At 39.7% G+C, this 288358-nt stretch overlaps 6 protein-coding genes and 2 long non-coding RNA genes across 15 annotated transcripts; 5 read left to right on the plus strand and 3 right to left on the minus strand.

The window, feature by feature from the left end:
• Positions 1-1552: 1552 nt before the first annotated feature.
• On the minus strand, positions 1553-114010 carry SYCP2L (synaptonemal complex protein 2 like). The gene is made up of 31 exons (XM_064598172.1): positions 113933-114010; positions 113336-113528; positions 113074-113234; positions 111447-111515; positions 109622-109759; positions 109086-109205; positions 105098-105202; positions 104481-104505; positions 80741-80826; positions 80544-80632; positions 78592-78626; positions 77506-77648; positions 75521-75573; positions 74861-74906; positions 73112-73204; positions 72953-73013; positions 68223-68368; positions 66692-66785; positions 66083-66195; positions 62167-62193; positions 36062-36097; positions 24736-24883; positions 24087-24136; positions 21829-21958; positions 20766-20854; positions 20556-20625; positions 6783-6881; positions 5459-5565; positions 4452-4543; positions 1907-2006; positions 1553-1807 (listed from the first exon to the last, which is right to left on the minus strand). Exons 1-31 carry the CDS (start codon positions 114008-114010, stop codon positions 1712-1714), a joined length of 2892 nt encoding a protein of 963 aa, XP_064454242.1. The 3' UTR covers positions 1553-1711.
• A 2629-nt stretch (positions 114011-116639) lies between these two features.
• GCM2 (glial cells missing transcription factor 2) lies at positions 116640-124267 on the plus strand. Its single transcript, XM_045866115.2, has 5 exons — positions 116640-117248; positions 121115-121367; positions 121529-121641; positions 122262-122387; positions 123329-124267. The coding sequence occupies exons 1-5, from the start codon at positions 117159-117161 to the stop codon at positions 124265-124267; spliced, it is 1521 nt and encodes a 506-aa protein (XP_045722071.2). The 5' UTR covers positions 116640-117158.
• A 5282-nt stretch (positions 124268-129549) lies between these two features.
• LOC123837464 (transmembrane protein 14C) lies at positions 129550-225901 on the minus strand. 7 transcript variants are annotated; one of them, XR_010413499.1, is made up of 10 exons: positions 225762-225899; positions 224703-224772; positions 224310-224386; positions 223355-223456; positions 220102-220189; positions 153520-153637; positions 135587-135655; positions 134845-134905; positions 131250-131617; positions 129550-130538 (listed from the first exon to the last, which is right to left on the minus strand). XR_010413499.1 is itself a non-coding variant. In XM_045866383.3 (6 exons), exons 2-6 carry the CDS (start codon positions 224723-224725, stop codon positions 219171-219173), a joined length of 345 nt encoding a protein of 114 aa, XP_045722339.1. In that variant the 5' UTR covers positions 224726-224786; positions 225762-225901; the 3' UTR covers positions 218714-219170. The 7 variants fall into 7 exon arrangements, 2 of the variants coding, with proteins under 2 accessions (XP_045722339.1, XP_045722338.1); XR_010413500.1 differs by having other exon boundaries at positions 131250-131621; XR_010413498.1 differs by having other exon boundaries at positions 131250-134905.
• MAK (male germ cell associated kinase) lies at positions 153905-209201 on the plus strand. Of its 2 annotated transcripts, XM_064597180.1 has the most exons (15): positions 153905-153990; positions 160072-160399; positions 168822-168876; positions 169549-169670; positions 172999-173078; positions 176027-176159; positions 179563-179734; positions 180654-180821; positions 184592-184903; positions 189889-190061; positions 193190-193341; positions 200266-200397; positions 202105-202179; positions 204813-204932; positions 208764-209099. In XM_064597180.1, the coding sequence occupies exons 2-15, from the start codon at positions 160299-160301 to the stop codon at positions 208916-208918; spliced, it is 1950 nt and encodes a 649-aa protein (XP_064453250.1). In that variant the 5' UTR covers positions 153905-153990; positions 160072-160298; the 3' UTR covers positions 208919-209099. The 2 variants fall into 2 exon arrangements, with proteins under 2 accessions (XP_064453250.1, XP_064453251.1); XM_064597181.1 differs by lacking the exon at positions 202105-202179 and having other exon boundaries at positions 208764-209201.
• A 132-nt stretch (positions 225902-226033) lies between the features above and the next one.
• Positions 226034-227125, plus strand: LOC123836890 (uncharacterized). Its single transcript, XR_006789107.2, has 2 exons — positions 226034-226539; positions 226615-227125. It is a non-coding gene; the product is annotated as an uncharacterized LOC123836890 (long non-coding RNA).
• Positions 227126-235424: 8299 nt separating this feature from the next.
• PAK1IP1 (PAK1 interacting protein 1) lies at positions 235425-249324 on the minus strand. The gene is made up of 10 exons (XM_045866386.3): positions 249078-249324; positions 246452-246617; positions 243032-243152; positions 242882-242956; positions 242302-242354; positions 241576-241721; positions 241384-241481; positions 237071-237170; positions 236085-236208; positions 235425-235937 (listed from the first exon to the last, which is right to left on the minus strand). The coding sequence occupies exons 1-10, from the start codon at positions 249162-249164 to the stop codon at positions 235732-235734; spliced, it is 1176 nt and encodes a 391-aa protein (XP_045722342.1). The 5' UTR covers positions 249165-249324; the 3' UTR covers positions 235425-235731.
• Positions 249325-249543: 219 nt separating this feature from the next.
• Positions 249544-250311, plus strand: LOC135365535 (uncharacterized). The gene is made up of 2 exons (XR_010413503.1): positions 249544-249950; positions 250172-250311. It is a non-coding gene; the product is annotated as an uncharacterized LOC135365535 (long non-coding RNA).
• Positions 250312-254803: 4492 nt separating this feature from the next.
• Positions 254804-262517, plus strand: CUNH6orf52 (chromosome unknown C6orf52 homolog). Its single transcript, XM_045866117.1, has 4 exons — positions 254804-254874; positions 255114-255291; positions 258768-258813; positions 262360-262517. The coding sequence occupies exons 1-4, from the start codon at positions 254804-254806 to the stop codon at positions 262515-262517; spliced, it is 453 nt and encodes a 150-aa protein (XP_045722073.1).
• Positions 262518-288358: the final 25841 nt, after the last annotated feature.

Here is a 288358-nt window from a genome sequence, read left to right on the forward strand (position 1 = left end):
AGATGACATGATACTATACATAGAAAACCCTAACGACTCCACCAAAAAAACTACTAAACTGATAAATTCAGTAAAGTTGTGAGATACAAAATTAATGTACAGAAATATGTTGCATTTCTATACACTAATAATGAAGAAGCAGAAAGAGGAATTAAGAAAACAGTCCATTCACAACTGCATCCAAAATAATAAAGTATCTACAAATAAACTAACCAAAGAATTGAAAGATCTGTACCCTGAAAACTATAAAACCCTGATGAAAGAAATTGAAGATGATACAAAGAAATAGACATTCTATGTTCATGGGTTAGAAGAGCAAAAATTGTTCAAATATCTATACTACCCAAAGCAATCTACAGATTTAATGCAATTCCTATCAAAACACCAGCAGCATTTTTCACAGAACTAGAACAAACAATCCTAAAATTCGTATGAAATTGCAAAAGACCCTAAGTAGCCTAAGCAATCTTGAAAAACAAAACTGGAGGCATCACAATTTTAGACTTCAAGTTATATTACAAAGCTGTAGTAATCAACAGAGTATGGGTTTTTAAATTACCAATTCAAGATTGTTACTACGATTCAATTTCATTGCTAGTAATTGGTCTTTTCAGTATTTCTATTTCTTTCTGATTCACTCTTGGAAGATTTTAATTTTTTAGGAATTAATCCATTTCTTCTAGATTGTCCAATTTGTTGGCATATTTCTTTTATTTTACAATAAATATATATTTAAATCTCAGTCTGAATTTTTAATATGGAAAATATTCACAGATATAACCCATGAAACAAAAGCTCTTTGGGGAACCTTAATAAATTTTCAAAGTGTTAAGAGGTCCTGATTCCAAGAAGTTTGAGAGCCTTTCACAACCAACCAGGAGCACTCAGTGAAGAGGTTATGAAAGGATATCTCCTTTAATCATCCATTGAAGAGTTTTGAAAATCTATTTACCTACTCTTATTATTATTAATTGTGTTAACTGGAGTAACAGAAGGATGGATATTTCAAATTTTAAACTTTTTGTTATTTGAAAAGTATGGTGTGATCAGAACAATGGCCTTCCTAAAACTACTGGACTTAGATATCTGTGACAGAAGCTGGTTCTGAACTGGCAGATAAAACTTTAGGCCATTACAGATTTATATCAGGATTCTTTTTAATTGTTCAAGCAGAAACAAACAAAACAAAACAAAAAACACTAGAATTTCTCCCAGGGCAGAAGCATTTTCCCACTCCCTACACTCCATTTTCCCACTCCCTACACTCCAGAGAATCAGACGGTATTCTACACCAATAGAAGCAACAGCCTCAGAATGCACACTGAGTAATCACACTGAAAGGAATGTGTAGCAGGATAAACTCATTGGCTGTTTTATATACACTATATATTTTTTAATATAGAATATATTCTACAAGACCACAATTCAGTATATATCTAAATATTTTTCTCAGAATATACTCATTTTAATTTTTTTGTAATATTGCTTAAAAATAAAACAGTTTGGATCAAAAACACTGACATTTGTATAATTCTGTTTACGCTTTTCAAAATTTACACTTCTAGATTGATACCCTAAGATACACTCTTTGCTCAGGGAGTGCCACAAAAGTAATTGGTTTGAAAAGATGCAGTTTCATAGCTACTTACATGCAGTTTTACCATCATCAATGACTCATACTATAGCTAAAGCAACTACCCTTATCCTTCAACTAAGATACTTCTAGAAAGAATACTTTGAAAAAATACCTCAGCACTTGCAGATCACAGAATGATTTCAAATCATCAGACTGTTTTTCCCAAAATTCCTAAAATTGAACAAAAGTTTTAAGTAGTTAGCAGTTACTCTACTCTGGAACAGATCCTCTTAAGTCACAAAGAATATTCCAAAAGTGGGGGTCACTTACCAGAACATCCTTCTCAAGGTGTTTCAGAGCCTGAATATCCTTCTCAAGATTGTTCAGCTCTTGAAGAACAAAACTGTGAAACTGTTGTAGTTTATTCAGTCTGATAAATGTAAAAAGCAAAAGATTTAATTGGAACTGCTTGACTGTAACAAGAGACAATCCTCTTTATAAGGATACTTCTTATTCTTCTCTAGACTTTTTTTTTTTTTTAACTTAAATGCAAGTTGGTTAACATATACTGTATTATAAGTTTCAGGGGTAGAATTTAGTGATTCATCAGCTGCACATAACACCCAGTGCTCATTATATCAAGTGCCCTCCTAAATGCCCATCACCCAGTTACCCCATCCCCCCAAACCCAACTCCCCTCCAGCAACCCTCCGTTTGTTTCCTAGAGTTAAGAGTCTCTTATGCTTTTCCTCCTTCTCTGTTCCTATCTTATTTTTCCTTCCCTTCCCCTATGTTCATCTGTTTTGTTCTTAAGTTCCACACGAGTGAAATCCTATGGTATTTGTCTTCTTCCAACTGACTTATTTCACTTAGCATAATACCATCTAGTTCCATCCACGTGACTGCAAATGGCAAGATTTCATTCTTTTTGATGACTGAATAATATTCGTGTGTGTGTGTGTGTATGTGTGTGTGTGTGTGTGACATCTTCTTTATCCATTCATCAGTCAATGGACACCTGGACTCTTTCCATAGTTTGGCTATTGTGGACATTGCTGCAATAAACACTGGGGTGCATGTGTCCCTTTGAATCACTATGTTTATATCCTTTGGATAAATACCCAGTAGTGCAATTGCTGGGTCATAGGTAGTTCTATTTTTAACTTTCTGAAGAACCTCCATGCTGTTTTCCAGAGTGGCTGCACCAGTTTGCATTCCCACCAACAGTGTAAGAGGGTTCCCCTTTCTCCACATCCTTGCCAACTTTTGTTTTAAGAACACATATCTCTTCTTCCCTTCCCTCACTGCATGACCATCCTCTTCCCCAGAAACTATGAAAACTTTGATTTATCCTTTCAACAGAAGTCCAGAGGAAGCTGGGATTTTAACATCATACTTAGAGCAAAGGAGAGATGACTCCAGGGAAAAGGACACAGAGGCCAGACCTGGCCTAGAAGCCATTGTACCACCAATCATGGCTCCCCATCACTTCCAAACTTCCACTTGCTCCCCTCTCTCTTGCCTTAAGGGGGTTCTGAAAGCTGAAATTGGCTAATAAACTCTGTCCTCTACATGTTAGTTCTAAAGTTTCCAACATCTGCTATTCTGTGTCAACTACCATATAAACTGCTTGCTTGCTTATTGTCTGTCTTCTCCATTAGGCTGAAAGTTCTATGAAGGCAAGAAGCTCCCAAAGCTTGTTGTCACTGCTCTCCTGCACTTAGCACAGGGTCTGGCACCTCGTGCTGCTCGGTGTGCATTTGCTGAATGAAAAATGGCTGAATACGTAACCCCTACAAGACAATGGAAGTTCTACAAGTCCAAAGTCCTTCTTGGGCTTGTTTTGAGAATCAAATGACATTGCATGTATCAAAGTTTGAAAAAAAAAATCGTAATTCCTATTCACATTATATTTTCTGCCCTAAGAAACTTCCTCCTTCAGTCAAGCTAACCAACCTGCCATTGTTTTCTTTCCCTCCTTCATCTACAGGCCATTTTCTCCAACAAGGAACAATCTCTATACATACCTTCCCTATACCATTCAAACCTTTGTTTCCAAAACCACTACAGAAGCACTTCCATTGTAATGGTTCTGGATTAACTCTAATCACCACAGAACCCCATCTCCACTCACCTTTCCTATCCTTCCCATCTCATGGTCATCTGAGTGTGTTTGCATACGTGTGCATGTGTGCACGCGAGTGCATAGCACTCTTTATTGTGGCAATATATGTAACATAACATTCACCCTTTTAGCCATTTTTAAATGGACAATTCAGTGGCATTAAGTACATTCACAATGTCGTGCAACCATCACCACCATCCGTCTCTAGAACTTTTCCATCATCCAAACAGAAACTCCACACTGATTAAACACTGACTTATTTCCCACTCCCTCAGCCTCTGGTAATCTCTATTCTGCTTTCCTTCTCTAGGAATTTGCCTCTTCTAAGTACCTCATATAAGTGAAATCATGCACAACTTGTCCTTTTGTATCTGGCTTATTTCATTTTGCATAACGTCCTCGAGGTTCATCCATGATGTAGCATGTGTTAGAATTTCATTCCTTCTTAAGGCTGAATAATATTCCACTGCACATGCATGACACATAGCACTCACTCAGCATTTTTCCATATATGCCCATGCTTGCTCTGTCTTCATAATAGTGTTTTAGGATCATACCATGGCAGACCATGAAGAGGCTTAAGGAAGACCTTACCCCATCATCTTATGAATGAGGAACTAGAAACCAGACAGGTTAGGTGATGTATCAAACCTCAACTTCAGGTCCTCATGACCCTACCACAGTGGACATGACACAAATGTTTACGAGTGATCACACTTTTATGACTTTGTTTTGAAACCCAACACTTACCTGCATTGATGTATCTGGTTTAAAAGTTGGATTAAGCAATCTGGTGCTTGCTTTGCATCTTCTGAATAAAGTGGACTCCCTTTGTACCTAAGCTAAACCATAACAACAATAACAAAATGATCACACTTGAATTAGCCATAACTACATAAATGGAGTTCAGGCTTTGTGTGAAAATGATACTACCAGCACATTATATTCATAGCAAACATTACTGCTTAACAACTGTGATAAGACAACATGCTACACGCTTTCTATGTATTACCTCAGGTTCAGTACCAATAAAGAACAATACGCCAAAATAGGAAAACATATTCATGCTATCAAAACACATATTGAATATTACGAACAAATTTCCATTATAAACTAGCTTACATTGGTATTGCAAAAAATATAAGACTTTGGAGATTTTCCAAATTAGTTAAATGAATATATGTCAGGGTAAGATAATTTTCTCAAATGTGCTAATAAATAACTCTTTTGGGATTTATAAACAATAGGACATAAAAGGAGGGAACTGAAATGCTTCCAAAGTTCATCTTGCAGACAAGATTTTGGGACAGCCTACGTATGCACTGCCCAGCTGTACTCAGATTTGCCACCACTCAGCTGACCATCTACCCAAAGCCCACCTCCATCTTTGTCCTGGACACCTCTCTCATCCACATGGTACCCCCCTCTCCTCCTTGCCTATTGTTATGACTGAATCATTGCTTTCTGGTACTTCCAATGTCTGAGAATGCTCTCAATGAAACCAAACCATGAGTCTGATTTCCATATAGGTCCATCCGGTCCCACTGTAGCAAATGGACATGGAACAGCTTCTTACAATACAAACCACAATTCACAAAGGCACTACAATCAGTACCCATAGCTAAGGCAAATACGCCTCCCCCAAAGCCTCAGGAGCATCTTCACACATGAAGGATAACAACAGTACTGATGAATAATACGAACTTGTTACTTTAAGCTCATAACAACCCAGCTCTTCATTTTTAGTGGACCATTACCTCAGATTTTCTTTTCAGTTCTCTAGCGAAGTTTTCAAGGGCTGTGATAACAGCAGAACTCTTCGAATTCTCTGGTACAACTGCTAGAGATGGAGTAGAAATGCCTTCTGAACAATAAAAATAGAACATTAAGTAAAACTAACACAGGGCTCAAAATAGATGTGCTCAGTCCATAAGCTGCCTGGAGGATGGAAAGTCAGTCGGGAGGCAAAGATATACTCCAAAGAAGTCCCAAGGGGGCCTGACTCTGGCTGACAAGGCCAGCTTGGAACCGAGAGTCCTCATGGTGGGCACTTCCGGCTGCTTCCAGTCAAACCTCAGTCTCTGGCAAGGGCTCATTTCATCCAAAGTTTCCCAGCACTTTAAATTGGGGCAGCTGATATTATGTCTAAGAAGCAGGCTGAAGGAGGTGTCAAAAGAGGTTTTAAGGAGGACATGACAGGTAGCACTTTTCTATGGGGGCAACAGAGTTTTATGAGGGCTCTGGCACTATTCTAAGGGATTTGCAGGTATTGACTCATGTAATCCACACAAAAACCATGTCAAGTAGGTGCTGTTGTTGTGCATATTGAACAGAAGGATCAAATAACCTGTTCAAGCTCACACCAACAGCGTCAGGATTGGAACCCAGGCCAACTGGTTCTTAATCACCAACCTCTAGTATCTCTGAGCTTCCAAATTTGCCCTCTTGGCGCCTTTTGTTTTGAAACAGTGTGGCATCACTTATGCAGATGGCCAACCCCACATATGCAGATATTTTGGATCATTCTCCTTCGTATAGAGTGGATATTTCTAATAAAAACTTAGTTAATAACTATCAACTAAAGCAGAGGCCTAGACATTTAAGAACCTTAGGCCCTGGGGCACCTGGGTGGCTCAGTCGTTAAGCGTCTGCCTTCGGCTCAGGTCATGATCTCAGGTTCCTGGGATCGAGTCCCACATCAGGCTCCCTGCTCAGCGGGAAGCCTGCCTCTCCCTCTCCCACTCCCCCTGCTTGTGTTCCCTCTCTCGCTGTGTCTCTCTCTGTCAAATAAATAAATAAAATCTTTAAAAAAAAAAAAAAAAAAAGAACCTTAGGCCCTGAAAATTGCCATAAGGAAGAGTGAAGAGGCAGAAATCAAAAGGATATGGTGCTTACTTGCTTTTATCTATAATTTGTGCAACAATTTACTTGGCTTTGAAAGGACAAAATGCTTAGTTTGTAGGGTTCTGCAGCAACTTTGATCTTTGAAATGTAACCCCCTTGTAGTGCATGCTAGTACATTCAGTGCTTACAAGTTTGTCACACTCGTGCTTGAATGGCTGGCTGGGCACATAATGTTACCTGAGTCTGTCTCTTCTGTCACTGAGGCGAGGGATTCTGGAGCAGCATCTTCTTCCAATTTTGACTGTTTTGACTTAGCAAAACTGCCATCTGATATGTCTGAAAGTAAACACAGCACATTAATAACCACACACACGTTCCTTTTGTCCCAATTTTATCTTGTCTTCTTTTCACCAGTAAATACCTAACTTTGATAAGCAGCAAGGAAAACTTGTTTGCCGTTACTAATTACTTATCAGTTGACACGCTAAGAACAACACAAGCATCAAAGCACTAAGTCTACTGATGCCTGAAAGAGGACACACGGGAACAGGCATCCCTTTGATGAGCTCTGTAACGTCTAGGAACGATCTGCTTAGCAAAGTACAGACTGACTCAAACAAAACAGTAGTGGATATAGTATCAAAAACACTGCCAGGGCTCAGGCTAAATGGCAAGGTAAAATGGTATCCGAGCAGATGGGCCTTCGGAAGCTCATCAGATCACCCTGCAAAGTGCGTCACCTGTTGGCGACACTGGAGATTAATGAGATCATCTTGGCTCCTCACTAGCTAAAGTGACTTGGAGACCTTCAGCTTATGAGATTTAAATATAATCCCTTTTTCACCTTGGCATTTACTAAACATTTTCTAATGATGTTTACTTTTATCCCAAACATGTCCTTGTTCCTTCTGAGCCCTCCCAATCTTATCAATGTCACCTCTATTGTCAAAAGCACCATAGAATTAGGCCCAACTCCTGCTTTTCCTTACCATCCACCTCTCTTCCATCATCAAGGCTAAGGTCCTGCATACAGAATGAATCCATCCCTCTTTCTGCATTCCCACACCATGACCCTGTCCAAGGCCATCCTCCCTGGAGGACCTCGTCAGTCCCATGCCTTCAACGGTGCTACCTCCCAAATCTCTCTCCTGAGCTCCATTAAGCAGCAAATTTTTGTTTCCGACTGCTTAGAGTCCATCTCTAAACCCACTCTATTCTATCTAAACCACTCTTTCTTCCCCACCATACACTTAGCCCCTATGTACACACTTAGCTTGAAGTCATCTGGCTTTGCCCCTTCTCATCACATATCCTGCCAGTCTTTACTGATTTTTCCCCTTCAGAGGGGAGAATTCATTACTCAGCAGATATTTGATTATTATTATGTACAAATATTTGAATAAACTGTACAATATGGTGGCATGGTGGAGAAGCAAAGAGACAACTTTCTCTTTCTGTGCTCTGCTTCTCTATATAGTCTCCCTGGGGTGCCTCGGACACCTCAGGCATGTTCTCATCTCAAGGTCTTTGCTCTTGCGGCTCCTCTGGACTTGAATCCTTTACCCCATAGATCTGCATTAAGGTTCCCTCTGGCCAACCAACATAAGATTTCAGTACCACCCCCCAACTTTTAAATGTCATTCCATGCTTGATTTTTTTTCCCTAGCCTTTATCACAATATAACATACTACATGTTTTACTTTTCTTATATATTATTTGCCCCCCACACACTGGAAGATAAACTCCAGCAAAGGTCGGCATTTTGTCTGTTTTGTTCATCAGAATATCTAACCCTTAGAAAAGTGCCGGGGCGCCTGGGTGGCTCAGTCGGTTAAGCGGCTGCCTTCGGCTCAGGTCATGATCCCAGGGTCCTGGGATCGAGCCCCACATCGGGCTCCTTGCTCGGTGGAGAGCCTGCTTCTCCCTCTCCCTCTGTCTGCTGCTCTGCCTACTTGTGCTCTCTGTGTTAAATAAATAAAAATCTTTAAAAAAAAAAAAGTGCCTCATCCACAGTAGACGCTCAGTAGATGTTCATTGAATGAATAAATGAATGCTACAAAATATCCAAGTTCCTATGAAAAAAGAAAACATAAGATACCTTAGGGGTTCCTAAAATGGCAACATAGGAAGACTCACCTCCTTCACAGACACACACATCTATAGAGCAATTGAAGAATGGAGGGCTGACTAAACAGCTTCTGCACAACAAAAGATAAGAGAGACCACATAAAGAACAGCAAGAGAGAGGGAGACAGAGTAATGAAGGAGCCCCCATCCCCCACAGGGTGTACTGCAGTGGGGAGGGATAGTACTAAGGGACGGGGAGGAGATTCGTCTGCCCTGGGACATAAAATAAAAGCTGTGGTTTAAAAGGACAACTAGAATAAAAAAAGATCTAGCCCTAGGACCCTGCCAAACAGTGGGGGAGCTACTGGAACTCACTCTGGGTCAGAGGGGCTGGTGGGTGCCATGGTTTATGTTCACCCTCTACCTTGATAGCACAGAGGGAAGTAGGGTTGGGCTGCCATAGCTGACCTACCTCCACACCAGCCCCAGCCATCCCATCAAGGTGGCGCCCATGCAGCACATACCAGGACACCCCTGGCCAGCAGTCACTACGGCTCCAACTAACTCATCAAGACACAAAACATCCCAGAACATGTCAGGCCTGCACCACTTCACCTCCAGACAACTTGCCAGGGCACCCTGCACAGAGTGCCCGGAAACCTCTGTGCCCATGCCTGCTTTGGCTCCAGAGTACCCCCCTGCATGGAGCTTCCCAGGACACTCCAGCCTGCACCAACTTCAGTTTCAACCATCCTACCAGGGTGCCCTCTACTTAGGGAGCCCAAGGATGTAGAAAAAGGAACCCTCTTGCACTGTTGGTGGGAACGCAAACTGGTGTAGCCTGTGGACAACAGTATGGGGATTCCTCAAAAAGGTAAAAATAGAACTACCCAATGATCCAGTGTGGGTATTTACACACAAAATTACAAAAACACTAATTCAAAGGGATACATGTACCCCTATCTGTATAGTGGCATTATTTATATACTAAATTATGGAAGCAACCCAAGTGTCCATTGACAAGTGGATGGGTAAAGATGTGGTGTATATACACACAATGGAATGTTACTGAGCCATAAACAGGAACGAAATCTTATTTGCAACAACATGGGTAGAGCTAGAGAATATAATGCTGAGCAAAATAAGTCAGAGAAAGACATAAATACCATATGATTTCACTCATATGTAGAATTTAAGAAACAAATGAACAAAGGGGAAAAAAGAGAGACACACAAACCAAAAAACAGACCCTTAACTATAGAGAACAAACTCAGGGTACCAGAGGGGAGGTAGGCGAAATAGATCAAGGGGATTAAGCATACACTTACCTTGTTGAGCACTAAGAAATGTAGAGAAGTGTTGAATCACTATATTGTACGCCCAAACCTAATACAGCACTCTATGTTAACTCTACTGGAATTAAAAATAAAAGTAGCAACAGAAAAAAAAAATTCCCACATAAAAGGGAACCTCCGTAAGGTTTACCTCTGTTTATATTGGGCATATATCACCAAATTATTATAGGTATAGTTATATTATCTGTCAGATTTCTTACCAGAAATTTTACAGACTAAGAAAAATGGAATGATATAAAGTGCTGAAAGAAAAACATTGCCAACCATGAATACTTGATCTGGAAAAGTTGCCCTACAGAAACGAAGGAGCAATAAAGACTTTCCCAGACAAATACAAGCTAAGGGAGTTTATCGTCACAAGATCTGCCTTATAAGAAATGCCGAAAGTAGTTCATCAAGTCAAAATGAAAGGGTGATAATTAGTAACATGAGAACATAGGAAAATATGCCACAATTATGAACACATAGTTAATATCAGAATACTATAATATGATGGTGTGTTAACCATTAACATCTAGTATAAAGGATGAAAATATTGAAAATAATTATACGTGAAATAATTTGGTGATGTATGCCCAATATAAACAGAGGCAAATTGTGACAACAAAAACATAAAATTTAGGGGAAGCAAAGGGTGGAGTTTTGTATGCAATAAAACTTGTTATCAGCTTGAAATAGACTATTTGGTATCTAAGACATTATATGTAAGCCTCATGGTAATCACAGAGCAAAACCTACCCAAAAGTAGATACACAAAAGATAAAGGAAATAAAAAAATACCACTATGAAAAATCACCAATTCACAAAAGAGAGGAAGAGATTAACAAGGGAACTACAAAACAGCCAGAAAACAATAAGATGACATTAGTAATTCCTTACCTATCGATGACTACTTTAAATATTAGTGGACTGACCAATTAAAAAAGGGCAGAGGATCCAAATAGACATTTTTCCTAAGAAGATATACAGATGGCCAACAATCTCATGAAAAGATGCTCAATGTCCCTTACCAGGGAAATGAAAATCAAAACCACAATGAGATATCACCTCACACCTTTTAGATTGCCTAAAATTAAGAAGATAAGAAACAAGTGTTGGTGAGGATGTGGAAAAAAAAAAGGAACCCTCATGTACTGTTGGTAAGAATGTAAATTGTTACAGCCACTGTGGAGAACAGTATGGAGGTTCCTCAAAAAATTAAAAATAGAAATACCATATAGGGGCGCCTGGGTGGCTCAGTTGGTTAAGCATCTGACTTCGGCTCAGGTCATGATCTCAGCCTCCTGAGATAGAGCCCCATACTGGACTCCCCACTCAGCAGGGAGTCTGCTTTTCCCTCTCCCCCTGCCCCTCCCCCTGCTCATGTTCTCTCTCTCTCTCTCAAATAAAATCTTTTTTCTTAAAAAAAGAAATACCATATGATCCAATAATTCCACTATTGGAGGATATTTACCAAAGGAAAATGAACACACTAACTTAAAAAGATCTATGCACCCCTATGTTTATTGCAGCATTATTTACAATAGCCAAGACGTGGAAGCAACCTAAGTGTCCATCAATAGAAGAATGGATAAGGAAGATTATGTTCCACACACAGAGGAATATTATGCAGTCATAAAAAATGATGAAATCACGCCATTTGAGACAACATGGACGGACCCACAAAGTATTATGCTAAGTGAAATAAGTCAGAGAAAGACAAATACCATATGATTCCACTTACAAATGGAATCTTAAAAAAAAAATGAACAAAAAGTAGAATCACAATTATAAATACAGAGAACAAACTGATTTTTTTTTTTAATTTGTATTTATTCTATGCAGAATTTACTCTCGGGCCATAAGGTTTTGTTTCTTCAGTTTCTTCTGGGGTATCTTTTTCTTCTGTGCAACCTCCTCTTCTGGTTTAGGAACAATCTGCTCTTTTTTTTAGTAAGGATCATCTTGATGAGGCAGGGAGAGGTCATGTATGGGTTAATCCGACCATGAGCCCTGTATGTTCTATGCCACATCTTGGGGGCTTTGTTCACCTGGATGTGCTCAATGGCCAGAGAATCTACACCTTAAACCCTTAAGCTCAGCATTATTCTCTGTATTTTTAAGCATGTGCAGTAAAAATTCAGCACTCTATTTGGGCCACCGACCCTGTGTGCAGCCCCACTGTTAGGCCTGGGCAACCTACCATCTCCACCATTGTAGCAATGGAATGGCACACCCTGCTTCTGCAAAGTGACGTCTTTCAGATAATCGGTGGCTTTTTGGATCTGCAGACCCTTGGTGGTCTGGGCAGTTTCACGTGTGTTCTTAAAGCGAACAGGAAGATTTGAACCTCTTGATTTCCATGATTTTGTAGGGTTTTCTGGGTTAAGCAAATAGTGAACCATTCTCAGCGGTCACGGCAGGCCACTTAGGGGAAGAGCGAGAACAAACTGATGATTGCCAGAGGGGAGGCGAGTGGAGGGGCTGGACAAAATGGGTGAAGAAGAAAGGAAGACATAGGCCTCCAGTTATGGAATGAGTAAGTCACAGGAATAAAAAGCAGAACATAAGGAATACAGTCCATGATATTGTAATAGCACTGTATGGTGACAGATGGTGAGCATGGCATAATATATAAACTTGTCAAATCACTAAGTTGTATGCCTAAAACTAATGTAATATTGTGTGTCAAGTATACTCAAAATTTTTTGAATTAAAATGTAAATGGATTGAATTGTTCAATCCACAGGGATATAGTAGCTGAATGGATTAAACAAAAAATAAAAAGACCTAACTATATGCTACCCACAAGAGATTTAGTTCACTTTTAAGGATGTGCATAGGCTCAGAGAGGAGGAAAAAAATATTCCATGCAAATAGAAACTAAAAGGAAATAGAAGTAGCTATCATCAGACAAAATAGACTTTTGTCTATTTTTACATACAAAATGTATTTTACATCAGACAAAATAGGCTTTAAGTCAAAAGTGGTAATAAGAGACTAAGAAAATCATTATGTAATGATAAAGGGATCAATTCATCAAGAGGATACAGCAACAGTAAATATAAATGTACCCAACATCAGGGTACCTAAATATATTAAGGAAATACTAATGTGTGGGAAGGGATAAGTAGACAATGCAATAATAGTAATAGACCTCAATACCACACTTTCAACAACAGATAAATCATACAGATAAAAAATCAATAAGGAAACACTGGACTTGATTTTACTTTACACCAAATAGACCTAACAGACATATACAGATCATTCTGTCCAACAGCAGAATACCAATTCTTTTCAAGCACACATGGAACACATGGTGTGTTTTCTAGGATACACATGTTGGGTCACAAAACAAGTCTCAGGAAATTTAAGACGACTGAAATCATGCCAAGAATCTTTTCTGACCACAATGATATGAAACTAGAAATACCAGGAAGAAACAAAAAATCACAAATATGTGGAAATTAAACAGCACACTCCTGAACATTTGGGTCAAAGAAATCAAAAGGAAAATAAAAAAATATCTTTATATAATTGAAAATGGAGAAAATCTACAGAAACTTTGGAGTTCAGTAAAAGTAGTACTGAGAGAAATTTATAGCCATAAATGCCTACATAAAGGGAAAAAAATCCAAATAAACTACCTAATCTTACATCTTAAAACTAGAAAAAGAAGACCAAACTAAGCCTTAGCAGAAGGAAAGAAAAATCAAACCAGAAATAAATGAAATAGAGATCAGAAAAATAGAAAAATCAATGAAATTAAGAGCTGTTTTTTAAAAAGATAAAGATGACAACCTTTTAGCTAGACTAAGGAAAAAAAGACTCAGAAATAAGAGACATTACAACTGATACCACAAAAATACAAAGGATTGTAGGAGATTACTATGAGGAATTATGCATCAAAAAAATGGATAGTTAGAAGAAATGGGTAAATTCTTAGAAACATACAACCTACTAAGACTGAATCATGAATAGAAAATCTGAATAGACCAGTAATGAGTAAGGAATGGATCAATGAATTCTACTAAACATTTAAAGAAGAATTTATATTAATCCTTCTCAAACTTCCAAAAATTGAATGAAAGTAAACACTCTCAAACCATTTTATGAGGCCATCAGTACTCTGATACCAAGTTGGATACTACAAAAACAAACAAAACTACAGGACAATATGCCTGATAAATACAGATGCAAAAATTCTCAACAAAATACTAACAAATAGACTCCAACAGCACATTAAAAGGATCACACACTGTGGTCAAGTGGAATTTATCCCTGGGAAGCAAGGAGGTGTTAACATCCACAAATAAATGTGATAAACTACATTAATAGAATGAAAGATAAAAATCATATGATCATTTCAATAGATGCCAAAAAAAGAGCATTTGACAAAATTCAACATCTTTTCATGAAAAAAAGTGCTCAACAGATTGGGTATAGAGGGAATTTACCTCAACATAATGAAGACCATATAGGACAGGCCCACAACTAACATCACATTCAATGGTGAAAGGCTGAAAGTTTTCCTCTAAGATCAGGAGCAAGACAAGGGTACCACTTCTACTACTTTTATTTAACATAGTACTAGGAATTCTAGCCAGAGCAATTAAATAAGAAAAAAAAAAGGTCATCCAAATTGGAAAGGGGGAAATAACATTGTCTCTTTGTAGATGATATGATCTCACATAGAGAAAATTCTAAGGATTCCACCAAAAAACTGTTAGAACTAATAAATGAATTCAGTAAAGTTGAAGGATATGAAAATCAATATACATAAATCAGTTTCATGTCTATTTACTAAAACAAAAAAATCTGAAAAATAAAAAACAATCCCATTACAGTAGCATCAAAACCAATAATATACTTAGGAATAATATTAACCAAAGAGGTGAGAGATCTATACACTAAAAACTGTAAGATATTAATGAAAGAAATTGAAGACACAAATAAATGGAAAGATAACTCATGTTCATGAATCAGAAGAATGAGTATTAAGATGTGCATACTACCTAAAGCCATCTATAGATTCAGTACAATCCCTATAAAATAAACTCCAAAAACATTATGGATCCACAAAAGACCCAGAATAGCAAAAGAAATTCTGCAAGAAGAACAAAGCTGGAGACACCACATATCTAGATTTCAACCTATACTACAATGCTATAATAATCAAAACAATATGGTATTATGCAATGGAATACTACTCAGTAATAAAAAAGAATGAAATCCTGCTCTTTGCAACAACATAGATGGATCTAGAGAGTATAATGCTAAGTGAAATAAGTCAGTCAGAAAAAGACAAATACCATGATTTTATTCACATGCAGAATTTAAGAAACAAATGAACAAAGAGGGGGGAAAGAGAGACAAACCAAGAAACAGACTCTTAACTATAGAGAACAAACTGATGGTCATCAGAGGGGAAGTGGGGGGGGAATGGGTGAAATAGGTGATAGGAGGGATTAAGGAGTGCACTTGTCGTGATGAGCACCGGGTGATGTATGGAATTGCTGAATCTCTATATTGTACACCTGGAACTAATATAACACTGTATGCTAACTACACTAAAATTAAAAACAACAATAAAAAAAAAAAAACGACCAAGAGAATCAACTAATAAACTGTTAGACCTCACAAGAATTTTGAAAGTTTGACTGACACAGAATAACCAATAGCATATTTTCACTGTAGCATAATCATTTAAAAAAGAGTAATAACAGAACTCTGAATATCTAAGAATTAATCTAGGAGAAAACTTTAGAACTCTATAAATGACATAGCCCATGATAAAAATCAATGGACACATTCTGTATAGTGTAAGATGATTAAATATTTTATTATCTTTTTAAATTTTTTTTTAAAGTAATCTCTACACCCAACATGGGACTCAAACTCATGACCCTGAGATCAAGAGTCACATGCTCTTTCAACTGAGCCAGGTAGGCACCAAGATGATTAAATATTTTAAAGATAAAGTTAATATCAAGTTAATCTATGTATTTAATGCAATCCCTATCAAAATTTTAGTGAACTTGGGGCACCTGGGTGGCTCGGTCGGTTGGGCGTCTGCCTTCGGCTTGGGTCATGATCCCAGGGTCCTGGGATTGAGCCCCGCATTGTGTTCCCTGATCAGTGGACAGCCTGCTTCTCCCTCTCCCTCTGCCTGCCACTCTGCCTATCTGTGCTCATTCTCTATGTCTCTGTCAAGTAAATAAATCTAAAAAAATAAAAAAAATTTAATGAACTTAAGATACCTGATCTATTACTCTAAAGTTACACGAAATGGTCCAACAAGTCACTTTCGGATATATATCCTAGGAAATGAAATCATTATCTCTTAAGAGATAACTGCACCCTCATGTTCACTGTAGCACTATTAACAATAGCCAATACACGGAAACAATGTAAGTGTCCACTGACAGATGAAAGGACAAGGAATATGTGGTATGTATACACTATTCGGGATATTATTCAGCCATTAAAAGATGGAAATCCTGGCATTTGTGACAACATGGATGGACCTGAAGGCACTATGCTAAGTAAGTCAGACAGAGAAAGACAAACATTGTATGATTTCTATTACTACATGATGATATATATGAAATCTAAAAACTGAACTCATAGAAAGATGAATTGTTGGTTTATAATAGTAGGGGTAGGAGAGTAATGGGTGAAAGTGGTCAAAGTGTATGTATTTCATGTTATAAGATGAGTAAATTTTGGGAATGTAATGTATAGCATGATGACTAATAGTTAACAATACTATGTTGTATATTTGAAAATAGCTAAAAGAGTAGATCTTAAAAATTCTCACTAAAAAGTATTTTAATATTGTAACTATATGAAGTGACATATGTATTGACTTTATTGTGGTAATCCTTTTGCAATACATGCATACATCATATTGTACACCTTAAACTTATTCAATGTTATTTGTCAATTAAATCTCAATAAAGCTGGAAAATAAAATTTATATAAGTATCAAAATTCCTTGAACAATTATGTCAGCCTTAAAGAAGAGTAAAGAGAGGGGCACCTGGGTGGCTCAGCTGGTTAAGAATCCAGCTCTTGATATCAGCTCAGGTCGTGGTCTCAGGGTCCTGGGATTGAACCCCACATCAGGCTCTGTGCTCAGTGGGGAGTCTGCTTGAGGATTCTCCCTCCCTCTCCCTCTGCCCCCACTTCTATTTTTTAAAAATATTTTATTTATTTATTTGAGAGAGAGAGAATGAGAGAGAGCAAGCACATGAGAGGGGGGAGGGTCAGAGGGAGAAGCAGACTCCCCGCCAAGCAGGGAGCCCAATGCGGGACTCGATCCAGGGACTCCGGGATCATGACCTGAGCCGAAGGCAGTCGCTTAACCAACTGAGCCACCCAGGCGCCCCTCTGCCCCCCACTTCTAAATAAATCTTTAAAAAAAAAAGAGAGAGAATCAACTTTCCCTGTTAGATATCAAGACCTGCTATGAAATTCCAGCAATAAAAAAAGATAGTATTAGTGTAAGAATCCAGACAAATAGACCCACAAAATGCTAAAGATAAGCCAGAGATTCACCCACATTTATATAGGAACTTAATATTTGACAAAGAAGGCATTTTAAAGCAAGGGCGATGATAAAAATTATTTAGAGATAATACAGTAAACATAAAATGATGAAAAACTTATACCATGCAAATGCTTAATGGAAGAAATAAACTTCAAGACAAAAACATTACTGGAGATAAAGGGAGTCACTTTATAATGATAAAAGTTTCAATATTTCATATGGATATACTATTTTACATTTATAAGCACATAAATATTTTATTTTTTTTAAAGATTTTATCTATTTATTTGACAGAGAGAGACACAGCGAGAGAGGGAACACAAGCAGGGGGACTGGGAGAGGGAGAAGCAGGCTTCCCGCAGAGCAGGGGGCCCGATGTGGGACTCGATCCCAGAACCCTGGGATCATGACTTGAGCTGAAGGCAGATGCTTAACAACTGAGCCACCCAGGTGCCCCAATATATTATTTTATATAATGAAAAATCGAACAGAACCAGAAAGAGAAGTTGGTAAGTCCACAATCATAATGAGAGGTTTTAACATACTACTCTCAACAATTGATATAACAATTAGACTGAAAAAATTAATATAAAATATTTGAAGAACATAATTAAGAAAAGTGACCTACTGGATGTATATTTATATAGATGTTACAGTGATTGTGGATTATACTCTTTTAACCACAAGTTAATCTTTAAAAAAAATTGACATATACTGCGTCAGAAAGTACATCTCAAAATTTCAAAGGTTTAAGTTATATAGACTATGGTCTCTAGCCACAGTGCAATCAAACTAGAAAACAGTAACAGAATCATAGCTTTAAAAAATCCCTTACTACTGAGAAATAATCTGTGGGTCAAAGAAATGAAAACAAAAAATAGAAAATATTTTAAAGTGATGATATATATTACAACATGTGGTGCTCACTTCTAGCAGTACTTAGAAATGCACCGCATTAAATATAATATGGGAAATAAAAGATTAATAATTTAGAATTCATTAAAATTAAAAACTAAAAACGTTATCCAAAAAGCAGCCATAAAGACCTACAGTGAGTGCAAACCACACAGTGGAAGAAGACATTTACAAGACATATAGACAAGTCCTGAACATGTGAAGAGTTCCTAGGAACTGATATAAAAAAGACAATCCTCCAGACAAATGGGCAAGACATTTTAACACTATACAAAAGAGGAAATTCAAATGGCTAACATATAAAAATGATGCTTAACCTTAATCAGGGATATTCAATCAAATTAAAACTTCAATTTGTACACACACACACACACACACTTTAAAATCCCAAGTGTTGGAGAGTGTGAAGCAACAGAACTCTTATACACAGCTGGTGGGAAAGTAAATTGATACAACCAGTTTGGAGAAACAGTTTGGCACATTTAGAACCGGTAAGGAAATATAAACTCTGTGGCTGTTCTATTCCTAAAAATAGACCTAGAGAATATTTTGCAAATATGTATCAGGAGAAATGTACATAACTTGGCATAGTGGCATTTTCTATAACAACCAAAACTGTAAGCGATCCAAATATCCCACAGCACTAGAACAGATATAGACCGTTCATATCACTGAACGCTATGCTCTGATGAAAATAAATATACTTCACCTACATCCATCAGCATAGATTTTTACATATGATTTTGAGCAGAAGCAGGTCACACATTATTTACACACTATGATGCCATTTGTTTACATTGTACACGAGATAAAACTAAACTACATATTATTTAGGGATGCATACAAAGAAAGCATTATAAAGAAAAGCAACAGAGAGCTTTTCTTTTTTTTTTTATTCTTATGTTAATCCCCATACATTACATCATTAGTTTTAGATGAAGTGTTCCATGATTCATTGTTTGTGCACAACACCCAGTGCTCCATGCAGAATGTGCCCTCCTCAATACCCACCACCAGGCTAACCCATCCTCCCACCCCCCTCTCCTCTAGAACCCTGTTTGTTTTTCAGAGTCCATCGTCTCTCATGGTTCGTCTACCCCTCTGATTTCCCCCACTTCATTCTTCCCCTCCCGCTACCTTCTTCTTTTTTTTTTCTTAACATATATTGCATTATTTCAACAGAGAGCTTTTCATGCAAGTCAGGATTTTCATTATCTCTCTCAGAGATGGAGGGAAGTAACAGGGTTATGACACAGTGTGGAAGGATTCTCGGTCAGTGACAGTAACCCAGTTCTCAGACTGGGTTGTAGGTACAAAGGTGTTCACCTTATAATTGTTCTTTAAACTGTACACATATTTGACATTCTCCTCTGAAGGTATGATATTTTTCACAATGCAAAAGTGAAAAAAATAAAAACAGTGGAATCAAACACCAAATTACGGTTAATGGGCCCCTGTGAAGGGGGGAAGGGGGCAGGGATGAATTTAGGGTAGAACCTACCAAGATTCTGAAACAGCAATGTTTATTTTCTTAACCCGGATGTTGGTCCACAGATGTTTGTTGTGTTGATATCCTAAATAGGCTGCACATAATATACAGCTATTTGAACTTTCCTGGTATTTCATTTAAAATGTTAAGAGAAAACAAACAGTTCAAGAACATCCTAAAGAGTGGCTAGGTGCTCTACTAAATCACAATCCTGTGAACTGGCTTGAAAACCTTCTTACCGTGGTTACCATAAGAAAACGAATTGGAAAGTTTCAATACTTGGCCACACCATTTTTTAGAACATTGCTTTATAAACTGCAAGGGAACCTACTTACTCAGGGATGGAAAGAGCCCCTGGACCAGATCCTTAGGAAAGTGACCCCACTGAGCCCTCCTTTGAGGCCAGAGAGGAAGCAGCGGGTCCCAGGCTATACTTCTTGAAACAAGACACTCTTCTTGTTCCTGAGTGAAGCCCCATGTCCCTCCCCTCGACCTTCATGCACTTTTGATAAGCAGATCCCACTGCTCTCTCCAACACCTGGTGTCACTCTGTAAAGTGATTTTTTTATCTGCTGTGATTAGAATAACAGTCCAGCCTGCCAAAATCAAATCAATTTTGCTTTATTCTGCAGAGTTTAGTATTCTCTCACCTCCGTCTTCCAAGTTTTGCAGTTTATGTTTGAAGCTAGTACTTTTCATCGAGGACTCTTGGTCTACCAGCTCAAAGAAAAAAAGCCATAAATATATGTTAAAGTAAGAAACAAATGGTGCTACATCATCCCTTAAGAAGGAATAAGTACATGATGCAAATATAACATTAACTCTGGAAAATCAGATGAATAACCAACAATAAATAGTACCTTCGATACATTTTCCTTAGATACATTTTCTTCAACTTCTGAATGCTCCAAGGATGACAGATCGCTCGGTGGGTAGGGACTTTGAGGTTCTGAGTGTTAGAACAGTTTCCAGGGAATCAACATGCTAAGAAGCAACTTCAGGTAATAACATTTCACTAGCACTCTCTATATTAAATCTTATTTTAAAAAAAGATACTAACAATAAACCCCTTTGGATCTTTCAGGGCATGTATGTTTATTAGGTTTGTATATCTGCAGATAAAATGAAGAACCTCAACTAAATCAGTACCTTTCATAGCTGCCCATCTGGCCCCCAATATACGGGCAAACCTCCAACTACCTCAAGCTTGTGACCCTTCTCTTTCTTTTCTCTTCTAGTTCTACTAACTTATATCCTCTTACTCTCTAATGCTATATTTTTCTCTCTCTTTTCCTTACTCCTTTTCTCCCAGGGGCAGCCAAGCTAAGAAGTTGTCAGTTACCTGCTTACTGACGGCTATCGTTTGCCTAGCAACGTGCTAAGCTGCAGAATGATAAAGGTGAACAAACCAAAATCCCTAGCCTTACAAAAGATATGAATAGTTTTAATAAAATACAAATAGAGGTTAAGATACACCTAACAGGACAAGGGTTGGCAAACTCTGGCCCCTCAAGTCAAATCCAGGCCACCGCTTGGTTTTATAAATAAAGTTTTATGGAAACACAGCCATGCACGTTGGTTTACATCTGGTCTGTGGCTGGTTTGGAGCTACAACTGCAGAGTTGCCAAAAAGCAAAAAAAAAATACTTACTGTCCGGTGCTTTACAGAAAAAGTTTACCAATCCTTGCTATAAGTCATCATTTGAGTCTTCTTGCTTCTTTAAAAGTGGAAGAGGACAAGCTAATCTCAAATGTTAATGCAAAACTAAGACACAATGTCCTCTATCTTTTGCTAATGAGGACAGTAAAGAGCATATATTCACACTTTTTTCAACAGATATTAAAAGAAAAAAATTGTTTAGTTCAAACTACTTTTCCTAAAATATATTTTTTGTCTATGTAAATCAACAGAAAATCAGGTACCTGTTTTCTGGGCAGAATCTTCCGCAGTTAAAAAGTCAGAACTACCCTGAAGTTTTGTTCCAGAAATTTTTGAAGGTGTGGAATTATTCTGCCTGGAGGTATCTTTCCATAATGGTGTTAGAAGTTTAGCCTAAAATATAGTATTTTTAAAGAGTGTTAACATTCATAACCATTCAAAGGAGTTTTCAACAAATTCCAATACATTTCTAATGTCCTTTAAAAGTGGTTTAAGTATTGGATTTGCTCCATTTGAAAACAAACACTAAGACCATGAGATCCTACAGTTGAGAGCACGTTAAGTCATATATCAATTCATAATTCTAACTCAAAAATAACTCTAAATTAAAGTTCTCAAAGTAGGGCCCCCACCCCAGAACAGAGCATCAGCAACACCTGGGGACTTGATGGAAATGCAAATTTATCCAGAAACTATGGGGACAGAAGCTGCATTTAAACAAACCATACTGTTCATTCTGATGATCACTACAGTTTGAGAATCACTGCTCTAAATCAGGAATCCACAAACTACAGCTCACCGGACTTCTTATAAATAAAGTTTTATTGGAATGCAACACACCCATTCACTTAGGTATTGTCCATGGCTGCTTTCATGTTACAGTGGAAGAGCTGAATAGTCCCCACAGAAAATATTTATGATCTTATATGTCCAAAATATTTACAGTATTTACTATCTGACCCTTTACAGAACATGTTTGCTGTCTCCTGCCCGAAATTATTCTCTTACACGCCAACACAGAGGAGTGAATTTTGAATGCTAATATTTGTACAAAGTCAGCAATACCCTCACTGAAATAGCGACAGACTTCCTGTCAGTTGCATAGCTTAAATTTATGGATTCTCAGAGCTTTGATGTTTCTTTGGTGCTTACTTCAAACAAAAGCTGTGTTTACTTTAAATCTGTCTTTTGGCCTATTTAAAAAAAATTTTTTTTATTAACATATATTATTTGTTTCAGGGGTACAGGTCTGTGATTCATCAGTCTTACACAATTCACAGGGCTCACCATAGCACATACCCTCCCCAATGTCCATCACCCAGTCACCCCATCCCTCCCACCCCCTCCACTCCAGCAACCCTCAGTTTGTGTCCTGAGATTAAGAGTGTCTTATGGTTTGTCTCCCTCTCTCGTTTCATCTTGTTTCATTTTTCCCTCCCTTCCCCTATGATCCTGTCTTGTTTCTCAAATTCCTCATATCAGTGAGGTCATATGATAGTTGTCTTTCTCTGATTGACTTATTTCACTTAGCATAATACCCTCTAGTTCCATCCACGTAGTTGCAAATGGCAAGATTTCATTTTTTGATGGTTGCATAATATTCCATTGTATATATATTCTAACTGATATCTCACATTGGTTTGAAGTATTCAACATACATTTAAGTCCTTACTCTGGCTAACAGGTTTAAACTATGAACTTTGTCAGTACAGAATATGACAGCCCCTTAGATTCACAGAGAGCAGCTGATAGAAGGGAACAGGTGGGGAGAGACAACTGTGATTGGAGTTCTAACCACAATGTATTTCTGCATGGGGTGGGGGTAGGGTGCTGTTGATGCCGTCAGAATCCCAGCAACCACCCCCTTAGAAAACTCATGTACTTGGCACTGTATCTGCAGTCTTTATGTATCTCATTTGACAAGAAACAAAAACCAACTGTTGAGATTCAGCTATTAACAGGAAAATTTGGCTTTGAATTTGTCTGGACAACACCAGTGTTCATATTTTTAGCTATGTTGCTTTAAAACAAGGAAAACCAAAATGAATTAAAGAAACTGAGGATTTATTCAATATTTATATAAGCCTGAAGTTGTTTCAACCACTTACAAAATAAAGATTTGAATGTTTAAATCATTAAAAGCTTTAGAAGTAAACTGAAAACTAAGGGAAGCATTAAACCAAGAAGTTCATTTTAAAATGTAAATTCAAAGAGCAGATATTTACAGGAATATAGCCCAGATTTTAGCATCATCCATAATAAACATCTTACAATAAATTTGGGAACAATGAAGAAAGATCCTAAGTCTTCTTTACCCAAGATTTAAACTAAACTTTTACAAGTCCTTGCAGTTTCTATTGACAGTGATTTACGTACCAACAAAGTGGTCTGTTATCCTCATAATCCTGAAAGGAGTTTTTTTTTTTTTTTTTGAGAAATAAATGAAATTTAACCCTAAATAGATTGACCTGTTTCATGCTCATGCTAATGGCCACACGGCAGCCCAGATAAATTTACTTACTTGGTCTTTCTCATGGTCACTGCCACTTCTGGGAGGGGAAAATGGCAAAACTAAAAGAAAAAGAAGTGTACAATGGATAAGTTTGCTCATGAGAAATAAAAAAAACCTCATTTCTCCCTTTCCCAAGTATTCATGTCCATGCTAGAAGCAATTCCCAAATCCTGAAGCTTGCTCAAATGCCTAGCTCTTAAGATCCCTAATTATCCACCTTGTTCCTGAGCTCCTCCCACCAGTGTGAATTCTCTGCTCTAGACCCTGCCTCTGATGCTCTCCTCATGTCACTTTGTCCTTGTACTTTTACCTAATTTAGAATGCTTCCCCTTCTGCACACCTCTTTGAATACTATTCTTTCCCAAGGATTGGCTCAAATCCTACCCGCCTCTTCCTGGAAGCTTTTCCTAGTGATTCCAGCTCATGTTAGATTCTTATCTGAACTCCTAGTCCATTTATCTAAAGCTCATATTTAACAATTATTGGTCAATTCCATATTCTTTTGCACTGTTTCACGTATGTACATTTTGTCTTTCTAATGTAACTGTAGCAGGGAAAGGGGATCACATAATCATTTTTTCTTTGGTACCCTCCTTCCATCACATAACTGAAAAATTATTTGAAAAATGACTTGAAAGAAGACATGTACCAAACTTACCTCTTATGCTGTTTCTGATTCTTGTCTTTTTTCTACTAGAATATGGTTTTAGGGATTTCTTTTTTCGGTTACTGGTCCAAGATAGTTCACTGGTACTACTACTTGAATCTTGATTACTCTCCGAGAATAGGTGTTTCCTGTAATTAAGCTTTTACGAACATGGATGATAAATGAGTGCTATTAAAAAGGTGTTATTTCCCTTTATGTACAATTAAACATATCACTACAAAGTTAGACAAAAGAAAAGTACCTCCTTCTAGAAGGCTAGGATCTCATATAATAAAAAGGCACAGTAGTAAGGAGAGGGGAGGAAAAAGAAGAAACAGATTTCATTAGTCAATTCTCAACCAAGCTGCTATTGTAAAGGACGACGGGGGGAAAAAAAAAATCCTCTCTCATCAATTAGTTTCAGCTGAAAAGATCATACATAGGTAATTCTTCAAAAGCTGATGCACCTGCAGATCATGCCAACACTATACCTTCAAAATATTAACCAAAATGACAAAAGAATTTATAAAAATAATTTTTGCAATGACAAGCTTGTCTACATTTTAAGGAAACTAAAATAAAACAAGCGGGTCATTTCTATTTAAACTTGAAATATTTTGAAATTAAGACTAGACTATCAAGGTAGATTTAATCTCTTCAATGATTTAACTGGCTTTATGTATTTTTTAAGTCTTTCTGTTTTTGGATTAGTTTTTATAAATGCTGTGACAAATAATATTTATACTTAATTTTAATGTGGAATTTGTTTTTATTTTAACAAAAAGAATACTCTAGTTGAACTCTGTTTTGCCCCTCCAAGGGGCCCAGTCCTAAATCACCAGTGCCTCAATAGAAACTGTACCATTCAGCTGGTAACAGCTCATTCTTGCTTTAAGCCAGGGAGGATTCTTACAAATCCAAACATATTAAGTGGTGACGTAGCTCAAATAGTCTTCTCAAATATGAAATGCATCAGCTGGAAGAGACACCCTGTGCCTGGGATGGCAAAATGCAGAGCCATCTCCAAGGCCATCACTACATCAGGATGAAAACCAGCACCACCCTTGTTTATGATGGCATGACCCACAACTTTTAAGGTGGGTGAGGCTGAGTGATCTATTTTTGAAATGAATTGGTTGTTGAAGACCCAATTACTCCTACTGTAAAATATTGAGCAGTTCAACATTTTCTAGAGAATCTTACAAGTGAGGCCTATTTCAATTTACATTTATGGGGGGAAAGCTTGGCAGGGGAGCCCCCACATTTGTTCCACAGTTCAGCCCAGAGTCTTGTAAAGAGCAAACATTACTTCATTTCATGCACACAATTTAAAAAAAAAAAAAAAAAAAAACATGCAACAAGGCTTTGCCAGTTTCTTTGGTTTATATAAAAAGGTGTTGAAAGTTACTTACAAAACAAAAATCTAGACCAGTGGCTCTTAAATTTGGCTACATATTAGAATCATCAGAGGGAGCTTTAAAAAGAATCCCAGTGTCTGAGCATCACCCCAGATCAATTAAGTTAGAATCTTTGGGGGGAAGGGATCCAGTCTTCAGTAGTCTCATCAACTTTCCTGGTGGGATTCCAACTCAAGCCTGAGCAGCTGAGAGTGAGAGCCATCGCTAAAAGCAAGCCAGATCTCAAAAAAATTTTTTTTTAAGATTTTATTTATTTGAGAGGAGGAGAGAGAGAGAGCGCGCGCACGTGCACGCGAAAGTACACCAGCAGGGGGAGCAGCAGAGGGAGAGGGAGAAGCCCACATCCTGCTGAGCAGGGAGTCCGATGTGGGGCTCGATCCCAGACTCTGGGATCATGACCTGAGCGGAAGGCAGACGCTTAACGACTGAGCCACCCAGGCGCCCCGAAAAGAATTTCTTTTCAACTCATTAACATTTCTGGTTCTATTCAGGATAAATTTCAGGTAATGGAGGATCTTTAACACTTCTACTTATCTTAACAAAGCAAGAATCAATTTTCCATTTAAAAGTGAAATAATTTTATAGTAACTTTAAGATAAATGTAATTGCAGATAATAAAGACGAAAGCAGTGACAAATTTTCAAGATGACACGCAAATAACTGAAATTTAGGAAGTACCGCCTTAAAACAAGAAAGGTAACTCCCTTACCAACATCCTTGTTTCCTGCTTTCTCTCACTCTGGGAAGCAGAATCTGCCCTAAAACAAATTAGATCAAATGAACAGAACAGCACCAACACCAGCTTCTCCCTCCCTCATCACCCGGCCCTAACTTTTTTTTTTTTCCTTTCTGTGCCCTTTGTCTGATCAGGAGCCCAGTGCTTGGGAAGTACCCCATCCTGCAGACAGACTTCCCTTGCAATCCATTTCCATAGATTCTCTGCCAGATAACAACTGGTCATTTAAAACAAAGCAACTGGGGCGCCTGGGTGGCTCAGTAGGTTAAGCATCTGCCTTCGACTCAGGTCATGATCCCAGGGTCCTGGGATCGAGCCCCGCATCAGGCTCCCTGCTCCGCGGGGTTCCTGCTTCTCTTCTCCCTCCCCCACTCCCCCTGCTTGTGTTCCCTCTCTCACTATCTCTCTCTCTGTCAAATAAATAAATAAAATCTTTAATAAATAAATAAATAAATAAAAATAAAAGAAAGCAACCTTTGTGGAGCCCTAATCTGTCAGGCATACAAAGAACAGGAAGGCCAAGTTAAAATCAGTATGGAAGCAGGGAGCTGTAGCAATGCTACAGAGTGGTATTTTCGGGCTGGCTTTTCCTTAGAATCAAAAAGGGAACTTAACAAGAACACTTTTCTCAATAATTAGTGAATATTGAGCAATTTTTCATATACCTGTTGGCCATCTGTAGGTCTTCGGAGAAATGTCTATTCAAGTCCTTTGCCCACGTTTTAAATTGGGCTGATTTTTGGCTATTGAGTTGTAGGAGTTCCTTAGGTATTTTGGAAATTAACTCCTTATTGGATATACGTACGGTATGATATTATTTTTTTAAAAACCCCAAAAGATAACAAGTAGTGGTGAAAATGTGGAGAAATTGGAACACTTACACATTGTGTGTAGGAATATAAATGGTATAGCCGCCATGAAAAACAAATTCCCCCCCCCCCCAAAAAAAATTAGAAATAGAACTATCATATGATCCAGCATCCCACTTCTGGGTTATATATCCCAAAGAAGCATTATTTACAATAGGTCAGTTATGGAAACCATCTAAATGTCCATCAGTGGGTAAATGGATAAAATGTGGTGTATATATATTATACACACATGAACACTATTCAGCCTTAAAAAGGAAATCCTGAAATATGCACCAACATGGATAAACTTGGAAGATATTTTAATTCATGAAATAAGCCAGTCACAAAAGGACAAAGACAGCATGATTCTGCTTATAGAAGATATCTAAAATAGTTAAACAATAGAAATAGAATAGAAAGGTGAGTAAAAGGGGCTGGAGAAATATAAAGTTGTTGTTCAACAGGTATAATGTTTTGCAAGATGCAAGAGAAGTTTTAGAGATCCGTTGTTTAGCATTGTGCCTACAGTTAACAATACCATGTTCTGCACTTAAAAATGTGTTAAGGGGCACCTGGGTGGCTCAGTCGTTAAGCATCTGCCTTCGGCTCAGGTCGTGATCCCGGGGTCCTGGAATCGAGCCCCGCATCGGGCTCCCTGCTCCGCGGGGTGCCTGCTTCTCCCTCTCCCACTCTCCCTGCTTATGTTTCCTCTCTCGCTGTGTCTCTGTCAAATAAATAAATAAAATCTTAAAAAAAAAAATGTGTTAAGATGGTAGAACTCATGTTAAGTGTTGTCATAATGAAAAACAGAAAGAAATGAAAAAGCTAATGCACCCAGATTTCTGGGCAACCATTGATCTACTTGGTCCCTATAAATTAGTTTGCATTTTCTAGTATTTTATATGAATGGAATCATACAACATGTACACTTTTTTGTCTGGCTTCTTTCATTTGGAGATTCATTCATGTTCTATATATATATATATATATATATCTCAGTTGTTTTTTCCTTTTTATTTCTGAGTAGTATTCCATCACATGGATATACCAAAATCTGTTTATGCACTCATCTATTAATGGACATTTGGGTTGTTTCTAGTTTGGGATTTTTACAAATAAAGCTGCTATAAACATTCATTTGTAGGGACATATGGTGTCACTTCTCTTGGGTAGACAGCTAGGATTGGAATAGCTAGGCCATAAGATATGTGCATATTTACCATTTTAAAAAACCACCAATGGTGTATAAAGTTCCAGTTGCTCCATATCTTCACCAACACTTGGTATAATCTGTATTTCTCCTTTTAGCTGCTCTACTACATGTATGGAAGTATCTTATAATTTTAATTTATATTTCCTTAATAGCTAATGATGTTGAACAAGTGCTTACCTACCAACTATGGATCTTTCTTAATGAAATAGCTGGTCAAACCTTTTGCCAATATTTTTGTTGGGTTGTATTTTTGTTATTGAATTTTGAGAGTACTTAACGTATTTTGGGTACAAGTACTTTATCAAATATTTGCTCTACAATATTTTCTTTGGAGTGCCTGGGTGGCTCAGTTGGTTAAGCATCTGACTCTTGGTTTCAGCTCATGATCTTGTGGCCATGGGGTCGAGCCCCGAGTTGGGCTCTGTGCTCAGTGCAGAGTCTGCTTCAGTTTCTCTTTCCCTCTCCCTCTCACTCACTTACTCTCTAATAAATAAAATCTTTAAAAACAAAAAACAAATATTTTCTTCAAGTGTGTGGCTGGCCCCTTAATTCTCTCAAGAGTGTTTTTGTTTTTGAAAAGTAGTTTTTAATTTTGATTAAGCTCAATTTATCAGTTTGTTTCTTTATGGGCCATTCTTTGGTGTTATATCTAAAAAATCTTTGCCTAATGGAAGGGCACAAAGATTTTTTTCTTATGCTTTCTTTCAAATAGGTTTTTACATTTGAATCCATTTGTTATTTTTTTATATGGTGGAATGTAAAGACTTAAGGTAATTGATTTTGTTGTATATATGGAGAGTCAATGGTTCCAGCACCATTTGTTGGAAAAAAAATGATTTCTCCATTGAACTATCCTTGCATTTTTGTCACATGTCAACTGTCCATATATGCATGGGAAGACTGGCCTGCTCTGTTGTACTTATTTATCTACCTTTATGGCAGCAACATACTCTTTTGATTACTGTAGCTTTATACAAAGTCTTGAAACATATAGTGTATTAGCCATTTTGTATTTATTTTTGAAATTTGTTTTGGAGGTATAGGTCCCTTAAATTCCCATCTGAAATCTAAAAATACATTGACAATTTTTAAAAACAAAAACAACCATCTCTGCTGGAATTTAAATTAGGTTTGTATTAAGCCTATAGATCAATTTGAGAAGAATTGGCATCTTACCAATATTGATTGAGTCTGCCGTCCCATGAACACAGTATCTCTCTCCATTTATTTAGATCTTCCTTAATAGCTCTCAGCAATACCCTGTACTTTTCAGTGTAAAAGTCTTACAAATCTTTTGCCAACTTAATCCTTAAGTATGTCATTTTTCATACTTTTGTAAATGGTGTTGCTTTTCAAAAAAATTTGTTGCTAGCATATAGAAAGAAAGTTGATTTTTGTATATCAATCTTGTATCCTTTAATTTTGTTAAATTTACTTATTAGGCCTTTAATAATTAATTGCAACAAAGTTGTAGGATACAAAATGAACAGACAAAAGTCAGTTGTGTTTCTATACACCAACAAAGAGCAATCTGCAAAGGAAATTAAGACAATTTCATTTACAATAGCATTAAAAATAATACATTACTTAGGCATATACTCAAGGAGGTGAAAAATGGAAAGATAGTCCATGTCCATGCATTGGAAGACAATATTAAGATTTCAATACTACACAAAGCAATCTAAAATTCAATTCAATCCCTATAAAAATACCAATTTTTTTCAGAAAGAGGAGAACCCATCCTAATAGTCATAGGATATCCCAAGGGACCTAGAAATGCCAAACAATCTTGAAAAACAAGAACACAGTTGAAGATCCCACACTTCCTGATTTTAAAACTTACTACAAAGAAGATAGCAGGAGGGGAACAATGAAGGGGGGGGAATCGGAGGGGGAGATGAACCATGAGAGACTATGGACTCTGAAAAAGAAATGGTTCTAGAGGGGAGGGGAGTGGGGGGATGGGTTAGCCTGGTGATGGGTATTAAAGAGGGCACATTCTGCATGGAGCACTGGGTGTTATGCACAAACAATGAATCATGGAACACTACATCAAAAACTAATGATGTAATGTATGGTGATTAACATAACAATAAAAAATTTTAAAAAAACTTACTACAAAATCACATACATACAATGGAATATTACTCAATCTTAAAAAGAAAGGAAATTCTAACTAAAGTTACAACATGAATGAATCTTGAAGACATTATGCTAAGTGAAATAAGCCAGACACAAAAGGACAAACACTGTAGGATTCCATTTATATGGTATACATACTGTAGTCAAATTCAGAGACAGAAAGTAATTGGTAGTTGCCAGGGGATGGGAGAGGGGGAAGTAGGGAACTATAGTTTAATGGGTACAGAATTACATTACAAAAAGAAAAAAAAAACAGACCAATATTCCTGATGAACATAGATGCAAAAATGCTCAAAGAAAATCAGCAAACTGAATTCAATACATGGAAAGGATCATTGACCACAATCAAGTGGTATTTATTTCAGGAATGTAAAGATGGTTCAATATCCACAAATCAACCACATTAACCAAATGAAGGATAAAAGTAATATGATCATCTCAAAAGATGCAGAAAAAGCATTTGACAAAATTCTACATCTAGTCATGATAAAAACTCTCAATAAAGTTTAAAGGGAACATACCTCAGCATAATAAAGACTATATATGATAAACCCCCAGCTAACATCAAACTCAATGGTGAAACGCTGAAAGCTTAGAGTACTAAGATCAGAATCAAGACAAAAATAAGGATGTCCACTGTCACCACTTTTATTCAACATAATACTGGAAGACCTAGCTGCAGCAATCAGACAAGAAATGAATACAAATTCATGAGGAAGAAGTAAAACTGTCACTATTTGCAGATGACATACTATATATAGACTGTAAAGACTACTAGAATGATTATTAGAATAAATGAATTCAGTAAAGTTGCAGATACAAAATATACAGAAATCTGTTGCATTTTTACACATTAATAACAAACTAGCAGGGAAGTTAATAAAACAACCCATACACAATTGCACCAAAAAAATATCCAAAAATAAATTTAACCAAACAAGTGAAAGACCTATACTCTGAAAACTATATAACACTAGTGAAAGATAATAAAGATGACACAAATAAATGGAAAGTCATACTGTGCTCCTGGATTGGAATAATACTGTTAAAATGTCCACACTATCCAAAGCACTCTACAGATTCAATGCAATCTCCATCAAAATACCATAGTATTTTTAACTAGAACAAATAATCCTGAGATTTGTATGGAAACACAAAAGACCCCAAATAGCCAAAGCAATCTTGAGAAATAAGAAGAAAAATGGAGGTATCACAATCCCAGATTTCAAACTATACTACAAAGCTGTAGTAATAAAAACAGTATGGTACTGGCACACAAATAGACACACAGATCAATAGAACAGACAGTCCAGAAATAAGCCCAGACTTATATGGTCAATTAATCTACAGTAAAGGAGAGAAGAACATACTATGGGGAAAGACAGTCTCTTTAATAAATGGTGTTGACGAAAACAATGAATCATGGAACACTACATCAAAAACTAATTATGTACTGTATGGTGACTAACATAATAAAATCAAATTAAATTAAAAAATAAATAAAATAAATAAATGGTGTTGAGAAAACTGGATAGCTACATGCAAAAGAATGAAACTGGACCACTTTCTTACATCATACCAAAAAAATAAACTCAAATGGAATAAAGACCTAAATAGAAGACCTGCAACCATAAAACCCCTAGAAGAAAACATAAGCAGTAAATTCTTGGACACTGGCTATAACAATGTTTTTCTTGATCTGTCTTAAGACCAAAGGAAGGGAAACAAAAGCAAAAACAAAACGGGATAATACCAAAATAAAAAGATTTTGCACAGCAAAAGAAACCATCAACAAAAGGAAAAGACAACCTACTTAATGAAAGAAGGTATATGCAAGTGATTTATCTTGTAGGGAGTTAATAATCAAAATATATAAAGAACTCATATAAGTCAACACCAAAAAGACAAATAATTACAAAATAGGTGGAGGACCTGAATAGACATTTTCCCAAAACCAACATACAGATGACCATCACTCATCATCAGGGAAATGCAAACCAAAACTGCAATGAGATATCACCTCACACATGTTGGAATGCCTAGTATCAAAGAAGAAATAACAAGTGTTGGTGAGGATGTGGAGAAAAAGTGGGAATGTAAATTGGTGCAGCCATTATGGAAAACAGTATGGCGTTTCCTCAAAAAATTAAAATAGAAATACCATACAATCCAGCAATTCCACTTCTGGGTATTTACCTGAATAAAACAAAAACACCAATTTGAAAGATATATGTGCCCCTATGTTTACTGCAGCATTATTTACAATAGCCAAGATATGGAAGCAACCTAAATGTCCACTTATAGATAAAAGGATAAAGATGATGTGATATATATAAGCAATGGAATATTACTCAGCCATAAAATGATGGAATCTTGCCATTTGTGACAACACGGATGGACCCAGGGGGTATTCTGCTAAGTGAAATAAATCAAAGAGAAATACTATAGGATTTCACTTACATGTGGAATCTAAAAAAACAAAACAGACTCTTGAATACAGCAACAAACTGGCGGTTGTCTGGGGGGGCTGAGAGGGGGGGAAATGGGTAAAGGAGATTAAAAGGTACAACCTCCCAGTTATAAAATCAATTGTGGGGATGAAAAGTACAGCACAGGAAATATAGTGAATAATATTGTAATGATTTTGTACGGTGACAGATGGTAAGTACACATGGTGAGCATTTTGTAATGTATATAATTATTGAATCACTGTTGTACACCTGAAACTAATGTTGTATGTCAACTATACAAAATAATGGATAGAGTTTGTTTTGCAAGATGAAAGGGTTCTGTGGATTAACTAGTGGGGATGATCGCACAACAACATAAATGTACTTAATGCTACCGAACTGTACACCTAGAAATGGTTGAGATAATAAATTTTCTGTTGTGCATTTTAAAACTTTTAAAAATATAACTACATGTTAAAAATTATTAGTTCACAATTGATGGACACTTGGGCTGCTTCCATAGTTTGGTTATTGTAAATAATGCTGCTATAAACACAGGGGTGCATATATCCCTTTGAATTAGTGTTTTTATATTTTTTGGGTAATTATCCAATAGGGAGATTGCTGGATCATAGGGTAGTGTTATTTTTAACATTTTCAGACACCTCTATACGGTTTTCCACAACAGCTGCACCAATTAGCATTCCTACCAACAGTACTAGGGGGTTCCTTTTTCTCCACATCCTCACAAGCACTTGTTGTGTCTTGTGTTTTTGATTTTGGCCATTCTGACAGATGTGAGGTGATAGCTCATTGTGGTTTTGATTTGCATCTCCCTGATGATGAGGAATGTTGAACATCTTTTCATGTGTCTATTGGCCATCTGGATGTCTTCTTTGGAGAACTGTTTGTGGCTTCTGTCCATTTTTAATTCGATTATTTGTTTTTTGGGTGTTAAGCTTTTATCAGTTCTTTATATATTTTGGATACTAACCCTTTTCAGATAGGTCATTTGCAAATACCTCCTCCCATTCCATAGGCTGTCTTCGTTTCGTTGGTTTCCTTCACTGTGCAGAAGTTTTTTATTTTGCTATAGTCCCAACAGTTTATTTTTGCTTTTATTTCCCTTGTCTCCAGAGACATATCTAGAAAAATGTTGCTATGGCTGTGTGCTCTTCTAGGATTTCTATGGTTTCAGGTCTCACATTTAGGTGTTGAATATATTTTGAATTTATTGTGTGCATGGCAAAAGAAAGTGGTCCAGTTTCATTCTTTTACATGTGGCTGCCCATCCACTTTTCGCAACACCATTTGAAGAGACTTCTTCCCATTGTATATTCATTTCTCCTTTATCAAAGATTAATTGACCATATGATTGATGGCTTATTTCTGGATGTTGCTCTATTCCACTAAGCTGTGTCTATTTTTATGCCAGTATCACACTGTTTTGATTACTGCTTTGTAATATAAACTGAAATCTGAAATTGTGTTACCTCCAGTTTTGTTTTTTTCAAGATTGCTTTGGCTATTCACTGTCTTTTGCAGTTCCATACAAATTTTAGGATTGTTCTAGTTCTGTGAAAAATGCTGTTGGTATTCTGACAGGGATTGCATTAAGGCTGTAGATTACTTTGGGCAATATAGACATTTAAACAATATTTGTTCTTCCAACCCATGAGCATGGAATGTCCTTCCATTTCTTTGCATCATCTTGAATTTCCTTTGCCAATGATTTAGTTTTTAGAGTACAGGTTTTTCACCTCTTTGGTTAAGTTTATTCCTAAGTATTATTGTTTTTCTTTTTTAAGGATTTTATTTGAGAGAAAGAGTATGACGGAGAAAGGGGAACCCTCCTACACTGTTGGTGGCAATGCAAGGTGATGCAGCCACTCTGAAAAACGGTATGGAGGTTCCTCAAAAAGTTGAAAATAGAGCTACCCTATGACCCAACAATTGCACTACTGGGTAGTCACCCCAAAGATACAAATGTAGTGATCCGAAGGGGTAAGTGCACCTCAATGTTTATAGCAGCAATGTCCACAATAGCCAAACTATGCAAAGAGCCAAAATGTCCATCAACAGATGAATGGATAAAGAAGATGTGGTATATACATACAATGGAATACTATGCAGCCATCAAAAAATATGAAATTTTGCCATTTGCAATGACATGGTTGGAACTAGTGTTATGCTGAGTGAAATAAGTCAATCAGAGAAAGATAAGTATCATATGATCTCACTGATATGAGGAATTCTTAATCTCAGGAAACAAACTGAGGGTTGCTGGACTGGTGGGGGGTGGGAGGGATGGGGTGGCTGGGTGATGGACATTGGGGAGGGTATGTGCAATGGTGAGCACTGTGAATTGTGTAAGACCGATGAATCACAGACCTATACCTCTGAAACAAATAATATGTTATATGTTAAAAAAAAAAAAAAGGAAGAAGATAGTAGGAAGGGAAAAATGAAGGAGGGGAAATCGGAGGGGGAGATGAACCATGAGAGACTATGGACTCTGAGAAACAAACTGAGGGTTTTAGAGGGAAGGGAGGTGGGGGGATGGGCTAGCCCGGTGATGGGTATTAAGGAGAGCATGTATTGAATGGAGCACTGGGTGTTATACACAAACAAGGAATCATGGAACACTACATGAAAAACTAATGATGTAATGTATGGTAACTAACATAAAATAAAATAAACAAAAGAAAAAAAAGAAAGAGCATGAGCAATGGGGAGGGACAGAGGGAGGGAGAAGCAGACTCCACACTGAGCAGGGAGTCTGATGTGGGGCTCAATCCTGCAACCCTGAGATCATGACCTGAGCCAAAGGTAGACACTTAACAGACTGAGCCACCCAGATGCCCCAATATTTTACTGTTTTTGGTACAATTGTCAATGGGATTGTTTTCTTAATTTCACTTTCTGCAGCTTCATTATTATTGTATAGAAATGCAACAGACTTATGCACATTGATTTTGTATCTTGTGATTTTGCTGAATTCATTTACCAGGTCTAGTATTTTTTTGGTGGAATCCATAGGGTTTTCTCTATATAGCATCATTTATTCTTTAATCATGATAAATGTATTTTTTGAGACATGTACTCTTTAATCCACATCTCCAATTTCCCCCATCCCCTACCCATCTCTTCTCTGGTAACCATCAGTTTGAGGAGTTGGCTGGGAAGATGACAGAGTAGGAGGACTCTAAGCTCACTTTGTCCCATGGATACTACTAGATAACACCCATGTCAGCATAAATAATCCCCCTCCCCCAAAATAAACAACTCAAAGAATGACAGAACAAACTACACAAAGGCAGGGAAGAGGTCACATGAAAGAAGGGAATGAAATAGACAGTGGCCAACCAACCTCAGGGGAGATTGAGAGAAGGGCAGTGTTGCAGAGAAGGGCAGAAACCAGACTTTCACACTGGGGAGCCCATGAACAGGAAGGCCAAATCTCTGTAATATTTGTTTTTGAAAATGAGAGGCTATATTTGTAAGTTCTTAAAACCAGCAGGACTCAAAGCTTGGAATTTTAAAAATTGGCAGGCTTGGATATGAGAAGTAGGGTCCTCATTCTCAAAGAGACAGCAGGAGAAATAGCCTGTGCATATACAGCATAGAACTAGGAGTTTGGATAATGCTGGGGACTGATGGGAGGGTGTTCTGCTCATCTCAGAGAGTGGCCTAGAGGGACAGGGATCATGAGGGGACCCCCTCCAGGAACAAGGGAGCTGGCAGATGCCATTTCCCTCTCCCATGCCCCAACATAAACAATGGCCACCTAAGCATCCCTGACACCCCTTACCTAACTTGCTTGTACCAAACCCCAACTCCCTGTACTCCCACCCTACGCACTTCAGTCAATCATCCCTTCCCAGTCACACTTGCCTCAGTCCTGGCACTACAGGCCCCCTTCCCTAGAAGGCCAGCACAAACACTGCCAACACCACATCTCCTGACTCCCACATCTTGTAGGAACTCAGAGCAGTGGCAAGGGCAGGTCTTGTTTTGCAAACAGACCACCATACACCTTGCTGCCCACAATAGGCAGAGAGTGTCTACAGACAACTGAAGGTAAAAGAGGCCAAGACTCAAAAGCAGAGCATACACAAAACACAAGACACTCCCTGAAGTGTTAGTCCCTGGGAAACAGGAGACACTGTACTGCAGGGCACTACAGAACCTCTTCTTCATAAGGCTATTATCATTAAGAGCAAGAGAAGTAGCTGACTTTCCTAACACATAGAAACAGACACAGAAAGCCAGACAAAATGAGGAGACAGAGAAACTACTTTCAAATGAAAGAACAGGACAAAACCACAGTAAGAGACCAAAGCAACACAGATGTAAGTAATATGCCTGATAGAGAATTTAAAGTAATGATCATAAAGATAATCACTGGACTTGAGAAAAAAGTGGAGAACATCAGTAAGCCCCTTAACACAGAGATTAGAAAGAATCAATCAGAGATAAAAAAAAATTCAATGCATGAAATTTTAAAAATACAGTGATGGAATAAATAGCAGTCTAGATGAAGCAGAGGAATAAATTAATGACCTAGAAGAGTAATGGAAAGTAATTAAGCTAAATGAAAGAGAAGAATTATGCTAAACAGAATAGACTTGGGGAACTCAGTGACTCCATCAAAATAACAACATTCATATTATAGGAGTTCTAGAAGAAGAGAGAAAAGGGGGCAGAAAATTTATCTGAAGAGATCATACCTGAAAACGTCCCCAATCTGGGGAAGGAAAAAGATATCCAGACCCAGGAGGCACAGAGATCCACATAAAAATTCAACCCAAGGAGGTCCACACCAAGACACAAAGTAATTAAAATGGCAAAAAGTAGTGGTAAAGAAAAAAAAAATAAAGCAGCAAGAGAAAAGAAGACAGTTACATACAAAAGAAACCCCTTAAGGCCATGAGCAAATTTTTCAGCAGGAACTTGGCAAGCCAGAAAGGAGTAACAGCATATATTCAACATGCTAAAAGAAAAAACTTGCAACCAAGAATACTCTATCCAGCAAGGCCGCAGTTCAAAATAGAAGGAGAGACAAAGAGTTTCCCAGACAAAAACTAAAGGATGTCAAGTGACCTCTAAACCAGCCCTACAAGAAATATTAAAGGGAACTCTTTGAGTGGGAAGGAAGACTATAAGTAAAAAATGAAAAACAAAAGCAGTAAAAATAAAATTTCTATAAAATTCAGAAAGGAATTCATAAAAGGTTGTAAAATATGATACCATATACATAAAACATGGGCGATAGAGGTTTAAGTTTAATCACTAAAGAATGGGTTTAAACTCAAGTGACCATCAAGTTAATGTAGACTGCTATATGCAGAAGATATTATATACAAACCAAATGGTAACCCCAAATCAAAAACTACTAATACACATGCAAAGAATAAAGAGAAAGGAACCCAAGCATATCACTAAAGAAAGCCAACAAACCATGAAAGAGAGTAAGAGATTTTCAGAGAAAATCTATAGAAACAAGTACGAAAATGGCAATAAATACGTATTTATCAGTAATTTTGAATGTAAATGGACTAAATGCTCTTCTTAAAAGACAGAGGATGACGGAGTGGACAAAAAAATAAGACCCATCCATGTACTGCCTACAAGAGACTCATTTCAGACCTAAAGACACCTGCAGATTGCAAGTGAGGGAATGGAGGAACACTTATCATGCAAACGGATGCCAAAGGAAAGCCAGGGTAACGATACTTATATCAAACAAAATAGACTTTAAAACAAAGGCTGTAACATGAGACAAAGAAGGACACTATATAATAATAAAGGGGACAATTCAACAAGAGGATATAACAATTGTACATACTTATGCACCCAACATGGGAGCACCCAAATACATAAAATAACATAAAATAATTGATAGTAATACAATACAGTAGGGGACTTTAACTCCCCACCTATATCAATGGACAGATCATCCAAACAGAAAATCAACAAGGAAACCGTGGCTTTGAATGACACACTGGACCGGATGGATTTAATAGACATATTCAGAATATTCCATCCTAAACCTGTAGAACTCATATCCTTTGAGTGCTCATGGAACATTTTCCAGAACAGATCATGTATTAGGTCACAAAACAAGTCTCAACAAATTAAAAAAAAAAAATAGAAGTTCTACCATGCATCTTTTCTGACTATAGTGCTATGAAACTAGAAATCAATGACAAGTAAAAGTCTGGAAAGAATACAAATACGTGGAGGTTAAATAACATGCTACTAAACAATGAATGGGTCAACCAAGAAATCAAAGAAATTACATGAAAAAATTACATGAAAATGGAAACACAGCTCTCCAAAATCTGTGGGATGCAGCAGAAGTGATTCTAAGAGGAAATTTTTTGCAATACCAGCCCACCTCAAGAAGCAAGAAAAATCTTAAATGGCCTAACCTTACACTTAAGCTAGAAAAAGAACAAACAAAACCCAAACCCAGCAAAAGGAAGGAAATAGTAAAGACTAGGGCAGAAATAAATGATATAGAATCTAAAACAAAATAAAACAAAAAACAACAGATCTATGAAACCAGAAGATGATATTTTGAAAAGATCAATAAAATTGATAAACCTCTAACAAGACTCATTAGAGAGAGAGAGAAAAAGGACCCAAATAAAATTACTAATGGAAAAGGAGAAACAACCACCAACACCCCAGAAATACAATTGTATAAGGGAATATTATGAAAAACTACATGCCAACAAATTGGACAACCTAGAAGAAATGGATGAATTCCTAACATAATCTACCAAAACTAAAGCAGGAAGAAATAGAAAACTAGAACAGACAAATCACCAGCAATGAAATTGGTTCAGTAGTCAAAAAAACTACGCACCTCCCAAAAAAAAAGTCCAGGACCAAAGAGCTTCACAGGCAAAGTCTACCAAACATTTAAAGAGGAGTTAATTCCTATTCTTCTCAAACTATTCCAAAAAATGAAAGCGGAAGGAAAATTTCCAAATTCATTCAGTGATGCCAGTATCACCCTTATACCAAACCCGATAAAGATATCAGAAAAAAAAGAGAACTAGAGGCCAATATCTCTCATGAATATAGATGCAAAAATCTTCAACAAAGTATTACCAAACCAAATCCAACAATACATTAAAAAAATCATACACCACAATCAAGTAGAATTTATTCCTGGGATGTGAGGAATATATTTCAATATTTGCAGAACGATCAATGTGGTATGTCATTTCTAATAAAAATAAAACAACAAATTGAAAGAATCAGGAAGAATTTACAGGAAAGAATTTTCACCTGCCCTGCAAATGTGACAGAAAACTTGTAACAAGCACTTTATGCATGTGATCCTATTGTGTTTTTTCAACAACCCTAAGAGAGGGATTCTGCTATTATCACACATTACAGATGAAGACATGGAGGCCTAGAGGAATTAGTACTGTGTCCAAGGTTACATATAAAGCAAAGATTTGAACCCAAGTATTTTACCTGGGGACCCAAACTCTTAACCAGATGCTATAGTTGATATTTGCACATATATGGTCAGAATGGGCTAGGAAGTTGCATTTGGGTTTGTGAAGAAATGAAAAAGGTGTTAGATTTGTTTCTTCTACACTCTTACTTTATTTTTATATTAAACCCCAAGTGCATAAATTTGGGTTAGTCATGATATGTAGCTCCTGACAGACGCTTATGATTGGCCCATTCATGGCCAACCTACTTCATTCATTCATTTGTTCTTAATACGGTAATAAACATCAACAAAACCACCACACAACATCAGAACTTGAGCTCTGACAAGGACCTACATCTCTCTGTGTGGTCTTCACTGAACTGGTGGTCCTCTTGACTCCCTTATCTGAGGTGATCACTATTCTGAATTTATTATCCCCTTGGTTTCCTTTTTATATAGCCTTATCATGACTAATATTTTAGAAGTTATTTTTTGTTTTATAAAAAGAGTATCATGCCATATGTAATCTTTTGGGATTTTTCCACTTACATTCACAACTTTACAACCAGAAGTTACAATTTCAAAGCCAGATGAAGTCATCTGCGGAAGAAAGGAGGTGGAAGAAGGGAAGACGCACCTTCTGGGGGCAATACCAGGTAGCTGTCACCTTTCACTTTGGCTCAATCCCCTGCAAGTCTTCATCAAACTTAAAATAAAAGCTGGTTCCCTACCTTGGTTTCTAAGGCCAATCCAGTGTGGACCTTGACTATCTTGCTGACCTTCCCTCACACCATGTCCCCCTCACTTACTATGCTTACCAATGTGGTCCTTTTTCTGTTCCTTAGCCATTCTTGCTTCAGAGCCTGAGCCAGCTGTCCTGTTTTACTTGCTTTTAAGTTTCACCTTAAATGTTACCTTCTCAGAGAAGCCTTTAATGACCACCCAAGCTAAGAAAGCCCCTGTCACACAGCCCTGCTTTATTTTGGTTTTAGCACACCAGGCATTTTTTTTTATTAGCTGATTTTCCCTCTACAGGAAGAAAATCTCATATAAGTTAAGCTTAATAGCTAGTATAAATCTCTGGGGACCCCCAACATCCATTCAGAAGTTCATAAAGTCAGAAACAATTTCAGAAGACTTTATTTGTACTTTTCACCGTGTTGACATTTACTCTGTTGGTGCAAAAGCAAGGATGTCTAGATCTCATGATGCCTTAACATGGGTTATGGTAGTCCTGTACTAGCAGTCAGTGGGTGTTTTACCATCTCACACTTGCAAGGAAAAAGAAAAACCAATCCAGTTTCACTTAAGACTACCTTGGGAAAGCCGTAAAAATTATCACCTTTATTAAATCTCAACTCTTATGTGTCTTTTTATATTCTGTGGGATTAAATGGGAAAGACAAATAGAGCACTTCTGTTACACACATAAGTACAAAGGTTGTCTCAAGGAAAAGGACTTCTGTGATCATTTGAGTCACGAGATGGACTAGCAATTTTTTTTCTCCATGAAACACCAACTTTAGGTGAAAGAATAACTGACAGTTGATGGCAGAGATTTTCTTAAAAACAAATGAAGTGAGACTAACAGAACTGATGATATATTTTGCCAAGGATAAAATTCAAGCTTTTCAGTAAAAATGTGAGTTTGAAAAATTCAGATCTGCCAACACAACACTTCCCAACACTTAAGGCATTACTGATGAAATTGATGGTGATATTAATGTGATTTTTTTTTATCTTGGATAATAAAATGCATCAAAATTTTTTAAAGCTAAGATTTTATAATTAACTAATGAATGATGTCACAAAATCTTGCATTTGTAAAAGATCGATTCAAATTGCAAGAAAGACCAATGGATTTTAATGAAACTAATAAGTTCATTGAGACAAAATCCAGGGAAAGATGGTGGAATAGGAGAATCCTAAGCTCACTTCATTCCATAAATGCACCTAGATAACAGCCACACCAGTGCAACTAACTCAGAAAGTGGCCCAAAGACTGGCAGAACAGACTGTCCATGGTTAATCAGAGAGAGGAAGCCACATCAAAAACAGTGAGAAGGGCATAGTGGGGATATCAGGAACCGAACTCCCATCAAGGATACCACGTGGATGGAGAAGGAAGAGAAGTAGGCTCCACACCAGGCACCCCAGGCATGGGGGACATGCATAGGGAAGCGGAGTCCCTACAACATTTGGCTGTGAAAACCAGTAGGGCCTACCTCTGTGAGTTTTTACAATTAGTGGCACTTAATTCTGGGTACTCTTAAAACAGGGAGGGCATAGGGGCACCTGAATGGCTCAGTCAGATGAGTGTTCAACTCTTGGCTTTGGTTCAGGTCATGATTTCCTGGGTTGTGAGATCAAGCCCCATGATGGACTTCACGCTCAGTGGGGAGTCTGCTTGAAGATGCTCATGCTCTGCCCCTCCCCCCTTTCAAATAAATCTTAAAAAAAAAAAAAACAAAACAGGAGAAGGGGGTAAAAACTTAGTACCTTTAGAATGGGTTAAACTTAAGTGGCTATTAATAATAGGATGTTATATACAAACCTAATGGTAACTATAAATCAAAAACCTGTGATATACTAAAAATAAATAGAAAGGAATCCAAGCATATCACTAAAGAAAGCCATCAAACCACAAGGGAAAAGAAAGAACAAAGAACTATAAAACATCCATAAAATAAGTAACAAAATGGCAATAAGTACATAATTATCAATAATTACTTTGAATATAAATGGACTAAATGTTCCAATAAAAAGACATAAGGTAAATGAATGGATAAAACGAGATCCATTCATATGTTGCCTACAAGAGACTCTCTTCAGACCTAAAGACACATGCAAAATGAAAGTGAAGGGATGGAAAAACATTTATTATGCAATGGAACTGAAAACAAAGCTGAGGTAGCAATACTCATTTCAGACAAAATAGACTGTAAAACAGGCTATAACAAGAGACAAAGAACACTACTTGATAAAAGGAACAATCCAACAGGAAGATATAACAATTATAAATATTTATGCACCCAACATAGGAGCATCCAAACATATAAAGCAACTATATCAAACATAAAGAAGACAGCAGCTGTAATTCAATAATAGTAGGGGACTTTAACACACCACTAACGTCAATGTATAGATCATTCAGACAGAAAGCCAACAAGGAAATAGCTTTGAATGACACATTGGAACAGATCAATCTAACAGATATTCTATCCTAAAACATGGACTGCACCTTCTTTTCAAGTGCACATAGAAAATTCTCCATAATAGAGCACATGTTAAACCACAAAACAAGTCTCAACAAATTCAAAAAGGTTGAAATCCTAGAATGCATTTTTTCCCACTGTAATGATATGAAATTAGAAATCAGTAAGAAAAAATCAGAAGAAAAATACTAATACGTGGAGATTAAATAAGTCACTAAAAAACAATTGCACCAACTGAGAAATCAAAGGAAATAAAAAAATACGTGGAAACAAATGAAAATGAAAACACAATAGTCCAAAATCTTTGGGATGAAGAAAAAGCTGTCCAAGAGTGAAGATTATAGCAATCTAGGCCTATCTTAAAAAACAAGAAAAATCTCAAACTTGCACCTAAAGGAGCTAGTAAAAGAAAAATAAAGTCCAAACCAAGAGAAGGAAGGAAATAAATATTAAAGCAGAAATAAATGAGAGAGACAGAAAAAAACCTCCAATAGAACAAGTTAATGAAACCAGGAGCTGATTCTTTGAGAAGATCAACAAAATTGATAAACTTTTAGCCCAGACTCATCAAAAAACAGGGGGAAAAAAGAGAACTCAAAGACTCAGAAATGAAGAAATAACACTACAGAAATACAAAGGATTGGGGCACCTGGGTGGCTCAGTCAGTTAAGCTTCTGCCGTCAGCTCAGGTCATGATCTTAGGGTCCTAGGATCGAGCCCTTCGGTAGGCTCCCTGCTCAGTGGGGAGTCTGCTTCTCCCTCTTCCCCTCTTCCCACTTATGCTCTTTCTCTCTCTCTCTCATGCTAATAAAACTCTTTAAATTAAAATAAAATGAAATAAACAAGATTACTCAATAAGTTAGTCATATAGCCAGAATTTGAACATAAATCTTTTAAATAAAAGCCTGTTTTAAAAAAATACAAAGAATTATAAGAGAATATTATGAAAAATCATATGCTAACAAATTGGACAATGGACAATTTCCTAGAAACCTATAACCTAAAACTGAATCAGGAAGAAATTGAAAATTTGAACAGACTAATTACTAACAATGAAATTAAATCAGTAATAAAAAAAAAAAACCACTCCCAACAAACAAAAATCTGGGACCAGAGGGCTCCATAGGTGAATTCTACCAACACTTAAAGTTCAGAATAATACTGATTTTTCTCAAACTATTCCCAAAAGTAAAAGAGAAATTAAAGATTCTAAATCCATTCTATAAGGCAAGCATTACGCTGGTACCAAAACCAGATAAATACCAAAAAAAAAAAAAAAAAGAGAGAGAGAGAGAGAGAACTACACCCTATGCTTTACAAGATTATTTTTAAAGTCAAGTTACAAAGCAGTTAAGTTTGAATGAAACAAGGTCAAAGACCTATCAGTATTTTGAATAAAATTCTAAAAGGCCAAGCCATCATACTATCAAATAAGAGAGAAAGCGGATAGGAAAAATGGCAGAATCAGAATTCAAAAAGGCAAGTTGAAGAAAAAGCAGAGATGTTAATATAAATATCTTAATCAGTACAATTTTAGTTGGCATGGATAGAATAGCAGAAACTAAAAGCCAAAAAATTAATAGCCAATTGCTTTAACCAGACCATGCTTAGAATATAGGGTTCAGTAATGAGGACCATACTTCAAAAGCAATAGTTATCAAATCAAGTGCAATGATGATGCCGCCTAAAACATCTAGATACTGTGTCATTTGAGTTTCTATCTCTAATCCAGTTCTTTCCCTTAAGCCCCCAACCATAGCTAACATAGCCTGGCACCCACATTCAACACTTACACATCTTCTTCATGAAACCTGAACTTTCCTGTGTTCCCCAATTATTCAGTTAACCAAGCTAATTACCTTAGGGGTTTACGTAGTCTCCACCTCCTCCCTTACTCCACAATATCCACTCTATCTGCCAGCGAATCCATCCTTCCTCCAGAAACTCCTGAATAGAATTACCAGTATCTCATGCCTAGATAACTTCTATAGTCATTAATCAGCTTTCCTACCTTTTGCTCTATCTGCAAACCCTTCCAATTTACTGCCTATATTAGGAATTTTAAGCTACAGTTTTTCTAAAGCTGTAAGTCATGACCCATTAGTAAAATAAGTTTAGTGAGCAACTTTTAATGGAATAGTTTAGATCTGACATTAGAACTTAAAGAAATTATTGTACATAGTAATATATTACTGGGAAACTTGTTTCAAATACACACACATATTCATGGGTATATCTGAGAATGTGTACTGAGTCACAATTTAAATGTATTTCTGAGGGTCTCATTCCAACAATTTGAGAAGCATTAGCTCTCATTGATGAGTAATCTCAATAAATTATAAGACAACTACTCAATGCTTAATGTTCTTCAAAGCTCTCCATTATCTTTCAGATAAATTACAAATTCCTTAGTGCTCTGCACAGGGGTTTCATGACCTGGCCTCTGCCTACCTCCCAGGGTTCAATTCTTACCACTGCCCAGTCTGAATTCTGTGGCCCAGAGAACCAGCTTCCTCCCAGTTCCCTGACTGGGCTTTGCACTCTCACACTTTTTTGACTGCACATGCATTTCTCCCTTCCTGGGATGTCCTCTTCTCTCCCCACTTATTGTACCTGAGTAATATCATCCATTGAAGAATCCTCTCAGATGTCATCTTCTCCACATGTTTGTTGACTCTCTCAATCTGCTGTTACTCTGAGCACCTCTACATAATATATTTACTTCCCTGCAATTATGGTTGTGTCTGCTTAACTACAGATCTGCAAGGTTCTTAACAAAAGTGTTGTGTCTTGGGTGTCTATATTCCTAGCACAGATCTCATAAACAGGTGGCCCTAAATATTTCCAGAAAAAAATTATTCTGCAGAACATCAATGGGACTAATAAATCCTACTCTTACATGTCAGTGGACTAACCACTTATTAAATAATTCAACTACCAGAAACTTTTTTTTATAAGTAATCATTAGAAATGTGTAATGTTGAAACAGAATATCGCAGGCGGTTGGTTTCAAGGTACGAAGCGGGGAGCCGTGATTCTGCGGGCAGATATCAGAGGATAAACGGCAGTGGGAGGGAGCCTGGCCATGGGGATCCTACACCGCCGGTGAGCGACAGCCTCACGCGCTGGGGACGGGGCACACACTCGCAGACCCGTAGCATCGGGAAAGAACTTTAGGGAAGCCCCCAGGGTGGAAAACCAGACCGGCGGGGTCTCGCGCATGCGAACTGGGAGAGGCTGGTGGTTTTAGAAGCACAAAGGGCAGAGATGTGCCCTGACCTGGAGGAAAGACTGGGGGCGCTGCAGAGGGGCGCACAACCCAGGCCGCTGCAGTTTATAGCAGCACGGACAGAAACGGAGACGGTGTGGCCTGGAGAGCTCACTGAAGAACAGACTGCGATCTCTCTGCTCTGAGGCAGAGGGTTGGAAACGGTCTCTTCTGCTCTCCCTCACAGAAAAGATGTGGAAAGCTGCCAGGGAAAGCTGCCAGAGAACAAAAGCCCCCAAAACTGGTTCCCACTGAGCCCATCCCCCACCACAGGAGGGCAGGGCAACTCTGCCCAAACAGCGTTGCCTGAGTAACAGAGTGGCAGGCCCCTCCCCCAGAAGACAGGCTGGGAGAACAAGAGGACAGCAATCCTAGGTCCCTAGAAAACAGGTGCATCTTGCTTGGGTTCTGGTCAGTAATTTGGACTCTATACATTCCCTCAAACACCCATCAACAGAATGACTAGGAGGAAGAACCCCCAAAATAGGAAAGACTCAGAGATTATGACTTTTGCAGCAGATTTACAAATGGATTCAGATATAACCAAGATGTCGGAGATGGAATTCAGGCTAGCAATTGTGAAGACAATAGCAAGAATGGTGAAATCAATTAATGGCAACATAGAGTCTCTAAGGGCAGAAATGAAAGGTGAATTGGCAGAACTTAAAAATGCTATCAATGAGATCCAACCCAATCTAGATAATCTAACAGCTAGGGTAAGTGAGGCAGAAGAATGAATCAGTGACCTGGAAGATAATTTAATAGATAAAAAGGGAAAAGAGGAGGCCAGGGAAAAACAACTCAGAATCCATGAAAACAGAATCAGAGAAATAAGTGACACCATGAAGCATTCCAATGTCAGAATTATTGGAATCCCGGAGGGAGTGCAGAGAGAGAGAGGACTAGAAGATATATTTGAGCAAATCGTAGCTGAGAACTTCCCTAATCTGGGGAATGAAACAAACATTCATGTCCTAGAGGCAGAGAGGACCCCTCCCAAGATCAAGGAAAACCGGCCAACACCCCGGCATGTAATAGTAAAACTCACAAATCTTAGAACCAAGGACCATCTCAAGGGCAGTTAGGGGGAAGAGATTCCTTACGTACAGAAGGAGGAATATCAGAATAACATCAGACCTATCCATAGAGACCTGGCAAGCCAGAAAGGCCTGGCAGGACATATTCAGGGTACTAAACAAGAAGAATATGCAGCCAAGAATACTTTATCTGGCAAGGCTTTCATTTAGAATGGATGGAGAGATGCAGAGCTTCCAAGACCGGCAGAAAATGAAAGAATATGTGACCACTAAGCCGGAACTGAAAGAAATATTAAAGGGGGGGTTTCTATAAAAGGAGAAAGACCCCAAGAGTGATATACAACAGAAATTTACAGGGACAATCTATAAAAACAACGTCTTCACAGGCAACATGATGACAATGAATTCATATCTTTCGATAATCACTCTCAACGTGAATGGCCTAAATGCTCCCATAAAAGGGCACAGGGTTGCAGATTGGATAAAAAGACAGGACCCATCCATATGCTGTCTACAAGAGACTCATTTTGAACCTAAAGATACATCCAGACTGAAAGTGAAGGGATGGAGATCCATCTTCCATGCCAGCGGACCTCAAAAGAAAGCTGGGGTAGCAATTCTTATATCAGACAAATTAGATTTTAAAGTCTGTAGTTAGAGACACAGAAGGACACTATATCATTCTTAAAGAGTCTATCCAACAAGAAGATCTAACAATTGTAAATATCTATGCCCCCAACATGGGAGCAGCCATCTACATAAGCCAACTGTTAACCAAAATAGAAAGTCCTATTGATAACAATATGTTAATTGTAGGAGACCTCAATACTCCACTCTCAGCAATGGACAGATCATCTAAGCAGAAAATCAACAAGGAAACAAGAGCTTTGAATGATACATTGGACCAGATGGATCTCATAGATATATACAGAACATTCCACCCTAAAACAACAGAATACTCATTCTTCTCAAGTGCACATGGAACTTTCTCCAGAATAGACCATATACTGGGTCACAAATCAGGTCTCAACCGATACCAAACGATTGAGATTAATCCCTGCATATTGTCAGACCACAGTGCTTTAAAACTGGAACTCAATCACAAGAAAACATTTGGCAGAAATTCAAACACTTGGAAGCTAAAGACCACTCTGCTCAAGAATGTTTGGGTCAACCAGGAAATCAAAGAAGAACTTAAACAATTCATGGAAACAAATGACAACGAAAACACATTGTCCAAAATCTATGGGATACTGCAAAGGCGGTCCTAAGGGGAAAATACATAGCCATCCAAGCCTCACTCAAAGAAATAGAAAAATCGTGAATTCGCCAACTAACTTTACACCTTAAAGAACTGGAGAAAAAACAACAAATGATGCCTAAGCCATGCATCAGAAGATAAATAATTAAGAATAGAGCAGAGATCAATGAATTAGAAACCAGAAATACAGTGGATCAGATCAATGAAACTAGAAGCTGGTTCTTTGAAAGAATTAATACGATTGATAAACCACTGGCCAGACTCATCCAAAAGAAAAGAGAAAGGACCCAAATTAATAAAATTATGAATGAAAGAGGAGAGATCACGACTAACACCAAGGAAATAGAAACAGTTATTAGAAATTATTATCAACAACTATATGCCGATAAACTGAGCAATCTGGATGAAAGTGGATGCCTTCCTGGAAACCTATAAGCTGCCAAGACTGAAACAGGAAGAAACTGTCAACCTGAATAGACCAATAACCAGTAATGAGATTGAAGTAGTGATCAAAAACCTCCCCAAAAAAACAAGAGTCCAGGGCCTGATGGATTCCCCAGGGAATTCTACCAAACATTCAAAGAAGAAATAATACCCATTCTACTGAAGCTGTTTCAAAAAACAGAAACAGAAGGAAAACTTCCAAACTCATTCTATGAGGCCAGCATTACCATAATCCCCAAACCAGGCAAAGACCCCATCAAAAAGGGGAATTTCAGACCGATATCCCTGATGAATATGGATTCCAAAATCCTCAACAAAATCCTAGCTAATAGGATCCAACAATACATTAAAATGATCATCTACCACGACCAAGTGGGATTTATCCCCGGGATGCAAGGGTGGTTCAACATTTGCAAATCAATCAGTGTGATAGAACACATTAATAAGTGGAGAGAGAAGAACCATATGGTCCTCTCAATTGATACAGAAAAAGCATTTGACAAAATACAACATCCTTTCCTGATTAAAACTCTTCAGAGCATAGGGATAGAGGGATCATTCCTCAAGTTCATAAAATCCATCTATGAAAAACCCACAGTGAATATCATCCTCAATGGGGAAAAGCTGAGAGCCTTTCCCTTAAGATCAGGGACACGACAAGGATGCCCACTCTCGCCACTATTGTTCAACATAGTACTAGAAGTCCTAGCAACAGCATTCAGACAACAAAAAGAAATAAAAGGTATTCAAACTGGCAAAGAAGAAGTCAAACTCTCTTTTCGCAGACGACATGATACTTTATGTGGAAAACCCAAAAGACTTCACCCCAAAATTACTAGAACTCATCCAGCAATTCAGTAATGTGGCAGGATACAAAATCAATGCACAGAAATCAGTTGCTTTTTTATACACTAACAACGCAACTGTAGAAAGAGAAATTAGAGAAATGATTCCATTTACAATACTACCAAAAACCATAAGGTACCTCAGAATAAACCTAACCAAAGAGGTAAAGGATCTATACTCTAGGAACTACAAAACACTCATGAAAGAAATTGAAGAAGACACAAAAAGATGGAAAAATATTCCATGCTCATGGAACAGAAGAGTAAACATTGTTAAAATGTCTATGCTACCCAGAGCAATCTATACCTTCAATGCCATCCCGATCAAAATTCCAATGACATTTTTCAAAGTGCTAGAACAAACAATTCTATAATTTGTATGGAATCAGAAAAGACCCCGAATCTCCAAGGAAATGTTGAAAAAGAAAAACAAAGTTGGGGGCATCACGTTGCCTGATTTCAAGCTATATTACAAAGCTGTGATCACCAAGACAGCATGGTACTGGCACAAAAACAGACATACAGACCAATGGAACAGAATAGAGAACCCAGATATGGACCCTCAACTCTATGGTCAAATAATCTTCGACAAAGCAGGAAAAAACATGCAATGGAAAAAAGACAGTCTCTTCAATAAATGGTGCTAGGAAAATTGGACAGCCACATGCAGAAGAATGAAACTCGACCATTCTCTAACACCATTCACAAAGATAAACTCAAAGTGGATGAAAGACCTCAATGTGAGACAGGAATCCATCCAAATCCTAGAGGAGAACATAGGCAGTACCTCTTTGACATCGGCCACAGCAACTTCTTTCAAGATACATCTCCAAAAGCTAGTGAAACAAAAGCAAAAATGAACTTTTGGGACTTCATAAGATAAAAAGCTTCTGCACAGCAAAGGAAACCGTCAACAAAACAAAGAGGCAACCCACAGAATGGGAGAAGGTATTTGCATATGACACTACAGATAAAGGGCTGGTAACCAAGATCTATAAAGAACTTCTGAAACTAAACACCCAAAAAACAAATAATCAAGTCAAAAAATGGGCAGAAGAAATGAAAAGACACTTCTCTGAAGAAGACATACAAATGGCTAACAGACACATGAAAAAATGTTCATCATCATTAGCCATCAGGGAAATCCAAATCAAAACCACATTGAGATACCACCTTACACCAGTTAGAATGGCAAAAATGGACAGGGCAAGAAACAACAAATGTTGGAGAGGTTGTGGAGAAAGGGGAACCCTCTTACACTGTTGGTGCGAATGCAAGTTGGTACAGCCACTTTGGAAAACAGTGTGGAGGTGCCTCAAAAATTTAAAAATAGAGCTACCCTATGACCCAGCAATTGCACTCCTGGGTATTTACCTCAAAGACACGGATGTAGTGAAAAGGGCCATATGCACCCCAATGTTCCTAGCAGCAATGTCCGCAATAGCCAAACTGTGGAAAGAGCCGAGATGCCCTTCAACAGATGAATGGATAAAGAAGATGTGGTCCCTATATGCAATGGAATATTACTCAGCCATCAGAAAAGATGAATACCCAACTTACATCAACATGGATGGGACTGGAGGAGATTATGCTAAGTGAAATACGTCAAGCACAGAAAGTCAATTATCATTTGGTTTCACTTATTTGTGGAACATAAGGAATAGCATGGAGGACATTAGGAGAAGGAAGGGAAAAATGAAGGGGGGGGAATCACAGGGAGAGATGAACCATGAGAGACTATGGACTCTGAGAAACAAACTAAGGGTTTTAGAGGGCAGGGGGGTGGGGGGATGGGTTAGCCCAGTGACAGGTATTAAGGAGGGCACGTACTGCATGGAGCACTGGGTGTTATACGAAAACAATTAATTGTGGATCACCACATCAAAAACTAATGATGTATTGAATGGTGACTAACATAATAAAATTAAAAAATTAAAAAAAAATGTGTAAGGTTAAAAGAAATATTTTAAACCTCATTATGAGTGAGCTTCTGCTGCCCCCTGCCCCTTGCTCATACTCCTTATTCCCTTTACTCACAATTCACTTTTCCATATGTAGTATGGAAATTTGATTTGGATTTGATTTACCTGTCTGCCTAAAGCAACTACAAAACCAGATAGAACATATAAAATAATGTTTTCCAGATGTCATACATCAAGCAACACAAAATAATGACTGTTAAGAAAGAGTAAACAAGTGAAGGGAGTGCTACAATTTCTTCAGCACACTGCTTGGAGAGACTCCCCGGGCTGCAGTGCAGGGAGAAGAAACAGGCGAAGCTCAACAATCCCCCTAAGTAGGGGAGAGAGACAAATGTGGTAAGAGTTTGCAAGAAAGAGAACCAGAGAGGGGAGAGCTACAGAGGGTGTGTGTTCTCAAGATCTGCAAAGGATTCTTCTCAAGTCTTGAGTGGAATATTGTGATAGTTAATTTAATGTGTCAGGTTGACTGGAGCCAGGAGGTGCCCAGATTAAATATTTCTAGGTATGTCCATGAGGATGATTCTGGAGGAGACTGGCAATTGAATCAGTGGCTTCAGATTGCTCTCCCTGACATGGGTGGGCATTATCCAATTAATTCACTGAAGACCTGAATAGAAAAGTGGAAGAGAAAACATTACCCCTTTTGCTTCCTCCCTGTCTGCTTAAGCTGGGACATTGGCCTTCTCATGCCTTTGGACTGGGATCTACACCATTTACATGGTTCTCAGGCCTCCTTTGGACTCTTGTAATTGCAATTACATCACTGACTTCCCTGGGTCTCCAGCTTGCAGATGGCAGATGTGGGACTTCTCAACTTTCATAATCATGTGAGCCAATTCCTCATAATAAATTTCCTTCCTATACATTTATCAGATTGGTTCCGTTTTCCTGGAGAACCCTGACTAATACAAGTACCAATCATGCATATAAGGATACCTGAGGCTGGGAAAAGAACTGTTTCAAGGAGACAGAGAGATAATCCCAGAACTCAAAGGACTGGGAATAGTTTGTGTTTTTGTTAGTCATGGAGAAACCTTTTAATTCATAGAGCATTAGGTACAGTATTCACAAGAATATTGAATCAGTGGTGGGGGAAAATCATCCCTAAATTAAAGGTTACATTACTCTCCCCTAACAAGGCTTAAAAGAAAACCTCAAAAGGATCACTTGGCCTTAAAATAACTAAGCCACATCCCAGAGTAAAGTATAAGGAATTTATTGGAATACACAAATATCCAATTACCAACCAGGTAGAAACTCACAAATTCTATCATCAAAAATTATTAGGCATGCAAAAAAGCAGAAAAACAATGCATCATGAGAAGGAAAATCAATTGACTGAAATCAACTTAAAAATGTCACAAGAGATACTAGCAGACAAGTATATTAAAACAGTTATAACAACTATATTCCATAAAGTGAAGAAGGTTGAGGATAGCTTGAAGATGTTAAGTAGTGGCATTAAAGGTAAGTTCAAGGGACGCCTGGGTGGCTCAGTTGGTTAAAGATAAGTTCAAAAAGAACTTCTAGAGATGAAAAACAATGTCTGAGATGACAAATATACTGAATGGGCTTAAGAACAGTTGGATACTATAGATTAATAAACTTGGAAATATGGCAATAAAAACTATCTAAAATGAAACAGGGGGGAAAAAAGCCTAATATATGTGTATGGAAAACTTGAAGGAGAGGAAAAAGAAAGGCTAAATCTTTAAAGAAATAATGACTGAATTTTTTTTATTTAAAAAAAAAGTTTTAGGGCGCCTGGGTGGCTCAGCTGGTTAGGCGACTGCCTTCGGCTCAGGTCATGATCCTGGAGTCCCAGGATCGAGTCCCGCATCGGGCTCCCTGCTCGGCGGGGAGTCTGCTTCTCCCTCTGACCCTCCTCCCTCTCATGCTCTCTGTCTCTCATTCTGTCTGTCTCAAATAAATAAATAAAATCTTTAAAAAAAAAAAGTTTTATTTGTTTATGTGTCAGAGAGAACACATGCACACACAAGCGGGGGGAGCGGCAGAGGAAGAGAGAGAAGCAGGCTCCCTGCTAAGCAGGAAGCCCAATTTGGGGGGGGGCGGGGCAGCGCAGCTATCCCAGGAGCCTGGGATCATGACCTAAGCCAAAGGCAGATGCTTAACCGACTGAGCCACCCAGGTGCCCCTGAATTTTCTACATTTAATAAAAATCTATAAACCAACATATCCAAGAAGCTTGATAACCCTTAAGCTCAAGAAACATGGGGAAAAAAAAAACCCTACACCAAATCATGTCACAATCAAATTGTTGAAAATTATTAATAAAGAGAAAATCTGAAAAGCACTCTCAGGGGAAAAAAAGTCACCTTACATATAAGGGAATATAAGAAATAGAACAGACCTCATCAGAAACAATCAAGTGATGGTGCAACTAACAGGCCACAAGAGCTTGATAAGGCTGTTCTCAGGCGTTTCATCAAATGGGTATATGTGTCTTTGACAAATGAGGAGACACGACTACTTTTACTTGAAAATCTATTATGTAAACAAGGAAGCCCATTGACCCAAAAAGAACTAGCACAACTTGCTACAATGACCGATGGATATTCAGGAAGTGATCTAATAGTTTTGGCAAAAGATGCAGCACTGGGTCCTATCCGAGAACTGAAACCAGCACAAGTAAAGAATAGGTCTTCCAGTGAGATGACATATATTCGATTATCTGACTTCACTGAATCCCTTAAAAAGATAAAATGCAGCGTGAGCCCTCAAACCTTAGAAGTGTACATACGTTGGAACAAAGACTTTGGCGATACCACTGTTTAAGGAAAGACCTTTGTAAGTCTGCAGAACATTTTGCTTTCGAAGAGAGAAACACACCATCTTCACTGAATAGTTATCAGCTACAGAAATTGAGCCTAAGTTTACAGGACTTTTCAGAGTCTTACAATTACTTGTGCACCCCAGCAGATGCACCATAAAACAAAATTTAAATAAAATATACAATGCAAATGGGAAAAAAAGAAACAACCAAGTGAGAAGACAATGAAGCAAGATCTTTAAATAACTGAAACAGAAAACTGTTAGCCTAGAAATTCTATACCCAGTATCAAGCACGTAATAATTGTAAAAATTAATCACCAAGAGACCTGCACAAGAACATTAAAGTCTTTCAAGCAAAGGAAAATGACACCAGATGAAAATTTCTATCTGTACAAAAGAATGAAGAACAGTAAAAATGGTAAATGTGGTAAAACAAAGTAAATTTTCTTATTTTTTAAGTGTTTTAAAATTATATTTTAAACAGCAATAATAAAATTAGAGGTTTAGGGCGCCTGGGTGGCTCAGTTGGTTAAGCGACTGCCTTCGGCTCAGGTCATGATCCTGGAGTCCCTGGATCGAGTCCCGCATCAGGCTCCCTGCTTGGCAGGGAGTCTGCTTCTCCCTCTGACCCTCCCCCCTCTCATGCTCTCTGTCTCTCATTCTCTCTCTCTCAAATAAATAAAAATAAAATCTAAAAAAAAAAAATTAGAGGTTTATAACATATGTAAAAGTAAATTACATGATAAAAGTAGCAAAAACCTGGAGTTGTGTTTTTTAAAGATTTTATTTATTTGACAGAGAGAGAGACAGCAAGAGAGGGAATATAAGCAGGGGGAGTGGGAGAGGGAGAAGCAGGCTCCTGCTGAGCAGGGAGCCCGATGCGGGGCTTGATCCCAGGACCCTGGGATCATGACCTGAGCCGAAGGCAGACGCTTAACGACTGAGCCACCCAGGAGCCCCTGGAGTTGTGTTTAAGGGCTTATGTGTAAAGCAATATAATGTTATCTGAAGGTTAAGGGTGGTAAGTTAAACATATACATAATGTGTATACACACACACACACACATAACACACACACACATAACACACACACACATATATATATCATAAGGTAACCACAAAAAAAGTTATACCAAATAAACTGACAAAGGAGATAAAATGGCCATAAGAATATATTCCATTTATCCAAAACACATCAGAAAAAGGAAAAGTGGAAAAAACAGACACGACAAATAGAAAACAAATAGCAAGATAATATGATAGACATAAATACAACCATATCATATAAAATATAAATGGTCTAAATATCCAAGAACAGAGACTATCATATTGAGGTAAATAGCAAAGCAAAAGCAAATGCTGCCTATAATAAACCCACCTTAAATGTATAGATCCAAAAAGGTTAAAAGTAAAATAATGGGAAAAGATATGCCATACTTAAACTAAGATAAAGAAAGCAGCAGTGGTCATATTAACATCATACAAAATAGCTCGCAGAACAAAGAATATTGCTAGAGATAATTCTGACATATTTGGTCAACTAATATTTGACAAGGGAGCCAGGAACACTTAATGGGGAAATAGTCTCTTCAATAAGAGATGCAGGGAAACTGGATAACCACATGCAAAAGAATTAAATGGGACTCCTCTTACAATACTCACAATTCAAATGGATTAAAGACTTAAACATAAGACTTGAGACCATAAAACTCCTAGGGGAAAAAAAAAAGCACAGGGAAAAACCTTCTTGACATTGGTCTTGGCAAAAATTTTTTGTATGTAACACCAAAGGAAAAGGAAAACAAAAATTAAAAAAAATTGGGACTACATCAAACTAAAAAGGCTTCTGCACAGCAAAAGAAACAATTAACAAAAATGCAACTTACAGAAAGGGCGGAATTTGCAAATCGTACTCCGGTAAGGGGTTAATATCCAAAATTTAAAAGGAACTACAACTCAACAGCAAAAAACCAAGCAAACTGATTTAAATATATGTGGGGAGTCTGAAGAGAAATTTTTTCCAGAGAAGATAATCACATGGCTAATATATACATGCAAAGGTGCTCAGCATCACTAATCAGGGAGATAAAAATCAAAACCACAATGAGGTATTACTTCATACCTGTTAGAATTCCTATCAAAAAGAGAGTACAAGTGTTGGTGAAGATGTGGAAAGAAAGAAAGAAAACCCTAGTGCACTATTAGTAGAAATGTAAATTGTACAGCCACCATGGAAGGTTAAACAACCAGTATGGAGGTCCCTCAAAAATTCTAAAATAGCAATGAATCAGCAATTCCACTTCTGGGTATATATCCAAAGGGAACTAAATCACTGTTGAAGAGATATCTGCATCCTTATGTTTATTATAGTGTTATTTACAGTAGCCAAGATATGGAAACAACTTGTCTATTGATAAATGGATAAAGATGTGGTATACTATTTAATCCTAAAAATGCAAATCTTGCAATGTGCAAAGACATAGATGGACTTTGAGGACATTGTGCTAACTGAAATAAGTCAGAGAAAGACAAATACTATTTAATTTTACTTATATATGGAATTTAAAAAGCCCATCTTAAAACTGCAACACAAATGCCCATTGAAAAATGAATGTATAAGGAAAATGTGGTATATATGGACATTGGAGTATTACTCAACCATAAAAATACTTGCCATTTGCAACAACATGGATGGGCCTAGAGGGGACAATGATAAGTGAAATAACTCAAAGAAACACAAATACCATATGATTTCACTCATATGTTGAATTTAAGAAACAAAAAAGGAAATAAAAACCAGACACTGAAATATAAAGAACTAGTGGTTGGCAGAAGGGAGGTAGGTGGGGAGATGGGTGAAACAGATATAGGGGGTTAAGAGAACACTTATCTTGATGAGCACTAGAAGTGTATGGAATTGTTGAATCATTTTATTCCTGAACCTAATATGACACTGTATAGTATACTTGAATTAAAAAAAAAAAACACCTCACAAAAAAAAATACCAGTTTTGTGGTCACCAGAGGTGGAAGTTGGGAGGGTAAGGGTGGTCAAAAGTGGATGAAAGTGGTTAAAACTTTCACACTTCTAGTTATAAGATAAATAAGTGCTGGGGATGTAATGTACATTTGGTATATCTGAAAGTTGCCAAGAATAGATCCTAAAAGTTCTCATTACAAGGGAAAAAAAAATCATAATTTTATGAGGAGCTTCATGTTAACTGAAATTACTATGGTAATCATTTTGCAATATATGTATGCCAAGTCATTATGCTGTATACCTAAAACTTCTATATTTTTGTATGGTAATTATATCTCAAAACAGAAAAAAAATCTAATGTGGCTCCTTATGAATGTTGAACAATAAGAAGGTCAAAGTAATATGTTCACTTGTGTAGTATAACAGGTGGCATGTCCACAACTGTTTCTGGGGATGTACTTTCAGAGTAAGAAAAAGATGTTTATTGCCTATATTTTATTGGAAATTAAGTATTTAAAATGTGCATAGCAATAAAATTCTATCAAATGGATTATGAGAAGTATTAAGTTGGTTTAGCAAGGTTGTAAGACCTACGACCAATATATACAAATCAACTGCATGTCTATAGGATAAGAAACCAGAAGTGGAAATTTTTAAAGATCATAAGAATATGAAATACTTTTGTATATATTTTGCTAAATTTATCCAAGTTATATATTTAAAACTATAAAACATTACTGAGAGAAATTGAAGTCCTACATAAATGAAGAGATACACCATGTTTGAGACCATGAAAACACTGTTATGATATCAATTCTTCTCCAAATGACCTATAAATTTAATACAATCTCAGTCAAAAGCTGGAAGACTTTTTGTAAAGTTGATTCTAAAATTGATATGGAGATGCAAAGGACTAAGTATAGTCAAAACAACTTAAAAAAAAGAGTTGAAGACCAACACTACCTCATTTCAAAATGAGATACAATAGCTTTACCACTGTAAAGCTACAGTAATTCAGGTAATATATAAAGTTAGATAAGTAGATCAATGTAACAGAATATAGACATTACTTATTTTATTGCCCTTGGATTTATTGCCCTTCATAGATACTATGGGCTTTTATTTTTGCAAATTAAAGGTTTGTAGCAATCCTGTATTGAGCAAGTCTATTGCCACCATTTTTCCAACAGCATTTGCTCTCTTTTAGGTCTTTGTGTAATGTTTTGGTAATTCTTGCAATATTTCAAACTTTTTCATTATATTTGTTATTGGTGGTCTGTGAGCTTTGATGTTACTATTGTAATTGTTTTGGGGCACCACAAAATATGCCCCAACCATCTGTTCCGCCATCTCTTTCTTCAGGCCTCCCTATTCTGAGACACAACAATATTTAAATTAGGCCAATAACCCTATAATGGCCCCTAAGTGTTCAAGTGAAAGAAGGAGTTACAGGTCTCCCACTTTAAATCAAAAGCTAGAAATGATTAAACTTAGTGAGGGACACCTGTTGAAAGTTGAGATAGGCTCAATGCTAGGCCTCTTGCATCAGTTAGCCAAATTGTGAATACAAAGGAAAACTTCTGGAAGGAAATTAAAAGTGGTATTCCAGTGAACACACAAATGACAAAAAAAGCAAAAGTCTTATTGCATACATGGAGAAAATTTTAGTGGCTTAGATAGAAGATCAAACCAGCCACAACATTTCTTTAAGCCATGATGGCTTGGAGAGCTGAGAAAGCTTCAAGAGAAAAGGTAGAATCTACCAGAAGTTGGTTCATGAGATTTAAGGGGGAAAAAAAAACATCTCCATAATATAAAAGTGTAAGATAAAGCAGCGAGTGCTGATGTAGAAGCTGCAGTAAGTTATCTAGAAGATCTAGCTAAAATAGTTATGGAAGGTGGCTACGCTAAACAAGTTTTCAATATAGACATGGCCTTCATTTGGAAGAAGATGCCATCTAGGACTTTTAAAGATGGAGAGGAAAACTCAATTCCTGGCTTCAAAAGACAGGCTGAGTCTCTTGTTAGGGAATAATACAGCTGCTGACTTTAACTTAAAGGCAATGTTCATTTAGCACTCCAAAATCCCAGAGCCCTTAAGAATTATTAGACCTGGGCGCCTGGGTGGCTCAGTTGGTTAAGCGACTGCCTTCGGCTCAGGTCATGATCCTGGAGTCCCGGGATCGAGTCCCGCATCAGGCTCCCCGCTCAGCGGGGAGTCTGCTTCTCCCTCTGACCCTCCCCCCTCTCATGTGCTCTCTCTCATTCTCTCTCTCAAATAAATAAATAAAATCTTTAAAAAAAAAAAATTATTAGACCTACTCTGCTCATGCTCTATAAATGGAACAACAAAGCCTGGATGACAGCACATCTGTTTACAACATGGTTTACTGAATATTTTAAGCCCACTGTTGAGACTTGCTGCTCAGAAGAAAAGATTCCTTTCAAAATATTACTGCCCGCTGACTATACCTGGTCACCCAAGTGCTCTGGTGGAGATGAGCAACAAGATGAATGTTGTTTCAGGCCTGCTAACAATGTCATTCTTTAACCCATAGATCAAGGAGTCATTTCAACTTAAGTCTTATTTAAGAATGTATCATATGACCTTACTGATAAGAGGAATTCTTAATCTCAGGAAACAAACTGAGGGTTGCTGGAGTGGGGGGTGGGGTGGGAGGGATGGGGTGGCTGGGTGATAGACACTGGGGAGGGTATGTGCTCTGGTAAGTGCTGTGAATTGTGCAAGACTGTTGAATCTCAGATCTGTACCTCTGAAACAAATAATGCAATATATGTTAAGAAAAAAAAGGAAGAAGAAGGTAGCAGGAGGGGAAGAATGAAGCAGGGGAAATCGGAGGGGTAGACGAACCATGAGAGACGATGGACTCTGAAAAACAAACCAAGGGTTCTAGAGGGGCGGGGGATGGGAGGATGGGTTAGCCTGGTGATGGGTATTAAAAAGGGCACGTTCTGCATGGAGCACTGGGTGTTATGCACAAACAATGAATCATGGAACACTACATCAAAAACTAATGATGTAATGTATGGTGATTAACATAACAATAAAAAATTTTAAAAAATGTATTTCCTAAGGCTATGGCTGCCATGGATATTGATTCCTCTGATGTATCTGGGAAAAGTCAATTGAAAGCCTTCTGGAAAGGATTCACCATTCTAGATGCCAGTAATAACATTCATGATTCATGGGAAGAGGTTAAAATATCAACATTAACAGGAGTTTGGAAGAAGTTGATTCCAATCCTCATGGATGACTTCTTTGAAGGGTTCAAGATTCTAGTGAAGTAACTGCAGATGTGATGGATATAGCAAGAGAATTAGAAGTGGAGCTTGAAGATGGGACTCAGCTGCTGGAATCTCATATTAAAACTTGAACAGATGAGGTGTTGCTTCTTATGAATGAGCAGAGAAAGTGGTTTCTTTTTTTTTTTTTTTAAAGATTTTATTTATTTATTTGACAGAGAGAGAGACAGCGAGAGCAGGAACACAAGCAGGGGGAGTGGGAGAGGGAGAAGCAGGCTTCCTGCCGGACAGGGAGCCCGCTGTGGGACTCGATCCCTGGGATCATGACCTGAGCTGAAGGCAGACGCTTAACGACTGAGCCACCCAGGCGCCCGAAAGTGGTTTCTTTAGATGGACTCTATTCATGGTGAAGATGTTATGAAGATTCTTGAGATGTCAAAGGATTTAGAATATTATATAAGCTTAGTTAATAAAGCAGCAGGATTTGGAAGGATTGACTCCAACCTTGAGAGAAGTTTTACTGTGAGTAAACTGCTATTAAAGAGCATCTCATGCTACAGAGAAATTGTTCATGAAAGGAAGTGTCAATGTGAGCACTTGGGTGACCAGGTATACAGTCAGCGGGCAGTAATATTTTGAAAGGAATCTTTTCTTCTGAGCATTGTTGCCTTATCTGAATAAATTGCCAGTCACCCCACCTTCAGCAACCACCACTCTGACCAGTCAGCAGGCATCAACATGGAGGCAAGAGCCGCTATCAGCAAAAAGATTGATTCACTTAAAGCTCAGATAGCATTTTTAAGCAATAAAGTACTTAAAGTATATACAGCGTGTATCTGTATGATGCTATTGCGTACTTAACAGACTACAGTATAATGTAATCCTAACCTTTGTATGCACTGGGAAGCCAAGTCATTTGATTTGCTTTACTGCCATATTCCCTTTATTGTAGTGATCTGGAACTGAATTTGCAGTATCTCAAAGGCATGCCTGCATGCAGTCCAGAAATTGAGCTACACGTACATGGTCAATTGATTTCTTCAAAGTTTCCAGGAAAACTCAATGGGGGAAAAGTAATTGTTTCAATAAATGATCTGGAATAATTGGACAGCCATGTGAAAGAAAAGGGGAGGGAGGGGAGAGAGAGAAGGGGGAAAAAAACCCCTTTCTTCACACAACATAAAAATACAAAATGATTTATAACTGAAATAAGATCTAAAACTATGAAAGTTCCAGAAGAAAATGTAGGGAAAAAAGAAAATGTAGGGAAACTGATGAGTTTGCCTAAGTTTTCTTAAGCACATCACCAAAAAAAAAAAAGCCTAAATTATAAAAGAAAAAAAAATTAATGAAAAAAATCAATTGAGCTTAATAAAAACTAAGAAATTTTGCTCTTTAAAGACATTATAGTTAAGCCAACACTTTCTAGGGATATGTCCTTGAGTAAGTTCTGTTGTCTTCATTTCCTCCTTTAGCAAATGGAGGTAAAAATAATACATTCCTTAGGAATATGGGGAAGACTGAATAATATATGGAATTGGATGCATTTAGTAAAGGTTATTAGGTGTCTGACAATAAGCTGTATTAGCTACGTACAGCAGGCCTTCAATAATTATGCATGAAAGATAAAAAAAGACACTTATAAAAATAAAAAGGTAAGCCACAGACATGGAGAAAATGTATGTAAAACATATCTAATAAAGGACTTCTATATATATAGAATAAAGAACACTTTTAACTCAAAGCAAATAATCTATTTTTAATAGTGAAAGATTTGAAGATATATTACCCAAGAAGAGAGAGAATGATGGAAAATACATGAAAAGATGTTCAACACCATAGTCATTACAGAAATGCAAATCAAAACCACAATGAAATATCACTACATTTCCACTGGAATGGCTAAGATTAAAAAGACTAACATAACCAAGTATTAACAAGAATGCGAGGAACTAGAACTCTCGAAGACTTGGTGGGAATGTTAAATGGTTAACCACTTTAGAAAACATTTTGGCAGGGGTTGTTTTTTGGTTTTTTAGAAGTTAAACCTACACCACCAATGATCCAGTCATTCCACTCCTATGTATTTACTCAAGAGAAAATACACATCCATACAAAGGCTTAAATATAAAGAACACTTTTAACTAGGAACTATTTTAACAAGGAACTATTACTTGGCAATATAGAATGAACTATTGATACACATAATATGGATAAATCTCAAAATAATTATGCTGAATGAAAGAAGCTGGTAGAAAAAAAAAAGTACATGCTCTTTGATTCCATTTATAGGCTTTTTAAAAAAGATTTTTATTTATATGACAGAGAGAGATAGCGAGAGCAGGAACACAAGCAGGGTGAGAGAGGGAGAAGCAGGCTTCCCGCCAAGCATGGAGCCTGATGCGTGGCTCGATCCCAGGACCCTGGGATCATGACCTGAGCTGTAGGCAGACGCTTAACGACTGAGCCACCCAGGTGGCCCTATACCAGATTTTTTAAATTGCAAACTCATCTATTGTTGCAAAAAGAGAATCAGTGATTGCAAGGGGCAGGTAAGGGGGACAGAAAGGGCAGAAGGGAAGAATTTCAAAGGGGCAAGAATATCTTGGAGATGTTGGATAGGTACATTATCTTGATTGTAGTGATGGTCCTTGGTATAGACATATGTCAAAACTCAAATGGCATACTTTAAATATGCACAGTTTATTCCAATTGTCTCTCTATATAAAGCTATAAAAAAATTACTTGTCCTATGACCCATTCTTCATAGGCCTACATGGAAAAGTAGCAAGTTAATGCCAGCTGATACATGTTTCCTGGCTGGGGAAAACTACATCACCAAGCATATCACTGGGGGGTATAATGGTAGAGACCTGTAGGTCAGGAGAACATCCCAGCACTGCTCAAATCATTCCACAGAACACTGCACACAATGTTCTCTCCTTGTGTGGCGTGTGGCCAGATGAAGATGGAAAGACAGTTGACTTATACATTAACTAGTCACATTAATAGCAATCAATATGGTTTATTAATTTTGAAAAATCACATACCTAGATTTGTCATTTAATTTAGGATCCTGAATTTTTGCTGACGGTTCCTGTAAATCTGAAGAATATTCATGTTTTGAAGTGACTTCCAACCATGAAAATTAAAAACAAAAATTGTTAAGCTTCTCAAACATTTAAGTATACTACTCAAGTCTTGTGATAGATTTTTTTTTTAAAAAAAAAGCTGACCTTGTTGTGGGTCATCCACTTTCAATTTTTCAGGTGAACTATCTGCTGTATTTGTTTGCTGTAGAAAAAAAAATTATGGTGATTCTGAAGTCCCTCTTTTAAAATTCTTTTGGAGTCATGTTACATATCCAAAGAAAAGCATTTCTACAAAATACTAAGATACCAGGCTTTTTATTCATTAGACTTGACTCCTAATGACTGTTGGCAGCTGCTGCAAAAAAAAATTATTTTTCTGCCCTCAGAAGATTTGTCAGTTCCAAAAACACTATCGTTACACTTCTGTATAATGTCCATGTAATCAAATATAAGAAAATGAGGACTGGTCTGAATACCTGTATATGCCAACAGTATGTTAGGATTAAAAACAAAATGTATAGTATCTAAGAGGGCTACAGCATGAACCAGCTATTACCTTCATTTTATTGATCAGAAGCCTCAGACTCAATGATATTAACTTTCCCAAGTTCCTGTATCTAGTAAGTGAAAACCAGGTCTGACTGCAAACATCAGACTCTTTCCCCTATATCTTGGTCTCCAGATCCCAAGTGAGGGAATGAAGCAGAGCCAGCCAAGTCACACATTCCACGGGAGAGCCAAGTTGTGTGAAAGAAGAGAACATATCAACATGTCAGGCAAAAGTGATCTAAAGGAGAGGATGGTCCAAAAAATGGAGAAATAGTTGGTTAGGGGAAAAAAATAGACTACAAGCCAGGAGAGGTGGCTTCCCCCTGTCAGCATCCTGGTAGACACAGTTCAGAATCTTGTACCCAGCATCCCATACTCACAGGTTCAGACTGGTCATTTAAGGGGACAGTTATTGGGCAATGGTCATCTCTGGCATTCATTAATTCTGCCAGCTTGGTGGATTCTTCTTTCTGGTCTATAACAGAGAACAGAGCATTAAAAGTGGTAACAATAACCATGCTCCACAGTGAACACATTCTCCAATTGCTCTTCAGGGGACCCCACACTGCAGGTACATCGCCATCTATTGGTAAGATCTGGTAATTACATCCTGCGTTAAACTTCCAAATCCAAAATCTATGGGCACTTTGAGAAACAGCTTTGGGACGTAACTCCTAATAGATACAGGATCTGTGCAGGGTCAGCTTTGTGGGTAGCTAGGCTCTTCCATGACCCCATCTTCTGCCTCCAGCCATGACTATCATTTTTTCTCCTTTGTCATTTCCAATTGTCTCATAAGACAATGTATCGGGTAGGGAAAATGATTCAAGGTGGCTAGCAACTTTGTTCTCTGCAGGTACAATAGCATATTTATTACTCTCATGCACCACAGGCTTGCAGTGATCTCTTCCAAGTAAGGTTTTATTGTTTTTAAAAGGAATTCAGAGTACAAGATTTTATTACCCAGTTACCTGTCTCTCTCTCAAGGCTGCTAGGAATGTCAGGGTCTTCTTTCTCAAGTTTACCAGAACGTTCTGAGGAGCTTCTTGTCTGGTCAGGCAACACCTGAAATGTAAGCCAAAATCCACATGACCTTAAAAGAGGAATAAACTCTTAAAAATTTTGTTAAGGAAAACTTAAGGCTCAGAACACAACAAACATAAATTAGAAGAAGTTAATCTTACTGCCAAGTGCAAATAATAAACCCAAAGTTAAAAGCCCTTCCTTATACGGTTAGGTAATTTTAAACACACAAAACCCTTCATCAGAGGCAACATGGGGGTGGGGGGAGGGTATGCTTCCTTATCTGGGAGGAGAGACTACTACTTTGTTTGTGAAGGAGCTCCTTTCTTACTTCTAGACTTAATAAATCTTTGTCCCTTTCTCTACATGGCTTGCTCTTGAATTCGTTCTCCCATAAAACCAAGAACCCTCTTGGTGAGGGGCTGGCGGCCCTCCCTCTTGGGGCCTCAGCCAGTCTAGCATCAGTGTTAGGCCAATTCATATGTAACATTTTTTTTTTATTAAGTAATTGATTTTACTCTATTTCTCATCCTCATCCATGAAATGGCCTTTTCATGGGGTGAGTCTTCAGAAACTCCACTGCAGAGCACTTTATAGAATATAACAGGTCTTCACATACAACTCAATGCCAAAAGGAAATGGGACCTAGGCTTCTTTCCTCTGGTCTCTGACCTCTTAATTCAACCTTCTAATGGCCACTACCACAGTATCTTAGGTCTTTTTGTCACAAATATCTTTGCTCTGTCTGCCATCTGTGATAAAAGCATTGTGTTTGTTTTTTGTTGTTGTTGTTTTTATAAAGGGCTTAAATTTTTTTTTTCTTTAGATTTTGTCAGAGCGCGCACCTGCACAAGCAGGGGGAATGGCAAGAAGAGGGAGAAGCAGACTCCTTGCTGAGCAGGGAGCCCGATGCAGGACTTGATCCGAAAGCAGACACTTAACCAACAGAGCCACCCAGGCGTTCCCAAGACATTGTGCTCTTGTATGTAAATAGGACACATTATAGTTAGTGATATAGAGGCCATAGCAGTCTAGAAGATGTGCAGACCGTTTCACCTTAACACCAGGAGACAGAACTTCAGAAAAACTCCCTAAGAGATGCTATTTCGACTAATTCCCCCTCAGTTCTCAAGGGTTGGAGAGAGAAGGAAATGCTAAGAAGCCCACAGCAAGTATCCTCAAAACTTCAGGAAGAATGTGGTGAGGTTGTGATGTTACCCTAGAAAATTTTCAACTGTTCACAATAAATGGGATAAAGCATTTTGAGGCAGAAGGAGGCTTTGTGTCCTACATAAGGCAATAATATATGAAAAGAACTGGGATTAGAAGCCAGATGTTTCAATTCTTATTACATGATGTTCCGAAGATCAAGCTATCTCAGCTTGAGCAAATGTTCACATCAAAACCCAACAAGGAAGTTAGAGACAGGGAAACATACTAAAATATTTTCAAATAAACAAGAAGAACTAAATCTGCCACCTGTTTGTCTTCTCCTAAAGCTTCAATGGAAGCTTGTGATATGTTGAATTGCAAATCAAAATGGATTTCTATTTTCATCACTTCTTTGTTGTCAATATTAATAGGCTTCTGCAGGCAAATAATGAGGATCTTCCTATTTTCAGTTTCTAACAAAAAACAAAGTATACAGATGCATATCAACATACTAAAAAATTATAAGATTCTATAATTGTAAATAACTGCACTGGGATATTTGTCAACTGTTTAGATTTTTCTGCAATAAGATAAAAAGAAATTATATTAAATAGTTACTTTGAAATTATTTTTATTAGACGCACATTTGTGCCTGTATTTATACATACAAATACCTACAATATGATTATGTGGTTGATCTTGTAAAGATAGGAAGTAACTTACCTTAGCAGCAAAGCACTGGAGAGGATTTTGACTTCTATAGAATTCAATCTGATTTGTAAGGAGCATTTTTTGAATACAAAGCTTTCACCTGCAGCAGGTATTTTACTCCCCAATATATTAGACACAACATTCATTCTCATTCTTTCTCTCAGATGTCACTCACTGCTAAAAATTCAAAATAAAAATCACTATTCCCCATACGCAAAAATGGAATAATCCTTCTTCATTTCAATAGACTCCACTTGAGGAGGCACCTGTGTCTCAGATGACAACATTCTCCTTGAGGGCCTCCTACCAGGACATAGCTCTCTACTGACAAATAGTAATTTGTTTTGGGAAATAGTTGAGACCAAAATTCATGAGGAGTTCAACAATAAGCCACAGTAACTACAAGCTGAGTCACAACCTGCAGGAGAGAAAAGAGTAAACTGCCTGAAAGAACAGGCAAAACTAAGGGTCACAGATTGAGGAGAACGAAGAGAAGAAGATTGAGACACACAATGGGCCTGGATGTGTGGCCCCTAAACACCTGAAACATGGCTAGTGCAAACTGATGTGCTATAAGCATGAAACACATAACCAGTTTGTGAAGACTCACACAAAAAAGAGCAGGCAGAATAGCTCATTTTTTATAGTGATGACATGTTTAAATATTAATATTTAGGATATATCAGGTAAAATACAATATGTTGAGATCTACTTTTTACCTTTTCAGTAGGCTACTATAGAATTTTTAACATGTATCTGACTCCATGGCACCACACATCCCACCCCTCCGTTCTCCTGAGGACCGGCTCACTCTAAGATGCCCTTGGCTGGAGCCCATCCAAACAGGTATCACAAGCCTAGCAGTGTGCAAGCAGCTTCAAGAGCCACCATCACTCCAAAGTGACTCCTGCTCTAGGGAGAGAGAAAGATAACCACATAGACCAGTCCCACTGTGTGGGAGTGGGGGGCAGACATCTAGTCTGACTGCAGGCCCCTCCAACCAATGAAATCTTCTCAAGCTACAATACAGGGAAAGTGCCCTGCACTTTGGTACCATGCCATTTCACAAACCCCTGGTCTGACTCAAGTCAAGCCCAAGGCTGCCCCAAATAGGCCCACTAAAAATACAGGGACTAAACCCTGTCACAACAGGCAAAGAGAACCACTGCAGACAACTAGACTGAAGGCAAATGTGGCTTAGCCACAACAATAGGACACATGCAACAAATAAGGGGGATACTCACTTTCCTAACATGTAGAAACAGACACAGACAAAATGAGACAGAGGAATAAGTCTCATATGAAAGAACAAAATTACAGCAAGAGCTAAATGAAATAGATAAGTAATATTCCTGATAGAAAATTTAAAGTAATGGTCTTAAAGATACTCCCTGGATTTGAGAAAAGAGTTGGAGACCTCAGTGAGACCATCAACAAAGACAAAAAACAAAGAACCAATCAGAGATGAAGACCTCAACAACTGAAATTAAAAATGCACTAGATGGAATAACTAGTAGACTAAAAGAAGAAGATTAGATCAGTGACCTGGAGGACAGAGTAATGGAAAGCAATCAAGTGGAACAGGAGAGAGAAAAAAAAAAATGAAAATAGGCTAAGGGAACTCAGCAACACCATCAACATTCACATTATAAGAATACCAGAAGGAGGGGCACCTGGGTGGCTCAGCTGGTTAAGCATCTGCCTTTGGCTCAGGTCATGATCCCAGGGTCCTGAGATCGAGCCCCATGTCGGGCTCCCTGCTCAGTGGAGAGCCTGCTTCTCCCTCTCTCTCTGCCTGCTGCTCTGTCTACCTGTGCTCTCTAGCTCTGTCAAATAAATAAATAAAATCTTTTTTTTAAATCTATTAAAAAAAGAATCCCAGGAGGAGAAGAGAGAGAAAAGGGGGCAGAAAATCTATTTGAAGAAATAATAGCTGGAAATTTCCCTAATCTGGGGAAGGAAACAGATATCTAGATCCAAGAGGCATAGAGTCACCAACAAAAATCAATCCAAGGAGATCCACAACAAGATACATGATTAAAATGGCAAGAAGTAGTGATAAAGAGAATTTTAAAAGCAGCAAAACAGTTACATACAAAGGAAACCCCATGAGGTTATTACCTGATTTTTCAGCAGAAATTTTGCAAGCCAGAGAGAGTGGCATGATATATTCAAAGTGCTAGAAGAAAAATCTTGAAACCTAGAACAATCCATTCGGCAAGGCTACCATTCAGAATAGAAGGAGAAATAAAGAATTTCCCCAGAAACAAAAGTTAAAGGAATTCATGACTACTAAACCAGTCCTACAAAAAATGTTAAAAGACACTGAGTGGAAAGGAAAGACCATAACAGTAAGAAAAGTGGGAAACATAAAAGCAGTAAAATTAAGTACATCTATAAAACTCAGTCAAGGGATTCACAAAAGTATGACACCATATACCTAAAACATGGCGGTGGGGGGGTAGAGGAGTAAAGAATGGATTCAAACGTAAGTGGCCATCACCTTAGTATAGATTACTATATGTATAAGATGTTCTAAACCTAATGGTAACCAAAATAAAAAATAGATTTATAAAAAATAAAGAGAAAGGAATCCAAGCATACGAATCCAAAAAGCCAGCAAACTGAAAGAGCAAGAGAACACAGAAGAACTACATAAACAACCATAAGACAAGTAACAAAATGGCAATAAGTACATACCTATCAGTAATTCTTTGAATGTAAATGGACTAAACACTCCAATCAAAAGCAGGTGATAGAATGTATTAAAAAAAGCAAGACACATCTACATGCTGCCTACGAGAGACTCATTTCAGACCTAAAGACATACAAATTAAAGGTGAAGGGATGGAAAAGTATTTGTCATGCAAATGGATGCGAAAAGAAAGCTGAGGTAGCAATATTTCTATCAGACAAAATAGACCTTAAAACAAGGACTTGCTCTTTCTGCACTCTGCCTTTACCTCTTTGTGTGGCCCCTGGAGGATCTGAGGAATGATGTTATGAATGCACATTGTTGAGAAAAGATGGTGGTGGAATAAGAGGACCTTAGGCTTATATCATCCCACAAACATGACTAGATAACTATCAAATCATGCTAAATACCCCAAAAATCAGCCTGAGGATGGACATAACAAACTCCACAACTAGCGGGGGAGAAGAAGCCACACTGAAGAAGGTGGGATGTGTGGCTCCCTTGTGCTGTGGAGGGGAGGGAGCCGTGGTCTCGATGAAGGGCAAGAGAGAATACACAGGGGAGCACACAAGGAGAACATTTCCCCAACGCCATTGGCTTGGAAAATGAGAAGGGTTGAATTTTGTGAGGTTTGACAACCAGCAGGCCTTAAAGCCTGGAGTTTTAAATGTCACCAGGCTTGGCTGGGATAGAGCCCGGAGGGCACTGACTAAGGCTTCTGGAGAGAAGGCAGGAAAACAACTTGGGGGCAGGCTCAGTCAGTTAAGCATCATCTGAGTCAGTTAAGCATCATCTGACTCTTGGTTTCAGCTCAGGTCATGATCTCACAGTGGTGAGACTGAGCCCCACATCATGCTCCATGCTCAGCATGGAGTTGGCTTGAGATTCCCATTCTGGTAATAAGTACCTGCCCTCCTGCTCCCAATTTTTTAATTGTGGCATAACCATCTTAACCATTTTAAAATATATTGTTCAGTAGTATTATGTATATTTACATCATTGTACAACAGATCTCCGGAATTTTATCTTGCAATATCTAAAACTCTACCCACTAAATAGCAGCTCCCCATTTCCTCCTCCCCACAGTCCCTGATAACCACTACTCTACTTCCTGTCTCTATCACTTTAATTGAAATATACCTCATAAGTGGAATCCTACTATTTGTTTTTCTGATTAGCCTATTCACTTAGGATAATGTCCTGAAGGTTCATCCATGTTGTAGCATGTGTCAGACTTCCCTTCCCTTTTAAAGCTGAATAGTATTCCATCATACATATATACCAGTTTTTTTTTTTTTTAGATGGACGTTTGGGTCACTTCTGCCTCTTGGTTACTGTGAATGATATTGCAATGAACATTGGTATGCCAATCTCTCTTTGAGTCTGCTATCTAGAAGTGAAATTGCTGGCTCATATGGTGATTCTATTTTAAAGTTTTTGAGTAACTATAACTACTTTTACAATGAAAAAGCAAGGCAAGTAATTGAATCTAAAGTCACAAAGTGAAGGAGTCCCCAGCCTTGTACCCCTGCATCCTGGCCCTGGGCAGTGTTCCTTCCACCACACTATACTATTTCCCTCCTACCTCAAAGAACAAAGTCTGCTCTAGAATCAGAACTAAATGTGGGGTAGTTTAGAATTATCATCTTACCTATTATGCTGAAATTAATCACTGCTTCCTTCAAAAGTCTTACTGAATCCCACAGAGCACTCTTGGAAAAAAAATAAGTTACATTCATGAGCACATAACATATTTGCATATGAACAATCTCTAAGCACTTAGGTTTAAGTAGGAATCAAACACAGTTACCTTCATATTGTCTATATAAAAAGTTACACTCCGACTTCCGAGGTTGAAGTCAATCCAAAATTTCTCTAGTTTTTCATCTTCTGGTTTCCTCATCTGTAAGATAATTTCATCATGAACTGTATACATATCCTGTTAAAGGGTCAGAGGGAAATTATTCCACTAAAAACAACTTCTGCTTTTCTTGGAAAAACACTGCTTTAAAATTATAGGAGGCGTTTATTGCCTTACTTCTGCAAAACAGGAGGAAGGTCTTAACTTTATATAACTAAGCTATTTCTGGAAGAAAAAAAAAACAACCTTAGCTTAACATTTAAAAGATGTTTAAATGTGTCAGAGGACTCTATCCACATAAACCTTTTTCCCCCAGAGAGACTCATGAGAAAATAGTCCTATGTTGAAGCAGAAACAATCCATACTGCATAGGGATGGAAACTTCAAGAGAAGGAGGTATTATCAAATATAAGTGATTATTTGCCATCTACCTTACTATATCCATTAGAGTAGAGCTAAGACTTGAAGATTTCAAATTACCTTCATTTTAATTGATTATAAAATAAATATGTGCTTATAGTAAAAAAGCTTCAAACAGTATTGTGTTTATAGAAACAGTAAAGGTCTTCTTCTCTGCCCTTCAACTTCCCATAGATACCTTTCCAGAGACACATTAACAATGCCTTTGTTTCCTCCCAGATGTTTTCTAGACATCAGAAAGTATATGAAGAGTTTTTATACCTTAAGAATGGAAAAAAATAGACCACTTGCTTTTATGAAAATGGCATTTCTTGGACATCTTTCCATCATATATGCCTACTTTTTACAACTATATAGAGTTGAATGAAGGTTTTAACCTATAATGTATGTTACGGGAAGCCAGTTTAAGGGCCCTGATTGAAGCTGATGGAAATTTAGAAGTAAAAAAAAAACAAAAACAAAAAAACCAAAAACACAACAAAACAAAAAACCAAAAAAACCAAAAACCTACCACCAAGCAGATACTGGAAACTTCAGATAACCAGAAGAAAAAAAGAACAGAGATACAGAAAATCAATCAGGCTACTAAAATCAGTCCTAGGGAGAAAAAACTTGTGGCATAGTCAGGGGTTAAAGGCTCAGCTCCAAGAGGCCAAGAAACAGCATCTAAACCCAAAGCAAAGAAATGGTTGATTAGGACATTTTGAAGACAAGTTCCAGGAAACCTCAACTGAGTCAAGGTTTAGAGGTCTTTGAAGAATTTATTCCCTGTGGAGATGATGTAGGTTGACCTTGTTCATTTAGAAACAAAAGAAGGTGGTAAAAAGAAACTGCTCAACCTTAAACTATAAAGTACAAGGTAGAAGTATCTAGTGAAAAGAGTGCCCCTATTTCTGTGGATAAAGTGGGGAGCATCAAATGGATGGAAAGAAGGGAATTGCCCTTTTACCTACAATACAGGCATGAATAATGGTACCCATTAGTAGGGTAAAATAATGCCAGATTTCTGTAATAGAGCTCATGAACACAGTATCAACCCTAAAATTCCTGTACCTGGTATTAACAGTAGGGCCTTTAAACTTGTTAGTAATGCATCCCAGTTATGGTAGGAGAGAAGACAGGTGAAGAAAGGCTTCAGAATTGAGGCCTCTAGAAGAAGTAAGCTTCCTTTTCTAAAAAGCCCTTTGTAGGGAGAGCAGTTTGGCCTAATTATGTATACCTAACTTACGGTCTATGAGACCCATATATACCCCTCACGGCCCCCAGAGACAAACATACCTCGTGCCCATCAGCAAAGGCAGCAATACACGGAAATGAATAGACCCTGCAAAACACTTGACAATGTAAAAAATATAATGTGGGTCAATCCCAAACACAACCTACATGTTCTATAACGAGCATTTTTATCTAGGTTATGCTATTAAATCTTTTTGCACAAAGTATGGAAGAGGGTCTCAAACCTGCAAATGGATACTACTCTGGGTAGATTTCCAGTCTCCATCTGGCAAGCGTACAAGCCAAGTTTAGTGGTCTACAAGCCAGGCTTACTGGTACTGTTTCTCTGCCTAGTTGCTGGTCAAGATTCCAATGAGTGAATTTAGCAAATTCTCATCAAGAACTTTTTCTGTAATAAGCCTATCCCCACTGACTTCATAAAATCTCCCCCAGGGAACATGTTAAAAATAGTCCAAATCATAAGTAAATATGCTAAAAACAAAACAAAACAAACATGTAGAGCATTTTTAAACACATACAAATGAATCACTATGGAGAATGGATCTAATTTCCTGGTATTTCTATTCAATGGATAACAGAGTAGTGATCAATAAGTTATGTATCTTCTATTCTCTCCTGAAATAAAACATAGCCTAGATTTCTAATATTAGACATTTTCAAAATAAGACTAGTCAATAAAATGACACCCAGAGACATACTTACCTTCTTTCATCTCCAAGTCTGTTGTTTAGGTAATTGAGAAACCGTCTACTATCCTTCAAAGAAATAATGCAAACTTTAAGAAAAAAGTTTTAAATATTTTTACCAGCATTCAGATGCTAGTGTTTGCTTCTAAATTCCGAGGATCCAGTAACATCACAAGGTTCCACCAAGATTCGTTATTACAGGTTAATTAAAATAATACATTGTGTTAGAAAGAGGAAGCTTCAGACCCAAATTCTGGAAGGAACCCCCAGCCAGGAGATTTTCAGCTGAGGAATGCTTTAAGTCTCCAAAGGTTATATGCACAGTTACATTTCACTGGGTTAAGAGAAAAGAAATACATTTAACTAGTGACCTAGATTATAGTTTTGCTAACCCATTGGCATCTATCTTGCTAACATGTGCCCAGAACGAGCCAACCACAAACCCATAAACTTATCAATTTGGGGGTTATTCTGGGTGCATTATCCACTGCCAATTTTCCTTATGAGGAGTTCTCTATCCCATTCCTTCCTGGTTTCTCTCTGCTCATACAGGTTCAGAGAATAAGGATTATTTTTAGAGAGTTCTCCTGACCAGAAGCAAGTAAGAAGGTAAATTTGTTGCCTCCAAAATACTAAAGCTGAACAGACACGGACGCAGGCTTTTGTCCCTTTTCTTAGGGAGGACTGGCTATTGTAGTCCATCCTTACACTCTGCATCTTTATGCAGCACTAAATAGCAGTAATGTAAGCTTTGACCTAAAAGTAGCTCCATTAAGAAGTCAATGGCTCTGGGGGGGGGGGGGGGGAGGATTTGAGAAATGTTACTTTTGCCCTATTTTCATGAAATTTCCCTGACCATGAGGGAATGACGTAGAGAGAAAAAGGGAACTAACCTCTGAGTTTAACATCCCAGGCATGTTGGTTTCTCTCATTCAGTTCTCACAACTTTAAGGTGGGTTGTATTCCCATTTCACAGATAATGACACTAAGGCTTTGTAAATCAACCACCTTACCAAAATGCATACATCATGTAAGCCAGGGAAGTAGTACTCAAACCTGAGCCTTATGGTCTTTCCATTTAGATAAAATTCAATACTGGCTAAACAATTACTACCTATCTGGCAGTAGGCTCAAAGTTAATATTTTTAATAATATATTTAAAATTTCAGATTTAATAAAATTCTAATTGCATAGCAGTTTTGACCAGAAAAGCTTGGTTCAACATGAGCATGGTTATTAAGAATTTTACCTTTTTCTAAGGACCTAACCTTCATTTTAGGAACTTTTAGAAAGAAGAGGAAAAACATTTTAGCCATTTTAGGATGGAGGTGAGTATGCAGCAAAGCTACAAGCTATTTCTGTGCTATTTGGGAATACAGTCACCGTGAGCCCAGATTGCATGGAAAACACTGGAAATTATTATTCCTCTAAAATAGGCCGGATGGCTCAAAACACAACTACCTATAATACTCCTCTGCAACTAGAACACCCCATGCCAATTTCAACCTCCCCTCATTGCCCCAGCTGCTCTGTACAAGGCTGAAATGCACATTTTCTCTTCCAGCTTTCCCTACCATCTGAGATGCACTGAAAATTGCTCCCCACTCCATGACATTTTCTTGGACTGGATCCATCATATTCACATCGTCTGTCTCCAGTCCAAATTACCTTAAAAAAAGAGTTTTATCTGTATGCCCATATTTGGTGCACAGATTTTCTGTTCATACAGTCCTCAGATCCTTTCACATAAATGGGAAACAGGAAGCTTAAGAATGGCTACTTATTCACTTAAATCATTTATTAATTTAAGAAAAATTCCTCCCCTGAGCCCAATGTTGAAGAAAACACTGAGGAGGTTTAATAAGTATTGGTTAAATGGACTTTTTTTTTTTTTTTTGTATAAAACTGGAGAAGCACTCCATGCCCGGGATGGATTCCAGGCCTGCCATTATTCCTAATGATGAATTGGTTAAATGGACTTTTGATGACCAGGAATCTCACCGTCTCAAATTCTCGATCCTTAATTTCTTTGAAAGCTTCAGCAATGACATCATCTTCAAACCACTCATGGACAAGCTCATCCCTTGATTTTTTCAAGGTCAGCCTACACAATGCTTCAGAAAGAGCAACCTGCTGGTCATAATCTAGAGATTAAGAACATGGTAGATCATTCTAGTATGGGCATAAAGCAAAAGAAAAAAGGGGGGGGGAGTTCTACAGATTAGCACTTGTTCTAAGAAATTCCATCTTAGAAGACTAGCATTGTACATTACAGTTATAAGCAGTAAGATGTATCCTAGAGCATTTTACTTAAATTCAATATTTAAGAAACATTAGCAGAAAATCTAAATAGGCCAGCATATAACAAGTAAAACATACTTCTGCATTTTATGTTTTATATTAAAATATTCATCAAAAACAACTCAAACAGGCTTAAAAATATATTACAAAAATAATCAAGATAAATTGTGATATTTCATGACTGATAAAAACTACATATAACATGTTTAAATTTCAAATGATTTTAAAAGTAAAAAGCAAGTTGCAGCTGGATATGTACAATAGAAGGACATTTATAGAATGCTTTTAAAATTTGCAAAACAATGTATGAAGTGACAAATCACTAAATTCTACTCCTGAAACTAATATTACACTATATGTTAACTAGAATTTAAATAAAATTAGAAAAAAATAATGTATCTTGTTTATGAATACGTAGAACAAAAGTAGAAAAACATACTTTTGAATGAGAAATAAATCCAAGAAGGATTACCTCTACTAATGGAGAGAATGGGATCAGGGACATGTATACCAGGGGCTTTACCTGTAACTGATTTTACTTAAAGATGAAGTAAATGTGGCAAAATGATAAAATTTGACTAGGCTGGTTGGTGAGGAAATGAGTATTCATGAATTATTCTTTATGGCTTTCAGCATGCTAAAACTTTTCATAATAAATTAAAAAAGAAATGCTATTCCTATTTTCAACTTGACCATAATTTTTACCCATAGTTTTAAGATGCTCACAAAACCCCCAAGAGTCCAATATGTAATACTCTAATATTTAAAATTCTAAACACGTCTTACCACCCACAGTCAAGATTGTCCTTGCCAGGTCTTTCCTGAAACATTTAGATAAATTACATTTTACTGAAATGTACATAAAACTTTACTATATTAGTATTAAAATTTAAAACCAAGATGTATATTTTTAATATTTTTTAAAGATTTTATTTATTAGAGGAGAGCACATGCATGAACTGAGGGGAGGGGCAGAGGGAAAGGGAGAAGCAGACTCCCACCTGAGCAGGCAGCCCAACACAGGCTCGATCCAGGACCCTGAGACCATGACCTGAGCCAAAGGCAGATGCTTAACCGACTGAGCCACCCATGGCCCCCCACCACAATGTGCATTTTTGAAATTATTTCAAATTCATCATCAGAATTTCTTAAATGTCAAGAATACATCTTTATGGAAAAGTTATGTATTAATGACTTAAATGTACTTTTTAAAAGAAGTTAGAGTTATTATACATTCAGAGGTTCTATTTTTCCTTCTGTAAAGTGAATTCAATTGGAGGATGTCTGAAGATTATCAAACGCTAAGATTCTGGAATTTTATAGTCATCTCACCAACTTACGTGTATATATTTTTTGTATAATCTTTTTAAAAACATAGTTGATAACTGGAAGAAATGCTACAGTAGGTGCTGTGAGTCTTTCCAGTGAGCTCTTGAACTGCTTTTAAAAACTGATAAATTTATTATTTATCATGTAATAACCTAACCCTATTACATTTAACAACAGACTCCCATATCCTATATTCATTTAACAATTTCAACTAAATGCTAACAAGTATGATACTGGTCTTTTAATGTCTGAAATAACTCCCATTTTAAAGACTAGATTGGCCAAGAAATCTCGTAGTTCAGTTTCTCATAAACAGGTTGATTTGTTACTATTAAAAAGAAGCCTTAAAATAGTACCACTGCTTTGTGCTTGCAGACTTTACATCTAACCTGAAGTCCAGAACATTCCAGACTTTCTCTAACACATAAACAATAAGGCAGGACAACAGGATTAGTTTGAAAACTTATGAGAAAACATCAGGTCAGTTGTTCTCCAATTCTAAATATAACATTAAGAGTAATGATTAAATAATGTAGTCAAATATTTTTAAGGAAATATTCAGTAGAAAAATTGCATGCTGCAAACATTAGTTAAATGGACAAACATGATAGCAGTGGGCTCCATGCTCACCATCACTTCATTCAGGCCTACAATAGGACAAACTTGATTGCCCTTCCTCTCATCAGTCATGGCTGCTTGTCACATGAATGATGCATGCCACAATATATCAATGATGCTGGTTAGTGGTTAACACAGTAACATTTAGGTTCAAATTTTAAAATGGGTGCTGGTTTTGCTCTTTCCATGGCCACACATTATAACTTTACCTCCAAATTTCAATGTCCCAAGAACTACATAATTATAACAGTCATCAAAAAACAAAAATCCACTGTTTTTCCGTTGTTGAAAAGCAATACAAATTACATTGGCATAGCTAAAAGTTGGTAGCCTTTGATCATTTGCTACTAAGTAACATGCTCATCACTTTCAATGGCTTGCTTGATTCAACCTGTATAATAACTATCAATCAAGGATTATGGTTGGCTCCATTTTAGTGAGCAAAGAGGTGGCAAAACCAGGATTTGGAGCCCAGCAGTCTGGCTCTGTACTCTTAACATTCTCCATGAGTCACTAATTTAACTCACATTCACAGAGAAAACAATAACCTATGGCCCAAGAAAGCATTTCAACTCATAAACTTGATAAACATACTACTAAACAAGAACTTAGCAAAGTCTAGCTTTTTCCCTTAGTCCTCCTTTGCTGCTTAGCACAGTGCCTGCATAGGTACACATTTACTGAAAGAAGCAATGAAGGTGTTAGGTCTAAGGAGAACAAAGACAGAGGTAGTACAACCCAGAGGAGTTTTAGCCTTACATCATCCCATAATCAAGTACAAGGTCACTTACATAAGATGACGTGGACCTTCCAACAAGGGGAGTCGTCTTCGCTCTTCCCGAGGCATGGCATGAAAAATGGAGTTCAAAGTTTTCAAAGCCTGGAGTCAGAGAAAGTATTTACAGGGAGGAAACATGGAGGCTTATTGCACAACCCTCTCTAAGGTCTTTAGAGCAGCTGTTAATCAGTTTTGTTATTTGCAACTCACCTCCTGCTGAATGAAACGATTTACAGTCTTTTCTGTCACCAGAAATCCTAAGGTAAGTATGAAGGAATCCAACATCTCAATTTTCCCTGAAAGCATAATTTTAGAAGAATCAAATTTATGCTAAAAAGAATAAGGAAAGGACTCCCACAAAACAGGAAGTGGCAGAGACTGGAAAAGCCATGAGAGCAATAACCATTTTAGAAATTAAAACAGTCTGGGCAATAAAACAGGGACAAAATACACTTGCATTGCATAGACCCACATTGAGGAAAAGAACAGCATACACAAAGTGTGACTGTGTGTGATTACCCTATCTCAAGCAAAGCTACTTTTGTTTTTCTGTCCAGACAGATATACAAAGAGTAGCTACTGCACAGTTTTCTGTTGTTTCTTACATTGTATGTTTTTTAAAATAAAAATTTTGAGGCCTTATGCTAACAGAAGTAGGGTTTGAAAAAAGTATTGGCCTTTATTAAACAGCATAATTATGGAAACTTCAGTTATTTATAGGTCAGTGCATAGTAAAAGAAATGGGTATGAGATTATCCTCTATGCTTATTAAACTATGATTTCATTTATGCACATTAAGATATAAAATGACAGTATACACTTATGAAAAGTACAAAAATTTATGGTAAGATCCTAGCATTACTCTTATAAGTTCAAATGTGCAATTTTTATATATGGATTATTCATCACATCATATTTACCCCCCATAGAACTCATGAGATTGTAGGAACCCAAAACCAGAACATAGAAGTAAAAAAAGATTCCCCTTCCATTAAAAAAAGCCAGATTGATACTGCTGGATGATCTCTAGAAACCAGAAATTTGGCTAGGAGCTATGCCAACAACTTGCCTGCCAGTTTAAAACTTGAAGATTTTAAAGGGAAAGAGGAACACTGCCATTAGGTAGCAAAAAAGGGACTTTTTAAAAAGTGCTTACTTCAGGAAACGAAGATTTAAGAAGCATGTGACTTATCACAAAAACATAAAAGAACATGAATTCTACAAGAGTCCTCACCCTCAAAGAGTCAGCATAATAAATAACCTGGCCTGAGACATGGCAAAAAAGTAGCAGTTTCAAAACTACCTGGGGCACACATTGAAGAGATTTATTTACTAATCTCAGAATATGTGGTGGAGGGGCAGGAATCTTTAGGAGACTTCTCTAAGAACAAAAATGCTGGTGGGCACCATTTCTCTTCCTCTCCCTCAGCTTACATAGCTGGACAATTATGGGAGCCTGCGGTGACACTCTCCTCCAATCTTGCTAGCACCACGTGCCCCACCCCCAATGCTCCCTTATAGACCTGACCCATCCAACCCACCTGCCTCAGCAGCCATCCTTACAAAGTGGCTCCTACCACCACACCAAGCAAGCTGCCCCAGTGGGGACCAGCACCACTCCAAAGTGACTACTGCCCTGGAGAGGAGGAGGAAATAATCCCACACACCAGTTTGCCCACAGTTCTAGCAGCCAAGCCTTTTAGCCAATCACACAAGGAGAAAGACCTGCTATTAGGTGTGCTTGCAACAAAGAGGTTGGTTGCAGATACCTAGTCTGACTGCCAACCCCACCCACCAATGAAAGCCTCTGAGCCACATAGGGAGAAAGGCTGTCATCTGATATACTCACACAGAGAGGCTAATTCCAGACAACTAGCCTGACTGCTGATCCTGCCCACCTACAAGTCCACAGAGGCCTTACACAGGCCCCTCAATGCTGCATGGACCAAACCCTGCCCAGTGCACCCACAGTAGGCAAAGTGGGTCATTGCAGCTGACTGGGCTGAAAATAAACACAGCTAGACACAACAGAAAAGTATACACAACCCACATAGGAGACGCACCACTAGCTTGTGTCGTTCTGATGACTAGAGGGCATGGCACTATAGGGAACCACTGAACTTCTATACAAGGCAACTACTTTCAAGACCAGGAGACACAGCTGTCCTCCATAACACATAGAAAAATACAAAGTGAGGAAAATAGGAATATGTCCCAAATGAAAGAACGGACAAAAATCACAGCACAAGAACTAAAAGAAATGGAGATAAGCAATATGATAGAGAATTCAAAGTAATGATCACAGAAATACTCACTGGACTTAAGAGTGGATGAGAGTGAGATCATCAACAAAGATAGAAAATATAAAAACAATCAGATGAAGAATTCAGTAACAAGAACAAAAAACTAGAGGGAATCAAGCATATGAGAGGAGACAAAAGCACAGCTCACTGATCTGGAAGACAGGGTAATGGAAAAGAACCAAGCTGAACAGCAAAAGGTGAAAAATAATAGGTTAAGGGAACTCAGCAGCAGCATCAAGCATATAAAATTCACATTGTAGGAATCCCAGAAGGAGATAAGAAAGGGGTGGAAAATTTATTTGAAGATATAACTGAAAACTTCCCTAAACTGGAGAAGGAAACAGACATCCAGATCCAGGAAACAGAAATCGTAACAAGATGAACACAAAGAGGTCCACATCAAGACACATGAATACCAAAAATGGCAAAATGGAATAAAAGGATTATAAAAGCAGCAAAGGGAAATAGTTACATATAAGGGAAACCCCACAAAATCATCAGCTTATTTTCCACCAGAAACTTTGTGGGTCAGAAGGGAATGGAATGATCTATTCAAACTACTAATAGGAAAAAAACCACAACCAAGAATACTCTACCCAGCAAGGTTATCATTCAGAATAGAAGAGATAAAGAGTTTCCTAAACAAAAGCTAAGGGTGTTCATCACCCCTAAACCAGCCTTCTAAGAAAGGCTAAAGGGAATTATCTGAGTGGAAAGAAAAGGCCATAACTAGAAGAAAATTATAAGAGAAAAAAAATTCACAGTAAAAGTAATCATATAATTAGGGTAGTAGATTCAACTATAAAGCCAGTTTGTTCACACACAAAAATAGTAAAATCTGCTATATCTACAAAAAACCAGCCAAGGATATACAAAATAAGAAGATGCAAAATATGACATCATATACAGAAAATATGGAAGGGGGATGAAAAATTAGGTGCTTTTAGAATGTGCTCAAACTTAAGTGACTATCAACTTAATAAAAATTGCTATATACAAAAGATGACAAATGAACCTAATGGTAATCATAAATCAAAAACCTCTAATACACATACACAAAAAAAAGAAAAAGGAATCCAAGCATAACCCTAAAGAATACCTTCAAAGCACAAGGGATGAAAGCAGAAGATACAACACTACAAAAACAACTGGAAAAGAATTAACAAAATGTCAATACATACCTGCAATAATTACTTTAAATGCAAATGGACTATTTCCAATCATAGGGAAGATGGAGTGTAAGAGAACCCTAAGGTGACCTCATCCCACAGATAAAAATGGCAACAACAGCATAAATAACCCAGAAAACAACCTGAAGACTGGCACAACAAACTCCACAAAAGTATAAAAGAGGCCATATTGGAGAGGATAAGAAGGTCAGTGGGGAGCAAAACTGACTGTAGCCTTTCATGGGGGGTGGGGAGCCCCAGAAATGGAGAGAAATCACACCAGGGATCCCACACAAAAAAGATGAATCCCCACAACAGCAGGGCACACACAACACACATATGGGATACCTCCTGAAGCACCAGGTTCTAGTGAAGAGGAGACACTGCACTGCAGGATAATACAGAACGTTTCCTTCACAAGGCTTTTATTTTTAAGAGGAGACATAGCTGACTTTCCAAACACAGAAACAGACACAGAATTAGACAAAATGAGACAGGTATGTCCCAAATGAAAGGACAGGTAAAGACCACAACAAAAGACATAAGCAAAGTGAATATAAGTAATATGCCTGATAAAAAAGTTAAAGTAATGATCATAAAGATATTCAATGCACTTAAGAGTGGAGGATATCAGAGAGAACATTAATGGAAAGATTTAAACAAACAAAAAAACCACCAGAGAGGCCCATGGGTAGTGCAGTTGGTTAAGCATCTGACTCTTGCTTTCAGCTCAGGTTGTGATCTCAGGCTTGTGAGATCAAGCCCTGCATTCGGCTCTGTGCTCAGCATGGACTTTGCTTGTGACTGTCTCTCCCTCTCTCTGCCCCTCCCCCCACTACATGCATGCACATGCACTCTAAAATAAATAAATCTTAAAAGATGAAAGAAGTGGAGATGAACACAATAAATGAAAATTAAAAATATACTAGATGGAATAACAGGCTAAAGAGAGGAGAGGAGCAAGTTAACATGGAAAACAATAATAATGGAAAGTAATCAAGCTGAGCAGGTGGGAAAAAAAAATTAGGCAAAATGAGAACAGACTTAGGGAGCTCAGTAACCCCATAAAGCATAATATTCACATTAAGAGATCCCAAAAGGAGGAGAGAGAAAAGGGGGAATAAAAGTCTATTTGAAGAAACCACTAAAAATTTCCCTAATCTGGGGAAGGTTTGAAACCTATCCAGATCCAGGAGGCAAGAGAGTTCCCAACAAAAATAAACCCAAAGAAGTCCACACCAAGACACATAGTAATTAAAATGGCAAAATGTAGTGATAGAGAATTTTAAGAGCAGCAAAATAGTTACATATATATCCAAAAAAAACCCATAAGGCTATAAGCTGATCTTTAAGCAGAAACTTTTTAGGCCAGAAGAGAGTGGCATGATATATTCAAAATGCTGAAAGGAAAAAGGTTGCAACCAATGGTACTCTATCCAGCAAGGCCATCATTCAGAATAGGAGAGTTTCCCAACTACCATAATCAATAAACTGGCCCTACAAGAAATGATAAAGGGGACTCTGGAAAGAAAGACTATAAGTAAGAATAAAAGAATGAAGCAAAAGTAGGGATCCGAAGGGGTACGTGCACCCCGATGTTTATAGCAGCAATGTCCACAATAGCCAAACTGTGGAAAGAGCCAAGATGTCCATCGACAGATGAATGGATAAAGAAGATGTGGTATATATATACAATGGAATATTATGCAGCCATCAAAAGGAATGAGATCTTGCCATTTGCAACCACGTGGATGGAACTGGAGGGTATTATGTTGAGTGAAATAAGTCAAACAGAGAAAGACATGTATCATATGATCTCACTGATATGAGGAATTCTTAATCGCAGGAAACAAACTGTTGTTGGAGTGGGGGGTGGGGTGGGAGGGATGGGGTGACTGGGTGATAGACACTGGGGAGGGTATGTGCTCTGGTAAGCGCTGTGAATTGTGCAAGACTGTTGAATCTCAGATCTGTACCTCTGAAACAAATAATGCAATATATGTTAAAAAAAAAAAAGAAGAAGAAGAAGGTAGCGGGAGGGGAAGAATGAAGCGGGGGAAATCGGAGGGGTAGACGAACCATGAGAGACGATGGACTCTGAAAAACAAACTGAGGGTTCTAGAGGGGAGGTGGGTGGGAGGATGGGTTAGCCTGGTGGTGGGTATTGAGGAGGGCACATTCTGCATGGAGCACGGGGTGTTATGCACAAACAATGAATCATGGAACACTTCATCTAAAACTAATGATGTAATGTATGGGGATTAGCATAAGAATAAAAAAATAAAAAATATATAAAAAAAAGAATGAAGCACAAAAGTAATAAAAATAATTATGCCTGTAAAAATCAGTCAAGGGGAGGTGGGCGGAGCAACATGGTGGAGGAGTAGGAGACCTGGATTTCGTCTGGTCCCAGGAATTCAGCTGGATAGGGATCAAACCATTCTGAACACCTACAAACTCAACAGGAGATAGAAGAAAGGAATAAGAACAACTCTTTGAACAGAAAAGTGACCACTTTCTGGAAGATCTTTTCTGATTTGTTTCGAGTATATTTTCTGGGGACGTTGTTACCCCGTTAGCATTTTGTTCTCTGATTCATCTATTCTCCTCTGGACAAAATGATAAGATGGAAAAAATCACCTCCGCAAAAAGAACAAGAGGCAGTACCGACTGCCCGGGACCTACTCAATACGGATATTAGTACAATGTGGAACTAGAGTTCAGAATGATGATTTTAAAGATACTAGCTGGGCTTGAAAAAAGCATGGAAGTTATTAGAGAAACCCTTTCTGGAGAAGTAAAAGAACTAAAATCTAACCAAGTCAAAATCAAAAAGGCTATTAATGAGGTGCAATCAAAAATAGGGGCTCTATCTGCTAGGATAAATGAGGCAGAAGAGAGAATCAGTGATATAGAAGACCAAATGATGGAAAATAAAGAAGCTGAGAAAAAGAGAGATAAACAACTACTGGATCATGAGGGCAGAATTTGAGAGATAAACGATACCATACGACAAAACAACGTTAGAATAATTGGGATCCCAGAAGAAGAAGAAAGAGAGGGAGGGGCAGAAGGTATATTGGAGCAAATTATAGCGAGAACTTCCCTAATTTGGGGAAGGAAGCAGGCATCAAAATCCAGGAGGCACAGAGAACCCCTCTCAAAATCAATAAAAATAGGTCAACACCCCAATATCTAATAGTAAAACTTACGAGTCTCAGAGACAAAGAGAAAATCCTGAAAGCAGCTCGGGAGAAGAGATCTGTAACCTACAATGGTAGAAACATTAGATTGGCAACAGACCTATCCACAGGGACCTGGCAGGCCAGAAAGGACTGGCAGGATATATTCAGCACTAAATGAGAAAAATATGCAGTCAAGAATACTATATCCAGCTAGGCTATCATTGAAAATAGAAGGAGAGATAAAAAGCTTCCAGGACAAACAAAAACTAAAGGAATTTGCAAACAAGAAACCAGCCCTACAAGAAATATTGAAAGGGATCCTCTAAGCAAAGAGAGAGCCTGAAAGCAACACAGACTAGAAAGGAACAAAGACAATATACAGTAACAGTCACCTTACAGGCAATACAATGGCAGTAAATTCCTATCTTTCAATAGTTACCCTGAATGTAAATGGGCTAAATGCCCCAATCAAAAGACACAGGCTATCAGATTGGATAAAAAAACAAGGCCCATCGATATGCTGTCTGCAAGAGACTCATTTTAGACCCAAAGACACCCCCAGATTGAAAGTGAGGGGGTGGAAAACAATTTACCATACTAATGGACACCAAAAGAAAGCTGGGGTGGCAATCCTTATATCAGACAAATCAGATTTTTTTTTTATTTTATTACATTATGTTAGTCACCATACATCATTGGTTTTTGATGTGGTGATCCATGATCCATTGTTTTCATATAACACCCAGCGCTCCATGCAGTACGTGCCCTCCTTAATACCCATCACCGAGCTAACCAATCCCCCCTCCCCGCTCCCCTCTAAAACCCTGTTTGTTTCTCAGAGTCCATAGTCTTTCATGGTTCATCTCTCCCTCCAATTACCCCTCCCCATTTTTCCCTTCCTTCTCCTAATGTCCTCCATGTTATTCCTTATGTTCCACAAATAAGTGAAACCATATAATTGACTTTGTCTGCTCGACATATTTCACTTAGCATAATCTCCTCCAGTCCCATCCATGTTGATGTAAAAGTTGGGTATTCATCTTTTCTGATGGCTGAGTAATATTCCATTGTATATAAGGACCACATCTTCTTTATCCATTCATCTGCTGAAGGGCATCTCAGCTCTTTCCACAGTTTGGCTATTGCGGACATTGCTGCTATGAACTTTGGGGTGCATATGGCTCTTCTTTTCACTACATCTATGTCTTTGGGGTAAATACCAAGGAGTGCAATTGCTGGGTCATAGGGTAGCTCTATTTTTACATTTTTGAGGCACCTCCACACTGTTTTCCAAAGTGGCTGTACCAACTTCCATTCCCACCAACAATGTAAGAGGGTTCCCCCTTCTCCACAACCTCTCCAACATTTGTTGTTTCTTTCCCTACCCATTTTTGCCATTCTAACTGGTGTAAGGTGGTATCTCAATGTGGATTTGATTTGGATTTCCCTGATGGCTAATGATGATGAACATTTTTTCATGTGTCTGTTAGCCATTTGTAGATCTTCTTTAGAAAAGTCTTTTCATATCTTCTGCCCACTTTTTGACTTGAATGTTTTTTGGGTGTTGAGTTTGAGAAGTTCTTTATAGATCTTGGATACCAGTCCTTTATCTGTAGTGTCATTTTCAAATATCTTCTCCCATTCTGTGGGTTGCCTCTTTGTTTTGTTGACTGTTTCCTTTGCTGTGCAGAAGCTTTTTATCTTATGAAGTCCCAAAAGTTCATTTTTGCTTTTGTTTCACTAGCTTTTGGAGATATATCTTGAAAGAAGTTGCTGTGGCTGATGTCAAAAAGTTTACTGCCTATGTTCTCCTCTAGGATTTTGATGGATTCCTGTCTCACATTGAGGTCTTTCATCCACTTTGAGTTTATCTTTGTGAATGGTGTTAGAGAATGGTCGAGTTTCATTCTTCTGCATGTGGCTGTCCAATTTTCCCAGCAGCATTTGTTGAAGAGACTGTCTTTTTTCCATTGCATGTTTTTTCCTGCTTTGTCAAAGATTATTTGACCATAGAGTTGAGGGTCCATACCTGGGTTCTCTATTCTGTTCCATTGGTCTGTATGTCTGTTTTTGTGCCAGTACCATGCTGTCTTGGTGATCACAGCTTTGTAATATAGCTTGAAATCGGGCAACGTGATGCCCCCAGCTTTTTTTTTCAACATTTCCTTGGCGATTTGGGGTCTTTTCTGATTCCATACAAATTTTAGGATTGTTTGTTCCAGCACTTCGAAAAATGTCATTGGAATTTTGATCGGGATGGCACTGAAGATATAGATTGCTCTGGGTAGCATAGACATTTTAACAATGTTTATTCTTCTGATCCATGAGCATGGAATATTTTTCCATCTTTTTGTGTCTTCTTCAATTTCTTTCATGAGTGTTTTGTAGTTCCTACAGTATAGATCCTTTACCTCTTTAGTTAGGTTTATTCCAAGGTATCTTATGGTTTTTGGTGCTATTGCAAATGAAATCGTTTCTCTAATTTCTCTTTCTACTGTTGCATTGTTAGTGTATAAGAAAGCAACTGATTCCTGTGCATTGATTTTGTATCCTGCCACATTACTGAATTGCTGGATGAGTTCTAGTAATTTGGGGGTGGAGTCTTTTGGGTTTTCCACATAAAGTATCATGTCATCTGCAAAAAGAGTTTGACTTCTTCTTTGCCAATTTGAATACCTTTTATTTCTTTTTGTTGTCTGAATGCTGTTGCTAGGACTTCTAGTACTATGTTGAACAATAGTGGTGAGAGTGGGCATCCTTGACGTGTTCCTGATCTTAAGGGAAAGGTTCTCAGCTTTTCCCCATTGAGGATGATATTCGCTGTGGGTTTTTCATAGATGGATTTTAAGAACTTGAGGAATGTTCCCTCTATCCCTATGCTCTGGAGAGTTTTAATCAGGAAAGGATGTTGTATTTTGTCAAATGCTTTTTCTACATCAATTGAGAGCACCATATGGTTCTTTTCCCTCCTCTTATTAATGTGTTCTATCACATTGATTGGTTTGCAAATGTTGAACCACCCTTGCATCCCGGGGATAAATCCCACTTGGTCGTGGTCAATGATCCTTTTAATGTATTGTTGGATCCTATTAGTTAGGATTTTGGAATCCATATTCATCAGGGATATCGGTCTGAAATTCTCCTTTTTGATGGGATCTTTGCCTGGTTTAGGGATTAAGGTAATGCTGGCCTCATAGAATGAGTTTGCAAGTTTTCCTTCTGTTTCTGTTTTTTGAAACAGCTTCAGTAGAATAGGTATTATTTTTTCTTTGAATGTTTGGTGGAATTCCCCAGGGAATCCATCAGGCCCTGGACTCTTGTTTTTTGGGAGGTTTTTGATCACTACTTCAATCTCTTTACTGGTTATTGGCCTATTCAGGCTGTCAATTTCTTCCTGTTTCAGTCTTGGCAGCTTATAGGTTTCCAGGAAGGCCTCCATTTCATCCAGATTGCTCAGCTTATTGGCATATAGTTGTTAATAATTTCTAATAATTGTTTCTATTTTCTTGGTGTTAGTCATGATCTCTCCCCCTTTTATTCATAATTTTAATAATTTGGGTCTTTCTCTTTTCTTTTGGATAAGTCTGGCCAGTTGTTTATCGATCTTATTCTTTCAAAGAACCAACTTCTAGTTTTGTTGATCTGATCTACAGTGTTTCTGGTTTCTAATTCATTGATTTCTGCTCTAATTTTAATTATTTCTCTTCTAGTGCGTGCTTTAGGCATCGTTTGTTGCTTTTTCTGTAATTCTTTAAGGTGTAGAGTTAGTTGGTGAATTTGGGATTTTTCTATTTTTTTGAGTGAGGCTTGGATGGCTATGTATTTCCCCCTTAGGACCGCCTTTGCAGTATCCCATAGGTTTTGGACAATGTGTTTTGTCATTTGTTTCCATGAATTGTTTAAGTTCTTCTTTGATTTCCTGGTTGACCCAAACATTCTTGAGCAGAGTGGTCTTTAGCTTCCAAGTGTTTGAATTTCTGCCAAATGTTTTCTTGTGATTGAGTTCCAGTTTTAGAGCATTGTGGTCTGAGAATATGCAGGGAATAATCTCAATTGTTTGGTATCAGTTGAGACCTGATTTGTAACCCAGTATATGGTCTATTCTGGAAAGTTCCATGTGCGCTTGAGAAGAATAAGTATTCTGTTGTTTTAGGGTGGAATGTTCTGTAAATATCTATGAGGTCCATCTGGTCCAATGTATCATTCAAAGCTCTTGTTTCCTTGTTGATTTTCTGCTTAGATGATCTGTCCATTGCTGAGAGTGGAGTATTGAGGTCTCCTACAATTAACGTATTGTTATCAATAGGACTCTTTATTTTCGTTAACAGTTGGCTTATGTAGATGGCTGCTCCCATGTTGGGGGCATAGATATTTACAATTGTTAGATCTTCTTGTTGGATAGACCCTGTAAGAATGATATAGTGGGGCGCCTGGGTGGCTCAGTTGGTTAAGCAACTGCCTTCAGCTCAGGTCATGATCCTGGAGTCCCGGGATCGAGTCCCGCATTGGGCTCCCTGTTCGGCAGGGAGTCTGCTTCTCCCTCTGACCCTCCTCCCTCTCATGCTCTCTGTCTCTCATTCGCTCTCAAATAAAATCTTTAAAAAAAAATGATATAGTGTCCTTCTGTGTCTCTAACTACAGACTTTAGTTTAAAATCTAATTTGTCTGATATAAGAATTACTACCCCAGCTTTCTTTTCAGGTCCGTTGGCATGGAAGATGGATCTCCATCCCTTCACTTTCAGTCTGGATGTATCTTTAGGTTCAAAATGAGTCTCTTGTAGACAGCATGTGGATGGGTCCTGTCTTTTTATCCAATCTGCAACCCTGTGCCATTTTATGGGAGCGTTTAGGCCATTCACATTGAGAGTGATTATCGAAAGATATGAATTCATTGTCATCATGTTGCCTGTGAAGACATTGTTTTTATAGATTGTCCCTGTAAATTTCTGTTGTATATCACTTTTGGGGTCTTTCTGCTTTTATAGAAATCTCCCCCTTAATATTTCTTGCAGGGCCGGCTTAGTGGTCACATATTTTCATTTTCTGCCAGTCTTGGAAGCTCTGCATCTCTCCATCCATTCTAAATGAAAGCCTTGCCAGATAAAGTATTCTTGGCTGCATGTTCTTCTCATTTAGTACCCTGAATATGTCTTGCCAGGCCTTTCTGGTTTGCCAGGTCTCTGTGGATAGGTCTGACGTTATTCTGATGTTCCTCCCTCTGTACATAAGGAATCTCTTCCCCCTAACTGCCCTTAAGATGGTTTCCTTGGTTCTAAGATTTGCAAGTTTTACTATTACATGCCAGGGTGTTGGCCGGTTTTCCTTGATCTTGGGAGGGGTCCTCTCTGCCTCTAGGCCACGAATGTTTGTTTCATTCCCCAGATTAGGGAAGTTCCCAGCTACGATTTGCTCAAATACATCTTCTAGTCCTCGCTCTCTCTCCACTCCCTCTGGGATTCCAATAATTCTGACATTGGAATGCTTCATGGTGTCACTTATTTCTCTGATTCTATTTTCATGGATTCTGAGTTGTTTTTCCCTGGCCTCCTCTTTTCCCTTTTTATCTATTAAATGGTCTTCCAGGTCACTGATTCATTCTTCTGCTTCAGTTACCCTAGCTGTTAGATTATCTAGATTGGATTGGATCTCATTGATAGCATTAAGTTCTGCCAATTCAGCTTTCATTTCTGCCCTTAGAGACTCTATGTTGCCATTAACTGATTTCTCCATTCTTGCTATTGTCTTCACAATTGCTAGCCTGAATTCCATCTCTGACATCTTGGTTATAGCTGCATCCATTTGTAAATCTGCAGCATAAGTCAATCTCTGAGTCTTTTCTATTTTGGGGTCTCCTCCTCCTAGTCATTCTGCTGATGGGTGTTTGAGGGAATATATAGAGTCCAAATTACTGACCAGAACCCAAGCAAGGTGCACCTGTTTTCTTGGGACCTTAGGGTTGCTGACCTCTTGTTTTCCCAGCCTGTGTTTTGCGGGAGGGGCCTGCCGCACTGTTACTCAGGCAACCCTGTTTGGGCGGAGTTGCCCTGCCCCCCTGTGGCAGGGGATGGGCTCAGCGGGAATCAGGTTGGGGGTTTTGTTCTCTGGCAGCTTTCCCTGGCGGCTTTCAACATCTCTTCCGCGAGTCAGAGCATAAGAGACCATTTCCAACCCTCTGCCTCAGAGCACAGAGACCTCAGTCTGTTCTTCAGTGAGGTCTCCAGGCAACAGTCTCCGTTTCTGTCCCCTTGCTATAAACTGCAGTGTCCTGGGTTGTGCGCCCCTCCACAGTGCTCCCAGTCCTGCCTCCAGGTAGGGGCACGTCTCTGCCCTTTGTGGGTTTTTTTTTTTTTTTTTAAGATTTTATTTGCGAGAGAGAGAATGAGAGACAGAGCATGAGAGGGAGGAGGGTCAGAGGGAGAAGCAGACTCCCCACTGAGCAGGGAGCCCGATGTGGGACTCGATCCTGGGACTCCAGGATCACGACCCGAGCTGAAGGCAGTCGCTCAACCAACTGAGCCACCCAGGTGCCCTGCCCTTTGTGCTTCTAAAACCGCCAGCCGCTCCCAGTTCGCACGCATGACCCCACCACTCCGGGTTTCCACCCTGGGGGCTGCAGTTCACAGGTGTGACCCCACCGCTCTGGGTTTCCACCCTGGGGGCTGCCCTAGAGTCCTTTCCCTGCTGCTACCGGTCTGCGAGTCTGAGCCCCGTCCACAGTGCACAAGGCTGTTGCACACCAGCGGTGTAGGATCCCCATGGCCAGGCAAGCTCCTGCTGCCGTTTATCCTATCTGCCTGTGGAATCATGACTCCCTGCTTCGTACCTCAAAACCAACCACCTACAGTATTCTGTTTGTAGAGATCCAGATCTTCTTACATCTCAGGCTGGTTTTGTGGGTGCTCAGAGTGGTCTGGTAAATATCCAGCTTAATTCCGGGGACCAGTTGAAATAGGTCCCCTACTCCTCCACCATCTTTCCCCCCTCCCTGACAAATTAGATTTTAAACCAAAGACTGTAATAAGAGATAAGGAAGGACACTATCCTACTTAAAGGGTCTATCCAACAAGAAGATCTAACAATTGTAAATATCTATGCCCCTAACATGGGAGCAGCCAATTATATAAGCCAATTAATAATAAAAGCAAAGAAACACATCAACAACAATACAATAATAGTGGGGGACTTCAACACCCCCCTCACTGAAATGGACAGATCATCTAAGCAAAAGATCAACAAGGAAATAAAGATTTTAAATGACACACTGGACCAAATGGACTTCACAGACATATTCAGAACATTCCATCCCAAAGCAACAGAATACACATTCTTCTCTAGTGCCCATGGAACATTCTCCAGAATAGATCACATCCTAGGTCACAAATCCAGTCTCAACCAGTACCAAAAGTTTGGAATAATTCCCTGCATATTTTCAGACCACAATGCTGACCACAAAACTAGAACTCAATCACAAGAGGAAAGTCAGAAAGAACTCAAATATGTGGAGGCTAAAGAGCATCCTACTAAAGGATGAATGGGTCAACCAGGAAATTAAGGAAGAATTAAAATTCATGGAAACCAATGAAAATGAAAACACAAGTATTCAAAATCTTTGGGATACAGCAAAGGCAGTCCTAAGAGGAAAGTATATAGCAATACAAGCCTTGCTCAAGAAACAAGAAAGGTCTCAAATACACAACTTAACCCTACACCTAAAGGAGCTGGAGAAAGAACAGCAAATAAAGCCTAAACCCAGCAGGAGAAGAGAAATAATAAAGATCAGAGCAGAAATCAATGAAATAGAAACCAAAAGAACAGTAGAACAGATCAATGAAACTAGGAGCTGGTTCTCTGAAAGAATTAACAGGATTGATAACCCCCTGGCCAGACTTATCAAAAAGAAAAGAGAAATGACCCAAATCAACAAAATCATGAATGAAAGAGGAGAGATCACAACACCAAAGAAATACAGCAACTCTATGCCAGCAAATTAGATAGCCTGGAAGAAGTGGATGCATTCCTAGAGATGTATCAACTACCAAAACTGAACCAGGAAGAAATAGGAAACCTGAACAGACCTATAACCACTAAGGAAATTGAAGCAGTCATCAAAAATCTCCCAACAAAAGCCCAGGGCCAGATGGCTTCCCAGGGGAATTCTACCAAACATTTAAAGAATTCATACCTATTCTTCTGAAACTGTTCCAAAAAATAGAAATGGAAGGAAAACTTCCAAACTCGTTTTATGAGGCCACCATTACCTTGATCCCCAAACCAGACAAAGACCCCATCAAAAAGGAGAATTACAGACCAATATCCTTGATGAACATGGATGCAAAAATTTTCACCAATACTAGCCAATAGGATCTGACAGTACATTAAAAGGATTATTCATCACGACCAAGAGAGATTTATCCCTGGGCTGCAAGGTTGTTTCAACATCCGCAAATCAATGTGATACAATACATTAACAAAAGAAAGAACAAGGATCATATAATCGCTCAATAGATGCAGAAAAAGCTTTTGACAAAGTACAGCATCCTTTCTTGATCAAAACTCTTCAGAGTATAGGGATAGAGGGTACGTACCTCAATATCATAAAAGCCATCTATGAAAAACCCACAACAAATATTCTCAATAAGGAAAAATTGAGTGCTTTCCTCCTAAGGTCAGGAACACAGCAGGGATGTCCACTATCACCAATGCTATTCAACATAGTATTAGAAGTCCTAGCCACAGCAATCAGACAACAAAAAGAAATCAAAGGCATCCAAATTGGCAAAGAAGTCAAACTCTCCCTCTTTGCAGATGATATGATACTTTATGTGGAAAACCCCAAAGACTCCACCCCAAAACTGCTAGAACTCATACAGGAATTCAGTAAAGTGGCAGGATATAAAATCAATGCACAGAAATCAGTAGCATTCCTATACACAAACAACAAGACAGATGAAAGAGAAATTAAGGAGTCAATTCCATTTACAATTGCACCCAAAACATAAGATACCTAGGAATAAGTCTAACCAAAGAGGCAAAGGATCTGTACTCAGAAAACTATAAAATACTCATGAAAGAAATTGAGGAAGACACAAAGAAATGGAAAAACGTTCCATGCTCATGGATTGGAAGAACAAATATTGTGAAGATATCAATGCTACCTAGAGCAATCTACATATTCAATGCAATCCCCATCAAAATACCATCCACTTTTTTCAAAGAAGTGGAACAAATAATCCTAAAATTTGTATGGAACCAGAAAAGACCCTATTTCAAATAGCCAGAGGAATGTTGAAAAAAAGCAAAGCTGGCAGCATCACAATTCTGGACTTCCAGCTTTATTACAAAGCTGTCATCATCAAGACAGCATGGTACTGGCACAAAAACAGACACACAGATCAATGGAACAGAACAGAGAGCCCAGAAATGGACCCTCAACTCCATGGTCAACTAATCTTTTATAAAGCAGGAAAGAAAGTCCAATGGAAAAAAGACAGTCTCTTCAACAAATGGTGTTGGGAAAATTGGATAGCCACATGATGAAACTGGACCATTTCCTTACACCACACAGAAAAATGGACTCAAAATGGTTGAAAGACCTAAATGTGAGACAGGAGTCCATCAAAATCCTAAAGGAGAACACAGGCAGCAACCTCTTTGACCTCAGCCACAGCAACTTCTTCCTAGAAACATTGCCAAAGGCAAGGGAAGTAAGGGCAAAAATGAACTATTGGGACTTCATCTAGATAAAAAGCTTTTGCACAGCAAAAGAAACAGTCAACAAAACCAAAAGACAACCGACAGAATGGGAGAAGATATTTGCAAATGACATATCAGATAAAGGGCTAGTATCCAAAATCTATAAGGAACTTCTTAAACTCAACACCCAAAGAACAAATGATCCAATCAAGAAATGGGCAGAAGACATGAACAGACATTTTTCCAAAGAAGACATCCAAATGGCCAACAGACACATGAAAAAGTGCTCAACATCACTCGGCATCAGGGAAATACAAATCAAAACCTCAATGAGATACCACCTCCCACCAGTCGGAATGGCTAAAATTAACAAGTCAGGAAACGACAGATGTTGGTGGGGATGCAGAAAAAGGGAACCCTCCTACACTGTTGGTGGGAATGCAAGCTGGTGCAGCCACTCTGGAAAACAGTATGGAGGTTCCTCAAAAAGTTGAAAATAGAGCTACCATATGACCCAGCAATTGCACTACTGGGTATTTACTCCAAAGATACAAATGTAGGGATCCGAAGGGGTACGTGCACCCCGATGTTTATAGCGGCAATGTCCACAATAGCCAAACTGTGGAAAGAGCCAAGATGTCCATCGACAGATGAATGGATAAAGAAGAAGTGGTATATATATATACAATGGAATATTGTGCAGCCATCAAAAGGAATGAAATCTTGCCATTTGCAACAGCGTGGATGGAACTGGAGGTATTATGCTGAGCAAAATAAGTCAGAGAAAGACATGTATCATATGACCTCACTGATATGAGGAATTCCTAATCTCAGGAAACAAACTGAGGGTTGCTGGAGTGGTGGGGAGTGGGAGGGATGGGGTGGCTGGGTGATAGACACTGGGGAGGGTATGTGCTCTGGTAAGCACTGTGAATTGTGCAAGACTGTTGAATCACAGATCTGTACTTCTGAAACAAATACTACAATATATGTTAAGAGAAAAAAAAAAGATAGCAGGAGGGTAAGAATGAAGGAGGGTGAAAATCAGAGGGGGAGACAAACTGAGAGACAACAGACTCAAAAACAAACTGAGGATTCTAGAGGGGAGGGGAGTGGCAGGATGGGTTAGCCTGGTGATGGGTATTAAAGAGGGCACTTCTGCATGGAGCACTGGGTGTTATACACAAACAATGAATCATGGAACACTACATCAAAAACTAATGATGTAATGTATGGTGATTAACAATAAAAAATTTTTTTTAAAAATCGGTCAAGGGATTCACAAAAGGATGTAAAATAGGACATAGCAGGGGTGGGAGGAAAGAATTAAAGAATGGGTTCAAACTTAAGTGACCATCAACTTAAAATAGACCATTGTATGCAGAAGATGTTATATACAAACCTAATGGAAACCACAAATCAAAACCTAGTAATAAATATACTTAGATTCCTTTCTAGTTTTGACATATCACTAAAGACAACTAATTGTGAGAGAAGAGAGCAAGAAAGAACACAGAAAAACCATAGAAATCACCATAACAAGTAACAAAATAGGAATAAATACATACCTATCAATAATTACTTTGGACTGTCTAGTCCATTTATATTCAATGGAAAGACACAGGGTGATGGAATGGATAAAAAAAACAAGACCCATCTATATGCTGCCGACAAGACACTCATTTCAGACCTTAAAGACACCTGCAGATTGAAAGTGAGGGGATGGAGAAATATTTATCATGCAAATAGATGTAAAAAGATGGGCTAGCAATACTTATATAGGAAAAACTTTAAAACAAAAGCTAATAAGAAACCAAGAAGGACACTATATAATCATAAAAGAAACTATCCAACAATATAACAATTGTAAATATTTATACACCCGACATGGTATAACCCAAATACATAAGTCAGTTAATAACAAGCATAAGGGAAGTAATCAATAATACAATCGCAGGGGACTTAACAGCCCACTTACATCAATGGACAGATCATCAAAACAGAAAAAACAAGAAGGGGGTATAGCTTAGGGGTAGAGCATTTGACTGCAGAAAAAAGAAAATAGTGGCCTTGAATGACACACTGGACCAGATAGACTTAACGGATATATTCAGAACTTTCTATCCTGGAACACTTGGGTGGCTCAGTTGGTTAAGCATCTGCCTTTGGCTCAGGTCATGATATCCAGGTCCTGGGGTCAAGTTGTGCATTGGGCTCCTTGCTCAGCAGGGAGCCTGCTTCTCCCTCTGCCTGCCACTCCCCCCTGCTTGTGCTGACAAAAATTTTAAGAAAAAAAAAGAACATTCTATCCTAAAACAGTGGAATATGTATTCTTTAATGCACACAGGACATTCTCCAGAATAGATCACATATTAGGCCACAAAACAATCCTCAACAAATTCGAAGAGACTAAAATCCTACCATGCACCTTATCTGAAACTAGAAATTGGCCACAAGAAAAAAAAAAATCTGTAAAGAGCACAGATACATGGAGGTTAAACAACATGCTACTGAACAATGAATGAGTCAACCAATAAATCAAAGAAATAAAGACAAATTAAAATGAAAACATAATGGTCCAAAATCTTTGGGATGCAGCAAAAGCTGTTCTAAGAGAGAAGTTTATAGCAATACAGGCCTACCTCAAGAAGAAAAATCTCAGACATAACCTTATATCTAAATGAGCTAAGGAAAAAACCCAAAACAAACCTAAAACCAGCAGAAGTAAAGAATAAATATTAGAGCAGAAATAAAATGGAAACTAAAAAATAGGGCAGATCAATGAAACCAAGAGCTGGTTCTTTGAAGAGATCAACAAAATTGATAAACCTCTAGCTAAACTCACAAACAATAACAGCAACAAAAACCCAAATAAATCACAAGTGAAATAAACAGCACAGAAATACAAACAATGGTAAGAGATTATAAAAAAAATATGCCAACAAACTGAACCTGGAAGAAATATATAATTCCTAAAAACCTAACCTTCCAAAACTGAATCGGGAAGAAATACAAAATTTGAACAGACCAATTACCAGCAATGAAATTAAAGCAGTGATCAAAAAAAAATTCCCCCCAAAAAACCAAATTTCCACGACCAGATGGCCTCACAGGAGAATCTACCAAACATTTAAAGAGGAGTTAATACTGGGGCGCCTGGTCAGGTGGTTAAGCATCAGACTCGATTTAGCTCAGGTCATGATCTCAGGGTCCTGAGATCAAGCCTGGTGATGGGCTCTGCACTGGGCGTAGAGCTTAAGATTCTCTCTCTCCCTTGTCTCTCCTCCCAACCCCCCCCGCCCCGACTCACACTAAAAAGGAGGAGGAAAAAAAAAAAAAAAAAGAAGTGTTTACACCTATTCTTCTCAAACTATTCCAAATAACAGAAGAGGAAGGAAAACTTCCAAGTTCATTCTAGGAGCTCAACATTCCCCTGATACCAAAACCAGATAAAGATACCACATATACCCACAAGTGTAAACAAGCCAATTATCTCTCATGAACATGGACACAAAAATCTTCAAAACAATATTAGCAAAGAGAAAGCAATAATACATTAAATAAAAAGTCACTCACCGTAATCAAGTGAGATTTATTCCTGGAATAAAAGGGTGGTTCACTCTTTTACAAATAAATGGGAAATAAAAACATTTTAATAGATGTAGAAAAAGCATTTGACAAAGTACAACATCCATTCATGATAAAAAAAAAAAAAAAAAAAAAAAAAAAACCTCCAGAAAGTAGGTTTAGAGGGAAAACACCTCAACATAATAAAGGCCTTTTATGAAACACCCACAGCTAACATCATACTCAATGGGGGAAAACAGCTTTTCCCCTAAGCTCAAGAAAAAGACAAGGATGCCCACTTTCACCTTTTATTTAACATAGTACGGGAATCCTAGCCACAGCAATTAGACAACATAAAAAAATAAAAGGCATCCAAATTGGAAAGGGAGAACTAAAACACAGTATTTGCAGATGACAATACTCTATATAGAAAACTCTGAAGACTCCACCAAAAAACTAGAACTGATAAATCAACGCAGTAAAGTTGCAGAATACCAAAAAAAAAAAAAAAAAGTACAGAAATCCAAACATTTCTATATAATAATGAAGCAACAAAAAAAGAAACATTAACAATCCTATTGACAATTGCCCCAAACAAAATACTTAGGACTAAACTTAAGTGGTGAAAGATCCATACTCTGAAAACTAAAAGACACTGATGAAAGAAATTGAAGAGGACAAGAACATATGGAAAGGTATTCCAATGCTCATAGATTGGAAGACTCCTAAAATGTCCATAGTACCCAAGGCAATCTACAGATTTCTGCAATCCTTATCGAAATACCAACAGCATTTTTCACAGAACTAGAACAATTCTAAAATCTGTATTGAACCACATGAGATCCCAAATCGCCAAAGCTATCTTGAAAAAGCTAGAGGCATCACAATTCCAGTTTAAGTTATACTACAAAACTGTAACAAAACAGTAGGTACTGGCACAAAAATAGACACACAGATCAATAGAACAGAGTAGAAAGTCTACAAACAAACCCATGATCATATGGTTAATCTTTGACAAAGGAGGCAAGACTATGCAATGGGAAAAAGATAGTCTAGTCTTTTCAACACATAGTGCTAGGAAAACTGGACAGCTACATGTAAAAGAATGAAACTGGATGACTGTTTCACCATACACAAAAATAAACTCAAGATGGATTCAAGACCTAAATATGAGATCTGTAATGATAAAAACCCTGGAAAAGAGCATAGGTGGTAAGGCCTCCGACATCAGCCATAACATTTTTCTAGATAGTTCTCCTGAGGCAAGAGAAACAAAAGCAAAAATAAACTACTGGGACTTCATCAACGTAAAAAGCTTCTGCACAGTGAAGGAAACAACCAATGGAACTAAAAGACAACCTACTGAATGGAAGATATCTGCAAATGACATATCCAGTAAAGGGTTAGTGTCCAAAATATATACAGAACTTATACAACTCAACACCCAAGAAATAATCCAAAGCCAGTCATAGGAAGACAAATACCATATGATCTCACTCCTATGTGGAATTTAACAAAGGAAAAAAAGACAAACTAAAAAAACAAACTCTTAACTGCAGAGAACAGGGTAGGTGGGCAGGGGGATGGGTGAAATGGGTGAAGGGGATTACAAGTATACATGTAAAGAATTGTTGAATCACTATATTGTACACCTAAAACTAATAACACCGTATGTTAACTATACTGGAATTAAGTTGTTTTTTTTTTTTAAAGAAGGGCAGAAAAGCTGGAAAAAAAAAAAACAAATTCACAAATTTTCAGGCTACAAAAAAATATGTAGATGTCTGTTGTGTTTCTATACACTAACAATGAGCTAACAGAAAGACAAATTAAGAAAATAATCCCAATTGCATTAAAACACTTAGGAATAAATTTAACCAAGGAGGTGACAGACCTGTACTCTAAGAACAGTAAGATATTAATGGGGAAAAAAAAAAACTGAAGACACAAATAAATGGATATACTGTGCTCATGGACTGGAAGAATATTGTTTAAATGGCCGTACTACCCAAAGAAATCTACAAATTCAATGCAATTCCTAGCAAAATACCAATGGTATTTTTCATAGAACTAGAACAAATAATCTTAAAGTTTGTATGGAACAACAACAAAAAAAGATACCAAATAGCCAAAGCAATCTTAAGAAGATGGAGAGATCATGCTTCCAGATTTCAAACCATATTACAAAGCTACAGTAATCAAAGCAGTATGGTACTAGCACAAAAATAGATGCATGGTGCAAAGAAGAAAACACAGAGCCCAGGGATAAACTCCCACTCATCTAGTCAATCTACAACAAAGGATGCGGGAATATACAAGGTGGATGTTGGGGAGGATGTGGAGAAAAGGGAACGCTTATGCACGGTTGGTGGGAATGCAAACTGGTACAGCCACTCTGGAGAACAGTATGGAGGTTCCTCAAAGAATTGCAAATACCACATGATCTAGTCATTTCACTACTAGGCATTTACTCAAAGAAAATGAAAACACTAATTTGAAAAGATATATGCACCCCTATGTTTACAGTGGCATTATTTATAACAGCCATGCAATGGAAGCAACTCAAGGGTCCATCAGTAGATGAATAGATAAAGAAGATATGGTATATACTATGGAATATAACTCAAACATAAAAAAAAGTGAGATCTTGCCATTTACGACATGGATGGACCTAGAGGGTATTATGTTAAGTGAAATAAATCAAAAATACCATAGGATTTCACTTCTACGTGGAATCCAGAAAACAAAATAAATGAACAACAGCAACAACAACAACAAAACACAAAAACACCAGATTCTTAAATGCAAAGAACAAAGGTGGTTGCCAGAGGGGAGGTGGGTGGGGGGGATGGGCAAAACAGATAAAGAGGATCAAGAGTTACAAAGTTCCTGTCCCAAGTCAGAGATGAGAAGTGCAACTGTGGGAGTGCTGACAATGGTAACAGCATCTTGGCCTTCCGTCTGTCTTGTTCCTATCCACACAATGACCTGCCTCGGGGTCCCATGCTCCCTGCCCCATGGAGGATAAGCTGTGTCCTGGCTGGAATGCGCACAGTCTCGTTCTGACCATCCCTGAAGTAACGCACAGAAGGCCCCGCTGCAGAGAACTAGTACAGATCCTCTGGCAAGCAGATGGCACCACTTGAGTTAACTAGCCTTGAGACCTCACCACCATGCCCCTCACTCTGTACAGGCTGGGAATTAAGGTCCGGACTCGGCGGCGAATAGCTGCATAGCTCAGGGATCCTTTGGCTGCCCGATCCCACCACCCACCCCCATCAGTAAGTTATCCTGAATAAAACTGTGTAAACAGTAGGGAGTGCTTGCTTTGTTTTTGGTCTCTGAGTGCCTTCTCAGACTGGAGGATATAAACCATACTGCAGTCATGTTCTGTGATGACAGAGTGGCTATACTCATCGTAGAGAGCATTAAGGGATGTACATAATTGTCAAATCGCTATGTTGCACACCTGAAACTATAGGTCAACTGTACTTATATTAAAAATATTTTTCTAAGACTTTATTTGACAGAGTGCTCACAAGCAGGGGGGAGTGGGAGAGCACATGCTGAGCAGGGGGTCCCATGTGGAAATCAATTCCAGGGACCATGGGATCATGATCTGAGCCCAAGGCAGACGCTTAACCAACTGAGCCCCCCAGGCGTCCCTCATTAAAAAAATCAAACTAGATAACTAGTTTCATTCCAGTTCTTTAAATGACCCAAAGCCATACAAAATTAAAACAAGACACTTATCTTTGGGATCAGTCCCTGCTGAATTAGCAAAGGTTCATCTTCTTTGAGGCCATCCATGAAGAATCACTGAATACATTTCAGCAAATAAAATGGACCTCAGGCAAACCAAGACCTACTTTACAACAAAATCTCTATGCTGCCATAGGACTACCCTGAGATGGTGAATAAAGGCAAATACTGAAACCTGTTTTACTTTTATATGTCATTTAGATAAATATGTATATCAGAATATTCTAATGAAGAGTAAATAGTCAATTAGTGGTAAATAATATACTTACCTTTACTACTACTCCTGGAAATAATCTAGAAGAAAAAGTAAAGCTTGTATTATTTTTAAAAACCATTATCAACTCTAACTTTATTTTTTTAAAGATTTTATTTATTTATTTGAGACAGAGAATGAGAAAGAGAGAGCACATGAGAGGGGGGAGGGTCAGAGGCAGAAGCAGGCTCCCGTCGAGCAGGGAGCCCGATGTGGGACTCGATCCAGGGACTCCAGGATCATGACCTGAGCCGAAGGCAGTCACTTAACCAACTGAGCCACCCAGGCGCCCATCAACTCTAACTTTAATTCATTAGTGCTGATAGTTCTCTAACAGGCAGGAGTCGACTTTCCTTAGTAGGAAAAAACTGAGAAATCCTATTTGACCTTCAGTCACTATTAAAATCAGCTTATCGCCCTTAAACAGTTGAATGACGTATGCATGAAAATAAACCACTTCATTTTTCTATAGCATTGGTTAGGTATGGTTTCTACTTCATATAATGTTCTAATACAATATGAGAGTCTTGGTAAAACCCACATCTTAGAAAACATAAGTTTTATAAATAACTTGAAGATTCCTACAAATAATCAATGGTATCTGTTCAGTGAAGCATCCATCCTCATCCTTACCAAGGCTGTGTCAAAGAAGTCTTCTGTAACATCAGTCAGGGATGTGTCAGACGCTAGATCTGCCATGGTCAGAAATTCTGTTGTTTTTTCAAACCAGGAAACCATGTACATAAGAGAAAAAACACTGATGGAAAATTCTATGACCATATAACAACTGCCTATTCGATAAAGTTTCATAAATCTTTTACCAGAGCAAAATATTTTTAAAGACTGGTTTCTATAACATTTCAATTAGACCTAGCTCTAAGGCCTCCATCTAGAACTCTCCAGAATGAAGTCCTACTGCTATAAAGTTGTACTAATAAGTTCTCAGATACCAGCAAGAGTTGGCCAGGATTGATGCCAGAAAGGCCTATATAGGGGCTAGTGATTAAAGATTAAGAAGTAAATGAGCCTCCCCAACACTGCAACAATTCTTGTCATCTGGGAGGCTGTAGAAAACAAACTAATCAAAGGAGATGCAGAATTTGGAAAGTGCTCCAGAAGTATGTTAGTACAATATATGTCTCAAGCCTTTCTTTTGTCAAAAGCTTCCAGCTAACTGGAGATTTGTTTTCCTGTAGGAACGTATATCCACATTCATATTAAGTTGCTAGGATTGATAAGATTTAAAATAAACTCATATAAACCCTCCAAGAACATTTATTCAAAAAAGCAAAGGCCATCTTCGGACCATTTTTTGCTTATAAAAAGAAAAAAAATTCTGCATGCGTAGTTTGAAATTATCAGTTGAACATGTAGTAAGAGGAGTTTGTAATGAAAAACGCTTACAGGAGTGAGCCTTGGAAACTTGGTCCACTTTGGAGCCAAGAACCCAAAGCACCCCACTGGGGACCATGGACAAACCAATCTATTCGCAACCTTGACTGCACATTAGGAAAACCTGGGGAGCTTTGAAACACCCTGACGCCCAGGACTCATCACAGACTCAGTATGTAGCAATCTCTGGTGGTGGGACCCAGAAAGTGCTTGTTAAAGCTCTCCGGGGGATTCTAATGCACTGCAAGGGTGGCGGGCCACTATTAAGTTCCAAGTGATGTTTCTTTGATCTCAAGTGAGGCAAAGATTTGTGCTAGATTGCATCATCCACTTTCTGAGGCAAACTGTTCTCCAACAGCCTAAGGGGGAAAAAAAAAAATCCTTCTACACAACGGAACTCACCGCTAAGGTGATATCCCCCCCTTCCTATATTCATACTCTGAATTTTACGCTTTTAAGTAAATTTTTGTCACTATTCCATTTACCACCCCAAATCCTATCCCCCCCCCCTCAGCATACCAAAATATATTGAGCATAGGTACAGAGGAGGGCAATGCCACATTTGATCAAGACTTGGGACTAGAAAGTCACTCTCTGGACCTACTTATGTGCCATGAACCTACATGTCCCCACAGCTGTGGGATTACCAGAAGCCAGACAAAATAGTTATTTACAGATATAATAGGTACTACTCATTATGTATATCTTATAAGACAAGTTGCTTAATCCTCCAGGATCTTATAAATACATTCCTTTCCATAGGAAATTCTTACTCTGAGGAGAATAAGTTCCCAGTACATTTTGTGTTGACCTGCAAAAATGATCGACTTTAGAAGTATAGAATCTAGTATCCCATCACTTTGATAGTATCAAAGTATTTTTCTTGGCCAAAAACCTACATGAAACAGAACATACTTTAGAATGTGCCTAAGTTCTGGTTCTGAAATTTCCATCACCAACTGGAATTCCAATGGAATATGGAAATTCCCATTTGATTTCAAAACTCCGGTGGAAATCGGATCTGACCCTTTAAATCTTGGAAGGGTATTTTAAAATCTAAATAGAAAATTCAGGTTGGGTCAGATCCCAACTCATCTCGGGCCCCCCCCCACCCCCAAAACCACCACCACCAGCTTAAGGTTCCAAGTTACCCCTGGGACATCCTGTTCCATTTCCTTTGAAATGGTTTTACCTCCTCTTCCCGATTTCCTGTTAATTAACTGCATATGTATACGAGGGAGTTAGGTGCTACTAGATGCAAAATGAAACATACAGTTTGCCTAAGCAAAATCCTTAGCTCTACCCCCCACCCTGCAAACGGTTTTAAAGTCCCTTAGAGGAGTTAGGGAAAGCCTGGTATTTATTTGGTCTCCCCAACCCCCCAAGAGGGGCCACATAGTTAGAGGCATTTTACAGTAAAAAAAAAAAAAAGGGGGGGGGGACAAACAGATCTCCCTGAGTCAACCTGGTCTTAACAAACTTCAGGTACTAGGGTCCAGGGGGTGGGGGGAAAAAAAGGTTTTAGAACCAGCCAGATCACTCTCCTGCCCCTCTATCTTCCCTCATCTCCTCACCAACAAATCCAGCATCTAAGGGCTGAAAATCTCCTTGTGAAAAGAGGTATATAACAAGAGATTACGTAAACTCTGCTTTGCTTTCAGATGCCATTGTCAAGGCACTCATAATATTACCCTGTGGCTTAACCCCTAACAGGATAAAATGTCACAACCGCATAAATTAGAATAAGCAAAAAATGTTTTACTCTTTGTTTTCAGGTTCAACTGAGAGTTTCAAAATGGTAAAATGGGCTGTGCACTCTGAAAAACAGTATGGAGGTTCCTCAAAAAGTTGAAAATAGAGCTACCCTACAACCCAGCAATTGCACTACTAGGTATTTACCTCAAAGATACAAATCTGAAGGGGTTCATGCACCCCAACATTAATAGTAGCAATGTCCACAATAGCCAAACTATGGAAAGAGCCAAGATGTCCATCAATAGATGAATGGATAAAGAACATGTGGTATATATATGTGTGTATATATATATATATGCATGCACAAGCGTGCGCACCCATATGCGCATGTGCGTATATATGCATATACATACATAGAATGGAATGTTATGCAGCCATCAAAAAACCCGAAATCTTGCCATTTGCAATGATGTAGTTGGAACTAGAGTATATTATGCTAAGCGAAATTAGTCAATCAGAGAAAAACAATTATCATATGATTTCACTGACAGGAGGAATTTGAGAACCAAGAGAGAGGACCATAGGGGAAGGGAGGAAAAAAAAAACACGATGAAACCAGAGAGGGAGACAAACCATAAGAGACTCTTAATCTCAGGAAACAAACTGAGGGTTGCTGGAGTGGAGGGGGGTGGGAGGGATGGGGTGGCTAGGTGATTGACATTGGGGAGGGTATGTGCTATGGTGAGCACTGTGAATTGTGTAAGACTGTTGAATCACAGACCTGTACTCCTGAAACAAATAATTCATTATATGTTAATAAAAAAGATAGTAGGAAGGGAAAAATGAAGGGGATGGAAATTGGCGAGATGAACCATGAGAGACTATGGACTCTGAGAAACAAACTGGGGGTTTTTAGAGGGGAGGGGGTGGTGGGATGGGTTAGCCCGGTGATGGGTATTAAGGAGGGCATGTATTACATGGAGCACACTGGGTGTTATGCACAAACAATGAATCATGGAACACTTCATCTAAAACTAATGATGTAGTGTATGGTGACTAACGTAAGATAATAAACTTTAAAAAAAAAAGTAAAGAAAAAAATGGGCGGTGGCAAGGGGAAGTATTTGATCACTTATCTAGATTCAATCTTGTTACTCATGTCTATTAAAAGAGTTTTAGAGCCTTTGGTGGGGGTTGTGGAGGGTGGAGGGTGTATATAATAATTTATTCCCTACTCATTCTCTATTCCCAAGTTAAATTCACTAAAATAATTAAAACATGCGATTACAGCATTGGCTTGTCAAGGGGAGAAGAGGGTAGGTCTGATTCATTCCTACACACTCCCAAAGTGCTCAGCACATACCAGGAAACCTATCCTGAACTTCATCTTTGACTGATATAGGCAATAAGCATCATGACCAATTTCTTTTCAAATTCGGTTTCAAAGGAAAAGAAACTATCAAACTAGATAACTAGTTTCATTCCAGTTCTTTAAATGACCCAAAGCCATACAAAATTAAAACAAGACACTTATCTTTGGGATCAGTCCCTGCTGAATTAGCAAAGGTTCATCTTCTTTGAGGCCATCCATGAAGAATCGCTGAATACATTTCAGCAACAGCGAAACATACCAAAACTCCTTTTTCTCCAGTTCCTGGGTATTAGACCACACTAAGTTAAAGCCTTACAATGAAAGTTATTAAGGGAGTGGATCCTAAAAGTTCTCATCACAGGAAAAAAAATTTTTTTTTTTTTTTAGGTTTTATTTAAGTAATCTCTATACCCGATGTGGGGCTCGAACTCACGACCCCTTGCTTTTCTGCCTAATCCAGCCAGGTGCCCTTCATCACAAGGAAATCTTTTCTCTATCTTTGTCTATAGGAGATGATGGATGTTAACTTATTGTGGTGATCATTTCATAATACACGTAAGTCAAATCACAATACTGTACATCTTAAAGTTACAGAGCTGTGTGTCAATTATACGTCAATAAAACTTGGGGGTGGGGGGGACCTTCCAAATAATTACACATTGGTATTCTCCCCACAAAAACAAAACAACTTTACTTGCCTTATTTATTGATCTGTCAAGATGAGAGAATACAAGATGATTGTATTTTTGAGGAATGTGGCTTGCTCTCTGTTGAAAATATTCTTCTATTTTCTGAAATCCTTTATCATGGAATGTATCAATAATAAGTGATTGAAGCTGGAAAGTTAATAGTTTGCAGATTATTTTCCCCTAAGAACATTTACTTCATAGTAATATTTCTACCATCAATAATTCAGTGTGGAATTAATACAGGATAAATAGTTAGATCTTGAACAGATCATTCAGCCAATGATTGAGCTTATTGGATTAAGACAGTTTGCAAAATGTGGTGTGTGGACCACCAGCAGCATGGGCATCACCTGGGGACTGATTAGGAATCAGAAACACGGGGCGGGGGGGTGGGGGGAGGGGGCGTGGCCCACGGGTAGCCTTCAGGGGGTTCTCTTGTATGCTAAGTTGGAGAGCCACTGACTTGGCGAGAACTACACTTGAAGTACAGATATCTGGAGAAGAGACTTTATCCTCAGTAATGTTAGAAACTCTGAGACACTAAAAAAATGCAAACCTATTATAAGTGACATAAATGATCAGAATGGAAGAAAATGAATTCCACAATTACAGATAGTTGACTAAGTATGCAAATTGTCATAACAAATGAAATTTTTTCCACCTGAACATCAGCCAAGACCTATTTCTAAACACATTTGAACACTTAAGTATCTGTACTAAAAAGATAGGATTTTTTTCATTTTTAAAAATACAGTTCATTCCTATAGGCTAAATTACCAATATATATTTTAATGAGGCATTTTACTGTATACAGCTCCAAATTCCACATATTCTTAGTACTGATTTAAATGGAAAGATAGCATTTGAAGTTAAACACGTGAACAGAATATTTTTAAGTTAGCACATTTTTAAGTGAACCTTTTTGTGCTAAGAGTGTTGAGTGTTCCACAGAGGTTCTCATGTGATCCTTACCACCACCCTGACAGGACAGATTCTTTATCTGGGGAGAATAGCAAGGCTGGGAAAGGTTAAGTACTTGCATGAGATCACCCAGGTGAGATTTACACTCAGATTCTCTGACTCAGAAGCTCAGGCCTCTGCCTGCTTAAAACTCCACTTGGCTTCCCTGCATTCAGAATAATTCCAAACCCTTTGCCTTGGTCTTCAGGGCTCTGCATGATTTGATCTGTCAACTTCTTCTGACTTCCCTACTGATAAGTTAAAAACAACAACAAAAAACCAAAGTTAAATTACATTAAAAATTAAAAAAAAAAAAAACATAAATCAAATTCTGCCTTGCCTCAGGGCCTTTGCACTGACTGTTCTATGCCTAGACTGCTTCTTCCCTCCACTTTCTACCTGGCTGGCTCCTCATCATCCTCTGATCTCAGCTTCAATGTCACCTTTTTAGGTTGGTCTTCCAGGACTACCTCAAGTAAGGCAAGTGCCTCTCTCTGCTCGCAATTCTCCATGATGATACCCTCTGTCTTTTCTTCCTACTCCTTCCCTTTGGTTGGTAACCTGTTTCTTTGGCTCTGCACCAGGCTGTAAGCTCCATGTGGTCAGGAATTGTATCTTTTTTGTTCAATACTGTCTACCTAGAATAGTATGTGGCCCAAGAAAATTTAGACTAAGATATTGGTAGGATACTCAAAGGCATGGTGATAAACTGAATGCAGGAGATTAGGGAAGGAGAAGGAGCAAAGATTTCTCTGCCTCTGGCTTGAGCAACTGAGGAACAATTGTGCTGATAGCCCAGCAAACACAGAACTAGAAAGAGGGCGCACACACACCCTCTCCCACCCCACCCCCCGAAAATAAGCTTGATCTTTACATGGAAAGCATCCAGAGCAATTCCACTCCCAGTGTCTTCCTTAACAGACTGCAAAGGATCTTCCTCTTCCTGTGTACAAAAAGATTGTTTAAAAAAAGGTCTCAAAGAAATGCATCTCAACTTTTAAAAATGAAAAAAAATGAAGCTTCATATTGTCATCCTGAACAAAAACGTTGTTTGCTCATGCAGCTGATTATAGGTCTAAGTAACATACTAGTTAGAAATAATTTTTCTGGGCGCCTGGGTGGCTCAGTCGTTAAGCGTCTGCCTTCGGCTCAGGTCATGGTCCCAGGGTCCTGGGATCGAGTCCCGCATGGGGCTCCCTGCTCGGCGGGAAGCCTGCTTCTCCCTCTCCCACTCCCCCTGCTTGTGTTCCTGCTCTCGCTATCTCTCTCTGTCAAATAAATAAATAAAATCTTTAAAAAAAAAATTTTTTTTTCTAACTTTCTTCAGTACTATGACAAATAGAGACGATCACAAGAAGCAAAGCAAACATCGGTGTAATCAGCAATCAGACAAAATAGACAAACTCTATAGTGACAACTATAAAATAGAAGGCTTTGGATTAATGAACCATTTTTAGAATGAGAGTTTGTAAAATGAAATTTTGGAAAGGGTGTTTCAAGCCCAGTCATGAGATTGAGCTTTAGGTTTCTGACTTTGGTGAGTTTTAAATACTCCTCTGGGACTTCTACCGCAGCTTCAGGGATCAAATATTAACAACCACCACAAGAGAATTCACAAGACATTTAGTAGTGGATTGTTACACCTTTTCCTCAAGAGTAATCCCTGGGTCTGCCAACACATTATGCTACATTAAACAACAGCATTTCATCTGCTCACTTCATCCCAACGATTATTTAAAAGTACAGTACACCAAAAAATAGACTTCAAATATCTTCTAGAGAGGTTTTTTAAAAATCTAGCTTGGGCTCACAGTCTTACTTCTATATGTACTTGACCAAGATCTTTGAATGTCAGCATATGATACATTATCATGATTATTTAGAAATAGGAAAAGTTGGGTGAATTCAAAGACCCAAATCCAGACTTGTTTATCTATTTTTTTCCACCAGCAGTGATTTGGGTTAAACGAATGTTGAGAAGAGGAAGCACTGGCAGTACTAATCCACCCCCAAATCCGGGGCCGCGGGCGTTTTAGGGACCTTTATCTACAGTGCAAGCTGCCCAAGTCCCCGCACTTGGGACCGTAGGTCTGAGGCCCAGATGGGTTAATGTCACTGCAAGGTCTACGCAGCAACAGGGGCTGGGAAAACATCCGGAGCAAATCGAGAACGATCTCATTGCCTTCTAAACATTAATTCTCCAGTTTCCTCTTCTCTGAGCAAGGGATCAGAAGCTTCTATCCTGCCTGGTTGCCTTACTGAAAGCTCCCAATAAACTCCAAGCAAACCTAAGGAGGTTGAAGGGTTCAAGAGGCCCCCCCAACACGCTCTCCCTCCCACCCCCACATCCCCACCCCCGGTGTCAGGGCATGGTAGCAGGTGCCGCGTCTCTGGGGGAACACACCAGCCTCTGCACCCAGAGCCCGACGGACCACGCGCCCTTGGGCCCCCCTCGAACCGCGGAGAAAGGCCCCGGACTAAGCCCTCCCAGGCTCACTCACCGCCTGCATCCCGAGGCTCCCGGCCCAAAGCGCGCCTCGCAAGCGCGCAGCGTTCCGCCTCCTGCAGTTCTGCTGCGGGGAAACCCGGGCGGGCTGCGCTGCGCTGCGACGAGGGCCGGGGTAGCCCCGCGGCTTTTGAGTTCCAATCCTCGCCCGGAACGCTAATCAATTAATCCGCACCTGAATTTCACTAAACCTCTATTTGAGACGCAAGATACCCTTGCAGGTAATTAGCAATCCTGGTCAGGCCACCTGGGCGCACGCACGCACAGCTTAAAGCGATTTCTCAGAGTCATGTCAACATTCTTTATTTGCGGAATTCGAAACTGATAGATATGCCCTTTGCAGAAGCCGGCAGTTTTCTCTCCACCTTTAACAGCTGGGTGAGCGGTCTTTGGTCTATTGATATTGATATAGACTAAAACTGGATTTTCCCCTAGGAAGCAGATATGTACCTGAAATTGTGAGAATATTCCTGAATTCACAAAAGGCTTTTTTGTTTGTTTGCTTGTTTCATTAACCTGGTGTACTCAGTCAAAAACAAAACCAAACAAAACGGGGGCGGGGGGAAGCAAACAAATAATTTCATCCACTCTGCTTGTTTTCTACCTACTTCTTTTAACCCAACTAGAGTGTGTACTAAGGGCCAGATTTCCGCCGCTAAGTAGCCTGTTTATGTGAACACAGTGGCAAAAATAAATTGGACTGGCGTTTTCTTAAAAACAAACAAAACGACCCCTCAGATCTAAACTTTCCTTGTGTAAAAATCAATTTGTGTTATGATTACAGACTATGGCTATTTCATGTCAAGACATTTACAGAAGATACCTGTTTACATCAAAGCAAGACCCAATAGAACCAGAATCTCTGCTGGGTCAGCCCAGGTCAGCGCATACACCTGCGGTCCATTCAAAATGATACTTATTTCAAAGACCATGATGTCTGTTTCCCGGCCAATACGATGTAAATATACTTACATTAATTTCCTGATTTTCATCTAAGCCTAGCAAATGCAAAGCCTTCTTCCTTTGCTTTTGAATTAATGAGCTTTTAGTATATCAAAATAGTAATGAAGGCAGAGCCAGCTGTGCATAGAAAGTGTTCTGAATCAATGAAAATACTAGTGCAGAAAAAAAAAATGGAAGGATAGTAACAAACAATAATCAAAATACAGTTTAAGTGCATTTGATTTTACAGAATAAAATAATATGAGAATATAATAAACAATATAATAAAATTACAGTTTGCTTAATAATAGGCAAACTTTATAATCAGTTATTTACAGACTTTGGGGGGAAAACCTATCCTTCCAAACTATAGGGTTGCTAATGCATTCAAATTTTCTGGAGAAATGTAAGACAACACAATAGACACCACCACTACTTATTTATTTTTATTTTCAAATTTTCACTTCAATCAGTTTTTTAATTTTTTTTTAAGTAGGCTCCATACCCAATGTGTGGCTTAATTTAACAAGCCTGAGATCAAGACCTTAGCTGAAATTGAACCAGATGCTCAACTAATTGACCCACCCAGGCACCCCTCGATTAGCTTCTTTTACTAACATGTTTTACTGAAACATACTTTTAGAGCAACTTGGAATAAAGATTTTAATTCTTCTGAAACTAAATATGGCAGAGAGTCTGTGACATTTCTTTGGACACCAGAATCCATTTAGAAAAAAAAAGTATGTAATTCATTGATTTGGCTTTAACGTTAAAAAATTGTATGCATTTGTATTTTTAAAGGTTAAAGACTCCTTAGGAACATTCCAAGATTATAGAGACAAGAAAGATTCTAATAATCTGTACAATAAGACCCGAAATTAACGTCTATATAGTCTCAGAGGTGATTTTGAATTATTTCTGAAGTTATGTTAAAACATTTTAAAGTATACATTATCTTAACCTATCACAATTAACGAAATATGTACGTAAAAGAAAAGTGTGAATAAGTTTAACGTTTGGAAGACAAACAGCATAAAAACAACTGAAGGGCAGGAGTGGCCAGACCTTCGGCAGTCGGTTAATACGATGAAAATCTGCCGACAAAACTCCTGGGGGAAGAGTGGACACTCTCTTCGTTTCCTCCCCGACCCTCGCGGCGACTACGCGAGAGTGATTTTAATCGGAAACCCTGACCTACACGATCTTTCAGAAAAGAGAACTTCGGGGGAAGAGAGGCAGGAGGATGACCAAGTCACTTTTTTTCTGCGTGGACTTTCCGCCTCTGGTTGGGAGGAGCAGCCAGCTTGAAACTAGAGAAAGAAGAAAATTCGTGAAACTGCCCAAAGCTGGCATTTTCCGTCACCGGAGTTCTCCGCTGCCCGTAGCTGGCGGCTCTGAAAAGCATCTCACTATTGGATTGACTTTCCTAACAAACCTGACTGTGCCCTTGACCGGAGGTGAGAGAACAGCGAGCGCGGACAATTTATTTAGCGCAAGTTGTGGGTTTAAGGAGCATCTGCTTTCTCCGCCTTTGGCCAAAGGGAGAGACTGGTCCGGCAAGAGGCGCTGGCCTGGGCGCACTCCGGGCCAGGTCCCTCGCAGCATCAGTCGGTGCGCCCGGAGCCTGCTGGGCGGCGCCCAGGTCCCTCGCGCGCCGGCTTCGGGGTTTGGAGGGATAGAGGTCCGAGCATCCCCCTCTAACAGTGACTGGCCTTCGGGGGCGGCTCTTCTCTGGATGCGGCTGGGAACCGAAGCGTGCCGCCTGCAGAACAAAGGCACGAGAAAAAACTCTGGGAAAACACTTCTCTCGCCGCTCAGGCTGGCTACAAAGAGATTTAAGTCATTTCAAACCATTTCTTTTATTGGACGCCTCCAGGTACCGGAATCACCCTAATGAGTTGGAAGAACAGACGAAGACTTGGTGTCGGTCCCGGGGGATCGATAGCATCCTGCGGATGGCTCCTCCAGGCTCCAGAAAAACTCGCCAGATGGAATGGGGTATTTCCACGACAATACCGATAAAGACGATCTTTAAAACGTTGTTTCCGGGGGGGGGGGGTCTACTGAGAATTCACTGAGTCCCAGTCCCCTTTTTAAGCAGATAAGGAAACTGATGCCCAGAGGGAGTTGAGACGAGAGAGAGAGAGAGAGAGAGAGAGAGAGAGCGAGCTCTAAGTGTCCTGCTTACGCGCCCGGGGCCCGCAGAGCCCACCCACCCGCTCCTCGTCCAGCTACCCTTAGGTCACCTCCCCCCTCCTTCCCCAGGTTCACTTTCAGGGACTTTCGTCCCACTGGGCCACGTCCCTTGCACAGCCCCTCCGGAGCAGAGGTACACCTAGGCCCGCGAGCTCACGGGGACCTCCGGCATTCCTTCGGACGCCTCCTCCACCCCCCACCCCCACCCCACCCCCCCGGAAAAAAACACAGACAGCTCTGACAAAGCCCGAGAGCAGAAGCCCAAAGCTAGTTGGCGCGGGCGCAGTTACCCAGACTAGGGCGCGCGACGGCGAGGGTCCTACAAACGGTGCCTAGGAATTGAGGGTCGGTTCTCGGGGGACTTTGCTGGAAAGCCTCTGTCTCAAAACCTTCCGTCTAAATGCAATCCGAAACCCCAGAGGCGAGGCGAGGTTAGGAAAGAAAAAAAAAAAAAAAAAAGATTTCAACCTAAATGAGACATTCCAACTCCCCACCCCCCACCCTCGCCCCTTGACATCTTGCCTTCTGTTTCCCGAGGGCTCGGGTCAACTTCCCCCTCCGTTCCTAGGTCTGTCCGGGCGGGGGTGACCCGCCTTGCTGGTGCCCGGGGGGGGGGGGGGGGCTGGGGCGGGGGGAGCGGGCGAGGAGCGAGGAAAGGCGGAGCTTGGGCAGGTATGTCATTATAAACGTGCGGGCGCTGCCGCTGCGGTTTTCAGCACCCGGGCTGAGAACAGAGCTCTTAACCCTCGTCCACCACTTCTGGATTTCTAAGTAAATTCTCTCTCTCTGTCTCTCTGTCTCTCTGTCTCTCTGTCTCTCTGTGGGTCTCTGTCTCTCCATCTCCATCCAGTTCATTGTGAGAGGGAAAACATCACCTTGCCCGTCTAGGTTTTTTCCTTCTTTCAGGATCGTTTGGCGGAGAGCGCAGGCAAGGTGGGGCAGATGGTGGCGGAAGTGGGGCAGAAGGCAGACCGCGTGTGCTCCTACGGGATGAAGCTCAGCTGGGACATCAACGATCCGCAGATGCCTCAGGTGCGTGAAACCGGGTGTGCGCGCACACGTGGCTCTGTCCATCCAAAAAAGGGCTGGTGGCATTCAAGTTCTTGCAGAGACTGAGGAGAGACCTCTTCCTCACACCCCCACATCCCTGAGAGTCCTCGATTGTTAGAGGGACGCCACAAACGGCAGAGTTGGGTTTAGTGATGTGTCTTCTCCTTGCACTTGTCTGAAACACACCAATAGTCCCGAGAACTGTCGATTAGGCTGCAAGTTCCCAGTCATCGGGTGAGAGCAGGACACCTGTCCTTCGCTTTCCTTTATCCAAGGTAGAAATCAGGTGATTCTCTCGTCCATTCTTTGAAATCTATGAGAAGGGTACAGCGAATGTAGACACCACTGCTTTTTATGCAGCAAAACTGTAAGATACAACTATAAATCATGGTGACCCGAATTTTAACAAATAGCATGACTTGGGTGATTTATGCAGACGCCCGTGGCTTGCCTGGATGGTCATGCTAACCAGACCATAGGCGACAAGAGAGCCTCTGGAATCTGGATTTTGGATCTAACTTCTGATCTTACTTCTCTAACTTCTGATCTTACTTTTGATCTTATTTCTCCTTTTAGGGTGATTTTGTTTTGTTTTGTTTTGTTTTGTTTAGTTTTAATGGAACAAAGTAGTTTAGAGCCAAGTCCAGGGAATGAACTGGACAGTTACGCTTGGTCATGCTGGTTTGGGGCAGAAACTGAGGAGTGATTTTGAAGTCCTGGGTGTGGGTAGAAGGTGAGAGGAGTGGCTTCCCAAGTATTTGCAAAGGTGGGCTTCCACCAATGTTGTGGCCCAGGGAAAGAGACTATCATGTGCCATATAGATTTTCAGACAGATAGCACTTCATTAGCAGGGTCATGCACCCTCTCAAAGAGATCAGTACTTTTTTTATATATATACATATGTGTAATAATTTGTTCTACTTGTTTGTTTTAAAGTCTGCTACTTTACAGTCACCCTGTACCATTTGTGGGAAAGTGGACCATAGCACAGCAAGGACACCTCATTCGCACTGACTTTCATCCAGAAAATCTTCATAAGAAAATAATCTTGCATATTAGAAAAGAGCCACTTCCAAATAATGGAAATATGGGTCTTCTTTCATGCCTTTTCTAGATTTCCTGTGCAAATGTGAACCATTTTTCCTTCGCAAGACTGATTCTTAAGCAGGGAATGCGTGCAACATCTCAAAAAGGCAGGTGCGCTGGGAAACAGAAGTGGAGAAACAGGATCCTAGCCTTGCTCCAGCTGACTGAAGGAGAAAGAGCTAAACTGGCTGCATGACCTTGAGATAGTTCCTGAATTTGCCTTAGTTTCAGGCTAAGATGACCTGTCATCGAGTGGTGGAACTAGATAACAATCTTAAACTATCAGCCAGATTTTGTCATGTTCAGTGTGTGCATGCTTGTCTGAATGTGGACATGTGCGCATTGGAATAGAAGCAACCCAATCCTTGAGTCCTCCATTTCTGTTTTGATTTAAAAATAGGGTCTCGGTGGCTTCATTTTCAGTGTCGCTGCTTTAGTAGCTGGTGTGAGACGTGGGGGGTGATTCTCTACCCTTACAGGGGGACACTAATGGAATACTCTCCTCTGGAAAATTGTCTAAGATCCTTAGATTGAAATGTTCACTTTAAAAGCAAAGATATTAGCATTTAGCATAAACTTGGAGTTAATAGTGCATCATTATATATTTCATTTGTGGCTTAAGTCAATGTATTAATTTATGGCAATTATAATATTTCTGAGAAAAGATAAATGATATCTATTAGTAATAACAAGGATTTCAACAATATCCCTGTGGTTTTAGAAACAAAAGTGTCCATTTACCTATTATTGTTAGAATGCATAATACTAACTGATGTATCCAAGTCTGAATTGCCCGACTGAGAATGCTCAATCTAATGTCCCTGGGGTGGTGGGAGGGAGAGAAGGTGCAAATGGCTTATTACTGTGATAATACTCTTCTGAGCCTCTATCATAGCAGGAAAGCCAGTGGAAACTGGCTGCCACAGATCTGTTTGAATCCCAGGTAATGCCAGTCTAGAAGGTTCTCTCTCTAACTTCCACTTCCTTATCTATGAAATAAGAGTAGGGATGCCCATCATGGAAGGTTGTCGTGAGGATTACTGATACTCCATAATGTGGCTTTGCGGCCATGCTGTCTCTGTGCCAAAAGCCCAATTCTGCTGTAGAGAGAAAACAGCCATAGCCAGTATTTAGACAGATGTGCTTGGCCATGTCCCAATACAACTGTATTTATGGGTCTTGAAATTTGAATTTTAGATAATTCCCATTATGTCATGAAATCTAATTCTTTGAATTTTCCCCCATTAAAAAATATAAAAGTCACTCTTAGCTTGTAGACTGTACTAAATAAAACAAGTGACACGCTGGATTGGGCCCGGGATTCCTAGTGTGCTGACCCCTGCCCTGGAGAGTACCTGCTAAATATTAAGTTCTTAGTAAAGGGCAATTTTATATTAAACTTCTATACAAGAAAGACATTGCAGTATAGATAACGCATATCATGGGCAAAGACCACCAATGATGGATATTGAAGCAGTGCTCAGTTTTTTAGATATAACTTACTATTTCAGCCAGGTGGCTCTTTGTTGAGAACAGCGACAATCCACATTGCTCTGGGGAGAGGTCCAGGGCTCAGCGGGTTCCACCCCATGCTTGGGTTTACCTTTATAGCTAGGTCCTTCATCACCGTGCCCTGTAAACTGGGAGAGCTAAGTTGGGAGGAGCAAGGGAAGCTGTTCTTGTCTCTCTAATGTTGCTTTGGGTATCACTGCTGATGTAACTGACAGGTTTGGGGTAGAGGCAAGAGCTTTAGAAGAAAAAGCATTGGATCAAAGTGGAGATATTTACAGACTGAATTGCATTTCAGTGATAGAGCATTGCAATCACTTTTTGCCCAGGCACGTTGATGCTTAATTTGAAAATGTTTTCATTTGTAACTTAACATTTAAACATACCCAGAAGTGGTCTACCATCATGGTAAGGAAAACAGGCTCTGGAGTCAAACTGCTAGGGCTCAAATCCTAGAGCCAGGTGTTACTAGCTGTGTGACCTCGGGCAAGTCACTTAACCTCTCTGACCTCTGTGTCCTATTGGATTAACTACAGATTATAATAGTACCTATTATCTGTGTGAGGTATGAAGGCTAGATGAACTAGTACATATACAGCATTTAGAAGATAAGAACTTTAGGGCGCCTGGGTGGCTCAGTCGGTTAAGCGACTGCCTTCGGCTCAGGTCATGATCCTGGAGTCCCTGGATCGAGTCCCGCATCGGGCTCCCTGCTCTGCGGGGAGTCTGCTTCTCCCTCTGACCCTCCTCCCTCTCATGCTGTCTCTCATTCTCTCTCTCGCAAAAAAATAAAGTCTTAAAAAAAAAAAAGAAGATAAGAACTTTATACACATCAATGCATGGCCAGTTGTCAGAACAGCATGCGTAGACAGGATGGGTGACGTTTTGTGATGGCACAGTTTGTGGGTCTTAGGACACTTCTGGAATTAAAAAGAACCAGTTTTGGGCGCCTGGGTGGCTCAGTTGGTTAAGCGACTGCCTTCGGCTCAGGTCATGATCCTGGAGTCCCGGAATCGAGTCCCGCATCGGGCTCCCTGCTCCGCGGGAAGCCTGCTTCTCCCTCTCCCACTCCCCGTTTGTGTTCCCTCTCTCGCTGTGTCTTTCTCTGTCAAATAAATAAATAAAATCTTAAAAAAAAAAAAAAAAAAAGAACCAGTTTTTATTCCAATGCGCTTGGGAAAAATGAAAAGCGTGATGTGCCCGGCTGGGGCTTGATCCGCTCGCCCATCCTTCCCTTTTGTGCGCCCTCCCAGGAGCCGGCCCACTTCGACCACTTCTGTGAGTGGCCCGACGGCTACGTGCGCTTCATCTACCGCAGCGACGAGAAGAAGGCCCAGCGCCACCTGAGCGGCTGGGCCATGCGCAACACCAACAACCACAACGGCCACATCCTCAAGAAGTCGTGCCTGGGCGTGGTGGTGTGCGCTCAGGCCTGCGCCCTGCCCGACGGCTCCCGCCTGCAGCTGCGGCCCGCCATCTGCGACAAGGCGCGCCTGAAACAGCAGAGTGAGCGCCCCAGGCCGGGACCGGGGCGGGGGGCGGGGGGGATAGGGGTCGCTTGTGGCCCCGAGTTCCCTTTTCCCCAGGAATTGTTTTCCCTTTCTTCCTTCAAAAGCACCTGGGGTCCTAGTTGTTGTTAATATTTCTCTCTCCCGCTGGCTTGGCAGAGAAAGCATGCCCCAACTGTCATTCCGCTTTGGAGTTGATTCCCTGTCGAGGGCACAGCGGATACCCTGTAACCAACTTCTGGCGGCTTGATGGCAACGCGATATTTTTCCAAGTAGGTGGAGGGGACATCACAGTTTGTGGTGGGTATTTTCATCATGCCATACGGTCCAGACCACCTGCCGTGTGCCTTAGGAACTCTGGACTCATCAAATAGAGCTTCGTGGTCAGAACCTGGGGCTGGGGCTCCCAGAGCCTTACTGGGCTCTGAGGAATAAGCTCTGCTTCCTCGGAGATGATAAACCAAATTATAGTTAACATGGGGAAAGGATTGTTAGGTAATCTTTTAAGATTTCTATTATCCGGGCACCTGGGTGGCTCAGTTGGTTAAGCAACTGCCTTCGGCTCAGGTTATGATCCTGGAGTCCCAGGTTCGAGTCCCGCATTGGACTCCCTGCTCAGCGGGGAGTCTGCTTCTCCCTCTGACCCTCCCCCTTCTCATGCTCTCTCTCTCTCTCTCATTCTCTCTCTCAAATAAATAAAATCTTTAAAAAAATATATTAAAAAAAAGATTTCTATTATCCATACTGTTTTATTAGTTCAATAATTTTTTCTCTGTCATTCTGGAAAAACAAAAAACAACCTGAGATCTTGGGAAAGATAATTTATTTTTGACAAACATCGCCAGCTTCCTTCAGCAGGATAAATATATGATTTATTTCCTTATTAATGCAGGCCAAGGGAGTTCATGATCACCCAAGACCAGAGAGCAAATCAGAGACAGAAGCTAGAAGAAGTGCCATCAAGAGACAAATGGCCTCTTTTTACCAACCCCAGAAAAAGAGATTTCGAGAATCAGAGGTAATGGGGAGCTGACATGACACTGTGGTCTGTGTTCATTTTCATCACAAAATACACTGCTGATTATGTAAAATATGAATGTCATAAATTAGAAAGGCTTTATGTGAAAATTATATCTCCAAAAAAATGGCATTGAATCCACATTTTGGATACGGTTCCTAATTTCTTCTTCTTAAAAAAAAAAAAGCAAACTCTTTCTATAGTCAATGATAGGGTGAGGGTGTGTGCTGACAGCCTGATAAAAGGGCAGGTATCCAGTTTTAATAAAGAGAGAAACAGGTGCATACCAACAGTGAATTAATTAGCAGTACATCCTTGAGAGCATCCTTTGCATTATTTACACAGAACAAATAAAACTTCTTGGGGCAACTTGATCCAGTTTGGCTTTTCAACCAAAGCATGCCAAGCAGGCAGTGCTAGTCCGGAGATAAGAGAAACTGGTATTCCGAGCACTTTCTATGTGCCAGGCACATAGGAGCTAAGAGTTTCGCATATGAAACGGTCACAAAGACCTTAAGAAGAGGTGGTTGTTATTGTAATGTTTACAATTAGGAATCTGAGGTTCAGAGAGGTTAAGTAACTTGTTCCATTCATGAGGGACAGAGTCAGGACTTGAACCCAGGTCTGTCAGGCTCCTTGGGTCCGGTATCATGAACATAGGATGAGGAAACACAGAGCCATCTGTCACTCAGACCCACCCTGCCTGGCTGCCATGAACTCTCTTTGTTTGGCAGTGTGGTATTCATGCCTGAGCAAGCTCAAGTTCTGCAGCCCTTGGACCCTGCACCCAAAATCACATACCTGAGCAGTGCAGTGTTCACAACACACAATCAACCCATTGGAAGTCTGTCTTTATTGGGTTGGTTGGCTACTGTTACTAATGAGGGCACCCATGTGATTTACATTTTTATTTACAAATAAAAATTTACATCTTTTTTTAGGCCGGAGAGAATCAAGACAACAGTGGACATTTCAACAACATGCCTCCCTTGGAAAATCCAGAAGAGTTTGATCTAATTGCTGACACCGGCTTCCCTATCCCAGGGCAGCCTTGCTTTTCCTTCCCAAGCTCCGAGTCTTACAAAGCTACCTGTGACCTAGCCACCTTCCAAGGAGACGTAATGCCACCCTTTCAGAAATACCCAAACCCAAGGATTTTTTTGCCTAGGCCACCTTGCAGCTATGAATTGGCAGGTCCTAGTTACACAAATTCAAGCTCACATCCCACCCTTTATACAAATTCCAGCACCATCCCTAATGACACGGACTGGGTTCATCTGAATGCACTACAATATAACGTCAATTCCTACAGCAGCTTTGAGAGAAGCTTTGATTTCACCAGTAAACAACACGGCTGGAAACCAGCTCTTGGAGCACCTGGCCTTGGGGAGAGGCCAGACCATGGACAGTTCCAGGCCGTGGCCACTCACCCTTATTATAACCCAGAGCTTCCCTGCAGGTACCTCACGGCTCCCCCAGCAGGTCCTCCAGCCCTACAGACTGTGATCACCACCACCACCAAAGTGTCCTACCAGGCCTACCAGCCCCCTGCTCTGAAATACTGCGACAGCATACAAGAAGTGAAGAGCCTTTCAGGGTGCAACTATGCTTCTGAAAACATCCCCCTGTCCATCTATCCAGAAGGCTTGGACTTCCCAGCCACGGTAGCCAGGGCAGCCTCGCCAGCTGGGTCACTTCCTTTGAAAATTCCAGGCGATTGCCGAGCCATCAGACCCACGCTGGCCTTTCCTCAGGAGTCCGCTCCCTCCAGGACAGATGGAGCAGAGACTTGGGATGTGTGTCCATCGAGGTCGGGGTCTGCAATCAGTTATCCAGATGGGGTTAGTCCGTTCTTGAGCTATGACAATGAGGACTTTTGAACAACAGTCCTGGGCACGACATAATAGTGGTGTCCATGCATGCAGTGAAATGTGGAATAGAAACTATCTCTTGTTTGAGCTGTGGGATTGATCTAGCGGGCATATGTAATAATAATAATGCTGATCAGTTGAGAAAATTATGGGTTGGAAATGTTTAGATAGTATAGGGAAATTTTTGCACAGCATTTTAAAACCTACTACACTACAGGGGCGCCTGGGTGGCTCAGTGTGTTAAGCCTCCAACGTGATTTTGGCTCAGGTCAGGATCGCAGGGTTGTGAGATCAAGCCCCATGTCGGCCTCCACACTCAGTGCAGAGTCTGCTTGAGATTCTCTCTCCCTCTCCCTCTGCCCCTCTCCCTGCTCCCTCTCTCTCAAATAAATAAATAAATAAATAAATAAATAAATAAATAAATAAATAAATCTTCAAGAAAAAAACGAACAAACTACCACACTACATAGGATTAGGTCTGAAATGTGACTGTCCCAAATGAACAAATAAGCAAGTTGGATACCATGATGAGTAATAAGCTAAATTCACTGGAGTAGAAGCCAAGAATTCTGGTTCTCATTCTAAGCCCTTTCCCATTTGACCATAGGGAATTTTACAAATCCTTATCTGGCCTTTAGAGGTTGTCAAAATAGTTTCAGGAAGAAGTCTTTACAATCTTATCTCCTGAGTCGTTTCTTAAAATTTTTATTTAGCATTTACCATCTATTACAAGAGCTTCATGAAATAAATTTGACCATTTTATCTCCAAGTATATAACTACAACTTTTAAAAAAAATCTACAATATTGCAATGATAATGTGCAATTGTTTTTAAGAGAATTTCGTTTTCCAGTGTCAGCTGAATACCTTTTCTTAACATCAATGAATGTTTTCATAACAGAAACAGCATAACAATGATGTGTATTTAAGATTATTATTGTGCTAAAATATGTTTTTTCTGATTAAGTTTCAGAATTAGAATTGAGATGTTTTATTCAAATACAGGTTTACTGTTTGTTACTCCTTATAAATGTAATTGATAATATTTGGTTGAATGTAATAAAGAAGTTTTAAGGTAATGTTGCTGATGCTTGAGTTATTTCAAAAAGGAGATAGGAAAAAATTGTGTTCATATTATGACCTGCAAAACTGTTGCTATAATATACAAGAACATATTAGTTCATTTAACAGTTTTATAGTTTATTTCATTTTATTTTTTGTACCTTTTGACCCCCTTGACCCACTCACCCATTCTGCTCACTCCCCTCCCCCACCTCTGGCAACCACTAAATCTGTATCTATGAACTCCCGTTTTTTGTTATTTTAGATTCCACATGTGAGTGAGACCATATGGCATTTGTCTTTCCCTGTCTTATTTTACTTAGCATAATGCCCCAAGATCCATCCATGGTGTCACAAATAGCAAGACTTCACTCCATTGTATCTATATGCCACATTTTCTTTATCCATTCATCCCTAGGGAGACAACTACTTAGGTTGTTTCTGGGACTTGGCTACTGTAAATGATGCTACAATGAACATGGGGGTGCAGATAGCTTTTCAAATTAGTGTTTTCATTTTCTTAGGCTAGATACCCAGCAGAGGAATTGCTGGATCACATGGTAGATCTATTTTTAATTTTTTGAGGAAACTTCATGCTGTTTTCCACAGCAATTGTACCAATTTGCATTCCCCCCAACAGTGCACAAGGGTTCCCTTTTATCCACATCCTCGCCAGCACTTATTTCTTGTCTTCTTAATAATAGCCATTCTAAAGGTGTGAGGTGATATCTCATTGTGGTTCTGATTTCTATTTCCCTGATGATGGGTGATGCTGAGCATCTTTTCATTTACCTATTGGTCATCTGTGTGTCTTCTTTAGAAATGTCCATTCAGATCCTCTGCCCATTTTTTAATTGGATTTTTTTTTTTTTGGCTATTGACTTGTGTGAGTTTTTTATGTATTTTGGGTATTAACCCCTTATTAGATATATGATTCGTAAATATTTTCTCCCATTCAGTAAGTTGCCTTTTCCTTATGTTGATGATTTCCCTCGCTGCACAAAAACCTTTTAGTTTGATGTCATTTCACTTGTTTATTTTTGTTTTTGGTGTCAAATCCAAAAAATTATCACCAAGACCAATGTCAAGGAGTTTATTGCCTCTGTTTTTTTTTTTCTAGGAATTTTATAGTTTCAGGTCTTATATTTAAGTTCTGAATCCACTTGAGTTAATTTTTGTGTATGGTGTAAGACAGTGGTCCAGTTTCATTCTTTTGGATCTAGCTGTCCCAGTGCGATTTATTGAAGAAACTGTCCTTCCCCCATTGTATATTCTTGGCTCCTTTGTTATAAGTTAATCGCCCATATATGTATGGGTTTTTTTCTGGGCTCTCTGTTCTGTTCCATTGATTTATGTGTCTGTTTTTATGCCACTACCATACTGTTTGTTTACTATAGCTTTGAAATACAGTTTGAAATCAGAGAGCATAATGCCTTCAGCTTTGTTCTTTTTCAAGATTGCTTTGGCTTTTGAGGTCTCTTGTGGTTCCACACAAATTTTAGAGTTGTTTTTTCTATTTCCGTGGAAAATGCCATTGGAATGTTGGTAGGAATTTTGCACTGAATCTGTAGATTGCTTTGAGTAATATGGATATTTTAATAATATGAATTCTTCTGATTCATGAGCTTGGAATATCCACTTACTTGTGTCTTCTTCAATTTCTTTCATTAATGCCTTATAGTTTTCAGTGTGCAGGTCAGGTCTTTTACTTTCTCAGTTAAATTTATTTCTAGGTATTTCAGTAGTTTATTTTAGAAAGAATTATTTGCCATACTGATAACAAAAAGCCTATTCAAAACATTCAGAATGCATGCACACACACACACACACGCACGTTTTGCACAGCTCATGATATTTACTAAAATCATTCAGTTTTCAAATTAATACAAAGTACATAAATTTCTTTTGAGAATGGAAAGGAATGAAATGGAGTTTGCATAGAATATTCAATTTGCATAACTAAATGACAGCAAGTCAGATAGATGCCATTTTAAATTATTGAGTGTTATATATTTTTTACCTGATTCATAAAGCCCTGATGTAATAAATACATGGAGTCCTGGCCTCCAGATTAAATAAATATGAGTACACTCCTATGATTCCCTAGCCAACTCTTTCTCCAAGGAAAGGATGCCTAGCACACTCACAGACTACTTTTTTCTTTCCACTTCTGTTGCCTGAACTCACAGCTTATAATAATGTCTAATATTTATATGGCACTTCTAGGGACCAGACACTGTTCCAAGCTCTAAACATATGCCAATGTGTTTAATCCTCACATCAGTTCTCTGAGCTACCTGAGAGACACGCAGTGACTTACATAGTAAGTAGCAGCTGGGATTTGAATTCAGGTCACCTCCAGAATTTATGCTCTGAACCACCACATGACGTTAGCTTTGACTGGAGTCACCTATCAGTGAAATTCCATTTGTACTTAGCACATGTGTACTTGGCATCGAGCAGGGAGTCCTAAGTACAAATGTCCCAACACAGGACCTGCGGCATCCATGTAGGACAGGCAGAAAGGGGCAGGGCAGGGGTGGGAGTGAACACACTCGGGGTGGAGGCCCTGAGGCAGACATTTCTCAAAGTGTGGTACAAGGATGCCTTGGTTCCGGGGCAATTCTAAATAGTCTGCAGATATTTTATGTGAATAGGGAAAGATATAAGGAACCCTTCAAATCTATGATTTCAAAATATTTTTGCCTAGACAAAGCAAGATAGTATGGGGATGTTTGCTTGTTTGTTTGTTTGTTTGAAGGCAAGGCAACTTATAAAGAGATATTACACAACCAATAGTGCAGATATTGCAAGGAAATGCCAAAGAGTGATTAAAATGGATCACAATGAGTGAGAACTACTGACTAGTGAGACACATTTTCCTGGAGCAAGGGGACAGTGGGTGGCTCAGGTAAAAAGGGTCAATGGTGACGACAATGAGATTGTAGAAAGCGGGAGCCAATGAGGAAAACAAACACATAAGTGACTTTTGGCATCTGGAAGTTTAACCACAGTGCTGAAGAGTCTAGACAGTGGGCAGTACTCAGGAGCCAAGATGTGGGAGTTGATCCCAGGAGAGGTGGGTGAAGAAACATACCTCAATTGTCAGCCAGGGCCCCCCAGCCATGCCACCCTCCAAGGAGCCAGGATACAGGGCAGGGTGCCTGTATAGCACAGATCAGTTCTTGTGAACTGGGCCAACTGAGGAAGGCACAAGAAGGTTTAGACTCTGGATCATATTTACTGCTTAGAAAAACCGATTGGTTAGGGAGCAACAAGTTTTGTGGAAAATGCATGGAAGTAGGAAACTTACAAAGGCCTAGCTGCCATATTGTTATTAATATGAAATATTAATTATGAATGCTAGTTATTAATAACTTTTTGCTTACAAATTTATTATCAGTTTTCAAATACGGGGAGTATAAGTTAGAGCAACCAAAGTTTCTGACACACTTTGCTCTGCTCAGCTGATGAACCAGGAGGGACCCAAGCTTGCAGCTAGACCCATGACAACATTAGCTGTTGAGCACAGAGGGAGATAAAGCAAAGGAGGTGAGGCCAGGCTGGTAGCTGACACCTTTGATCAAGGCAGAGGACAGCAATTAGACTTAACCAGCGCCAAGGGACACTAAACAGAAACATGAGTTATTCACTTGCTAATCATTCATTCCTCTTCATGAATAGTGCATAGTCTGGAAGTGGACTTACCTGGAAGAATCTTAGATATTGAATCCAACCTCTGACAGTTTCAATGGAACATTTGTCAGAAAAGCTAATGGGCTTTTTTCATAATTAAAAATCTTATAAAACTCTATTAGCTAATCTGTGAGACGTTGCACTAAGAACAGCATAGCAAATAGAATTCACAACTGACAAAATAATTTGAAAAACAGTTTCTCCCCACATCCATCCTTCTTTGGTCCACAACTTTGCTCTGTGATATGCAACATGGCTACACATTAGAATCTCCTGGGCAGCTGTAACAGTCCTAGCATGCAGGATGCACCTCAGACCAATTAAATCTATGGGGATGAGACCCAGCCAGCATATTTTAAAGCTTCCCCGATAATTCCAAAATGCAATCCTTGTCTATAATTTACCAGAAAAGTACTGGAAACCTCTTTAGTGTCTCACTAGGAAGCTGAAAGCAATATGGTCCTATGGAGACTTGAAAGACACTATTCTCAGTGTAATTAATCTTTATTACCTCTGACTTTTCCCTGGATGCCATTGTTGTGTTCATTGAATGAAAATGGGAAGATGTTGGCAGGAGCCAAGTCATCCACTTGTTGCCATTTAAAATACAAATTAAAAACTGGATTTTGAAAACAATAAAATAAGATATAATACCCTGTGTATAAGTCAAAGCATGAGCTCATTCATTCATTCATTCATTCATCATTCAACAAATATTTATCGAGTTCTACTATGCATCAGTGATGTGCTACTATTAGATAGATGCAGGGAGTTACATAGAAGCCTCTGCCCTCTTGGAGCTCATAGGCTGGTGTGCTACATAGACATTAAAGAGACAAGCACACAATGTAAAGGAGAAAACAGTCTCTATGCTGACGTGGAGAATAAGGAAATGGAAGCGAACCCATTGGGATAAAGTGGTTAGGGGAGAGCTCTCTGAAGTACTGAGTTAAGAACCAAAGAGTAAGAAAAGGCTGTCCAGGTAAATAGCTGGGGAAGACACTGCAGGTGAGAAATAGCAAGTGCAAAGGCCCTGGGGCAGCAGAGCATACATTGTCCCAGAAGGTCTAGTGCAAAGGGACAAGAAGAAACTCAGAATAAGGGTTGGAAGGGAAAGCAGGGTCCAGATTCTTGAAGTCCAAAACAAGGAATTGACATTTTATTCCAAAAGCAATGGCAAAACATGCAAGAATCATAAGCAGAAAAGTGACATGATCTAACTCACATTTTGAGAGGATTATACTGAAACGATGTAGATAGTGGGCTGAAGGGGGGGTTCAAGAGGCAGGGAGACAATTGCGAGTCATCCAGGCAGGATATAATGATGGTTTGGATTGGGTGGTAGCAGTAGAGATGAAGGGAAATGGACAGATTCAAAATGCAAGTTGGAGGTAGACTCAATAGAAGTTACTTACAGTTTGGACGTGAGATAGTAAGGAAAAGGAAAAAAAATCAAGAAAAACTCTCATTTTCTAGGTTCAACAAACCGAGTGCCATTGGTGCCATTGTCTGAATAGCGGCAGCTGAGGAAAGACCAGTTATGATCAGTCAGTGCTTGTGAGTCATCCGAGTTATCAGATGAATATAACCCTGCAGCTCTGTGGGGACATCTGAGCTACGGATAAAACCCAGGAACTTGCAAGTCTAAAGCTGTTTTTTAATAGCTCACCTTGTAAGATAGCCTGGAGTTGTGCTGTCCAATATGGTAGCCACTGGCTTTATGGGGCAATATAAATTAATTAAATAAAATTAAAAATTAGTTCCTGAGTCATACTAACCGCACTTCCTCAGCAGCCACGTTTAGCTAGCCGCTGCTGCGTGGATAAGTGCATATATAGAATATTTCCATCCTCACAGAAATTTCTATTGGACAGTGTTGGTATAGAAGGAGAAGAAAGGGGAATCTGGTATGGACCATAAGGAATTCCCAATCTGTAGTCAGAGTAAGAGGATCTGACAGAGGAGTGAGAATTAGTGGTCAGATAGGGAGAAAACCGGGACAGAGAAGGGGGTCACAGAAGCCAAAGATGAGGACAGAAAAGTGTTCATTGGATCTGACAATATGCAAATCATTGGTGACCATGACAAAAGCCATTTCTGAGGTGTGATGGGGCTCAATGAGGTGGATTGGAATGGGCTGTGAGCCAATGAGATGCAAGGAGTCGGACACCTCTACTCCATGGATCACATAAAGTTGATTTCACAGTGTAAATAAAAGCCAATGTGTTGGGCACCTGGGTGGCTCCGATGGTTGGCGTCTGCCTTCGGCTCAGGTCATGGTCCCGGGGTCCTGGGATCGAGTCCTGCATCAGGCTCCCTGCTGGGCGGGGAGCCCGCTTCTCCCTCTGCCTCTGCCTCTCTGTCTCTCTGACTCTCATGAATAAATAAATAAAACATTTAAACAACAACAACAAAAAAAGCCAGTGTGTTTTATTAAAAGCTATGTTGAGGGGCACCTGGGTGGCTCAGTCATTTAAGCATCCAGCTCTTGGTTTTGGCTCAGGTCATGATCTCAGGATGGTGAGATCAGGGCCCATGTCAGGCTTCTCGGTCAGCGTGGAGTCTGCTTGTCCCTCTCTCTCTGCTCCTCTCCCTGCTCGCTCTACCTCTCAAATAAATAAAAAAGTAAAATCTTTTCAAAAAAAAGAAAAAATATAAGTAAAAGCTATGTTGATAGCTTCAAATTTCTTCCAGAAAAATTTGCCTTGGTGATAGGGTTGCCAGAGTTAACAAATAATATAAAAGATTCCCTGTTAAATTGGAAATAAGACAAATAACAAGTACATTTTGAATAAAAGTATATCCCAAATATTGCATGGACCTACAGGAAATATTCACTATTTATCTAAAATTCAAATTTAACTGGGTATCCTTTATCTGGCACTCCTACTTAGTGGGGATATTTTAATTTCATTGTTGTTCAAAATATGGTAAATGAGATTTGATGAACTAGGAAATTAAAAATGTCTTTACGGGGCACCTGGGTGGCTCAGTCAGTTAAACGTCTGCCTTTAGCTCAGGTCATGATCCTGGGGTCCTGGGAGCGAACCCTACATCAGGCTTCCTGCTCAGCGGAGAGCCTGCTTCTCTCTCTTCCCTCTGCCTGCCATTCATTTCCTCTTGCTTGCGCTCTTTCCTTCTGTCTCTCGCTCTCAAGTAAATAAATAAAATATTTAAAAAAATAAAAATGTCTTTACATAAAATGATTTCGTTGTTGAACTTCTACAAGGAAAAAATATTTATTTTAACTGTGTAGTCTACTTAATGGGAGAGGATGTATTTTTATTATCTTTTTTTAAAGAATTTATTTATTTGAGAGAGAGAGATAGTGAGAAAGAGCATAAGTTGGTGGGGGCGGGGGAGAGGGAGAAGCAGGCTCCCTGGAGCTCATCCTGGGGCTCCATCCCAGAACCCCGGGATCATGACCTGAGCCAAATGCAGCTACATAACCAACTGAGCCACCCAGGTGCCCCATATTTTTATTATCTTTTAAAGTATAAATATCATAAATAAACTTAGTAAACACTTCAAAAACTAAAAATCACCCTTTAACATTTCTATTTACAAACCACACAGAACAGACAACCAGAGTTCTTACCACTAACTTCTTCTGCTGATAGTCACCCTATTTATTCATATTTCCATACCACTTGGTTAAAGCAAAAAAATATTCTTCTTATCCTACATCAGTAATGGATTTTCCATTAATCAGCCCATTAGAGCTGGATCTTCAGATCCTCTCTCAGACAGCTGAGCTACCCATATAACTTTGTGTTTTACAATTGGTCTGATCAGTCTTTTGAAACATGAGGCATTCTGGGGCCATGGAGGGGAGAGAAGAGGTTAAAGAAGCCCCTTTCTGACCGTAGCCACCTGTGACTCTCCTGACTGATGCACCAGAAGGGCACTACTGAGTAAAAATGCCACCTGGCTGCCTGTGGAGACCTCTGCATGTGGAAAATAAACATTCTCTTTCCTAATGCTTCTTAAGGGTGAGGTTTTAAAAACCCCAATCGAAAAAGCCTTGTGTCCCCAGATGGCCTATTTAATAAACTATACTATCCAGGTTTCCAAAAGCCATGTGAATTCCTTCTCTTAACCACCCTAAGCACTAGGCTTTTAAAGATCTTTTCTGGCGATTGCCAAGATGGAGCAATAAAACCCCTTAATTCAAGGGCACCCAGAATTACGACACCAGAAAGGGATGTACAGAAGTCATCTATGGAGGTCTCTGTCTTCAGGCTCGAGTGCTGGCCCTGCGGGCTTCTGAACAGAGACCATCATCCATTTCTGCTTTGGGTGTCACTATCCTTGTTGCAAGAATATCACAATCATCATGGAACTCTAACAGAGCCTTTTAAAATAAAGGTACAACCTTAAGTTTTGATTTTGTGATGTAAAAAAAAAAATGTTTATCTTAGAGAACATATTTGCCAAAATGATTGAAAAAAATTGTAACATATTCAACAGAATATATTCTTTCACCAGCTATATGCTAAGTCCTCAGTATAGGAATTATACAAAGAAGCAAAAAATGTGGTCTCTGCCTTCAAGAAATTTCTAGTAAGCAAGAGAAGTAAGACATGCCAAATCTCATGTTACATAGCAGTGAAGGCTCTCCATTATCACATGCATTTATAATATTTTAGAAATTTAAACATATAATGATGTCTATAAGAATTTTCCCTTGCTAATTTTAGAGTGGACACCCACTGGGCACCCACCCTTGGTTGAAGCTGAGACACCTGAGAACTTGTATTGCAAAAAGGAGAAGAGAAAGGAGACCACTAAAGGCTGCCCACTGTCAGTCTGGAAGTAGAGGAGAGCCTTTCAACCATGCTGTTGGATTTGGTTAAGGGGATCTTAGCCTGCTGCCCGTGTGCCAGGGTCTTACACAGCTTTAGGAGACAGCTCTCCTCCACTTCCAGGTGGACAAGATGAGCCTGGAGCATTTCGTGGTGGTAGAAAGTAAGTGCTAACCTAACAAACCAACCAAGAACAACAAAACTCCACAACAATGGGATCATGTCAAAAGGACACAAAAGTCAACTGAAAGAGGTCCCAATGGCCAAAGCTGGAACAATTTTTAAAAAAAATAATCTTGTATTGGGTGCCTGGGTGGCTCAGTTGGTTGGGCAACTGCCTTCGGCTCAGGTCATGATCCCGGAGTCCTGGGATCGAGTCCCACATCTGGCTCCCTGCTCGGCGGGGAGTCTGCTTCTTCCTCTGACCCTCTCTCCTCTCATGCTCTCTCACTCTCTCTCTCTCAAATAAATAAAATCTTTAAAAAAAAATAAATAAATAAATAAAAATAAAAAATAGTCTTGTATTATAATGCAAAATATTTTTACAAATCCATGAGTCCATCCTGATATAAATATGATCGAATAAATAAATAAACTAACAAATGGGAGAAGAGACAAATGCCCAGAATAATTCCAAATAATTTATGTAGATACTCCACCCTCAAGAAGATGGAGCATAACTCCCCACTCTTAACTGTGGGCTGTGCACTGTGATTTCCTTCGAAATAATGCTATACAGAAAGGGAAAAAGAGTAACTTTACAGTGGAAAAGTCTGACAAGCTCTCCCTCAGCCAGGTGAGCAAGGCTAAAATCAACAATGAGCAGTCATGTTGATAGTATGTGCTCTTGATATGATGTGATGAAAATGTCACTTCACCTCTGTTGCTTTTCCTCCCCTCCAAAATCAGAATCCCAATCTAATCATGAGAAAAACAACAGATGAGGGGCATTGTACAAAATACCTGACCAGTCTTCCTAAAAACTATCAAGGTCATCAAAACAAGGGCAGTTTGAGAAGCTCACCATCTGGAAGAGTCTAAAGAGAAATGACAAGTAAACATAATATGGTAATCTGGATGGCATCCTGGAAAAAACAACAACAGGACACTGGGTAAATATTAAGGAAGTCTGAATAAAGTATGAACTTTAATTAACAATAATGTATCAATTAATTATAACAAATGTACCACACTAATGTAAGATGGTAATAATCCAGGAAACTGAGGATGCCTGGGTGGCCCAGTCCTTAAGCGTCTGCCTTCGGCTCAGGTCATGATCCCAGGGTCCTGGGATCGAGCCCCTTGTCAGGCTCCCTGCTCAGCGGGGAGCCTGCTTCTCCTGCTCCCTCTGCCTCACTTCCCCCCCCTCCCCCCCCGCTCATCATGCTCTCTCTCTCAAATAAATAAATAAAATCTTTAAAATAAAAATAGGAGAAGCTGGGTGCAGGCATATGTGAACTTTATACTATTTTCTCAATAATTTTGTAACTCTAAAGCTGTTCTAAAAACTAAGGTCTATATAAAGTAAAATATAAACATTCCTCCTTCCTGGATCCCAACTTTGATAGCAGAATCTCATGCACAAAGGAATGATAGAGCAGAGCCTTTCACTAGAAGGGCAAAAATGTCCTTTGCTATGTGCCTAAAACCTTATTATTTCCCACTTCAGTGTCTATTTGAAGGCATTTTCCCATCCAGGATTTTGATCAGACTAGGGCACTGGACCAAATTTAGCAAGATGAAATTTAATGTGGTACAAGTCTTACCCGGCTATTTGGGTGGGGGTCCAACAAACAGACGAATGCAGGTTGGAATTGGTGGGTCATCAGCAGCCCCTGTGGAAAGAACTCTGGGGTTTAGCAGGCACTGTGATTCAACAGTTTGTTGTTTGGTGTATTAGTCAGGGTTCTTCAGAGAGAAAGAACCAATAGATAAATTTCTAGAAATATATAAGAAAGAAAGAGAATGAGAGAGAGAGACAGAGAATGAAAAGGAGATATTTTAGGGAATTGGCCAACATGATTGCAGGGCCTGGCAAATCAGAAATCTGTCAAGCAGGCCCACAGGCTGGAAGTTCTGGCAAGAGTTAACGTTGGAATCGTCTTGAGTCCAAATTCCACAGGGCAGCAGGCTGAAAACTCAGGCAGGGTTTCTATGCTACAATTTTGAGGCAGACTTGCATCTTCAGGCAACTTTAGTCTTTCCTCTTAAGGCCTTCACCTGACTGGTTGAGGCTCATTCACCTGATAGAGGGTAATGTGCTTTACTCGAAGTCTACTGATTTAATGTTGATCACATCTATGAATACCTTCACAGAAACATCTAGAATAATTTTTGACCGAACAACTAGGGACCATAGCCTAGTCAAGTTACTCATAAAATTAACCGTCACACTTGATAAAGGTGGATTCAAGGGACCAGGGATATTTAGCTAGAAGAAAAGACTTAGATGGGACATGATAAAGTCTAGAAATATTTAGATGTAATCTCACACAGAGATGGGATTAAGTACTATAGTGCAGAGTTTAGGGGCATGGTCTTCACACAAAACTGCAAATAGTGAGCATAAGAAAGGATGCTGCCCATGCCTGCAGAGCTGTTTAGTGGGGACTGGTGTTTGGGCCCAGCACTTCTGTGCACTGTGAACATGGGGCAGGCAGCTCCTTTTGTGGGAAGACTGGAGGGCTGCAGCCCCTTTCCCTCAGGGTATCTCGAATCTCTCCTTCTTGCTTATGGACAAATGTCCTAAATTACTTGGAAGACTTGTATGGCAACATAGGAAATATATGCTTTACAATCTGAAATAACTAAGAGTGAAGGTGGGACAGAAAACAGGATGTCTTCTAGAAGTTTCCTCAGAAGCAACCCATTGAAGGTAAAGAGGAAAAGACTGGAGAAAAATGCATCGGATTAAGCAAAAGTATTTTGTTATCAAAGAGCCTTTTCCATGGGCCTTGGAATCCATGAGTCAAGCTAAGCCCTCTGAAACTCAGCACACATCCTTAGAAGGAAGATAGGAGGTGAGACTCCAACATTTCAAATATCGATTTCCATCACACATCCCTGTTTTGCATTCCTTCATGACTCATTCAATACAAGAGCTCAGCTCCAACTTACAAACTGCCTATCCATAAAACACAGCTTAAAATACTTACACTTTGAAGTTTGGATATATTTTGACAAAATGTAATTAGCATAACATAAGATTAGATAAGATTATGCATTGTAAAAACGAAAACATTTTATATGGAGAAGAAAAGAGGACTAATAATATGCAAAGGTAATATAGAAGACTTTGTCTACTCATCAAAATGGTAAGTTTACTGTAGTTATCTGTAATTCTTTTTTTTTTTTTTTTTTGAGACAGAGAGAATGAGAGACAGAGAGCATGAGAGGGAGGAGGGTCAGAGGGAGAAGCAGACTCCCTGCCGAGCAGGGAGCCCGATGCGGGACTCGATCCCGGGACTCCAGGATCATGACCTGAGCCGAAGGCAGTCGCTCAACCGACTGAGCCACCCAGGTGCCCCGTTATCTGTAATTCTTACTCTGCTACTAGCAATCTGGTAGCCAATGACATTCTTCTACACTCTGCACTGCTGGTGGAAAATACTGGAGATACATCTGTGATTGTCAGCTACGGCCAGGAGGCCCCTGATGTTGGGTTCTCTGGTGAGAAAGTTGCCTTGAGTCTGAAATGAGCCATTTGCTGAGTTTGAAGGGGAGCAGCAAGTGGTGACAGAATACCAAATGCTATCGGCGACCTGTATCAATGTGCAAATGCCAGGAAAATAATTTCAAGCTGATTTCTCAGGTATTTGTAATAGATTATACATCAAAAATGGCTGCTGGCTGATAACATCATGCACTTCACCTTGAACGTGTAGGGTATTCTTTGGACTGCAGATACGGAAGCTCTCAAAAGACCTAAACATGTCTATTTTAATCCAGCGAAGAATGGAAAAATCTAATTTGAACTTCTATAACTACCTCTTCTTCTTTAAACTGTTCTCCAAGGGAAATTCTAAAGCAAGAAACCAATTCTAAAATGTAAAAATAGAGTAAGGGATGAAATCTCCATTCTTTTACTGGACATTTGCAATGGTAGGCGACCCTGCTATACTGCAGGATTCAATAGACAGCAAGGGATATTTGTGAAGTAGGAATACTTTCTAAAAGTGGCATTCACAGCTTTTTGGGTCCCTAAATAATTCTGGCATCGTAACCTGTTAGAGTCTCCTCTCCTCTCCCACTCAATCGGCTGTGGAATCACAGATTCTTCATGCCAGGTTATGCAGAAGCTCCCAGAAAGAGGTTTGTGAAAGTCAGGGTTCTCCAGAGAAACAGAACCACGAGGATGTGGACACAGGTATATATGTGTGTATATATGGATGCGGGTACTACACACACATACACACACATACACATATACACACACATACACACATACACAGACACACACAGACACACACAGACACACACAGACACATACACACACATACACAGACACACACATACACACATACACATGCACACACACAGAGACACATATGCACACACATACACATACACACAGAGACACATACACACACATACACACACATACATACACATACACATACACACACATACACACAGACACATACACATACACACAGAGACACACACATACACATACACATACACACACACACAGACACATACACACAGACACATACACATACACACACAGACACATACACATACACACAGACACATACACACACAGACACATACACACACAGACACACACATACACAGACACACACACACACAGACACATACACATACACACACAGACACAGACAGACACACACATACACACACATACACACAGATTTACTTTGAGGAATTGCCTTGTGTGAGGCGGGGGCTGGCAAGTCTGAAATCTGTAGAGTAGGCTGGCAGGCTGGAAACTCAGCAGGATTTGATTCTACCTCAGTAGTCTTGAGGTAGAACTCCTCAGAGAAACTTGTTTTTCCTCTTAAGGCGTTCAACTGATTAGATGAGACCCACTCACTTTTGGAGGGTAATCTCCTTGAAGGTTAACTGATTGTGAATGTTATTCACATAGACAAACTACCTTCACAGCACATCCAGGTAAGTGTTTGACTAAACAACTGGGCATCAGAGCCTAGCCCAGTGGACACACACTTCAAATGTGACCCCATCACAGGATCATTGGCTGAGGGTGCTCCAGCGTCCACTCTTGTACCAACTGCCTGGAATACCCTTCCCTGAGATACTCACATGACTGGTTCTTCTGGTCATTTCATTCTCAGCTCAAATGTTGTCTTCACAGGAATTTCCATGACCATCTATTCTTACCCAGCTCCCTTTCCACCTCCCTTCTTTCTATCCCCATGCCGTTTCATTTTCTTCATGGAGTTTTTTTTTTTTTTAATTGTTTCTCTGTCCCACCAGAATGTAAGGTCTATTACAGCAGGTCCATGACTATCTCATTCATCATTTGCTCATGTCCAGAACAGTTGTGGCATAGAACAGGGACTCACTCAGTCAATATCTGTACAATTAATCAATAGAGCCAACGAGGCACGTAACTCATTCTATTGTTAAATAGCTAATTTACAAGAAACTTATGAAAATGTTGTTACTTATGCTAACCTGAAATCGCCTCTAGATGAAAAGCCATCCCTTTGTCCTAGATTTATCTTTTGGACCACCCAAAATTATTCTGTTTCTCATTCTGTATCTTTAAGCATTTGGATACAGTATTCTTGGCTCCTATTAACTGTTTCCTATCCAGGCTAAATGCCTTCAATACCTCCTATATTATGGTTTCCAGAGTCTCCCCTGATTTGTTTGTATCTAAATGAAAGACTGCTCTCTTAAGGCAAGCCTGCCAGAGTGGGACACATTATTCTGGGCATGTTGTGAGCAGCACAAGTAGTAAGATTGCTACTTCAAAGACCTGAGCATTATAACTCTATTAATCTGACCTATTGGATCATTATCATTTCTAGGAGTCATACCACACTCTTAAATACACAGAAACATGCCTCTTGATGGTGACTAGAAATTTACTGAACACCTGTCTGTGCTGAGCACAGTACGTTGTGGAATTTTAAAATATATGTATCTGTCTCAAGAAGTTTATAATCCAAGAAGAATAAAAAACTACTACACATAATCAGAATTTTCAGAGCTGGAAGAAAGTTTCAAGGACATCTAGTCTCATCCTCTCTGTTGATGGAAAAGGCAGTGGGGCTCCAGGGTAGCCAGTGATGAAATGATAATGAGCAAGACAGAAGAGAATGTAATTGAGTGATCAATCATGTGGTGTAGACAATAAAAGCAGTAAAAGAAATTCAGAGGGGTAAGAAAATCAGTGGCACTTTGAGTTGCTGGTAAGAAAGAACCTCACAGAAGAAGGAAGCCTGGGCCTTGGGGTATGGAGAGAATTTGACAGATGGAGGACAGAGAAAGCTTTTGGGAAAAGTGAGCCCCTGAGAGGCCACCAAACAGGACAGAGCATGGCATGTTCTTGAGACAAACTCACAAGAATAGACGGTATATTTATATAAAATACCAATATGTTATATAATATGTAATTAATTAAATTATAAAAATAGACTTTGTAAATGTAATATTAAAGTTTTACAGAAAACCTACAGACTAGGGAGAGCCCTTAGCAGACACCAGATAATATGAACTAAACTCTATGGATAATTCTTTTTTTTTTTTAAAGATTTTATTTATTTATTTGAGAGAGAGAGACTGAGAGAGAGAGCACATGAGAGGGGGGAGGGTCAGAGGGAGAAGCAGACTCCCCGCCAAGCAGGGAGCCCGATGCGGGACTCGATCCAGGGACTCCAGGATCATGACCTGAGCCGAAGGCAGTCACTTACCCAACTGAGCCACCCAGGCGCCCAACTCTATGGATAATTCTAATGTAAGTATCAAGAAGAAGCTGTGAACAGTAATAACTAACCACATATAAAAAATGCGTGTATCACTGTGTTATTTATATGATATTTTTCTTCTAAAACCCTAAGAGTACTAGAGAGTAGCAATAGTCCAGTGAACATGGTAGAAAAATAACAGTGTTTAGAAAAGAAGAAACTGATTCACAGAAAAGAATTTGGGTTCTCTAAGTTTTCTTCTGACTTTATTCTCTACAATTGTCATAGCACAATCTGATAAAAGAAAGAGAGAAAGAGAGAGGAGAGGAGGAAGGAAGAAAGGGGGAGGAAGGGAAAGAGGGACGGAAAGAAGGATTTAAATCCTGTATTCTAGAGGTGGTTGCACAACATTGTGAATGTATTAAGTGCCACTGAACCATTGTTCATTTTAAAATGGCTAATTTATTATGTAAATATCAGTTCAATTTTTTAAAAATCTGTGTTACAAGTTCAGAGGAGGTATTATAATAATAAGGAAATAGAGACACCTAAAATTTTCTCTCTTATTGGTTTATAAAAACAACGCCTACATTTACTCATTGGATTCAGATGATTCAGGAGAACACTGGTCTCGAATTTGGGGTGGAGCAGTATAGTGCTATGGAAATACCTCTGAATCCAGAATTTTTTTTAAAAACCTGTATAGGGGCGCCTGGGTGGCTCAGTCATTAAGCGTCTGCCTTCGGCTCAGGTCATGATCTCAGGGTCCTGGGATCGAGCCCCGCATTGGGCTCCTCGCTCTGCAGGAGGCCTGCTTCTCCCTCTCCCGCTCCCCCTGCTTGTGTTCCCTCTCTCGCTGTGTCTATCTCTGTCAAATGAATAAATAAAATCTTTAAAAAAATAAAAATAAAAAATAAAAAAACCTGTATATAATTATGGTCTTGAAATTGGTATGTACCTTAGATTGAGTCATGTAACCACCTTGAATGTACTTTCTGCATTAGTACAATGGAGATAGAATTGTTGCAAGGATCAGCTCTGGCAATGCTATGTATATTCATTCAACAAATGTTTGGAGCTCCTACTATGTGCTAGACATTGCCTTGACACTGGAGATAGAGCAGTGGACAACTGGCTCAAATCCCTGCCCTCACTGAGTTTACATGCCAGTCATGGAGATTGATGATGCACCAGATCTCAATACGAAAATATATAGTATGGCATCTAGTGATAACTGCTAAATAAGGAAACAGGGCAGACAAGGGAGACTGAAAAGTATGTGTAAGTAGGAGGTGTGCACATTTAGATGGAGAGGCCACTAAGAATGAGCCCTTTGGGTTAAGATCTGAAGAAAATGCTAAAGCTGGCCGTGTAGATAAATGGGGTAAGAGCATTCCAGCAGAGAGAATAGCCAGTGTTCAGCGTGTTTGGAACAACGGTGCTGAGACGTGGTCAAGTTCAGGGCATACCACCAAGGTAAAGCCTTTCGATTTTGCTGTAAAGAGGAGGAGAGAGAAGATTCGAGGATGACACACCAAATATTTAATCTGACAACTGAAATCATGGGGTTGCCATTAGCTGAGATGGGGAAGGCTGATGGAGGAACACTTTGGCTAAATGCAGGAGAGAGTATCAGGAGTTCAGTTTTGAACATGTTAAGTTCAAGCTATTGGATTTCTAAGTGAAGCATTGAAGAGGCAGTTGGGTATATGAGCCTAGAGGTCCGGACGGAGGCACAGGCTGGAGACACAAATTTGGGAATTGTTGGCATATAATGATACTTGGCATTCATAGATTGTAAAATGCTATTCCCAATATACAGCATGGTTACCTAGCCATTACTCATGAATATAACACAACAGCAATCCCTGCCCTGCTGACCCCTCTGTTGGATCACCAAAGACACTTTTTAAAAAATTATTTTTTCTTTCTGGAAAATACGGCATATGCAAGTGTTAAGTTTTTCTTGTTCTCCTTCTCAACTACTTTATTGCTGATCTTAAATACTAAGAAGTTCAGAGGTTCATAATTAGCTTTAGGCTTGCAAAGTATTATCAATTGGAAGTTCTGAAAAGGCCCTGTAATGTCATCCTCTTCAAGAAAGCTTATCTTCCTAGGGACTGAAAAGCTCAAATGTGAAATGCACAGTCTTAAAGAAGCATTAAGCTGCTAGATCAGCCATTGTCTTGATAGTAATCATGTACCGAAGGATATACTGCCAATCTTTGATAAGAAATATGCTGGTAGTAGAGGGGAGGGGATGGGAGGATGGGTTAGCCTGGTGATGGGTATTAAAGAGGGCACGTTCTGCATGGAGCACTGGGTGTTATACGCAAACAATGAATCATGGAACACTACCAAAAAAAAAAAAAAAGTACACACTTTTGAACATTCTATCCCATAAAAAGAATTGAAAGAAACCTCTGCTAAGATTTAACCACTGAAAAAATGATGATTTGAGGATGAAACAAAAATGTAAAACACAAGGATGAGAGTATATGGGGGAATTCCAAGAATACTGATTCTATTAAACCACCGAAATCTTGATTTATGTTGAGAATCAGAATATATATTTTGCCATTTTGCTATTATAGATCTACATACATGTCAATTCATAAAAATACAAATAGAAATATTTGGGGATCAGAAAATACAATATTGTTCTGAAATTGCTGAAGTATCACTACTTAAAAAGCAAATTCTTGAATTTCTTGTTCTGGAAATGGTGGGAGTGGATTGTATTGGACTCACTCTCTTTCAGGTAACAGTTCAAAACTCTGGGCAAATACAAAGTTTAATTATGTGAAGGTCCTGGAAAGTCACCAATGTTAGGCAGATATCAGAGGGCATTGGACCCTGGAGAGAAAGGACCCACGCCGGCTGTAGTTCTTATTAATACAGCTCCTCTCCTGAGAGCACACCCTAGTCCACACGACGAGAAGCAGCTAGAACCAGAGCATGACGCTGTGATGTTTTTGGCTTGTCAGAGGATGGAGTGTGGGGCTGGCAAAGCAGCTGGAAATTGAGGGCGGAGTCTTGGAAACTCAGGAGCCACAGAGAGTATACCCCAAATCTGTATAAACTCACACTGAATTCTTGTCTGAACCCTGAACTGTGCTTGCCTAGATGAGACACCAAGTAGACCAGCATAAAGCAACAGATGGAAACTTGTAAAAAGCTGAGCAAAGAATCCTCTGCTGCCCACTCCACGGGAGACCAAATTCGGAGTTTGCATCTGAGCAAGTTGGAAGGATCTCATAAACACTGTAGGCTTTCCATCAAAACCCTACAAGGGCCACAAGGAGTAAAGGTTATAACCTAGTTCTAAAGAATTTACCCTAAAACTAATGGCAAAACTAAAACAAACCCATCTTTGGCTTCAAGCATAAATTAAGTCCATATGTACAAAGCGAACGTGGAAATGAAGCAATGGGTGATAGAATTCAAGTTGCCCCAAAGTTAAAAATCTGGAACTGTGTTTGCCAAGGTGGGGTAGTGGGGAGCTGTTGAACTGGTTGCTCTCTTCATTTCTAGTAAAAATAACAGCAACATGCTTTCAGAACTGTCATTTCTCATAAGTAATTGTGGGCCGTCTTTGCTTTATTGTATAATCATGGTTAGCTAGCAGAAGCAGCTTAGTCTTAGCTCAGCAGCAAATATTTCCAGTTTTCAAACTCTAAACATATTTCAGCTGGCTCTAAGATGATTCACTAAGAAGCCAGAAACATAAAGAATTCTTTAGAATTAGTATTTTGACATAACCAAATCCCCACTGCAATAGGCAATGTGACCAGGAAGCCATTACATTTTGAAAGCTTTTAATTTATTTTCTGAAAGTACTTTTTTCTTTATATATCCTATATAAAATATATGTATTTTATGTAGGTCTTAAAACTTAAATAAACACATATCAAAATAAATACCTCTAAAATCTCTGCATGAAGCTGATTAAAAACTACGCTTACCAATCAAAGACTTGTGTGGTATTTTTAAAATATGAATTTACCTCCTGTGCCTAAAAAAGCTCCATTGATTTCTTGAGGGTTTTTTTTTTAACATAATCTGCCCCAAATATGACCCAAATCAAGAAGTATGCTTCTTAAGAAATAAAAAAAGCTAGGAATAAATTTGGAATTTCAATAGTCACTTGTCTTGATGATGTCCCACTAGCATTTTTAAGATTTTATTTCAGAGGTTTTAAACTTCTTTTTGGGCAAGACCTTGATGACATATCATCTTACAGTAAAATTGTCTAAGTCAGTGAATAAAACATATAAACAAAGTTGCTGGACCTAGAAACATACTGATAAAGATCTGTTCCACGAATCCGTTTGACAGAAGCAAACATACTTGAGGTGATATAATTTATTACTTCCTCCAAAGCAGGACAGTCTCTAAACTTTTTGTGACAGAAACAAAGTGAACTGAAGAGTCTGTTTAAAACATAGTGCAGTGAAGTGGTGCTTCTTGACAGATAGGCCAGATCTCAGGTTCCCATCCCTGCCCTGTGGCCCTTCAAGGCAGTTATGGTCATCCACAGGGATGTTTTGTGCCTGGAGCTCCAATCAAGTGTTGTGGGTTTAATGTCTTTTGATCTCCTAGATATGGGCCCTCCCTGGAAACCTCTGGGACCTCCCTGAGGAGGGTGCAGAGGGTCCCAGTCCTGCAATGGCGCTTAACCAAGATGCTGTTGTGTATCACTGAGTGACACTGATATCCTTGGTAAAAACCAACACCTCCAAAAAAACCAAACCAAACCAAACAACAACAAAAACGAAACAAAAAAAACACAACACATTCACACATATTCTTGCTTTTGGGGAAAATCTACTTACATGGTGACACAGAGTGGTTTTCTTTGTTTAGAGTGGAAAACTGTTTGTTTAAGGAACTGGGTTTCTTCAGTGATACCAGCTTTTATTTTATAATAAAATTTTTGTTTTAAAAATAAAGTGGAAAGGGGTGCCTGAGTGTCTCAGTTGGTTAAGCGACTGCCTTTGGCTCAGGTCATGATCCTGGAGTCCCAGGATCCAGTCCTGAATCAGGCTCTCCGCTAACTGGGCAGTCTGCTTCTCCCTCTGACCCTCCCCCTTCTTGTGCTCTCTCTCTCTCAATCACATAAGTAAATAAATAAATAAATAAAATCTTAAAAAAAAATAAAGTGGAAAGAAATCCAGCAAAATTAACCGTAAACACAGGAAGATAATATTTATATTCTCCTTTTAAACTTGCCTGTGTTTCCCAATTAGTTTATATTTGAAAAAGTGAAAATAAATGTTAATTTTTTAAATAAAATTTTAAGTGCTTCTAATGCAAAGCAGTTGCTCAGAAAAACAAATCCAAGAAGGAATTTGTTAAGAATATCTCTATAAAAACATAAGTGAATCAAATCTAAAAGATGTAGCACTTACTAAACTGTACATTTCTCCAGAAAAATGCAAATTCCTTTTCTAGAACATGAGCTGCTAAAGGACAGAATCTGTATCATTCATTCATTCATTCATTCAACAAATGTTTATTAAGTACGTACTATGTGCCAGGCACTCTTCTAGATGTTATAAAAACAACAATGAACAAATCACATGAAATCCCTGCCCTCTGAGATTATAATCTGGTGGGGATGGAGGGGAAAACAAACCATAAGCAAAATGAAGAATTAATTATATAGTATATTATAAAGTGGTACGTGGTAAGAAGAAAAATAAGGCAAGTAGGGTCATTCTTAAAGTTATGACCATGTAAAATTTGCTTTGAGTTTAGCTAAAATTTGACCATGCTCTTATATAGTTGATAAGTTTCTGTAGAAAATAATTTAATTTAAATTCAAATCATTTGAGGTTAGCTGGGTCAGAGTTGGGAGCTGAGGAAAAAGTTAAAGAGGACAGCATGGTAAAAAGTGTATTAAACCAGGAACATTCTGAGCCCTCAGTCACTAACTGAACTTCAGGTCACGTATTTGGCACTGAGACTGAGGGAAGAATTGAATGGTGGTGGGAGGGCTGGACTGACTGGATGGCCCTACATCCTGCATTCCGGGGTGCCAGGGGAAGGCATGGATCGATGGGGCAGCTAACTTCAAACACTGGAAAGGTTAACATGTGAGAGAAAATGTAAGTCTTTTCTATGGTCCTGTATAAGTCAGGAACACTTGGAACTGTATGTGGAAATGAAAATCAAATGACTAAGCAATAGGAGGAATTTTCTGGCTCTTAACAGTTGAAAAGACCAACAGATTCATGAGGCATGACTCTCTGCAGGTGCTTAAATGCTGTCATCTGGAAACTGTCTCATTCCCTCAGAGCCCTGCATTCTGCTGTGTTCGTTCTCAGCAAGGACATGAGCAAAGATGGCCCCCAGCCAGTCTGCCCTCATTTTATGCTATGGATCTGTAGCAGAAAAGGAATACCTTTTCCCCAGTATCTCACAATCCCGTGCCCATCTACATAATCCAATCTCTGAGAGTGAGTAGCTCACATGTCATCCCTAAAGCTGAACCACACAGACAAGAGTCAGAGGTGTCTCCCCAGGAAGACCTGATGGGGAGAAGTAAATGTTAGACAGGCAAAAACAAGGGATCCACTGCAGGTCATACAGGGTGAAATTCAGAGTAAGCTCAGGATCTACAAAGTAACGTGCTGCCATTCAATAAAAGGACAATGTGAGCCATCAGAACCCACCCAAATTCAGACTAGAGGAGGCAGTGAGTTCTGTCAGAGGAAGTTCAATCAAAGACTTGCATTTCTAAGATTGCTAAGGTTTCACTCAGTCCACTGACTCAATCAACCTATCAATGGACCACTTTGTGATTGGGCACCGCAACACCTATCTGTCTCTACTGCTGTTACCCTTCTCCATCCTAGCATCATATCTTACTGCAAATGTCTCCTGGCTAGCCTCCCTATTCCCCGCTTGTCCCCCTACAATTCATTCTCCACAGGGCAGCCAGAGGTAACATCCATTTATTCACTCAACAAATATTTATCGAGCACCCGGTGTGTGCCAGGTACTGCTCAAGGGAAAAATACATTGGTGACCAAATACATAAACCTCTGTCTTCAGGGAGTTTCTGTTCCAGTGGGGGGAGGCAGAAAGAAAACAACATAAGCCAGTAACATAGATGATATATTAAATGGTGAGAGGTGCTAAAAAGAAAAAATAGTGGCGCCTGGGTGGCTCAGTCGGTTAAGCATCCGACTCTTGATTTCAGCTCAGGTCATGATCTCAGGGTTGTGGAATTGAGCTCCTCATCGGGCTCCACACTCAGCATGGAATATACTTCTCCCCCCCGCTCTGCTCCTCCCCCAGCTTGTATTCTCTCTCTCTCAAGTAAATAAATAAAAATGAATGAATGAATGAATGAATGAATAAATAAATAAATAAAATAGAAAAATGAGAGCAAATGGGTGTGTATGAAGTATTAGCAGTGGGTAGTAAGGATGGTCAGAGAACACTTCACCGAGAAAGCTGTTTTTTAAACAAAGACTAAAAGGTAGTGGGGGACTGAGCCACATAGAAATCTGCGGGACCAGGATTCCATGCAGGGGGAAAGCCAGAGCACACACCCAGAGGCAGGAGCTTTATAAGCAACAGTGAGAAGGCCAGTGTGGTGAAGCAGAGCAAATAAAGGGAGACTATGAAGAGATGAAGTCACCCAGGAAAAAAGGTGGCCAGAGAAACTTTAAGGTTTTAGAGGTCATGAAAAGGACCACAAAATGGAGAGGGGAGCTGTCGCAGGGTTTTAAACAAAGTGATGAAATCTGTCTTGTGTTTTAACAGGAGCACTTGACTCCTCTGAGAATAAACTGGAAGTGAGCAAGGGTGGAAACTGACGTCCAGTTAGGAGACTATTGCAATAATCCAGGTAAGGGCTGAGGTTGGCTTGAATTAGGACAGTGACAATTGGCAGGTAGAGGAGGGGGCTGGTGTTTAAAATGTAAATCTGATTCTATCACACCCTACTTAATTCCCTGCAAAATGAATTTATCTTATGACACACACAAAAAATCTAAACTCTTCTCCAGACCCACAAGGCTCTATGTCATATAGGTCTTGCCTCCTTTTCCAGCCACGTCCCCTACCGTTCTCCCCGCTCTAGCAGATGCCCTTCCTGTCCTTTCCTCTGCCATACCCTTCCCCCTAGTCTGTCTCCTTCTGTCCTGCAGGTCTTGCCTTATGTGTTTGTCTCAGACAGGACTTTGAGAGTAAACTTCTTGGAGTCTTGTTCAATATTGTACTCCCAGTACCTAGAACAGTGCCCGACACATAGTAGATGCTCAATGAGGTCTTGTTAAATAATTGTACTGCAGATTGATAACTTTATTTTCCCTTTAGCTTCTCAAGAAATAGCACATAGAGAGGTAGATAGATAGATAGAGAGATAGACAAGGAGGAAATGACACCACGGAGGATGCTTCCATAGGAGACAGAACACAGCTGTACGTACTGCAAACTCTGAATTTATAAAATGCAAACACAATCAGGACCATAATAAATGCCAAGTTCTCCACACTTATTTCAGAGGAGAGTTGTTTTCCCCCCTGTCCAAGGCTAATTCTTCCTCCAGCCCCAGTTCATCTCCACAGCCCCACTCCCTACTCCAGGTTCTTGCTCAATTATTCTTCCCCCTCATATGCCTCCATTGTCTCTTAGTACCAGTTATGCTCCCAACCTTCTAAACATCCTGAAATCTTTCTTTTTGAAGAAGAGTGTCTTTTCTCCCCTTTACTGACCAATTCATCCCTTTTCCCTTTCTTCACAACAAAACTATTTTCAACTCCTCGTACCTTGTACACTACCCAACCCACTCCAGTCTCGCCTCCATTTCATTAAAATAATGAATGAATGAATGAATGAATGAATGAATGAATGAATGAATAATAATTAATAATGATGATGGTGATGTTAACTGTAAGAGTCATGATAGATATTAAAGTCTGACTAGTATGAACTGGGCAGTATTCGAGTTCCTCTCACAACTTTCAAAGTTATGCATCATTAGCCCATTTCACAGAAAAGAACATGGAGCATCAGAGATACTAAGTACTTTGCCCAGAGAAAAATAATAACCATAGTCAGTAAAAGGCAGTAGATAGATTAAAAGTCTACATACATTCAACCAAACCATCTGTCCCCACTGAAATTTTCATCCCTGAGGTCATCAACAAATTCTAGATAACAATTCTAATGAATACATTTTATTCTGTTTGCAAGCTGTGTCCTAAAGTATCAGGAAAGTCTAAGAAAGCCTATTTTTTGGGGGGGCTGGGAATGTTTAAAAATTTTCCATATAAATTAATGGTAATTGTTTCTTTGCTTTATGCCATTTCGGTTTACAAAAGCTTCATAGGAATGCTCTACTTTTGGATAGCAAGCGAAACCTGTATTGTGGTTCATATTATTAACTCCATATGTTATTTTTTTTATACTTTATTTTTTTTTAATTTTATTATGTTATGTTAGTCACCATACAATACATCATTGATTTTTGATGTGGTGATCCACGATCCATTGTTTTCGTATAACACCCAGTGCTCCATGCAGTACGTGCCCTCCTTAATACCCATCACCGGGCTAACCAATCCCCCCTCCCCCCTCCCCTCTAAAATCCTGTTTGTTTCTCAGAATCCATAGTCTCTCGTGGTTCATCTCTCCCTCCAATTCCCCCTCCATACGTTATTTTTTTTTAAAGATTTTATTTATTTATTTGACAGAGAGAGACACAGTGAGAGAGGGAACACAAGCAGGGGGAGTGGGAGAGGGAGAAACAGGCTTCCCGCCGAGCAGGGAGCCCGATGCGGGACTTGATCCAGGGACTCCAGGATCATGACCTGAGCCGAAGGCAGCCGCTTAACCAACTGAGCCACCCAGGCGCCCCTCCATACATTATTTTTAATAATAGTTATTAATAACTTGTTTTACACCAAGAATATTTTTACATTTATACATGTATCGGTTTCTTTGCTCATACTATCTTTTTGCAGGTCAGCCCTTCCTTCTGGGATTACATGCCTTCTTCCTAAAGTACAGTTTCTCTTTCAGAGTATGTCTGTTATAGAAGGTCTCATTATTTTTTTAATCTGAAAATGTGTCCATTTGCTGTTGCTCTTGAAAAATAGTTTTCTTAGGTCCAATTCTAGTTTGACAGTTATTTCTTCTCATTACTTTGAAGGAAAGTGTTCATTATTTTCATTTTCATTTGAGGGGGAATTTTTTTTTAAGATTGATTTATTTAATTTTAGAGACAACAAGAGCACAAGCAGGGGGAGGGACAGAAGGAGAGAGAGAATCAAGAAATCAAGAATGGGACAGAGCCACCCAGGTACCCCATGAGGCGGAATTTTCATGTGATCTTCCAGCTTTCATTTTTAATATGGACAGGTCTGCTTGTCAGTCTATTGCTCTTCCTTTCTAGGTCATTTCTCTTTTCTTCCAGGCTGCTTTTAAGTTTGCTTTGTCCTTGGCATTCTCTAGTTTTGCTACTTTGTGACTCAATGTGATTATCTTTTAACTTGCCCTGCTTGGCATTCATTGTGACTTCTTTAACTGTGGATTCGTATCTTTAATTGACTGTAGAAAGTACTCAGCCATAATTTTGCAAAAATTGCCTCTCTTCTGATCTCGTTATTCTCTACTTCTTAGACTCTACTTAGATATGTATTAGACTTTCTTGTTCTTTCCATCATATCTCTTAGCCTGTCATTAACATCTCCTATCTCGTCTTTGTGCTACATTCTGAGTGATTTTTGCCGATTTTGTTCCAGTTTCCCAACTCTTTCTTTGGTTCTAATACACTGTTTAACTAATTTGCTTTTTTTTTTTTAAAGATTTTATTTATTTATTTGAGAGAGAGAATGAGATAGAGAGAGCATGAGAGGGGGGAGGGTCAGAGGGAGGAGCAGACTCCCTGTAGAGCAGGGAGCCCGATGCGGGACTGGATCCCGGGACTCCAGGATCATGACCTGAGCCGAAGGCAGTCGCTTAACCAACTGAGCCACCCAGGCGCCCTAACTAATTTGCTTTTTAAAAAATGTATGTTAATAACTATTATGTTCATTTTCAACAGTTTTTTTCTAATATTCCTGTTCAATCTTTTTTCATTTTTGTGATTCTGTATGCTTTCCTGTATACTTTTCACAATTATTTTATATTCAAGCTGATATCTCCAATTTCTGAAACCCTCAAAAGTCTAAACATATTATTGCTTTTTCTGCTAATTCTCATTTGAGGGGGTTCATTTTTCATTGGTTATAAGCTGATACATTGTGAAAAATCTGGGTGCCTAAATTGAAGATGCTTTCTCCAGAGATGATTTGTGTTCTTCTGGGATTTAGATGGCACTATGCCCTGAGACCATTTTGGCCCCTTCCCAGTTTCTCTGGTTAATTTTCTAGTTTCTGGTTCAGCTCAGCCCCATGGCCACTGGTCCAGGGCTTCATCTTCCATGTTGCTGAAAGTAGATTTGCCTTTGGGCCAGTTTAACCTTTCACATATGTTTATTGTTCCTACTCGAGTATCAGGGACCTCTTAGAAGGAGTTAGGAGTGCTTGGAGATCTGTTCTTCCTATTGCAACAACGAGTTTAAAAACCGTGCCTTAAGCACAATGGCCTTGTTTCAAATCAAGAAGGCTCTTCAAATGATCTAGTCTACCATCATATCCTCTTCTTGCTTTCCTCCTGGCTTCTTTTTTTTTTTTTTTAACCTACCTGTTTTCATTCTGAAATACTTTTTTTTTTTTTTCAGGACTCTGCTACTTCTCTGAATTTTCTTCTTCAGTCCTTCTCTCTCCCACATCTCCATTTTTCTTCCCCACCCTTTAAAGTATTTTAAAAATATTTAAAGAGTTTTCCAGAATCCCAGTTCTCCTTTCTTCTTAGCTTATCTCATCCACACCCTTGGACTTCAGCTATAGTTTCAGCTCTTCCAACTCTAAATTATAAATATGTTTCAAATTACCCTCTCGTAACCTCCATTTGGATTTTCCTCAAACTCAAAATTTTCACAACTGGCCTTATGATCTCTCCCATACAGTACCTACAAATCTGCTTCTCTTCCAACATTTCTAAACTCAGTTTTGGACACCACTGTCCACCACTCACCTAAGCTGGATGGGCCTGTTGATTTTAACACCTAAATATCCCTTAAATTCTGTCGCTTTCTCTTCTGTTTCCCTCATCCCTGCTGCAGTCGGATCATCATCATTTCTTCCTGATCAACTGACATCACCTGCTTTTCTTTCTCTTGCCTCCAGACTCACAGCTGAAATTTGCCCTACCCACTGCTGCTTTTGTGATCTTTCTGAAATGCAGATATGAACACATCACTCCTCTGTGGAAAATTTTTCATTAGTTCCCCCATTAATGCATGGTAAGTCCTAGGCTTCATACTTGGGCATATAAGACCTCCATGATGTAACTTTAAAAGCTTTTTACTTTTCTGCCTATTTTTTCTTTATACTGCAAGAGGGCCGAGAGCATAACTGTCTTGTTTACTGTGGCATTATTCTAGTGCCAAGCCCAGGGCCGATACCTCAGAGATAATTATTAAATGGATACATCACTGCCTCGTCTCTCATGCTTCTGATTCATGGACCCTTCTTGCTAGCCAATCTCGACTTTTTTTTGCAGTAACACAAGTCTGTCCTCTTCTCACAACTCTAGACTAGTTACTATTTACTCATTTATTTACACAAACACATTAGTTTATCTTGGAATTACCACTAACACTCTGACTGGTACTTAGTAGGCTCTCTGAATGAATACATGAGAACAAACTTAGAAGTGCGGCCTAGAAGGTGACATACCTGAACAGTTGACTGATACAGGGGACTGCAATCCAAGAGCAATTTTCCCCCAGGTGGTATACGCATAAGCAAATACAAGTGTAGGCCAACATGTATCTTTCTTCTGCTCTTTCCAAGTCTGCAAACCAGATTTAACGAATCAAATTCTTTTGTAGAATGAATCCAAGCAAAACCAAAACAGAATAAAGGGCAAACAAACCAACTCTCTACAAAAAAACCTGTAAAGGTAACCCAGACTTTCCGAAGCCCCAATTACAGAGAGCACTAGCTCTAGAGGCGCCCAGGTGTTAACGGAAGCCCTGCCCCGAGGGAGGCGGGGCTCGCAGGACAGGGCGGGGTTTGTCCGGGTTGACCACGCCCCTGTGGGCGGGGCGTAAACCGGCAGAAAGCTCAGAAGCCCGCGCACGCCCCCGCCGTTTCCTGGGAGACGAAACACACAAGACGCCTGAGCTTCACGCCGGAGCGAAAGAGGTAAGCGGCCGGTGCCGGGCAGGTCATCCCGAGCGGGCTGCGGGGCCGCCACCCTCTGTCCGATCCAGCCCGAGCCTGTCCTGCGAGGCCCGCCCGGCATGTCCCCTCGGCGCCCCGTCCTACCTGGGCCAACCTCCGCCGAGAGAAGTGGCCTGTACACTGGTAGGGGGAGGGACAGGAGGGAGAAGGACCCGGGGGACGAGGGCGAAGCGGGGGAGGGTCCTTCTGCGCCTACTTCGTTTCTTGCTCTCCAAGGTCCCCTGGACCACTTTTTCGCGCTCCTTGACCGCGGGCTAGATTCCGGGTGGGAGGAAGACGGCAGGCATCCCTCACTGTGAGGACCCCGGCCCCGGAACGTCTCCGTTTTGATCCCCTGCGCCCCCGAACCCCCGCCTCCACCGCTTGCTCTACTGCTGGGCCTGGAGGGGAAACTACTTTAGGAGTGAGAAGCGAGATCGCGGCCCGGGAAGGCAGCGGAATTGAGTTCAGAACTACTACAAAATAAAAAAGGAAGAAAAAGAAAGAAAACTCGGTCTAAATTCCGTGCTCATTCGTACACCCCAAATGACTCCCAGCAGAACCCGGCGCAGGGTGGCCCTAGGGGGCGGCCAGCAGTGGCCCGCCAGACCGGCTGCGGGGGTGCTGGGGGATCACCCGCCGTCGGCGGCCGGACACACAGGGCCCGGGGGACGACCCCTTTCCGGCACACCGGCAGGGCCAGGACCCCAGGAGTCTTTTAAAGGGCCCTAGTTTGCGAAGAAGGATGGGAGAGTCGGCGTGATGAAAACTTTCTTACCGCAGATAAGGCATTTTAATTTAGGGACAGAGGAGGGGGCAGGGAAGTGGGGAGCAATAAAACTGGTATTAGGGGCTTGTAATTTCAATTCTAAAGGAGATTAATTATATTTAGATAATCATTTTAAATGAGCAGACATCTGTCCTAAAGATAACGATGTTCTTTGAGCCAAAGTACCATTACTCTCCAGCCTTCTGACTTTCCTTTACGTCCGCCGTCTCCCAATTCACTGCAGCCTCAGGGGAAGGGAGAACCCCCACCCCAAGGCGGCCACTTAACTGCTTATGCAAAGTTAGCCTTGCGCAAGGATGTTTGATCTCTTCGTTGGGGTGGTTTTTTATTTTGTTTAGTTTTAGAATAATGGGTGAATGTGAGCACAAAGCACAATGCTGTTATTTTTTTAAACACGGAATCTTTGTTGTCCCACTGTAAAAGCTCTCCTTTCAATTTCTGTAAACATATGTCTTGGTTACTTTGAGATCTTTTTTTGTTTTGCTCTTAAACAACTTAGTGATTCTTAAAACGTTATTTTTTAAACAAACGTTAATGTCAGCGTTGGAGTGATATCGTTACAGTAGGTTCTGCAAAAACAAGTTGAAGATTTCCAAACGTTATCTGTTCAGTGATTGGCAGACACAAGTTTTACCCTCCATTTGCCCTCTGTGTTTAATCTTCTTTAATCCAGTCTAAATCCCTTTTAGCTGGCAGAAGCTACTGAGAATACAGCTTAAGTTTACAGTAATTGTGCACTTAGATAAAAACAAGAAAACTATAATGGGAGACAAATTATAAGGGTATTTGTTTAATGTAGGTCTATCATTGAATCTCTAAATCTCTTCCTTTAAATCAAAATATAAGATTTGTTTAGCCGTAGGAAAGTCACTACATATTGTAACTTAATTGTAGAAAATTCCAAGTTCCTAATAGTTCTGCTAAATTAAGGATCATAGTTGTATTACATTTACTTGTGTCCTGCCTTGTTGCATGTATATACATATATATGGAAATATATATACAGTTGACCCTTGAACAATGCAGGGATTAGGGGTGTGAACCTCCTCACGGTCAAAAATTCTAGTATAATTTTTGACTCACCAAAAACCTAATAGCCCACTGTCCTCCAGAAACCTTACTGATGACATAAACAGTTAACACACATTTTGTATATGTATTATGTACTGTATTCTTCCAATAAAGTAAGCTAGACAAAAGAAAATGTTATTAAGAAAATCGGAAAGAAAATACATTTACAGTACTGTATGGTATTGATCAGAAAAAAATCTGCATATAAGTGGACCTGTACAGTTCAAACCCATGTTGTTCAAGAGTCAACTGTAGAGATGGAAATATTCACGTACATAAGAAGTCATGTTAACACATCTCTATTTGGCAGATTTTGTTTTCTGTAGATCGACAGAGAAGAATAAATGTAACCTGTAGAGACATATTATTGTGTGTGAACTGGGGACCCATAGGCAGCCTATGTTTTCTTAAATCTATTGCTTTTAACTAGTAATTAGTTTAGGAGCTTGCTGTGGTACATCGATTAAAGTAGTTGTTTATGTGCCATCAGGGAGTAGAAACATGGGAATAATGATTTAAAAAAAAAACAAAACTCTTCACCTTGATATCTGTGCCTCTTTACACGAGGCCATTGTCTTTATATTTTCAAGGAGGATTTCAAGGAAATGGTTGGCTTCTAACCCTGGAAAACGATCTGTTTTGTAATTAAGATGTCTCAAAGAGGCCTCCCTAAGGTTTTTGCTTGGGAGCATAGTATAAACTTGTTTTACTTAAAGGTTAGGCAGGGCTTAAACTGGACAGACTCTCTGAGAACCACAAATCAGACCTTTTTAAAATCTATGTCACGTCCATTATCTTCATCACTCCACCCCTTCAATGATGGAAGTTGAGAAATGGCTGTGTCCCCTGTTTATTCTTCCCTGAATGTAAGTAGATCCTACGCTGTAGCCACCCTAACTTGAAACAAACTGTGTTTCCAGTGTTTCTTTGGGAAGTGGTTGGTTAGGCTTGGCATAAAGTTTCTACAATTTCCACTCCAAAAATGGTTGGGTTTCCAGGCCAATGCAGAAAGTCATCAATGAGTGAAGATCTGTAGTGATGGTGGTGGTTGATGATCTTAATGGCGGAAGATAAAGAGGCAATTAATTCCACTCTTGGAGGTTAAGTCACTGCAAGGTAAAATTTTGACTATTGTTTCTTGCACCCTGTCACCTCTGCATATATATATTCTCTATATTGTTACTTAACCAGAAGGGATCAGTAAACCTCCAGAGAGCAAAAAGGCAGGTGTATGTCACCTCAAGTAAGATAAGCTAGAAAAGATGTCAAACAATTTAACATGTTGATAACAAACTGCAAAATACTGATTTAATAAAATTCTAAATGATAAGAATAAATACATTTTAGTCCGTGTTTTGTTTAATCATAACACATAGTACAAAACAACCCAGAGGTGCCCAGCTGGCTCAGTTGGAAGAGCATGTGACTCAAGAGTCGTGGGGTTATGAGTTCAAGCCCCATGTTGGATGTACAGATTACTTAAAAATAAAATCTTAAAAAAAAAAAAAACCCAAAAGATCGTTCAAAAATATTTCCTTATGCAGATAAAGGAAAAAATTAAGAAAAGCAAATTCATGTGTGGGTCAGGAACCATGCAGAAGGAGTGATGACTTCCTTTCTATAAATGCCTTAATATTTCGATTCCATGTATATATATAATGTAAAGACCACTTACAAAAAATTCTATTTCCAGGCAAATGGGGAATCATTTGCTGGCATCCGTTAAGACCATTTGCTCAGACTTAAGCTGAAAAAGAATACCTAAATAGATATGGAATCTACTATTGTGATCTGTTTTTTAAGATCCTGGCCACAGTTAGCACAGCCTAAATTAATTCATACATGACTTTCAAGGGGGTATTATCTATATGAAGTAAAATAAATGATACCCTAATGCACCCCCACCCTGTTACTTAAAAGTCCCACAGGGCTCTTCCCACCTTTCCTATGGACAAATACATTCCCGTAATAGGAATAAACATAGTTTTATTGTCCTTCCCTGCACTTTCGCTTCTTCCTCCTGAAAGCCTGCTTTTGGAAGTCTTAAGTACTTTGATGACCACGTCATAACCTGTGGGTCCTAAATTTCTGCATAGAATAGAGAAACAATTTCTATGATTTTATTTTGTGGAAATGAAATAGTACTACAGTGAAAGAAATCTTTGAATGAAGCATCAAATTATAAAGGCATTTTAAAACAAACTACTTTAACTGTGCCAAGCATTTTGTTACCATCTGCAACTCAGCATAAAGCCTTGTAACAGAATGACAGAGATTTTTAAAAGCGATCTAAGAATGAAATGAGAAGCAGTTCCTTGAAACAGAACTAAGATGGAAGTGAGGAAACTATTGAATGTCGTAATGGGGTACACAGTAAAGCCAGCACTTTGTTCTGTTTTTCTTTAACTGCAGTAATAAAATCAGAACCTGCTGAAACCTGTACCCTTCTAATATATACAGATCCACAGTCCCTCATCTGTAGTTTCAAAATTCACAAAGCTCTGAAAAATGAACATTTTAAAATAAATTTATACAACATTGCAATGTAACACGACCTGAATGATGTGATGCCAGTGTAGCCTTCATTTATTTTACTTAGTGGGCTTTCATACAGTTTTCTGCAGCCATGTTAAGATGCTGCTTGGGAGAAATGGGCAGAAGACATGAACAGACATTTTCCAAAGAAGACATCCGAATGGCCAACAGACACATGAAAAAGTGCTCAACATCGCTCGGCATCAGGGAAATCCAAATCAAAACCTCAATGAGATACCACCTCACACCAGTCAGAATGGCTAAAATTAACAAGTCAGGAAATGACAGATGTTGGTGAGGATGTGGAGAAAGGGAAACCCTCCTACACAGTTGGTGGGGAATGCAAGCTGGTGCAGCCACTCTGGAAAACAGTATGGAGGTTCCTCAAAAAGTTGAAAATAGAGCTACCCTATGACCCAGCAAGTGCACTACTGGGTATTTACCCCAAAGATACAAATGTAGGGATCCGAAGGGGTACGTGCACCCTGATCTTTATAGCAGCAATGTCCACAATAGCCAAACTGTGGAAAGAGCCAAGATGTCCATCGACAGATGAATGGATAAAGAAGATGTGTGTATATATACAACGAATATTATGCAGCCATCAAAAGGAATGAAATCTTGCCATTTGCAATGACGTGGCTGGAACTGGAGGGTATTATGCTGAGCGAAATAAGTCAATCAGAGAAAGACATGTATCATATGACCTCACTGATATGAGGAATTCTTAATCTCAGGAAACAAACTGAGGTTTGCTGGAGTGGTGGGGGGTGGGAGGGATGGGTGGCTGGGTGATGGACATTGCGGAGGGTATGTGCTATTGTGAATTGTGTAAGACTGATGAATCATAGACCTGTACCTCTGAAACAAATCATACATTATATGTTAAAAAAAAAAAAAAAGACAGCAGGAAAGGAAAAATGAAGGGGGGTGTGTCGGAAAGGGAGACGAACCATGAGAGACGATGGACTCTGAGAAACAAGCTGAGGGTTTTAGAGGGGAGAGGGGTGGGGGGATGGGTTAGCGTGGTGATGGATATTAAAGAGGGCATGTTCTGCATGGAACACTGGGTGTTATAGGCAAACAATGAATCATGGAACACTCCATCTAAAACTAATGATGTAATGTATGGTGATTAACATAATAAAAATTTTTTAAAAATCTTTAAAATAAAAAAAAAGATGCTGCTTGGGAGGTGTTACATAATGTATGCTATATCCACCATATTACTTTTCTAAAATGTACAGATTCCTGGATTCCAAACACATCTGGCCCAGGAGTTTTACATAAGGGATCATGGGCCAAATTAAATGTAATGCATAAAGTGATTCAAAGAATGGATATAGTATAGTTGTCTGACTTTCCAATGTCTGATTTGGAATAATACAGATTATATTCAGTATAAAAGGGAATCCTACAAATCATTAAGCCAGTATTTACTGAAAATAATGGGATAAATAGCACAGCACCATGTAAATGAAGCAGTCATAAATGAATATTATCAGTCTGTTACATGTGAACCCCATTCCACATAGCACAAAGGACTTACTGACAAATGTTTAGCCCACCAGTATTTATAATTCTTCCCCGTGCTTAGGTTACCAGTAAATTTTTTGAAGAGATTCTTCAATGAGAATTTTTTATTCTTGTTGTTTGTTTGTTTATAGGGTGTTCATAGGAATGGAAGCACTGTTTCCTTGCCAGATTCCTTATCGCTATATCTCATGAACCTACGTAATCCTGGGGAAGAGCCTGCGTCTAATGATGACAAACCTGTCACCGGCGTAGCAACAACAGTCTGAGGGGAAAAAAACAAAAATAAAGAAGCATTTAAGTTTATATTCAACAAAGAAGTCATTTCAACCAACAACTTCTGTTGCACTATTTTTCCAAGATGAACCGATACACAACCATGAAACAGCTGGGGGACGGCACCTACGGGAGTGTGCTGATGGGCAAGAGTAATGAATCTGGGGAGCTGGTGGCCATCAAAAGGTACGGTGTGCAACACTGCGAGGTTTGAAGCTCTGATCTTTCTTTTCCCTTTCTTTAGAAAGACGTTGAGTGTAGACCCTGCGCTTGTGTGGCTCATGGGGAATGCCATTCTGGAGAAACACTGCCAGAAAGGAGGTCTGCTTCTCCCCACATATATTGTTACCGTGTTTTCTGGTTTGTCCAGCTACATTGATACATCAAAAAATATAAGTGCTCAACCTTTGCTGCATCCCAAAGATTTTGCACAGTTGTGTTTTCATTTTCATTGGTTTCCATGTATTTTTTTAATTCTTCTTTAATTTCCTGGTTGACCCATTCATTCTTCAGTAGGATGCTCCTTAGCCTCCATGTATTTGAGTTCTTTCTGACTTTCCTCTTGTGATTGAGTTCTAGTTTCAAAGCATTGTGGTCTGAAAATAGGCAGGGAATGATCCCAATCTTTTGGTACCGGTTGAGACCTGATTTATGACCTAGGATGTGATCTATTCTGGAGATAAGTCAAAAAGAGAAAGACATGTATCATATGATCTCACTGATAATGAGGAATTCTTAATCTCAGGAAACAAACTGAGGGTTGTTGGAGTGGGGGGTGGGGTGGGAGGGATGGGGTGACTGGGTGATGGACACTGGGGAGGGTGTGTGCTCTGGTAAGCGCTGTGAATTGTGCAGGACTGTTGAATCTCAGATCTGTACCTCTGAAACAAATAATGCAATATATGTTAAGAAAAAAAAAAAAGAAGAAGAAGAAGAAGGTAGCGGGAGGGGAAGAATGAAGCGGGGGAAATCGGAGGGGTAGACGAACCATGAGAGACAATGGACTCTGAAAAACAAACAGGGTTCTAGAGGGGAGGGGGTTGGAGGCTGGGTTAGCCTGGTGGTGGGTATTGAGGAGGGCACATTCTGCATGGAGCACTGGGTGTTGTGCACAAACAATGAATCATGGAACACTTCATCTAAAACTAATGATGTAATGTATGGGGATTAACATAAGAATAAAAAAAATATATAAGTGCTCTGCTTTTTATGCGTAATAAATTGGAGCCGAAACTGAAGGCCCTGTTTGAAAATGTTTTAGAATTTAAAGTTGAGTGCAGAGTAGAATTTATTATTTCCTTAAAACAACGGACCTCAGAATCAGATGGTGCTCCTAAGATCAAATTGAGTTCTGACTGGTATGGGCTATTCTCCTAAGCTTACCAGTGAAATAGAATTATTATTAACTTGATTATTTCTTCTGAATCTACAGTATTTGTTATCTATGACACATAAACAAATTACCCCAACGCTTAGTGATTTAAAACAAGAACAAAGATTTACGAATTCACCATTTCCGGGGGTCAGGGATTTAGGAGTAGCTCAGGATAGCTCTGGCGGCAGGTGTTTCCGGGGGTGGGGGGGGCGGGGGGGTGGTCAGCGGAAGGCCGGCCCGGGACGGCAGCATCCCCCTTCGGAGGTGGCTCACTGGGTCAGTGGGCTAGGGCTGCTGTAACAAAGTACCACAGACTGGGTGGCCTAAACAGAGATTGCTTTCCTCACAGTTCTGGCAGGTGCATCGTCAGAGATTAAGCTTTCAGCAGAGGTGGTTTCTTCTGCAGCCTCGCTCCGTGACTTGTAGACGGCTCCGTTCTCCCGGTGTCCTCACAGGATCTTCCCTCTGTGCACGTCTGCATCCTAATCTTTTCTTATAAGGACACTAGTAATATCGTATTAGGACCCACCCTAAAGACCTCATTGAGCCTTAATTCATTCTTTAAAGTCTATCTCTAAATACAGTCACACTTAGATATTTACGACAACATATGGATTGGGTGGGGGAAATTTAGCCGAGACCAGGATGCTGTAACGAAGTGTAAGCCACAGACTGTGTGGCCTCAACAAGGGAAACTTACAGACTTACAATTCTGGAGGCTAGAAGTCTAAAATCAAGGTATCAGCGGGGTGGGTTCCTCCTGAGGTTCTATTCTAGGTCTCCCTCCTTGGCTTATGGATGCCATCTTCTCCCCATGTCTCTTCCACATGGTCTTCCCTCTGTGCCTATCTCTGTATCCAAGTTTCCCCCCCTTTTTTTTTTTAAAGATTTATTTATTTATTTGAGAGAGCGAGAATGAGAGAGAGTACATGAGAGGGGGGAGGGTTAGAGGGAGTAGCAGGCTCCTCGCCGAGCAGGGAGCCCGATGCGGGACTCGATCCCGGCACTCCAGGATCATGACCTGAGCCGAAGGCAGTCGCTCAACCGACTGAGCCACCCAGGCGCCCCAAGTTTCCCCCTTTTTAAAGAACAGCAGTCATATTGGATTAAGGATCACCCTAATGATTTCATTTTAACTTCACTGCCTCTGTAAAGACCCTACCTCCAAATAAGGGCATATCCTGAGGTACTGGGGATTAAGACTTCAGCATATGAATTTGTGGGGGAGGGCACAGTTTAGCCCACAACACAACACTCAAGCATGTGGTTGACAAGTGGCCTGTTCACATGGGCCTCTGCAGAGGGTTTCGTGAGTCCTCTCGTGACCCGGCAGTGGGCTTCCTCCAGAATGAGTCCTGGAGACCGATTACCACATCAACCAAATGATGACAATCTAAAATTTAAAATGCTTTAACAAATGCTCATCAAATGTTAAAAACTTTGAAATAGCATGATCCACAGCATTACATTTACAAGGAAATAACTTTATAAAATATTGTCAAGAGCCATTATTGTCAAATAAACATACAATGTGCAATAACTGAAATGAAGTATTTACCGAATGGGCTTAGTAAAATTCAATACCCACTCATGACTGGGAGAAAAAAGCTCTTAGCAAATAGGAATAAAAAGAAACTTCCCTAACCTGATGAGACTTATACAATTCATCAACTTTATGCTGAAACATGAGAAGTACTGCTAGTAAAGTTGGTTTTAAGGCCAGACTGCCTGTGTATCCCTACTAATTAAGGTTGCTTTGGTGATCCTAATTAACGCAATAAGAGGGAAAAAAATGACTCCCCCTTACATCTTATTGGCTAGAAATGGATCACACGGTCTCCCTTATGTACAAGAGAGGCTGAGAGGGAAGAATCTACTCTTCCAGCTTCTATACTAGGAGGCAAAGTGGGGGAAGCTAGAAATGGCTTTCTGGTATCCAAACAGATATTGGTGTTCTTTGGATTTGGAGAACATGGCATAATTAGTGGCTGTGGTGAGAGGTGTTCTAGTGAAATAGAAGAGGAGATAAGCCAGATTGCAGTAGGGCAAGGAGTAGTAAAAAAGTGGGGTAGTGGAGGCATTGAACTTTGAATAGTCATGGAGTACATGTCTCTTAGTTGCTAAAAAAGTCATAGAAGGCTTTCTTAGTACTGTCAGAATCTGCTCTCAGAATCCCAGAGTACATGGGATGAATACTAAAGTGGAGCTTCTGGCGGTGTGTACATGACTTTGTACAGAGTCTTCATGGATTTGTACAGAGAGCAGAGACTGAAGGATGGCAAGGCAGCAGTGGTAGAAGGTTGGGAGAGGGGGACATCAGAATATATAGGTGCTCTTGAGGGGGACAGTGGTGGGAAGGCTGACATGGGATCCAAGCTGGAGGAGGCAGGCAAAGCCAAGTGTTGAATAAGTGGACGTATACAGTACATCCAATGGTAATGATGGTAAAAAAGAGGAGGATGTGGTCAGAGTGTGAAGCGTTAAAGGTTGAGATCTTAGAAGGTTAGAACAATTCCTCATGAGAGCAAGGTGCTTATGAGTGACCATGGCATCATAGAAGGGAGCAGCTCTTTGGAGTGAAGAACTGTGTAGCCAAGCTACTGGCAGGATTATCAATATGAATGTTCACTCATCACTCCTAAAATTCTGGACAAAACATAATCTTAGGATGGTTTTTGACCTGCAAGAGTCATACAGAAGACAATGCCATTTCTCTCAAGCCTGATGAAAAGCAATAAACTTGGCTTGAGGTATTAGACCCCTTATTCTCCATTCTCAGTGTATCCCTATTTGTTACAAAAACAACCTACATTCCATAATATCCAATCAGGACCATCATCTTATGCTTCATGGCATAAAACTTTAGGCACTGCAAATTCAGGCCACAAATATTGTAGGCATAACACTTTAAATCCATCCATGTTGGATTAAAAATTCTAAATAAATTCCATGTTCAATAATTTTCTGTAGCAGAGGAAGAGCTGCCTATCTTTAATCTTTAAAGTGGGCAATAAGCATGTCCTCTTGAAGGGAAACAGATTATCTGGAAGAAGGTATTTTTCATTCTGAAAGCCTTTTAAGCAGAAGAATCAGGAGTCGGATGCCGGGGATGGCTATTAGATTAGACAATTAAGAATGATGGTTGAAGAGTGAAGTGGAGAAGAGTGAGCACTAGCACAGTAGGGAGATGGCCAGGAGTAACCAGGGTGTGGCATGTCAGCTGGTAAAGGTCAGATAGAGTGGTATAATTTGAGACGTGAACATGGGAAGGAAGTCTGTACTTGGTTCAGTAAGCAGTGGGCAAGGCTTTTGAGCAGTCTTGAAATGCCATCGAACTGGCTAGGATAAATTGGTGGGTGAGTGCTTAGAAGTTGGGAGAACACTATAATGAACAAGATAAAAGGTACTTTTTTGAAAATTTCCTTTGGGGAATTTTAATTTACATCACTGGCAAGAAACCTTTTATTATCTGCTGCTGTTAAAAAAAGGAAAAAAAGCTTTAACACAATTCATTCTAGTGGATGGTAGTAAGATCCCCTTAACTCATTAAATTTAAAATATTTATTAAGCTCTCTTCTCTTTAAGAACTTGGAAGGCAATTCTATTTTGGAGGGTCTCCTGTTTGTGGGATAGTTCCTCATGAGCCCATCTGTGAGTATAGAAATTCATCTAGTCATTTAGTAAATATTTATTGAGCACTTACTGCATGCCAACAACTGATCTAGGCATGTGGGGGTGTCCTCAAGGAGCTTACATTTGAGGAGAGGGGAGGACTGTATAGTATGTTAAAGGTGGTAAGTGCTATGGAGAAAAAGCAGAGCAAAAACAGTTACCTAGTAATAGTACTATCTTTTTGTTTAGATGACTAGCTGGGAATAGATAGGAAAATTAGCTCAGGGCACATTAATAATAAGGATCGGCCTGAAATGGTCTTTTATTTCCTTTGACCAGCCAGTTCTTTCTAGCTGTCTGGCTGGTTGAAACTTCTGTTTTTTCAGTCTTGAGGTTTTTCACCTGCTGGTACCTTCTGTCTTTCAGGTCTCAGCTGACATACTGCCTTATCAAAAAGGCCAGGCCATTAAATTTTTTAAAAGAGTCCCTTTATCTCATGGTCCTTGTAACTACTTTGTCTGTTTCGTGTTCACTAGTCTAAAGCCTATTTCGTGTTAGATGGGAAGCACCATGGTAACCGTCGCTGGTTCTCGTTCATGCATTGCCCTGGCACATGGTAGGTGTTGAATAAATGAACAAATGAAAGAGAAAATGGCAGGGAATCTAAAAGCAGGTGACTTTTCTTATCATTCTAACAAACTGGCTTAATTTCTTAAAATTAAAGTAAGTTCTTCACATTGGTTGAGGAAAACAAGAACATCTGGTATTTACTGAGCACTGAACTAAGCAGTTTGCAATAGGGTTTTCACATGCAGTAATTTCTACTTTGTAACTACGGAATTTGAGGCCCAGAATGGTCAATGGGGAACCTGTGTGCAAGGTCACACATCATGAGTCACTGAGCAAGGATTTGAATCCAGTAGGGCAGTTCCACAGCCCATGCTCTTAACTACCATGGTGTGCTGCCATTCCTTTGCTCATTTCCTAACCCTTGTGTATTACACCCTTGTAGGGACTCTGAGTAATTCTTCTAGGAATTAGTTTAATCAATAAAGATAACTTTAAGCTTCCTGAGAATCTTCTAGAACATCTCAATAGATTATACTACTAAATGAAAACAGTAGGGCACATACGGTCTTCATTTTTTTAAAAAAAGATTTATTTACTCATTTGGGAGAGAGAGAGTGTGTAAGTGAGTGGGGGAAAGGGGAAGAAGGAGAGGGACAGAATTTCGAGCAGACTCCCACTGAGCATGCAGCCTGAGGCAGGGCTAGATCCCACGATCCTGAAATCATGACCTGAGCAGAAATCACGAGTCAGATGCTTTCCTGACTGAGCCACCCAGGTGCTCATAGGGCCCTTATTTTCATAATCCAGCTCTGTAATTTCTATACTTGAAGAAATATTTTTTTAGAACATAAATCCTCTTTTTTCTTGTCTCTCATTTTGCGTGGTGACTAAAAATCTGTTCATAAAAAAATACAACCTGTATCTGTGGTGTTTACGGTGGAATTATTTTGTTACCTTTATTACTTTTGGTATATTTATCTCTAATGGTAACATTGGAATGGAAAAGGGAAAATAGAGAATAAAATGCAAGAATGCAACCTTCTAAATGGGAGAAGATATTTGCAAATAATATATCTGATGAGGGATTAATATCCAAAATATATAAAGAACTTACACAACTCAACACCAAAAAAACCCCCAAAATAACCCAATTAAAAAATGGATGAGGACCTGAATAGACATTTTTCCAAAGAAGAAATGCAGATGGCCAACAGACACATGAAAAGATGCTCAGCGTCACTAATCATCAGGGAAATGCAAATCAAATACACAATGAGGTATCACCTCACATTTGTCAGAATGACTAAAATCAAAAAGACAAGAAATAATGTGTTGGTGAGGATGTGGATAAAAGGGAACCCTGTGTACTGTTGGTGGGGATGTAAATTGGTACAACCATTATGGAAGACAGTATGGAGGTTCCTCAAAAAATAAAAATAGAACTGCCATATAATCTAGGAATTCCATTACTGGGTATTTACCCCCCAAAAATGAAAAACACTAATTTGACTAATTTGACAAGATATATGCACCCCTGTTTACTGCGGCATTATTTACAATAACCAAGATAGGAAAGCAACCTAAGTATCCACTGATAGATGAATGGGTAAAGAAGATGTGGTGTGTGTATATATATGTAAAGGAATATTACTCAGCTATAAAAAAGAATGAAATCTTGCAAATGACATGGGTGGAGCTAGAGAGTATTATGCTAAGTGAAATAAGTCAGAGAAAGAGAAATACCATATGATTTCACTCATATGTGGAATTTAAGAAACAGAACAAACAAGCAATGGGAAAAAGAGAGAGAGAGAGAGGCAAACCAAGAAACAGACTCTTAACTATAGAGAGCAAACTAACAGTTACCAGAGGGGAGGAGGGTGGGGGATGGGTGAAACAGGTGATGGGGGGATTAAGGAATGCACTTTTTGTGATGAGCACCGGGTGATGTATGGCAGTGTTGAATCACTGTATTTTACACCTGAAACTAATATTACACTGTATGTAATTTAAATAAAAACTAAAAAAAAAATGAAGATGAAGATTTGGTATATATACATAATGGAATATTACTCAGCTATAAAAAAGAATGAAATCTTGCCATTTATGATAACATGCATGGGCCTAGAGAGTACTATGTTAAGTGAAACAAGTCAGAGAAGAACAAACACCATATGCTTTCATGTATATGTGGAATCTAAAAGAAAATGAAACAAATGAACAAAAAAACAGACTCACAAATATAGGGAACAAACTAGTGGTTGCAGGGTGGGGGGGCGGAATGAGAGAAATAGGTGAAGGGGATTAAGAGGTGCAAACTTCCAGTTATAAAATAAATAAGTTACAGAGATGAAAAGTAGAGCAAGGGGAATATAGTTAACAATACTGTAATAATGTCAGATGGTGACTATAATTACCATGGTGAGCATTTCATAGCGTACATAATTGTTGAATCACTATCTTATATACCTAAAACTAATGTAACATTGCATGACAACTAAACTTTAAAAATAAAAATTAAGAAAAAAATTTTTAAAAGACAGCTATTTCTAAAGTTTGGTTGCTTCTGAATTTTTGTTGACCTGAATCACTTAACTTTATTTGCTTCTTGTTTAAAGCAGAGGTAATGATATAGAAGTTGTCAGATAGAATTGTATCACTAAATTTGCTACCAAAATTTGTGATTTTCTTCTCCTGTCCACCTTACTGTTTCATATTTATCTGTTTAGTTCTAGAAAGAGGAAATTTGGAAGGGGACCCTTTTAGAAAAGCACAATTAAACTGATCAGGGAAATAAGAGAAGGCACCCAGAAAGGAAGATTAATGATAATCCTTTCACCATTGCGTTTAAAGCAGAATTTCAGATATAACGTAATCGTGAACCTGTATCAAACAGCCTTGAGATACACAGAAGGGAGGTGACTTCCTTATAAGGAGGAGGGAGAGATCACAGCTTACCCAAAGGGAATACTACAGTAAGAAAGCCAACAGCGTAATTTGTGTTTCAAATCCTCTGTCCCTGTACACTAAACTTTTCTTGTTTGATTTCAGAATGAAAAGAAAGTTCTATTCCTGGGATGAATGTATGAACTTGAGAGAAGTTAAGGTAAAATCCTACATATGAAAAGAACTCAAGGAGGCTTTCGCTCTGCCTCACCTCTCTCATTTCTGAGGACGGTAGCTAAAGGATTGTTCTGTTCTTTGTGGGAAGCATTCCAAAGATAATTATATTTCTTTTTTTTTCTTTATCTTCCTAAGTAATTTCTCATTTCTCATCTGAATGTCAGTGGAGAACAGAAAAAACTATACCCTCATATGTGAATGTATACTCTCACTTTTAAAAGAACATTTTAATTCATGTTATCAAAGGAAAGGCAACTTTTAATTACTACATACTATTTCTATTTTATGCTATATGACTTGTATAAATTTTTGCATACCTTTGTATGGAATTTCACATAGTTAAGTCAGAAAAAACTTAGGCCTATTGAATAGAATGAGAAAAAAAAAGTAACAGATTGAAATGTTCGGTAGGTATTATTGACTTGGTTTATTTTTGTACTCATATTCATTACTTAAAACAATTACCGCTTATTATAAATTGTGTTCTAAGATGTTCTTAGTCATGTAAAATATTATAGACATTAAGACTTAATTCACTCATGAATTCAGGAGAAATGTAAGATTATTTAAGGTAATTATCATAAAGATTGATGAGATTTTGCCAACTTCTATAACTTTGCCTTAAGAATTTTAATGCTTATTTGTTGCCTTACAGTCTCTGAAGAAACTTAATCATGCCAATGTGATTAAACTAAAAGAAGTTATCAGAGAAAATGACCATCTCTATTTTATATTTGAATATATGAAAGAAAACCTCTATCAATTAATGAAAGACAGGTATGTCTTTATTTTATAAAAACCATAATGTTTTCCCTGTTATCTCCTCTATGAGTTCTTTGGATCCCTTTAATATGTCACACTTTTTGGTGAACAGATTTTTCACTCCAAGAGGTGGATCTAAATTAATTAGCTGTTACCTTTATAACCTTGAAGAAGAACCAGCTATGACATAGTCACCATTTGTAAACACACACACTATCTATCTATACTTTTTGAAACAAAATCTATCTATAGTTTGGCTTATTCGTTTGTTTTTTAAGTAAGCTCCACGCCCAGCATGGAGCCCAACATGGGGCTTGAACTCAGAACCCTGAGATCAAGACCTGAGCTGAGATCAAGAGTTGGACCCTTAACCGACTGGCCACCCAGGCACCCCCAAAATCTTTCTAGAGTTTTAATACTAATAAAGCTGGCCTTGAACAAAATTGTGATTACCTTCATTGCTCTTGCAAGCATTTTGTGAAAGGTTAATGGAAAAAGGGAGGAGGGAATGAGGCAGTTTTCATGAAAGAATCTAATAAATTCATTCATTAGAATGTTTAAGTGAATGATACAACATAATGTGTTACCAAACCCAAAGAAATTCTCATTTTCATTTATAAACGCATGAACAGAATCTCTAAGGAGGGAAAGCTTCAGTCATCTGCCTTGAGCTTAGGGAGGTTAATATTTTGGTGGTAGCTGTCGTCGGTCACACGTGGGAGATTAATGTCCATTTTACCTGTTTTTAAAGCCAGAGTTGTTCAACAAAAGCTTCTAAAGTACTTTAGAAATAGATTTCCCAGTGGAATGATGACTGCTATCTCTGTATTTCTTTCATACACATACATGTACACACTCAAGGTAATCCTTAGGGATGGTGAGTGAATTTTTCTTTAATCGTATTTTTCCTTCTTTCAAAAAGTACTTATTGAATGCCTGTTAGGTTCCACAGGCTGATATCATTATAACATTAATAGCAATTAAAATAAAAGTAAAGAAAATTTCTGCCCCTCCAATCAGTGTTTATTTTTCTAGAGTTCTTTCTAGCCCTTGGATCCAGCCCTGCCTGTTTTTTATATAGTTGCAATTTTAATGGTGATGATTTTTTTTATTGATTCACTTACAAGCATTTTGTTATGCTGATATATAATCCTCACAGTTACTATAGTTAGTGTGTTCTGTTAAATGACTATAGCATGCTTCACTTATCTCTTTAAAATACTTAAAAGAAATGACTATCAGGACAATTTTTGGTAATGATAGTTTATAATATTGATGAGATTATTTTGTAGCCATTAAAAGTGATAATTATGAAGATTATGAAAAATGCCTATGAGTGGATAAAAAACAGAAATCAAAATTGTAATTATGTGACATTGATACCTAATATAAAAGTTATACATGTAAATGGATTAGGACTGAATTAGAATACTGAAAAATCTGAACAGCTTCTTATTTAGGTGATGGGCAATCTTAAATTTTTGGCTTCTAATAATTGTGTTCTTTAAAATGTATGAAGTGATAAACCTATGCCTGATGTATTAAGATATAGGTGTTAAAAAGAAATTAAGTAAATATAAATATTTGAAATGTTATACTTTTATCTGATTTAAAAAATATATATATATGGGGCACCTGGCTGGCTCAGTAGGTAGAGTGTGTGACTCTTGATCTCGGGGCTGTGAGTTGGAGACCTACATTGGATGTAGAGATTACTTAAAAATAAAATCTTAAGAAAAAGATATATACATATATATATAAATCTGTTATTGGAAGTAGTTAATGCAACAGCAAATGAACACTAAAAAGAATCGACTTTGGAATTTCATGATTCAATTCTGGACTTCTAAATTAAGTGGAAATAAAAATGATACAATGTCAAAGGTTTTAAGTTTAACAATTAACAATTATACATGGTAAAGAGCTATCTGAGGTTAAGTGGTATTTTTACACTTTGTTTTTGGTAGCTTAACTTCCTGAACATTGTTTTGAGGATGAAGATTAATTTAAAAGTCTTTTTTATTCAAAACTTTTTTTCTATTTTAACTGAAGGCCAGTGTACATAAACCTCTGCTACAATGCTATACCTGTACCTTTAATTGATAGCATTCTGTTTATAAAGTTAAATTGTTGGCTAAATATAGGATAAAAATATTTTGTTTCTTTTAAAATTTATTTTATAGTTTATGAAAATGAGTTTTAAAAATATTTCAATAATATGTACTTAATACTACTTTCAAATTTGCTATAAGACCAGTGTTTATCTTTGTCTGTTGTGTGTTCTTAGCCCATTTGGTGGGGTATCTTAAAACATTAGATAAGCATATGATATAGTTAACAATATTCAAAAATAAGCCATTTTCTACATGTTGAGAACATTCTGAATAAACACCATAATCTAATCAATCATGCTGTAATAAAGATGTTAGAAAATGTTGAAATTATGATGAGCTTTCAAAGTTTAAAATGATTACTTCCAAAACAGCATGTTTTACGGTCAAAGAATTAATTCAGGGTCAAAAAATTAATGTGCTGGTCACATTAATTTGTGGCATGTTAGCAATTAATGTTTGTCTTAATTTAGTCCTTATTAGGATCTTACTTTAGACTTTATGTAAGTTCCACATAAAGCCGCTCTGTCTAGTAGAGTAGCTACTAGTCACATGTTGACTCTTGAAGTCTTAAAAATGTGGCTAGTCTGGATTGAGATGTGCTTTAAATGTAAAATAAAAATACACACCAGACTTTGAAAACTTGGTGCAAAAAAGGAAATTCATTAATAATTTTTATATTGATCACATGTTGAAATAATATCTGGTATATATTAAATAAAATATATTGTTAAAAATTAACTTCACGTCCTTCATTTGCTTCTTTAATGTGGCTACTAGAAAAAATTTAAATACATAAGTGGTACTCATTTGTGGCTCTTACTATATTTCCATTGGACAGTACCAGCAGACAATATAGAACTGAAGCAGTTATGCCCCTAAAACTCTTAAAGCCTACATGATACAGATTTGCACACTTGGCTTATCTGATGGCTATCAGTTTTCCAATTTACTTTGCTCCTCTCGGGACAGCTTAAAATTTAGCTGTTTGAATATTTGTGCAATATGTTCATTATTGGATTTGAGTTTTTACCAAACATCAAAACAGACAAAAATTCTAATTGTCACGTTTTAAATGTATAACCTTTAACAACTATAAAGCTATAAATCACACCTTCAACCATTATCATGAAGCCAACAGGGACTCCAAGGGAGGAGGAATATCTGCTGTCTTGTTTTGATTGGTTGGTTAACAGAATTACATGACTGTTCATTTGTTCCTGTCTTCACAGAAACAAGCTGTTCCCTGAGTCAGTCATCAGAAATATTATGTATCAAATATTGCAGGGGCTGGCATTTATCCATAAACATGGTAGGTTTAAATTTCCTTTCCCTGCCTCTTTAGATTACTGTCAAGGTCATGCACAGAAATTATATATAAGCAGTTAGATAATGTTATACTGAATAACTACAAATGTGGAGTATGGGGCTACACAGCCTGACATTTTCATTTTAAAAACTTAGAATTTCTATAATTCTCTATAATGCAATTTCTGTAATCTATAACTGTCTTCTTCTATAGCAGAATTTGTTAACACTTTGACCATCAGCCTTTACTCTCAGTTATCGTAAACCCATCCTACAACCTCATTCCCCGATTTTACCATGGAAATGAAAACAAAACAAACAAAATGCCCTTCTTTTGAAAAAGATCAGAATGCTTTGATCACATGACCACTTATTAACATTTAAATAGTTTAAAGCACCAGTGCTATGGTATTTTATAGTTTTCTTAGTATGTACCTTTAGTTGTTCCTATTCTTTGAGTGGAATTAAATAAAGTGCTTATTCCTATTTTTATGAATTTCTTATTTATGTGATCCACACTTATAGTTTTTTATGTATCTATCAAACCAAAATAACTTGTCCAAAAAGTTAACGTGATTATTATGAAAATTTTTGGCAAACATTTGTCTAGAATCCCTAGATGTTTAGATATTAAATTGGAAGAGTTTGTGCCAGACCACTGCTGCATTATGAACAGAGGCAGTTGGAAATCACCATCGTTAGCGTCCTTTCATATTTCATCCCATATTTTATATTTTCTCCTTTTCCCTTTAACTGTCATGGGAAATAATTTATTTTCTAAAAATGCTATTTATCATTTATTCCATACAAGCATTGTCAGAACATTCCTGAATCCCACTTTTTTTGTCCTTTAAAAGTCTAAAGCCTAATTAAGGAGGGCACGAGATGTGATGAGCACTGGGTGTTATATGCAACTGATGAATTATTGAACTCTACATCTGAAACTAATGATGTACTAGATGTTGGCTAACTGAATTTAAATTAAAAAAAAGAAAAAGAAAGAAGATGTTAAAAATAAAAAGTCTACAGCCTATGATAATATACTACAATCCATTGATAAAAGTCAGTCATTTATTAATTACATGGAAACAAAGGATATATGCTATTTTAATTGTTCATAATGGATTTCCGATCTTCAACCCATTTTTAAACACTGGCCAGCATGGTAACTCATGATATTTGCCTGAGTTCATTTATGCCAGTAGAAACAAGTGTGGTATGGAAAAATCAAAAGTATTATGACTTATTTGACTTTTGGAAACAGCTTTGTGATTTATTGATATTTTTTAGGCTAGTAATAAAACGGATTTCTATTCCTTGGATATAGATGAACTACCAGCAACTTCAGAGCATAAGTGGTTGAAGGAAGAAGTTAGTTAAAAGTTGCTGTTAAAAGTAAATAATACGAATAATGTACAGTTGGTTATACAAGTGATGACAGTGATTTGGGACACGAGACTCCAAAAACAATAGACATTTTTACAAAGGCTACATTATTCTTGCTATAGTGGATAAGATCTCAGATGTAATGCTTTGAGTAAATATTTTTAAAATAGTAGCTGTCAAAAAAACAAGACTAATATTTTAGTTAAGATAGGACCAAGTTACCGATATATTTATATTAGTGAGAATGGGGAAAATCTCAACTGTACAAATGTGCAATTGGTTTCATTTTGTATGATTTTATGGATTATGTCACTTTACTCACCATGACATGTGCTCCTGTTCCTGTCTTCATGTTACGAAGTGCAGTGTATTTCCCTTGAAAGTTCATGAAATGGATCTCAACAACTAGTTTGACTAAGAAGTGCCAGATAAAGGACGCCTGGGTGGCTCAGTTGGTTAAGCAACTGCCTTCAGCTCAGGTCATGATCCTGGAGTCCCTGGATCCAGTCCCGCATGGCATTGGGCTCCCGGCTCAGCTGGGAGTCTGCTTCTCCCTCTGACCCTCCTCCCTCTCATGCTATCTGTCTCCCATTCTCTCTCTCTCAAATAAATAAATAAAATCTTAAAAAAAAAAAATCAAAAGAAGTGCCAGATAAACTGTGTACAAAACTGTTGTAGATGTCACAAACGTAGAGCCCACACTGGTTAGAAGGAATCAAAAAGCTCAGGCTTAAAATTTGGCTTAAAAAGTTTAGGCTACAGCTACATGAAAATCCCCTCACGATGATCACCTACAACGGATGACCAGGCCCCTTCTGGATTCTCCCACCTTGCAAGATCATTAGAAAACAGGCCATCTGTTTACCAGCCAGTGAGCTTTAGATCCCCCTTAGAAATGTACGAAGAGGGCTTTCATGTTCTTCTTCTTGCTGGGTTTTCTGCCTCATTTTCACTGACCTGCCTCTTAGCTTCAGTAAACACTTATTTTACATACTGAATTGGTAAGTAACCATGATAACTATTGGGTTTTTCAATAAAGCAGCTACCAGGGGAGAACCGAGCTGTTAAATAAAATAATTGTAAATGAAAGAATTGGCTAAAATGTGTGCAATTCCATTTTTGTTTAATGGACTTTTCAAATAAGTGACATAAGCCTGATTATGCAGCTTTCTTCAAGCTTTCATTAGGCTCCTTTGCTCCCGGCCTCTACCTCCTCATTTACTACACAATAGTGACCATAATATCTCCTTAAAGTTATGCAAATTACTGGAGATAATCCTAATGCTGCAGTATCTAGCCCAAGTGCTTGAACTTCCTGGATTCACAAATAGAAATGTGTTAAGTGGGTATTTTTAATGACCTCATATACTGTGTGAACTTTCTTATCAAATTATTTTGAAAGCAGGGTCCCTACCTCCATCACTTTTTAGACAAGAAATACAGATTTTTTTCCCCCTAAGTTCACATCCCTAATTACAACAGAGAGGATCAGTTATATTTTGTTGAGAAGTCAAATGTGTTTAAACATAATGCTCAACTACTGTTTTTCCTCTCTATGTTACCAAGGTTTTTTTCATAGGGATATGAAACCAGAAAACTTGCTTTGTATGGGTCCAGAACTTGTAAAAATTGCTGATTTTGGACTTGCCAGAGAATTAAGATCACAGCCACCATATACTGATTATGTATCTACCAGATGGTGAGTAGTTTTATGCAACTCTGTAGAGGTAGAAGTAGGTCTATGTTGAAGTTTTACTACAGTGGATCATTACATAGCTTTCTGGAGGTTCCATTTTGAGTATTTAAAACAAAATATAGAACTGAATTTTGCATTCTGTGGAGAGAGAAGGATTGGGTCATGACTATTCTGAAGGAAAAGGGATTTCATTCATTCATTCATTCATTCAACAAACATTTGTGGAAACTTACTATGTGCTAGATACTATTTCAGGCATGGGGAACACAGAAGTGAACGAAACAAAAACAATCTGTCTCCTGCCACTTACATGACATCCAAAATACAAATAAGCAAGATGTTTAAACTTTGTTTTTACTAACAGAAAGACATACATGTGTTCATCAAAAGACATACATGTGTTCATCAAAAGACAGTTCATCAACTGCAAACTACCCAAATGTCCATCACATGCAGCATAATATATTCACCCAGTGGGATGCTTTACAGCAATGAGAACAAAAGTCTACAACTACACGCAACAATATGATTGAGTCTCACAGATACAATGAGGAGACCAAAAGGCCAAACAGAAAAAAAGTGCATATGGTATGATTCCATTTCTACAAAGTGCAAAAATAGAGAAAACTAATCTCTGCTGTTAGAAGTCAGGATAGTGGGCGCCTGGGTGGCTCAGTCAGTTAAGCGACTGCCTTCAGCTCAGGTCATGATCCTGGAGTCCCTGGATCGAGTCCCGCATCGGGCTCCCTGCTCGGCGGGGGGTCTGCTTCTCCCTCTGACCCTCTTCCCTCTTATGCTGTCTCTCATTCTCTCTCTCAAATAAATAAATAAAATCTTTAAAAAAAAAAAAAAGAAGTCAGGGTAGTGACTGCAAGAGTGCAGGAGAGGGGCCTCCTGGGATGCTGATAACACCCAGTTTCTTGATCTTGGCACTGGGTCAATGGGTGTATTCTATTTGTGACAATTCATCAAGCTGTCCTCTTACAATATGTGCATTTTTCTGCATGTGTATTACATTCCAACAAAAACAAGAATATTTGTATATCAGGTGGTGATACATTATTATGGAGAAGAATAAAATATGGAAAGTGACAGGGAGTGGGGGGGGCTGGGGGAGGGAAAGGGCATGCTGCTATTTTAAATAGAGGGTCTCGCTGAGAAGGAGATGCCAAGGCAAGAAGGAGCTTTCAGGTCGAGAAAATGCTGAGTGTAGAGGCCTTGAGACAGGAAAGCCATGTGTGAATTCTGCAGAGAGCAGAATAAATCAGGAGGGCTGTAGTAGGAAATGGGGCTGGAGAGTTAATGGAGGGCAAGATCTCAGGTCCTTACAGGTCATCATAAGGACTGTGGTGAACTGGGGAGCCCCTAGAGGATGTTGAGAAGAGGTGCAATGTGATCTGCCAGATCTTAAAAGTATCACTCTCACTGCAATGTTAAAAATAGATTTTAGAAAAGCAAGGGAAGAAGCAGGGAGACCAGGTAGGAGACTGTTACACAATAATTCTGGCAGGAAATGACAGTGACTTGGATCTGGTGGCTGTGAAGGTGGTATTTTTGAAGTAGAGCAACCATGATTTCCTGATGAATCAGATGTGGGGTATAAGATAAAGGAGTCAAAGATTTTAAGGGGGGTTTCATTTTGTTTTGTTTTGTTTCTTGAGGAATTGGAAGGATGGTGTCAGCACTAACTGAGATGGGGAATACTGGGGAGCTTTTGCGGGGGAAGAAGCACAGTTCCATTTTTGGTTGAGTATCTATTTTCAACTGGGTAAATTTAGATGCTATACTCAAATGGAATGCAATTAAGAAGACTTGTTTTCAACATCTAAACTTGGCAAGACATTCGAAACTATTAATTTTATCTCCTAAAAGTATCAAAACATAGTAACAAGTAATGGCAAGGATGCAGAGAAACTGGATCCATCATACATCTCTGGGGTGAATGTAAAATGGCACAGAAGAGTCAACAGTTCCTCTGGTTAAGCATATAGTTACCATGGGATCTGGAATTCCATACTTTGGTATATGTGCCCCAGAGAAAGGAAAACACACATCCACATAAAAACTTACACATGAATGTTCAGAACAGCATTACTTACAATAGCCAAAAACCTGAAACAAGCCAAATGCCCATCCACTGATGAATAGATAACTAAAGTGTGCTATAGCCATATAATGGAATATTATTTGGCAGTAAAAAGAATGAAGTACTGAGAGATGCTACAACTTGGATGAACCTAGAAAACATGTTAAGTGAAAGAAGCCAGTCCACAAGGACTGGATAGAATATGGTTCCACTGGTATGAAGTACACACAATAGACAAATCTCTAGAGACAGAAAGTAGACTAGCGCTGGCGATACAGGGATATTGGAGAGGTGTGAGGTTTCTTTTGGGGGCAATGAAAATGTTCAAAATTGATTGTGATAATGGATTACACACTCCACGAATATATTTAAAGCCCTTGAGTCATACACTTTTAAACGGATGAGTTGTATGTTATTCGAATTATATCTCAATAAACCTGTCAAAGAAAGGTACTCAGAATAGAAGCAAAAAGACAATACTGTGAAATATTTGGGCTGATAAATCTACACATTTCAATGTGAAAAAAAAAGTTAGAATTGAGAATATTTTCCACCAGGTACCTTTGCTCTCATAAATAGGGTATTTTTGGGGCACTTGGGTGGCTCAGTCATTAAGCGTCTGCCTTTGGCTCAGGTCATGATCCTAGGGTCCTGGGATCGAGCCCCGCATCGGGCTCCCTGCTCCGCGGGAAGCCTGCTTCTCTCCCACTCCCCCTGCTTGTGTTCCCTCTCACTCTCTCTGTCAAATAAATAAATAAAATCTTTAAAATAAATAAATAAATAAATAATAAATAAATAGGGTCTTTTTCTCTATTAAAGATATTGTCAGTTAGGGGAACTGAGTCCACTGAAGGAATTAGCACTTTCAATCTGATAAGTAAAAAGAAGAAGAAAACCCCACTACTTAGGGATAGTGTTTGTTAATCTTTTGTTTTCTATCCTTCATATAAATATATCATGGATATAATGCTTTGTAAAATTATACAACTGTTCTCATTCAGAATATCTCTGCTTCCGTTCAGAGCTCCCCCCGCAACCCTGTCTTATAGTACTTATTTCCATATTTATTCATTTGAGTTCCTAACTTAGGCCACTTGGACATTTCATTTATATTTGTCTCCAACTCCACCGTTTGGGTCAGGGAAAATGTGTTACAGCCGATTGAGCCCCCAACACACTGTGCAAATGTGGGACACATAGAAGGCACTTAATACTGGTTCCTTGATTGAAATGTATGAACAAACCCCACCGCCTCTCTATCTTTCCAACTCCAACCAAAATGGCCTGTTTTGTTTTTTGTTTTGTATTCTATTTTCATAGGTATCGTGCCCCTGAAGTTTTATTAAGATCTTCGGTTTATAGCTCTCCCATTGATGTGTGGGCTGTTGGGAGCATAATGGCTGAACTATATACATTAAGACCACTTTTCCCAGGGACAAGTGAGGTCGATGAAATCTTTAAGATTTGCCAAGTTTTAGGGACTCCCAAAAAAGTGAGTATTCTTGTCCTTAAGTTGTTACAACTTTTGATTATTTATAACTTTTACCTAGCTAGCTGATATTTTTGTTTTCAAATAGGCTTACGCTTTAATGGTTATTTTCCTTATCTTTTTTTTTTTTTAATTGGGTGGGATGAGAAGCCAGAATCCCTACAAGACTGAAGAAAAAAAGGGTTCTTGCCTTTAAGAACTTAAGGGAACACTCTGTATTTAGAATTTTGTATATTTAACTTTGGGTTGATGACCAGCTGATGACCTTGTAGCCATCCTTGCTTAGACTCTTTCCCACTTGCTCTGGGAATGTTCATTGGCATCAACTCTTGAATCCCAGGTGTCCTGGGCCATTTCCTCTTAACCTTTCCTGTTTCCTTTTACATACCTCTGCCATGGATATTTGATTCCTTGAACTGAGTACTTCTCATTAACTACTGCATTCAGCCAGACCTTACTTTCTGATATGTACTTAATAAGTACGTATAATTACATCCTAATTATGTTAGTATGTGCCTTGTAGTTAAAATTAGACAAGTAAACATAGTTATTAAAGCTTCATGTAATTTTTTATTTCCTAGCTATGTGCAGTTTTTAACAGTGGATGCAACATCTAACATAATGAGGGTCTTTGTAATGATCAGCTGCTTTGTATACACCATTTGTGCTTATTTATTCAAAGTCAGCTGGGTATCATCATCAAGATCCAAAAAATGGACAAGAGTTTAATATTCTTTCTATACTATTTATAGCACTGAGTTGTATATGTGGTCTGGTATTTCATTCTGCTTATATGAATCAACACTAAAATTTTCACCACCAGTGATTTTTATATTATACCCATGTTTTTAAATTGATTACTAAATTGATTACATTTTCTTTTTGTTCTTCCGTCCCACCCACTTATATCTTCCTTAAACAGAGTGACTGGCCAGAAGGGTACCAGCTTGCATCCTCTATGAACTTCCGTTTTCCCCAGTGTGTTCCTACAAACTTAAAAACTCTTATTCCCAATGCCAGTAATGAAGCTATTCAGCTTATGACTGAAATGTTGAATTGGGACCCAAAGAAGCGACCAACAGCAAGTCAGGTAAGATGAATCTCCCTGGTAGAGTGTTTTTTTGTTTGTTTGTTTGGTTTTTTTGCTTTTGAGATTTTACAATACCCCAAGAATATTTTCATTTACAAAGCAAGTCTGTTCTCAACCAGGGTTTTACCAACCTGTAAGTAAGCCTCAAAGCGTGAGGCATCCAATATGTAATGAATTCATTTCTAGGCCTATAACATCCCTGGGAGGATTGAGAAAATAGCCACTCCAATGATCTTCTGTGTCTTGTGGTTCAAATGAGGTTGAGGCTGCAAGGAATTAATTTCTTTAATGATAAAAATTCAGGCATGTGACAGCTAATTAGGACGAAACTTGTCACTGGTAGTAAAAGGGCATCTCTTCAGTTGTGCAACATAGGAGACTTTCTATGCCTTCCTATGGTTTAGAGGTGGGTTCTTGTTCACTCCACGCAAGGGCATCACGCCTCCACAGGACTGGAGTATTGTTCACTCTCCAGCTCCCACAAGAGGCCAGCAGGTGGCACCCTTGCTCAACTGCTTTGTGACCAGCCCTTAGACATCTACAGATACTCAGGTCATGATCCCAGGGTCCTGGGATTGAACCCCACGTTGGGCTCCCTACTTGGCGGGAAGCCTGCTTCTCCCTTGTGTTCCCTCTCTAGCTGTGTCTCTCTCTGTCAAATAAATAAATAAAATCTTAAAAAAAAAAAGAGTAGACAGAGAACCCGACTTGCAGAAGCTGTAGGTCAGCAGTAGGTAAACATGGCATCACAAATTGGGGGGAGGGGACTGTCACTGGCACAATTAGTTAATTCTCTGGAAAAAAGTAAATTTAGGTTATTTCTTACCATACTTTTCAAGTAAATCACAGAAGGTTTAAAAAGTAAGAAGGACGAACTAAACTATTGAGAACTAAAGAAAAGTATAGGGGAGTAATCTCAAGCTAAGAAATAGATGAGTATAAAAGTAACAGAAGAAACCACAAAGGGAAAACTCAGATTTTTTTTTCATCATGGTAAGTGCACTCCTCAGGGCCCATCGCCTATTTCCCCCATACTCCCACCTATCTCACCTCTGGTAACCATTAGTTTGTTCTCTGTAGGGAAAACTCAGATTTGATCACACAAAAATTAAATTTTTTTCTCTTATAAAAATCTTTTTATTTTTAAAGATTTTATTATTTATTTAACAGACAGACACAGCAAGAGAGGAAACACAAGCAGAGGGAGTGGGAGAGGGAGAAGCAGGCTTCCTGTGAGCAGGGAGCCTGATGTGGGGCTCGATCCCTGGACTCTGGGATCATGACCTGAGCTGAAGGCAGACGCTTAACGATTGAGCCACCCAGGCGCCCCTCCTCTTATAAAAATCTTAAGGTTGGAAGACAAACAGCAAGAGTTCTTTTTAACAAATGAGACAGTATATTTTCTAATGTTTCTAAATATTTGTTAACTTTTGTAATAAAAATATAATAAAAGTCTTTAACTCTTACATAAAGAAGAAAAGTGGGCATGAGACATTTAAAAAAATCAGAAAAAGAAATTAAAATTACCAAAAAATATTTTTTTAATGTGCAGCCATTGTTCATTATGGTAAATGCAAAAACAACAACAACAACAAGAAACCAGTAAAAAACAGCTGAAAGGCTATTTCTCTAAGTAATGGAAAATAGTTTTGCAATGTAGTATATCAAGAACATTGAAAACATTCATAAAGTTGGATAAAGATTTATGCCCACAGATGTTCAAAGCTAATTAAAAACTGCCCATTGGAGGTATAAACCTAATGTTCTAGGGAACATTTAAAGTATATATATCCTTGATATAGACTACTTTGCCCCCATTAAAAATGGAATTTTTAAAATAAAGTAATCATTTTGGAGAATTCTCAAGCCCAAATGTTAAGTTTAAAAGTAGGCTAGAATATTATACACACAATATGGTTTTATTTAAATATGTATATATATTAATTTACATGACTAGAAAGAAGTACAAAAAAGCAAAACATCAAAATGTGAGCAGTAGTTTTCTCCTGGTGTTGGCATTGGGGATTATTTTAATTTCTTCTTGAGAACTTTCCATACATCCTTATTCTATGCAATGATCAAATATTCCCCGAATAAACACGAAAAAACAAATTCTTTCTTAAAGATTCACCTCTTCTTGAAGGATGGTAACTGATATCTTAAAGAGGAAGAATTGTTATAGATGAAGCCTTGAAATTGCAAATCAAATTTATAAAGGTTCTAGCTCCAAAATATAGTACGTTTTTAATTTAGGAGTATTGGCATACTAATTAATAGGACTTAATTAAGAAGTTGAGGGCTTTCTGTGCATCAGGTACTGATGTATTTAAATTGCCTGTATTTGTCGAGCTCCACTTAGCAATATCAGTGTAATTAACACATACGTCGGTTGTGGTAGGGGACATCTCAGAATAAAGATTCTTCCTACCTCTGCGGAAATATACCTCCCTGCCCTTACCCTCTTTCTTGTCTACTATTTCATCGTCCTGCTTTTTAGTGGAAGCTGGGAGACCGAGTTAGGGAGAGTTGAATTTATAGGATACAGGAGCCATGTACAGAGCTACTTCTGTCCCTCCAAAAACTGCCCTTGCATACCTGAGAAGTTAACTGTGGGTCAGAGCTGTGTTCACACATCGGTGGGTACCAGCTTAGGGCAGGATGTGCAGGGTAATAGGGCTTGGCTACCTTAAGGTGCCCTCCCAACCTCCCCTCCTCCATACACACAAACCGCAGAACTGGGAACTTTCCTCCTTAATCCAGGCATATGATTACTGGTAAAGGGATCAGCATCCACAGCTGAGCTGCACAGAAGGCTTCAGACATTCTCTAGACCAATTTTCATCAACCTCGACACTTGTGACATTTGGATCGGATCATTCTTTGTTGTGAGGACCATCCTGTTATTGTAGGACGTTTAGCAGCATCCCTGCCAACATGCCTAGATGCCAGTCGCACCTCCCACCCCCAGGTTGTGACAATAAAAATGATGTCTCCAGAGGGGACAGATGGCTCCCAGTGGAGAACCACTACTGTAGACTGTGTCACCCGTCAGTCATCAGGCCTCCCCTCCACCCCCCCACCTCCAGGCAGCAGCAGCTACTGGTTGACTCATAAAGGTAACCAGTGATAATGATAAAAATGATCAAACAGTGATCATTTTTTATTATTTTTATATTTTCTTCCCATAAGTATCTTCTCTTTGCTGGTATATTGCTATAATAAGCTCTAACACACATATATTTGTAATCTCCTTTCTTAGAATTATTTTTATTGCTAGTAGGTATGTAGCTATCCTTAGGCTAAGAGTAGCCCTGAATTTTATATAATGTTCAAGTTAATCATTTCAAATGAACTCCATAAAAGGTTTTCTTAACTCATTTCCTAATGCATGGACTCTAAACCATGATCAGTACCTAGCATTTTAGTTTGAATTAATCACATCAAATTTAGCCCATGTTTATAAGCTAGGTTTTGTTTTCATACAGAATCTTTAAATACAACAGTTGCTTTGCCTGGACGTTACACATGAGTTTTACATTCTTCCTACTATGTTGTACCTATTTTTTAAAAGAAATTTATGTCCTAAATCATTATTTCCTGGTTACCTTTTTGAAGGTACCACATAAGGGGAAAACTGGACGCTTTCTAAGTCTTTGAAGCTGATCTAGACTAGTGCTATATGCCGAGCCCACTGCTAGTCAGTCGTTTATGTGCAATAAATTTAGGCACAACCATTTTAATAAGCATTTCTTATTTCCATGCTTTTGTAGGCATTGAAACACCTGTATTTTCAAGTTGGTCAAGTATTAGGCCCTTCCTCACATCATCTGGAATCGAAACAATCTTTAAATAAGCAGGTGCAACCACTAGAATCAAAGCCATCTTTAGGGGATCTAGAATCTAAGCCTCTGCCGGACATAAACGATCAGACGGTCAGACAGCCCCAGCCGAAAAACCGCCACCAGCCACTGCAGTCCATCCAGCCTCCACAGAACATGAGTGTCCAGCCAGTGCCAAAGCAGCCGGGTCAACAGAAAGAGCCACAAACACTGTTTCCAAGTATCGTCAGAAACATGCCAACCGTGAGTAGCCCATAACGGCACTTTAGATGCAATAGTTTGGCTCAGTTAGGATTTTATTTTCTAGGCGTTCCTAAAAATGTGGGGGAAGATATAAAAGACTACTTATGTTACAGTCCCTGCTTCCTTTGGCAGGAGCTTAGCAAGAGATAACCTAAAATTTTCATATGGGTTATAAAAAGAAAAACAGCCAAAATGAATGCAATAAAGTTTGGATGCTACATACTTTCTTTAACAGTTACTTAAATGCAAAAGAACTCAAAGAATTTAATAGAATCTGGGACTCAAGAGAGCTGATACTAAATCTTAAGGATTTTAACATTAATTTAATACTGTTTTTAAATACTAATGAACATGAACAGAATGGGTTTTTTAAGTATCAGGTGTAGTCTAAGATTTCCTCTTCCTACTTTTGTTCAGTTCAGGGAGCTTGTCAGGGGCCATATTAGCTGTCTCCTCAAGATGTATACTCACAAATGCATTTGCATGGTGGGCATTTTAAGGACTGAGAGATCTCAACAAATACTGTCTAATTCCTTATCCATTCCTGCCATCCTTATATAAGCAAGCCCTGCTCCCAATAGCACTAATCCTATCCTACCACACTATTAATTACCTGGTTCTTATGTGTATTGTTTATTATCTGGCTCTTCCTATAGCATGTAGGCTCCGTGAGGTCAGGGATGTTTGTCTGTTTATCAGTACAGGCCCTGAACCCAGAATGGTGCCTGGCACATGGCTGAATTCTCAGTTTATCTGTTGAACAAATGAATTAATAGTTCATACTACATCTAGGAGTCTATATCATCTAGGGGCATTTCTTTACTTTAATAAGACTTATTTATTTTAGAGAGAAAGAGAGCGCACATGAGCAGGAAGGGCAGAGGGAGAGAGAATCTCAGATTCCACGCTGAGTGTGGAGCCCAACACAGGCTCAATCCCACAACCGTGAGATCACTACCTGAACCCATACCAAGAGTTGGACGCTTAACCAACTGCACCACCCAGGCATCCCCTCTTTGGGACATTTCTGACTATTCAGAAGTTCTTTCTTATACTGAGCTAAAATCTGGTTTTCTGTAGCCTTTTTTTTTTTTTTAAGATTTTATTTATTTATTTGAGAGAGAGAGAACACGCAAGCATGAGGGAGAGGAAGAGGGAGAAGCAGACACCCCACTGAGCAGGGAGCCCAATGCGGGGCTCCATCCCAGAACCCTGAGATCATGACCTGAGCCACCCAAGCGCTCCTTCTGTAGCTTTTAATAAAAGTTAATTACTCTTCAAGAAAGGAAGCCATTCAGATATTTGAAAATAGCCCTTATATTACCTGTCCTCTTCTCTAGGAGAAACATCCCCAGATCCCCCACACTTCACACATGACATCATTCACCAGTGACTGAGTAATCCTTGATTCCTGTGTAGGAAGGAGACTTTGAGACCCCTGCTTCCCATTTAGCATGAGGCTGCCAGAACTAGAGGCAAACCACGGGCAGGGAGTATAAACCATGGTAAATCACCTCCAACATTCCAGAACCATATGTGTTCTCATGTCACCAAAGATCACATTTTTGTTTTTTTGTTTTTTTCTTGGAAGGCACTTCAAATGTTGACTCATACTGAGAGGAAAAGAAAAGAAATGAATATTTATTGAGTATCTACTAAGTGCCATGTACTATGCTAAGGCCTTGTATGCATTCACTAAGTTAAAGTACCCAGTATCCTAGCACTAAATTTTTAGATAGCTAATAGGTTCCAGAGATGGGATTATATATTCTGTCAACTAAAATTCCTAAGTCTATTTTTTACAAGTGCTTTTGCTAAATCACATATTCTTTACTTCTTCCTTGTGCATTTGATCTCTAGGATTCAAAAAATTGCAAGACCTTACTTTTACCTCTCCAGTTTCTAAATTATTTTTGTCTTGTCAGTTTAACCATTCTGCCTAGCATGTCACTAACTATGCATTGGTTTAGTTGTTCATTTGCTTTTTTTCTCCTGTACCTTCATGATGAACAGAATGGCAATGAGCCCTTGGGCAGGCCGCTAGGACCTTCTTGTAGGATGACTCTGATCCACTGAGAGTACTCTTGGTCAGACTATTGAACAATGTATTTCATCTGCTTGGGCTGCTATAACAAAATACCAGGGGCTGGGTGGCTTTAAGCCAGAAATTTATTTTCTAGATGCTGGGGAGTCCAAGATCAGAGTGTTAGCCAATTTGATTCCTAGTGAGGGCCTTCTTCCCGGTTTGTAGAAAGTGCCTTCTCACTTTGTCCTCCCATGGCAGAGAGAGAAAGCAAGCTCTCCGGAGTCTCTTTCATGAGGGCACTAAGCCCATCATGAGGGTCTCATCCTCATGACCCTGTCTAATCTCTAGTTACCTCCCAAAGGCCCCTTGTCCAAATACCATCACGTTAGACACAGGGTATAAATTTGGGGGGAGGGGCGTACAAATTTCAACATATACATTTTGGGGGGAATAAACATTGAGTCCGTAACAGTACTGACCCACGTTTGTTGTCCTTTCATCACTTCACTTCACTGATAGCCCCAAAGACTCTGCCCCCTACTTTATTGAAGGCCACAGAGACCATGTGTATTCATTGTTTTTTATAAAAAATGGTGGCCTAGGGAATGCCTGGGTGGCTCAGTCGGTTAAGCGTCTGCCTTCAGCTCAGGTCATGATCCCAGGGTCCTGGGATCGAGTCCCACATCGGGCTCCCTGCTCTGCGGGGAGCCTGCTTCTCCCTCTGCCTCTGCCTCTCTCTCTCTATCTCTCATGAATAAATAAATAAAATCTTTAAAAAAAAAATGGTGGCCTATACGATCTACCCACATTTTTTCCCTCGGTGCTCAAACTTTCCCTTTAATAACTGATTCTAGAATCTTTGCCCTCATCCTATACCAAACGTATTAAAGTGGAGTTTGCGAAAATCCACCTTCTCCTTTATACACATTATTTATATTTGCCCTTTTCCCATCTTCTCAGACATAGAAGACTACTTGATATTACTGACATTGCTCAGCAGCATAGAGCATCAGCACCCTAAAAAAACAATTCAGCTGAAACTCAGCTAAATATAACCCTTGATATTAGCTCTACTTATCTGGGATCTTAGATCATTTTATTCTCCTTACTCTAGAGTTAGTTCTCCCTGGTGAAGAAAACAGCGGTCTAAGAGAGGTTGGCAAACACCATTTCTGCCATCAGCTGCCACTAAGACCCACGGGCTCCAAGCAATAGCATATCCATTCTTTAAACATCTTCCTGCCCCAAACACAGCTGCGTTTGCTTCCAAATTCCCTGGTTTTCAACTGCCTTTGGATTTTTCAGTTTATGTACCCCAGACTGCCCCAGATCGATTTGGATAAAACCCCAGTCTGGTCCAGGCCAGGTCTTCTTCCTCATTCCTTATTTTTATCAACAGAGCCACCATCCTGACACAAGCAGGCTGAAACTTTCAAAGTCATCCCTGCCCTTCCTTGTCTGCATCCATTAGGATTACATTCTGTGACTTATGATGGAGACCTGACCACGGAGGTTCAAACAATAACGGGTTGTTTTCTGACACAACAAGAAGTCAGGTGGTGGGCCAAACCAGGGCTGGTGCAGATTGTAGAAGGAACCAGACTGCTTCTGTCCTCCTGTCCTGCCATGCTTCGTGGGTGACTTTCATTCCTGTGGCCACCAGATGGCTGCCACTCCTCTGGGGTGGCTTCTGCATTCTAGAAGAGGAAAGAGTGAAAGCCACTGGCATGCCAAGGGAGTCCAAAAATAGCTCTCCTGGAAGTCCCTCCAGTAAACTTACACCAACAACTCATTGGCTAGATCGTGTCACACGGCTACATACAGCCGCGAAGGAGGCCGAGATTTCAGGTATTTTAAGTAGGCATATTGCTGCATAGCACCAAGTCTATTAGGAAGGAAGACAGGAAGAATGGCTACTGAGTGGACACCTCACAGTATGTGCCACACTGTCCTCTGACCTCTGTTCAGGGAGATGCGAAGTCCAGGCCTTTTATTCCTTGTCAAGAGCAAATGTATTCTTTCATGAGCATTCCAGTATAACTGCAAAGGGCTCCTATCTGAAGAGCCTGGCCTTCTAGAATGCTACCTTTATCTTCCCACTTTTTAGCTCAAAGACATCCGATGTTCTTCACTGCCCATGGGAGAGCTGCAACTCGTTAGACAGACACTAAAGGCCTTCAAACGTCGGCACCAGTCTGTCTTCGCAACCCTATCCTCCACTACTTCTAGTAGCAACCACCTACTTTGATAAGCTAGGTCTACACTTTCTTGCTGGAACAAACACTGGCACTTTTCTTTTCTTTTCTTTTTTTAAGTAGGCTCCATGCCCACTATGGAGCCCAACATGGGGCTCGAACTCACAACCCTGAGATCAAGACCTGAGCTGAGCTGAGAGTCAGACGTTAACTGACTGAGCCACCCAGGCTCTTTTCTACTAAAAGTCGTACTCTGTATATTTCCTCTTCCAAACTCTGGAACAACAACAATAATAGTAATAACAACTGTACCACCTAACCTTAGTAACTCCTGTTATGTGTTAGGCCTTATCCTAAGGACTTTCAAGGTATTTTACTATTAAATTCAGAAACACTAATTAGAGAAATACTGCTTATCTCCATTTAAGGAGGAGGAAACCAAGGCTCTGAGAAGTTAATTCAATTGCCCAAAGAGACACAGTCACACATGACAGTTTTCCAAATTCTACACCAGTGAGGTGTCAATTCTGATCCTCACCCCAACCCAAATCCAGAGATCTCTCCTCCCTCTGGACTCCTATCATATTTTTAACATGGGCTACCTGTTTTTGTTAGTACTTTTCAATGTGTATATATGTATCTTCTTAACTATATGGAAGGCTCCTTGAGAATGGGTACTGTTAGTATCAAATAGAATAGCTCGTGCATAAAAGGCATTCAGCAAACGATTACAGATGATGACGACAACTGATCTTCCACCACAGAAGCCAAGTGGCACACTGGGTCATAAAAGTTCAAGGAGGCGTTGGGGTCAGACTGTGTTCAAGTCTGGAGACAGCTGGGAAGAGTTTGAGGACTGTGATCTTGGAGCGTCCCATTCCAAGAAGCCAAGCATGAGTGTATTCAAAGAAAAGAGGAAAAAAGATTCTCCATTTCGGTAAGATTTCACATTCCAGGAAAATATATTTTTATCATGCATCAACTTTATATTACTCATTATATATAAATGAATGAAGGTGTTAAAAGACAGTAAGTAGCTTACTATTGTTTTCTTCCACACACCCCAGATCTCTACGCATACCTCTGGGAAGGTAAGATTCTTGACTTCTCGCAGTAATGATTCTCAGTATTAATGGCTGAGTGTTATGTGTGTGTGTTGGGCGGGGGGTGGTTCTTGTGAAGTTTTCAGTGTGCCCTACTGAATTATGATCACCATCATTCCCATTTGAAATCTGCACGCCTATTTGAAGAAAAGCAAAGCACAATCTACAAAGGTAATGGTTTCCTCTGATGGTGTTCAGATTCACTAATTTGTTTGCTAAACTTTTTTGATCATTTCCTAAACTTTTTCTGGAAGTTTCATATCTCCAGCAGTCCCTTTTCTTTCATAAGTTAAGTCATCATTAGTGCACTATTCAACTTTGAAGTGAGGGTGGGTTAAATCTTATGAAAAAAAGCTTGGAAAAATATTGTCTTCCTTTTTCTCTTTGGAACAAAAGAAGAGGGAGAAAAATATTGGCAGGAGGCAGGGCATTTTATCTAATAGCTGTCTGGCATTTACTTTGGGACACACATGTCTCTGAAGGTACATGGAAGATTCTGTTAGGAGGACTTATGCTTGGATAATTCTTAGTCAATAGGTTTCCAGGTCCTCAAGTTCCATAGGTACTCTTCCCTAAAGTACACAAACTTGAGTACAAACATGCTTAACCCCCCTCCCACTTTATGCCAGAAAGTCACACTCTCAGCATTTTCAAATCTGGAGTGGCATAAAGGCCTAACAACCTTTGAGATGCCAAACAAAGGGAGAAGTCAGAAGATTGCCATCTTCAGCTCAGAAGCCTTTGCTGTCCTATACGTATTTCTCTTACGGGGAAAAAAAAAAAAACCCACATTAGAAATAGGGTATTTTAGCCTGTGTTGGAAAGCACAGGGATTCAGAACCACTAAAGCACCAGAGCCTAATGATGCTTATTCTTTTAAATGTACTAGAATGTTCTGTGAAACTTTTTTTTTTCAAAACCTATGGATATATGTTGTACATAATTTTTTGAAGATTCAGTGTTTATGGAATAAAGTGGTTAAAACTTTATCAAGTTATACCATGAAATACTCCAATTATAGTTAATCCTCATATTTCATCTTAAAATTATTTACTGTTTTCTATCTACTATTAAGAAACAAGAAATACAATGATTTAATTTATGATAAAAAATTATAGATGTTAACTTAAGGATATATAGAGAGGTATGTAGTTGCTTTTTTAAAACAAATAATTCTTTGTATCTGCATTGGTGTACTATGTAGATGACTTGAAAACTTTTTTTTTTAAAACCCATTTCATCCTAATTCCAGCTGAATTTTATCATGTGTTTTTAGGTGGAAGAGATTTATTTTTTTTTATTTTTTTTTTTAAAAGAAACCAGAGCTTTTTTTTTTTTTTTTTTAAGATTTTATTTATTTATTTGAGAGCAAGAGAATGAGAGACAGAGAGCAAGAGAGGAAAGAGGGTCAGGGAGAAGTAGACCCCCTGCTGAGCAGGGAGCCCGATGCAGGACTCCATCCCAGGACTCCAGGATCATGACCCGAGCTGAAGGCAGTCACTTAACCAACTGAGCCACCCAGGCGCCCGGTGGAAGAGATTTAAATCAAAATCTATAGTTAAAATCAAGTTTGTAGTCCATATACTTAAATTCTGGCAAGGGAACAACTGGTAAATGTCTTTAATATCATTTATTCCTTTTCTCCTGAAATTCTTTAGAAAAACTGTATGACAACGAATTCTTAATGTTTATTTCTTCCATTTTTATTTTTTTAGTATCTTCAAATGGCTTTATATAATTTAGACATATAATAACAATAATAATTATTAATATACTTCCATATATTAAGCACCTACCTAAATTTTAATTTATAATCTTCATACTTCAGTAAAAATAGCGTAGCACAGAATACTGAGAGTCAGATAGGTTGGATAAACAGGTTGCCTAAAGTCAGGTGAGGCCTAATTCAAAACTGTCTAGATCTCTGCCTCTCTTCTGTACTGCACTATTTCTTAAGCAATAGGAGCCCAAATACTTGGTGAACTGAATGCACTCTGCTATGCTTTGCTCAGTTTCACAGGCAGCCTAGGCTGCCTCGTAAAGAATACAACAGACCAAATACTAAAATGTAAAACTTTCACTTATTAGATTGTCTTTTTTTTTAGCGAACAAAACAGAAGATATTTATACTTATACTTGTATGCATGCCCGGTAGACAGTTACCAAATACCTAGATGGTATTAAGCAAAGGTATGAACAGGATGTAGTCTGTCTTCATCCCATCAAATGTACAGCAGTGGAAATAAGACCTTCAAGTCAGTATAACACAAGATCAGAGAGTGTATTAGGTTCTGCTAATAAAGGAGCTCTAAGGAGCTCAAGAGTTCTGCTTATGGGCAGATCACTTTGAGGAGGAGAGCAAAGTCTTTTTGGAATGAGCCATTTTGAAAACCGGTAGGATTTCGGCAGTTGGTAGGACTACAGTGGGCTGAGGGAGAGGGAAAGAAGCCAGAAATGGGTGGGGCTCTTTCTAATGGAAGGGTCCCACCTGTGTCGAGGACTACCCCAGAGCAGGTGGGGGTAGCAAGAAGTTCAAAGGGCCAACCAAGTCAGTGTCGGTCTCTGAGGGGGTCCCAGACAACCTTACTGATCAGACATTACTTTCATAGGTGAATGTGGCTATGATTATCTTCCCTTTCACCGTGTCACCCTCCACTCATAAATCCACAACTGTAGCTGTGGCCTGAAAGCTAGAAACATTATACACAGGCAATTTGCTGCTCAGTTATAAAGCTTTCTGTCACATAACGTCTAGTATTAAAAATGATTGTGTGGACGGCCCAATATCTGTTGGGGGAGAAGTTGTCATTTAGCATCCCTATCAGCAAAAGGACTCTGATGGAAACCATTTAAGTGAGCTGAACTTGCCCTTGAAAAGATGAGCAGGGGGTGGGTGAGAACACAGTAGCTGTCATCTTCACATTTTTTCACATTGTAATGCCGCCTTCTGTTGACTTTTAAGGCTTCCAGAGTCCGTACCCTCAGGCTCCAACCACTCGGCAGCAGGGGAAAACAAGAGCTTACCTGCTGCTTTTTCCCTAAAATCTGATTCTGAACTGTCAACTGCCTCAACAGCCAAACAGTACTACTTGAAGCAATCAAGATACCTTCCAGGTAAGCAGAGAAAATAAAATGTTTGCTGCCAACTAGAGTAGAGGTCAGGCTCAAGTGCCTTGGAATCTTTGCAGGAAGGGCACCCTAAGACAAAAAGCATAATCACGGTGCTCTTCACTGGCTCAGCCTGGTCAGTACTTATTCCCAAGTACTTTTCTGAGTCTCCTGCTTCTGTGAAGTCTGCTCAAGAAATGCCTTGTCAAAAATCAAGATGAGAATAGGCTTCCAAAAAATACCACCCTCGCCCACCAAAGCTATGCCTGTAAGTGTTAAATTTTGTTAAAATAATTCTGCACCCCCATTACACCGTTTCATAAAACGTGAGATTTTACACTGTGTCCTAAATGATCTGGATTATGGTTTTGAAAGATCATGGTGGGTAGAGCATACTAGGCGCTCAAGAGGGGCAAGGAGGCTGGTCGAGAGCCCACTGCATATGTCTGGATAGAGAGGGTAATGGCTTGCTCCAGAGTGGTGAACGTGGAGACAGAAATGGGTAAAATCTCAGTGTATTTCAATAGTGGGAAGATAGGACTTGCTGATAGATCAGCATGGATGATGGTAAAGAACAGAAGGAATTAGTGTTGGCTTCTGGATTTTTGACTTGGCGACGACTGGGGGGAATGGTGGTAACTTTAGCTGAGAAACGGAAGATTAGGAGAGGACAGGAGGTGTGGAAGTGGAGAAACGGGAGTTGAGGTGGGGATGCCTAGCAAACATCTGAGTTGCTCTATCTAAGACGACTGATGGGGGGGAATTTATGTTGTGCCTGTAAGCAGCATTTTCTCCTCAAAATCCACTTTAAAAAGTTTAAATTCAATGGAGTCTAAAAGGAAATCAATTTTTAAGTGACTGTGTATCTATACAGATCTATCTTTAGTCCAAAAAGGGAGAGAGATGAAGTTTTTCTTTTGTGAGCATGGCCGTTTACAGCTTTCTGAACATAGTAAACAGGCCACTGGGTTCACATGAGGAAGTATCCAGAAGCAGGCCGTGGTTTTTATCTCCCAGGAGTTTGTTTGGGAAGGAGGGATAAGGAAGACAAGAGACAAGGTTGAAACTGGATTGTTAGCAAGAGATTGCTGCATGACATTTTTCCGTATACCTTTTAGGCAACCATTTAAATTTCAGTTCTAGGAATCCAGTAGAGATCCATTCCTACTGTCAATAATTGAAAGGAAAAAATGAAATTACAGAAGTCTTTAGAAATGAACAGGAGAGAAAGCAGGAGGCACAGCAGCTGCACAGGTTTAGCCACACATGTTGAAGAAGTTGAAGTAACAGGGAGAAGGGAGAACAAAGCCAGGCTTTTGACTGCACTTCTCTGCTGAGTAGTAAGAAGGAAGATACTGTCCTATCCAAGGTAGACTGAAGAGATTGGCATGAAGTTATCCAGGAAGGAGCTAAAACTATAACCCTGGGTATTTGGAGATCTGTGGATTCAGTGTTTGTTTTGTTTTAGCCTTTATAGAGAAGGTGACCCCGCTGGTCCTTAGTGGATGAGCAGCATGTCTCTGTGCAGATGGAAGGGCAAGACATTGTGGGACCCCTGGATAGGATACACATTCATTTGTGGAGGCTGTTGATTCCTTTGTTTTATTCATTCACTCAGTAATACATGTTAAGCACTTAATACGTGCAAGGTACTTAATGATCTAGGCATTGAGATATCTATGTAGCACTGAACAAGACACACAAGGTCCCTGCTCTCCAGGAGCTTCCATTCTAGTGGAGAGAGAAAAGGCAAATTCACAGGTGGTGATGAGTGTTGTGGAAGCAGAGAGACAACCTGGAGTTGGCTGCAGGGGGGCACTCCCCCATCCCCTCACCTTTGACCTGATACCAAAAGGATGAGGAGGAGGCAGCCAAGTTGGGAGCTGAGAGAAGAGGTTTTAGGCGGAGGGAACGACACTGGCTTGAGAAGTAGATCAACAGGCTGCAGATCTGGAGCTTAAAGAGTTTAGGGGAGAGAAACCAAAGGGGAGGAGGGGGAAAGCCCGCAGAGGTCAGATGATGCAGCACCTTGAGGGCAGGGGAAGGAATCTGGGGTTCTTTCCAGGTCTGACGGAGGCCTTTGAAGGAAACTCAGGAGGTAAGTGACACATGACACATGCATGAAAAAGACTCTGTGTAAAGGATGGATTGCAGCAGGGCAAGGCTAGACGCAGGGAGGCCAGCTGGAAGCGACCGGAGTCCTCCAGGGGAAAGATGATGATGACCTAGAGGGAGCTGGGCTCGTGATAGATTTTGGAAGTGGACCTGCTGATAGATGTTGGTAGAAAATAAGGGAAAAGCGAGTTTGGAGCTTGAATCCGAGCTGGATGGTGGTGCCATGCTCTGAGATGGGGAAGACTGAGGAACAGGATTGGGTGGGAAAGAGGTGGACAGTCCTGTGCGTGGGCTGTTCTATTTGAGATGCTTGTGAAACATGTCAGTGTGGAGAGGCCACGTGGGCGGAAGGAGGGAAGAGCCAGGTACGCTGAGGAGGGACTGGGGCCAAGGAGAACAGATGTAGGAGTCCTCAGCGACTCCCAGACAGTATTTAAGTCCATGGATTGAATAGGATCACCTCCAGAGAGATTGTGAGCGGTAGACGAGGAGGAGCTGAGAAAGAGGAAAGGAAGGAGCCTGGCAGATGAGGGGGAGACCAGGCACAGGTGGTTTCCAAAGGCCAAGGGAGAGTTTACCTGAAAGAGTTTACTGCTGAGCGGTTATAAGAAGGGAGAGAAATGCCTGATAAAATTTGTCAGTGGAGGGCGCTTGGGTGGCTCAGTTGGTTAAGCGACTGCCTTCGGCTCAGGTCATGATCCTGGAGTCCTGGGATCGAGTCCCGCGTCGGGCTCCCTGCTCGGCGGGGAGTCTGCTTCTCCCTCTGACCCTCCTCCCTCTCATGCTTTCTGTCTCTCATTGTCTCTCTCGCAAATGAATAAAATCTTAAAAAAAATAATAATAATAATATTAAATTTGTCAGTGGAGAAGTTCCTGATGACCCTGGGAGTTCAGTTTCAGTCTGGAATGGTGAGGGAGAACTAGACTGGAGTGGGTTGAAAAGTGATGAGAAGTGAGAAGTTAGCGACTGAACAGGAAGACTACTCTTAGGAGACGTTGTGCTGTGAAGAGGAGCTTAGAAACAAGCCATACTGGGGCGCCTGGGTGGCTCAGATGGTTAAGCGTCTGCCTTCGGCTCAGGTCATGATCTCAGGGTCCTGGGATCGAGTCCCGCATCAGGCTCCCTGCTCCTTGGGAGCCTGCTTCTCGCTCTGCCTCTCTCTCTCTCTCATGAATAAATAAATAAAATCTTTAAAAAAAAAAAAAAAAGAAAGAAACAAGCCATACTGGAGCGGGCTCAGGGAGCACATCAGTGGTAGGGATTCTGGGTCCTTGGAGCTCCTCCACATATGGACAGGAATGACCTCTTACAGAGGGAGGGATTAGTCATGCAGGAGGGGAGGTGGATGCCTGAGGGAGTGAAGTCCTTAGGAAGGTGAGGAGAGTTGGAATTAAGACGATAAGAGATGGGGGGCACTTTTGAGGAAAGCAGCAAAGACACTTCCCTTGTAATCTCAATCTAGATACCTGTAGGTTTGTAAATATTTGTGTTCATACTATGAGGGAGTTCTGATCTGACTGCAAAAGCAGGAATGTAGCAAAGTTCCCAAAACACAGATTCATGGGGGATACTTTTCCCTGTTTAAAAAAAAAAAGCAGCAAATTGATATTTTCTTATCTGTACAAGGGAGCCCTCTGGTGGTGGGAAAGGCAACTGTAAATTTTTGTTAGGCTAAATGGATCCAAGGTACCCCGTTTTCGTATTTCTGCTCCCTAATGTGGTTTTCCGGGACATATTTTAGGGTATCTGAGATTGGTCTGGTCATTTCCTTTTTAAGAGAGATCTAACAGATTCTGCAAATTACTCTGGGTCAGAAGCATAGCTATAATTGAAACTTAATAATCAGACTTGAAATTAGAATTACCGTTCCCCTGTTGGCATTTTTTGTCTTGAGGATGCCCCTCTAGAGCTGGATGAGATTTGAAACTAGAATTGAGCTCAGTTCAGTCACCTGGACAAACATTTACTGAGCACCTATCATGAGCCAGCAACTACAGAGGACAGAAACTATAATAAGAAGTGATCCTTGACATTTGTGATCCAAAGTTATTTTTATAATTGAGTATCTTTAGGAAGAAAAAAAAAGAGAATAATATCTTTGGGGGCCCTCTTTTTTTTTTTTTTAACCATAAATCCAAGCATAAAAGGTCTTATTAAACATCAACCTTTAGGATCATGGGAGCTCCAGAAATGTACCATATACTTTCAGGGCAGCATGACATTATACTACAAGAACTGGCAGATCTGTGACACTGGCCGTCAGGGAGAGAGACGCGAGAGTCATAGTTATTGACCTGCTACTGACCGGCTGTATACTGGAGCAAGACTTTGAGATTCTGTTTTCTGTTACTTACAATGGGACTGCAGTCATCTCCCGGCTCACCCTGTAAGCCTTAGGTACTTAAGTATAGCAAGGTAGTTGCAAGTGGAGCGTGCGATGCAAGTGCAAAGCATCTCTCAGAGGTGTCCTCTGGTCTCACGCCCTGCTCCTGGCACCCCGACCCCAGCGCGCACGGGAGCCGCCACGTTGGCAGGGAGAGCGGCTCCCTCCATAGCACTTCTGTCCTTCCTTCCCCCACCCTGTGTCTTCAATGTCCCATGTCATTTCTACACTTGCCTTTCCTACCATGTTTTCTTTTTTTTCTGTTTTGTTTTTTAAGATTTTATTTATTTGACAGAGAGAGACACAGCGAGAGAGGGAACACAAGCAGGGGGAGTGGGAGAGGGAGAAGCAGGCTTCCCGCCGAGCAGGGAGCCTGATGCGGGGCTCGATCCCAGGACCCGATCCCAGGACCCTGGAATCATGACCTGAGCTGAAGGCAGATGCTTAACGACTGAGCCACCCAGGTGCCCCTCCTACCGTGTTTTAAATTTCTTCACAGGACACACACATCCCTACGTGATTTGACCCCTACTCCCCTCTCCAGCCTCACTTTGTGCCAGTCCCTGTTCTTTGTCTGTGGACTGTATCCCAGGGCATCCCTACCCCGGGGCCCTGGCCTACATGCGGCCTCTTCCAGGAACACACCTTCCACCCCCTCCCGACCCCTAATCAGATTCACAGTTCAGCTTAAAATTACTATTTTTTAAAGAAAGAGTGGTGGAACTTTAAAAAAAACTTGCTTCTGTTATTTGCCTGCCCCCTCAGCACCAGATTCTTTCAACAGTTTACACAGCGCTCATTACCTATTTATAACTTTTAATGTCTCCCTTCCCATTAGAGTAGATTATAAGAGCCAAAAGAGTAGAAACTACTCTTTTGTTTGTGTGGTGTCCGACGCCACCCACAATACCTGGCATGTGATAGGTGCTCAGTAAATATTTGCTAACTGATTTAATCTCCTCTGAGGCAAGGGATGATGGTATATTCATTTCTACCTCTATCTATCACAGTGTTTGCTATATAGAAGGTGCCCAGTAAACACTTGTAAACTAACATGTAAATGACTTAACAGTCTACCTACGATTGTGTCTATTTCCAAGAAATCTGGAATCTTTAAAAAGACAGAATTAAAGCAATTATCTTTGCTAATGGATATATTTACTTAAAAAAACTGTTTAGGGATATCACAAGGCTAACTGGATTAACAAAATAATTTAGGTACTCAAGAGCCCATTCTTTGTTGAACTACACTTATGCAAACAGTTCATTTAAGGTGATTTTTAGTTTGTTCCCCTACCTTGCCCTTTCTTTTGGGGGTAAGGGATTTTTTTTTTTTTTTTTTTTGGTGAAGATTTTTTCATATGAGTTACTGCTATCTTCTTTAGTAAGTGCATCTTCTTTATTGTCAGGTAATTGCCTACTATAGTTCAATTTGTAAGTGTTTTATCAGAAACCAAAATCCGTAAGGAGCTATATGGCATAAGAAAGGCAAATTATTTACCTGGAGGAGTGTTTCACTAGAGAACTGGTGACCAGTAACCCTGAGTTACAGAACAACCTGGCTTTGGTCTGGCTTCAAAACGAGGGATATTATTATATGTCTCATAAATGGGAAACTTTGCTAAGGAGTTCACTCTGTGAAAAGCAAGAGCTCATCCCACCTGGAAAGAATCGCTAACTTCCTACATTAATGGTAGTCCTCAGTGAGGATTTTCCTTGTATCAGCTTAAGAAAACACTCCATGTACAACCCAGAGGCTTCCACTGTGTGATGTCTTTACCGTCCTGTATGTTGCATCCAATTTATTGTCAGTAAAAAGAAAGCAAGTTCAGGAAGTTTTCAAATCTCTTAAAAAGTAAGTTAAAACACCACCCTTTGACCACTAGTACTAAAGTTCAAAGTTGACTCCATGTGTCACAGATTTCAGAAAATCATAAATACTTTGTTTAGACTTTCCTATGTCTTATTTACAAATAAGCTTCACAGATAGATCTTGACACATCTACTTCCAAACCCTCAGTTCCCCTGAGTTCTTGGTCACATGTCTGTTTTCCTGGCCACACTAAGTGCTCCTCCAGGGTCTGCCCCAGAGTTCATACTGAAAACAAGTAAATGACAAGGAAATATCTTTTTGAAGAAAATTTGGGTACCACCTCCATTTTTACAAGACATTTAGCAAGAAATGTCCAATGTTTAACTATTATTACTTGTATGATAGAAAACACCTTATGTTTATAAAATACACTGTGAGGATTCCAGATTATTGGAAGTATTCCAGGTGAAAGCAGTTATCTGCTACATTGCAACATAAATTTATTTCCATTCTCCTCCTCCATGTTATTTCTGATCCTCATTTGAATGTATTATATATTTTTCCTTCAAGTTAATGACCACACGCTAACCTCTGAAATGACTGTTTTGCTCTTCTAAGGTGTAAATCCCAAGAATGTGTCCTTGGTAGCCAGTGGAAAGGATATAAACTCATATACATGGAGTAATCAGTTATTTCCTAAGTCATTGGGACCCATGGCAGCAGAACTTGCTTTCAAAAGGAGTAATGCAGGTAAAGCAAAAATACATTTAAAGTATAAATTTACATTGTTTTCCTTCTGCAGATTTTTACTTTTAACTACATTGCAGCTGCCTCTTCCAACTGAGATAACTTTGAGGGTACACAAAAGTTTTCTAACTGGTACTTGAGCACAGATAATTTTAAGGCAATCAATTTGCCAGATCTCAACTTCCATATGGATTCTATCCTAATAAATGCATCTCCCTGAGCAATGGGTCTCTATTCTCCTACTTTACAAAAGAAAAGACAAATTCTGTTTATTAGGGTGTGTTTCCTGTTCCCCAAAATATAAAAATCTCTGGGGTGCCAGTCAGAGAGACAGTTTCATATGTTGGGATCAATGTTGAGAAAGTGAGTAACTCTGATGACTGGGGAACAGATCCTGTTTAAGTCACATGGTTTCCAGTTCTTAGCCTTCAAAAAATTGAAGGAGAGCCTAATTGAATTATTAGCTGACAGATAATGAAAACTCATTTTCAAAATCACTGTATGATTTTTGATCTAGAACTCTGAAAAGAGTTCAAAGCCTGTTGTGACAAGGCTGTAACAGAACACCTTTCATTAACCAAGGTTTCTCAGTGTTCCAAAAAGGAACAAGAGAAAAAAGGAATAGGATTGATGCTGAAACCTGATTTTAGCAATAAGCAATACTCATTTGTGGATACATGGGCAGCCTGAAAAGGTGCCATCTTTCTCAGTGAGATGAATTTCTCTAAAAAACAATGCCTTTTAATGTTCAGTAATCAAAATTTATAGTACTCATCTGTTTTGATTAATTATATATAATGAATTGTAATTATAACTAACCTAATCTAGAAAAAAAAGTATTTTAACATACTTATGGTTGTAAGAAATTTTTTTAAAGGTTTCAACTTAAACATACTTTTCAGTGGTCAACTTAAAAGACTTCTAAGCCTAAAATTATATTTGGATAAAATTTGGGAGTTGACATGAATGAAAATAAAATTTTAGAGAGAAATGAGATTAATGTGAAATTTCCAACTGTTAAAAAGGAATATATTTATGTATTTTGTAAGTCAGTATTGGTAGGCATAAAACCACCATGGTATTTAGATTCCATGGCTTATAGTTAAAGCAGAAATGTAACAGTTTTATTTTTAAATGTCTATGATTACAATATGCTACAAATGACAACTTTACAAACTATAAAACTTATAATGAAAAATTTTACATACCAGTTTAAAGTGTGTGAAGAAGTAAAGAGTTTTTTTAAAAAAATAGATAGATAGATAGATAGATGGTATTAGTCCAAAAAAAATGTGAGATCACAGATGTAGCAAGTAAGCAGTCTACTGGGGTATTCTGATGTGACACTAACACACTCTGGACATTTTAAGTTTTCCAGATGCTCTGAGGATTCATCTATTTAATAGTGCTGAGGTATCAAACACTGCAGCACTGTAATTTATTTACTTATTTTTCCCACTATTTTAAAGTAATATTCACTGAACCAGCTGGTTAAGTACAAGTAAGTTTAAATGATCACACTACAACTTTGTGTCTCGGGGGAATATATAATTGACTGGCATCAAATGAAAGCTGTGACCACACATGAGAACAGTTTCTCATGTTAAGGGTTCTTCCTGATTTTTTCATGAATCATCTAACCATTGTTTCTCTGCTTTTCCTAAAACATTCTTCATATTCATTCTTTCTTTCCACTTGCCTTCTCTTCAGAGGAAAGCATAATTAAACCAATTGAAAAACTATCATGCAATGAAAGTTTTCCTGAAAAATTAGAGGACCCACAAGGTAATTTCTGGGCATTCTAAATGAGTACAACTTGTTCTTTGAATATCTTCTCCAATTTTCTTTTCCACATTTGCCCTGAATCCTGTCATACAAGGCCACTATGAAGGCCAACCAAGGTCATCTGCTTTTAGAAGTCAGACCAGGGCTGGGAGATAGAGAAGCATTCCACGACATCAAGAACACCTTTCTTCAGTAGTTGGGATTCTAAGACTAACTTGCTCTCAAAAAGCTCTAGGTTCATCTTCTTAAGTCAATATTGACAATTTATATAAATGAAGCAAATCTAACTGAGAATAAGAATTAAAAGAATATTTTCTAATTTTGTAATCAGTATTCCTGGAAAACCTTTTTTAAAGTTCTGAAACTCATTTCTTATGCATTAACAATCATTTAAAATTTAACCAGGTTGGGGGCGCCTGGGTGGCTCAGTTGGTTAAGCGACTGCCTTCGGCTCAGGTCATGATCCTGGAGTCCCAGGATCGAGTCCTGCATCAGGCTCCCTGCTCGGCGGGGAGTCTGCTTCTCCCTCTGACCCTCCCCCCTCTCATGTGCTCTTTCTCATTCTCTCTCTCTCTCAAATAAATAAAATCTTAAAAAAAAAAAAAAATTTAACCAGGTTAATAGAGATGGTGGCTTTCCTAGAGTTTCACTGTTGCTGGTTTAAACAGTGCTAACTATTGGCTCCAGCCTAAAAATTCACAGCTCACAAGGTACTTCAAAAATAATAAGCCAAAATAATGCATTTTCTGTGCATTTTTCCTTAGCAACCTTCTCCCTGCAGCCTATGAACTGCTCAGCACATGGCTTTTACAATCTGACATATCTCCATTCCCCATTCTGTCACTCAGTAGCCTTGTGACTGTGGACAAGTTGGTTAGGCTCCCTAAGTCAGTTTCCCCATCTAGAAAATGGAGGACGTGATATTTACCAGGGTATTATTATATAATCGTCCCTAGGACTTCTGTCACAGAAAGCACGTAGCGTCTGCTCTGAGGAGGAGGAGGAGGGCTACAGCAATGTTCTGACGCTGCCATTGAATGTGATCACTGCATGAACTTCCTTTCAAAAACCTTTTGACGTAAAGGGCTGATTAGTGATTCAGAAATGGGTACTCGGGGCTAAAAGAAAGGTCAAATTAGGCAGCTATGCTTATGCAGAATTCGATCGTGCTAAAAACTGCAGCAACTGATGTGTTCACCGAATAAAGTCTCACTTCTGTGATGACGCTGCTGTTTGGCATTTGCTGGTTCAAGAGCACACACTTACTGAGGGCCTCCTGTGCACAGCGCTGTGAGAGACATCAGCGACAAGAAGTTCAGAGGCCAGACTGTGAACCAGTAACACTGGAAGAACTGCTTCAGTCATAGCTGCCAACAAGCAGTTCTTCGAAACCACCATCATGATCAGAGCCCTGTTCCACCTCCTTGCTGACTAACGTGTCTCCTTCCCTGCACAGCGAGGCTCCTTGAAAGAAATTATATTCCTTTTCCTCTTATTTCCAGTTTGCTCCTCAACGCACTGTGGTCTGTCCTCAGCTGGCCTCAGGCCACTGAAACTGCTCCTGCCAGGTCCTGACATGATCTAGTGGCCAGATCCCACAGCCATGCTAATCCCATCAGATCTCTGCCACCTTTGGTTTTCCTTCTTTCTTCACACACTCTGTTCTTCTGGATGTTCAGACTCTGCTCCTGTGATCTACCCTCTCTATTCCCTCTCCTCCCTGGGGTCCTTTTCTTTCCTGTCCCTGAATGCTGGTGTTCCCTGGGCCTCTGTTCTGGATCTTTGCACATCCCACAATCCCTCTGAGCCCCTCCATACCTTGCTAATTCCCTATCTCCAGGCCGGCTCAACCACTACAACTCCAATATCCCACAGGTACGATGTCTTTCCAACAAACCAGTTGCTGTTCTTAGTCACCTAAGATACAAACTGAGGGGTTTATATTCCTCTTTCCCTACCCCTCCTACCCCATACACCCACTCAGTTCTCTTCTCCATTGCTTCCATGACTCCCTTAGTTCAGACTCTCATACTCTCATTTCAGCTCTAGCAATGACCTCCTGTCTTCTGCCTTTAGTTTTTCCCCCTTTAGCCCATCACTCTATTGCCCCCAGGTTGATCATTCACTAACAGTGATGAGGATGAGGATGATGAGCTGACATTTTCTGAACACCAGATTCTATGCTAAGTACTTGCATGCATTTCATTAAATCTCTACAGCAACCCCATGAGAACAGGTGCAGTTACTATAGTGATTTTGCAGAATGAAGAAAAGCAGAGAGCACTGCAGGGATGGGGGCTTCCTGGCAGGAAACACACTTAGGTTAAGAGTGGGAGTCATAAAAAAAACTGGTATGTTCAGGGCCAACAGCCTTGGGTTCACATTCTAGCTTGGTCACTTACCGTGATCATTTAGGCAAGTTCTAAGAGCCACAAGGTGTGGATAAAATAGGCATCTAAAAGGGTTGTTATATGGCCTGAATAGGATTATCTGTAAAGCTACAATGCAGCACTTGAAATCGAGTCAATACTCGAAAAACAGAATCTGGAATTAGGAGGGGTGTAGTATTCGTTACTCTGTGATGCTTTAAAATATTCACCTTCTGACTATGCAACTTTATGATACCTCACTAGGAAATCTTGGAAGTTATGCTACTTACAACCAGTCGGGATATATTCCTTCCTTTCTCAAAAAAGAAGTGGGGTCAGCTGGCCAGAGGATACACTTCGCGCCTCTTGGTGCAACAACCTCCGGTAAGGACAACTTTATAGTTTTTGAGATTTCTGACCAGAAAGGAGCTCTAAATTTATAGCATCACTTTCCTCAAGTGAAGACTTTTAAATTAGCCTCACCTTATTAACACAGTGCTGATCATTTTTGGCAAAATGTCCTTTCTTCTTCTGAAGATATGGTTTGAGGGTCTGTCTAAGAGCTACCTCTAGTTAAGTGGTTCCTCTCTGCCAGGCACACGTTATGCCATTTAATCTTCGCAGGACTGGATGAGGTAGCCCTTCTACGGAGGAGGAAACTGACATGAAGTGGTTTAGTTAGGGTCACACAGCTGGTAAACGGTGGGGCTGGGAGAGCAACCGGGTCTGTGTAATTCTAAGGACCATGCCATGCTAGCCAGCAAGATGGAAGATGGCATTCTTCAGAGCTTCCCACCTAGCACAGAGGGAAAGGTTAATAAATGCTGAGACAATGTCCATGTGCCACTTCACAGGCAGTCCCTCTGCAGTTCCCTTGTATTGAACTCAATGGTGGCGGGACTTCCACACCCTGTGCTTGCTTTGCAACAGTAGTAGGTGGTGAAGGGCTGATTCCTCTGCCCTCCGGTGATGACTAGTGAGGGTGCTTCCTCTGCGGTAGTGTGGCATGACAGCCACGTTCAGGGGTGTGCTCTTGAAAATCAGGGTCATGATTCTGTACTTGAGCTTGACTAGATCTGGCTATGAAGGTTCTGGAAATTATTCTAACCTAAAATAGAGGTCCTCATGAAAGCACCTAAAGTTAAAGGCTAAGGCAGATAGTCAGAAGTTTGGTAAGATACAAAGCTGTAGTGTAATATCAAAGTTCATTCGAAAAGTAATCTTGTGGGGTGCCTGGGTGGCTCAGTCATTAAGCATCTGCCTTCGGCTCAGGTCATGATCCCAGGGTCCTGGGATCAAGCCCCGCATCGGGCTCCCTGCTCCGTGGGAAGCCTGCTTCTCCTTCTCCCACTCCCCCTGCTTGTGTTCCCTCTCTTGCTGTGTCTTTCTCTGTCAAATAAATAAATTAAATCTTTAAAAAAAAAAAAAAAAGAAAAGTAATCTTGCAACATGTCCTAGCCAGGAGCTCAACTTAAAACTCCTGACTTGAGCTGCCAGTTTTTAAAGTTCACACTGTTGGAGCTAAAACTGTAAAAAGCACTGGACTTCTATAATTTACAATCTCTTACCACAGAGTAGAACTGGTAAGTAGTACTCAGTTACCTTATCTGTGAAAAGAATTGCTTCCTTATCCCTCTGCTGCAACAAAATACGTAAGTGAACACTTGATATACAGCAATGATTTTTTTTTTATTCCTCAGGTATTTTAATCCAGCCTTACAGTAAGTCACCAGCCATGGCTTAGGAGCAATTTTTAAAATAAAAGCGAAAAATCATAATGTTTCAAATTATTTTGTTATCTGAGTACCTGCTCTGACAAAGTGGAAGTGGGTATTTTTAAAACTATTTTTGTAAGATATTGAAGACCTTTACATATTAAGCATTCTGTCAGATTAGCATGCATAGTCCTGTTTACATTTTTTTAGTAAATGCTTTCTCCTGACTTTTCATCTCTTCATTTACCCTGCTCATCAGATTTTCCAACAGATGGTGATAGGAAAGGTAAAAAAAAGAAGTAAATATTAATCATTCTCAAGTGGTCAGTGCAAATCCTTAGGAAAACACTATTCTGTAAGAGATGTGTCTTCCAGTACTCCCACTTGTGTGGCAGTTCCCCACAAGAAAATAAAACCAGGTCATTACCGTATTTACTCAACTATTTCCCCTTCTCATGTAGCCTGCCTCCCTCTCTGCTCCTCCTTGTCCTTACCCTTGTTTTGAGAAAAAAAAAACAAATTAATTTCTTCCAGCTTTCCCATGTAATCTCTCATCCCAGACTTCCTAACACCTCCTTCTCCCCTTGCTCTGATGGTAACAAGGACTTTGAGGAGGGACTTCTTTCCTAGATAGCCACCCTTCACAAGGGCAGGGAGGGCCCTTAAAATAAATGCACAGCAAATCTTAGAGGGCTGTCTGCCCCATGCTCAGGAGGTATGGGGCCTGGTCTGGCTAAGACACAAAAGCATTTCTTGCTCTGCCACGAGATCTCAGCTCCTTTGTGGGCTACTAAGTTCTTCACCAAGGGTGCTTGAAACCTAAAACTATTACCTCTCAGACAGGAATCCTAAATGTCAGCACTATACCCTTCTTGGCAAAATGATTCCCTCTTCAAAGAAGGTTTTAAAAGTATTTGCCTGGACAAGGTTTCTCTCAAATGCACTTAGGACTTGACGGAGCTGTCATGACCTGGAGAAAAGCTGTTACTCCCCAAATCCCTCATTTTGTACCCCAAGGGCCTCACCCTATTAGCTGAAGGGGTTCTCTGAATCACCAGGGCTATGGCCTCTCCCACCTCCCTCCCCTCCCACCCTCCCACATGCGCTCTCCTCCACACCCGGTACCATTCTGGCCTGCAGACCTCAGGTGTGGGTTCACAAATTTAACACGCTGGTGCTTTTCTACACTCCCATGGGTTGGAACTAAAGGGCCATTCCTGGAAAACTTGGTTAGCGGTTTAACCAGTTTTTCCTTAACAGTTAAGGGCTGACTGGCTCTTCTAAACACTTTGTCCCTGCCTCATTAGGTAGCTTTTTATTGGCTTTAACCTGGAGAATTTTAAACCTGGTAAGAGTGAAAGGATAGGACAGGGTGACTGTCCCCAGGGCAGTTCCTCACTTAAGGCTATGTTCCAGTTAGGCTGAGGTCCGCAGCACACTGGACCCACACTGCTCCTGTAATTTCTCCTCCGCTCCCAGTTTTACAGAGAAAGTATATATATAAACACCACCACCACCACCACCACCACCCAGGGAAACCACACAAGTGAATACAGTATAGTGCTAGGTGTACAAAACGGTTAGACTCGTTTCGAAATTGAAACTTAAAGTTTAATCCAAGAGTGACAGCCACCACACAGTGTGGAAGGATGGAAAGATCAAACATCCCTCTTTAGAAAGAATACCTGATAATCAGCTGTAAATGTGAAGTGAGGGCGAGTGAGGAAGGACTGGAGAAGAGATTCAAGTTCTCTGTAAAATGATTTACTGCTTTGTCATTTGAGATGTTTAAGCAAGTTTGGCTTGTAAATTGTCTAGGTAACAACAAATATTTAACAAATTAAAATTTCACAAATATTTAATCAGCCAAATGTATGAATAAAACAAACCTTATGAAGAAAGGTTTGGGATCTTAGGAACGGCTCACCTTTAAAGGAATTCTGTTTTCACCCATCATTTTCCCACTTAAAATAATGAAGTTTCCTGCCTCTAAAAACCCCATTTTCATGTAAGAAATCTATGATGGGACCCCATCCGTGCAGCTCCATAAAGCCGAAGGCTTGTAAGATTCATAATTACAAACAAATTTTCTGTAGTGGGTATTACACTTGAACATTAGTCAGATGTAACCACCGTGTGATTTTGCAAAGTCACTGACACTGTGGGTATTGCCTGCTGAACCTGAACCAAGAACTTTCTTGGTCACCCTGGTCGATGTTGCCTACCTAAATGTGTTAAAGGCATTTGAGTGAACCCAAAAAAGAAACAGGAGCAGTATCAGAACTGTAAGCCAGAAATATTGGCTCTTAAGCTACTGAGAATTCTGTATCAACATGAATTTTTCGTTTTAATATTTAAAAAAAAAATCTTAGAAACCACTGAACTAATTTTTTAAAGATAAACTCTAGACTTCCCCATAAAATAAAAAGATAAATTGCTTGATTTTAAATCTGATAATCAAATGAATAAAATTCTATCTTCCAATTCTCATTTCTCCCAGAATATACCTGGAACACAAAACCTGGTCGGGGGCAGTTTTCAGGACCTACTTACAATCCTACAGCCAAGAATCTAAATATTGTGAACCGTGCACAGCCAGTTCATTCGGTGCATGGCAGGACAGACTGGGTGGCCAAGTACGGCGGCCACCGGTAGGAGTCTCGCGTGAAGCCCAACAGCATTGCTCCATGGAATCCGTGCAAGTCCCCTGACCCTGGGAAATGTCTACAGATGTCTATTTCTACTGAGTTCTGGAAGAAATATGCAGTAGTGGGTACTCTGAAGAGCAAAAACCATCTCTTTTTCTTTCCTAGAAATGAAATGCAGTTTCTTAGCATCAGTTGCCCACAGTGCTGATATATGGGTAGGACTTTACAAAGTATTGAATAAACTATTTGCCAAAGTATCAAGTATTTGATCTACAAATTAATAGTTACTAAGTATGATAAGAATCTTTTTTTAAAAAGGCCTTCAGAAAGTGTTTAGAGTGTTTTAGTTTTCATCTGTTATTTGCAAAATTAATTTAACATTTCATCAGTTGACCTCAAAGGTTTGTTTTTTATAGCAATTAGGTAGACTTCTGTGGGCTGTCAGTTACGGTTCTTATTTGGCTAAGGCTCTACCCTACCAGTTTGGCAATGGCAAAATATGCTCATCTGTCATATGCTTTTCTAATTATGGAAGCGACAGTAATTCCATCTTGAGCAGGATATCTTTCTTAGGAATAAATTTATCTTTAACATAAAGATCTCAATATTATGTCACCCAATTTTGGTGGAGAGTCTGTTGTTTGATTTTGACCAACACAACTCCCGTGAATTCATGGTGACTATCAAACTCAATGGCCTGAAGACTCCTAAATCAACCAAGTCAAGGTTCTCTCATCTTCACATCATTAAGAAAATTCTTGAAACTGTGACGTGTGTTCATCAGACTTCCAAAATACTTTGCTTCCATGTTCCTACTAGACACAAAAATGAGGTGTGCCAGCCTGTGCCCCAAAGCAAACTCTTGCTGCTGCAGATCACTGACCTGGCTCTGATCTTGACATTTACTCTGAAGAGCAAATGCATTCAGTTGCTATAGCAGTGATTTCACTTAGTACAATTTTTTTGTTTTAATTTCTAAACTGGTACTTAAAATATTTTGACATTTTGGACTTGGGACTACTCTATTTAAACCTGCCATTTTATGGACTGGACATTACTACCGTATATTCTTTTTAAAGAATAATAATGTTATCAACTGCTATTTTTATGTATTTTCTGACTTTGTAACAGATGCTAATGTAATTGGTGGACATCTTGTATCTTGTGGACATTATCCAAAGACATCATAAAATGATAGTAATATGGTATTTTTGTATAGAAGATTCAGCTCACCTTGTTGAAAAATGTTAAAATCTGAAGTTATTTATGTTGATGGTAATGGTTATATATATTTGTACAGTTTTCATTAATGTCTTAAAGCTAAAAAATTATTTTGTGTTGCTAGGAAGCTTTTATACTTCTCAATAGATATTAAAATAAATATGGTTAATTGGTGTGTTTTCTTTATACTTTTAAACTTTATACTTATACTCTGAGGGCTATTTGTCGTTTTCATTATAGACTTTTGTTTTTCTAGCAGTTTTAGGTTTATGGAAAAATGCGTTGGAAAAGTATAGTTTCCATATACCCCCCTTCAGAGCCTTCCCCAAGTTTCCCTATTATTAACACCTTACACTAGTGTTGGACACTTGCTGTAACTGATGAGCCAGTTATCAGTACAACTTTAGTCCACAGTTTACATTAGGGTTCATGCTTTGTGTTGTATATTCTGTGGGTTTTGACAAAATACATAAGGGCATGTATCCACCATTACAGTATCCTAGAGATTAGTTTCATTGCCCTAAAAATCCTGTGTTCTACCCATTTATCCTTCTCTCCCGCCCCCCAAACCTCTGGCAACCGCCAATCTTTTCATCATCACCACTGTGCTCAGGTTCCAGAATGTCATGTAGCTGGAATCATACACCGGCTTCTTTCACTTACCAAGATGCATTTTAAGTTTCTTCCATGTCTTTTCTTAGCGCAATAGCTCATGTCTGTTTATTGCTAACTAATATTTCATTGTATATATGCACCACAGTTTATTTATCCATTCACCTACTGAAGAATATCTTGTTTTCAAGTCTGGGCAATTATGAATAAAGCTGCTCACCCCAGTAGCAATAAGCATATCTAGCACCCAGATCTTGATTTCTAATACCATTGTCCAGTAAAAGGAACCAGGGCTTTCTGGAGAGATGGCAGATTCTAGTACTGAGCATGAAATACACAAGCTGATACTGGAGCTCTTAGAGTGCTTGAAAGTAACAAAGTATTAAAAAAAAAAAAAAAAGCAAAAGCCAACAAGCAGAAGCAACCCACATTGATGGGCTTGGTGAAAGAGACACAGGAGCTAAATGAAAGAGCTCCTAATGGCCAAAACTGCAACAATTTGAGAGAGAAAATTAATAAAGAAGTAATTGTATTATAACCCAAAGTGGGAAATACATATCCTGGAGTCCATACTGATATACATAAGTGAATGAATAAGTAAGGGAAAGGAGACAAATCTCCCATGCAGAATCCCAAATAATTTATGTAGATATACTCTGCCCTCAAGGAGGAAGAGTACAACTCCCCAATCCTTAAAAACAGAATGTGCACAGTGACTTCCTTTCAAAGAATACAGTATGGGAAGGGGGAAAAAGGAATAACTTCACAGTGGAGAAGCCTGACTGAATACTACCTCAAGCCAGATGATTAAGGTCAACATCAACAATAATAACCACATTCATATATGTGACCTTAATATTATGTGATGAAAACAGCACTTTACCTCTGTGGTCCTCCTCCTAAAATTTCATAACTCCATTCTAACCATAAGGAAAACACAAGACAAATTCTAACAGAAGAGCATTTTACAAAACACTTGGTCAATACTCCTCAAAATCATCAGTCACTGAAAACAAGGCAAATCTGAGAAACAGTCATAGCCAAGAGGAGCTTAAAGAGACATAACAACTAAATGTAATATGGGATCCTAGGTGAGATCCTAGAATAGAAAAACAATATTAGTTTTTAAAAACTTAGAAAATCTGAATAAAATATGGACTTTAATTAACCAATATTGACTCATAAGTTCTAACAAATATTTCATGCTAACCTAAGATACTAATAATAGGGAAAACTAGGTGTGGGGTATGTGGGAACTCTGTACTGTCTTCTCAAAACGGTCCTAAAAAGTCAATTGTATTTTTAAAAAGTAGATTTGATCAATCTACAAATTCAGCAAATATTTACTAAGTGCCTACTAAGTATAGTATATATGATAGTGACAAAACAGTCGTTTTCCCTGACCTCATAGAACATATATTCTGGAGGCAGACATTAAATAAACACACATGAAATTGTATACTGGCAAACTATGATGGGGCTAAGAAAAAGAACAGGACATTAAGGAGACTAAAGAAGAAATCTAAATGTTGAGAGACAACTGAATGGTTTTAAGTGTAGGAGTCAAAATATACTTGAAGTATGCCTCTACCTGCTGGGCAGAGAAAGAATTGTTGAGCCAAATGATGAAAACAAGGAGTCCTATTAGAAGATTAAAAGATGGTGAGGCTTAGACTTGGGTACTGGCAACAGTATGGAAGAGAATTAAGTATGACTGTTAACAGAAAGCTACTGGATTTTAGTAGTATTCTTTCTTGCTGCTTTATAGAACTTTCTCATTAGTTCAATATGGTTTTGGTTACTTGTCTTGGATTTTCAAGACAGACAAATAACATTAACTGTTTAAAATGTTTAATTTTCTTTTTCCAGTATTTATACCTTATTTATTTCTCATGTTTTATTGTTTTGTCTGGTGTCTCTAGAACAATGTTGATCTTGTCAGTAACAGCAAATATATTATTTCTAATTTTAACATAAAGCCACAAGACTAAATAAATGGTAGCTAATAAAAACCTCAGGCACATAATGTGCTCGAGTGAGTAAAAAGCACTTATATTAGTGTCAATTCATTTTGTTTAGATTGCTACCTAATTTAAAAATACATATGAAAAAGTTCCCATTCATCATCATAACAAAAGCATAAAATACTCTACAACAATCTTAATAGAAATACAAAGAACTAAATGACTACTAAGACATTAAAATATTAAAAACAAAACTAAACAACCAGAAAACAATGTACAAAATGGTAATAAATATGTATCAATAGTTATTTTAAGTTACTTTAATTGGCCTTAATGCTCCAATCAAAACACAAAGGGTGGCTGAATGGATTAAAAAAATAAGATCTGTCTATATGCTGTCTACGAGAGACTCACTTCAGATCTAAAGACACATGCAGACTGAAAGTGAAGAGAGATGGAAAAAGATATTCCATGCAAATGGAAACAAAAAGCTAGAGTAGCAATACTCATCAGACAAAACTTTTAAAACAAAGACTGCAACAGAAGACGAAGGCATTATTACATAATGATAAAAGGGTCAATCCAAGAAGAGGATAGAACATTTGCAAATATTTACATACCTAACAGAGGAGTACCTAAATACATAAAGCAAATATTAACAGAAATAAAGATGGAAATTGACAATAATACAGTAATAATAGGAGACTTTAAAACCCCACTTACATTAATGGACAGATTAGCAAGACAAAAAAGTCAATAAGGAAACACTGTCCTTAAATGACAGATCAAACCAGATAGACTTATTAGATATACACAGAACATTTAATCTCTAAACTGCAGAATACACATTCTTTTCAAGTGCACATTGAACATTCTCCAGGATCACAATAGGATCACATTAGGCCACAAAACAAGTCTCAATAAATTTAATAAGACTTAAATCAAATAAAACATCTTTTCCAAGCACAACAGTATGAAGCTAGAAATCAATTACAAAAGTAAAACTGAAAAAAACCCTGCAACACATGGAGACTAAACATTATGCTACTAAGCAACCAACAGGTCAACAAAAAAAGAGAAAAATCAAAAAATACCTTAAGACAAATGAAAATGGAAACAAGACTTTCAAAATCTATGGGACACAGTAAAAGCAGTTTTAAGAGAAAAGTTTACAGCAATAAGCAAGAAATAAGAAAAATCTCAAATAAATAATCTAACTTTACACCTAAAGGAACTAGAAAAAGAACAACAACAAAAAAGCCCAAAGCTAGTAGAAGGAGGGAAATAATAAAGATCAGAATGGAAATAAAGGATCTAGGGAGGGAGGAAGGGAAGGAAGGAAGGGGAGGGGAGAAGAAAAAAGAACTATGAAGCTAAAAGCTGGTTCTCTGAAAAGACAGACAAAATTGATAAACCTCCAGACTCATCAAGAAAAGATGAGAGAGAGACCAAATAAATAAAATCAGAACTGGAAGAGAAGTTAAACTGACACTACAGAAACACAAAGGATCATAAGAGAGTGCTACAATTATACACTAACAAACTGGAAAGCCTAGAAGAAATGGATAAATTGCCAGAAACACACAACCTCCCAAGACTGATAATGAAGAAGTAGAAAATATGAACAGACCAATTACAAATAATGAAATCAAAACATTTAAAAAACCACCCAAAGCAAAAGTCCAGGACCAGACAGCTTCACAGATATATCCTACCAAACATTTAAAGAAGAGTTAGTAACTATCCTTCTCAAATTATTCCAAAACATTGAAGAGGAAGGAACACGTCCAAACTCATTTTATGAGGCCAGCATTACCCTATTACTTAAACCAGACAAAGATATTACAAAAAAAGAAAATTGCAGGCCAACAGCCCTGATGAACAAGGATGAAAAAAATCCTCAAAAAAGTATCATCAAACTGAATTCAGTAATACAATGGATCATACACCATGATCAAATAGGATTTGTGCCAGGGATACAAGAATGGTTTCAACATCCTCAAATCAATCAACATGATACATATTAACAAAACAAAGGGTAAAAATCATATAATCATCTCAACAGATGCAGAAAAACCATTTGACAAAATTCAACATCCACTCATGATAAAAACTCTCAACAAAGTGGGTACAGAAGGAACACACCTCAACATAATAAAGTCCATATATGACAACCTACAGCTAACACCATGTTCAACAGCAAAAAGCTAAAAGCTTTTCCTCTAAGACGAGAAATAAGACAAGAATGCCCACTCTCACCATTTTTATTCAACATAGTACTGCAAGCCCTACCCACAGCCATTAGGCAAAAAGAAGAAATAAAAGGCATCCAAATTGGAAAGGAAGAAGTAAAACTATCACTAGTTGCAGATGACATGATAATATACATAGAAAACCCTGAAGACTCCACCAAAAAACTATTAGAACAAATGAATTTCAGTTAAGTTGCTGGATACTAAATTAACACACAAAAATCAGCTGTGCTTTTTACACACTAATAACAAGTAATCAGAAAGAAACTTAGAAAACAATCCCATTTACAACTGCATCAAAAAGAATAAAATATCTACGAATAAAACCAAGGAAGCTAAAGACCTGTAGTCTGAAAACTATGAGACACTGATGAAAGAAACTGAAAATGACACAAATAAATAAAAACATATACTGGGCTCATAGATTGGAAGAATTATATTGTTAAAATGTCCTTACTACCCAAAGCAATCTTAGAGATTCAATGCAATCCCCATCATAATATCAAATGCATTTCTCACAGAACTAGAACAAAGAATCCTAAAATGTGTATGGAAGGGGAGGGGCACCTGGGTGGTTCAGTCGTTAAGCGTCTGTCTTCAGCTCAAAAGACCCCGAACAGCCGAGGCAATCTTGAGAATGAAGAACAAAGCCGGAGGTATGTTCCCTGATTTCAAACTATACCACAAAGCTACAGTAACCCAAACAGTATGGTACTGGCACAAAAACAAATACATAAATCAACGGAAGAGAGAGCCCAGAAACAAACCCACACATATATGGTCAATCTAGGACAAACGAGGCAAGAATAGACAATGGGTAAAGGACAGTCCCTTCAAAAAATTGTGCTGGGAAAACTGGATAGCTACATGCGAAACAAAACTGGACTACTATCTTATACCATATACAAAAATGAACTCAAGATAGATTAAAGACAAACTTAAGACCTGAAACCATAAAACTCCTAGAAGAAAACCTAGGCAGTAAGCTCTTTGACATCAGTCTTAGCAATATTTTTTGGACCAGTTTCCTATTCAAGGGCAACAAAAGCTAACACAAATAAATGGGATTACATCAAACTAAAAAGCTTTTTGCACAGAGAAGGAAACCAACAAAATGAAAAGGCAATCTAATGGAGGAAGATATTTGCAGCAAATCATATATCTGATTAACGCGTTGATATCTAAAACATATAAAAAACTTACACAGCTTAATATCAAAACAACAAATAACCTGATTAAAAAGCAGGCAAAACTTGAATAGACATTTTTCCAAAGACATACAGATGGCCAACAAACACATGAAAAGATGCTCAACGTCAATAATCATCAGGGCAATGCAAATCGAAATCACAATGAAATGTGATGGCTAGTATCAAAAAGAAAAAAATAACAAGTGTTGGCAAGGATGTAGAAAAAGAGAACTCTTGAACACTGATGGTCAGAATGTAAATTGGTGCAGCCACTATGAAAAACAGTATGGAGGTCCCTCAAAAAATTAAAAATAGAACTACCATATAATCCTGCAATTACACTTCTGGGTACTTACACAAAAAACCCCAATCTAAAGAGATATGTGTACCCTTATGTTCACTGCACCATTATTTATAATAGCTAAGATATGGAAGCCACCTAAGTGTCAAGATGATCACAGAAAGGCTAGCTTAGAATCCAAGATGTATCTGATCAATTAATATACAACAAGTATTGCTTTTTTGTTTTTTTCTGTGCCTCTGCTCTTATAGTTCATATGACTGAAACACCTGGGGAGGGGCACCTGGGTGGTTCAGTCGTTAAGCGTCTGCCTTCAGCTCAGGTTATGATCCCAGGGTCCTGGGATCGAGCCCCACATCGGGCTCCCTACTCTGCGGGAAGCCTACTTCTCACTCTCTCACTCCCCCTGCTTGTGTTCCCTCTCTCACTGTCTCTCTCTGTCAAATAAAATCTTTAAAAAAAAAAAAAAAAAGAAAGAAACACCTGGGGAACAAGAAGTCAGAACTAATGTTCACTTTTTTTAATATATATTTTTTAATATTTTATTTTTTTGACAGAGAGAGACACAGCGAGAGAGGCAACACAAGCAGGGGGAGTAAGAAAGGGAGAAGCAGGCTTCTCGCAGAACAGGGAGCCCGATGTGGGACTCGATCCCAGGACCCTGGGATCATGATGTGAGCCAAAGGCAGACGCTTAATGACTGAGCCACCCAGGTGCCCCTAATGTTCACTTCTACCTGGCCCTCACACAGCAGGGTTTGGGGAAAAAAGCAAAAAGGTTAGCTCTGTGAACAAAGATAATACAGACTGCTCTTCACTGCTCAAGAGAACACCCAGGCCACCTGTGGCGTTCTGACCTTTGTAACACTAACTATAACCAGTTGTTTTTTTCCCAAACACATTTCCATAAAAATCAGTTTTTAAAATATCAGAAAGATAATGCAGTGCTCTGCCTACTTGATTTTCTTTGTCCATTTTCCTTTGGACTGTACAGGACTAACGTTTGAGAAGTTCACAATAATCTGATTCACCAGAGCATGAAGTCATACCACAGACCAATGAGCTATTTGTAAATGGATTTGTCCTCATAATTTAAACCATGAATTTGGTGCAACTACATGATAAAAGGCAATTACTGACTATGCCAGGAACTACAGAATATTTTTAATTTAATCAAGTATTTGTAAGTATGTGACATCAAGTACCAACCCTTTCCTATTTAGGAGTAGTCATTATTAATAATGTGTACAAGAAAAAGACCTGAAGTCTCAGTAGGCCAAAAGTTTAATGAGTCATTGCTGTAATAAGACTATCCAAAAATCTGATTTTGATCCCAGCTGTATTAACAGAAATGCATGGTCTAGAATACACTACCCTGGTCACACCCAACTTGTGCAGAGCTCTGGGCATTACCGCTTTTTTTGTTTTTTTTTTTTGTTTTATTAAAGATTTTATTTATTTATTTGACAGAGAGAGACAGCGAGAGCAGAACACAAGCAGGGGGAGGGGGAGAGGGAGAGCAGGCTTCCCGCCAAGCAGGGAGCCTAATATGGGACTGGATCCCAGGACCCTGGGATCATGACCTGAGCCGAAGGCAGGCAGACACTTAACGACTGAGCCACTCAGGTGCCCCTGGGCATTACCGTTTAAGAATGGGCCCTGGCAGACATGTCAAAACCACATCACATAAAACAAGGATGAGAAAACCAGGACTCCTTTCAAAGAGTTTAAGAAAACATATAAATTTGATTAATAAGTGCTTGAATTATACTATAAATCCAACCGATACCAGTTAGGGAGGAGGTAAGTAGCAAATATCCTTTCTCTTTTGAAATAGGAGAAAACTAAAGTAAGGACTACCAGAATGAGTTAATGCTCAGGGCTGAAAACAAAAGAGAGTGAGGTGGAAATGTGTCAGTGTCCAGTTAAAGTGTATAGAGACCAAACCTGGTAATTCAAGTTTCAGACAGGTCTTTTAGTTTCACATTTATAGATTAGCTAGTTAACCACATTTTCATTTTTTCTTTCTTTTTTTTTGTTACACAGTCCTAATTTTAGAAATCCTCACTAAGGGATCACTTCTAAAACGAGCTTTAGTGCAATATATAATCAAATCATAAATAACTGTCTTTGGGTCCTTATTCAAAATAGGTAATTACTAAATAAAATATTAACAGAACACTTTCACATTCCTACAGCTTCCTGCTATTCACATCTCATTCTACATTCTAGACAGCTCTGGCAACGAAGACACCATAGAAAATATTACTTACAGTAAACTTTATTTTCATATTTCATTTGACATAATTTCAAAGTAGGTCTGTGCTCTAGGATAAGCCAAAGAAAAGAAATCCTAAAGTTCCTAAGAGACTTTTTTCACACTGTTCTGAGTAGGGCATGGGGTTTCAAGGCCCTCAATGTTGATACCTAACATTTTACCCCTTGAGACTTTACCCATAGATACAGAAAGAAGAGAGAACATCACGTACAAGAATCAAACTGTATGAGAATATATAAGAAGCTCATGGGTTACATACCACCCACCTCTTTAAGGCTGTAATGATAATGACTGATTTCTTCTGGAAAGTTCAATGTTATTTTTGTTCTGTTTTGTTAAGTAAAATGTCAGAATATGTGAAAATGCTGCACTTGTTTCTCTTAATACACTAAAAATAGTGGAAGTTTTTAAATTCTTCATGAGTCCAAGCGGGACATGACTACTATTGATGGGGTCTATTCAACACACTAATTCCAAGTTTGGCGACCATCAGCAAACTGTTCAAAAGAAACACATAAACAAAAAACATCAGGTAAAGGACAGAATAGGCACTCGACTATTTTTCAAAGAAACTAAAACTGCAGGTCCTTCACAACTACATGGTGAGGAGATGCCAAAGCAGAGCAGGCACAGGTGAACCCCCATCCCTGGAAGTACCAAAGGAATAACATGCCAAGGGGCAGTCTTGCACCCCAATTGCCTTAAAATAGTACATATGAATCGGGAGTTCCTAATCTAATAGCCAATAATTCAAAGAGATGAGCAAACTGAAGGCTGGGAAGAGCAAGGTCTCTCCAGGGTCACAGAGCTAGTTAATGGTACATTTCCAGCCTCCCAGTTCACTGCTCTTGACCTTGGTCTACGCTGACTATAAAGCATTATGCTTGACAGCATCATAACTATGATCAAAGTCTGGTAAGGGACCTTCTTCCAGATGTTTACAAATTCTGTCCTCGGAATACGTTTTTAAAATAATCTGGTTCGAGTTTCATAACCAAAGTTCATTGGACAGCAGGATTTAATCAAAATTCCCTTTTAGGAAAATGTTCAATAATAAAGGGTGCCCACACAACTCAGAAATATGGAACTCATGCTGAAAGTCACAGAAAGAGCTGCAGTCATGGCTTTGCATGAAGCTCCTTCCATTGTAGGCAGGAGAGGGGACGGACCAGACCGCAAATGTGAGAGCAAAATCATGAATGCACTTACTTCATTTTGCAGCCTTTCCTATTTGTGTGTAAATTACATCACTTCAGTTGATGTCCAGCACCAGGCATACCAGAACAAGTAAATTTTTGAATGTACAAAGTCGGCGGGGGGGGCATGAAACTAAACTCCATATTGGTGAAGAACAGCATGAGAAAAGAAAATACCTGGCACCAGCGATTAAGCCCGCAGGCATAAATTTTCCAGAGTGGTAGAATCTCATTCCCATAATGCCAGCTAACGTTCCAGATGTAGCTGATGAGAAAAAGAAAAAGAATCAAAGATCATTGCATCTTATATGCGGGAGAACCAAAGTCCCAGCCATCTTTCAAGAGCCAGACCCCATCTCCTATGATCATTTCCTTCCCCACGGCCACCCACGCTCTATGGGGCTAAGAACAAACACTGGAATGTAAGGCCCTCACAGTCTGGGCCAAACGGCCTTCCTGGCCTCACCTCCTACCACTCTTCAGCCATAGTTTTCTCCAAATTTGCCACAGGTCTTTTTTTCCTAGACCTGGCTGATGTATTTACGCCGTATGCTCTTCTCTTCAACATCTGTTACAATACCTATTATATGTCATGCACTGCACTAGGGGCTGGAGGACAAAACTATCATCAAAAAAGGTCTTTAAACAGGGGCGCCTGGGTGGCTCAGGTCATGATCCCGGAGTCCCAGGATCGAGCCCCCCCCATTAGGCTCCCTGCTCAGCGGGAGTCTGCTTCTCCCTCTGCCCCTCATCCCACTCGTGCTCTCTCTCTCAAATAAATAAAATCTTAAAAAAACAAAAACAAAAAAGGTCTTTAACAGCGGATGCAGCCTATTCAGGAAAATCAGAAAAGGATTTGCAGATTAAGTGTGAAGATCAAGCCAAGATCTAAAAAGTAGGAGTGAATGAGCTAAAGGGGTAAGAAAGCACATTCCAAGCGGAGGAAATAATACACGCAGGGCCTTGTGGTGAGAGGGAAATGAAGGCTAAAATATGGCTAGCGAGGAAGAGGGGCCAGACCACAGAGCCTTGACAGCAATACTAGGGACTGTGGTCTTCATCCTCAGAGCAATTAGAAGCCATTAAAAGATACCAAGCAGAGGGATCATGAGCAGAACTATAAAAACAAAATTCTAGCTGTTCTATGGAAAACAAACTACAGTGAAACTAGAGCACGTAGGGATACCAATTTAGAGACTTCCTCAGGAATGCAGGCAAAATACAGGGATAACTGGGATGAGGATGGTGGCCTCGGAGATAGAGGAGACAATCTAGGCTATGTGCTGGAGGTAGTGTCCATAGGACCTACTGGTGAAAATGATATAAAGATGGAGGGGAGGAGACCAAGACCCAGATGGATGGAGAACACCAGAAGACCAATGTTGTGAGGACAAGAGGTCAGGTTTGGGCAGATGCCTTGAGACAACTAATAAAAGATTTCAAGCACGCAACTGTATATAGAAGAGTGAAGCTTGGAGGAGAAATCCGTTTGTGAATCAGTGACCTATTTCAATGGTAATTTAAGGCCTGGGCTCCAATGAGCCAAGCAAGAGGATTAAAAAGAATATAAAAAGAGCCAGGTCTTGGGGCACCTGGGTGACTCAGTCAATTAAGCAGCCAACTCTTGATTTCAGCTCAGGTCATGATCTCAGGGTCCTGAGATTGAGCCCTACATCAAGCTCCATGCTCAGTGGGAAGTCTGCTTGGGATTCTCTCCCTCTCCTTTTGCCCCTCCACCTGCTCACCCGAGCTCTCTAATAAATAAGTCTTAAAAAAAAAAAAAAGCCAAGGAAGATGGGTCAACAAAAGAGAACAAGAAAATAAAAAAGAAAACAGGAGAGTGGAAAATGGATTGGTCCACTATGCTGAGAAAGCTAATAGGCCACTAGAATGAGGATTAAAAAATGTACACCGCAAGGGCGCCTGGGTGATTCAGTCAGTTAAGCATCCAACTCAATTTCGACTCAGGTCACAATCTCAGGGTCCTGGCACTGAGCCCCACATCAGGCTCCTCCGTGCTCAGTGGGGGTGTGCTTGAGATTCTCTCTCCCTCTGCCCCTCCCCCTGTGTGTGCGCATGCGCCCTCTCTCTCAAATAAAACAGATCTTAAAACACACACACACACACACACACACTGGATTCTGAAAAATCCAGGTCACTAGCACAATCGGGGAAAGCTATTTCCATGGACAAAGGAGACAAAAACAGAGACTGAAGCGGGTGGAGAATGCGGAAGGGGAGGAAATAAAAACAAGCAGTATAACAGATTGTTCTAGAGAAGTTTCTGAAGGGGAAGAAGGGCAGCAGCTGGAGAAGGAAGTGGGATCACAAGAGGTCCTTTTTTCTTTACTGGGTGAGAGAAGACACGTGAACATGAGCAGGAGGGATCTATCTGCACGGTGGAATCCAAGTTAAGAGATGGCATCTTTGGCAGAATAACACTCCAGAAGGTGGGGGACATAGAGACCCAAAGCCTGGATGGAGGGACCAGCGTGGAGAGGAGAGAAACAGCACAGCAGAAGGCATGGACGCTGACAGCATGGTGAAGCCCCCATGACTGTTGCTGTTCTTTAAGTAGGCACTGAGGTCATTTGCTGAGCGTGGAGGAGTGGAATCAGAAATGGGAAAAAAGAACTCTGAAAGTCTTTCAGGAACTTGAGTGAGGGAGCCGTGAGGCAGAGCTGAGAGCTGGGTCCCTCCTCCTTCCGCAGCACACCCTACATCAGCCATTGCTGCCCTCTCCCGCCCAGCCCGTGGCAACTCGTGCAAACCACTGTTATAAAGGCCAGAACTATAGGTTTTCCGACTCTGCGGGTTTGTGGAGACAGTGAGATGCCCATGCTCCTAGCGCAGGTTCTGATACATGGGTGGAGCTCAATAAATATGCACCCAAAGCCACCCTGATAAGTAGTAATCTTCCCTTCCTGGCGCTCCTCACTGTCCATGCAGCTCCCAGGACACTTCAGCAGCCCCGCAGACTCATGTTTCATGTCAGTCAAGGTAAAGGCTCCCTGAAGGCAAGGCCTATGCCATACATTTAGCTTAGTGCTAAAGGGCTAATAAATGATTTTCAAATGTGAAAAATGCAAACCTAAGCCTGACATGTGATCCTATGCTCAAGCATACGGTCTTCAGTGGGCAATCATAATGATTAAGAGACATATACTTGCCTTGCACAGGTTTATTATTAATTTCATTGGCTAAATCTAAATTCATGAGGCATGAAAACCTTTCCATATTCTGTACACAGAAAATAAACAGAAGCCAGCACAACTCCCCCCACCCCCAATTTTAAAACCTCCCTAGCACTTGGCAGAAGGAGTAAAACTGTCTTCATGTGAAGAACCTGCCACATTCCACCAATCCAGAGCCTCTTGGTAGAGCATTCGGGATACATAACTGTAGGAGGGAGACAGTGACGTTGACATACCTAGAAATACCCAGATGTTCCTCGGATCCTGAGACAGCTGATAAGCACCCAGGCCTGCTAAACTACCAAAAAGCAGCCCAGCAGCCAGTGATGGGACACTACCTGTAGGGAAGCAAACAGTTCTGCATTATAATGTCAGACACTCATTTTCTTAACAGAATTCACAAGATTTCCTTTTCTCAGAGAGGAAAACCGCAAAGAAAATTTCTCTCAACACAGCTCATAACCAAGGAGCTCTCAAGCAGGAAAATGTTTTGGGGAGGTTGCTATTTTACAGAGAAGGCACGGTAATACCACACTAATCCTCTCTTTTTTAATAGACAGATACTTCCATCTGGGGCGAAAAGAAGGGCTCCTAACCAGACCTGACTAACCTGTCAAGGGCTGGAACTGTATATAGGCAGGAATTCAGGCAAACCACCAAAGGAGAGGGAAATAAGGGCAGTGAGTTAAAAAAAAAAAAAAAAAAAAAAATGGAGAATAAGAATTCTGGTGTGTGTGTGTGTGTGTGTGTTGGGGTGGGGATGCAGGCTAGAAAGGAGGTAGAAACAGCACATTTACTGACAGATCTATGTCTAAAGAGGAGATTTCAAAAAATGAGCATGGAAAGAAAAGAGGTTTCTTCCTACTTAGAGAGCACAGAGATGACACTCTGGGGTCAAGACTAATGTGTGGTAGTCAGTGATAATAACAACCTACTACCACCCCTGCCCCACAGCTTTAGATAAAGAAGCCAAGAACAAGTGAGTAGACAAGAAGCCTGACTTTTAGGTCAACCAGGTAACAGAAAAGCAAGTGCAGGAGCAGCCACCGGACTGAAATAAGCCTGCACTCAAGCTAGAGGGCTTAAAGCAAACTTGACTCAAACGAGATTGTACTCTGGGGAACCTGGGGACTCACTCTTTACCAGCAACAATGTGAAAATCTTAGGAGGTTAAGTCGCTACAAACCATACCTGCTCTTGCATAGCCAATGATCCCACCAGAAGCAACCAGCGCTGCATAGCCAAAGCCAATCCAATGTAAAGGTACTCTGAAAATGAAACCGCAAGAAATCAGTGCCAACCACGGCTAAAAAAATTTAAAGAAACAATCACAGGATGGGACTAAAACATCATCATTCCAGAACAGTCTTATCACGGTACAAATGAACATAACTCCCAGAGGTTAGATGACTTGCCCTAGTCGGTGATGGAGTTGGGACTCAAACCCAGGTCCCTGGCCTACATGTCCATCCTTCCATACCCTGTGCTGCCCAGCAATCTACTCTTAGGGCCCTTTCCAGATAAGGAAAGAAGCTCTGGTTTTGAGAAGTTGCTGGCAATTCCTCTCCCATTCACTGTACTTACAGTGGGCCAGGGTCCCTCTGCATTGTTCTCTTTCACTCTGACCAGACAGAAGAGTACACCAGGCCTGCACCTGCGGAGGAGGGGCTGGATCAGAGACAATTAATTGCACGGCTCTCCAGCAGTCAGAAGGAAGTGGACCCAAGTTCTAACTCCACCTCTTAGTAGCTAAGAAGTAACAGGCAAGCTACCAACCTCTATTAGCCTAAGCTTCCTTCACTGTACCACGAGGGTAAGAATGGTACAAATTTCCTAGGGCTCCTGTGAGTATTAAAAGGGGTAATAAGTAAAAGTGCTTAGCACGTAGTAAATGCTAAACAGATACCAACCGTTTTGGTAATAACCTCCATTCTAGTAACACAGGCCTACAGGAAACTGAATGCAATTCACTGACGAGCTCTGTACAGGTAATGAGTTTACCTTTTCATCAGCAAACCAACTTATTACTAAATCGGAAACTAAGTATCCCCTGGGCCCTTAATTCAACTATTTTAATTGCCCCTTTGTACCCTTGCCCAAAGAGTTCAATTATTGCAATACTCAACATCTGCAAAACTTTTAGATGGCAATTACTTTTGCATCCAAATAGCTCGTTAGACTGAGGTCTGTGAGGGGGTAAAATACTGGAAAGCCTAAGTCATAATTAACGTGGGACACTTCGCTCTTGGCGAAGTAGGGTATAACTCCTACTTTCTTATAGATGGATCCAATTTAGTATCCAATTAGGTTTAAAGCTTGAAACAATTCATACCTGTTTGGGGCGGGGGGGGGGGGGGGGGCGGTGCTTGGAATTGTGCCTGTTATTAATTCCAAGTAGCACCGAGTTACTGGGACTTTCAAGGAGATGGAGCAATAAAATCCACAGGAAACTAATCACCACTACGCTACATCAGTAAGCATGTGTCTCAAAAGCACAGAGATTCTGCAAGATTCACAATCTATTTTAAGGAAAGCACAAAATGCGCGACTAGAAAGGCAACTACGACGCAGCCTAACGCGCAGCAAAGCCTCTTATGTAACCCCCAAAAGTCAAAAAGGTATAGAAAAATAATTCCCAAGTACCGAACCGCTTTGCCGTAGGTCTGCACCGCTCGACAAGGGCACGCAAGCCGTGAGGCGGGACGTCCGGGTCCCGCCGGAAACGTCGCCGCGCGCTCTGCGTCCCGAGGGCAAGGCGGAACGTGGTGCGGGGCGAGGCCGGGAGCCGGGCTTGAGGGGTGGAGCCGCGCCGCGCGCAGGCGTCTCGGAAACGGAAGACGCATGGGGCGGGGCTTGAGGAGAGGAGTCACGGCGCGCACAGGCGTCCCAGGGAAGGGAGACGCATGGGGCGGGGCTTGAGGGGAGGAGTAAGGACGCGCGCATGCGACCCGGGGAAGGGAGACGCATGGGGCGGGGCTTGAGGGGAGGAGTCGAGGCGCGCGCATTGGGTCGCGGAGACGGGGCGGGGCGGGGAGTCCCGCTACGCCCCCCTGGATCCCTCTGTAGCCGCCCCGAAAGGGCAGTTGACCTTCGAAGCTCGGCCTTCCAAAAGCTTGCCTAAAACCCAGAATTTGAGTCGGGTCCTGCAAGAGGCATTGAGAGGTGGTCCCGGCCTGAGGTGGGGACCACGGATACGAGAGAAGGGCTTCTGAGGATGGACTCCGAAAGACCCTATTTATGGAGGGACTTGTGGTTTACCTGGTGTAAATCGGAGGCATGCCAACCGGGAGGATTGTCACTCTAACCAGATCACGTTTTTTGCCTACAGTGGTAACAACTACTTTCTTCCTGCAGAGATGGTGACTGCAAGCCAGGGTGTTTAGGGTGTTTACTTGAGCAGTATCTTAAAGGAGGAGAGAGGGTAAGTTAAATATAATTTCCTGCTACCTCTGTATGCCCCAGTGTCCACAAAACATTATCTCCATTCCCTTTACAGATCTGCTTCTCTTCCTTGCGTTTCCTGCAGGACCACTCAATTGCTGTACACCAAAATTTGTGTGTTTATCCTTGAAGTCTTTCTCTTCTTAATCTCCTACAAGAATCAACACAGATAAATCTTATAAATACAGTCTTGAGTGAAAGAAGGAAATTGCAGCTCATACATAACTCCCAAACGAAAACTTTCCAGTTGCAGCAGCTCCTGCCTTTGAGATACCAAAACTGAAGCCTGTGTTTACCATAACTGATTCTAACCAGGGAAAGCAGGTAAGGACTAAGAAGAACTTGAGTAATTCCAGTATGCCAGACCCTCACTGAATTACTGCAAGATGCTGAACAACTAACAGTGGGACTTAACTTAAATCCAGCTCCGAATGGACTTAGGGATGTGTTCCTCCCTATTCAGGTGTAAACTTAAACCTTAGTTATAACCACCGTGATCTAACCCCTGTCCTTTAGACTTAAAGAAATTGAACCACAGAGAATTAAGTAAATTACCTATGATCCTAGTCCTTGCTGGAGCAGTTATTTGAAGTAAGGTCTATCTTTCAAAATCTATACCCTTAACTTCACATTATGTTGCCTCTGTGTCATTCCTCAACCAAAACACACAGCATTTCTGTGTGTGCAGTTCCAGTTACCGTAAAATAAATTGATCTCTGCCCTGTTTCAGTTACAGAGTAAACCAAGTCAATGATTTGTGTTCAGTAATGTTTCTAGTTGGCATTAACGTATTTTAGGAAATAGCTTAGCTCCAAACTAGGAGCCCACTGGATTAATTACTGGAACCCTGAACCACAAATGCATCAGTGGAGTGTGACCAAGATTGTGTAAGGGGCAAGATTTTAGTCTCTGGCTAATCAGTAGGTTGTTTTGTTTGTTTGGGTTCTTGTTTGTTTCACAGAGGCCTAGAGTCAGGATTATGTTTGGTAGACACAAATGTATACACTCTGATAACCATCTGCCACAACAGCTTGTGAAAAAGGAATAGTGCTTCAATTTCAGCATTATTCTATCATTTTTGGAACCTTATTATAACCTTATATATTTGGAACCTCAGACATAAATAGTGGGTGCAAAGAAATCATATGCTAACATAGGCAGTGTGTGACTTTACACACTAAGAAACCCCCAAACAAAAATGTCAAACAAATTCCTGGTTGCAGTATTTCACCTAATGTCTACTGAGTATCCACAGTATCAGTTTCTAGGTCTTTAGGATAGATTTTATAGCTTTGAAGAGCAACATCATCTATTCAATAAATCTTTCTCCAAGCTCCATTAATAAATTTCTTCAGCTCAATTAATAAATGAGATGAAAAAATACTGCCTGTGTTCTCAACCAACCCTATCTGCCACATCTTCTGGGACCTCATATGTTAGAGCCATAACAATAGCAGAAAAAACATGAAGTGTACTAATTATATGCCAAACACTGTATGAAGTGCTTTACATAGATGAACTCATTTAATCTTCATACTAACCCTAAGCACTAGAGACTATTATTATCTCTTGGTTTTACACAGAGAGGAATTAAGGGAGAAAGAGGTTAAGGATAAGGCCACACAGTTAATACACAACAGAGCTGCCCTTTAGTCTGTTCTCAATACAGTAACCAGAACACTTCTGTTAAAGTCAATGGTGTCATTCCTATGCTCAAAACTCTCCAGTGGCCCCCTTTCTCATGCAATGGCCTATAAAGTCCTACATTACATGCTTCATGAACCAGACTACACATCTACCTCCCAGCCTTCAGCTCACTTTCATCTCCGCTTTGCTCATGCTGCTTCAGCCTCCTTGTTTCCACCTCTGAGCACTTGCACCTGTTGCTTCATCTGCCCAGAATTTCCCAGATAATCTCCCAGGTCACTACCTCATCTCCTTTATGTCTTTATTCAAATGTCACTTTCTCAGTGAGGCCTTCCTGGATCATCTTGTTTAAAATTGCAACACATAGGGGCGCCTGGGTGGCTCAGTTGGTGAAGCGTCTGACTTTGGCTCAGGTTGTGATCTCAGGTGCTGGGATCGACCCCTGCATCGGGCTCCCTCCTCAGGGGGGAGTTTGCTTGTCCCTCTCCCTCTGCCTCCTGCTTGTGCTCTCTCTCAAATAAATAAATAAAATCTTCAAAAATAAAATAAAATAAAATTGCAATGCATATGCACTTCACAGCTTATTTTTCTCCATGGCTTACCTCCATATTTAGTGCTATATAACTTACTAATTGTAAAATCATCTTCCCAACCTAGCATGTAATTTCCTAGAGAATGAGGTTGTTGTTTATGCAGCACTTAGAATAGTGCTTGGCACACAGTGGATGCTCAATAAGCATGTGTTGAATGAATGAGCAGATGTGGAATAAGAGAGGCTCGTCTGCAGAAAGAGTGAAGACAATATGCAGAGAGGAGACAAGAGGGAGAGATTGCCCTGACCGCACCCTGTCCCTATCTGAGCTCTGGTTCTCTTCCTACCCCAGCTTCTGTCAGATGTACTTATGTCTGTTATAAAACCATCCCCATGCCCTCTGTTGAAGTTTGGAATAACCAGAGTTGCTTTTTGTTTCTTGCAATTAAAAGTCTCTCTTAGCTGAGATAGCACCCCGTTTCTTCTTCCAGAAATACCTTTTTATCCTTGTCTAAAAACTCAATCTCATTTTTTTTATTAAAGTCATCAGTCAAGCTGCCCCTGACTATCCCAGGCCATTGCATGTGTTCTGTGAAAGGGAGGTGTATGCAAAAGGACCTCCTATGTAAAGGAGTCATAAGACCAAAGAGAAAGGCTGACAAGTCTAGCTTGACAAGAAATGGCTTATTAGGGGGACAGAGTGTTTCTTTGGCTGCCACAATACAAGTAGACTTGCATGTGTCTCCTATTTCCTGGGCAGATCAAGGATGTTATACCCCGAGGGCATACTTAAGGAAAGAATGGGGGGACCAGTGCTCAAGAAGGTTCACGTCACAGAACAGTCATCATGGCAGATTTGTCCAAGATAGAATTAGTCTGGTTCATGAAACATGTAATTATTTACCAAAACTTTTGTCTTTTGGGTAGGGATCACACTTTTCCTTTTAGTCCCCAGAATCTAAGGTAGTGCCTGGCACATGGTGAACACTGGATACACGGCTACTGAATAAACAAAGGAGTGGGGAGATCTAGGTAACATGGCACAGTCTGAATTGGGAAAGAGTGAATTTGTCATGAGAATCTGCTCAGACGCAAGTATCGAAGTAGATAATACAACATTTAGATGGTGAAGACTATATGCAGACTATACATGTCTATGTGGAAAAAAGAAACAACATGAACACGAATCCCCCCAAATAAATTATATAGTTTTATATGACCAATTGTCAATGTAATGGCTTCCAAGGATACTACCAGGTAAGTTCTGCCAGAGGCCACTGAGCAGAGAGGCTCATAGACTGACCTAAAATGCTTGAATCACATGGTTTATTAAATCAATTTAAAAGATGAGGAGGAGAGAGGTGGTTCAAGATGGTGGCATAGGAAGACCCTGCACTCATTTTCTCCCATGGACACACTGAATCTACACCTACATATAGAGAATGACTTCTGAAGAACTAATGTTGATTGAATAGCCTCTGCACAACAAATAGAGGGACCACATAGAGAAGGGTGGAAGAGACAGAGACATGGTAACAGTGGGACCCACCACCAAAGTAACAACACGCAGCAGGGAGTAATATCACTGAGGAACCCACATGTGGATTTCCTCATCCCTGGGGCACAGCAAAAAACCCCAGCAGTTTGGGCACTTGGGTGGCTTAGTTGGTTAAGTGTCTGCCTTTGGCTCAAGTCATGATCCCAGGGTCCCAGGATCGAGCCCCACATCGGGCTCCCCACTCTCTCCCTCTTCCTCTGCCCTTCCCCTCTTCCCCGTGCCTGTACTCGCACTCTCTCCCACACACTTTCTCTCTCAAATAAATAAAATCTAAAAAAGAACCAGCAATTTAAAGGCAACTAAACTATTAAGTAAAGGAAATTCATTTATTAACCCTAGAGTGTCTACCAAATGGTGGGAGAACTACTAGAATTCCCTGGGGTTGGAGGTGCCAGTGAGAGCCATGGTTTACATTCCCCCTCCACCTGGATAGCACAGAAGGGAGCAGAGTCCAGGTGCTCTAGCCAGCCTGCTTGGGCTCTCCAGTGAGCCCTGGATTCCTAACACACCAACTCCAGCTGTCCACCAAGGTGGTCCCAGCACAGGGTGCTCTGGGACCCCACAGGCCTGCACCCAACTCAGCATTTCACCAGGAATGCCCTGATACCTCATGCACTGGGACTCTCCCAACCAGCACCTGCTCGAGCTCAGCCATCCCACCAGGGAGGTCGAGGCACAGAGCATCCCAGCATTCCCAACCCTTGCCAGATCCAGCTCCAGCCATCCACCACAGCAACCCCAGCACAAAACACTTTGGGATCCTCTGTTGCATACCCGTTCCAGGTCCAGCAATCCTGCCAGTGCAGTCTGCACTCACTATAGCCCCAGCTGTCCTGCCAGGGTAGCAGCAACACAGAGTGCCCCAGGATCCCCTGGCCTGCACCTGCTCCAGCCAAGCTACCAGGCACATGCAGCCTACAGAGGGGACACTGCCACACACAAAGCCACTCCTTCAAGACCAAGATAAGTAGCTGTTTTGCCTAATTCTAGAAACACAGAAAGTCAAACAAAATGAGGAGACAGAAGAAAACGTTCCAATAAAAGATGATAAAACCCCCAAAGGGGAAAACCCTCATGAAATAGATAATTTACCTAATAAAGAGTTCAAAGTAATGGTCATACAGATGCTCACTGAACTTGGGAGAAGAATGGAGGAACACAGTGAAAACGTCAACAAAGACAAAATATAGGAAAGAACCAAAGAGAAGTCACAGAAGTGAAGGTTACAATAACAGAACTGAAAAATACACTATAGGGAATCAACAGCAAATTAAAAGATGCAGATCAGCAATCCGGAAGACAGAATAATGGAAATCACCCAATCGGAACTGCAAAAAGAAAAGAATTTTTATAAATGAGAATAAGGGACCTCTGGGACAACATCACATGGACTAACATTCACATTATAGTGGTCCTAGAAAAAGGAGAGAAAGGGGTAGAAACTGATTTGAAGAAATAATGGTTGAAAATTTCCCTAACACTTGGGGAACTAACACCAAAGTAGAGGAATCTCAGAGAGTCCCAAACAAGATGAACCCAAAGAGATCCATGCCAGGATATATTATAATTAAAATGGCAAAATGCTAAAGAGAAAATCTTAAAAGCAACAAGAGAAAAAAAAAGAGTCACATACAAAGAAAACCTGTATGAGGCTGTCAGCTGCTTTTTCAGCAGAAACTTTGCAGGCCAGAAGAATGTGGCATGATATATTCAAAGTGTTAAAAGGAAAAAAAAAAACAAAAACCCTACAACCAAGAATACTCTATCCTGCAAGATTATCATTCAGAACTGAAGGAGAGATAAAGAGTTTCCCAGACAAGCAAAAGCTAAAGGAGTTCATCACCACTAAACTGGTGTTACAAGAAATGTTAAAGGTCTTAAGTGGAAAAGTAGTGGTCGTAACTAGAAGTAAGAAAATATATGAATGAAAACAATCTGATAATGGTAAATATATAGTAAAGGCAGTAAATCAGCCACTTAAAAAGAAGGTTAAAAGAAAAAAATAGTAAAATCAACTATAACCATAAGAGTTAAGGGATACACAAAATAAAAAGATGTAGGGGTGCCTGGGTGGCTCAGTTGGTTAAGCGTCTGCCTTCGGCTCAGGTCATGATCCCAGGGCCCTGGGATCGAGCCCCGCGTCGGGCTCCCTGCTCAGTGGAGAGTCTGCTTCTCCCTCTCCCTCTGCCTGCTTGTGCTCTCTATCTCTCTGTCAAATAAATAAATAAAATCTTTAAAAAAATAAAATAAAAAAGATGTAAAATAAGGCATCAAAAACATAAAACGGGTGAGGGGAGTAAAAATGTCTTGCTTTTAGAATGTGTTAGAACTTAACAGCTTAAAATAGACAGATACATATATATATATCAATATATCTATCTATATTTATATATATGTATATATCAATATATAGGAATTTCATAGTAACCACAAACCAAAAACCTACAATACACAAAAAATAAAAAGGAACCCAAACATAACACTAAAGAAAACCATCAAACCACAAAAGCAGTAAGATAACAAAGTAACAGAGAACATGGGGAAAAAAAACAATTCACAAAATAGCACTCATATCAATATTTACTTTAATTACTTTAAATGTAAATGGTCTAAATACTAAATATTGAAGCAGAACAAAATTGGAGAACTGATGCTACACAACCTCAAGACTTACTTTCCTACTGTAATCAGGACACTAAGGTGTTGGCAAAAAACAACAAACCCACAACAGATCATTGGAACAGAATAGAGAGCCCAGAAAAAGACCACCATAAATATAGATGACTCTGAAACGGCGCCTTAGGGATGCCGACCCTCCACGCAGTCAAAAATCTGCGTATTAACTTTTAACTCCCCTCAAAGTTAGCTAAAAGTCTACTACTGACCAGAAGCCTTACTGATAACACAGTTGATTAACACATATTTTGTAATGTGTTATATACCATGTTCTTACAATAAAGTAAGCTAGAGAGAAAGTGTTAAGAAAATCATAAGAGAAAATACATTTACAATACTGTACTGTATTTATATAGAAAAAAAAATCTGTAAGTGGACCTATACAGTTCAAACCCGTTGTCCAAGGGTCAATTGTACAGTCAACTGATCTTTGACAAAGGAAGAGGCAATAAAACAAAGCAAAGATACTCTCTTCAACAAATGGTGCTGGAACAACTGAATATCCACATGCAAAAAAAAAAAAAGTATCTGGACACAGACCCATAACACCTATCACAAAAATTAACTCAGGATGGATCATAGACCTAAATGTAAAATGCAAAACTAGAAAACTCCTGCAAAGAAACCTAAGAGAAAACTGAGATGATATTTGGATATAATGAAGCCTTTTAAGATAGATCAAACACATGACCCATGAAAGAAATAATTGACAAGCTAGACTTCATTAAAATTAAAAACTTCTGCAAAAGGTATTATCAAGAGAATGAGAAGACAAGCCAGACAGGAAAAAAAATATTTGCAAAAGACATCTGATAAAGGACTGCTATCGAAAATACAAACTCTTAAAACTCAATAGTAAGAAAACAATTTTATTAAAAAGCCAGATACCTTGACACCTCACCAAAGACAGACAGATGGCACATAAGCGTATGAAAAGATGTCCTCTAGTAGGCGAAGGGTAAAAACTGTGGTACATATAGACAATGGAATACTGTTGAGCTTTAAAAAGAAACGAGCCATTGAGCCATGAAAAGACACAGAAGAAACTTAAATGCAGGTTACAAGGGAAAGAAGCCACAATACTGAAAAGGCTACAATACTCTAACATGTACATTCTGGAAAAGGTGAAACTATGGAGGCAATAAAAAGATCAGTGATTATGGGAAGTCGGGTACGGGAGATATGAATAGACAGAACACAAGAGTTGTTTCAGGGCAGTGGGAATATTCTGTGGATTGTATTAATATGTCATTACACATTTGTCCCCTACAGTGTACAACACCGAGTGATCCCTAAGGTAAATTACGAACTTTGGGTGATTATGATACATTGATATAGGTTCATCCTTGGTAAAAAGTGTACCATTCTTGGGAGTGATGTTGATCATAGGGGAGGCTATGCATGTGTAGAGGCAGGGGATATATGGGACATCTCTGTGCATTCCTCTGTTTTGTTATAAACCTCAAACTGCTCTAAAAAATATTAAAAATGTAACAAAAGGGCGCCTGGGTGGCTCAGTTGGTTAAGTGACTGCCTTCGGCTCAGGTCATGATCCTGGAGTCCCAGGATCGAGTCCCACGTCGGGCTCCCTGCTCAGCAGGGAGTCTGCCTCTCTCTCTGACCCTTCCCCCTCTCATGCTCTCTATCTCCTTCTCTCTCTCAAATAAATAAATAAAATCTTTAAAAAAAAAAAAAAAAAAAAGTAACAAAAAACCCCAAACCATATGCATCTTTGCTGGTAGGCCTAGATGATTTCCTTCCTGTGAAGGGGCAGTGGCAATTCCAGTGTCCAAATGTTAGAGGTCTCAATTTGCCTGAACGGGAGGGATTCCCTGTTGGCCTCAGGTATTTGACATCCGGTCAGCTAATTCCAATCTACGAATCCTCTATTAAGGTGTCTTTTCAAAACACCCAGGAAATCTACTGAGGAATAAAATAAGAGATGACAAGATTATAATCAGCAGGCTGAATTTAAGACTCTTTGTTAGATTAAGTGAATTTTTGTTGGCCTGAAACAGATGAAAAAAACCTAGGAGGGCACCTGGGTGGCTCAGTTGGTTAAGCGACTGCCTTCGGCTCAGGTCATGATCCCAGGGTCCTGGGATCGAGCCCCACATCGGGCTCCCTGCTCTGCAGGAAGCCTGCTTCTCCCTCTCCTACTCACCTGCTTATGTTCCCTCTCTTGCTGTGTCTCTGTCAAATAAATAAATAAAATCTTTAAAAAAACAAAAACAAAACAAAAAAAACTGTATATTTTAGGGGTGCCTGGGTGGTTCAGTCGGTTAAGCATCTGCCCTCAGCTCAGGTCATGATCTCAGGGTCCTGGGATTGAGCCCCGCGCCGGGCTCCCTGCTGAGTAGGAAGCTTGCTTCTCCCTCCCCCTACTCGTGCTTGCTTGCTCTCTCAAGTGAATACATAAAATCTTAGAAAAAAAAAAACAAAACTGTGTATATTTTAAACTACAATATTTTGAAAAGATCTTTATTTGCTTTATACAATAGTAAAAATTAATATATTACACATTAACATAGTATATATCACCATGATACATAATTAATAAAATGTTGCCTACCAAAAATAGTTTCACCACTGTTAAAAAAAATAAACACATAAAAGTGGTTTTTTTTTAAGCTGTACATTTTCTCCAAAAGAAGAAATTTCTAGCTTTTACTTGGGGGGGGGGGAAGGGTACATGTGAAAAGAATGATTCCATCTAAGAAGTTTTTCTCATAGGAGAAATGTGGGATTCACTGTGTCATTCATATTTTCTTCTTTTTTCTCTTCTTTTTTTCCAACATTTCTACCATTTTCCTCTTCTTAGTTGACACCGAGGTATTGCCTTTCGTTGGCTTATTACTATCACCAGTTAAATCACATTTCTTTGCGTTATGTATGGACTGCCTTTTTTCTTCCTGCACTACATCGCCAGCTTCCTTTTTGTTGATTTTGGACTGTTCTTTACTCACTAAAACACAAGAGACAGTACATTTAAAGACCGCTTTTCCTCTCTTGAAATAAACAAGGCTGACAATAAAGTGAAGTTATCCGAATCTCCTCCATTTCAACAATTCAAGAGCTAATAAATTTTCTAAAAATGATGACTTTCACTTACCAGGAGAAGGCTCTGCAGCTGAAGGCAGGCTTTCTTGTGTGTCTGTCACTCTGTCTAGCCACACTCCAAGACATGTCAGTCTGGCATTAGTTTTTACTTCACAGAGCAAAGATGGGGGAACTTTCTAAAACAGAAGAAAAATTGATAACATAGGGGAATTTTCAATAATTTCTTTTTCCTTAATCAAGTGAACTTATTATTTTTTTAAGATTTTATTTTTTTAAGTAACCTCTACACCCAACATGGGGCTCAAACTTACAACCCCAAGATCAAAAGTTGCATACTTTTCTGAGTCAGGCAGTTGGAATTTTAAGTTTTTGATTTAAAAGTTATATTATTTTCTTGAGAATAAAACATGCTGCTTAGAAGAAATCTAATATCTTGATTCATGTTTGGTTTGACTATGTCCTTCACAGAGCTTGTTTCTGAGTATTCAGAAACTGTAAATTCTTTAAGGAAAAGGACCATCATTTCTAGGTTTTAACACAGAACCTTGCATAGACACTCAACAAACCACATTCACAGAATTGTCTATAAATAGACAATCAAGAATAATAAACCAAGAGGGTCTGTAAGAATGAGACTACTGAAGGGAATTTAATTTTCCAAGTATCTGGTTCAAAACTATTGTTAGTTCCATTACCAATCAGTAATTTTCTCAAATTTTTAGTAATGGCAGTATTTTTATCTAACAAAATCTTAGAGAGAACATCTATATACAAACAAAAGAGAAGAAAGCAGAGCTTCTCTGATTGAAAAAGCAGAGGAGTTCTGGGACCCTGCCAGCTCAGACTCACCAATACCAACCCCCAAGGTAGCTCTTGGAAGCCTAACTTTAAAACTACAAATATCAACCATGCATGGAAGAGACTTTAAGTTTATTTAAAGATTTCTGCCTTGAAAAACAGTCCACCTCCCTTAACTCAAAGCAATACTAGTAGTAAGACTTGCATTAAAGTACATTTATATTGTGTTAAGACACTGACCTTATCCTGCTTAAGCTTCCACATTTTGATGAAACCATCACTCGATGCTGTAATAACAACATGATGCTCTGGAACTTCAAAACTGAACATGTCTTTTATCCTAGAATAGAAATATGAACACCATAAAGACTCCATTCTCCCAGATAGTATGATATTGTCATAAAGCTTCTATGCACAGTCTCTTGATTTTTCAATGTTCCAAGTGCTTCCAAACTGCTTAAGGAACAGTGCTAAAATCTAACTATGCTCACATTCCCATGAGTCAGTGAGTCCTTTTCAGGGTCCAAATTCCAAGATAAAATGGACTATCAGCCACTACTATCATCACTGCTGTTCAACATAGTACTACAAGTCCTAGCCTCAGCAATCAGACAACAAAAAGAAACAAAAGGCATCTGAATTGGCAAAGAAGTCAAATTCTCGCTCTTAGCAGATGACATGATACTATGTGGAAAATCCAAAAGACTCCACCCCAAAATTGCTAGAACTCATATAGGAATTCAGCAAAGTGGCAAGATATAAAATCAATGCACAGAAATCAATTGCATTCCTACACATTAACAATGAAACAGAAGAAAGAGAAATAAAGGAGCCGATCCCATTTACAACTGCACCCAAAACCATTAAGACACCTAGGAATAAACCTAACCAAAGAGGCAAAGGATCTGTACTCAGAAAACTATAGAACACTCATGAAAGAAATTGAGGAAGACACAAAGAAATGGAAAAACATTCCAAGCTCATGGATTGGTAGAACAAAATATTGCTAAAATGTCTATGCTACCTAGAGGCGCCTCGGTGGCTCAGTTGGTTAAGCGTCTGCCTTCAGCTCAGGTCATGATCCCAGGGTCCTGGGATCAAGCCCCACATTGGGCTCCCTGCTCTGCGGGGAGCCTGCTTTTCCCTCTCACTCTGTCTGCCGCTCCCCGCTTGTGCTCGCACTCTCTGTCAAATAAATAAATAAAATCTTAAACAAACAAAAAACCCCTATGCTACCCAGAGCAATCTACACATTCAATGCAATCCCTATCAAAATACCATCAACCTTTTTCACAGAGTTGGAACAAATAATCCTAAAATTTGTATGGAACCAGAAGAGACCCAAATAGCCAGAGGAATGTTGAAAAAGAAAAGCAAAGCTGGTGACATCATAATTCCAGACTTCAAGCTCTATTACAAAGCTGTCATCATCACGACAGTATGGTACTGGCACATAAACAGACACATAGATCAGTGGAACAGAATAGAAAACCAAGAAATGGACCCTGAACTCTACAGTCAACTAATCTTCGACAAAGCAGGAAAGAATATCAGAGGAAAAAAGAGTCTCTTCAACAAATGGTGTTGGGAAAATTGGACAGCCACATGCAGAAGAATGAAACTGGACCATTTCCTTATAGCATACACAAAAATAGACTCAAAGTGGATGAAAGACCTGAATGTGAGACAGGAATCCATCAAAATCCTAGAGGAGAACCCAGGCAGCAACCTTTTCAACCTTGACCGTAGCAACTTCTTGGTAGACACATCTCCAAAGGCAAGGGAAGCAAGGGCAAAAATGAACTATTGGGACTTCATCAAGATAAAGCACAGCAAAGGAAATAGTCAACAAAGCCCAAAGACAACCGACAGAATGGAAGAAGATATTTGCAAATGACAAATCGGATAAAGGGCTAATATCCAAAATCTATAAAGAACTTATCAAACTCAACACCCAAAGAACAAATAATCCAATCAAGAAATGGGCAGAAGACATGTATAATATACAGTGGAATATTACGCAGCCATCAAAAATTTGAAATCTTGCCATTTGCAACGACATGGATGGAACTAGAGGGTATTATGGTAAGCGAAATAAGTCAATCACAGAAAGACAATTATCATATGATCTCACTGATATGTGGAATTTAAGAAACAAAGCAGAGGATCATAGGGGAAGAGAGGAAAAAACGAAATAAGATGAAACCAGAGAGGGAGACCAACCATAAGGAACTTTTTTTTTTTTAAAGATTTTATTTATTTATTTGAGAGAGAGAATGAGAGACAGAGAGCACGAGAGGGAGGAGGGTCAGAGGGAGAAGCAGACTCCCCGCCGAGCAGGGAGCCCGATGTGGGACTCGATCCCGGGACTCCAGGATCATGACCTGAGCCGAAGGCAGTCGCTTAACCAACTGAGCCACCCAGGCGCCCCTGCCATAAGAAACTCTTAAGCATAGGAAACAAACTGAGGGTTGCTGCAGGGGAGGGGGGTGGAGGGATGGGGTAACTGGGTGATGCACATTAAGGAGGGCATGTAATGTAATGAAGCACCGGGTGTTATATATATAAGACTGATGAATCACAGGCCTGTACCTCTGAAACCAGTAATACATTAGATGTTAATTGAATTTAAATTTAAAAAACATTAAAAAAAAAAGGTCAAAAGAATGATCATGATAACTATATTAGGTTATCATAAAGGAAATAAAGATACTTAAGTCCCTAATCTCAAGAGACTCCAAGTTCAGGATGAAGAGACAAATAGAACAGAGATGAACCATGGCTTCCACCTACACACCCATTTCTCTCACCTCCAGTGCCACCACCTTCGTCCCAGCTACTGCCATTGTTCTTCTAGACTACCGAGTAGCCTAAGTAGCTAAAATTATGAATCAAATCATGTTACTCCCAGGCTTAAAATCCTACAAAACGGGATCCTTCTAAAAATAACACAGGACAGGAGGAAGGGGCTGGGGACGTATATAAAGCAAGTCTGGCTATAAACGGACAACTGCTGAAGCTGGGTGGTGGGTCTATGGGGGTTGCCTCCTTAAACTGGTCTGTATGCCTTTAAATTTTTCCATAGTAAGAAATAAACAAAACAAAATCTACAAAGGCCCTCAGTGTAAAATCTAAACTCCTCACCAGTTTACAAGGCCATGCACCATTTGGCTCACTCTGCACAAAGCTCTTTCATTTGTTGCTAAAATACACCCAGCTCCTTCCTCCCTCAGGTGCACTATGCCTGCCTTCTCTCCTCTCTTTAGAAACAGCTCTCTTCATCTGTGAAGTCCCACCCTCCCCCTTCCCCGATTATACTAAGTTACCACTGTCATTTTCAAGGCACACCTTTCTGTTTCCTTCCAAATTATCTGCTTACATGTTTATCATCTGTCTGTTGCTCCACTAACAAGAAACACAAATGCAAGCCCTTGTCTTTTTTGTTCATCATTTAAAAACTTAGTGCAGTTCTTAATGGATTCTCGTGAATACCTGTTAAATGAATGGATGAACGGCAAAATATATGAAGTGTTATCTTAAGTGTTCCAGTTTTACTAGTACATTTGAAATGACCTTGAACACTTCCCAATGCAGGAAAAAACCAGGGCCTGTACACTGGTAGTACTCAGACCATTCAAAGAGAATTATTTGGAAAATAAAAACTAGGACTTATTTAAGACATAGAAAAGGGGGCGCCTGGGTGGCTCAGTCGTTAAGCGTCTGCCTTCAGCTCAGGTCATGATCCCAGGGTCCTGGGATCGAGACCTGCATCGGGCTCCCTGCTCAGCGGGAAGCCTGCTTCTCCCTCTCCCACTCCCCCTGCTTGTGTTTCCTCTCTTGCAGTGTCTCTCTCTGTCAAATAAATAAATAAATAAAATCTTAAAAAAAAAAAAAAAGACATAGAAGAACATGCAAATGAAGCATATTAAAGTGTAACTGTACATTATCACCTTTTCCAAAACAGTAGAAAAAGCAGAGGCAGAAAGAACTGGATTTGGGTCCCAGTTCCCTCACCCAACAGTGGGTTAATCTTGGCCAAGTCACTTAAGCCATTTACTCTGAGAATCAGTGTCTACCCCTAGAAATACAGTGAGCAGTAAGAGGTTAAGAAAGACTGGCACAAAATAGAAGTCAATACTGTCACATATTTCTCCTGTAGGAAAAACAACTAGTGTACAAAGAGGGAAGAAGTGGACAAGGGGCATAGAGTAAAAGGACAGAGAGGTCCTGGCAAAGCTCAGTTGTTTAATTTCTTTGTTCCTCTTCAAATTTGGTTGATTTCAGGCCCCAAGTTTAACAGTATTACTGGAAAAATATCTTGTGCAATCACTAGTCCTGATGCCAACTTCCCCACTTTTGCACTACTTAAGGCCAAGAAGACATTTCCACCATCCTCTCACACTCCAGAAATCATATATATGTAGAAATGTCTATCTCTGCAGTTGTTCATGAGAAAACATGTACCCTGCTTTATGAAACTACTGCATATGTAACATTTATTGAAGACTCTACACATACATACACATAGAGACTGGCAAAAAAAAAAAAAGTACCTGTTTTCATGAGCTTTAAATTCACAGAGGCACATTAGTGAATCACAGTCAAAAAACCTTACAACTTCTTCATCTCCAGCCACTGCAAGGACAGACTCCTAGCAGAGAGAAAAAGAATATCCAGAATGTCATCAACAATTCCAACCATCATCAAAGACACTAAGATTACACCACTGATTTCTGGCCACTTACTGAAAGAAATGTAACAGAAGATATTCTCTTTTCATTTGTGATGGTGCCACTAACAGACGCAGTGTCAAGTTGATAGACATCTATTTTATTCAGTATGACAACTATGTATTTCTCTCCTCTTGGGGACCATTCCACTATGTGAGCATCTGTAAGTTAAAAACACAAAGCTTTTCTATTTCATAAACAAGAAATGAAATGATCAGAGTAGTAATAAAAAGAACAAATAGTTGCACCGTGCATTTTCACATCCAAGACCCTATTTAACCTTCACAACGAACTTTTGGTACATATTTTGCAAGTTAAGTTTTAAAAAAAAAATGGATTCAAAAGCATCATTAAGTCATAGACCTGGTAGGTGACACAGTCATGATAAGAATTCCAATCTAAAATGGGAAAGGAAAAGGGCACCTGGGTGGCTCAGTCAGTTAAACGTCTGCCTTCAACTAAGGTTATGATCCCGGGGTCCTGGGATCGAGCCCCGCATCGGGCTCCCTGCTCAGCAGGGAGCCTTGCTTCTCCCTCTCCCTCTCCCTCTGCCAGCCACTCTCCCTGCTTGTGCTCTCTCAAATAAATAATCTTTAAAATTAAATAAAATAAAAATGTGAAAATAACCTATCACTGCCCTAGGAGGTAACCACCACCATGCAGAGAAATAAAGGTGTATACGTATGTATATATATTCATATTCCATCAAGTTATAAAAAACATTCCAAATAAAGTACTCACTTTGTTTTATATTTTTTATGAATGCTGATCTTCCTTCCACAAGATTCCACGTTCTGCAAAACACAGGAAGTTCACTTATGGCATGATCACTAACTTTTACTAGGTGTAAAGGGAAGCATAATGAAGACCTAACTCAAACGACAATTTACTACAATAGGGAGCTAGTTAGAATGATCACGTTTCTTACTGGAAATATTTACTATCAAGCAAGATCAACTCATCCATGCCTAGACCCCTTTCACATACTTTAAATGTTTAATATATTCTCCAAATATTTCACTTCCTAAAACATTTGTTTTTAGGACCCCCATCCTCTTCACTTCACAGTTTACAATGACTGGGATGTACGGTGTACATGTGAACACAAAGCTTGTCATTTTTTCTCTACCACTGTGAAAAGGTTCACTAGCTTTCCATCTTTTCTTGTACTGCAATACCTTTAAATAGCTGACAGCCATGAGATGAGACAGAAAATGAATCTAATTATTGTACTAAAATATACCCTGATGGTAGCTTCCTGTTGTCCCTGGAGAACAAAGACCACAACTTAGAAAAGATGCTCTCAGCATTAATGACTTACCTTAACGTCTTATCCGTACCCACGGACAGGGCCAACTTGCCAGATGGGTGAATGGAAAGGAAGGTCACATGTCCTCTAAAAGGAAACCAACAGTTAGCCCCCAACTTGACTGGCACCTAGAGACCCCCAACAGGAAAGGGCTATACTCACTTGTGAGCTTTAATGGACTTTAGGCACTCCCATTTCTTTGCATCCCACACACAAATGAGTCCATCTTCTGCCCCACTGATTAAGTGCCTGTTGCCATAGAATTTTAGGCAAGTTATTGTGCCTGTGGAAAAACCAAGATAGGCAAACTTAATATTCATTTTGAATGCAAACCCCATTTCTGGTTTGAAGGTTATGCTGTGGCAAGTAAACATCTAAGGTCTTAGTATTACTGAAATATACCTTAAAGTCTTAGGTGAAGAGATTCATTTTTTTTCACATTAGAACATACAGTTTCAGGGCTATGCAAATATTTTCAGCAGAATTTCTCTAGTTGTAGACACAGAGCTAATCAGTTCACTTTCTGGCTCTATATCTCCACAATCATAAATTTAGGAGATGGCTGGCTAGGATTGTTTGAGTAGAAGTCAAACAAAACCAACCAGAAAACCAGCTGATCTGGGGAACAAACCAAGATGTACAGCCATATGACTTCTACTTTCGAAACAGTGAGCTAGTGACCCAATCATCCACAATCCAATTATTATCACTCCAGACCTGCTTTTGATTTGTACACAGTTCTCATTCACTGTCATAAGAATTTATTAGAGGGGCGCCTGGTTAGTAGAGCATATTGACTCTTGATCTCGGGGTTGTGAGTTCAAGCCCCACACTGGGTGTAGAGATTACTTAAAAATAAAATTAAAAAAAAAACTTAATTTAAAAAAATTTAAAATCTTTAAAAATTTATTAGAACAACTTTATAATTTGTTCCACTATTCAACTATGCCTCTGTAATCTCCCTTCCATGGTTCACAAATTTTCCTGTATCTTTTCAACTTCACAAAACACTCTACTTCCCTCTGCCCAAACTAAAGCCTGACTCTCCCATGAATTTCTCCTACAGCTCTTGGAATTGGGAAACATAACATATTCACTGTCCTCAAATATAAACCTCGCTGTAAGGAGGTAAGGTGATAGAAGAACCCAGCATTCTTTTAACTCCCAAAAGCAATGCACACCATTATACATTTACCCTCAAGTAAAATTCCCTATCCTTTGAAGCCTGTCACCCAACTTAACTGCCCTATAGCTCAGTGGTCAACAGACTACTGTCTGTAAGCCACACCTGGTGGCCTGTTTTCATAAATGCAGTTTTACTGGAACACAGACTCCCTTGTTCAGTTCCAAAATGTCTATGGCTGTTTTTACACCACAAAAGCAGAGCTGAGTAATCAAAACCAAAAACATACAGACATAAAGCCTAAATGTTTACTCTTTTGTCCTTTTCAGAATAAGGATATGAACCCTGGGTTCACTGCTGTTCACCTGCCACGTCCTACTCAACCCTTTACATTGTCCTTTATATTGAAAGAGTCAAAGATCTTTGATGAATAATTTTGCACCCCCCTACCCCAAAAAGCACTAATAATATATGCGGTTACATACGACTTTATCAAAGTGGGAGTCTTCAGTCATCTTTGCCCGTTTTCCTCTTTCCTATTATCCTATTTCCTACTCTGGAAAAGAGCTTATCTATTACCAACTGTTAGAAAAACAGGAGTTAGGGGCGCCTGGGCGGCTCAGTTGGTTAAGCATCTGCCTTCAGCTCAGGTCATGATCTCAGGGTCCTGGGATCGAGCCCCACATCGGGCTCCCCGCTCGGAGGCGGGGGGGTGGGGGGTAGTCTGCTTCTCCCTTTCCCTCTGCCCCTCCCCCACCTCACGTGCTAATAAATAAATAAAATCTTGAAAAAACCCAAACAAACAGGAGTTAAACAAGGAATGAAGGAAATTAGGAACCATACTTCATCCCCATCCAAACTCCTTCTCAGTCAGTCCTTTTCCTGTTGGGGAACACCTGAACCAGTGGCTCTAGGCAGACAATATTTGTTTAACTTATTTCTTCCATGCCCAAGAGAGAGAGAAGACTTTCTTGTATGAACTGGGATCAGGAGACAGAATGGAAAAGGAATGTATGTTGAATTCACTCAAAGCCTAGCTTCTGTTGAAAAGGAAAATGCTTGTCAAAGTAGCTAAAGGACCTAAAAAAGACACTGACCACTCCAAATTTACTGCCAGAACCAACGCATGGTAGTCTCATCTGCCTTTAATTGCAGGAAACCAACATCCTTAGCAGTGTCCCTGGGAAAATACAATAAAAACACCATAATATTCAATACTGGAAAAAAACTCACCTATTTAGTCTCCCTACTTGTTGATCCTACCACTATCCTGGAAAACTTCACGATCATTGTGGAAAACCCAGGCATGACTTGAGAATCACCAGTCCCGACCTCCTCAACTCAAGTGGCCTTTGCCTCCTCTCTGGTTTAGTTCCTCACACCTACACCCCAGACACAGTTACCACCTAGAGCTGCTCCACATTACAACTCTTGAACTCTTAAGAGCCTCACCCCTGCCCACAACCTCACCACTCACCAGCCCATTCATGCCCCCCTTCATTCACAGTCCATCTGCTTTTTTATTTCAGAGATCTGTACTCTTCACACCCCATTTTCTCTAGACCAACAAGCTCTTCTTTCACCAAAATCCTGAATTCCTTTGTATATCAATCCACCTATTGCACACACCAACTAGCTTTCTGCTCCCCATAAAAATGCCAGTAGCTTACTGCAAACGGATGTTACTCGAGCCAGAGCCTCCAACTTCAATCAGGCAGACTCTCATCAGTCTTTTGCTTGTTCTTGGTCAGCATCTCTCTCATATCCCGGATGCCAGCACTTTCCTCAAGCCCACACAGCCCCTCCCTCCCATTCAATCCCTAACCTCTTCTTCTCAAGGACCACCCAGGACCCGGCCCATCTACTTCTCCAGTCACCCCAACCTCCGTTTTAACCTTCTCATAATACCGACTTGCTTACAGTGGTTAAAACATGGGCTCTAGACCTAGGTTTGAGTCTAGTTCCATTGTTTTGTAACCGTGGGTAAGTCAAGTTAACATCATTGAATCTCGGTTTTCTCTTCTATGAACTGAAGGTACAACTGTAGTTTCTTGGCACACTGCTGGGCACGTGGTACTCCCTCAATAAAGTTAGCTATCAACATAAGGCTGTTCCTGTGCTCCTCATGCTTCCTGCTCTGCCTGGAATGCCCTTTCTCCTGCCTAGCTAACAACTGGTACTTCCCTTTTAAGACAATTCAGTCAGATGTCATTTTGGGGAAGTTTTCAGTGAAAAGTCGCTTCCTCCCACTGCCCCCAGAGTGAGTGAAGTGCCTCCCTTCTGTCTCCCAATATGGACTATGAAGAACTTAAGGATAAAAAAAAATCACACTTTTCTCATTTCTGTATTCCCTAGCACAGAACCTGCTACATAATAGACACCTAATGAATTATTCAACTGAAGTCTAATTGTAAAGTAATGATACCTCAACATTATCTTAAAGGATATGATTTTCTCACCATTGTGATGCACTAGAGCCCCATGGTCTATCTTCTTTTTCATGTCATATATGTGAATTGTTTCATCTTTGCTCCCAGTGACTACAAAACGACTATTTACAGCCACCGCCGACAAGGAGGCAGTATGGGCATGGTGAGTGAAGTCAGCCACAGGAGTCCATTTTTGCTGAAGAGTAAAACACACAATCAATGTCACAATCATATCACAGTTCTCTAGAAACACATAAGCGATTCCACAACTCATGAAAACTACCAGTAGATACTTACGAACAGAGAAAAAATTATGCAATGATAGTAGATTAAGAAAAACAAAGAACCTGAAAAATAAGGCAGGCAGCAAGGAAATCAGAAGGCAATACTGGGTATCATGACTCCAAAACAATTATGGAGACATAATTGTTTGTCCTTAATTGACAATTAAGGTCCTATCCAAATCCTTAACTGCTTAATATTTACTTATATGTGAGACTTGCATATTGTTCATTCATTCAAATGTTCAGATTTTGAATTGAATTTATTCATTCAAATACTAAATGACTACTGTGCGCTTGGCACCATTTTAGACAGTTGATACATAGCAGTGAAGAAAAGAAAGCCCTTATTCTAATAGAACTGCCATCCCTGTGGGAGAGACAAACAGTAAACAAATATGTCACATACAGATGAGTATAATGACAAGTCTTTTTTTTTTTTTAAGATTTTATTTATTTATTTGTCAGAGAAAGCGCAAGCACAAGGAGGGGGAGCGGCAGGCAGATCCTGGGATCATGACCTGAGCCAAAGGCAGACGCTTAACAACTGAGCCACCCAGGCGCCCCTAATGACAAGTCTCATAAAGAAAAATAAACAGGATGAAGAGTATGCTTCCTTCCAATAGTACCAATATAAGCCCTAGAGAATGACCAATGATGAGGTCTCAAGAACTCTATGCTTATTGATAATGCAACTTTTGATTGAGTCAGATTGGTTGAGTGCAAAGAATGACTGACAGCTGAATACATATACACACCTCAAAGTGAAGGAGATGCATCAAGACGTATTAGCAAAACAAACACACCAAAGGAAAAAAAAAAAACCCATCACACCTCTCTGAACACACTTAAGATGTGTTACTGCAAAGTAATTTCTTTTTTTTTTTAGATTATTAAAAAAAAAAGATTTTATGTATTTATTTGACAGAGAGAGACACAGCGAGAGCAGGAACACAAGCAGGGGGAGTGGGAGAGGGAGAAGCAGGCTTCCCGCCGAACAGGGAGCCCGATGCGGGGCTCGATCCCAGGACCCTGGGATCATGACCTAAGCCAATGGCAGACGCTTAATGAGCCACCCAGGCGCCCCTGCAAAGTAATTTTTAAATAACTACACCAACAGACACTGCTTCCATCAACCAGGATCAAGAGAGCCTCTTCTGAGTAAAGGCACAATATTCCTTAGGGGCTGCTATGGCCATAAATCAAAAATAACCTTTGCTTGTGCATATTACAGAAGGAATGTTGATTATCTGAGCTACTGTCTGTCTAGGTTTAGCAGTAGTAGTGGACAGTTTAAGAGCTTCGTGTTTCAGAGACACCTGGGGACTTGAATCCCAGGTCTCCCAATTATTAGCTGTGTGACCTTGAGCAGGTCACTTAAGGGATCTCAACTTCAGGCTCCTCATCTGTAAAACAGGGATAACGGTATCTGCCTCAGGGGGTTGCTGTGAGAACTACTATGTATCTGGAACAATGAGCAACTTTTTTAGAATGAGTAACACAATCAATAGCATCATCTTTAAGCATACAAGAGATGTCATCTTTCAGCCAAAAGCAGATAGAAACAAAATAAACAAAACTAATTGCCAAGTTATATACTTCCAGTTTTCTGGTTCATTCAAGACTGACACCTCGACTTCATAAAGAAGTACTGATAAAAATAGGTTTCTAAGAGATTCGTAGATTTGCTTAGGGAAAAATTTACCGGGTTAAAAGTTAAATCTTATTTCTAGTCCTGGATATGTCCTAACCTCCTGTTTCACTAGCGGTAATTTACTTAACCTTTTTGCTCACACATCTAGTAAAAATACTTTATTTTGTTGTAATTTTCTCCATGCATTTGTCTCCTCTGCTCTCCTCCTGTTGGCAAGCTGTCTAGCACTGGGTCCATTCCTTTGGCTTCTCTGTAACTCCACTGCCAATTAACGGCCCCATGGTAAAGGGTCCAAAAATACCGAATGAATCGGGACACTTTTTTTTCCCTTTTTATCAATGAGTTTATCCTGATCCAGCTCTAATATTTTGTAAAATTCCAAGACAAAACTCAGTAAGAGAGCGAACTGTTCTTTCATTAAATCCTGAACACGGAACACTGGCTGTCAACTTACCGGAGCGAGGCTTAAATCCATAACCTGACTCATCTGCCTGTTGGCAGCAATGCCAGCTTCCTTCCTGTAAAGTGGTCAGGATGTCTACTAAAACCAACAGACATGATCTCATTTTATGAAACGCCTACTCTCTGTTTTAAAAAAACTAAATTATAAGTTTGATTCATCAATTAATCCCTAAGAGATCAATGTGTTTACTTACCTCTAATGATGTGCCTACTTCCGCCGTGTGGGAACCCGACCAGACTTACCCGCGCACCCTCTTACCTCTTCGTGGTCGTCGCCTGCATCCGGCTCCGGGTGTATAGCGAACCCAAAAAGGACCTGTTCGTAGCAACCAGCTACCAGCTCCATTCGGCAGCGCACGTGCCTCTTCAACTAGCCCCGCTCAGCTGAGAATGACGAAAGCGGATGCCAGAGGAAGTAGGGTCCTTCCTGCGTCGGCGCTCAAATTTACGTCACGAGCGCAGGCTGCCTTTTGGGCGCCTGCCTCCGTGAAAACGGTTTCAGAGCTCGAAGATCACGCGGAGCTTCCAAGAGGAGAATAAAGAAGAACGCCACATGAGGAAGTGCTCATGACGAGGAGAAAAAAGTTAGGGGCAAGCAGACATATCCTAGGTGGCTGCGAGCTAGACACGTCTAAGGGGAGTAGGGCGGGACATCCTCTGCGAAAGCCCCCTCGTTTGTGTGACGTCATGGAGAGGCGGGGCCTCTTTCAGCCTGGGCGGGGCTTCTGGCGGTATCGTGGGGTTAGTGTGGAGGCGGCTCGCCTGTGGGTTGTGAGACGGGGGACAGGAATTGGGTTTCCTTTTTGTGCAAGAAGCACAAACGAGCCTTTCTCTCTCACGTTCTCTCCTAAAAGGGCAAAGAGGGGGTGGCGTTCAGGCTTAGCGGTTTCTAGAGCCGCCCGCGAAGGGGCCCTGGAGCTCCGCTTCCCGCGCTTCTCTCTGCCCGCCGGGTAATCCTGCCTCGCGCACCTTTTCTTCCAGCCGGATTTGCTTGTCTGATTTTGGGGTCGCATTGGCCAACGTTGCCGCACACCCCGGGGAGGGAGGAGGACGCTTTACTTGAAAGGGGTAAAGACGGACTGATTGGGGCGCCTGGGTGGCTCAGTCGGTTAAGCGACTGCCTTCGGCTCAGGTCATGGTCCTGGAGTCCCTGGATCGAGTCCCGCATCGGGCTCCCTGCTCAGCGGGGAGTCTGCTTCTGCCTCTGACCCTCCCCCCTCTCATGTGCTCTCTCTCTCTCATTCTCTCTCTGTCAAATAATAAATAAAATCTTTATTAAAAAAATAATAAATAAATAAAGTTTCATTGGGCGCCTGGGTGGCTCAGTCGGTTAAGCGACTGCCTTCGGCTCAGGTCATGATCCCGGAGTCCCTTGGATCGAGTCCCGCATCGGGCTCCCTGCTCGGCGGGGAGCCTGCTTCTCCCTCTGACCGTCGCCCCTCTCATGTGCTCTCTAATAAATAAATAAAATCTTAAAAAAAAAAAAAAAAAAAGACGGACTGATTGAGGAAGAAGGGCGCAGTCATCCTACGTGAACATTCCAGAAGGAAATCTCACATTTCACTTTTCACCACCTCCCGGTTCAGGTGCACAATGAAACATTCATGAAAGCAAAGATTGCCTTGATTGACGTTTTAGATTTTCATAAGGTGTGGAGATTCAGAAATGGCAGCTTTGTACAAACCTAATGGAATACATTCTGGAGCGTCATAATTTGTCTCATAAAGGCCACGGCAGGTGGATTTGACAAGCAGGCACCTGTCGGTGTCAGTTCTTCAACCCTCGTTTATCGCTGATCCCGTAGCACTTTGACCCTTTTGTTTTCAAGAATATTTGTTCTCTGGGATTGTGAATTGTCACCACGTATCTAACTCGGGTTTATTTTCATTTACACTGGTTTGAGTCTTGTAGAAATGATTCTGCATGCTTTAGTTGTCATTGCAACCCAAGGAAGGCCTTGTCTTCTGCGCACTTCGGCGACTCCACCTGAAAGCCCTTCTCAGGCACTGAAAATGCTGTAGTCAAACTCTCGGTCTTGGAAACTCGTGTAGTCGTTCACTGTTTTATCCTAATTCCTTCACTTTGTGCTAATTACCTACAAAAAGTCAAGTTATTTTACTGTTTATTTTCTATTGACTGCTTCTTGACTGTTTCCACTGGAGAACCACTCAAGTGAGAAAAGTGTGAATTGCTGCAGTGGGTGTCCCCTGGGCATGGGACAAAGAATAAGCAAGACATTTCTTTCAAGTGTCATATTTTATCTTGAAAAATATGACTTACTGCATTTTACTTAATGATATATCCATTTATTTTAATGTAAAAGTGATATCCTCTCATCCAAAAAGAAATCTTTGAACAAACCTGTTTCAAGGGTCACCTGCGTGGCTTAGTTAAGTGTCTCCTTCGGCTCAGGTCATGATCTTGGGGTCCTGGGATGGAGTCCACATGGGGCTCCCTGCTCAGCGGGGAGTCTGCTTCTCCTTCTGCCTCCCCTCCCCCTGCTGTGCTCTCTTTCTCTGACAAATATATAAAAAAAAAATTTTTTTTTAAATCTTTTTCTATGTACTTTTGTCTCTGGAAAGCCCCTGGTGCTCTTCTTCTTTACCGCCAGGGAAATCTCAACTACTGTTTGATAAGAATTAGTACTCATTCAGTACGTTTTTTGAAATTAAATTTAGCACTGTAACAGGGTAATTACTATATTCAGCATCTATTACCAGATTGTCACATTTTTACCAGCTTGTCACATTTCAAAGAAGAACACTATGGCTTGAAAAAGTCTTTTGCTCCAACCAGGAATCTTTTAGAATATAGCTGGTTCTAGAATGAAAGCCATAGTGTAAACAACATAAACATAACTCAAAGTGGTGTACTTTTTCTTTTTTTTAACTGTTAGAAATTACTGGAACCAATTAGAGCTCGAAAGACCTTAAAGAACATTTATCCAGGTAATCCCAATCTAAGGGGGTTTATGGATAAGTCTTGGAGGCTTTGAATCCCCTGAAATTATATGCAAAATTGTGTATGTACAGTTTTGGAGGAGAGCACTGATAAAGGTTCATTACATTTTCAGAAGGATTAGTGTCTCTACAGTTAAAATGCACTCATCCAGTATGAGGTTATAAATGTGAAATTGGTCTAGAAAAGTAACTTTCAAAACCACACAGCTAAGTAACAGGCCTAGTGCTGCTGCTTTTTACATTTCCTTGGGCTCAAACTTTCTTTTTAACAAAGAAGAAAACAGTTTTTCACTCTAAAGAAAAGCAATACAAAATTACATACTTGTTCAACTGGATTCAAACTGAGCATACTTCCTGCAAACCTCCTGTTCTCTTTCTTAATGCAGGATGCAAAGAGCCATTTAATCTCATTCTTGTGAAAACTACAGTTGCCAAGAAACAACCGTTAAAAGTTCATTAACGCTAAAGCACAACAGGATTTTGTTGTTTTGCTTTTAAATTATTGATTGAAAAGCTTTCTACACTTGAGCCATGCATTGATTTATTCATTCATTCAACAAATATTTATTGAGTGCCTGGCTTTGGTTGGCTAAAGAAAAAACAGTTTGTTTTGGGAGTGGGGGGAGGCAGCAGTTGGTAAGGTGGATATACTGGGCTAAAAGCAGGATATAGCAGAGAAAATCAGCCTTGTTAGAAATATGAGAGTCTAATACTCCTCCTCAATTACCCTCCTTTCTCACTGTGGCAGGTAGCAAGTCTCAACTTTTAGGAAGGCAGAGGTGCATGTGCATATTCCCAGAGGATTTTGGTCTCTTTTTCACGTAGAGCTAAGGGAAGCTAAGAGTGGGTTACCTCCCCTGGACACTGGCCAATTGTCTGCCCTGGGATAAATTTGCTTCACCTGCTTCATGGGACTAATGCAGGTGAAATATGACAAGTCGGCATTTGGGGCTTTTAAGAGAACAAAACAATATTTATGAACCCTTCCTTGTCACTGTCATCAACAAAGCCCCTGAATGTCCATCTTCTCTGGGGTGATTCAACATGCATCATCGACATCCCTTCCTCAGCCTCCTTACCACCTTCTTATCAATGTCTAGCCTCTGCTTTCCTTTCTAACTACAGCTCTCACCCATTCAGACCAAAAATTGTGATTTTCCTTTTATAAAATGCAGCTCTAAAATAAGAGAAGGAACAAGAAACTCATTAAAGTCTTACAAAAAGAATCCTTAACTGGTATGTTTTATTTGATGGCCAAGCTGCTATAGTAGTTAGGAATTGAGTTTAACTTCATACAGTAACCTAAAACAGCTGTGGCTTAACCAAGACATTGATCTCTTAAGAGGAATCTAGAGGTAGCCAGGCTAGTGCTGGTACAAGGAGTCCACAGTCACCAGAGACCTAGACCCGTTTTCTCTTTCAGATCCTACGTTCTTGTGCTTGACTTCCTCCATGATGTCACCTCATAGGCCAAAATATGTGCAGAATTTGGGTTCCAGCCACCATATCTATGATCTCGGCACTCTGTCTGGGGAAAGGGTGGAGGACAATAGGCCTCCTTCCAGCTCAAACTCCCTTGGCCCACACAGCTTTCCTCAACCTCCTTATAATAGTTCTCTTTACATCTTACTAGCCAGACTTTGGCCAGTTGAGCACATCTACCTGTGCAGGGAAAGCTAGGAAATGTCTTTTAGTGAAGCCTATCTCTGCCCCCCAAATAAAGTCAGGGTTCTGTTATTAAGGAAGAAAAAAACTGAATAGTGGGTGGTGCCTAGCAATGTGTTCCACAGCTGTTCATCAATACCATCTCCCAGGAAGCTAGGGGAGATCTAGAGTAGGGACTCCACCTGCTTTGTGTAAGGAGGCCTTCAGTAAATAATGGTGAATGAATGATTTGAATCCATGCTGATTATTTTTTACATTCCAGGTAAATATAGACTACATACACCAAGCACTTTTTTTAAAGATTTTATTTATTTGACAGAAAGAGAGAGCAAGAGAGGGAACACAAGCAGGGGGTAGGGGCACAGGGAGAAGCAGGCTCCCCACTGAGCAGGGAGCCAGATGCGGGGCTCGATCCCAGGACCCTGAGATCATGACCTGAGCCAAAGGCAGACGCTTAATGACTGAGCCACCCAGGCACCTCATACATCAAGCACTTATTAATAAGCTGCAGGGAAATGGCCAGACCCGAAGTGCCCCTATTTGGACTCAAAGTTACCTTCTTACATTTTGACACATTGCGTAGGCTTGCTACTTAGAAAAACAGAATTTGAGTGAGGTCTAATCCAAATCTACTGAATCGGGACCTACCTTTTAAACAACATGCCGAAGTAATTCTTCCGCACGTTGAAATTTGGGAAGGCATGCTTTATTGTATTTTTAAAAATGATACTGAACCACAGAAAAATTTCTTTAAAATATTTTCTTGTACCGGCTTTAAGGGGCGGGGTGGGGGACGGTGCACGTGTTTGTGTGTTTTCCTTCAACTTCTTTCCACCAGCTGGTCAGCGTAATAATTTCAACCTGTAGAAAAGAGTCCATTAATTGCTGGTTCGAATAGTTAGCAGATAACTGAACTGAGGAAGGAAACGTCAACTTGTGGTTTCTGTCTTAAGGTTTTAGTTATTACAAGCGACTCAATTATTGTAGGGGGTGGGATGGAAACTTCAGTCAGTCCCTCAAACACATACTCCTCTCTGTCCCCACTGGCTTCCAGCTACCTTCCCTGGGGCCAGCATTTGGTAGAGGGGGGCTAGCAGGCTTAAAGCCATCTCCTTAGTTTGCAGAAGTCCCCCCAGGTGACCCCTATGGACTCCTGCTCCAACCACACCTTAACCCCATTGTAATGAAAGTCAAGCAATTCATTGCCTAGCAGGAATTGTCACTAAGTGTAATTACTATTCTCAGGCAGTTGTGAGAGGTATATGCTGGCGTGAGAGGTGTTAGCCCCCTTACCTGGAATTTCTGATACAGGAATAAGAACTGTGGAGACCTGGTCTCATTCTGCCAAGTTTCTGGATAAATGGCGGGGCAGGAGAGTTTTGCAGGTTTTGGAATAGCTCAACAAAATCATTATTACTGGTACTGGCAAAGGTAAGCTGTTTTTTCCCTACTCTGAATGAAAATACAGGCCATCCGTGCTCTATTTCTTACATGGTTTTTGGCAATTTACCAACTATTGCTTTGGAAATAGGTGTTCTTAAACAGTTAATGCAGAAATCATCCTTACCCTTACCCCTTAGCCTCCTGGGAAAGAAGAAAGAGTCCTGGGGTTCTGAATGATTCTGCCTTGGTTGGTGAGGTCATTCCTGTTGTCTCCTGTCCACTACTAGGGGGAAGCTAGTGTTCCAACCCTGCCAAGCTTACCACTCCGGCAACTGGTTTGAACACCAGCACAGCGGTTACTCCCTTTCTGTCTCCACCTGTGGCTGTGCAGCAGATGGAAATGGACTCGACCTTTCTGTGCGGGAGACCTCTGGACCCCCAGCTGAAACTCTGGTCCCGCCTAAGGTATCCCTCCCTGAAATAATTCCTAGATCATCCGCGTGCCCAACATAGAAGCATCTTTTTCCTGTCTTCACTCCTCCAGATGCTCTCATTCCAATTCCCACAGCCGTGGCTTTTGCTCCCCATTTTAATACCAGAGAGTAAAAGCTGATGACTGAAGAAATTCGGTGAACAATTTAAGTCATTACTATCTTCCAAAAACAAAATCCTAGGCTGATGACGTCTGTGCCTAAATTCTTACTACTAAATTTTAGATGACCATTCAATTGATTTTACTCTTAAAATAGGACTAGAGGTAGTTTTGTTTTGCAGTAGCAGAAAACATTAACACGCTTATCAAAGATATTCTAATATCTTGGTTACTAAAGTAAGCTATTTCTGAAATCACACAGAGGGACTAGAGTAAGGGAAAGCTTTCGCCATCCTTTTCCCCATCCCTTCCCTCTTCCCCATCTCCTCCCCCTTTAGAAGAAAGTCCTGTTCAAGTGCATCTACATCCTCTAGATTTTTCCCTTCTACTCTTCGTAAATCAGGGTGATTGGGCTTTATTTTTGTTTAGGGAGTTGGGGGAGACTTGAGCAAAAACAGACTGAGTAGTACATACTGGTTTACTCTTTGCTTCTGCTTATAGGTTGCATTAGATGTCACTGCCCCCCCCCCCACCCACCCAGTTCACCCTTTTAATAAAGAGCTTTCTTTAAAAGTTGCCCATTTGGATGTGCTGTGATATTAGCTCATCCCTTATTGACTAACATTTTGAATGTTCTCAGTGCTTTAAAAACTTTTACCTATCTCCAAGTATTTGAGTGGTTTTTGCCTAAGAATAAATTTCTAGAGGGGCGCCCGGTGGCTTAGTCCGTTAAGCGTCCTGACTCTTGATTTTGGCTCAGGTCATGATCTCAGGGTCAGGAGACCGAGCCCGGGTTGGGCTCTGGGCTCAGCGAAGAGTCTGGTTGAGATGTCCTCTCCCTCTCCCCTCCCCCTGCTTGCACACTCGCTCATGCACACACACTCTCTCAAATAAATCTTAAAAAATTCTGGAAGTGGAAGGTCTGGATCAAAGGATATAACATTTAAAATCTCAGACAGCAAATTACCAAAAAGCTTGCCTAAATTTACACTTTTCATGGCTGCTGGGGGTATGCTTGCCTCTCTATGTTTCTGCGTGTCATTAACCAATGTGACAAGTGAGGAAGCCATATGTCTATTATTGAGGGCAAATACCTTTTAAACTGTTTCTTGGTATCTGTGTTCTGTGACCTCATTGATGTCCTTTGCCCACGTTTTTTTCTGTTGGTTGTGCCCCTTTCTTCTGACTGTGTAGATACTTACATATTATGGAAATCAGCACTTAGTCAAAGTGTTAGTTTTCTCTCCAGTCTGTTTGGTAATGTCCTCCTTGTGGGATGGCCTGTGCCTTAACCCCAGAATTAGATTTAATATTTAAGCCCTCAGTTTTTAAAACTTGCATTTTGGGGGGGGAGGGGGTTTTGCCCAAACTTTTCATTTTCAGTTTTTCAAGTCTGTTTTAGGTGTGCGCCTTCTTCTATATAAAATATCTTGTTAGATTTCTTGGCTTTTTCTTTTTAAACCCAAGTCGGCCTTTTAGCAGATGTTTGATATTGCATCACTTACAAAAAAAATAAAAATCTTTTGCTACATTGCCTGAGGTTTTAGCACATTTCTTTCTTCTACCCCTTCCCTTTTTTGACCTTTTGGAAATGGTCTATGTGTCTTCTGGTGGTTACCTCTATCTTAAATAGAGAAGTGTAGGTTTGAGTATATTAGCAACTTTGGGAACGAAAGTGATTCCTGATTTCTGTGTACTAGTGAGAAAATGAAGAAATTAACACTGGACAAAGAAATAAGACCGTAAGACACAACAACAAAAGAACAAAGAAACATAAGTAACATTTTAAAAAGAAATTAATACCCCTTTTTCTCTTCTTTTCCCCCCCCCTTCTTTTCTCCATTTTTGTTGACACCTTCTGGGATTTTCATCCCACTCCAGGCAAATTATTACTATAATATGCAGTTTCAAGAATTATAAGTATATTCTTGTGCCACCTGCCTGCTTTCCTGGCGGGAGTTTTGGTTATGAAGCTGATCATCAAAATTCCAGATGGTAAGGCTGTGCCGGGCATCTTTTGCTCACATGCCCTTGCTTTAGTCTTGCCTAAGAAAGTGTGACCTTTGCCAGATGTCACAGTTTATTGCCCGTTTCCCCTACCATAGCACGCCTGTGTTCTTAGCTCTTATTTCTCCAAGAGCTTAGCCTCCTGAGAGCCCTCTGCATTTTGACATTGTGTCTTAAGATCAGAGGATGTGAATATCTTCAAAATGATTCTCAGGTCTTTGGGCTCCATAAGCGCATCTGTCCCAAACTCCCACTAGCAGAGGAAAACAGTTACTAGATGTGCCCTTCTTCAAGGATACCAGCACTGCCCAGGTGCCCCTCACACAAAGAGAAACCTCCATCTCCAGAGAGTATCTGCTCCCTGAACCCTGGTAATGTAGGATCCACATTTACCAGAACACGTGTTGAAAAGGAGGAAATGTGAAGTTATTTGGAAACTGCATTATAAGAAATGCCTCATTCAAGCACAGACTCTGACTGTCTTAGCCCTTTCTAAATAGGAAAAACATGCCAGCGGTGAAATTAAATTTATGGTAACATATAATTTATTTTCAAAACCAGGATCTATTTCTGATGGAAAGGGAGGCATACTTTCAGATAGATTGAAAAGAAGAACTAGGGGGTCTTTGGCTTTCAATATAATCTCAATCTTCTTAGCAAGGGAGGCTTAATTGAGTTCATTGGTGCCAGGAGCTACCAGGGCTCTTCCTGGATTGGTTGGTTCCTTGGAACAGCTGTACATCCTTAACAAAGACAGTTCCCAACAGGTGCCTATGGAGAGAAGTCATAGAAACTTACACTGTCCCAGGACAGCCAATAGGGTCTGGATTAACCAACCAAGATTTATTTGGGGAGTGCTTCTGGAATTTACTTCTTTGATTGACTGGTTTGCTTTTCTATAGTCTCTGCATCTGCTTAAGCACCTATTGTCCTGGTCCTTATCTGAGCCATGGGCTTGGGGTATGATTAGAAGGCTACAGGGAGAATGTGCTCATGAAGATTTTGCAAGTTGTCATCTGGAAGGAAGGGTAGACCACCAGGTAGAGAGTTGGGCATTTATTTAATGCAGGGACTATGGAGTCTGGATACCTGGGTCCCTGGTGTCTGGTTCATATTCGAGGCCCTGGGAGGCCAGTTAGTTCCCAGAAGCTTCAGAGAGCCCTGAGGTCTTTGTCAGGCATGTTCCTCCTTTATGATTTTTTCTTCTGTTGACTTCATCCACCTATTTTATAATTATAGTCCTTCATCATTTTGACAGCTAATGTTTTCTTTAAAAGCATGTGTTGATAATAAACCTTTAAGAAAAAAATTATTTTTTCTTAACATCCTGATTTCCTTATAGGAAAGCAGAGCTCTGGCAGAGAAGCAAGATGAAGACCCACTAGAAGGTAACAGAAACCCTATGTGGCCATGGTTGAAAACAAAACTAACCCATTCCAGGTTACTCATTACTCAGCTAGCTAGTAGCTGAGAGATTCTACTGGAAAATTCCTACGTAGGTCACGTAAGCCATTTTCTTCAGCAATTTGTCTGGTCTTGGGAAACTGCTTCTGTGGGAAGCTTGAGTAAAGCCACCTGTTTGGGTTTTTCTGAAGGACTAGGAAATGGGTACGTTTCCAAACAATAAGACAGTAACTTGTTTTTAAGATCTGTTTCTTCCATAAATGTAAACTTTGGGATTAATTCTGCTTTATTTTTTATTTTTTTAAAGATTTTATTCTATTTATTTATCTATTTATCTTATTTATTTATTTATTTATTTGACACACAGAGAGCGAGAGTGAGAGAGAGCAAGCGAGCACACAAGCAGGGGGAGGGGCAGAGGAAGAGGGAGAAGCCAGCTCCACACTGAGCAGGGAGTCTGACATGGGGCTCAATCCCAGAACCCTGAGCTGAAGGCAGACGCTTAACTGACTGAGTCACCCAGGTGCCCCTTAATTCTGCTTTAATTTTGATTGTTAAGGGGAAAAGTATCAGGTGATCACTGTGGCCTGGCCTCCTAGCTTCCCTCGGGGTTATTGGTTCCTGGAGGACATCACAGGCCCTGTCTGTGGTGTCAGGCAGTGCTCCTTGTAGTTCTTGATCTGTTTTGAAAAGAACAAAGTGCATCTGCTCAGAGCAGGACATGTTTCTGACTGTGTCTTCTTCGAGGAAGGAAGAAAGTGGCCTGTTTTACTTAAGTTATGGGAAAGAGAAGTGGGACAGACAGGCAGAGATAAGACCGTTGCCTACTTCTTATCACTTCCCCCACCTCCAGGGCTCCCCCACCAGACCAAAACCACCCACTGCCTTGTGACTTTGTAGTCCCAGTGACTAAGTCAGCAGGTTAACAGGTGCTCAGTGTTCAAATGAAATGCAACTGATGTTTAAAAGAAATCTTTAAATGCTATGGGGTAGTTCTAGTTTTATTGAAATATATTTGGCTGACATTCCAGCTCTCGGGGATTTCACTCTGGTTAAAGCATGAGTCAAATCTCCCTGCTTTCATCAGTCCTGCAGACATAATAAAGATTAGAGGAAAACCTACAAAGAGTGTGCTTTCTGGATGCAGACTGCCAGGGTTCAGATCTCACTTATGAGTTCTGTAATTCCAGACAAATTCATCTCCAGGGCATCAGCCTGTAAAATGGCATGTTAAAACCAACCTCTTAGAAAGTGTGAGGACAATAGCTCTAAAGTGCTTTTAAGTGTTTTAACAGCATCTGGCAGGTAATAGCCACTTCAGGGGTTCGCGTAAGCTCTTCGTACAGCTGGAGCAGCTCTGTCCAGGGGAAATGTGATTTGAAACACAAATCCACCCACGTAGACAGTTTTAAATTTTCTAGTAGCCAAATTAAAAAAAACAAACAAACAAACAAACTAAAAAGAGGTAGATGAAATTAGTTTCAATATTTGTAACCTACTATACCCAAAATATTTCATTTAAACATATAATGAATATGAAAGTGAGATTTTTAAAAATCTTAATAGCAAGTGTTCAAAATGCAGTGTGTATTTACGTCACATCTCCATGAGGACTAGCCTTATTTCAAGTGCTCAGTAAGCACATGTGGTGAGTGCCTACTGTGGTGGACAGCTTGGTCTCGAGGGCCCACAGGTTTAGGGAAGATGTAATTAGTTTGTCTTTTGTGGGTTTCTTTACCACTAGGGCCAACGTCACTGGAAGGGCCTAGATCATTAATCTGGGGTTCATAGCTGACCACAGTGTGTCTGTTTTCTAGGCCGTAGATGACAGGACAGGCAGTGGTCTGCTCATAAGCATGGTGGTGCTGACACCTTTCCTGCCACCAGGAATCTGCAAAGCCAGGAGCCTTCTAACAAACAACTGCCCATAGCAGTGAAGGAAAGGACCCTGGGGCTTGACCTTAAGAAAGAATTTCACGGGGCACCTGGGTGGCTCAGTCAGTTAAGCGTTGGACTCTTGATTTGGCTCAGGTCATGATCTCAGGTTGTCAGATGGAGTCCTGCCTTCAGCTCCATGCTCAGTGAGGAGTCTGCTTCCCCCTCTCCCTCTACCCCTCCCCCTGCCTGAGCACTCTGTCTCTCTCTCAAAATAAATAATCTTACAAAAAATTTTTAGAAAGTTAAGGAAAAAAAACAAAACAATAGAAGCATCTAATTTTATGACCAGAAGCTCTCAAAGGAAATGTAGTTCAAAAGAGATGGGAAGCTCTAAAGAATAAGAATTGGACAGCGTAGTCATGAATGACTCCAGAGAAGAAAGTAGGAAGTAGCTCATGAAACATATATGATGCATTAAGCCTCCTTGATGATCTTGGTTCTAAAATAAGTATAGAAGGATATTAGTCAGCTCAGGCTGCTATAACAAAATGCCACAGACTGGGTGGCTTGAATAACAAAGTTATTTCTCATAGCTCTGGATACTGAGAAGTCCCAAATCAAGGTGCGAGCTGATTCAGTGCCTGGTGAGAGGTCTCTGCCTGGCTTGAAGATGGCCACCTTCTCATTATATCCTCACCGGGCAGGGGGAGAGAGCGCACCAGTATTGGTATCCTTTTTTGTAAGGGCACTAATCCCATCAGACTAGGGCCCAACCCTCATGAGTTCAACCAACCCTAATTATCTTCCAAAGTCCCCATCTCCAAATACCATCACATTGGAAGTAAGTGTTTCAACCTATGAATCTGGGGGGGACACAAACATTTAGCCTGTAATAGGCATACAAATACAAAGGAGTAGCATGATCCCATGTATTAGGAAGTAAAAAAAATTACAGTCCTGAATGAGCTAAGGCTTGCAAAAATTACAAAGGAAGAGAGGGCTTCTTTGGTTACATTCAGAACAGGGAGACAAAACAAGGGATGGCATTAAAAACCTTGGAAACCCAGCAACTTGGAAGTAATATCTAGGTCTGATGCTTTCATGATAACTTAACACCACCTCATCATAGGGTTCCAGGTTTTAAAGATGAAAGGCCAGGCTTCCCTCTGTTTCTGAATTAATTGCTCTATATAGTTTGCATCACTTACATCAACCTGTTAATTAAGCAAATAAAGCAACATGTTTATTGTTTCAAAGCCCCATCCTATGGGTTTGGTCTGGGCTCCCTTACAGTGTCCACCCAGGGGCTCATGCTAGAAACTCTGGGCTCGTCCTTGACCCTCCCTTTCTCTTTAGCCCCAAAGTGAGTCCATTTCCAAATACTGTCCATTCATCTCCCAAACCTCTCTTGAGTCCATCCATCTCCTCCATCTCTTCCACCATAGAGATGCTCATTGAGTCTGGTAGTGGTGCTTTTCCAGCTTTAATTTCTATTTTCAAATCTTATTGAAAGGAAACATGCAATTTAAAAATTCTAACATGAAATGTCTGCAATATTTTCCTGCTCATTTTTTTTGAAACTCTGATTTTAAGCCATTGCCAATATGTGTCCTATAAAACGTATTTTTTTCATATGCATTAATTGGCTCCAGATCCAAACCTTCATGTGAATATTGAGGAATTAAACAAGGAGTTTATGATGAAAAGTGAGGAACTCTACGACTCTCTCATGAGTTGCCACTGGCAGCCTTTGGATACGGTTCACTCTGAAATCCCAGATGAGCCCCTGGAGAAGCATGATGTTCATTAAGCTACCCCACTGTTCTATTGATTGCCTCCTGTTTTGTTTTTGTTTTTGCAACAACAAAAATTCTCCCAGGAATGTACTGGATGCTATATGTAAATGCAGATCTCCAGGTCTTGATTGTGACTGACATGATAAAATGTGATGTAAATAAACTTTACCAGCACATCCATTTCTGGAAGTGTGTTATATTAAATAAATGCCAGAAGAGATAACCTAACTATCATGGTAGACCAAGCTGAACTATAAGACATTTGAAAATAGGTCTAATAGGAAAATGGGCCTGACGTGAACCGGTTGGGACATTAATGGATAGACGTGTAAATATATAAAGAGTATGGTAGCACATAATCTGTCTTGATGGGAATTCATAGCCAGAAGTTGGCAGGTGAACGATGATCCTTTAAAGTTTGGGGCAGCTTTGTAATGAAACTCAGCTTGGTGGGGCAATATATATCCTAACATGCAGAAATTGAGAATATTTGATTAAGAAGGCCTAGATTTAGAATAAGAGAAGAATTGAGTGAAAGATAAAATGAAACTATCAGCATAAATGTATATGTTGGAAAGGCTCCTGCCCTGTTGCTGGAATAGCCCACACTGCCTCTGATCTCCTGCTTATCACTATTAATCCTATGAAAGGATAAACATCCGGCTTAAGCATGAGGATGTCTTTACATCCTCTATTACCAAATGGGACGAGGGTACAATGGGAGGTAGCAAATGCTGGGTTGTGGGGCAGAGAAGGCAAGAACGACCACATATCTCTATTGGAGATCAATGATTCTTCAGAATTTTCAGGTTAGTGATGATGGGGACAAATTTGAATGTGAGCAGAGGACTCCTCGTGATAGAAACCAGATAGTGGCAAATGCAGTAGGAAAAGCAGTGATTACTGCCAACTGGAACCAATGATAGCTGCAGAAAGGGGCAGGAGCTCTCCATTCTAAACAAGAGAGAAATGGACAAAAACACAGATGTTTACAGTGTTGACATTGGTGTAGTTGGATGCCTCTAGTAAATTTCTGGGTAACGGGTCATCTGTCACTGGTTGGTGTGGCCCTGTGAAGTCCTCAGACCTATTCAAGTCCTTCTGTTGAGAGTTAACAGTGACCTGATTGGTTGTGATAACCCCCATTGGGCCTATGTTGTGGATCAATGTGGGTCATAGATAATCAACAGTGACTTCACAGTTCTGTTTGTGGTTCTTGTGTCCATGCAGATGAGCACCTGAGAGCAAGGGCAGGAAGTATTTCTGTTCTGCAAGCAGAGAGCTAAGAAAACCAGAGATGGAACCTTGTGCTCACCACTTACTGATGACCACTACTTGGAAAAATGTTTTAATTTCTGGTACTACGATGTTTTGCTGAAGAACAAGAAAACCATTGGGCCAATGAGATGGATCCCCAGTGTCTGATGAGGCAACTTTAGGATTGTGTGGACCTATGGCCCCTTGCTTCTGATCGAGTAGCCTTCATGGAGATGGGGCCTGGGAGGATTAGGCTCTTCCTTAGGATGGAAGTGCTGTGAGCTGACCGCAGGGTGGGCCTGTGGTAGTGTACATTGATTGTTGTAGGGTGCCTTGAGACCTAATGGTGTGCTTCAGTTTTCCTTGAGTGAACTCTATTGGGGTTTCAGCAGGAATCTGCAGGCCAGCAAGAGTCCTAGAGTTACTGAGATGTGACCTGTCTTAAAAACAAGAGGGAGAGGGGATGTGGCTGGCATCACTACTTCCTTTATCCACTGTGCCTTCGGTAAACAGGCTTTTGCCTCAACAGTCTGCATGTTGTATAGTTGGCACTTGGTTTTGTCTGTCAGCCTATCTTTTCTAGGACATGCTTTTCTGACTCAAATCTTAGAATGATTCTTTTTTTTTTTTAAGATTTATTTATTTGGGAGAAAGAGAACAAAAGAGAGAGAGAGCGTGCATGAGCGGGAGGGGTAGAGGGAGAAGAAGAAAGAATCTCAAGTAGACTCCATACTGAGCGCAGAGCCCAACACGGGGCTCAGTCCCACGATCCTGAGATCATGTCCTGAGGTGAAACCAAGAGTCAGATGCTTAACGGACTGCACTAGTCAGGTGGTATTCAAATCTTGGGATTCTGGTGAGGTCTTTTCTATCCTCAATGGCCCTTCTTCTTTTTTTTAATTTTCTTTTTTATTATTATTAATATATAATGTATTATTTGTTTCAGGGGTACAGGTCTGTGATTCATCAGTCTTACACAACACACAGCACTCACCACAACACATACCCTCCCTAATGTCCATCACTCAGCCACCCTGTGCCCCCTCCAGCACCCCTCAGTTTGTTTCCTGAGATTAAAGTCTCTTATGGTTTGTCTCCCTCTCTGGTTTCATCTTGTTTCATTTTTTCCTCTCTTCCCCTATGATCCTCTGCCTTGTTTCTTAAATTCAACATGTCAGTGAGATCATATGATAATTGTCTTTCTCTGATTGACTTATTTCGCTTAGTATAATACCCTCTAGTTCCATCCATGTCATTGCAAATGTCAAGATTTCATTTTTTTGATGGCTGTGTAATATTCCATTGTATATATATATACACACCACATCTTCTTTATCCATTCATCTGTGGATGGACATCTGGGCTCTTCCCATAGTTTGGCTATTGTGGACACTCAGTGACCCTTCTTCTTGATCACAGCTGATGACTGTTCTATTCCTGGGCTCTGATACAGCCTAAGCCACAGTACCTGCCTCAGTAGATTGGCCAGAATGATCTCATGACCTAGTTGAACCATCAAATCTTCGCTCAAATTTTTGAAGACACTCAGCCCTCTGGTGGTGAAGCTAGGAGAGATGGGGCCCAGGAGCTGCTGTAGCAATGTCTCCTATTCTGGGATAAAGTTAATTTACAGAGAGAAGCAAGTAGTCATGCTAGCGGGAGAGAGTCAGGTGGTGTGTATTCTCTAGTTTTTGATTTTTGTACCCAATCATTTTCAGGAATCATTAAGTTTCCCATACAATTCCATTGTTGGTTCAGTTTCCCTCATTGCAACCCAGTGTGTCCAAATTTAAATCAAGTTCTTAATTTGCTCATCCCATGTGGGCAGGTTAGAAAGACTTGGGTGGTGGTCTCCATTTTCATTCTGCTAGTTAACAACCTCTGAGGACTGCATGTTCTGTCTTACATTTTTCTCAGGGTAAACTCATCCACTCCTATTCCACTCTATGCATTCTGGGCAAGAAGCCACATTTATGTTTGCAGCACAGACCTTTCTTTTGAGCTCCACATTATGTGTATCTTTATCTTACTGCTTACTTGATTATTCACCTTGCATGCCAAATAGGTGTTCCCAAATTACCAAATTTGTAATGGACTGTTCTTAGTTTTACCTCTATTAATAAGTGCCATGTTCAATCAAGCAATGCTTGAGCCCCATGTACTTCCCCTGGAGGGATTTAGAGGTGGGAGAGGGGAGATGGATAACTATATGAATTTACTGCTATTACTGGAGGGTAAGTTTTGGGCTCTCAACTCCAGAGAAAGGTAAAGATTTGGGTTGCAGGATGGCAAAGCCCCCACCCACACTAGTGAAGATCTGGCCCAGGTGGGGTGGTGGGAGCTGACCTTCCTGCAGGGGCTGCCCTCACAGGTGCTGGAATAGAACACTTTTGCAGCAGGGTTAAAAAAAAAAGTGTTGTTTTTTTTTTTTTTTGCTGGTAAAATACACATAATGTAAAATTTACTATCATAACCATTTTTAAGGTACAGTTCAGTGATATTAAATACATTCATATTGATGTGCCACCATCACCACCATTTGTCTCCAGAACTCTTTCAACCTACAACACTTACATCCTGTACCCAGTGAATAATACCTCCACATTTCCTACTCCTTCCAGCCCCCCAGAAACCATGGTTCTACTTTCCGTCTCTGTGGATTTGCCTCTTTTGGGTATTTCATATAAATGGAATCATATAATATGTCATCTTTTGTGTCTGGCTTATTTCCCTTAGCATAATGCCTTCAGGGTCCATGTTGTTGCAAATGGCAAGATCTTTCTTTTTTATGACTGAGAAATATTCCATTGTTATGTATACACCAGAGTTTGTTTATCCCTTCATCCATCAATGGACACTTGGGTTGCTTCCATGTTTTGGCCATTGCAGATAATGCTTATATGAATGCAGCAGGTTCTGAAGGCTGGGAGTTACATTCTGTTACCAGGGCATCTTGTACAAAGAGGCCTGAGTTCCAAGTAATAGGGCTTTTGTCAATCAGTGTTCTTAGCTCACTAGCACATTCCCCAAGGTGCTATCTGGCCAGGGAGGACAAAGACCACTGCCACCTCAAAAGCCAGTTCCACTGTCTTTCTTCTTGGTAACCAATGCTTCCGCTAAGAAGTGAGACCAATTTTCACAAAGCTCACAAAATTCAAGGGGTTTGGTTGCACCTTTTTCCTGGGAGAACAATGCTCTTGGCCTGTAATTCCATGCATGTTTAATCCTTTAATGATTTTTGGCACAAGAAGGATCTTGCTTAGCTTTACGGTGACTTTCTATGTATGAAATAGCTGGACCCTCCTCTCGGAAAGATGGGGAAAGGTACTTAGTTTTATCTCCTTCATTGGGGCAACCCACAAAATGCGTAAGGACTTTGATTAAATGGATTAGATTGGTGGTTAAGCACTAGGAAACAGCCACTTGCGACAAGGTGCCAAGTGCAGAAGATTGAACTTTGTTCCAATGTCATCTGTCTTCAGAGTGACTTGAGGATATTCTTACTGCAAGTTCACAGACTGGCCATAGGTCTGCAATATGTTTTAGGCAAGATCTGGGGTGAAAGTAGGGCACGTATTCCAAAATGAGAATTATTGGTTTTCCTATTGCAGTATATTCATATTTGTAGTATATTCTTATTTGTAGGATATTCTTTAAAGTAGCTCATAATTTAGGAGCAAATACCAATCTGGTTCCACTGGGATTTCAGTATGATTTAGGGCTCTCTCATGAATCCTCAATTCTAGGCATTCCTATGGATATGACTCCAGCTCAAACTTGTTAGCAAACATGCTGGAAGATTTATAGATCCTGTAAGTAACCAGGTCCATAGACACTCATATCTTAACAGTGATCACGAATGAACAAGACATCAAGAAACACAAAGTAAGGGATGCCTGGGTGGTTCATTCAGTTAAGTGTCTGCCTTTGGCTCAGGTCATGATCCCAGGGTCCTGGGATTGAGTCTCACATTGGGCTCCTTGCTCAGCAGGGAGCCTGCTTCTCCCTCTATCTGCCGCTCCCCTTGCTTGTGTGATCACTCTCTCTCTGACAAAATATTTAAAAAACACAAAAGAAAATAACCCAAAGGAAAACGTTTTACATTCCTGAGAAGGAAACCATTTTAGATTCTTTGGACTCTCTAAAATGAGTGCTTATTATGTAAGATATGCTCTTTCTTCACTTTTCAATGAACAGGTCATTGCAAGGGAATCTATCAACTGCATTCATTTGCATGAGCAGCAGGGTTGAATCTGAAAGAGAATTTTGTGGGAGAATGCAAGTTTCAAACTGAGAAGTTACAGAAACTTATAGCACTAATTTATTCAATAAACAAATATTAGACATCCCACTTCAGATTTGCAGCATGAATCAGGCATCTGGTCATATCTGGAGAGGCTCATAAAGAAACTTCCCAAACTGCTAAAATACAAGATAAAATATAATGCATGTCCCAGAGACGAACAGAGTACTATGGAAGTTATAATGAGATCAAGATGTAGAAATAAATCTCTATGCAAGGTGGTGGATTTTATTTTTTATGGTCTCAAATTGTACCTTTTTTTTTTTCTGCACCTAACCATCTTTGTATAGTCAAGAAACAAGGGTTTGGATGATTCAGTTCATTGTGAGGGGATTTCCTTAAAGTCATCCGTAGCTTCATGGCCGCTATGACCATCCTTCATGACCTCACTACAGTTATGCTATGTGTATCATTGGAAGTTTTGGAAGTGAAGGATTTCCCTTCTCCCAGTGGATCTGCAGTCAATACATCCTTCCCAGGGAACGTACTCCTTTTCTTCTTGTCCCTTCTTGTTGAGTACCACCTCTGTCCAAGCTAGAACTTTAGAAGCCACACATTCCTTTTTCTTCCTCCCCACAACTGTTCACCTTGACAGAAACCTAGGGTACCCCACAGGTTATGCTGCCAGTCCCTTGAGAAGCCTGATCTCACAATGTCCTGTTCTCCTCTAGCCTTTTTTCAACTCTCTTACTCCTTTAGCTGCCATCCTACCCTATGGGAAAACATGCCTGAAGCGCTCCCGGGTTCTGAGCACACAGTGGCTGTGGGGGCGGTGGTGGTGGTTCAGGGTTGGGAGGCACAGGGCTAGGATGCTCTCGTCCCTTGTCACAGGACTCTACTGAGAAGGTAGGGAAGAGTTGTAAGCAGAGGCGTGGCATGCTTGGATTTGTGGCTTTAAAAGAAGGCTCTGGCAACAGGGTAAAGGAAGAATTTGAAGGATAAAGATGGCTTTACCTGCAAACCAAGTGGTGAATTCATGGGCATAGGAGGAAAGGATGAGGGGAAACGGCTACAGGAAGGGGCTAGTTGAGCTAATTAAAGAAAGGCGAAAGGTACTGATAAGGAAAATCTGTGTCCTAAGATGGCCAACCTAGCCAGCAAGAGAGTCCCAGTCCTTGCCCCGGGGCTCTTCCGGGTTCTTCTCCCTGCCCCGCTTTGCGCACATGCCGAAAGTGCCAAGTATGCAGAAGTAGAAGTATATAAATTACCCACCTTGTGCTCGCGGCTCAGACCTTTGGATACCACTCTCTTCTGAGCCTGCCGGCGTTAAATAAACCTCCTGTCCTCCAAGATCTCCAAGTGCCATGTGGTTCTTCCGTCGGGTGATCCAGTCCAGTTCCGTAACAGTATCAAGGCTCAGGAGTTTCACTGAAACAGCAGGTGGAGGTCATAGGAATGAGGCAAGGTTCAGAAGTGATATCCGTTGGCACAGGGAGAGGAAAACACTGGATTAATTTTGCTTCTTAATGAAGCGCAGTCATGGGAAGAAGTGTGGGCACACCAACACATCCACACATTTCCAGTATGGCTCATTTCGGAGTTCCAAATGGAAAGTTAGCATGAGGAAGGTGACATTAGTGGTCTCTTCCAAGTCACGGACATATGCTGTGTTTCAGAGCACTACTTCCCAAACTGTGATCTATGGAACAGTAGAGTTAAGAGAAAGACATTGAAAAAGATACTTGGGGCACTTGTCTGGCTCAATCAGAAGAGCATGGCACTCTTGATCTAGAGATCGTGAGTTCGAGCCCCATGTTGGAGGTGAGAATGTACAGTGGTGCAATCCCTTTGGAAAACTGTTTGGCCGTTTCTTAAAAAATTAAATATAATTTTAAAAACAATAAAAATAAAATCTTAAAAAAAAAAAGATTACCCAAAAAGGGAGTGGTGGTTCTGTGGCCAAATAAGTTCAAGAAATACTGGGACGCCTGGGTGGCTCATTAGGTTAAGCATCTGCCTTCAGCTTGGGTCATGATTCCGGGGTCCTGGGATCAAGTCCTGCATCGGGCTCCCTGCTCATCGGGGAGCCTGCTTCTCCCTCTGCCCCTCTCCCCGCTTGTGTGCTCCTCTCTCTCTCTCTCTGACCAATAAATAAATAAAATCTTAAAAAAAAAAAGAAAAAGAAATACTGCAATACTATTCCCCATATAACCAGATGAAAGACGCTGAACATTTCCTGACTGGATTGGACCATAGAACCCCTTAGCCTATCACACCTTTGCAGGGCGTGGTGTTGGAAAGAGTGTGATGTTGTAAATGAAACATTTAGTGTCCTGAAAAGGTGCTCTGCAGACTGGAGCTGGTCTGCTGATGCTTCATCAGTCTGCTGCAAGGTTAATGAAGAAAATGAGCAGCTTTTGAAACTCGTATAACAATCTGATAGCTCTGCGGCATCCAAGCAGCATTTTATTTTTCTAATTTATGTTATTGTCTTTTATAAAGACATCACTCCACAGCTGGTTGGAGAGAAAAAAAAAACTGGCTTTTCATCACAAATGGTTAACAAGCACTTTTTTTAAAAGATAGGTTTGTTTGTTTATTTATTTATTTAGAGTGAGAACATGGGGGCGGCAGGGAAGGGCAAAGGGCCGGGGTGGGGGTGGAGAGAGTTCCAAGTAGACTCCACGCTGAGCACAGAACCTAAGGTGGGGCTTGATCCCACGACCCTGAGGTCACAACCTGAACCAAAACCAAGAGTCTGACACCTAACTGACTTTGCCAACCAGGCTCTCCAATGAGCACTTTGAAAAAGAGCAATGGCCTAGAGACGTTGTTCTCACAGACATTTTGATTTCATGGATTAAAAAAAATGTTTTTAAAGTGAAATCTATAATGGCCAACTTTTTGTTTTATTATTTATTTGTTTGCTGGTTTTATTACTTTTGGATTTTCCATCATCCATTCCCATCACTTCGTTTTTAAATAGGGCATCTTAGTATAAAAACGAAAGAGGAAGAACTTAATTTCAAAGAAAGGATAGTACTTCATAGCTAAGAAATCTAGCTTTAAGAAAAACTTGCTACACTGGTTTTTTTTCTTCTCATTAAGGACCAGTGAGACCTTGTCACATGGTGGCATTCTCTGTAGACTAAGCCGTGAAAAACACTGACAGAGATGGGTTCCGTGTTCCGGCACAGAGAGGAAGAGGGAGGGGGGAGGAAGGGCTTTCCACAGACTGTTGCCTTGAAGGTGACTGAGAACAAAACCAGAGTGAATCTCTGTTGTGGTTCACAAATAGGAGGTCATTCTCATACCTGCATGTACATTAAGGATGATACATGAGCCAAGAAGACAAAACATGCCAAAGAATTTTGTAAATGGTCCTGCATCAAACAAATACGTATGTGAGTGGGGAAGGCTGGTCAAATGTTAACACTTAAAGTGATCTCCTAGAACCTCCAGGATTTCTAGATTCTATGTAGTTATCACTACAAAAAAACTAGATTTAAGGGGAAGCGGGTGATAGGGACAAAACCCTAGACTCAAAGTTAAGATGGCCACATTCTATTCCCAGTTCTGCCTCTCACTGGATTGTCATTTAGTCTCTCTGTTCCCATGTCTATAAAATGAGGGAGATTAGAGGATTTCCAAAGCTCCTTAGAGTCCTAAAACTCTAAATCTCTAAGACGAAATAATTACTGCAGATCTGCGGGCATATTTTCAGAGCTATTAATTTTTGACCACTCACTCTGTGACCCAGACACAATTACTCTAGCTAGACACTCTCTTTCTAAATGCCATTCCATCCCCTCCCTTCATTCTAATGGCAAAAATGTAGTCCCAATGAGGGACAAAAAAAAAAAAGAGAGAGAGAAAGTGTTCCCATGGCAATCTTTATGAATATTTTCCTGGAAAATCCACTTCACGGGCCTAAGACTCATATCTGAGATGCCTTGGGCCATGGGTCCAGGGACACCTAGAGAGTCAGTGAAGAGAAAGACAGAGGGACTGAAATAAGTCACTGGAACTTGTGGAGTTTCCCTGAACAAACCATGTTTTGGGGGACCTTTTATGAATTGGCATGTTTTCTCACTTTGTTGTTTGTCCTTCCATGGGCTCTTTTTCTTTAAAAAACAAACAGACTCACCAACCAACCCAGAACCACTCTCTCCTTGATCCACCTGTTTGTCTTTTACTTAATGAACTACTGAAATTTAGTACATTAGAGATTTTGTTTGTAGATATAATATGTTACTAGCATTTTAACAAATATGACAACATCTACAATATGGATTGAAACACATAAGCTATTTGTTTGAAATTCTCATGAAACAATAAAGGAAAATGTTAGCCATGACAGCAGTTCTCAAAGGTCAGCATGCATCATAGTATCACCTGGCTGGCTAGGTAAACAAACATGGCTCTCCTCATACCCCTAGGGTCTCTAATTCTATAAATCTAGGATGGAACCTGAGAATTTGCATTTCCAGTAAGTTCCCAGGTGGTGCTGATGGTTTTCCAGGGAACATACATACTCTGAGAATTGCTGGGGTATAAAAAACCCTACATCTCTATGAATTCTTATAAAACGTGTTGTACACACTTATTTTGTAGAGGAAGAGAGATGATCCCAACAATACCGCCGCCCCCACTGGAAACACACCGTCTTTCTAAGACAAAGAAAGTTTGAGGAGTTGGGGAGATTGGGTCTTGTCAAGTTCCCTTTTAACTAGGGAGTTTCACACATAATACTAAATCTGTGTTTGGCTATTCTGGAATCTTCTTTCTCCTCTTCTTTCTCTCTCCTGGTATTTCTATGGCAGCAACGGTGAAGTGGTCTGTCCTCAACTCCAACTCCCCTACTCATCCTCCTCTCCCTCTTTTGTAAACTGCCTCTCATAGATTTATAATTGCCCTCTTCATATAAAAGAGAATATTAAACCTTAGTCACACAGGCTAAAACTGTTTTTCCCACCTTGCATTTTATCTTGAACATTTCTCATTCAGATTATCATGTGTACTTCATGTTAGTGGGAGCTTCCCCCATTATATTTCTTAGAGATATTCTGAGAAAATGATTGAATTTCTTATGTTTTTGTTTGTTAATTTGGCCAACTTCGCAAACTCTCTTTTTATTTCTAAGGCAGTTAACTTAGCCCAGTAAGATGTACTACTATCCATCTTTATAGGAAGTCATGTAAGGGTGGGAAGAAATCAGTAGTCACGGGGTTCCAGGTAACTCAGAGATTGCCCAGCCCTCTGACGAGTTCTAACACAACCATTTGCTCAGCCTCAGCTCTGCTAAAAAAAAATGAGTATTCAGTGGACAGTATGCAAAGGAGTCCAAGGCTTTGAAGAAGAGGGAATTTGTATCATAATACTCTGGTGTGTTGTGATAGCTTACTAATGTTCAGCCAGAAGGAAGGCCATTGACAGCATTTCTATATCTAGTCCCTGTGTGTTACTACTATCTGTGAATGAATTGCTGGTCTTTCTGAAAGCTCCCTAGACTACACGGTCCCCAGGTTTAAGGAAGATATAATTAGTGTGTCTCTTATTGGCTTCTCCATTTGTGGTCACTGTGTGTGACCAACATTACCAGAATGGAAGAACTCAGGTCATTAATCAGGGGTTCATAGCTGACCACACTGTCTGTTTTCTAGGTTACAGGTTACAGGAAAGAGAGTGCTCATCATCATGTGGTCCTCACATCTTTCCTACGACCAGAAGCACACAGAGTCTGAGGCCTTTTAGCAAACCGCTGCGCACAACAGTGAAGGAAAGGACCCCAGGGCATGACTTCAGGATAGAAAATTTCAAAAAGTTCAAGGAAAAAAAAAAAGTCTAATTTTTTTTTTAAAGATTTTATTTATCTATTTGACAGAGAGATACACAATGAGAGAGGGAACACAAGTGGGGGCAGAGGGAGAGGGAGAAGCAGGCTCCCTACTGAGCAGGAAGCCCGACGCAGGGCTTGATCCTAGGGCCCTGGGATCATGACCCGAGCCGAAGGCAGATGCTTAACGACTGAGCCACCCAGGCGCCCCTAGAAACATCTAATTTTATCACCAGAAGCTCTCAAAGGAAAGATGATTCAAAAGGGGATGGGGAGTTCTAAAGAACAAGAATCAGACAACATGGTCATGAATGACTCCAGTGAAGAAGAGTGAGAAGTAGCTCATGAAACTTGGATAAGGTCCATTTGATGATCCGGTTCTAAAATGATAGGTATAGAAGGGCATACAAATAAAGATGAATTGTGTGAGCCCATGCGAGCATTGGGAAAACAAATTTTGATCCTGAATGAGCTAAGGCTTGTAGAAATTTGAAGAAAAACAGAAAGGGCTTCTTTAATTTTGTTTAGTTCAAGGAGAGAAAGAAAGGAATAGATTAAGCTTAAAAGGCCAATGATTCCAGAATAGCCAAAACAATCTTTAAAAAGAAGAACAATAACATCAGAGGACTTATACTTCCTAATTTCAAAATTTACTACAAAGTGACAGTAATCAAGATGATGTCGTATTGGCACAGAGTAGACATATAGATCAATGGAAAAGAATCACCAGTCCAGAGATAAACCCTTATAATTATGGTCAATTAATTTTCAATAAGGTTGCCATGATAATTTGATGGGAAAGAATAATCTTTTTTTACAAATGACACTAGAATTGGGGCACTTGGGTGGCTCAGTTGGATAACTGTCTTGACTCTTGATTCCAGCTCAGGTCATGATCTCAGAGTCATGAGATCAAGCCCTTTGTCCGGGCTCCACACTGGGTGTGGAGCCTGCTTAAGATTCTCTCGGGGCGCCTGGGTGGCTCAGTTGGTTAAGCGACTGCCTTCGGCTCAGGTCATGATCCTGGAGTCCCGGGATCGAGTCCCGCATCAGGCTTCCTGCTCAGCAGGGAGTCTGCTTCTCCCTCTGACCCTCCTCCCTCTCATATGCTCTCTCTCTCTCATTCTCACTCTCTCAAATAAATAAATAAAATCTTTAAAAAAAAAAAAGATTCTCTCTCTCTCTCTCTGCCCCTCCCCTCTCTAAAAAAAAATACTAGAATAACCTAATATTTACATGTAAAAGAATGAATTCAGACTCCTACCTCACATCACTAATCACAAATTAAGTCACTTCTTGATAAAATTTTACATCTTCATGGTCAAAGGCAAAATCCTAAGATTCTGAATAGAGAAAGAGAGAGAACAGATTACCTATGAAGGTAAAGATCTCATTGGTAACAGATTCCTCATTAGTGACACTTGACGCTAAAAGTGATCAAAGCAAAGCTCCAAGAGAAATTATTTTAAATTTAAAATTATCTATCCAACTAATTTGTCATTCAAGAGTGAAATCAGTGTAGTAACTCAAATAGTGTATGCCACTTTCAGAACATTTATTAAAAAATTGCCCAGGGATATACTCCAACTCAATAAAATATTAATCTAAGAAAAATGGGGGGGCCCTGGCTGGCACAGTTGGAGGAGCATGGGACTCTTTTTTTTTTTTAAGATTTATTTATTTATTTGAGAGAAAGCGCATGGGGAGGGGTGGAAGGAGAGGGAGAAGCAGACTCCCCTAAGTGCAGAGCCCTATGTGGGGCTCCATCACATGACCCTGAGATCACAACCTGAGCTGAAATCAAGAGTCAGTTGCTCAACCCTTCAACCGACTGAGCCACCCCACCCAGGTGCCCCAGAATGTGGGACTCTTGATCTCAGGGTCGTGAATTCAAGCCCCACGCTGGGTGTAGAGATTACTAAAAATAAATTAATTAACTTTAAAAAATAAGAGAGAAATGACATTTAGGGAAAAAATTAGCAGAGACATTAAACTCGTAGTTAAGTCTAAGTAGTTGCTAATGACGTTGCTTTGAGGCTCAGGGCAATTCTGAAGAAAATTTTCCTAGAAAGTAGTAAAGATTGGATAAACATGTGGATCCTCCCCTTCTGCCCTAAATCCTACCCATGACAGAAAAGATTTCTTTCTGTCTTAGAAAAGATATATATTTTCAGATATAATTAGTTATTGACAGCACTGTTAAATAATAAGGGTACCATCAGGATGTCCTTTGGAAGACAGAGAGCAGTAAATCAAGTTCAAAGCTTATAGAACAGATGTGTTCTGGTTGGAGTAGGAAGGGTCCTGGGATGGCATCAGGCACAGAAACAGGAGGAGTGCTCAAGAAGAAGAAGGTAGGGCCCTGGGCAAAAGCCAGAGTAATTGCTTGGAAAACTAAATTAGGAGGTACCTGATAAGTAAGTCCTCTCTTTCATCTCCACTTAGGTTAAGCAACAGGAAATAGGGATTTGTCTCAGGTTAGGGGAACGAGGGTAGAATTAGAGCAAAGGCCAGCAAAAACCATGGTCCACAGGCCAAATCCACCTGTGGCCTATTTTGTATTTTGGATTGTCTGCAAGCTAGCTATGGTTTTTCCATTTTCCATTTTTACATTTAAAATATTTTTTAAAAAGCAAAAAATACGTGACAGAGACCCTGGTGGCCTGCAAAGCCTAAAATATTTACTACTGAGAATTTTACAGTTTGCTGGCCCTTGGTGTAGATGTCTGGGAAAAGGTTGTGTTATTATCTGAATGACTAATGATGCTCAGGCGGAGTAAGAGCAAAGACTTAAGTGAAAGCGTACAATGTCCTCTAGCTTCAAGCTCATCCTGCCATCCCATAATCACAGGCCATGATGACTATAACCAATGTGCACAGACAGGAGGAAAGAATCTTTAAAATAAGGAAGGAGACATACCAACAAATATAAAAGACAATTGAAGAAAATGGAAACATAAAGAATCCCCAAGTTCAAAAAACAAAAGCACTAACACCTAAGAAGAACAGCTAATAAAGAAAAGACAACTAGAGAGACATTCAGTTTCGGGTTCTTTTATTTGCAAATTAATAGTAGTAACAGCTTATAAAGTTCTGTTACGAATCCTGCTGTGATTTTTATTGGAACTGCCTGGAACTTGGAAATTAGGGGAATTGCCCTCCTTAAAATACTGAGTCTTTCAATCCATGAAAATTGTATATCACTCCTTTAAAAAAATTTTTTTTAAGATTTTATTTATTTATTTGACAGAGAGAGAGACACAGTGAGAGAGGGAACACAAGCAGGAGTAGTGGGAGAAGGAGAAGCAGGCTTCCCGCCGAGCAGGGAGCCCGATGCGGGGGCGGTGGGGGGGGGCCTCCATCCCAGGACCCTGGGATCATGACCTGAGCCGAAAGCAGATGCTTAACGACTGAGTCACCCAGGCGCCCCTCCTTTTAAAATTTTTAATAAAATTTATAAATTTATCTGTTAAGGTCTTGTACATCTTTTGCTAGATTTATCCTTGATGACCTATGGTTCTTATTGCTCTGAATGTTCTTTGCTGGCATATATGAACACCATTCACTTACATATAATGATCTTTATATGCAGCAAAGTACTGACCTTGCTTATGAATTCTAAAAGCTTTTTTGTAGATTCTTAGTATCTATGTATTATATTTTCTTTATTCATCCATCACTGGACACTTGGGTTGTTGCCATATCTTAGCTATTGTGAATAATGCTACAATAAACATGTGAGTGCAGATATCTCTTTGATACCCTGTTTTCATCTCCTCTGAGTATATAGACAGACGTGGAATTCCTGGGTCATATGGTAGATCTATTTTTAATTTTTTGAAGAACCTCCATATTGTTTTCCGTAGTGGTTGAACAAATTTACATTCCCATCACCAGTGTAAAAGGGTTTCCTCTTCTCCACATCCTCACCAGCACTAATCTCATCTTCTTTGTGATAGTCATTTTAATAGGTGTGAAGTGACATCCCATTGTGGTTTTGATTTGCATTGCCCTGAGGATCAGTGATATGGAGTGTCTTTTCGGTACCCGCTGGCAATTATATCCAGCTGATCTAGGGTAACTCTAGTTTCTCTCTGAATATGACCATGAACTTTGTGGAGTTCTATAGGCCTTAGAGTTAATTGTAGTGTAAGAGCTTGACATAAGCTTTTTGATTGTGAAGTAAGTGCCTGACATTAAGCTTTTGGTTGCTGAGGCAACCATTTCAAAAAGCATCCATATTGAATATTGCCATATATTGCCAGTTGGATAAACAATCAAGTAAGGAATTAGGCTGTCCCCATTCATGAAGTTTCTTCTTTCAGAAAGCCCTGGATAACCTAGATAACTGACTTCTTGAGTGACCCTGCTTCTCCCTTCCTATACCCTAATTCCTGCTTTTATACTTTAAATTAGCTAATGAAGAGTGAACTCACAAAACCCTAGATACCCCACCCTTGGATCCTAATAAAGGCAGCTCCCCAGGCCCTCTGTGTATTTGTGTGTGTGTGTCTCTCTCTCCATGACCTTGCTCTGTGCCCCTCGGATGTACCATGTACCATGAACCTATGAGTAATAAATCTTGTTCCTCACTGTTTAATATGACATGGATGGAACTAGAGAGTATAATGCTTAGAGAAATAAGTTAGTCAGAGAAAGGGAAATACAGATGATTTCACTCATATGTGGAATTTAAGAAACAAAACAGACGAGCATAAGGAAAAAGAGAGAGAGAGAGAGAGGCAAACCAAGAAACAGAGACTCTTCACTATAGAGAACAAACTGTTGGTTACCAGAGGGGAGGGGGTGGGGGATGGGCTAAATAGGTGATAGGGATTAAGGCATGCACTTATTGAATGAGCACCAGGTCATGTATAGAAGTGTTAAATGACTATATTGTACACCTGAAAATAATATAACACTGTATGTTACTAACTGGAATTAAAATAAAAACTAAAAAAAAATCTTGTTCCTCAAAGTTCCCTGATGGCTTTTGCTGAAGTGCATCCTGTAATCATAATAAGAATCATAAGGGCGGGGCGCCTGGGTGGCTCAGATGGTTAAGCATCTGCCTTGGGCTCAGGTCATGATCCCAGAGTTCTGGGATCGAGCCCCACATCGGGCTCCTGGCTCAGCCGGGAGCCTGCTTCTCCCTCTCCCTCTGCCTCTCTCCCTGCTCATTCTCTCTCTCTCTCTCTCTCTCTCTCTCTGTGTCTCAAGTGAATAAATACAATCTTAAAAAAAAAAATAAGAATCACAAGGGCTAGTGGGGCTTCTGGGTGGCACCTGGGGGGCTCAGCATCTGCCTTCAGCTCAGGTCGTGATCCCAGGGTCCTGGAATGGAGCTCCATGTTGTCCGTCTCTCTGCTCAGCAGGGAGCCTGCTTCTCCCTCTCCCTCTGCTGCTCCCTCTGCTAGTGCTCTCTCTCTCTGTCAAATAAGTAAATAAAATCTTAAAAAAAAAAAAAGAATCACAAGGGCTGGTCCAGACACAACATTGGCCTGTGAGTAATACAGTTGGGTGAGTGGCTCAAGCATTACTAGCCGATAGCATCGTTATCAGTAGACTGGGACCCACACCACATTAACACTCCAAATGTGGCCCCACATCTTCCTGAGCATCCTTGTTCTAGTCTGTAAAATATTAGGTTGTAAATTTTTTCCTACATCTTACATCAGGCTAAGATTACTAGCATAAAACTGAATTTAATATTTTAAACATTTAAACATAATTTAATAACTAATAAAAAGAGCTGGAAAATATGCCACTTATTCAAATACTTATACTACTTATTCAAATGTTAGTATTGCCTGTAAGGGAAACATTCATTCAACAGTGAACATTTAATGTAACCAGGTATAAGGAATTTAGGGCATCGAATAAAATTTAGTTTCCTCTAAAAGGATTTCTACCCTGGATATGAAGAGAAATAGACATTATATATATATAATGGGATAAATCCAATCACAGAGGAATAACAAAAGTGCTGTGGAAATAGAGAAGGATGATGATTATCCTGTCTGGGAGAATCAGAGGAATGAATCTGTGTCCTTAGTTCTACTTATTTCAAGCCTACTCAAATATCTCCGTTCTGGAACCTTCTCCAGCTAAGGCAGTGTGGTGTACATAGAGAAGAATCTGATACAAGAAATGCTCCTTGTTTAGAAACTAACTGGAATGTGAGAACCAGTGGAAAGGGAAGAATGCTAGATGTCTCAGAACATTTTGCCTTGAAGATGAATAAAGGAGGAAGAACAGTTTGTGGGGGGCGGTTGGATTCTCCTGGGGATATGTTCGTGGGGCAGTTAAAGGAAGTGAATCTTCCTGAAGTCACTTGTGAATTTTTGCATCCTAAAATGGAGACAACCAGACATTATATGTATCCTGATTCCATGCAAGAGGATCCCCTTGCACTTCTGGACAAGCTAACCTTAATTTAATCAAGCTTTTAGATCTAACTTCCAGTCTGTAAGAAATGAGTGGGATAGAGAAACAAATGAAAATCAAAACAAGAAAGCAATCAGTCAAATCTAGAATGTGGGATGTTCTACATGACTAAAGATCTGTTCTAGAGGAAAAGAAACTTAAAAGAGCTTTGGTGGGTGAAACTTGTTCAGATCCTTATTTCAACAAACTAAGAGTATGAACTTTTTTTAGACAATTAGGAAATTTGAATTTGAATTGGGTATTCAGTTACATTGAAGAATTATTGCTAATTTTCTCGTATGTGTTAATGGCATTATGTTGAATAAGAAAATGGTGGGTTTTTTTTTTCTTTTGAGTTGCATACTGAAGTTTTTAGAGGTGAAAAGACATAATGGCCTGGGATTTGTTTTCAAATATTGAAGTTAAGGAAAATGTGGAGGAAAATAACTGAATCAAGTATAGATAGCATTATATGGATGGATCATTCTTTTTTTTTTTTTTAAGGATTTTATTTATTTGAGAAAGAGAGAGTGTATGTGTGAGGGAGCCGGGGGGGCAGAAGGAGTGGGGAGAGGGGCAAACAGACTCCTGTCTGAGTGCAGAGCCGTTGTGGGGCTCAATCTAACGACCCTGAGATCATGACCTGAGCTGAAATCAAGAGCCAGACCCTTAACCGACTGAGCCACTCAGGAGCCCCTGGATCATTCTTAAAGCTGATTGATACGATTTATGGGGTTCATCATACTCTATAGTTAAAGTATGTTTGGACACTTTTATATTAAAACATTAAAAATAAATTGTACCAGGAAAAAGGCTGGACTTGGAACTGAGTAGAGAGTTGGGGCTAGTAATAGAAATACAGGGTGGGGTTGGACCACTTAAAGTGGACAGCTTCAGCTTTATAGTACTAGTCAAGGGTGACCCTGAAGGATAGTGCTAATGGGAAATCCTCCAATAGGCAGAACTTTGAGTACATTTGGTAGTTCGCTTTGTCTGGAGGGAGAGATGGCCAGAAGTATGGATCTATACTTATTACATCGGCAGTTGCATAGTTGGGCTGGATGTTAGGGATTGGGAGAAAAACGATGGACGATTGGTGATGAAAAGTGTGGGGAAGACGTATGTGGATGGGTCTCTCACAATGGGAAAAGACTATGAAGATATTTGTGTCTAATGTGAATGCCCACCAAACGGCATAGACTGCAGAGGAGGCTCTTAATTATCAGGTGAAGCAAATGACACATTCTGTGTATATTAGCCCACCACTTTCCCCTGTCATCCAATCCTTCTTCGTTGAGCCCATGAACAAAGTGGCTCTGGTGGCAGGAATGGAAGCTAAGCATGGGCTCAACAATATGGATTTTCCATTACCAAGGCTGACCTGGCCAATGCCACTGCTGAATGCCTAATCTACTAACTACAGTGTCCAACACTGAGCCCTGACATGGTACTCCCCTCTAAAGGGCCAGCCAGCTATCAGGTGTCGAGGTGATTACACTGGACCTCTTTCATCACTGAAGGAGTAAAAATGTGCCCTCACTGGAATAGACATGGAATATGGATTTGCTTTCCTGCCTGTAATGCTTCTGCTAGCACCACAATCCATAGACTCATAGGATGACATATCTATCATCATGTCATTTTGTATAAATAATCAAGGAACTCATTTTAGAGCAAAAGAAGTTTGGCAATTCGCTCATGTCCATGGAACTAACTGGTCTCACCACATACCTCATCAAGTACAAGTGTCTGGCCTAATTTAAATCTGTAATGGCTTTCTGAAAATTCAGTACTAAATTTCCCTTGCCTTTGGAGATGTATCTTGAAAGAAGTTGCTGTGGCCAATGTCGAAGAGTTTACTGCCTATGTTCTCCTCTAGGATTTTGATGGATTCCTATCTCACATTGAGGTCTTTCATCCATTTTGAGTTTATCTCTGTGTATAGTGTAAGAGAATGGTCGAGTTTCATTCTTCTGCGTATAGCTATCCAATTTTCCCAGCACCATTTATGACTGTCTTTTTTCCATTGCATATTTTTTCCTGCTTTGTCAAAGATTATTTGACTATAGAGTTGAGGGTCCATGTCTGGGCTCTCTATTCTGTTCCATTGATCTATGTGTCTGTTTTTGTGCCAGTACCATGCTGTCTTGGCGATTACAACTTTGTAATATGGAATTCTCTTATGCAGGATGCCACAAACACTTTGAATCAGAGACTACTGTATGGCAGTCTTCTCCATAGCCAGAATACATGGGTCTGGGAATCAAGGACTGAGTTGAATTCTGTGATTTGGAAGTCTTGATTTCTAAAGTGGAATGTTCCCTCTAAGGGGCACAACAATGGTTCCACTGAATGCAAAGATGAGATTCCTACTTGGTCATCCTGGATTCCTTATGCCACTGAACCAACTGAGAGAAAAAAGTATCACTCTAAGAAAGAAAGAAAAAAAGCACATCACTGTACTGGCTGGAGTGATTACCATTTTCAAAGGTAATTGCATCACACTACCCATAGGGGCAAGGTGGATACTTTCGGGAACCAAGGAAATTCTCTGGGGGTTGCCCCTTAATATTTCTATGCCCAATAGTAAAGGTTAATGGAAAACTACAGCAACCAAAAAGAAGTAAGGTGATAAAGGACTCATACCTTTCAGAATTGAAGATTTGGATCACCCCACCAGGCAAAGAACCCTGACCACCTGAAGTTCTAGCTGAGAACATGAGAAATATGGAATGGGTAGTGGAAGAAGAAAGCCATAGCTATAATGTGCAAATTTATAACTGATTACAAAAGTGAGGACTGTAGTTGGGAATGTAAAATGGTATAGTCACTATGGAAAACAATATGGAGTTTCCTCAAAAAAATTAAAAATAGAATTATTGTGTAATCCAGCAATCCCACTTATGGGATTCAAAAAAATTAAAAGTAGGATCTTGAAGTATTTTCATACCCTTGTTTTTTTTAGCATTACTATTCATAATAGCCAAGAGGTGGAAGCAATTCAAATATCCATCAATGGATGAATGGATAAAAAGAATGTGGTCTATACATACAATGAGATATTGTACAGTCTTTGAAAAGGAGATCCTATCCAATGCTACAACATGGATGGACCTTGAGGATATTATGCTAAGTGAAATAAGCCAGTCACAAAAGGGCAAACACTGTATGACTCTACTTATATGAGGAATCTCTAAAGTAGTTAACTCATAGAAAGAGGAAATAGGATGTTGGTTGCCAGAGGCTAGCAGAAAGGGAAATGCAGAATTGTTGTTCAATGGGTATAGAGTTTCAGTTTTATAAGATGAAAAAGTTCTAGAGCTCTGTTTCACAATGATGTGAATATACCTAACACAATAGAACTGTACACTGAAAAAATGGTTATGATGGTAAATTTTATGTCATATATGTATTTTTAAAGATTTTTTATTGATTTACTCATGAGAGAGAGAGAGAGGCAGAGGGAGAAGCAGGCCCCCCACAGAGCAGGGAGCCTGATGCGGAACTCTATCCTGGCACCCTGAGATTATGACCTGAGCCGAAGGCAGACGCTTAACCGACTGAACCACGCAGGCGCCCTATATTTTTATTTTTTTTTAAAGACTTTATTAGAGAGAGGGAGAGAGAGTGTAAACATGCACAAGCAGGGGTGGGGAGGGGCAAAGTGAGAGGGAGAGAATCTCGTGCAGACTCCATGTTCAATGCAGAGCCCGACGGGGGGCTCGATCTCATGACCCTGAGACCATGACCTGAGCTGACATCAAGAGTCGGACGCTTAACCAACTGAGCCAGCCAGGTGCTCCTGTTACATATTTTTAAACACAATTTAAATAAATGATAAAAACATTGAGGACGTGGGCACCTGGGTGGCTCAGTTGGTTAAGTGACTGCCTTCAGCTCAGGTCATGATTCTAGAGTCCCAGGATCAAGTCCCGCGTCGGGCTCCCTGCTCAGCAAGGAGTCTGCTTCTCCCTCTGACCCTCCCCCCTCTCATGCTTTCTCTCTCTATCTCATTCTCTCTCAAATAAATAAATAAAATCTTAAAAACAACAACAACATTGAGGACTATGGTAGCTTTGCATGTTTTCTCATTGCTTGTGTTTATCTGTACATACTAACCAGTTTTTCTCATTCTTCCCACTATTTTTATTATTGTACATATTTTTATGTATACAAGTTATTTGAAAGTTAACTTTGCAGTGTTTTCCTTAGGCAATGGAATATTCAGTGGGACTATGACTGCACTTGAGGAGTAATTAATGTAGCCAGTGATGGACTGTTTACACTGCGTCTCCCGATTTGGGAGAAGTGTGAGGTCCTCTTACACAAAGCGTAGCCAGATCTTGTTGGGTGGAAGCATAGAGTTATTTCATTGTTATAGGGAAGTTCAAATGTGTGTAGAAAAAATTACCTCTAAGCTCCAAATGCATCCTTTGTGATACTAGAGCTGGACCCTCACTTTCTCTCATCATTTAGCTAATTCAGCTCTGAGTGAAGACTTGAATAGTTCACATAAGAATATAAAGAAGAGGCAGATTTTCCTTCATAGATGTGTGTGCCTGTGTGTCTGTGTAGGTGAGAGTGTGTGTTTCAATTTCCTGACACTGGCATGGGAAGCCAAAAAGACTAACTACATAGACTCCAGATTAGTGAGGTGTTACTCTACATGGGTATTTAGTTTTCAAATAGTCTCAACCCCAGGATATCTTTTCCTCCCAGCAATCATGGCTCCCGAGTCTACTGCTTTACCTCTCCCTTTCTTCTCATAACAGAGTCCTTATTAAATAGCACTTTAAGCAGATTCCAGAACTTCCAGGTTACCCTCAGTGATGAAAAATCCATTCCCTTTAAAGCCACAATCTCATTCCAATCTAAGGCTTTCCTTCCCCTGCCATTGAAAAGGTCCCCAAACTGAGGGAAGCTGAAGTGTGGAGGAAGGCAAGGTCTGTTCTTCGAGCCCCCTTCACTCCTCCTCACCTCTGAGTGTGTGATTTGGTAGGGAAGAGAGGACATGTGCTCTTGTCCTCTCTCTTCTTGGGAACAGATGAGTGTCTCCTACAGATTTAGCTAATGGTGTGGCCTTTTGTTGGCTGTGGCTACTCCTCTTTTTCACTCCAACTGGTTGTGGATACCTATTTCATGGCAGGTCACCAACCACTCTCCCTTTGTGGCATCGCGTGCATTCTTGGGAAAGCCTGGAAGCCTTCCTATTGACCAGATTCTCTGACCTGGGAAGTCTGGTCCCTGCTCAAACTCTTTCACAACTGACTGGGTAGTCTTTGGGCCAGGATGCAAGTCCTTTTAGATAAAATTAGGGCAAAACCAATCAAATCCAGTTTCCTTCCATCATGACCCCTGGAATTAAGGGAATCTTACACGTCTTTGTTACAGCAGATTGTTGCTCCTTCCTCTGCTATACTCCCTCTCTCTGCCCTGCCAATGCTCTCCAGTTCATTTCCTTGTTTAGCTAGATGAAGTTCAGAGCTGTAAGCTCACTCTTTGGAAATAGATCTAACTAGAGTAGAAGATGCCAGTCTTCCCTTTGGGCATAACTTGTATTTTCAAGTGATTCTCTTGTCTTCCTCACTTTGCTTAGAAATAGGAGGTGGGGGGCAACAGCATTCCTATTGGGCTGATAATTCCACGTTTATGATGATGCTCTTTCTCCTTCATCAGTCTTAGCCTGATATTAGGGAAGAGGGAATGTTTAGATCAGGAGTCAACAAACTACAGCTCATAGGACAAATCGGGCCCACTGCCTGTTTTTGTAAATAAAGTTTTATTGGAACACAGGCACGTTCACATATTGTCTATGGTTGCTTTTGCACTACAACGCAGAGTTTCATAGTTTTAACAGAAACCATACCCACAAAGCCTAAACTATTTACTATCTAGCCCTTCACAGAAAGATTGCTGACCTCTGAGTTAGAGAATCATGGTTCATAGTAATAAGACTGGTTTTGGGGGTGCCCAAGTGGCTCAGTTAAATGTCTGCCTTCAGCTCAGGTCATGATCTCAGGGTCCTGGAATCTGGCTGGCATCGGTCTCTCCGTTCAGCGGGGAGTCTGCTTGTCCCTCTCACTCTCCCTCTGTGATCTCTCTCACTCTCTCTCAAATAAAAAATAAATAAATAAAAATAAAAATAAAATAAAGTAAAATAAAATAAAATAAAATAAAATAAAATAAAATAAAATAAAATAAAATAAAATAAAAAAGACTTGTTTTGCATGTCTTAAGAATCTCTGATGGGGATTTATGACCCCAGTAATGTGGAACTTAATGCCCCTTTGACCTCAGTTCTGGCTCTTGTCACTAATGCACGGATAAGAAACTAAATCCTATTTAATATTTTGTTACAGTTGCTTTGACACACACACACACACACACACACCATTTGAGGTTTGACTCTTTGCTTAATACTTTATTCTTTGGCTCATAGACTAAAGTGCCCCATTTAAATAATATTAGTTGAATTTTTTTTTAAAGATTTTATTTATTTATTTGAGAGAGAGAGAGAGAAACAGCATGAGAGGGGATAGGGTCAGAGGGAGAAGCAGGCTCCCCACTGAGTCGGGAGCCTGATGTGGGACTCGATCCCAGGACTCCGGGATCATGACCTGAGCCGAAGGCAGTCGCTTAACAAACTGAGCCACCCAGGCACCCTAGTTGAATTTTTTTTAAGATTTTATTTTTAAGTAATCTCTACACCCAATGTGGGGCTGAAACTCACAACCCCGAGATCAAGAGTCTCATGCTCTACCAACTGAACCAGCCAAGTGCCCCTAGTTGAATTATTTATAGCCAAGATTGAAAGTGAGTTTCAGAGACAGAGAGAAATAGAATTATTTCTCACTTTGTTCCTCTATCCACTCTTTCTAAACTTATGTCTGAGATCTCTGAATAACAAAGAATTAGCCCCTGATTTTGTTGACTGTCTTTATTGTATATTGTTTCCTATTTCATTAATTTCTGCTACCTTTATAATTAAATTTTCAGGTACTTATCTTTTCTAATATTTGCATATATTCCTTATAAATTTCCCCTTAGCACACTTTAACCACACTCACATTTTATTTACATTATCAAAATATTAAAAATATTTTCTAATTTTCATTTTGATATCGTCTTTGACCCATGGGTTATTTAAAAATGAATTGTTGAATTTCAGAACATATGAGGATCACCTAGTTACTTTTCAAACATTTCTTGCTTAATTGCTTTTTTGGCCAGAATATATACTTTGTATATTTCCAATTCTTTGAAATTTGTTGATTCTTATTATGTGAGAGATAAATTATTGTAAATGTTTCATTGTATGTATATATCACATTTTGCTCATCCATTTATCTGCCAATGGACATTGAGTTGCTTTCCCCTCTCAGCTATTATGAGTAGTGCTACTATTAACATGGGTGTGTACAAATATCTCTACTGTTTTTGTTCTATAATGGCAGAGTTGAATAATTATGACAGAGAACCAGAGACTATATGGTCTGCAACCCTAAAATATTTAACATCTGCACTTTTAAGAAAAGTTTTCAGACCCCCGTCCCAAGCCAATCAGACTGTCAATGGTGCCATTCAGCCTCTCGGCTGTTTCTCCCAGATCAGAAATCTTTGGATTTCCATTTCTCTGGTATCTTGGCTTAATCCTGCCTCACTATTTTGCTGTCTCTTTGATGCTGTTAGGAAGGACATATTTATATTTCATCCAGCTTTCTTAGTTGTTTTCAGCCAAAGCATTGGTCTGAATGCCCAGTCCATTAGATGTAAAAGTCAGGGGCGCCTGGGTGGCTCGGTTAAGCATCCAATGTGGGGTTTCAGCCCCACATTGGGTGTAGAGATTACTTAAAAATAAAATCTTAAAAAAAATTCAACTAGGGCGCCTGGGTGGCTCGGTTAAGCATCCAATTCTTGGTTTCAGCTCAGGTTATGATCTGAGGGTCCTGGGATTAAACCACATCAGGCTCTGGTGCTTAGCGGGAAGTCCGCTTCCCCTTTCTCTCTCCCTCTGCCCCTCCCCCAACTCGTGTACACACACTCTCTCTCTAAAATAAATGAATACAACTTTAAAAAAAAAAGTAAAAGTCAGC

The sequence above is a fragment of the Mirounga angustirostris genome, unplaced genomic scaffold (genome assembly GCF_029215605.1).
Source record: "Mirounga angustirostris isolate CCGP_5_RB_7025 unplaced genomic scaffold, mMirAng1.0.hap1 SCAF_8, whole genome shotgun sequence".
NCBI classification, from domain to species: Eukaryota; Metazoa; Chordata; class Mammalia; order Carnivora; family Phocidae; genus Mirounga; species Mirounga angustirostris.

What these genes read in the sequence shown, in the direction of transcription:
- LOC123837464 (XM_045866383.3), bottom strand. Translation starts at nt 224,725, where the DNA reads ATGCAGAGGGACCCTGGCCCACT. An exon ending in CATTGGCTATGCAAGAGCAG is followed by an intron (nt 223,457 to 224,309) that starts GTATGGTTTGTA and finishes GCTTCCCTACAG; the next exon opens with GTAGTGTCCCATCACTGGCT. An exon ending in GAACATCTGGGTATTTCTAG is followed by an intron (nt 220,190 to 223,354) that starts GTATGTCAACGT and finishes TTTTCTCATCAG; the next exon opens with CTACATCTGGAACGTTAGCT.
- PAK1IP1 (XM_045866386.3), bottom strand. Translation starts at nt 249,164, where the DNA reads ATGGAGCTGGTAGCTGGTTGCTACGAACAGGTCCTTTTTGGGTTCGCT. An exon ending in GGCTCTAGTGCATCACAATG is followed by an intron (nt 243,153 to 246,451) that starts GTGAGAAAATCA and finishes GTTTTTCCACAG; the next exon opens with GCACAATAACTTGCCTAAAA. An exon ending in CATAAAAAATATAAAACAAA is followed by an intron (nt 241,722 to 242,301) that starts GTGAGTACTTTA and finishes TTTAACTTACAG; the next exon opens with ATGCTCACATAGTGGAATGG.
- SYCP2L (XM_064598172.1), bottom strand. Translation starts at nt 114,010, where the DNA reads ATGGTCTTTGAAATAAGTATCATTTTGAATGGACCGCAGGTGTATGCG. An exon ending in CTGTGAGTATGGGATGCTGG is followed by an intron (nt 62,194 to 66,082) that starts GTACAAGATTCT and finishes TTTTAATATGAG; the next exon opens with ATTCCAGCAGCTGAGTCCCA. An exon ending in GCAAAACTTGGAAGACGGAG is followed by an intron (nt 6,882 to 20,555) that starts GTGAGAGAATAC and finishes GTTTACTTTCAG; the next exon opens with ACATATCAGATGGCAGTTTT.
- CUNH6orf52 (XM_045866117.1), top strand. Translation starts at nt 254,804, where the DNA reads ATGGCGGGGCAGGAGAGTTTTGCAGGTTTTGGAATAGCTCAACAAAAT. An exon ending in TATTACTGGTACTGGCAAAG is followed by an intron (nt 254,875 to 255,113) that starts GTAAGCTGTTTT and finishes GTCCACTACTAG; the next exon opens with GGGGAAGCTAGTGTTCCAAC. An exon ending in AGATGAAGACCCACTAGAAG is followed by an intron (nt 258,814 to 262,359) that starts GTAACAGAAACC and finishes AATTGGCTCCAG; the next exon opens with ATCCAAACCTTCATGTGAAT.
- GCM2 (XM_045866115.2), top strand. Translation starts at nt 117,159, where the DNA reads ATGGTGGCGGAAGTGGGGCAGAAGGCAGACCGCGTGTGCTCCTACGGG. An exon ending in ACGATCCGCAGATGCCTCAG is followed by an intron (nt 117,249 to 121,114) that starts GTGCGTGAAACC and finishes GCGCCCTCCCAG; the next exon opens with GAGCCGGCCCACTTCGACCA. An exon ending in GGCGCGCCTGAAACAGCAGA is followed by an intron (nt 121,368 to 121,528) that starts GTGAGCGCCCCA and finishes CTGGCTTGGCAG; the next exon opens with AGAAAGCATGCCCCAACTGT.
- MAK (XM_064597180.1), top strand. Translation starts at nt 160,299, where the DNA reads ATGAACCGATACACAACCATGAAACAGCTGGGGGACGGCACCTACGGG. An exon ending in TATCAATTAATGAAAGACAG is followed by an intron (nt 169,671 to 172,998) that starts GTATGTCTTTAT and finishes CTGTCTTCACAG; the next exon opens with AAACAAGCTGTTCCCTGAGT. An exon ending in TTTTAGGGACTCCCAAAAAA is followed by an intron (nt 179,735 to 180,653) that starts GTGAGTATTCTT and finishes TTCCTTAAACAG; the next exon opens with AGTGACTGGCCAGAAGGGTA.